The sequence below is a fragment of the Parasteatoda tepidariorum genome, chromosome 4, assembly GCF_982258835.1.
Source record: "Parasteatoda tepidariorum strain Cologne lab strain chromosome 4, Ptep-v5.0, whole genome shotgun sequence".
Taxonomy (NCBI): Eukaryota; Metazoa; Arthropoda; class Arachnida; order Araneae; family Theridiidae; genus Parasteatoda; species Parasteatoda tepidariorum.
The window spans coordinates 56,751,437-57,039,794 of record NC_141758.1 but is presented as its reverse complement, the minus strand read 5'-3'; the positions used below and the strand labels follow the sequence as shown (position 1 = coordinate 57,039,794).

The 288,358-nt window shown below is 30.9% G+C and overlaps 5 protein-coding genes and 1 long non-coding RNA gene across 12 annotated transcripts in view; 2 read left to right on the top strand and 4 right to left on the bottom strand.

Moving 5' to 3' along the window:
• Positions 1 to 17,772: 17,772 nt before the first annotated feature.
• LOC147810975 (uncharacterized) lies at positions 17,773 to 22,068 on the bottom strand. The gene is made up of 4 exons (XR_015433072.1): positions 22,050 to 22,068; positions 21,730 to 21,834; positions 20,995 to 21,139; positions 17,773 to 18,028 (listed from the first exon to the last, which is right to left on the bottom strand). It is a non-coding gene; the product is annotated as an uncharacterized LOC147810975 (long non-coding RNA).
• A 27-nt stretch (positions 22,069 to 22,095) lies between these two features.
• LOC147810974 (uncharacterized) lies at positions 22,096 to 32,244 on the top strand. Its single transcript, XM_087161175.1, has one exon. The coding sequence runs from the start codon at positions 22,417 to 22,419 to the stop codon at positions 27,208 to 27,210; it is 4,794 nt and encodes a 1,597-aa protein (XP_087017301.1). The 5' UTR covers positions 22,096 to 22,416; the 3' UTR covers positions 27,211 to 32,244.
• A 27,049-nt stretch (positions 32,245 to 59,293) lies between these two features.
• LOC107440999 (prolyl 4-hydroxylase subunit alpha-1-like) lies at positions 59,294 to 83,645 on the bottom strand. The gene is made up of 14 exons (XM_087160374.1): positions 83,502 to 83,645; positions 80,588 to 80,768; positions 78,606 to 78,757; positions 75,853 to 76,005; positions 75,594 to 75,754; positions 74,102 to 74,150; positions 73,183 to 73,340; positions 71,671 to 71,835; positions 69,659 to 69,732; positions 68,524 to 68,674; positions 67,755 to 67,817; positions 60,748 to 60,816; positions 60,561 to 60,657; positions 59,294 to 59,433 (listed from the first exon to the last, which is right to left on the bottom strand). Exons 2-14 carry the CDS (start codon positions 80,758 to 80,760, stop codon positions 59,330 to 59,332), a joined length of 1,569 nt encoding a protein of 522 aa, XP_087016500.1. The 5' UTR covers positions 80,761 to 80,768; positions 83,502 to 83,645; the 3' UTR covers positions 59,294 to 59,329.
• A 7,445-nt stretch (positions 83,646 to 91,090) lies between these two features.
• LOC107440995 (ubiquitin carboxyl-terminal hydrolase MINDY-1) lies at positions 91,091 to 129,234 on the top strand. 6 transcript variants are annotated; one of them, XM_043051989.3, is made up of 10 exons: positions 91,092 to 91,414; positions 94,941 to 95,332; positions 106,260 to 106,406; positions 106,509 to 106,615; positions 108,745 to 108,935; positions 110,424 to 110,566; positions 113,189 to 113,370; positions 119,583 to 119,693; positions 122,240 to 122,363; positions 129,096 to 129,234. In XM_043051989.3, the coding sequence occupies exons 2-10, from the start codon at positions 95,057 to 95,059 to the stop codon at positions 129,108 to 129,110; spliced, it is 1,296 nt and encodes a 431-aa protein (XP_042907923.1). In that variant the 5' UTR covers positions 91,092 to 91,414; positions 94,941 to 95,056; the 3' UTR covers positions 129,111 to 129,234. The 6 variants fall into 6 exon arrangements, with proteins under 6 accessions (XP_042907927.1, XP_042907923.1, XP_042907926.1 ...); XM_043051990.3 differs by having other exon boundaries at positions 91,351 to 91,468; XM_043051992.3 differs by lacking the exon at positions 122,240 to 122,363.
• A 10,479-nt stretch (positions 129,235 to 139,713) lies between these two features.
• On the bottom strand, positions 139,714 to 244,666 carry LOC107440994 (equilibrative nucleobase transporter 1). Of its 2 annotated transcripts, none has more exons than XM_016054115.5 (13): positions 244,365 to 244,666; positions 224,714 to 224,993; positions 210,778 to 210,923; positions 193,465 to 193,511; positions 190,581 to 190,657; positions 167,916 to 168,008; positions 165,754 to 165,970; positions 162,343 to 162,399; positions 148,162 to 148,332; positions 146,348 to 146,458; positions 144,193 to 144,397; positions 142,196 to 142,316; positions 139,714 to 140,308 (listed from the first exon to the last, which is right to left on the bottom strand). In XM_016054115.5, exons 2-13 carry the CDS (start codon positions 224,951 to 224,953, stop codon positions 140,174 to 140,176), a joined length of 1,620 nt encoding a protein of 539 aa, XP_015909601.1. In that variant the 5' UTR covers positions 224,954 to 224,993; positions 244,365 to 244,666; the 3' UTR covers positions 139,714 to 140,173. The 2 variants fall into 2 exon arrangements, with proteins under 2 accessions (XP_015909601.1, XP_015909600.1); XM_016054114.4 differs by lacking the exon at positions 244,365 to 244,666 and adding an exon at positions 232,952 to 233,082.
• A 4,369-nt stretch (positions 244,667 to 249,035) lies between these two features.
• The window catches only part of LOC107440993 (uncharacterized), a 52,966-nt gene continuing 13,643 nt past the window's right edge, over positions 249,036 to 288,358 (bottom strand). Inside the window, exons 8-12 of the mRNA XM_087162174.1 lie at positions 286,730 to 286,987; positions 285,458 to 285,649; positions 258,157 to 258,478; positions 255,345 to 255,460; positions 249,036 to 249,193 (exon numbers count right to left, since the gene is read on the bottom strand). Coding sequence (XP_087018300.1) covers positions 249,156 to 249,193; positions 255,345 to 255,460; positions 258,157 to 258,478; positions 285,458 to 285,649; positions 286,730 to 286,987 — 926 coding nt within the window. The 3' untranslated portion in view covers positions 249,036 to 249,155. The remainder of the gene's footprint in view (positions 249,194 to 255,344; positions 255,461 to 258,156; positions 258,479 to 285,457; positions 285,650 to 286,729; positions 286,988 to 288,358) is intronic.

Genomic DNA, 288,358 nt, shown 5'->3' with positions numbered 1-288,358 from the left:
TCCAGACCAATCATATAAAAAATCATTATTATTGATAAAGGTTCAATTCTAAAAAAAGGACACATAAGTCATCTCTGCTAGAGTTAGCTAACTAGAAAAAAAATTCAAGTAAAGAAGAGTTAATCACTATATAGAATATATCATACAGTTATATTCAATATGAGTTTTACAATATTTCATTCATGTCAACAGGGTGCTCTACAAATGGGGATCTGAAATTTGCAAGTAAAACAAACACCATATTCTTAGAAGAATAAATAACTGGTGTTCATTTAGCATATGATACGAACATGCATGAGTAGTGCCTCTTAATGTAGTTTCTAGAGAGTTACGGGTGCGTGTGGAACACTTGAATAAAATGCTAGTTATTGAATTAACTGCTAAACGTCAGTCCTGAGATACAGTTGCAGATACATAAATTATAGTTTTGAAACAAATATTTATCACTCTAAACACAAACCAGCAGGAAAACTTCATGAAAAAAAACATTCTCACGTGCTTATGTAAAAACTGAGATATGCTTTTATCCTGACATTATATGTAATTAAATTAAATAAGTGGCAATGAATGATTTAAAAAAACAAACGTAACACATTATTAAAAAAAGAAGGAAAAAAAAACCAAAGCATTTACGCATGATATTGATTACTTTTTTTTTCAAACCTCTTCTTAACGTACTTTATGAATATTCAACTAATCATCTAAATAATAATTTTCTAAGAAAAATTACGATCGCAACAGAATTACATAATTGGGTATAAAATATTATACAGCTAAATTTCCGAAAGCAAATATAGAAGGAAAAAAAAATCTATACACAGAAATCAATACAAGTATATGTACCTTTGTACTATGTTAGCACTTTGTTGTAAAATACCTTGATAAGTATGAATACTATTTAATTCGTTAGAATCCGGAAGAAAGAAAAAGAGAGTACATATAGTATATTTATTTGATTTGAATTAACTCGCATGAGTCTGAAAAAAAAATACCCTTGCAAAACTTTCTTGCAACGATTTTTAAAAATAATTATTAGACGATTTCACCACTAATTTAAAAAACATATCATCAAAGAAAGCTCTTATTTTATTAAGCATTCAGTTAATTCCTTCTCCTCAGTTAAGTTCATTGACAGTTAGATTTTTATTGGATGTCATTGATACGTGACACCGATATGGTTGACACTGAGATATGATCACACACAAAAGTATCAAATTTAAATTAAATAACTGCCATTTTTGAAGAAGATAATTCAGTTGTTCTCTAATCCGGGCAGTTAATATATATTTTACGAATCCTTATAAGTAATGGAATAAAAAACGTGTGTAGGGATCAAATTAATATTTAGGAGAGAAAGAACGCACACGCTGCTGAACTTTGATCAAAAGCATGATATAACGAGGTTAATAAGAGATGAAGGATTAAAATCATCTGAAATTATTTTTATCGAGAACAAATTTTTTAGGCGTTTGTGATAGAAAGCATATTTCAAAAAAATCAACAGGTATTTTTTGTCTCTTCCTGACTCAAAGAACATTTGGTTAGAAATTTTTTTTTCTCCAGATATATCAGATATTTCAATATACATATATCAGATATTTCAAAATACATATATCAGATATTTCAATATAACATATATCAGATATTTCAATATGACATACTAGAATAAGTTATTAGTAAAATAATAAAATCATAGGAACCCGAGTACTTAAGTTTTTTAATTTTAACACTGTAAAAAAAGTTCATGTTTATTTTATCATTTGGATATTTTCGCCATTACAAATATAATACTATTTGCTCGAATTTTATTCAGATGTTGACAAAAGACAACCTGATGAACCGTCAAATTTTCTAACAGTAATGTAGAAGAATCATTTTTCACTTAAAAAAAAATAATAATAATGGTAAGAAGGGAAGCAGAAAATAAATCAGTTTATTGAATCAAATTATACAGGCAAGTTCATCATAATTCCAAATTCTGGACGTATCAGTTTTATAATAAAGCATTTACTCTGGTTTTTGGAGTGGTTAATAATGGTATAAATATTTTTCTTCCTTGCTTGAATAAAAATTTGAGAAAACAATCATATTTTGCATTATACGTGAAGGGAAACCACGAAAATATCTTTCAGATGGCTTGATTCCATTTAGAAGTTCAGTAATCGCAATGAATTTTTTTTTATAATGAATCATTTTTCAGCATCTTTGAGAGACTTCTTTGTGACTATAACGAGATGTTATTCAAATTTTTGTAGTTTTTAACCGAAAATCAAAGTAACTCGCTATTTTAGTATCGGAATAAAACCATATTTACGTTATAAAAATAATTATGTTTATAAAAATAATTAAGTTATAAATAAATTAAAGTTAAGTTAAAATAATTAAGTTAATTAATTATTTTAATTAATTAATTATAAATTAAGTTAAAATAATTAAGTTAATAAATAATTAAGTTGTAAAAATAATTAATTATAATCAAGATTAAATTGAAATTAAAATTATCAAATTTCGCGTTACACGCTATGAAAAACAGACAAAAATGTTTTTCAGATCGCTGTTATTGGTATATAAAATAAAATAATTTGCAATTTAAGTATCGGAGAAAAAATTATAGATAAACATTTTTTCATTGTTATTATCCTTAATAGATAGGGTACCATCTTTCTGAACAGAACGAAAAGCTCTTCTTATTAACTCAACCCAGAAATCAAAGTGTGAGCTTTTTTATTTTGTGAATGTAATGAAACACCCTTATTATGCTTAATTAAATTCAGAGATCAAAGTAATTAACAATTTAAGTATCAGAATACAATCATATTCATGAAAGTTATAAGAATAATTTATTTTAATGAAGATTAAATTAAAGTAATCAAATTTGTGTTACATGCGAAGGAAAACCACGAAAAAGTCTTTTAAATTGCTTAATAGTAATAGGTTTCCAGCTTAATGTTGATTATCGCAATAAAATTATTTTTTAATAATCAATAATTTTTTTTTAAATCATCTTTGATAAATAGTAAATGCTGTGAAATGCTCTAAATTTTTTTTGTACTTTTTTGAATTTTTGTAGGCCACCCAGATATCAAAGTTACTTGTAATTTAAATACAGGAATGAAATTATATTTTGAAAGACTTCTTGAATGAAAATAATTAGAATTTAGATTACGCACAAATGAAAACCATGAAAAAGTTTTAATAACTAACTAACTGAACGCTAACAGGCAATTATGAGACTCTATCTCAGCAATTATTAACATTTTCCAATTTATTGTTCTTCATGAAATTAAATGCTTTGGGCAGCTTAGATTGCTTATAAAACTGTTCTATTTTATTTTAATTATTTTATTTATTTTTTAGTTACTTTTATATTTTTTATATATTTTTAATAAGCACTTAAATTGTTTTTTTAATATTTATTTCAAGTATTTGAATTTCAGAACAATATAAAAATCAATTTTTTAAAATACATTAATTTTTTCATTTAAAATTTACAAATTATAAATCTTTAAAAAAAATTTGTTCAGATTTTTCTGGCACAGAGACAGAATGTTATTATTTATCATAACAATTTATGAAAATCAAATAAAAAAAATAGAGACCGGTGATGTGTCCAATGTTTCGTTCACCCTGACATCTGTTTGGTACAGTGATTGATCTTTCCATCTTTATGTCTTTGTTTGAGTATACGCAAGCAAAGGAGAGGATACAAGCATCTATATTCATTGTCTACGAAGTACTTCGATTGGTTTAAATAAATTATCAAACTGAGCATGCGCGTTATTAAAATTCTGCCAAGCAAAAATGCTAAAAGCGCCATTCTAGTAAACCTGACAAAACGATTAAGCGATAACGATGAAAACGATGATGTAATCGACCAATCAAATGCCTCTATTTATTAAAAAAGCGGTCAGCCAAGCAACAGCCTTTAAGGAATTGGTAACTAATTTTAAACCATAGTTTCTACTACAGAATGGCAACAAGGAAATGATAACGTCGGATCAATGGGCTTTTCGCATTGTGATTGGCTGTTGACTATCACTCATGGTTGCAAGAATTTGGGAAGTTATCGCGTTTATTGTGAATTAAAATAAAAATTTCAGTAATTTTGTGCACGCCTGTCTGTGTTCTCGCGTAATCTCGTATTTGGTGTGATGAAACAATTGGTTCATTGATGGATTGTGTTTACATTTATTTCGTAAACAGACACTGGAAAAGAGGAGATTTGTGTTTAAAAAAGAAATTAGGCGAAAATGTTTTCGAATTATTAGATATTTATAAATGTAACAATAAAAATGAATGTTTTCTTTGCTATGTTTATTATTTGTTTTTAAATAAAAGTATGTCATTTTGATATTAAGAGTATGTTCTTAATACTTTGCTCTTAATACTTTTAAATTAAGTATTCTCTTATAAAAGCTTAGCTGCAATATTTATATAATTTTCTTACATTCTGTTGTAAGGAAAAGAAAATTCGGATCTAAATTAAAAGAATAATTATGCCATGTAATGTCTAATCATCCTATGCATATTTCCTAACATTTGTACTTAATTATTAAGCATTATAATTGTAACATAAAAAATAATTCTGGAGTAAAGTTCAAATTGATGTTTAAGTGTTTATATATTATGTTTATTCGACATTAAAAGTGCTTCTACTTCTAACATTTTATAAATGAATTTGTAACCCGCAGTTTTAATAAAATAAAATTATCGCTAGTTAATAAAACTATGGCAAGAGAAAAATTATCGGTAAAATTTTTATGAGGTTATCAATTATTATATATTTATTTGGAAGTAATGAAAAGTAATAATATATTTGTGAATCTAAGCACATCATGATAAGCAATAATATTGAAATGATAAAAATTCTGTGGAAATAACAATAATATTGGAAATGAAAAAAATTCATGTTACATGAAATTTATTTTCGAATAGTTGACTACTTACTTTCATGATGATAGATTAGATTTTTGATTACATATTATTTACTGCTGTGTATTAAGAGTTAGGTCAAATGTGCATCAAGTGTCAGTATAAAAATGTTGCTTTTTTTGAACTTACCACTGCTTTATTAGAAAAACAATTTTATAACAATCAAATAATAAATATATAAAAATCTATATTTGAAGCATATAAGAGTAAAATTTTTTATTTTTTGATTTAGAAACTATCAATCAAAAAGATCCTTTAAAATTTGAATTATATTTATATAATAAGTAGAAAGAAATATTAGCAAAGGAAAAATTTCATAATGAGTCATTGAACAATATATCAATCACTTTTGAACTGACCCCCCTACTATTTTAATGAAATTTGGTGGAACATGCACACATGATAAAGTAAACAATTCGAACAGTTTTTAATTTGAAATTTGTTCAAGTTATAAACACTTGAAAAAATAAAATTTTCACTGAAAAAACCACTAACTTGCATACATATAAATAACTGTATTTTTTTTTTACTTAAAAAAAGTTACTTTAAGAACTTTTATTTTATAAGTTACTTTTTTTTTACTTTAGAAGAAAGTAAATGGTGTTTAAAAAAAGATTTGAAACACCATTGCAATAAACCTTTCATTTGATACCTTATATGACTTTCTGAGGCTAGGTCAACTTTCAAAGCAACCTGATTTGACCTGTGATATGTGGTCTCAAAGAATTATGAAAGAAATATTTTTTTTTAACTACAACATTCTTCTACACCTTTCAAATTTGTAGCATAGAAATTGAAATTTAAAAAAAAAAAAAAAAAAAACATTAATTATTGCAAACCAAAATTTTTATTAATTGAAAGTGGTATGCTGTACAACTTTTTTCCCCTTTAAGACATTTGATACAATATACATGGAAAACTGAGTAAAAAGCCTAAAATTCTTAAACCAATATATAAATCAATGATCATTCATACCAAAAGTAGTATTTATCCCATACTTTTGTCTCCTAAAATGTATCGAAAATAACATTTTTATTTTTAGCAAGTGTATTATATTTTTCTTATTAAAAAATGGTTTACCTTTTGATATGCAAAAAATATGTGAAATAGTTACAAGATATGAATAACATTTATTTCATAGAAAATATTTTTTAAAATTATGATTATTAACTCTGTTACAATATGTTATGAACAGAATTAGTAATTTTTTAAACATATAAGCATTATAAAATTTTATGAAATAGTTAGGAATGATGTAGTGCTATTTTTTTGTTAATTATTTTTATCTCATTAGACGGTATGAAAAAATCTTAACCTGTTGTTGTTAGTACTTCAACCTTCTAAATGATCTGTGATTTATTTACTTTCAATATCAAAGGCTTCTGTGGGTACGAGTATGACAGTGAGGGTCCATGAGGCTGTAGAAAACGTATCTTAACTTCTTCGTAGTTTATATTTACATCTAAAATACATCGTATCCACCATTGGCTGTACTGCAAAATTACAACATACCCTCTAATATCTTCTAAGAGCAGTTCTAAAGGATGTAATACCACTGACTGGATCTTACTTTCAGATGAATTTTAATACATTTTCGTTTTAATTGATGTGTGGCTTTCGTGTCTGTTTTCATATATTTTTTTGTGTACCGGAGATTGTGTGGCTTTTCAAAAAAGTGTCTCTATTTCTCACAATCATAATATGATTTTATAATACACAAAATTTGTTTATTGAACACAATATTAAAAAGTGTAAATAATTTACTCTAATTTTTATTTCATCAAAGTTTTTTTTATAGGATTGTTTTGTGTTGAATGAATATCTAATTTAAATTGGTCTAAATGTTGCTAGCATATATATATATATATATATATATATATATATATATATATATATAGATTTTTTTTTCTGAAAAAGTTATGTATGAATGCTGAAACATGAAGGAAGAAATTTTTTTTACAGTACAACTATCGTTTTATGTTAAAAGGGCATTTATTTTTTATGCTTTGTTTAGAAACATAAAGAGACCAAAGAACATCTTAAGGGATTGTGGATCTCATTTCAAATCAGTTTAAGTAAATAGAATTAAATTGTTTTTTATTATTTGAATTAACAGTATTTGTTTATGCTTACATGGTTACTGCTACTTTATAGCCTAAAATAATAATTTCTTGTTTTGTAATCAAATGGAGAAGTGTATTATTTCTTCTTAGTCTAAATCAACTACAGTTTAAATGGTCATAAAAAGTATATTTAATTCTTAATTTATTTACCATTTGTATCAATGTTAATGTACTCAAAGTTTGGTATGAAATAAAACCTAATATAAAAAAGAAGCTGCTTTTGTACATAGTCTTAAAAAAAAGCTACAAGTAAAGTAAAGTTTCATTTTTTCATAACATGTTACACATATATAATTTTTTTTTTCATTTTTTTATCATGGCTAAAATAAATTTTCATAAATTTAATACAGAAAATGAGATTTGTTAAATATTTAGTTAATTTTTTACTCATGAAAAAAATATATATATATAATTTTTATTTTATTTGCATGTATAGAATTGGCCTTTTATGTATAATCTGCACTAAGGCTCTTTCTCATACTGTTTAGCAGTTTTGGAATTTTGACATTTTTTTCAAAAAAATTATTGAATATAGCTTTTTTTATTTTATTTATTTTTGTCATTTCTTAGATGACCCTTTGACTTTCCTTGGGCTGCAACCCGCAAACAGTAAGCCTATACTTATCCCCATGATTCATGCATAGAATAAAAAGGCATACCCCATTAATTTAACAGTACTTTTTATTATTTATTTTTAATTGTTTATTTGTAAAATCGCTGTTTTAACTCTAATGCACCATTGAAAAAGATTTTCCTTAGAGCATGAGTGGTGAGTTTTCATTGCTTATTACTAAGGAAAATAGTGAGGTTAACTGGTAATCAATAAATAATGTTTCAATTTTGATTTGCTACGTTTTATATATGGATTAATTGTATTTGAAGAGAAGTGTGCTTAGGATAAAGCTCAAACTGGACTGACTCTTTCTAGATGAAATTTCAGTTATAGTTTAATGACAGCATTACCAGAATCGACTACACTGTTCCAAACATCAATGATATTAAAGAAAGCTCATCAATATTTGCAACATGCCTGATAAACCTAGTATGAAACACAAGGATAAAAGCAGCAGAATTTTATTTATTTGCTTTTTTTTTTCCAGAGTGCCTTCGACATTCTAAATGCTCCTCAATATCGTTTGAACACTAAGTTGTTCTTTTTTTCGTAAAATCTATGCAACTTTTTACAATAGCTCATTCTAAAGAGCGGTCGAAAATATGAGCACAAATGCTATGGCAATTCGCATTTCCGTCGTATCTATGAAGTTAAATTCAAGAATTTAAAAATATTTTCACATTACAGTAAAATTTATTTGTCCAAAACTAATGTTGAAGTTCCTTTAAGAATTAAATATTATTTGTATTTTATTCATTAATGATTATAAAAAGAAGTGTATTTTAAAAGGTATGAAACATTTTATATCATTCTTAACATCATAATTTTTCAACATAATTTTGAAGAGACGTAGTAATTACAAGAAGTTAAAAAATGATATTTTTAAATTTTAGGTATTAGAAAAGCTATTTATCTTATTAAAATTTAAATTTGATTGTGAAAATTACCTAATTAATAATCACGTAAAATACTGTATATCATACAGGGGGTTCTGTAATTACATCTAACACGTTGTGAAAGCTGCAAATTGATATTTCATAGAGGAGAAAAAATGACAACTTCATCGTATCAGTTAAATTAATTGGTAAATAGGCGGTATGAAAAATAGAAAACCAGTTTGAATGGCCGATGACACACGAACGTGTTAAGTTTTAATCGCCTTCTAAGTTTTGTTTTCTCTAGTAATCACAAGTTTTTAGTCAATCCCACCTTCATCAGTCGTGATTCATTAAATTTTGATTTTTTTTCCTTGCCTAAATATTAATTTATGACCCTTAATGTGTGTACACGTTTTTTTACTTAAATTTCATCAAGGATTTTAAAAATATACATTAAGGTTGAACTTTATGAAATGCCCTGTTTAAGTTGAAACCTTTTATTGTTTTTAAATGAAATTATTACGACAACCAGTTTCGACAACAATGATTGTAATAGGATGATTTGAATGCAGTCATCCAACTCCATCCAAACTCAAATATGTTATGCAGTTTAAGTAATGATATTTAAGAGCTTTAAATCTGACTCTCTCAAAAAAAAAAAAAAAATCGGGATATTACTGAAAAATATTGTGATTGGAGCGCGTGGTTTTTATTTTATTTCATAATCGTCGTTCAACAGCCGACCCAATTTTGGGTTTACTGTTACCAATGTTCAACAACGTCGCCTTGTAATTTTGTACCCAATCCAGAAGACAAGGGAACTCTTGGATCAAGTGTTGGGAAATTTTTTTTATTGAAACTAACCCGCGTTTGCGTTACACGAAGAAAAAAACCACGAAATCCTATAATCCGTCTACCGTGGAGGATATTTTGCATCAGCACTGTAGTAGGTGCAAGCCGGGTGCGGGATTCGTATCGACCAGCCATTATTGGGATTCGAATCTGGTTCACCTCATTCGGAGGCGAATACTCTTTCCCTTGGTTCCATCTTCACTGAGTATTAACTCTACAGGATGTTCCAATTTTATTGATTGGTACCAATTTTATTGTTTTGTCTAAATTTAGTCATCTTCAAAATGTAAATAGCAATTCGATCGTAATTTAAGGAAATAAACGGTTTTTTTCTCTTAATCCGCAATGATTAATGAGAAGCAACCATGAGGGTTGATCAGCAACGTAAACAAGGGGCGGAACTTTCCAGTTTTTAATTATAAAATTACAAAACTACGGAGTTGAACATTAGTGGTCGTAAACCCAAAAATTGGATCAGCTGTTCTACGACGGATATAAAATAAAATAAAATCTATCTATTATAGGCCTGGATAGTAGGGCACTGAACCCATGCCCAATTGGGCATGGGTTCAGTGCCCTACTTAAGAGTTCGTGGGTTCATCCACAGCCGGCCGAAGACTGCCCGTGTAGTAAATGGTGACTGACGCAAGTTAAATCTATCGAGTTGCAAAGTCCTCCATGTTCCTATAACAAATCAAAACCTCTGAGGGTACTGAAACAAAAATTTCCTTGTCTTCTGAATTTGTTCAAAATTACAAGGTTACAGAGTTGAACATTAGGAGTCGTAAACCTAAAATTGGGTCGGCTGCTCAACGATGGTTATAAAACAAAATCTATATTTTAAATAAGGCGAGTGAAAAAGTCTTTCTCACAGTTCAAATAAGGGGAAAAATCAAAACTGTTACTCGAGTAACCAAAAGTAGATTACAAGACAGGATGTGAATATTAAAGTGCAAGAGCGTTTAGTTTAGAATAGTAAATTAAGAAAAAGACTTCGACAAAGGAATAACATAAAAAGATTAGTTGAAGCGCTTTATGTTACACACACACATATATATATAGGGAGGGGGGAGAGACTCCCCCCACTCTATAGGTACTGCCGCGGTCATAATTTTACTTCTTATAATCTTAGCTTAACTAAATTACGCCGAAGGAAAAAAATGTAGCTTTAACTTAAACTAAACTCAGTGGCGCGACAGCCCCTAGGGGGCCAAGGCCTACTGGGCCCATCTCAGTTTTCTTGACATTGGGCTCTGGGGTACAGGAGCAGATGTTCCAGTTAGGTGGTCAGCCGAACGCGGAACCCCAAGTGTTTAGTTCCCAAGCATGCTTGGTACTCATTTGTCTACCCACTTAAGGGATGAAAGGCTGAGTCAACCTTGCCCGGCCTGAGGATCGAACCCAGGACCGGTGGCACGGGAGCGCAAAGCACTACCACTCAGCCACCGGGCGTCTAGCTTTAACTTAAGATAATTTAAAATCTGTTCTCCTATTTATATCCAATTATGTTAGAGGCTATGTGTCCTTTTCGCTCGCACTCGCTTGTTTTTTCCTATATTTTAAAAACATGAATGTAATTATAAATGGATGCAGAATTTAACAGAGTATTTATAGTTTGTCTAAGCTAAGAACTCCCCCCGCCACATGGTCTGAGGCCGTCTGCTGCTATGGATACAAGAATAGCGTATTCCAGGGAAGGTAGCTGGCCGACCGGCCTGTGGAGGGGTTAGGGAACTGCCTTTGCACCAGAAAGGTTCTGGGATCGAATCCCGGGCAAGGCATGGATGTTCTTTTCTTCTCTGTACTATCTGTCCTTACTGTGGGAGCAACGTTGACCCACCTAATATGGTGCCCTTGTAAGAGAGGCCAACAAATCTGCCCTGTTAATGTCCGAATTGACGAACAATGTTAACACAGGAGGGCATTGGGGGGGGGAGGGAAGGTAGCTTCTCTTCACTCTAGGGCTAACACAATAGACTGGAAAAAAAGTCCTCTTACTCTCGCTGAATCTTAGCCAAAATCTGTCCTAAGCAATGACCCCACATCCCTTGAAATAGTTAGACCTCGTTACCATAGTCACCGCCAAGGGTCTTGACAAATGGCTAGGCGAGTTTTTACTTTAGACAAACTATACATTAACTAGTTCATTAAACATTTTTTTAGAAAAAATTGCACGTTGAGACATAAAGGTTTGCCACCCCTGGACTAAACCATCCGACAGAGAGCAATGAAATTTGGCATACTAATAGTTCGTCGCACGAAGGTTACTGTTCACATTAAAACATTATATTACAAACCGTTCGAGCGAAAAACGGATTGGAACTTTCTTGCGTCATGTCCACTTAATTACATGTCGGATAATCGAATAACAAGCTTACACGAATGGAACCAAATCATTTTGTATGCAACTAATGTTAAACTTCCCCGTTTAAACTGACATTCTTTGTTTTTTGTCCCCGCCTAATTGCATGAAGAAGAGGCACTGAAATGAAAAAAATTTGTTTATTTTGGAGAAATGCTTCACTAACTGAAATGAAATTTTCGTTTTTCAGTTAAGATAAGGATACAATAGGTGGTCACTTCAAAAGGGTCCTGTTCATTAGTTGGTCTAAACAGGTGTTAGGGGTAAAATTGAAAAAAAAAAAAATCTAATCTTGCTGCTAGTTATACATTGAAGTGAGCGACGAGTGTTTTACCCCTCTTTGAATTATAGTTTGTTTACGGTAAGAACTCCCCCCGCCACTAAATCTGAGGCCGTCTGCTGCTAAGGAAACAAGAATAGCGAATTTCAGGGAGGGTAGCTTCTCTTTACTTTAGGGCAGTGTTTCCCAAACTTATGACTTTTGTGTACCCTTTCTAAATTTTTCGTAATGCTGTGTACCACTAATAAAAAAATGAGTGTATTTTTTACTATAAAAAAAATTGCACAAAAGTTAAAAATCACAACTGGCTGTTGACACCACTAATTATTAACTGCAAACTCCGCAAAAAATAGCAAATAGAAAAATACGTAATCGTAAATTTTCATGGCTAGCTTTGTTTTTAAATAAGTTTGTTTGAAATTTTCGTTTATTGCAAGATATTTCGCATAAGGACGCGTACCCTCGCTAAACTGTTCCCGTACCCCTGGGGGTACGCGTACCACACTTTAGGAAACACTGCTTTAGGGCAATATGAAGAAAAATGATTCCCTTTCTCTCCCCCACCCGAGACAAAATATATCCTAAATAGTGACCCACACCCCTATTTGAAATAGTTATACCTTGTTACCATAGTCACCCCCACAGGTCCAGACGAATATGGGGAGTTCTTACTTTAGACAAATTGTACTTACTTACACATCATTTAGAATTTTAAAAAGGTACAGAGTGATTTGTTTTGTAGTCAAGATTTGTGGTCCCCTCCTGGTGCGCTATTAGCTTTCATAAGAAAAAATTTCAAAAACGTAACAAATCAGTATACAGTGTGTCTTTCTCTTAAGTAAGAATAATTATTGCTTAATCCAGAGAATAACTCTGAGAATGATTGCAAGTTCAGCGAGAAAAGGATGGATTTGACTTAATCGAGGGGGGGGGGGGGCAATGAATCTGGGAAACGATATATTAAAAAAAATTCCAAACTAAAATAGCTCATTAATTTGGAAATTCTCAAGACGAGGTTAGAAAAAAAAAATTTAAAATAAATAATCTGACTATGCGTTTGAGAGGAATACGCAATTATTCATGAAAGTCTTAATAGAAACTGAAAGGGAAAATCTAATTTTGATAAATTGACGAATTAAACGGGTATAAAAATAGTCTTCAATTATAGATTTTTTCGGAAGGGATCAAATAATATTTTAGTACCTATATATTATACTATTCACTAATATTGATTTATTTTTATATAACTTTAAATGACATTTATATTTTATGATACTAACACAGATACTATTAATCAAAATTGTTTATTGATCATAAAACTAAGTTTATTTAATCAAAACACTATAATTTGCATTAAATACCATTAAAAATAAAATTTCGCAGAAATTTAGGATAGAATATTGCACTATCCTTTTAATCGAATAACCCGCTCAATTGCATAGATTTGGCTGGAACTGATGATATTCCTTTAAGCGGGGTTGACTGGTTAAGCCTTAGCCGTTGTTTCCTCAAAAATCTTAAAGATAACATCATTGATACTTTATAGCTCTATTTAATAACAATAAAAAAGAGTTATTGCTTGTACTTTATTTAGTTTTTTTTTCTCGCTACGTCATAATTTCAATCAACAACAGTTCCGCAATTGACTGATTGTTTACACGTTCTCAGCAGATCACCGAAGTCGAGCATAACTGGCTGCTGTCAGCGTGCGGGTGAAAAACTACTTGGATCAATCTGTGAAGGGACCGAGGGTGTGAGGTATTGGTTCTCGTTAAAATGTTATACGTAAGTACTTGACTTCACGCGCATGTCGTCGGTCTATCGAAGCGAAGGGAGCCTCACCTCGGCAGAGTTCAAAATTGTGATGGCATGTCTTCAGATGATTGTCAGGAATGTTTACCAGACCGTTACCAATAGCCCATTGAGCAGCTTTAGTGCGACGTAAACAACAACAATGAAAAAAAAATTTACGTGGTAGCACTATGTCACCAAATTATCTCTGAAGTTATCTGAAATCACGTATTTAATTTGTCACGTCTGTCAAAATGTGTTTCGGTATAAGTAAATAATTTAAAAACAGCGGTAATTAAAATTAAAAAAAAATTCTTTTGCAATGAAAGGCAAAATTAATGGGAAAGTGGTACTAATTTGCTTAGGAAAAACGTAGAAAATTACTTCAGTTTTATTAACAGCTGTCCCTCTTTTCTTTTTCTCTGGCCTTTTAATTCCTAGTAAGAATACATATATTTTTTTGGTATTCTCTCTTTAAAAATAAAAAGTCAAACATCTGATAAAAAATATTTGTTAGATTACGGAATTATATATTTTACTGAAATATAAAATTCAAAATAATTAGTTTGGAAAAATCTTTTTTTGATTCATATTCAAAAATGTATTAATGATTTTGTAAATTAAAGAAGTTTCAATTATAAATAACTGTTTCGCTAAGATTTAAATAACTGCATATTAGTTAAATTGTTTGGAAGTGAACCGCGTTTGAAATATTTGACTTTTTATGCAGGAAAAGACACGGTGTTTCACGTTATATTTCATCTCACCAAATATTATTAAACTTCTAAATTTATTTCTCACCTATCCTGACATGAATAAATACAAAGAAATAATGAAAAAAAAATATATTTAATGAAAATTCTGAGTCAAAGTGTTAATGCTGACGCTCAGTTCATTTAAGTAATGTAATAGATGCATATTGAAATACTAAAAAGTAAGCCATTATGTTACAAAAAGCAACATTTATGGAGTTCAGGTACTTATTCGTATAGATTAATCGTAAACAAGCGCCATACTATTATTGTCGCCAATGATGCTTAATTAATATGGGTAATTCCTATTACATAAATTAAAAAAATTACTTATTTACAAAAATTCCAAGTTAATGGTTAATTTCGATATTATGCCTAGTAATGTTGAATACAGTTAATCTCAATTTTAATGGGCTGAACAACAAAAAACAGGTTTTGTTATGTTTTTGCTTATTAATTTTGTCAGTATATACCGTTCAGTTTTGTCCACGATTTCATTGGGTTGTTCAGTACCGAGTTATTGTTTTTTTTGATTTTATTAATCCTGTTCGAAGAGTGGATATTTAGCTCAATTTTAATGGGCTGAACAACAAAAAACAGGTTTTGTTATGTTTTTGCTTATTAATTTTGTCAGTATATACCGTTCAGTTTTGTCCACGATTTCATTGGGTTGTTCAGTACCGAGTTATTGTTTTTTTTGATTTTATTAATCCTGTTCGAAGAGTGGATATTTAGCTAGTTGAAAATAAAAAAAAGTTGAATTACAGTCGCTAAAAATAAGTTAACTAACGCTTTTCGTTTCCCGAAACTCTTGTTTTTTTCTCAGGTCAAGAGCTAGCCCGTGTACAATACTTATCAATATTTTAGTCAAATAACTTCTAAACGTACTATTGGACGTATTTTCAAAATTTTAATTAAATATAGTAGCATTAAATTCTAACTTGAGATTCATTTAAACTGAAATAGTTGCAGTGTTATAGTAGTAGCACCTTGGATACATATGTACTATAAAATATGTAGTATCTTTCTCTTGATATACATCTTCAAGAAAGAATAAATAAATGAGATAAATTTTCTTTTGAATATATTTATTTTTAGTGGTAAGAGTACAGCATATGTAAAAAGTATAAAAAAGGAAGAAAAAAAAATTATTCAAGTTGGATCTGAGAATTTGAAGCACATATATTTGTTTTTGTTCTTACACAATAGACAGAGTATGGTAGCTAGCTTGACTCTATGAAGGTGCTTGCAGATGCAATCATATAAGGTCTATGACCACTATCAGTGGCATCATCCTGAGAAAAAGAGCAGCTAAGTCTTTCTTTATAACTATTGCATAGCTGCCAACCTTATGAATCAAAAATGAGGAACACTATATGCGACAAAATTATACGCACTAATTACGAGAGTAAGATAAAAATTTAATTATTAAATCATAACATTAATAGACATACATTTCCTTCCTCACTGGCTCGACAGCCCAGGATGGGCCTTGGCCCTCTCCAGTAGTTTTTTCCAAGCTGTCCTTCTTTTGGCAATGGACTTCCAATTCTTTATTTTTAATATAGATAAATCTTTCTCCAGGGTATCTAGCCATCTGAGATTTGGCCTGCCCCTTCTACGTGTTCCTGTCGGCCGGGCATCAAAAATCTTTTTCACAATACGGTCTTCTTCCATTCTTACTAAGTGGCCTGCCCATTTTATCTTTTGGACCTTAATGAATCTTATGATGTCTGGTTCATTATATGATCGATAGAGTTCTAAATTTGATCTTCTTAACCACTGACCGTTTTTATTAATTCCTCCAAAAATGCACCGTAATATCTTTCTCTCAAATATGCTCAGCATTTCTTCATCTGCACGAGTCAATGTCCATGTTTCACCAGCATATGTTAAAACTGACCTAATGAGGCCTTTAAATAATAACAGCTTTGTTTTTCTCTTGATTACATTTGATCTTAAAAACTTTCTTAATCCATAAAGGCACCTATTTGCTGCTGTGATTCTCTTTCGTATTTCTGCAGTTACATCGTTCCTGTTATTTATTTCAGAGCCTAAATACGTGAAGTTGTCCACTACCTCGAATGAATGTCCCCCAATTTTTAGATGGGTACATACATTTAAATATGTAAATTAGTAAAACAAAACTATAAACACTATCTTTTGTGGGAAACTTATAATATTAATGTTTTATAATTAAGAATACCGGTATAATATATTAAAAACAAACATTACCTATTAATATATAATTATTTATCTCCAAATTATAAAACACTGGTTAATAATAATCTACATCATAAACAAATATTTCTGATGCAAGTGTTTAAATACTACAAAAAAAAATTTCCAAAAATAATAATTTAGTGAAATAATCAGCAACAGACAGGTATTGGAATAATATTTTCCAATAAAAAGCTACTAAAAATTACTTTAGCACAATAATCACAGGATGCATGCTTGTGGCGATCAGAAAAAAGGATTGGTTTAAAATCAAAAATTTTATGAAAATTCAGAATTTTTATAAAAATATCAGATTGGATTTAAAAATTAGGAACAAATCCGAAAAATTCTGAACAGTTGGCAGCTATGCTATTGTCTGCTTAGTCATCTGTAAAATAAAAGCATTTTTCTAGATAAAAAAATAGAAATCATGTTACTTTAAAATTCTACAGTGGATCAGAATCCAATCAAAGACTTCAGTTATATTAATAACTGACAACCGTGCCGGAAAATAAAGAGCTTAATTATTTTTATGAATTAAAAAAATATACAATTATATTTAATACATATAGCAAAATCAATGACTGAAATGTTATCTTGTTACGGTACAGAGATATTCTTCAAACTAAATGAGACTCTGCATAAACCATTGTAGAAAATCAAGTCCTGGTAAATATATCTCACAGAAAAGCTTTAAGCAGACAATGCTGTGAGACCATTCCCCGGGACAAACATGAATCATCAGCAGAATCCAGGCAAAAGCTAGAAGAGAACAAGTTGCTTCAAATTAATATTGTAATCAAGATACCTTGTTAAGATTTCAACCAATGGTTAAGTATATAGATAAAAGCACAACTCTTCAAATTGTGAATCTAATAAAGGATTGCATACATTAGTCTGAATCAATTTGAATTACAGAGTGAAAGAACTTTTAGCACAGAAGTATAAGTTTTAAGTTATAAGCACAGATTAACAGAAATTTTTTTATTATTATTAAATCTGGCATATCCATCTTTTTCCACGCATATGGCATACTTGCGACACTTTCAGAGTGGTCTCACAACTCTTTTGGGAGGAAGCATCACTCAAACTCATACTCGGGGATTTGACACATCTGTCACTTTAAAATCAAGACATAAAAAAGGAGTGTAAATTATTGCAACATTAGCTTTGTTGCTCGATTTTTTCTTTTTGCAGATCCCCAATTTAGTCAGGTTACTTACATCTGAAAGAGAGGGAAAGTGTCTGATTAATATTATTTAATATTTCTATTGCAGCATCAATCAGGGTTTACATATAAAGACTAATGGCTTTAAGAACAAGACAATCACAGGACATTACATCACAGCATTTAATAGTTAGTCACAGCACAGATTTTATTATATTTTCTTTACACAACATAAATGACCCCCACAGCCAATTGTTCAGTTGGTGTGTGCACTGTTGAGTCACCGTTTACCCTAGAGACAGCCACGTAGGCTTCTTAAAGGCACGAGTCCATGATGGATCATGGAATGTGCATGTTGTGTTATCCCCACGCTGACTTTTAATGATGAGCCAGTACATGTTGATGTGTTTGTCCATTGTTCAGGTTTGATTGCACTGTTCCCAGTTTTTTAGTATCTAATCATCTAAATTCTGTCGACATCACCAGTTCCTTAATGAATATTATTTTCTAAACCTTTTACAAGAATAAAAAATAAAATCATAAATTAATTTTCTAAACTTATTAGTATCTAGATCAAACATTAAATTAGTTTTTATTTAGAATGCAATAAATGCCACTGATAAAAACAAAAGTAATAAATATTTTTGAAATAATCAAAGTAAAAGAATATATATTATTAATAAAAGAGGAATATACTAACTGGTAGGGCACTGTCTTTTCCTTAACCACGGTGTGATTAAAGACAAATACTGATAAACATTAAAAGATCATTTAATTCATTCTGACTTTAATTATTTTATTAATACTGTAATAATTTATAAACAGTGCTGTACTAACAGTAAACAATCCATACTATAACAATACAGTTGGGGAAAAAAAACTCACAACGATTAAGGTATAATGCCACTGTTAAAAATATACAATTCTCCGAATAATCAAAACATTATAGTAATAAAAGAGAAAGATACTAACTGAGACACTCATATTAGCTTCTGTTAAGTCTAGATCTCATTTAAGCTAACAAAGAATAGAATTAGATCAATCTCCGTGCAATCTAAAAATTTTTATAATCTCTTTTAGTGTTGAACATATACCCATTGCTATTTAGAAATAGCAATTGGCATTATTCATTAGCGTTATTAGCATTATTCATTTAGTATATTTTACCAAAGGCATTTAAAGTGGAAGAGTATTTATAATTCAGGTACAATGCTCTAAACAATCTTCCCTCTGTCCTTTAAGGGTAGAACCAGAATCATTGAGAGAGAGAACTAGTCATAAAATATTCTATTGCATCTAAAAAATTTTCTGCATTGTGTAAAGTAGCACAGATAAGAATATTAGAAAAAAACACTCTCTACTGAATATTTTTCTTTACAGCATCATAGTACTAAATCTGTTCAAGTACTGTCAGGGATCTGTCCAGACATTCTGTAAAAGGTCCGTATTTGTAAAATTGGAAAAAAATTACTTGTAATTTGTGAATATAAAATAAACGTTAAGTCACATTCTTTCAACCAGGGTCCTGCTTTTGTGAATTTGTGCAAATAGGGTCTGTTATTGCAACAACAAAAAACTTTTTCAAGGAGTTTTTAAATTGTAAAGACTTACAAGATTATGTCCAACACTGTAAAATTATAATTAAAAAAATTAAAATTTAAAAAATAAACAGCAATTGCTGCTACTAAATTAGAGATGCAACATGAAGATGTTTGGTATTTTGCCTATACTGCTGAACGCAGAATATTCATTTCGGACGAATAAAGGAAGAAGTGTCTGCCGAAGACAAAATTTATTTAGATTACATCTGTCGTTCTCTCCCCCCCCCTCTAATTTAGTAGCAATTGCTGCTACTAAATTAGAGATGCAACATACAAATATTTGGTATTTTGCCTATACTGCTGAATGCAGAATATTCATTTCGGACGAATAAAGGAAGAAGTGTCTGCCGAAGACAAAATTTATTTAGATTACATCTGTCGTTCTCCCCCCCCCCCCCCGGGAAGGGCTTATTCGATTAACAAAACAATAATGAAGATAAAGGAATTTGTGAAGGGTCTGAGTAAAGGATAAATTATTTTGTGAAATGTCCGTTTTTATGAAAAGATATTTTGTGAATAGTTCGTTAACGGACCCAAATCTCTTCTAAACAGATATCTGACTGTGACTACTCTTTCTTATTTCTATGGGATGAGTTCTGGTTATCTGGCTAAATGTCAAGACAAGATTACAATATTTTTATATTATTAGTATATAAAGTTGTGTATAAATACACTTCTTTTTTTAGCAGCTTTGCTATGCATTCTTCAAAGATGTTTGCCAGTTGAATATGGCGCTGGCAGTTTAAATGTATGTGATCTTAACCAATACATTCATCCACAGATAAAGCTGATTCACAGAACATTAGCCCAAGTAAAATTCACAAAGTTTTAATTACTTCATTGAATCGCTTTATAGTGACGTTTACAAGATTAACAAAATGTTGATGCATACGCTGATCTTTCAGTAAGAGAAATTTCTAAACTCTTCGTTCGAGAAAAACAACTCTGAAATATTTCTGTATTGTGATCTGCCGTGCCAACTACAATCGCCAAGATGCTAAACAGATTGTAAACTTGCAAATTTAATAACAAAAAAAAAGACATGTAGATAGTTGTCCGGGGGTGGTTACGAGTTATACCTTCTGAGTTCCCTTCTCTTTTTATTAGTTCCTGGCGGCTGGCTACCCAGAATTATTCTTCCACAGATAACCAAACAAAATCTCCCCAATAACCCCACAAATTTTATTAACCACACAAGCCAGTTTTTTAAAGTTGGGCATTGTACCCAATTGCACATCATTAGTTCCTTTATTTTTAAGAAAAGCAAAATAAATTATTATTTTATAGCACAACCATAAGTAATATTAATAAAAAAATAAATAAGTATCTGAATTAGAATAGTTACACAAGATACTAACAATGCCAACAAATGGTTTAGATACATAATCATTAAATATGTAAATAATTTACATTTCAACTTACCAACATGAATTAAGACAAAAACACAATCGTCCCTTCACAACTGCACACTTAATTTGTCCACACCGATTCCAGGGTGTGCAAACATCGATATCCCATTTTCATTCAGCATTTAAGTAATTAGCCAAATACTTCTCCAAGGAATCACCTAGTAAAAAAGTATTTTATGAAGAGAAAGAAGAAATATGAAAAGTTTGCTTTACATTGTCCACGTAAACTGTCAAAAATCTTAGGGTAATGAAAAAAATACAATTATAGATATAGTTTGAGAAGTTAAATAATTGAAAAAATTCAATTTCATATTAATATCCAATAAAGATAACTTAAATTTAAGATAACTTGCTAATCTGAATTATCTTCTAATTTATTATAGTATTTGTATTATGTATTTTAAATAAAACAAATTATTGAGTACAAATTGTTTTGCACATAATTGTGATACACCTATAGAATAAAAATTTTTTTTGAAAGTATGCATGCTCATAATTTATTCAATAGTTAAGACAACCTAAAAGAATAATAATGAATGCAGTAACTGTGAATGAAAATGATAAATATTATCTAAATTTGTTCCATTTCTCACAGAATTTTTTTTTAGATTAGTTTACAATAAAATTGAAACAAATTATTTTAGACATGATCAAAACCCTCTTCACTATTTTTAAGAAAATTCAACATTAATCTTTCTATATATAATATATTTTAATTAGCAATATATTTCATAGAAAAAAAAGATACCTCTGTATTATGTCACTAAAATAAACATAAATCAAGTAATTCAACTAAATGAAATTTCATTACTAAACTGCTTCACACAATTTCGGCAGATCAAACAAAGGATTTCTAAGGAAGCAGAGAAAAACTTTGATAAATGAATTTTTATAACGATTTTCTTAAAATACATACATTTTACAAACTATTTACTTTAAAATCTAACGCGTGGTATTCACAGATATTTAATAAAATTCATTAATCTTTTTAAAAATTTCATGTAATTTTTTTATATACTGCTATGAAACGTACACTAATATTATAAATCTTTAATTAATAAGAATTACCTGTAATTAAAACTTTCATGATGATAAAATATGAAATCCCGCGCAGCGAAATACAGAAAATTGCTTCCTCTAACAATAGCTTTTGTTTAAACAACGCCAATTGCTTTGGCGAAAAAGTTTGGTCACACAATCAATATAGGGTTATAAGAAGATTGATGGATAAAAGCTAGCGTCAAGCTCACTCCGCCCAGTTACCAATTCCTAAATTGACCAAATATCATGTAATTTCAATAAATCAATCATCATCATCAACGAGTAAAGAAGGTGTGGTTTTCATTCAGTCAACAACCATCCATTCAGTTAAGTGAACGAAAACATATTATAGTGTGTTTTTCAATTATATGATTATGAATAAACCATAATAAAAATGGAGAGATTTTGCTTGAAACAGATAAACAACATTGATGGGTATGCCCCGATTGTCATTTGTTTAAATTCTGACCTGTTAAAAATCGGTAAAGGAACATTTCCTTCTTTAAAAAAAATTCGCTATTTACGTCCACAACATGCGAGAGTAACAAAAAAAAACAATGATTGGTTTATAAAAAATTTGACTCGTAATGTTGGAACTTATGTTAACTCTCGGCGTATTACTAAGAAACAGAAATTAAAAATAGGTGATATTATTGGTTTTGGAGTTTCGAATGTTACAAGTAAAGGACTTGTTTGCATATTCTGTTTGACTGATAACGAAATAATGCATGAGCCAGTTTACATTGTGAACGAAGAAAATCACCAACCTTGCTATGATTTATCAACGAGTAACAGTTCTGTAAGTAAAAGTGCAGATTTAAGCAATAAATTGTCTATTTTAAAACCTTCTACTAAGGTTGATGATAATGTATTAGAAAACGTTAAAAAATGTTATGTAAAACTAATTAGATGTGATTCTAAATACTTTAAATTACCTCCTGATGTGAAAAGTATCTCAGAACCTCATAAAAGGGCATTTTCTAACCCCTCCCAACGAAGATATGCTGAACAACATGAAAGAACATTTTTTGGTGCAAATGCATCTCTTTTACCTCAAGTTAACAGTGAGCTACATGTAGATGTTAATAGTAATATTCCATGTGACTCTTTTCAGATTGATAGTTCATGCGTCCAAAGACATAATAGTTATTCACACTCACACTGTAAACCTCAAAATTCTGTTACAGCAGTTGTTAAACCATTGCGTGAAACTCAAGGTCGTAGAAATCAAGGTGTTAAGAACCACATTGGATATTCACAAACAGAGGAAGTTATTTGTATTTCCGATGATGACTCTCATTTGGATTTTAATTCTTCTCTACCAATTAAATCTGAGGTATTGTATGACTCAGATTATTTAGATTTTTCATTACTTAATGAATTACCTGATGAAAATGATATTCAATTAATATATGACACCAATGATGATAAAGAGACTATTGAAAATATCAATCATTTTATCCTTTCTCATGAAAATGTACATGTAAAAAAAGAAAAAGGTGATCACTCTTATTCTGATCTTGATTGTCCAACTGATATCTTTTCAGCTGATAAATCTGACAAAGAATTTCTGTCTGGTAATGTAAGTGATGACTCGAATGACAGTCTACCATCTGTTAAGAGTGTGTCTAATAATAAATATACTTTATCTGATAAAGAAATAAAATCCAACAATGTATTTGATAATGCTAGGAAAAATAATATTGCTATTGATTCAATTTCTGATTATGAAAGCGGTGACTCTGATGTCAGTCTACATTCTATTATTATGTATCCATCTTCGTATAATAAATCTTCAGAGAAATCAGAAGCAAAAGATTCTAAAAAACCAAAGTATTTGATTAAGAGTGATGATGATGAAAATGGTGTGCAGGAAAGTGACGACTCTGATATCAGTCTACATTCTAATTTTGTATATTCATCTCCATATAATAAATCTTCTGAGAAAAAAGATGTTAAACATTTTGAAAAACCAAAGTATGTGATTAAGAGTCGTGTTGATGAAAATGTTAGTGTTAAAAAATCCAAATTAGTGAGCAGAACAGTTAAAGAATCCAAATTAGTGAGCAGAACAATGCTCACTGAACCTAAACCTATGATACCAAGACCTAAGCGTTTGCGAGGCAGAGAGGAAGTATTTATTCCGGTTGAAGACGAAGAACTTGTTGAAAAACATAGAGACACAGAGCCTTCTAAGAAGCATATGACTACCAAATCATCTGTGAAATCTTTTCAAAAGAAGTGTGCGAGTAAATCTTGTAATCTTAATGAAATAAGAAAAGGAAAATCAAGCGCAACAATAGAAGTTGGAGAAGCACAAAAACTTAAAAACTTAAGCAGTAATTCAGTTGCTAAGCATACCCTACCAACTGTAAAGGTAAGACCTGAACATTTCAGTTCCCGTTCTAAATTTTTAACTACCTCATTAATTAACAATGACACTCATAAACCCAGATCTAGTATTAAAAGAATTTCCGAAAGTAATGTTAAAACTGAAGCAAGTAAAAAAGCTAAACAGACTAATTCTGATGTACCTGTTGTTAATTATACAGCAAAAAAGTCTGATCAATCTCAAGATATGAAAAATTCATTTTCTTTTAACAATAATTTAATATCAGATACCATATCCATAACTAGTGGAGTTGAAGGTGGTTTAAATAGGAAATTATTAAGTAAAAACAGCAACCAACCTCCTACTTCCAAAGATAATAGTGACAAAAAGTCAAAAGATAATAAGACAAAAAAGTTTTTTAACAATAATACCTCATTAGTAAGTGATTCAAGTATCTCAATAAACAGCCATCAGTCTCCTACTTCCAAAGGTAAAGAAATCAGTGGCAAAAAGTCAAAAGACAGTCAAACAAAAACTTATATTAAAGATAATACATCATTTGTAAGTGAGTTGAAAACCTCTACAAATAGAAATAATAACTTGTCTCATAATAATCTGTCTTCAAACTCGCCTAATACATCTACAGCGAAAACTAGAACTGTTTTGCATAGTATAAATACAGATTCTAAGTTAAAGAAAGATATTTCAAAGCAAGTCATTGATACTAGCACACAATTTAAACAAGTAAAAGATTTTTCTTATAATAATGAAGATAAAAAGCCTACTGCTGTTGTTGCTGGGACTAGTTATCCAAATTCCCAAACCTATAGTGCTAATAAGATAATCGAAAAAATAGTTGGGCTTAATGTGCAATGGATTAATGAACAAAAAAGTAAGAAACTGCCTCCTCCTTTTGTGTACAAAGATAGTGAGGACCTCCCTTTAAGTTTTGATTCATATGAACATTATGTGTCTGCCTTTCAGCCAATGTTAATGCTTGAAATTTGGGAAGAAATTTGCAAGTTTGCTCAACCTGTTTTGGATAGTGAGTTTAAGTGTCAGAAGTTTTATTTTACGATATATAAATCACATAAAAAGAATTCTCTGATAATTTATGACTGTGAAGCTTTGATAAATCAGAACTCTCCTGAGCCTACTGAAGGCAATTTAGTTATACTAGCAATTAAAAATCTTGACGGAAATGTTCATGTTATCTTTGGTTACATCAGTAAGCATCAAGTAATAACAAATTTTCTATCGAAACACATATCTCCGAAATGGGATCAAGTCACTTCAAATTGGATTAGTGGTGCAAAGTTGTACAAGTTTTCAGTTGTAACAAAACTCAACCTTTTATCTCCAAAATGTTATGACATCATGAGAGGAAATGTCATTTTATCGGTGAAAAAGAAGTTTCATTTAGCTCTCGCTTTAGAAAAGTTTAAAGCATCTCCTTTACGTGACAACATCTTAAAACCAGATGGATCAGCTTTTACAGTAAGCAATCATATTACATCTAATTGCTATGAAATGAGATTCAATGCATCTCAGACACAAGTAATAGATTCTTTGGGTGAGGAGTTGGAGAGAGAGAATCAGGAGCAAAAAATATTTCTTCTTCAAGGCCCACCTGGTACGGGTAAAACTCTTGCAATAATCGGCCTTCTCGAGCGTCTCATTTTCAGTCCCAGTTATTCTGGCAAGAAGATTTTAATAACTGCACCATCCAGTGTGGCTGTGGATGAGATCGGTTTGCGCATTGTAGATTTTAATGAGCGATTAAGTTATAAACGGGTCGAAATTAAATTCGTTCGCATCGGGCAAGGCAAAGATATGAATGTTAAGATGAAAGATTATTCATTAGAAATCCAAGCTGATGATGCTGTCAGAAATAATCACGTCAAAGACAGAAATGGGCAAGGTACTGTGCAGAATAAATTACACAGTGAAAAAGTTCAAATTTTAAAAAGATGTCATGTAATTCTTTCAACTTTAAGGAACTGCTGGCACCCTGCAATTTGTTCTAAAGAAATTCAAATTGCTGCATGTATTGTCGATGAAGCTACACAATGTACAGAAATTGAGATTTTGCAGCCCTTAACATTAAATATTCATAAGTTGCTTTTAGTTGGTGATCATAATCAGTTGCCACCAACTGTGCATTCTCAAATTGCCGTACAGAAACATTTCGATCGTTCCATGCTGGAGCGGATTTATTTATATTTGTCTAAAACTGTGTCTCCAAATCCACCTTATATGCTGAAAGAACAATTTCGAATGCATTCTAGCATTTGCGAATTTCCCTCAAGATATTTTTATGGCGGTCAACTTATTACTGAATTTTGCAAAAACCAAGATTTCTCCATTTCACCCTATGTTGTTTTTGATGTTTCAAGCTGTAATGATGACAATTGTGATGAGGCGGTTGCCATTGCTAAGCTATGTGAATTTGTTTCTACTAAGGAATCTTATTCATCTATCGGAGTTATTGTTCCTCACAAAAAACAAATTGACATATTTCAAAATTTTCTGTCGAAGATCCGTGGTCATAAAAACATTGAAGTAAATATGGTTGATAACTTTCAAGGGAGGGAGAAAGATATAATAATTATATCGTGCCTTTCCCCTAACTATTTAGCTGAAAGCATAGACTTTTTATCTTGTAAGAAACGATTAAATGTCGCCATTACTAGAGCACGTCACTGTCTTCTTCTTGTTGCTAATTCAAGCATGCTTAGTTATTTTGATCACTGGGATGCTCTTTTTAGTGATGCAAAACAGAGAAACTTATTTGTAAAAATCAACGAACTTAAAAATTTTATGAATATGTTTGATTTTTTACATGAAAGACATTAAACTATGCATTTTGTATCTTTAGTTTGATTAACCTTACTTATTTTAAATGTTTTCAATCTCGTTATACAATCAAAATTGTTTTTTTTATTCATTATTTAGACATTTAATTAAAAATATTTCTAATAGGTTTTATTAGTTGTATAAAAAACATTAATCTATGCATTTTATATTGTTAGATTGTTTAACCTTATCTAGTTTAAATTGTGTTTTCAATCTCATTACGTAACCAAAATAGTTTTTTCTTTCTTTCTTTATAACTAGAGTGTGTCACTGTCTTTTTATTTGTTGTAAATGAAGCAGGCTTTATTATTATGATAATTGAGATGCTCTTTATAGCAATGCAAAAAGGAGAAACTTATTACTGAAAATTCCCTAAATCTCAACGTATTTCTAATATCTTTAATTTTTTGCACAAATCACATTAATCTATGCATTTTGTATCCTTGTTTAACTGTTTTAACCTTAATCTATTTTAAATTGTTTCAATCTCGTTGCACAATCAAAATAGTTTTTTTTTTCATTATTAAAAGCCTTGTTTTATTACTTTTTTTTTCATTACTCAAAGACATTAAACATGATATTAGTTGTTTTAACCAACTCAAATTAGACTTAGAGGTTGGGCCGCGCCAAAGAGCAGTACATATCGACCAGAGGTCTTTTGTACCAAAACCCTAAATCATGATTAATAAGAAAGCTTTATGGCTGAAATAAACCAGCTTAAATTAGAAAAAACTATTCAGAAATCCTTGTGTTGAAAAAGACAAATGAGTGAGAATGTTGACTTTTTAAATGTTTATGGAATCAAAAAAAATAGACAAAATATGCATTTTATAAGAATTTGGTATCATTTCATCAAAAAATTATTTAAATGGATTTCATCATTGTTTATATTATGCGTGATTGCAGTGCCTTTTACCAACATAAATTAAAATAGACTATTAACATAAATTAAACTAACATAACATAATTAACATAAATTAAAATAGAATTAAAATAAAACCCTTGAATTAAAAAAGTAAAATGAATGATGTTAATTTTTTCATTTCATGATGTCAATAATGTATTACATAATAATGTTCACAATGCCATAAGAAATATTTAAAAAAATTGATTTTATGAAATTATAAAAAAATAAATAAAAAAAAAAGAATTGACGAAATCTGCATGTATTGTTTATAAGAATTATGTAAGTTTTTATAAGAGTTTGACATCATTCATCAACAAAAAAAATTTTTTTTTAAATTGTGTTATCATAAGATTGTACAAATGAATTTTGTCACTGTATGTATTTGATATTGATATATATCTATACCAAAACGTAATTCATGTGTGATAGTATTGCTTTTAACCTACATAAATGAAGAAAATCTATGCAAAAAGCCAAATGAATAACTATGTTGTTTATTACATCAAAGTAGGAATGACAAAATATGCATTTATACACTTGCACAGTCAGCTTTTATTAGATTTGATATCATTCTTAATAAAATTGTCAAAATGAATTTTATCTCTGTATATATATGTACAAAATATTATATTGTTTATTACTAATGTTTATTACTTATCTAATATTTAAAAGCTTTGTAAATTGCTGATTTTATAGCTTTTGGTATATAGTACAATCAAACTTATTTTTATCTTATTTTCTTTTTATTCTATTTATGTTCAGATCAAATGCTTAAAAAAATTTTTTTTAAGTGCTATAAATGTTATTAAATTACTATGTACTATTGAATAGTACATACTATTAAATATTAGTAACGCATGGATCAATAAGTCCCGAGACTAACAATGAAAACATTTTTTTTGCAAATTTTTTTTTTTATTCATCAACATAATCACCTTTTAGGGTGATACAATCGTTCCAACGCTTTTCCAATTTTTCAATACCATGTTTATAAAAAAAATTATCTTTCGCTTCAAAATAAGCTTCAGTTTCAGCGATGACCTCCTCATTTGAGCCAAATCTTTTTCCCTGGAGCACTTTTTTAAGATCAGCAAAGAGCCAGTAGTCACTGGGGGCTAAATCTGGTGAGTATGGGGGGTGGGGAAGCAGATCAAAGCCCAATTCGTTCAATTTTGCCATTGTTTTCATCGACTTGTGGCAGGGTGCATTGTCTTGGTGAAAAAGGATTTTTTTTCTCTGCATGTGCGGTCGTTTTTTTGCGATTTCCTCCTTCAAACGCACCAGCAAGTCAATATAATAATCACTGTTGATCGATTTACCTTTTTTGAGGTAGTCAATGAAAATCACGCCATGCGTATCCCAAAAAACTTGACGCCATGACTTTGCCAGCTGACTGCTGCGTTTTCGGATGCTTCGGACGGCTTTCGCCAGCTGTGCGCCACTCAGATGACTGCCGCTTCGACTCTGGAGTGTAGTGATGTAACCATGTTTCGTCCATGGTCACGTAACGATAAACAGCTTTCTGAATCATCGACTCGTTGCTGTTTTTGTTCCATCGAAAGCAATCTCGGCACCCACTTGGAAAAAACCTTTTTCATGAAGGATAGTAAATACACTTCCATATGATATCTGTGTCATCTCAGCAATCTCACGGAGCTTCACTTTACAATCTTTCGTTATAATTTTTGTCACTTCACTCACATTTTCCGGTGTAACGGCTTCCACAGGTCTGCCCGAGCGTTCCGCGTCATTTGTGTCGGTACGACCACGTTTAAACTCGGCAAACCACCGACAAATCGTTGCTTTTGATGGACAAGAGTCCGGGTAACATTTGTCAATCCATTGTTTCGCTTGCACGGTGTTTTTACCCATTAAAAAACAATGTTTTATCAGAACACGAAACTCTGTTTTTTCCATTTTTTAAACAAACTACAAAACGACTTTACTCCAACCTCGATAACTCAGCTGTTTCTGGTCCGATCGACTTAAAATTTTGACACGTTTCAAGCAAAGGTTAGTACTCTAGAAAGACCTGGTTACTGGTTTACTACGAGCGCCATCTCTGGGTTAGTCTCGGAACTTATTGATCCATGTGTTATGATCCATTACTTATTGATCCATGTGTTACTATTAAATTAGTAGTTATGATGTATGTAAGTATACATTACTTAAATTGAATTTTGCCACAATTTTCCAATTAAATTTCAATTTATCCTAAATAAAGTAAAAAATGACTCATTTTAAAATTACATTGGTCCACATTCTTCATTACTCCATATTAATCCATGTGTTCTAGAATGAATCTAGGTAATACATTTTACTAAAACAAAAAGGCTAAACGTCGTGGATACTAATATATAGCAGCATGTATATAAAAATTATGTACAATATGCACAATCAGATTTTATTAGGCTTTGATATCATTATAAAATTGTATAAATAAATTTTATTAATGTATATATTTCATATTCATATGCATCTACAAAGTATTATTTAAAATTGCATGCAATATTTATAAGCATACAAATTGTTAACTTCTTATAGATTTTATTTTCTTTTCGTTAAGTTTCAGTTCATGTTTATATCATATGCTTTTGAACTTATTTTTACAATGCTATATTACCTAAATTAACATGCTATACTACTTAAATGAAATGTTAGTAAAATTTTCCAATTATATATATATTTATCCTAAATAACGAATGACTCGTTTCAAATAAAATTATTCCACATTCTTCATTACTCCATATTAATCTAGAATGAATTTACGCATTTTACTAGAACAACATTGCTTAACATCATGGATACATTACAACTCACATATTAAAATTAAATAGTTTTGCCAAAGGTTAATGAAACTGCCATCATTTAGTTTTAACCAATTTTGCTACCTTAAGTTTAACCTTCTCTTATTTAATTACAGAGTGTGGCAAAAAAAAAAAAAAAAAAGAACTGGGCCAAACAAATTATAATATTTTATTAAAAATCAATAAACTAAAAAAACCTAACATATAACAATAAGAGTAGACTTTTAATTATAAAAAAAATTTTTAATTTCAAAGTGGCGACTTTTTGCAGAGATGCAAATGCTATACGAAATTTTCAGTAAAGGGCTGTAAATCTTCTACCTTTAATCTATCACATTCTCACTAAAGTGATTGTTTTAGAGAGCCCAAACTTTTGGGTTGTTTTATAACCATGATTTACAAAATTCTAGATTTTTGCGAAAAAAACTCCATCTCATTTCTGTTTTTTCATGGAGGGAGAAGAAAAAAATTTTGCCCACAAATAAGTGGATTTTTTCTTATTATTTTGCATTTCTTTTAACGTTATATAAAAGTTTTTACATTTTCTTTTATTTTTTTGTTTTTGGAATAAGCATAAAGAAGATTTGGATGGTAATTGAATAATTTGGCAATATAATTTTACTTGATTTTTTGTATTGTTGTGAAGCAATAAATAGAACAATCCTCTTATGTCATTCCGCGCATATTTTTCTTTGTTCACCATAATAGAAATTTTAAATGAAATTATATTAACGAATTCTGCCACCATTTTTTTTTTCTTAGACTCCAAATTTTATTTTGTGTTCTGGTATTTTTATGAATGAAAGTTTCAAATTTTACCTAGAAATAGTGCTCAAGTTGATTTTGATAATTTTTTTTTCTTCTCTTTAAACAAAGAGTATTCTGATAAATTTTGCATAATTTATAATTTTAAATGTATTCCTAAATTTTTTTTAGAAATGAGCCAAGTTTATCAAAATTGCAATTGTTTCAATATTTTATAAAATTCTTTACTCTAGTTATTACTCATTTTACTCTTGTCATTTGTAATTTCACAATTCTCATACATTATTCATGTTGTAAAACTGTGTAATAAAAACCTCACTATTTCTGGTTGATTGTATAGTTGAAAAATTATATTTTCATTTGCATGGAGTGCAAATTTTAGCTCTAAAAATTATATATATATATTTGTTCTTACTATCATTAAATATATTTATGTATCGTTACTTCCAGAAAATAAAACTAGATTTATTTAAGATTGAAATTAATTTATTGTTTGAATTTTTTAAGTGCCATTTTTTGTAATAATTGTGATAATAAAGTAAAATCATTTTAAAAATGACCAAATTAATTCCATAAATTTTCTTCCTCTCCTTCTTTTATTGAAATTAAATAGAGAAATACTTACTTAGCTTTATTTTTTTTCTTTTCTTCAGTATCTGAAATTTTACCTAACAAAAAAACCTGAAACGAAAACCAAAGCCCTCTTTTTAGGAGGTGAAACATGGAAAGCATTCAATATTTTTAAAATTGTCAATAATTTTATATTTTTAAAATTGTCATTAATTATGCAAAAATAATGTTAAGTGAGCACATCAGAAATTTTTAACAATTTGACAACTATTTATAGCTACTGTGTACACAATTTTTGTGTCCAATACTAACGCAATTTTTGGCCGTAAAATTTGCATTACATTTAAATTTCAAAAGGAAAAAAAAAGTAATAAATACTGTGTTTTATCTAAATTAAGACAAACCTGCAATTATATACAAGAGTAAGACAGAAAAAAAAACATTTTTTTTTACAAATTACCTTTTTAAAGCTGCCTTTATTATAGTCTTCGAAATGTAACTACTATCAGCTACTATTTTGACAATTCTGCTATCACAAAATTTATTTTTCTTTAAAGCAAAAAAATTCCTTTGCATGTATTTTGTTGATTAGAGATTATCTATTTCGAACATTGTAAATAGGTTTCCTAAAAAACTGGACGATATATGTAAAAATTTTAAACAAGGCTTTTTTTAAAAAAGAAAAGAAAATGTAATAAATTGAGCAGAGGGCAGACTCACATTTCTGGTATTAATAAATTAGTCATGAAAAAGAACTATATTATGCCTTTACAAAATATGTTTTTGTAAAGAATAGATAAGACCTTACAGTTGAGAATTTAAACAAGATTCTTATCTACATCGATTTGAATATTTTTTTAATCGTAATGAGTAGAGCCCGGATTTTGATGACCTAAAAGATCTCAACTAATGCCCTTAAAAAGTGCAGAAAATGCCCTTAAAAAGGGCAAAAAATGCCCTTAAAAATCCAAAAATTGTGCAAAAAATGCCTTAAATAAAGTAAAAATATTGAATTAAAAAAATGTTTTGCTCTTTAAAATTATTATGAGTCATTTAAAAAATATAAAGCAATGCAATACTTGTTCTACGTTCATTAAAGTTTGAAAAATTCGTTTTATATCCTAAAATAACAAAAAAAGGAAAATATATTGTCACCAAAATATTTTTATTTCGTATAGAAACTTTAATGGATATAACAACTTCCATCTCATAATATTACTAAATATCAGAATTACATTGGATTATTAAATCTTTTTTGATAATTTGAAATGTAAACGAGCGTCTCTTGTCTGAAAGTAAATTTTCATTCCTGCACAAGCTTCTTTCAACGTTATAGGTGCGTACTTGAAAAAGACTGTCTCACTTAATGACAATTCTTCTTCAATTTGAAAAGATTTTGCTTCACCTGTTAATATTCTATAGATTTTCTTCATTGTTTGGAAGCCAGTGTAATAATAAAAATTGATAAAAAATAATAAAAATTGGAAAAAATTAACAAAAAACTTTAAAAAATGCATTAAAATGCAAAATACGCCCCAAAATTTAAAGAAAAATGCCCTATAAATCTAAAAAAATGCTCTAAAAGACAAAAAATGCAATCAAAATCCGGGCTTTAGTAATGAGCATTCTTCAGCTAAATTTTAAACATTAAGTTAAAGAAATCGTTTACTATTACATTATTTTAAAACATGAGGATCAAAGAATACTTCTTGACTCAAGTATCCACCGAATAATTTAAAATTAAACCACTTGGATCAGTCTGCGTAGGGACCGAGGGTGTGCGGTATTTGTCCTCGTTAAACTGTGCTACCGTAAAGTGCTCGACTTCGCGTGCAGGTCATCCCCTCTGCAGAGGGTCGAAATTGTGATGGTATGTCTTCGGATCATCCTCAGGGATGTTTCCTAGACTGTCGCCAATAGCCCATAGTGCAGCTCTAGTGCGACGTAAATTAACAACAACAAGAACTTGAGATAATCTTTAACGTTAGTGTTAAAAGAAAATCGCATCCGATATTATATCTTTACATTTTGATGCAATTAAACCAATACAAAAAATTTTATAGCAAATCTTATTTTTAAAAACAGTAAACAATAAAGTGATAATTATCATCATCATGTTAGTTGTTATTGTTAATTTACGTCGCACTAGAGCTGCACAATGGGCTATTGGCGACGGTCTGGGAAACATCCCGGAGGGGATGGCACCCCGCTTCGGTAGCCCGACGACCTGCGCGCGAAGTCGAGCACTTTACGGTAGCACAGTTTAACGAGAACCAATACCACACACCCTCGGTCCCTACGCAGACTGATCCAAGTGGTCACCCACCCGCACACTGACCGCAGTCGGTGATGCTTGACTTCGGTGATCTGCTGGGAACCTGCGGGACTCATCATCATGTTAGAGAGAGAATAACAGATGCAAGAAATGAAATAAAGGTTGAAATATGAAGGGAAAAAAAATTGTGAGAAAATGAATCGCTGACTCATCGTTTACTAAAATTACAATATGAGAATAAATTATTTTAATATATTTGTATGAAAAGCAATTTTTATTTCGCCTCACACTTTAGATAAAAATCGGTAACTTCTCGAAAAATTTAAAAGTGTCAAGTAGAGCTATCATAATTTTTAAAATTTAGTTATTTCACAAAATAAATGATTTTTCAACCTTGTATTTGTGCATAAAAAATACTTAGAACAGTTTAGACTAATTTTAAAAACAAAGGGAAATAATATGTATCCCAAATTATGTTAAGTCTGCTAGCAAGACAAGTCAAGGATATTTTTTATTTATTTATCTTTTTGATTAGTAATATTTTAATAGATATTACTTATGAAATGCCTTTCGTCTTTAAATATGTCTACATTTAACTGTTAAAATTTTATTGTGTTGAAAAATTTAAGTACTTTTATTTGTTAGCGAAACTTTGATAAAAAAAAACTCTAACAGAGCTTAAAAATGCATTTTTAAAAAAAATTGCATTTTACTGGTTTACGACACAAAATGTTGCCACTACATATAAATGGTTTAAAAGAGTTACAAGCTGACCATTAATTTTTCTGTTATGCTGTTTTGAAAATAACCTTTGTATGAATAAAATTTATATTTTGAATTTGGCTCTCAAAATTGATTTCACACATTGCACACCGTACAAAATAGATGTGATAATCTTTCGTAATATACAAAATAGACAAAATGGAGAATTATAGTTTGGTAGCTATTTATTATATTCTTTTGTTATTTACTGTTGTACTTTCTTAATTTCAAAATAATTACAACAATGAAACAACGATATATTTAGATAAATAAGAGTAAACATCATCAATTTTTTTTTTATATAACTGAAATTTTCAGTTCTAACTTTTTTAAAAACGTTTCAATAGAAAATGATTTGCATGGCGAAATCTTGGAATTTTTGCATGTTTTTTAATATTAAAGAAGCACAATCCGTTAGTGCACAACTTTGACATTTTAGATATCCTTAATATATTAGTCCTCAACTAGTTAGCGCTGGTGCAGGAACCAATTATATGCAAAACATAAATTAGTTTCACAACAGCAAATAAACTTGGAATCATAAAGGTATTAATTCGTAAAATTAATCGTTTTTTTTTTTTTTTTTTTTTTTTTTTTTTTTTTTTTAAGGAAAAAAACAGTGAAGGAATGTAATATTTTCTATAATTTATCGGAACAATATTTTTCTTATTGTTAAAATATTGATTTTTTTCCTTACATATTGAAAGTATATAGGCTTAAATAGACATGGTGTGAATAGAAGTTAAAAATATAGAATTTTTAGGTTTTCTTTAGGTACAACTTTAATTTGATACTGTGGTGTTTTCCATTTAGCTTTCTCACGCGTTTTTCTAAATGTCTTTTTCATCCCCTCTTTCTCATGTCCAGAACAATTGAGAAAATTATTATTTTAAAATTATTTATTTTATTATTAAAATTATTTATTTTAGTATTAAAATTATTTATTTTATTATTAAAATTATTTATTTTATTTTATTTCTTTTCTTTTTCTCAATCACATGGTTCCAAAGCGCAGTCTTATGTAGTCCTTCAATGGCCATATTTCCACCTAGTTGTTTTGCATGGTCAGATTAATATTTTATTGGAGCTCCATTTGCGCGGATAACAGTCTGTTTTCGGGATGTCATCTATTCTACGAGCTTCAGGAGCATTTGCGCATGCATTGGTTGCGCAAACTCTTAGACCTTGTATTATATGAAAGAAGGGATTGCTGTTGATAGTGCTTTCCCCACATTTTCTATTGGATTAAAATCCAAGCCTTGTGGTGGCCAGAGATGGTGTTGGAAGACAGATTAATATTCATTGAACCAAATTTTAACGTTTCTCGTACTACGTACCATACCATTATTGTCCAAAAAGTGTCCGTCTCCTTCGGAGAAATATTGCAGGATACAATTGATCTGCCAATGTGCCCAGATATTGCGTGGCTTTTTTTACCTCCAGAAAAAAAACAGTGCATAATAACTTCGTGAGGTTCAACTAATAACTAATAACTTCGTGAGATTCATGCAAAATTTGACGTCTTTTATCATGGCAAAACAAAATATAGCTTGTTTCATCCATAAACATTATCAGTTTGAAGTGCTCAGATGACCTGTGTCAATTTTACTGACGTCAGTACAAGCAAATTCTGGAATTTCAGGCAGAAATGTGAGGTTTCCTCACAGACATCCGACTACGAATTCCCATCCTCTGCAATTCTTTACATATGGTTCGAGTATAAATTGTTTGGGACGAATTTAGATTAAAGAAATATAGACGTAGAATGTAGATGAAGATTATTTTTGTTAGATGAAACACTAATCGGGACTATTTTTTACTGTACAGTTCGTCATAAGGACTAATAGCATTATCGGTGCCATTAGCCTCGTCAGGCAATACGCTTCTTCTGTGTTGCTTCTTCTTCTGCTTCTTTAGCGCATACGCAATTGGGATATGGCTGACATAACAAGGAGAAAACAAGGCCGTTTGCCCGGTTTGACCTTGCCTGATATATCTTACACCGATGATTTTTACTTTGTTAAGTGCCACTGACCGGTATATGGTTGTCCAGGATATCCCCGGTTATAATTGCCGTTATATGACATCCTACACTGATGTGTTTTAAGCTTAAGTGCTACTCCCGATAAGGTGATATTTTTCTACCGATAAATACCACTAGCCGGTATAGAATCGCGTGATATATTCTACACTGATGTTATTTCAGGTTAAGAGTGACTGACCCGTATATACAAGTAGATTTACCCGGTATACAAGTCTACTACCCTTTTTACCCAGTTCAGAATACAGCATAAAAAAGCTATATTTTTAATTATAGATGGCAGCATCACCTACAATCAGTTAAGCTTTTCAAATGATAGATCTAACTTGTGCGGAATGCTTGTTGTTGTTGTCGTGACTAATCTTTTTAAGTGAGGCCTAAAAGATCGTTAACTCGAAGAAAGTTAATGCCTTGGAATTTAAATAAATTTTCTTCTTGGTGAGGCCAGTATTTTCCTCGTGGTGGGAGGGAGTTCTTGGGTAGAATGGGCGAAGTATATCGGGAACTCGCTCCTTTAGGATCTCCTAGGCGTGAAGACCATTATATTTAACCGAGTGAAATCAGTAGGCGAATAAGCCATAAGTCAGTTTTCTACCTATTGGTGTTCCAGTCTTTGGATTTACAGAAGCTTCGTATTTCCTCCTACGTAACCCTTTATTGACTCATTGAGAATTTCCGAATAGCTTGTAGAGGCTAATAGTACAAGCGGATTAGTATCAGATGGTCTATCATACCTACCAACTTTTACACTTCTCAAAAGAGCGTTTTAGTAGTGGTCGTGAAATGTAAGCAGTCTTTGTAAGCTGATAGTCAATTCATATTTTCCCCCAGACTTGCAACACAATAACACGCCTCCAATAAGAATGCTTAAACTATTTAAATGTAGTGATATTAAAGCCAGTTTAAACTAAATTTAAAATTAGAATCAAGTGCGAATGTATAAATTCTGTTACCACTTTAAATATAAAAATAAAACCTTCCGTAAAATGCGGAAGAGTTCACCAATCCCAATTCGTAGGTGACGACGCTGATCATGGTTTTTGTTAATAACCCTGGGGATGGGGAACAAAATTTTGTATTTTGGTTGCTTGAGGTTTTTTAATGGTTTTTGGATATTTTCGTACCGCTGATTTTGAACATATGCAATCGGTTCCTCTCTAAGAGCTGCAGTTTCCAGGCAATTTAATTCCTTGTCAGGATTTTTTTTAAATTGATTCGAATGAACACTAAGTATCTTCACTTCTGTGATACGTATGGAGTGGTAGGAGGAAGGCGGTATTCAATTTCAGGTTATGATACCACACGTTAAGGTTATATGTTTTTTTTTTTGTTTTTTTTAGTCTAAAGTGTTATTTTCGAAGGAGCAGAAGTACGTATATAAACTAACACGTTTTTTTTTTTAAACTTATACATTCAGAAAAAAAATAAACCAATCTAATAATGTCATCTCATAATCTAATATATCCAACCTAAAAAAATCTGTATCTTTCCGAACAAAACTAATTTCAGATTTTAAATCCCCACACCCGAATAAATTTGCTACATTATTTGCAAGTACAGCAATTAATGCAGCAAAAAATTTGTTCCCCAGTGTTATTGTGTTCAAACCACAGTTATGTCTTCCATATAAGAATTGAGGGTTCTGTCTCCATCCTTCAAAATCTTTTGACATGGCTGCTTTTGAGAACTCAGCAAGTTCTATCGTATTAACAATCGTAGCTTCTGCACCAACAAGCTCATTTTCAGATGACGAAAGATTTATCGTAATTTTTTATTTATTTAAAAAAATGTCGTTAGAAATTTTTTAATAAATTACCATGTGCAAAATTATAGAAATGGAACAAGATGCTTAAGTTACCCTGTTTTGTTTAGACACACATAGAATCTGTTCTAGTTCACGGAAGTCGATGAAATTTGGTGTGTATACTTTATATGGGCATGGAAAATGAGATCAGCAACAAAAAACTTTATTCAAATTTAAATCCAAAGGTGACATTTTTCATGAACTAGAAAGGGTATATGCCATTTAGCATAGTTTTTGAAAACTGTAAGTGACTGCTGTAACTATAATTTTCTATCGTGCCATTCTAGAAGAAATGAAGGAAAGACGAGCGCTTCGGGTAAAATTATTTTATAAAAATCATTGCAATCTGGCCACTGTATGGCAAGAAAATCGATGTCGTTCTGCAATAGATCAAGAAATCCAACACGCTACACGAAAATGACACATTGAACATATGGTACGCGTCTTCAAATTCTGTTTTGTTCTTAAAGTTCGTCGTTCTTTTCACCTGGTTTTGGCGAAATGGGAATTATTTTTTTATTGAAGATTTCATTTCTCCGTAATCCGTATAAAGTGTATACCAAGTTTTATTGATATCTGCCTACCAGAATGGATTCTGCATGCATCGAAACTGAGTAGTTTTAATTAAAACCATTCCTTGGGAAATTTACGATCAGCATGTTTCGTAACTATCACTCATCGTGACTATATTCGACAAACTGCAAATTGCTTACATCTAGTATTATTTTGAAAGTTATTTGTCATGCTAATGTATTTGGATATAAGTATATGCATTTTTTGTGTGGGCAAAAGGTGATTATCAATGAAAGCATAACATTTCCTGATTTTTTAGAGCCCCGAAGAACTCCGACTTTACGCAGCATATGTGGATCGAGAATTTCGTAAGTACATATCTTCATCAATAATTCATATAGGGTGCTCCGTAATGCTAGTGGTCCGAAATTATTTCAATGCTCTAAAGCACAACGTCCCTCGTCAGGAAAACAACAATTGAATGAGAAAAACAGAAACAAGTTCGAAATAAAAGAAAATACAGTTGCCAGCGAAAAGAGGAATGGGAAATCGATTAAAAACTAAGATAAAACCGGGATTGTCGAAAAGACAGTCGTGGACAAGGAGATCTTACAAGATAAAATGCATTTCCATACGCAATGCAGGATGGGACTAAGATCATTTATAGCAGCATTGACGTAAATATGAGTGAAGAAAGACTAATGGTATCAATATGTCTGTAATGACCGAAATAAAATTTATACCTTAACCTGAGGCCCCGAAAATCAGCTGTGACATTGAGTCACCAAATCTTAATTTTTCTGTTGGGATTGTGACCTAGAAATTAGGCCGACACCCCTGAACCCTCTACTGTGACGCCTCACTGTCTGCCGACCTTCACGCCTTTGACCTTCGACAGGCTTTGATGTCAACACATGTTTTTAGTTACTGTACGGTCGCCGTTAGTGTTTAATTATGCTTAAATTTAAGGGGTTAGTCAACTCACTTCAGTTCGCTCCTTAAGCTAGATTCTTTTGCTTTTTAGGGAGTTTAACTTCCACTTCTGGCCTTTTATATAAATACCGCCCATTTTTTTGAGCGGGTAGCATTCGATATTTGATCCTTTCAAAACCTACGATCCTTTAACAGGGATTTTTAATTTTCACCCCCTCCTCTCTTTGAGAGACGGAGTTTTATTTTTTGTTTAATTACATGGCGGTCTTTTCTCCGACCCCCTGTGGGTGCGTGAGCTGTCCGGCTCGGCTGTGCTGAAATTCTTCTTCGCCATGGGTGAATCTTTTGTATCAGATCGTGAGAAGTATGACTCCAGCGGCATCCCACTCCCGTGTTAAAAAGGGATTTATGTTCCATTCTCTCGCCGTTCCTGTTTTATGAAAACACCAATAAGGTGGTGTGAAGAAGCTGTCCATGTTAGTCCTCCACTAATGCCTATCCTTTTTCAATCATGTGCCAGAAATTAGTGTGCTGATATTTATGGTGTTCCTTGTGGCTGTGCCCCCTTCGATGTTGTGATCTACTATTATCCAATTTAACAAACCTTCTGCTGCAATTAAAAATAAAACGAACATTTTTGAGATAACCAGAACTCATTTATTCTGTTTCCTTTTTAAGAACATTATTGTTTTTCAACATTTCAGACATCTCAAGGTAAACCTGCAACAGGTATGTGGAACTTAATTACAATGACATATTGATCTTTTCTTTGGTGTTTTTTTATATTTTTATCTCTAAGGGTTATTGCTCGCATCGTTAAGTATTTTTTCACTTTTTGTCGTAGTCACGAGCCATAATTTACTTGTCTTTTATTTTTTAACTGTGTGACAAAAGTAATTAATTAGCTAAATTTATAATGTTTTTATTTTTAATTATAATAACAGCAAGAACCAAAATAACATTTGGCGCCGATGACCATTCGCATTGCTGTGGTACTTGTTTATCAAAATTTTTTTGTTTTCTAAAAATGATTTAAAGTTTAATTATAATTAATATATATAATTTTAATTTTGTTTAATATAATAATTCTTTTGATTAACAGTAATTGATGATTTAAGAAATTAATTCCTGGCATTTTGTTGTTTTAATCATAAAATGATTGAAGATTTTTGACCAAAATTTTTTTAGCTACCTACATTTTTTTTCTAACTATGTTTTTAAAAAGTAATCAGTAATGTAATGCTTTATCTAAAAAGTAAGTTTTCATTTATTACCTACATTGTTGGGCTCAATTGCTGAGAATAATAAACAAATATATGATTAATTTTGATTTAAAGCTTGTGTTTATATATTAAGTTAAGTTATGATTTTTGAGTTGATTTAAAATAATAATTGATTACTATAATTTGCTGTAATTGAGTCATGCAATTGTTTTGTGATATTGATCATGGTAACTATTTTAATTAATAGTATAACTTTAAGTGAGAAAATGCAGTTAACTAATTCTTCATAAATCATCTAAAATTGGATTTGATTTTGTATTTAAAATTGATGTTCAATGTTATTGATGTTTACACAAATGCCATATTGGTTGAGCAAAAATCGCACAGCTTTTATGTAATTGAATGATTATAATTTTTAACTTTTTATTTAAACTTAAGGTTCACTTATTGAATAGTTTCATTTTAAATAATAGTACTGCACTGTTATATTAATATCAGAGGCTATTGAGAATTTGTTGAAGCTAATCATTAGTAATAATAAGTAATTTGTATTTATACCAGTTTTTAAAATCTGTTGTGTTTTTCAATATTTAACTATTTCACATAAAATTCATGGTCACAGGTTAAATGAGTCATGTTTATGAATGTTTTATTTCTAATACTTCTTTAAATATTTAATTGTCAGTATTATTTAATACTTGTTTTTCAAGATGTTTCATATGGTTAGATAATTCAAAGTAATCGTTTGAGTCATATTATATATTCCTTTTGATTATGGTGAATTTTTAATTGTGATTGGTTGCATACAATTTTTCTTAAAATTTAATTTTTAAAATATATGGTATTTTTGTAATAATGGTAATTTTATACTATATACTATATTATTATGTAAAGGTTTTTTTCAATGATACTAATCAATATAAAATAATTTTGGTAGATGACCCCAATTCAAACCCGCAGGACTAATTTTAATTTGGCAATTATGCCTGATAATAGTAATGATGTAGATGCTTGTAAGCAAGCACCGAAGTTTAATTTTACTATTCCGGAATTCTCCGGGAATTCTCAAAATGTCAGTTGGTTTTTGACTCAACTTCAAGAGTTGGTCAAATTAAATAAATATGAAAATGATGCAGCTTTATATCTGTTAAAATCAAAATTGTCGGGATCTGCTCTTACATTTTTTCAGAATTCTCCTGAATGTAGAGCAGTTACAAAATTTGAGGAAGCATGCAAGCTACTCTTAAACTTTTTCCAACAAGATGATTCTTCCTCGGCGGATTTGGCAAAATTTCAGGCAATTATCCTCTTGCCCACGGAAACAATCAAAAATCTTGAGTATCGTATAGACACCCTAGCCCATAAAGCATACAGCTTTATTAATGATCAAACTGCCTTGTCTAAAATAAAAGCTATGCAGTTTTTGTCCGCTATCCCTTTGCATCTCAAGGAGACCATTCTCATTGAGGGGATACAGGACTATCGCGAAATGGTCAAACGGGCTAATCATATTGTGTCAATTCAACAGTCTTTAGCTGGTTCGACTACTTCGTTAGTCGCTGCTCATTCAGTAACTCAGTGCACTTCTGCTGCACCTGACCAGCTCACCTTAATTGCTAAACAGCTAGAGTTCTTGACTACCAAAATTGAGACTATGCAATCTAATTGCAAAATTTGTAACGAAGGACATGATACAAAAACTTGTCCCCTTTTACGTACACCTGTGCAGGGTCAGGATCGGGTTAGACAAGAACAACCCCGAACAACCCCACACCTTACCTGTGCTTTCTGTGGACGCTCTGGCCACATCATGAGTAATTGTCGCACATATCAAAGGCAATTCAGCCAAAATTCAATGGGCCCAAACATGGCGATGCATTATTTTCTGCCACAGCTCCCCGTGGCTCCTCCCCGATTTACTGCACCGCAGTATCCACCACCACCTATTCCGGTTCAAAGTGAACCATTTCGACCTAGAGTTAATGTTAATAATAACAGGGGAAATAATCCTTTAAACTCTCGCAGGAGGCAGTAAGGGATGGACCTGTCTCCTCATCCACCAAACCATCCAAAATTTTTGATATTAATGATTTCATGTCAGAATCTATGCATAATTCAAATGTAACCATTCGGGAGTTTTTGACTAATTGTGATTATAAAGAAAATATTGAGCACATAAATATTGTGTCAGATGAGATTAGTCTTCCAACCATTGCATCTAATTTTAGTAACGTTAAAGTTAATTTCTTGCTGGACAGTGGTTCGTCAGTGTCATTGTTGACTCTAGATACTTTTAATAAAATCAGGACTAATAACAAAGTAAAATTTTTATCAAGAAAGGTCCAAATTAGGACTGTCAACTCTCAACTTCAATTTACAGCTTGTGCTGAAATTTCATTTAAGATCAATAACCAGTTTTTTAGACACCAATTTTTTGTAGCAGATATTAGGAGTAATACCTTTCAAGGCATTCTCGGTTATGATTTCTTAAGAAAGCACAATGTTCTAATCAATTATAAACAGGAATGTGCACAATTTAGTAATTTTAGTATTCCCTTAAATAATTCTCATGAATTAACTTGTAATGATAACAATAATGAACAGGTGCATGTTGTTTTGAGGAATAAGCTCAATATTGAGCCAGGCGAGACTGCTATTGCCCATTTAAGAATTGATTCTTTTGATAAACAAACAAATAAAGAAGTGTACTTCACACCTACTTATAATACAAATATTGTAATTCATCCCTCTATTAATGTTATTGACAATAATTCTTTTGATATAATAATTCTAAATAATTCTGATAACACTGTTCACTTAAATAAAGGTTTGAATATAGGTAATATAAGATATAATTTTGTTGTCCAAAATAGTAATGATAGTAATAAGGTAAATGTGAATGAGATTAATAATATTGAACAGTGTAATTTAATTACTGCTTCTCAGGATATTTTAAATTTAAGAAAAGATGAACTAAAATCTACTGATTTTGATTTAGCACATTTAGACACTGATCAAAAATTAATTCTTCAAAACATTTTATTGGAGAATTTTTACTGCATTTTCCAAAACCATAAAAACTTTAGGATGTACTGATCGTGTGGTTCCCTCTTTAACATTAAAAAATGATAATGCAATAAAAACCTTACCATTTGAAATTCCATATGCTTTAAGGGATGACATTAAACAAGAATTAGATGAATTAGTGGAAGCCGGTATTATTCATAGGCATGTTAGCCATTGGGCTGCTCCACTAGTATTAGTCAAAAAGAAAAACTCAGAAAATAGTCAGGGAAAACCTAAGTATCGTTTAGCTTTGGACTTAAGATTACTTAATGCAGTGGTAGAAAGCTCCACTTACCCTTTGCCTAAAATAAGCACTATAATTAATGAAATTTCTTCTTATAAATTTTTCACAAAGTGTGATATACGAGAAGCCTATAGGCAGGTTATGCTTCCTGAACACCTACAGGACATACTAACTTTTACTACTCCTTTTGGATCCTTCGCTAATAGACGACTCGTTTTTGGCCTCAAAACGGCAGCGAGTACTTTCCAGGCTTTAGTAGACCTAATTATTGAGGAATTAAATACTGAAGGTATTAAGGGTATCCATGCTTATCAAGACGACTTTGTAATCGGAGCAAATTCCTTTGAGGAAATGACTAATAGAATATCAGCGTTACTTAAAATTTTAACTAAATACAACTTAACTTTAGCTCCTAATAAATGTTCTTTCTTTAAAGATTCTGTTGAATATCTCGGTTTTGTAATTTCCCATAAGTGTATAACCCCTACTTCATCCAATATAGCCAAAATTACTTCATTTGCTACCCCTCGTAATGCCAAACAGGTTAAAAAGTTCATAGGTGTCTGTGGCTTTTATCACCATTTAATTCCAAATTTCGCCCAATTAATTGCTGTTTTGACTAAGGTTGCTACAAAGCAATCAAAATTTAAATGGACGGATGAACAACAACATGCATTTGATGCTTTACAACAAGCATTTTTCTCCAAACCGTTTGTTAGGTTACCAGATTTTGAAAAACCTTTCTTTTTAAATACTGATGCCAGTAAACTCGGCATTTCGGCTGTATTAATGCAGGAGCATGAAGAGTCTCTTCACCCTGTTTCATTTTTTAGTAAATCTCTATCTAAAGCTGAACGTAATTATCCTGCGATTAAACTTGAGTTATTTGCCATATTTAAAGGTGTTACTGCCTTCAAATCATATTTGTACAATAGAAAATTCACCATTTTAAGTGACAGTAAACCCTTGGCACATTATCGGAAAATTACTTTCCCTGCAGATATAATTACTCGGTGGCTTTTAGCCTTAAGTGAATATTCTTTTGATTTTATTTATGTACCTGGTCCTGACAATGTGTTAGCAGACTGGTTTAGTCGGTCTCCGGACCCTAATTTTCATCAAAATGCAATTGATAATAAGGAGTCTGAATTAATTTTACCCTTTACGGATATTGATGATGATCAGGTGCTTAATAATTTAACTTGTAATGATGCTCCCCTAGAAATTTCTTTAGATACATTCAAGAATGAGCAAAGCAAAGATCAATATATTCTAGAAATTATATCTCTTTTAAATAAACCAACACTAGTCAATCAGTCAAAAACTGAAAATTTCTTTCTAATTGATAATGTTTTAATGTATGCCACCCAGACTTCTCCCCACAATCATAGAATAGTGGTCCCTAATTCTTTAAAATCTAAGATATTAAATATTTGTCATGTTTCTCACACTGGAATTCAAAAAACGTATGAACTAGTCTCTAACAGATACTTTTGGAAAGGATGTTATGCTGATACTCTTAATTATGTCAAATCCTGTGAATTATGTGTTAAACATAAACAATCTTCGAGCAAGCCGGCTCCTTTAAAATCTATGTGGTTACCGCAAAGACCTGGTCAATTTGTCTCAATGGACATTGTTGGGCCTATTAAAAATTGTGGTTACATTCTAACATTTATTGATCACTTTTCTCGTCATTTAATCTTAAATCAACTACAAAATTTAACTTCAGAAACAGTTTCTAAACACTTAATTAATTACATTTCACATTATGGTAGAATGCTATATCTTTTAACCGATCTTGGTACTCAGTTCAAGGCTGAAGTGTTTGAGTTAATAAATAAAAAGTTAGGAATTAAATTGGCACATAGTAGTGCAGCTCATCCCCAAAGTAATGGAATGAGCGAACGAATTAATCAAGCAATAAAATCTTCTGTTTTGACTTTGCATGAGAAGGGTGTAACATTTGCAACCAGTTTAGTAATTCATCAAAATATTTATAATGGCACAATTCACTCTGCAACAAAATTTACCCCTAATATGTTACATTTTGGCCGTAATTTGGCATTAATTTTTGATTGTTTTGAGTCTAGCATAGAACCTGTACATTTAGATAAATCCCATTATTTGTTAGATACATTAAATCAACTAAATATTGCATATGATAATGCTTATAGTAATTCAGAAAGGGCTCAAGTTAAGCAAAATTCTAGACAAATTACAAAAGCCAAGTTAAGATCACTTGATATAGGTGATATTGTTTATTTAAAGCACACTAATGTTTTTAAACCCAAATTTGACGGTCCTTTTACCATTGTTTCAAAATTTAATGATGTCGATTATGTGATTCAAATTTTAGATAACCCCAATGCACCTAAACAAACTGTACATATTGATAGATTACGTCTGTGTCCTCATAGGAGACAAAACTTGTTGTTTCAACCCCCTGTTGATACCTCGGATAATGTAACTGATACAAGTATCACTTTTCCTAAGGCTTGTCCTTATAATTTGAGAAACAAATAATTTTTGGTTGTAAATTTAACATTTAAAATTTTTATTGGTATACGTATGATAAGTGTTATGGTGATACGTTCGTATGTGACGCTGGCCGTTGCATGTCCATGGAACGATTGTGTCCCATGCCAGTTGTGATGCAATGCCAATAGGTTGTTTTGCATAATGGTTTCAGTAATTTTTTTATATATATAATTTTTGTAACTTACTGTGTGTAAATTAATTGTTCTTATGAGGTTTTTCAAACTGTGTTTTTACAACTGGTGGATGATGAGGGGGGTTCTCCTTACAGTGACTTTTAAGTTTATACCATTTTAGGTGCCTGTTTCTTTGGGTTGGTTCTTGTCTAACTTTTACATTTTTTTAATGATTGTTAGGTCATGTTTTAGACATTTTTTAAACATTAGTAAACACGTAATTTAACTTTGAGGATGATACAAATTTCGAATGCCAATTTTTTCATTTTTTGATCCTTGCTCCTGTACAGTATATTTTTTTTTCTCTTTTCTTATGTAATGAATAAAGTTTTATTACATAACTTTTGGATTCTCAGAATGTAGTAAACGGCTACAGCTCTGTGTTTTAGATACAAAATTTTTCTTGTATCTGTAGTGTTGATGATTTTAATTTTGTTTATGTCTGCTTGCAAGCACTTTTGTTATTTTTATGTTCATCAAACTGGTTTTATTCTTATGTTCTTCAATATTTTTTATTTTTATGTTCATCAAGCATTTTTATATTTGTTCATAATATGTGAATTTATGAATTTTTCATTTTTAAGCATCGTTTATAGGTATTGTTTATGGACATTTTAAGTAATCATTGTTTATCAGTATTGGTAAGCAGCGTTTTTGATCATTGTTTATAAATTTTGTCTATAGATAAATTTTGTTTTTGGTGTGTGTTTGTTATGCATAGTTGTGTTTAGGCCATGATGCCTATGGTTTCAACATACTTATGTGATCAATTTTTTAGTGAGAAAAATGTCTGTGATTTTTTTAAGGTGTAATTTCTAACTTAGTTTTTGCAGGTGTTAAGTTCAATGTTTTTGCCTAGGCGTTTCTATTAGTTTAAGTTTTTTTTAATTTTAAATCTCTCTAAGTTTTAACTTGTTAATTTTTTGTGCACTAATTGATCTCACTAATGACTTTGATTTCTGAACCCATGCATAATTCATAGGTTGTATACTAAATTTTTGTCGTTTTAACTCGGAATACTAAATTATCAGTCGTATTTGATTGGTTTTAAATTTTTTTTTCAATAATTGAATTGTACAAAACTTTGTTGTACAAATTGTTTTTTCTTTCGTTTAAACTCGGAATACCATCAGTCTACAATGTTAGCCTGATTTGTTTTCATTTGTTTGCAATTCTCAATTTTTTTAATAAGCATAATTCAGCAAACAAAATCAATTTTTTTCATTCCTTCTTATAAGAAACCATTTGAGTTAATGAATTACCTCATATTTTTTTCACATTTATTGAGTGAGTTATTTATATACTCATTGAGTCACATTTTATCTCTGTAATTTTATTTTCTTTGGAGATAATTATTTAATGTCGAGTGAACTTTGTTTTGACTATCGGGTAGGTCAAAAGTTTTTTTTTTTAGCAAAAGTTTTTTTAGCAAACAATTAAGATTGTTTTTGTTGTTGTTGTTTTTGTAAACAATTAAGATTTGTTGTTGTTTTTTTTCAAACAATTAACATTGTGTTTTTTACTTTTTAGCGAACAATTAACATTGTTTTTCACTGTTTAGCGAACAATTAAGATTGTTTACTTTGTAATCTTCAAGATCAGCTATGTACAGCTGTTAATGTCTGTTTTTGTGTTGTGATTACTATTGTAACTATGATGGGGCACAGCATTTCTACTTGAGGCCAATTTACTGTCAAAAATGTTTTGAGATCTAATGTTAAGTAACATCTGAATGTTCTGTTAAGGCTGATGTGGTGGACTGGAATGGCAGGTTGTTAAATTGTTAATTTTAATGCTTTTTGGGTACGAATACTTTTGGCTTTTCTTCTAATTTTTTAATTTAAAAAAAAAAAAAAAAAAAAAAAATTTCTTCAAAATTTTTTTCACCGGCTGTGGGTATAAATGTGACATTGAGTCACCAAATCTTAATTTTTCTGTTGGGATTGTGACCTAGAAATTAGGCCGACACCCCTGAACCCTCTACTGTGACGCCTCACTGTCTGCCGACCTTCACGCCTTTGACCTTCGGCAGGCTTTGATGTCAACACATGTTTTTAGTTACTGTACGGTCGCCGTTAGTGTTTAATTATGCTTAAATTTAAGGGGTTAGTCAACTCACTTCAGTTCGCTCCTTAAGCTAGATTCTTTTGCTTTTTAGGGAGTTTAACTTCCACTTCTGGCCTTTTATATAAATACCGCCCATTTTTTTGAGCGGGTAGCATTCGATATTTGATCCTTTCAAAACCTACGATCCTTTAACAGGGATTTTTAATTTTCACCCCCTCCTCTCTTTGAGAGACGGAGTTTTATTTTTTGTTTAATTACATGGCGGTCTTTTCTCCGACCCCCTGTGGGTGCGTGAGCTGTCCGGCTCGGCTGTGCTGAAATTCTTCTTCGTCATGGGTGAATCTTTTGTAGCAGATCGTGAGAAGTATGACTCCAGCGGCATCCCACTCCCGTGTTAAAAAGGGATTTATGTTCCATTCTCTCGCCGTTCCTGTTTTATGAAAACACCAATAAGGTGGTGTGAAGAAGCTGTCCATGTTAGTCCTCCACTAATGCCTATCCTTTTTCAATCATGTGCCAGAAATTAGTGTGCTGATATTTATGGTGTTCCTTGTGGCTGTGCCCCCTTCGATGTTGTGATCTACTATTATCCAATTTAACAAACCTTCTGCTGCAATTAAAAATAAAACGAACATTTTTGAGATAACCAGAACTCATTTATTCTGTTTCCTTTTTAAGAGCATTATTGTTTTTCAACATTTCAGACATCTCAAGATAAACCTGCAACAGGTATGTGGAACTTAATTACAATGACATATTGATCTTTTCTTTGGTGTTTTTTTATATTTTTATCTCTAAGGGTTATTGCTCGCATCGTTAAGTATTTTTTCACTTTTTGTCGTAGTCACGAGCCATAATTTACTTGTCTTTTATTTTTTAACTGTGTGACAAAAGTAATTAATTAGCTGAATTTATAATGTTTTTATTTTTAATTATAATAACAGCAAGAACCAAAATAACATCAGCGATTGTTGATTTTTCGATTTCTTGATGATAGACATTTATGTCGATTTCCTTTATTCTAAATTTCAGATTTGGTAAACTTCACATCTGGTCTATATAGACAAGGCTACATTGTGAAGATGTGTGGCAACAGTAATTTCTTCATCTTCTCTTTAATTTTTTTCCCTCTTTAATCTTCTTTATTTATCTCGTTCATTTTCTTTAATTTACCTTTCATTTTTTCATCAACAACTATTTTCAGAATTCACGTGTTTTTGCTTTCAGTTTTCGCGTGTTTCTGTTTTCAATATTAGCTAGTTTGTGTTTTCAACATTCACATGTTCTTGTTTCCAGCATTCACGCCTTTCCGCTATCAGCATTCACATGTTTCAGTTTTCACATTCACGTGTTTCTATTTTCAACATTCATGTGTTTCTGTTTTCGATATTTGCCTGTTTGTACTTTCAACGGTCAGATGTTTCCGTTTTCAACCTTTACAAATTTCTGCCTTCAGCCTTCGCATGCTTCTGTTTTTAACATCCGTGTGGCTCTTTTCTTTATCATTCACGTGTTTTTGTTTCCTGCCTTCCCGTGTTTCTGTTTTCAGCATTCACGTGCAGTTACTATGTCGAGGAACGCCATGCATGAGCGCTAAAAACGTGTTGATATATTTTCCATTTTAGCAATGAAAAGTAAGATTGTTGTGGTAGTTCATTTACGTCGCACTAGATCTGCACAATGGGCTATTGACGCCGGTTTGCGAAGCATCCCTGAGGATGATCCGAAGACATGCCATCACGATTTTGATCCTATGCAGAGGGGATGGCACCTCTGCTTCGGTAGCCCGGTGACCTGCGCGCGAAGTCGAGCACTTTATGGTAGAACAGTTTAATGAGGTCCAATACCGCACAAACCCGGTCCCTACGCAGACTAATCCAAGTGGTCACCCACCCGCACACTGACCGGGGATGCCTGACTTCGGTGAACTGCTGGGAACCGTGTCTTAAAGATTAGTCCCCTGCGGGACATGAAAAATAAGAAATTTTTTCTTGCTTCAATTTTTCCTCTTCTTGTTGTTGTTGTTGTAGTTCATTTACGTTGCACTAGAGCTGCACAATGGGCTATTGGCGATGGTCTGGGAAACATCCCTGAGGATGATCCGAAGACATGCCATCACAATTTTGATCCTCTGCAGAGGCGATGGCAACTCTGCTTCGGTAGCCCGATGACCTGCACGCAAAGTCGAGCACTCTATGGTAAAACAGCTTAACGAGAACCAATACCGCACAACCCTGGTCCCTACGCAGACTAATCCAAGTGGTCACCCACCCGCACACTGACCGGGGATGCCTGACTTCGGCGATCTGCTGGGAACCGTGTCTTAAAGATTAGTCCCCTGCGGGACATGAAAAATAAGAAATTTTTTCTTGCTTCAATTTTTCTTCTTCTTGTTGTTGTTGTTGTAGTTCATTTACGTTGCACTAGAGCTGCACAATGGGCTATTGGCGATGGTCTGGGAAACATCCCTGAGGATGATCCGAAGACATGCCATCACGATTTTGATCCTCTGCAGAGGCGATGGCAACTCTGCTTCGGTAGCCCGATGACCTGCACGCAAAGTCGAGCACTCTATGGTAAAAAAGCTTAACGAGAACCAATACCGCACAACCCTGGTCCCTACGCAGACTAATCCAAGTGGTCACCCATCCGCACACTGACCGGGGATGCCTGACTTCGGTGATCTGCTGGGAACCGTGTCTTAAAGATTAGTCCCCTGCGGGACATGAAAAATAAGAAATTTTTTCTTGCTTCAATTTTTCTTCTTCTTGTTGTTGTTGTTGTAGTTCATTTACGTTGCACTAGAGCTGCACAATGGGCTATTGGCGATGGTCTGGGAAACATCCCTGAGGATGATCCGAAGACATGCCATCACGATTTTGATCCTCTGCAGAGGCGATGGCAACTCTGCTTCGGTAGCCCGATGACCTGCACGCAAAGTCGAGCACTCTATGGTAAAACAGCTTAACTAGAACCAATACCGCACAACCCTGGTCCCTACGCAGACTAATCCAAGTGGTCACCCACCCGCACACTGACCGGGGATGCCTGACTTCGGTGATCTGCTGGGAACCGTGTCTTAAAGATTAGTCCCCTGCGGGACATGAAAAATAAGAAATTTTTTCTTGCTTCAATTTTTCTTCTTGTTGTTGTTGTTGTTGTAGTTCATTTACGTTGCACTAGAGCTGCACAATGGGCTATTGGCGATGGTCTGGGAAACATCCCTGAGGATGATCCGAAGACATGCCATCACGATTTTGATCCTCTGCAGAGGCGATGGCAACTCTGCTTCGGTAGCCTGATGACCTGCACGCAAAGTCGAGCACTCTATGGTAAAACAGCTTAACGAGAACCAATACCGCACAACCCTGGTCCCTACGCAGACTAATCCAAGTGGTCACCCACCCGCACACTGACCGGGGATGCCTGACTTCGGTGATCTGCTGGGAACCGTGTCTTAAAGATTAGTCCCCTGCGGGACATGAAAAATAAGAAATTTTTTCTTGCTTCAATTTTTCTTCTTCTTGTTGTTGTTGTTGTAGTTCATTTACGTTGCACTAGAGCTGCACAATGGGCTATTGGCGATGGTCTGGGAAACATCCCTGAGGATGATGCGAAGACATGCCATCACGATTTTGATCCTCTGCAGAGGCGATGGCAACTCTGCTTCGGTAGCCCGATGACCTGCACGCAAAGTCGAGCACTTTATGGTAGAACAGTTTAATGAGGGCCAATACCGCACAACCCCGGTCCCTACGCAGACTAATCCAAGTGGTCACCCACCCGCACACTGACCGGGGATGCCTGACTTCGGTGATCTGCTGGCAACCGTGTCTTAAGGATTAGTCCCCTGCGGGACATGAAAAATAAGAAATTTTTTCTTGCTTCAATTTTTCTTCTTCTTGTTGTTGTTGTTGTAGTTCATTTACGTTGCACTAGAGCTGCACAATGGGCTATTGGCGATGGTCTGGGAAACATCCCTGAGGATGATGTGAAGACATGCCATCACGATTTTGATCCTCTGCAGAGGCGATGGCAATTCTTCTTCGGTAGCCCGATGACCTGCACGCAAAGTCGAGCACTCTATGGTAGAACAGTTTAACGAGGACCAATACCGCACAACCCCGGTCCCTACGCAGACTAATCCAAGTGGTCACCCACCCGCACACTGACCGGGGATGCCTGACTTCGGTGATCTGCTGGGAACCGTGTCTTAAAGATTAGTCCCCTGCGGGACATGAAAAATAAGAAATTTTTTCTTGCTTCAATTTTTCTTCTTCTTGTTGTTGTTGTTGTAGTTCATTTACGTTGCACTAGAGCTGCACAATGGGCTATTGGCGATGGTCTGGGAAACATCCCTGAGGATGATGCGAAGACATGCCATCACGATTTTGATCCTCTGCAGAGGCGATGGCAACTCTGCTTCGGTAGCCCGATGACCTGCACGCAAAGTCGAGCACTCTATGGTAAAACAGCTTAACGAGAACCAATACCGCACAACCCTGGTCCCTACGCAGACTAATCCAAGTGGTCACCCACCCGCACACTGACCGGGGATGCCTGACTTCGGTGATCTGCTGGGAACCGTGTCTTAAGGATTAGTCCCCTGCGGGACATGAAAAATAAGAAATTTTTTCTTGCTTCAATTTTTCTTCTTGTTGTTGTTGTTGTTGTTGTTGTAGTTCATTTACGTTGCACTAGAGCTGCACAATGGGCTATTGGCGATGGTCTGGGAAACATCCCTGAGGATGATGCGAAGACATGCCATCACGATTTTGATCCTCTGCAGAGGCGATGGCAATTCTGCTTCGGTAGCCCGATGACCTGCACGCAAAGTCGAGCACTCTATGGTAGAACAGTTTAACGAGGACCAATACCGCACAACCCCGGTCCCTACGCAGACTAATCCAAGTGGTCACCCACCCGCACACTGACCGGGGATGCCTGACTTCGGTGATCTGCTGGGAACCGTGTCTTAAAGATTAGTCCCCTGCGGGACATGAAAAATAAGAAATTTTTTCTTGCTTCAATTTTTCTTCTTCTTGTTGTTGTTGTTGTAGTTCATTTACGTTGCACTAGAGCTGCACAATGGGCTATTGGCGATGGTCTGGGAAACATCCCTGAGGATGATCCGAAGACATGCCATCACGATTTTGATCCTCTGCAGAGGCGATGGCAACTCTGCTTCGGTAGCCCGATGACCTGCACGCAAAGTCGAGCACTTTATGGTAAAACAGCTTAACGAGAACCAATACCGCACAACCCTGGTCCCTACGCAGACTAATCCAAGTGGTCACCCACCCGCACACTGACCGGGGATGCCTGACTTCGGTGATCTGCTGGGAACCGTGTCTTAAAGATTAGTCCCCTGCGGGACATGAAAAATAAGAAATTTTTTCTTGCTTCAATTTTTCTTCTTGTTGTTGTTGTTGTTGTAGTTCATTTACGTTGCACTAGAGCTGCACAATGGGCTATTGGCGATGGTCTGGGAAACATCCCTGAGGATGATGCGAAGACATGCCATCACGATTTTGATCCTCTGCAGAGGCGATGGCAACTCTGCTTCGGTAGCCCGATGACCTGCACGCAAAGTCGAGCACTTTATGGTAGAACAGTTTAATGAGGACCAATACTGCACAACCCCGGTCCCTACGCAGACTAATCCAAGTGGTCACCCACCCGCACACTGACCGGGGATGCCTGACTTCGGTGATCTGCTGTGAACCGTGTCTTAAGGATTAGTCCCCTGCGGGACATGAAAAATAAGAAATTTTTTCTTGCTTCAATTTTTCTTCTTCTTGTTGTTGTTGTTGTAGTTCATTTACGTTGCACTAGAGCTGCACAATGGGCTATTGGCGATGGTCTGGGAAACATCCCTGAGGATGATGCGAAGACATGCCATCACGATTTTGATCCTCTGCAGAGGCGATGGCAATTCTGCTTCGGTAGCCCGATGACCTGCACGCAAAGTCGAGCACTCTATGGTAGAACAGTTTAACGAGGACCAATACCGCACAACCCCGGTCCCTACGCAGACTAATCCAAGTGGTCACCCACCCGCACACTGACCGGGGATGCCTGACTTCGGTGATCTGCTGGGAACCGTGTCTTAAAGATTAGTCCCCTGCGGGACATGAAAAATAAGAAATTTTTTCTTGCTTCAATTTTTCTTGTTGTTGTTGTTGTTGTTGTAGTTCATTTACGTTGCACTAGAGCTGCACAATGGGCTATTGGCGATGGTCTGGGAAACATCCCTGAGGATGATGCGAAGACATGCCATCACGATTTTGATCCTCTGCAGAGGCGATGGCAATTCTGCTTCGGTAGCCCGATGACCTGCACGCAAAGTCGAGCACTCTATGGTAAAACAGCTTAACGAGAACCAATACCGCACAACCCTGGTCCCTACGCAGACTAATCCAAGTGGTCACCCACCCGCACACTGACCGGGGATGCCTGACTTCGGTGATCTGCTGGGAACCGTGTCTTAAAGATTAGTCCCCTGCGGGACATGAAAAATAAGAAATTTTTTCTTGCTTCAATTTTTCTTCTTCTTGTTGTTGTTGTTCATTTACGTTGCACTAGAGCTGCACAATGGGCTATTGGCGATGGTCTGGGAAACATCCCTGAGGATGATGCGAAGACATGCCATCACGATTTTGATCCTCTGCAGAGGCGATGGCAACTCTGCTTCGGTAGCCCGATGACCTGCACGCAAAGTCGAGCACTCTATGGTAGAACAGTTTAACGAGGACCAATACCGCACAACCCCGGTCCCTACGCAGACTAATCCAAGTGGTCACCCACCCGCACACTGACCGGGGATACCTGACTTCGGTGATCTGCTGGGAACCGTGTCTTAAAGATTAGTCCCCTGCGGGACATGAAAAATAAGAAATTTTTTCTTGCTTCAATTTTTCTTCTTCTTGTTGTTGTTGTTGTAGTTCATTTACGTTGCACTAGAGCTGCACAATGGGCTATTGGCGATGGTCTGGGAAACATCCCTGAGGATGATGCGAAGACATGCCATCACGATTTTGATCCTCTGCAGAGGCGATGGCAACTCTGCTTCGGTAGCCCGATGACCTGCACGCAAAGTCGAGCACTCTATGGTAGAACAGTTTAACGAGGACCAATACCGCACAACCCCGGTCCCTACGCAGACTAATCCAAGTGGTCACCCACCCGCACACTGACCGGGGATACCTGACTTCGGTGATCTGCTGGGAACCGTGTCTTAAAGATTAGTCCCCTGCGGGACATGAAAAATAAGAAATTTTTTCTTGCTTCAATTTTTCTTCTTGTTGTTGTTGTTGTTGTAGTTCATTTACGTTGCACTAGAGCTGCACAATGGGCTATTGGCGATGGTCTGGGAAACATCCCTGAGGATGATGCGAAGACATGCCATCACGATTTTGATCCTCTGCAGAGGCGATGGCAACTCTGCTTCGGTAGCCCGATGACCTGCACGCAAAGTCGAGCACTCTATGGTAAAACAGCTTAACGAGAACCAATACTGCACAACCCTGGTCCCTACGTAGACTAATCCAAGTGGTCACCCACCCGCACACTGACCGCGGCCAGTGATACTTGACTTCGGTGATCTACTGGGAACCATGTCCTAACGATTAGTCCCCTGCGGGACATGAAAATTTTTTTTTTTTCTTGCTTCAAATTTTTTTTTTCTTGACATTGTTTATGGGAATTTTATTTTATACTATAGCCCTAATCTGACTTTAACGAATATCTCGAAGAGGTGTCTGTATGCCTTTGGCAAATCTTCGATCACATGACCTTAAAATGAGAAGTGCAATCTCTAGTTAGAGAAGAAAAGCAAATTTAATTTTAAAATAAACAAGGAGGCACAGACTGACTCTGCTCACTAAAACCCGTAATTGCTTCTCATATATCATTGTTATATTTTTCTTAGTCAATATTTTCCATAAAAACAAAGAACATTTTATTTTAATATGTAATTTTTTTTAACTCTATATAAGAACATTTTGTTAACATGTTAATTGTAACGAAATAGATTATTTCCTAACTTTGAAAAATAATTCACTGTAATTGAAAAAAATATATATATTAACCTAACGGATACAGATTGTAGGACTCAATTAGAAGAAATAAGTGAGAACTAATTTTACTCGCTCTTTATTAAGTTTTTATTTTTAAGAATTTCAGTATAAATGTTAACATTTACATCTGGCAACATGTAATCTCTCTCTTCTTTTTTTTACTTGTAATTGACATCTACGCATGAACGAGTTCATAAAATAGGGGAGGGAAAAATAAAATTTCTACGATGATAATCAAACATGTTATTTATAAAGCAAAAAAATTGGGGAAAAAATAAGAAAACTGTTAAACTTGCAATAGCTTTCGAAAAAATTCGAAACAAAAAGTGAATTTTGAAACAAAATTCGCTTTAGGCGCGCAGATTAAAATGGTTCTTTCAGCAAGTCAAGTTTTAATTACTCACTGCGTTTTCTTAACATCGGTGTCCCATCTGCCTCACAGGGTTAAACTACGCGAGTTATAATCAACCATTTCAAATTTTAAAAAACGTGAATATAAAGCTAATCGTCTTATGGTGGACATGCATATTATGACCTCCATTTCTCATAACTTTTTTCGACTAAATTTTTTAATTAAAATTTCTTACCTGCAAAGGTTTAAAAAACTTAATTTCAGAATGAAATCGTAAACTTTTATTTTATAACAAAAATCATTTATGGCTGTAATAAATATGATAGTGTCTTTGATTTTTGAATGGGTGCCCCTTTGACTGGAAGCGTAAGGCTGTTGCCCCTTTCTTGACACGCTACTATTATGAATATTAGCTATATTTATTTTCTTCTTTTTTCAGGATTAGTGCAAAATAGAGATTTGTCTTCTAAATCTAGAGGTCGAAGACGAAGCATGAAAAGTCGAATAAGGGACTTTTTCCTTGACTTGATCCGTGGCTGCATCTATCATCCTAAGAAATAACTCACTAAAAGAGAGCTAATTTTCTTGAAAGAAAACTAAATACTTATTTTTCTACCTTGTGTCTAACATCTTAAATTCTTTATTGATATATGATTACTCCTAGCTGAAAAAAAAGTTGTCTTTGTACTAAATTGATGTTACATTAAGGACTAGAATTTTTTCTATTTCTTTTTGTTAGTTTTTACTCTTAAAACTAGAAATATTTATTTTTTACGCAAGGTGCCCCAGTATTATGGGAACCAACTTTAAGATCATGTTGGGGATTCCATTATGAAACTTTCAAAAAGACAACTCAACTTGAAAATTAGTCAATATTATTTAGAAATATTTCACGTTGTTCACAGTTTGAAACAATTTTCTATCTGAAACTTAGAAATATGTACAAGAGTTTCTGTAAAATCTTTTATTCTAAAATTTTTGTCCATTCCCGTAAGTATTCATAATTTTCGAAACAGATCCGTAGGTTGTAAAGCAGATTCTGGATACATTCCACATTTGAGTCTGAATTCTTGACCTCTTTCATGAAACCAGACATTAGACACTGAAAAATAGAATGATTTAATTAGATATTTCATTTTTCATTCAGCATTAATGCAATCCTGCATGGATCTGTGAATAATATTTAAAATTTTAATAAATAAAAAAATTGGATTCAGTCTGTTTTATTTAAGAAGCCTGCTTTTAAAACAATAATCGAAATTAAGTTGTACAATGCGCAAAATAAAAAACGAACCACCCTAAATAGCTTTTGATCTAATGATCGGATCTTTGTTATGGGACTCAATCTTTCAATAGTTTAGTCAGGAGAGAGGTCCAAAGTTTATTACCCCTTAATGTTAGTTTTATTTTTTGCGTATTTCATCAAATCTCGAGAATTTTTTAAGTGAATTCAAAACTTTTTGCACACAATTATAAAAATGGTTTATCCAAGGATAATTCCGCGCAAAATATAACTTTTAGTAAATATTTATTATTTTTTTATAAATTTATTTTATTATCTACCTGCATAACTTTCGTATTATTCAAAATTGTTTCCATTTAAAGGCACGAGTTAAATAGTTATAAAATAGTTAGGCTCAAAAATCTAGTTTTTATTTCTCTTCACCTCCACCATACAATAAATAAAAATATATGCTATTGTTTACTGTATACTAGAAATAAGGATATTTCAAGAAACTGAATGGGAATTTTGTAATGAAAAAATTTCCTTAGCTTCAAAAAATAATGGGGGAAAAGCATCAGAAGTCGTGTCTTGTAGCACATTGCTGGAATCTTGGACATAAATTTACTTCAATAACGCCAATTTCTCTCCACCTTTCACTTTAGATCATTTAAATGATCCGAAGCAGATTCCTTATTTAATTACACCATTTTCCCTTCCCCCCATTCATACCACTTAGAAAAATATCTGATCTGCCTCTTTCAGCCACCGTCGTTTTTCCTGGCTACCGTGGTTTTTTTTCTTTTCTTTTTTTTGATGGCGATATTTCATTTTTCAAATCTGACTGTTTTGTTTTTAAGAGTCACGTATTGAAGGGCATTGATAATGGGATTCTGTTTTGAATGTTTAAAATTTTTCGACTGTTTTCACCTTAATTTTAGAAGCTAATGTACTTTTTCCATCTACAAATACATCATTATGCATCATTTACGTGATGAAGAACTCACCCCATTTGGAGCCAACCACAACGGGACAAGCGCCGTGCAACGTCAGAACATTGCCCATGCCATTGGATTTTACATTGTGCCAAAAGAGAGCTGACCCCTGAAGTAAAAATACATAAACATTAATGTTACCTAAAGTAAAAAGTAACAGTGAATTATAACAAATGTTTTTTTTTTCTTGCTACTTAACCTTTTTTGGCCAGACTGTAATATTCAGTCTCGGAAAGACAGTAGCTCCACCTCCACGTACGTCACTGAGCTGGTAAAATGAGGAAAAAATGTTATTAAGTTTCTTTTTTTGTTTGGTGCATGCATTCTCGGGGTGTTCTGTAATCACAGTTCTTAAAGTATTTGATTAGAATTTTGTTAAAAATATGGTCTATATATACATTGGGAGTTTTAGATTAATGTTTAAACTTAGGAAAAAAGCGTCATTGAAGAAGGAAGCAACATTAAAAACATCAAAACCTGTTTGATTTTTTTTTTTGAGGAAACAGAAGGGAGTTGAAAGTCAAATAATAGAAACACCTTCAAGTGTTATCTGAAAAAAAAAAAAAAAAAAAAAAAACTGGTTTTAATGTTTTGAATTCTGACTTACTCGCTCTGTGATTCAGATATTGAAAACATTTTTTCCCTTGCTTAAATGTTAACTTACAACCCCAAATGTGAATCTTATTACCATTTCCATATTTAAAACGGGTTCTAAAATATAAATATGATTATTAAATACTTATATGTTACAGAACAAACCATTTATAATATGCAAAATGGTTATGCAACTTATTAAATCATTTCCTATACTTTAGTAGTTGCTTGAGCTTAAACTGATAAATGTCGTTAGTAGTTGCAAAAGTATTATTTTTATATTTATTGTCTCAGAAAACTTTCTATTTTTTTTAAAACTAAGTTTCTGCTATTACAAAAATTTAGCATCTTTTAGCCAATTGAGACAACGGTCATTTTTAAATTCACAAAATTTTATAAATGAGTGTAAACTCTTAAATATTGGCTTACTCGTAAACAGCTGTAATAAGCTTTAATACCATAAATATTTCAGTGCAAAATATGTACAAATTGTATTATATGTAATAAAAAAAATAGTGCGTGGAGTCCCTTCGCGCGGAAGAAGTTAAACTTCGCAACCTGCGACGTTAATTGTAGAAAAATCAGCAGTCGTAGAAGGATCACTAGTTCTATTCAACGACTCTTTTTCCTGCTCCGCTCGCTTCCGTGCTCTGTAATCACGGTAATATTGAGCATTTTTCCCTCTTGAACCAGTGGAAGCGCTTGTGGTTGCCTCATCGTCTCGTCCTAGAAAATGTATTTGTATTAATAATGTATGTGAATGCGTCATAATGTAATTTCAGAAGAGAAAACCTAACAATCAATTGATATTCACAAGAGACGTACCTTGACATAACCTTAAATCCGTCGCATTGTCCGTGGGATTGTTTTCACTCATTTTTTACAATTGTTATCCACTAAGTTTGAAAATAAAAAATACTACCCTGGGCAATTCCACGAAAGTGTCAACTTTTAAGTGAAATTTTTTTTTTTATGAATTGCATATTTTAATTTTAAAAATATGTTCAAAAATAGCCAAAGTCTACATATTACTGTTTAATTTTTGATAATTTTAAGTTTTTTGAATCTGGCAGCATTCTAAAGTAATCACATGGCTGACAAGTGAATTCTTCACATTTGTGCTCAAATTGTTTTCTTGAAAAATACTTATAAAATAAAAGAAATGTATCTTTCTTTTGCAATATTTTGATAAAAATATGCATATAGTACAAAATTTAGACATTTAAAACATAGCCTTTAAGTCATTTTAAGTTTAATATATTAAATAAAAGTAACTTTTTTTGTGTCATTCCGTCACATGTTTTAGTATATTTTTTTAAATAGCAACTGCGTTTTTGAATGAAAATGTGTATATTTTGGAATATAAAGCAGATGTAGCATAAGAATCAATGAGAAATTGTAAAATTCTATGCATTTGATTATTAACTTCCAATAATTAGCGTGACGGAATGACACATCTTCGGCGATGGAATGACAAAACGAGTCCTTGAGAAGCTTAGTCAAAAACTAGGGAATTTTTTTTTTTCAATTAACCTAATGGCTAAAACAGCTGTTGAAAGACAGATAAAATGTTGAAAAAGACCAAGATCCCCATAATATGATGAAGAAAAAAAACAGAGGAAGAAAGGCAGAGAAGAAAGCTTCCGCGACAAAAGTTGGACTTAAAAAACTCAGAAGTGCAAACGCTGTTGTGCAGAGATTGTGTAAACAAAGAAAAAATCAAATTCTACCAATCTCTTCACATACAAATAATTTAAATTCCCTATACAAATTCCTGCAGAGTCTTGGTAAAGCCATAAAAAAAATTGTACGCTCACCATAAAAAAATTGTACACTCACTTCCAAAATCACCAATAGAGGTAAAAAAATTAATTCAGTCTTTATGTGAGAAGTATTTAACATCGAACTCAAAAGAAACTAAGTGAGAAAAGTAATGTTGATGAGCTGCTTAATTTGGTTAAAAAAATTTTACTGTCAAGATGATGTTAGTTACAAGCCCCAAGTATGAAGGATTCAGTCATAATATAAACTCTGACAGAGTAACGAAGAGTGCAGATGCAATATATACTTATGGCCTTAAAAGAGGCTTTTCATAAAGAAGCATATATTGATGTAAAGTGTGTCTTATCTCATTTTTGTTCTTATTCTCATTTTTATTAAGTGTATTTCATTAATACCTCACAGCACATGCACCTATAAATACCATGTAATTGTGATGTTGCTCTAAAAGGCCAAACAAGATGTTGGCTGCTGTAAAACGGCACATAATATGTAAAAGAATTTTATGATTTCATAAAGTCGAAGCAACAAATCGTTGAAGTTTTGTTTTTGTCCAGCTATTCCATTTAAGAGAGGGCAAAAGAGAATGACTTCAGCTAGACACTTGCTACATTAGCATTGCCAGGAACAAGAGACCTGCACTAGATGCTCATGTAGTTGAGAAGCGAATCATCAAAATTGGAATGCTTTCTAATTTTAACCAAAATTAAGTGTATGATTTGAAAAGCCACTGTTTTGAAGAGGAAATGGAAAATATGATTGAGGAGTATGCGGTCGGCTCTTTAATCCTTGTCCCATACTGCGAAAAAAAAGAAGGCACATTTATATGCAGCGCAAATTACTTTGATAAACAAAGACGATTTAGATGTTAAAGTATTTAAAGAACATGGGACAAAAATTGATTTATGCATAAATTTCCTGAGAACGAAGATAGGATGTGACATTGGCAAGTTAGATATAAAACCTCTTCTAAAACAACCTAATTTTCAAATTGTTGAAATTTTAACTGATTCTTACGTAAATATTAATTCTGTTTATCTGTTACATTCTGTTTATCATTTACATATTAATAAAACATTTTTTAAATGAAGACTTTCTTCCACTAAACTTTTTGTCATTCCGTCACGGTCATTCCGTCACAGCAAATAGATGTTAATAACTGCTAGCCAACCTGAGGTTAATTTTCCAAATTCACAATTTACATTGCTTACACATTATACTAAAAGTAAAAAATAGTTCAGGAAAATAATAGTTGCAAAATTCACAGAAACTACCAGTTCTAAGCGGCATGCCGAAAGCTTGGTTGCCAAAATGTCATTCCGTCACACAAGTAAAAAGTTCATAAAATTAAAAATAAAAAAAAATACAAAATTCTTTTTTTTTAGTTTATGAATCACATTATACCAATAATAATGATATGCATGAGAAAAAATCATGTTTATTTGAAATTAGATGCATAGAAACTTCAATTAATTGTCATCATGCAAGTCAAAATGTCATTCCGTCACATATGGAATTGCCCCCCTATTAAATTACATGTGTATCAAAACAAACTAAAAAAATATTTATTGAAAAACAATGGATGGTGTTTTCTACACTAGGGAACGCTGCAAGCTCGGGACTGCCTAAATTTCCGGGTTACTGTTTCAGTTGTATTTTAAAGCCATTTGGCATCATTGTGTTTTGAGATTCTTGCAAACAATGTATTTGATTACTTATGTTTACAATGCTAACAATACTTGTGTTTACAATACTAAAAGTGTTAACACTAACGTAAGATGGTGCACAGCTTGCAACACGAACAAACAGTAATAAGCAAATGGAAAGAGGCCAAATCAAGACTGCCAAAAAAGCGAGTTATTCAAAATCTAGCAACCATGTCACCTTTTTTAATAATAAATAACAAAATAACTAAAACAAATTTACACTCCAAACTCCCCAGAATTACATAATAACGTTAATATCTTATGAAATACGGCAGATTTGAGCTCAGAAATTATCTAGTTTATTTCTTTTATTGAAAACAAAATTATCCGTTTGAAAACATCGCCTATCAGAATAACATGTAGTAAGCAGCTGCAAACTTTTTAACCGGAACTAGAGTAGGTCCCGAGCTCGAGATTGTTATTGTTTACATTTCTATTCGCGATCGCAACGCTCGAGTACGCCGTCTAGCGGGAGCCTGTAAATATCGGACATTAATTTATCACGTTTTCATTTAGTTCCATCAAAGTCATTGACTGAATCAGACGCCATTTTTTAGCTGCAAATAAGAAACAAAATTTCCCTAAGGAAAAGGCCGAAGAACTTGAAAAAAATCTCCAGAATATTAGTAAATCTTTCAGGAACAGAACACGCCAAACATTTGAAGAAAAATTCCAAATAATTTTTCATTTCTATTATCAACAAACTTGCAACTGATGACTTCCGATTTCGGATACTGTTACAGATGTGTGTATTAAGGTAAAATGCATTTCTTCTGTCTTCAATTCATTACGAATTAAAGTGAAGTCAACATTGCTTTCGTCATTCCAGTGAATAAATATGAATTCAGAACATACAGAATTGTAATAGTTATAGCATATTCTTCTTCGTTATAGAATAGTATATATTTCTGTATCCATATAATTCGGAAAACAACAATAAAAAATTATCCAAGTTACTTGAAATAGTGCCATTTGTGCTGATTCTTAATTAATTTAAATCGTTTTCTTGGTAAGTTTTTTTTAATTTTGAAAGAATAAGTTCAACTAGAATTCAGCTATTCTGTTTTTAGCTACATATTCAAATTCATATCAATTATAAAATTTTGCTGTGTAGTATGTTATCTAAAAGTAATGAAGGTATAAACTATGTATCTATTATTTGAGAATAAAGTTTTCAAACAAGGAACTTATCATTTTGGAATTCTCCGGGAATCATAAATCAGGTAAGTGCAATGATTTTTACAATAAAAAATTTGCTTGTAAATATTTTTTTTTCATTTGATGATGGTTCTCTACAGAATGGTTTTTTACGTCTGATTAAGAACTATAAGAATAATAAAAAAAGAAACAATATGAAAGTTTTTATTTCAATGTTAATAATTCTTAAAATCGTTTTTTTTTATCCTAAGAATTCTTTATTTTCCGTTTTTTAGTTTATAATTTTTTGATAAAAATTGTTCTCAAAATACTTTTGAAAAATTAAATGGTATAACATTATGTGTTTATGTATACTTCTTGTATATTCCAATGTTTGAAATAATATGATTCAGAAAAGTATGGAATAAAAATTCGGTACTTACGACGTATTAACGCCACCGCCGCTACAGATTTGGCGGTTTTTAAGTGCCGCCAATCTACACTTAAAATTTTTGCGACAGTTCATAAAATAAAACACTTTATTTAAAATCAAAATAGTTAATTGGATTTCGGTGGAAAATGAGCCGATATAGAGTTTAGCATAGATTCAAAACAATCATATCGCCATATGAACTCTGATGAATAAGATTCCAAATGAAATAACATTTCCAAAACGTACGTTTGCCAAGATAAAGTTTTATGTTGTGGGAATTGGTACATTTTCGTTTTTTCGGTAAAATATTTCCCTCCTGAAAAAATAAAATTGCATCTTGTTTTGTTTTTGGCAAATTCCAAAGACGAATATTCGTAGCACTAAAAATGGCGACAAAAAAGAATTGTTTTTTTGTTTTTGTTTCGTCAGCATTCTTTATTTTACGTTTCTTAGTTTCTAAATAATGATTTTTATTGAAACTTGAAATTTTTTGATAAAAATTGTTGTCAAAAAACGTTGTTTACAAAATTAAATTTCATAAAATTATGAGGCTTATGTATACTTTTTGTTCATTTTAATTTTTGAACTAATATGATTCTTAAAACTATAGAATGTAAAGTTTAAATGGGCCTTTCATGTTATATCATTAAATTTAGTAATACTATTTCTCGGGCATTAGGTTTTAACTCTTATAAGAATATACATATTTTTTTCTGTTAATGTACAAATATTTTTCCGATGTGTTTTGGATATTCCTTCTCTAATAAAAAGAGATACCATTTTGTTTTCGGTTGTACAAGAAAGAAGATCAAGCATTTTTCTTTTTTAAATTTAATAAGCCACATTAAAGAAGGAACGTTGCAATGCTACACGCTACATTAACGACGTCTCCAGAGTAACTGAATGACGGTTCATATGGAAATCGCAGGTAAGCGTCTCATACAACAACGCCCCCTATAGTTCGTTGCGATCGCGAATAGAGGGATCCGTCTTTTGATCACTTTCGCTTTTATATCCATTATTAATATTATATGCAAATAATTATAATTTTTTCATGAAACTTTTTTCATTATTGGTTAGTTCATTTTAATTACTGAATAAAAATAAACAAAAGGCACATCATTCTTTTTGATTTATTTTTTTTAATGTTATATCTGAGACATCATTAATCCTTTGAATTACTTGAATAAAATTAATATTTGAACTATATGTAAAAAAAAAAGATCATTGGCTTCTACAAATTATTATTAAAAGTATTATTCTTTACAAATTTTACAAAGACTGATAAAAATTGCATCATTTATTAAAGCTTTGGTCATGAGCTCCAAACACGTGCTCAAACTTTTGACATACAAATATGAAAATATTTAAGGGATAAAATATAATTTATAAATCAAATGAAAATTTACATAGATTATTCATGTTGCAATTCTGTTATCTAAGTTTGGACATACAAATGACTGTAGAAGCGAAATTAAATACTGTTTTCAATCTAATTTATCTTAAGTAATTTGGTAGCTTGATAATCTTATAAATTAAAAAAAAAAAAAAACTTACATAGGTTAGCCATGTTGCTATTCTGTTACCTAAGTTTGGCCCAAAGTAATTTTCAGTGTCAGGCTGTAAGAGAAGGTGTAAACGAATTTTATTTACTTGTAAATTGAGCATTTTCGTACAATTAATATAAAATATTAATTGTTTAATCTAATTTTAAGAATTAATACCACTATATGTAAAGTACAACATCATCATTATTCTAATAAGTTAGAATCTTTAACATATCGATTGATTGGGTCAAGAATTTGATTATTAAAAAGTAAATACCCCAATGTCAACGTTTATGTTATTAACTAAAACTCCACTGTAAATTTTTCTATATTTAGTAAATATTCCTCTTCCTAGATTTTATGCTGGTATTTTTAACTTTTTCATCCATTTTCGGAAGCCTATTCTTCGTTGTCACTAATGTGCGCAACGTGTCTGTTCGCACCAAATGGAGTTACAAAGTTTGGAACTCTTAATTCCTTATTTAGCCGCTAGGTTGTGCTGTATAATGTCGTTTCAACTATCTCTTCGTCACTTTATCATACCTTTATACCTTTTTAATGTTTAAAGACGTTAACGTTTAAAAATTTTGTAGTTGTACATGTTATTAAGTGTGGATGAAAACCGAAGATACGTCACTGTCATGTTGTGTATCCCAGTGAGAAGATATTATATCATGAGTGCAGTTTAAAAGAGACGCCATTATGTTATGTGTTTAATTTATGAAAACTAAATTTATTTAGGAAAATTTTGAAGGACGTAGAACGGAAACTATGATTACCAAAACATCCATGTGTAGATGAAAATGCCCTCCTAATCCATAATTGGCCATTTGAAATGGCTCTGCGGAATTTGATGAAAGACCTGTTATAGCCTCTATACGGCTATACATCTTAGGAATCAAGGGATGATCCTCTTCCCTTAGCCAGGCTCTGTAACATAAAACAAAACATACAATAATTTCATAAGAAACATTTAAAATAATAATTTTTATTATATTGTATTGGATACTTGCAAATAACGTCACGCTTGGGTATGAAACCTGAATCGTGGTATTTGTTTATGCCACTATAATTGTTTATGTCAATAAATTCTATCCAGGAAATTGATTCAATGTGATAATAAACTAAGTCAAATAGTTGCTATTTAACATATCAGCTACTTTCAGTTATCTTCTTCTTCTCTATTTGCAAGTACCCAATTGGTTTGACCGAGTCGTGGTTGCTCAGAAGATAGAGCATTCGCCTACCAAATAGGTGAACCTGGTTCGAATCCTAACGATGGCTGATTGATATTCATTCTGTACCGATTACAGTACTGATGTAAAATGTCCCCAGTGGTAGACGAATCATTGGTTAGAGTCCCCTTGCCGTTAGTCTAACCGTGAAATGTTTTGTGGCTTTTCTTTCTGTATAATGCGGGTTAGTTCCATCAAAAAGTCCACCACGATGGCAAATTTCTCCCAATATTTGATCCAGAAATTCTCTTGCTTTCTGGATTAGCTTCAAAATTACAAGGCTACGGAGCTGAACATAAGTAATCGTAAATCCAAAATTTGGCTGCTCAACGACGGTTATAAAATAAAATAAAATAAAATTGTTTAACATCATTTCTTATTTTTTATACATCTCATCAACATACGTGTAACTTGGCGACATTCTATAAAAATTCCTCCATTATCTTCGACAAATGCAGCCAAATTAAGCTGCATCTATTGAAAATGAAATTTGTTTTATAATTTAGTGGCATTTACTCGGAGTAAATACAAAGATCTCCGAATCGTAAATAAATTTTCAGTTCACAAAGAAACTCCCTTATAAAACACTTAAGTAACTCTTGACTTACATTTTAGTACTTGCACTTGAATTGTAGTATTTACACTTGATTTAGTACTTTCACTTGAATCTAGTACTTACACTTTAGTAACTCTTGTTTCGGATACTCTGTGACCCAAGCCTTTGTTGTATTCTGCAACTTCAGCCCTTTGCAACTGACAAAAAATTAAAATAAAATAAAATAAATCAACAAAAAATAAAACGTATTAAAATAAGACAGAAGCATAATAATGAATTTCTAATTTAATCAATTTATGAATGAAAAACTTAATAAGGCAAGGACTATTACAAAGCATGATATACAACAACACGAAAAAAAAAAAACTTACGAAACGGCATAGAAAAATTTAATATGTTTTCGATATTACAGTTCCTAATCTTTGATATTTGACATATATTCGACACAACCATCAAGATTTAAAAAAAAGAAATTTTCGTTTCAAAATTTCAGTTGAATGAATTTTAAAATTAATTTTTTTTGTCCTGTGTAATTATTGTTGAAAAACTTTACACTAACTGAAACAAAGATGATTTTTATAATGAAAAACATAACATTGTTTACAAAAGATTTAATCAAAATATTCAGTTGCGAAAATTTTAGCTTAACATCAATATTTATTTTTGAAACATTGAGAGAAAGTGATTTCTTAAGTCTCTAGCTTTTAATGGCAAAGATATATTTAACATGCTATACCATCAGCTTTGCTAATCACCTAGACAACATCGAATGCATAACTATTCAAATGTTTAGTTATAAGAAAAATTTACACAGCAATCATGCTAATGAGTGATATGCTAAATAAAATCCTTTTATAAAAGCGGTAATGTTTAATTGTTTTTTTTATAATCATTTTAAGTTTAATAAGTGTAATTACGTTAGAATTACACTTACGTTCCACTCTTACGACTAAAGCATGTAAAAAAGTGAGGAATTTATTACCTTTTTTTAAAATGAAATGTGTACAGCGCTTTGCTCCGGAAATTAATTTCTAATTAATTTCTAATTTGGTACATGCAACTCGAGAAGTGAAATGATTATGCCTAACCATGTGATTAAAATCAGATTTGGTTGGATACCTGTAAGCGATGTCAGGCATGTGTGTCGAACCCCATTGGCTTCTGAATCGATAAATGCCATGATTTACCTACGACGACGTCACTTGCATGTATCTAACTGGAGAATAAATTTATCGTTTTCATATCTATTATTAATTAATTTTATAATTTTTTTTAATCGTTTGGTTTGCTTTATTTTAATTTTATAAAATGCTTGTATATTTTTCTTTAAAGAATGTTAATAGAAGTTTTTAAAAATAAAGTATGGACCTGTTTAAAGTATAATTTATATAAAAAAAGGAAGATGAAAATGAAATAAACAGATAATAATATGATTTAGAGATAGTGAATTACAAATTGTGAAATGTACCTTTTCACTCTACTGCAATTAGGGCGAAAAGAAACTGAAAAAGTGTGATGACGTTACATATGCCGTCTAAAATAAGAACTCCTCCAGACATTCGTCTGAACCTGTGGCGGTGACCATGGTAACGAGGTATGACTATTTCAAGTAGGGGTGCGAAGTCACCGTTTTGAAGTGGTTTCGGCTCGGGTCGGCGGGAGAAAGAGAATCTCCTTCTTCGGTCGTGTGTTAATCCTAGAGTGAAGCTACCCTCCCAAAAATGCGCCATTCTTGTTTCCATAGCACCAGATGGCTTTAGACTTTGTGGCGAGAGGAGTTCTTAGCTTAGACAGACTATATGTTGTTCGTTCACCCGTTAGAATCCAGTTAACTTGAACAATGAAAACAATGATTTCTGGTCTGGGATCCATAGGTATAACATTGGAAGCAAACTCACTATTTTAAATTTTTACAAAACGTTTTAGTTTTGACACATTTCTAGAATTCGTTTTGATTTTGAGATTAAAATCGATATTATCTCTTGAAAAAATTTCATTAAAAAATAAAAATTATGTCCTAAGAAATTTAGATATCGCTTTAGTTAGTTAAAATTTAGCATATTTTTTCTAAAATATATTTGATTTTCTTCTTGAATAAATTAGAGTACTGAATAAATTAGAGACAATTTACTTACTACTGGCAATGCTAATGTTTTCATTATTTCTATTTCTTTTTCAGAGATGACGTCATGAAAAATTGATATTTTTGGTTCTTTCCAAAGTTTTTCTTCTTTTATAGGTTGCAATAATAAATAGGGGTGATGTGATAATAGATGACAGCTCAACTGACTGGAATACAACTATGGAAGGGAATGAAGAGATTGTAATTTATTATTAAAAATAACTGCAGAGTTTAGAAAATCATATCTTAAGGCATATTAGAGCAAATACTGCCTGCTGGAGTTATGCAAAAGTTTCCACTGCAATGTGTCCAAAACTGAACGTCGCCTCATATTAATGTCACTCATTTTCAGAGCGCACTACAAAAAATGATTGATAAAAAGAAGAAGATGACATCGGATAATCACTTTAATCTACATTGTTCACATTTGCATGAACGTGCAAGATAGTTTTATTTACCTCCATTTCTAGTTTGGTGGATCAAAAATTGACAGCTCGAATGGGGCGGAGCTTCCTAACTGTTTCGTTTTGAATGTTTGCCTCATAACAGGCCTCATTAGTAAGGTGATCTTCTAAGCAAGGAAAGAGGTTCAAATGGTTCTATCACGTAACGAGGTTTCCTTTGTTCATTTATGGGGGAATGAAAACCTCTTCACACGCTTCTCGGAACCTGCTTTTGATCAAATTGCAGTTAACTTAACTGCGGTTAACAGTTAACAGTTGACTCCGGTTAACAGTTAACTACGTCACAAAATGAAAACTTGACTAGTTGTTCATTGCCACATGTTAGATCACGTCATCGTTACGTCCCAGTCTCTTTACTTAATTTACTCTTCGTATAAAGCTTATGCAAACCTTTTGGAAAGTTAATAAAGAAATTTAGACTAATGGGATTTCTAAAAGGATTTTTTCTAATAGGATTTGGTTGAGCCATGGTGGCTCAGGGGATAGAGTGCTCGCCTCCCAATGAGGTATAGTAGGTACGAATTGCAGCGATGGTTGATCGATACGAATTCAGCAGTCGGCTCATACCGACCACAGTGCTGACGTTAAATATTCTCTGGTTAAATATTCTCTGACGGATCATGGGTTGGACTCCCCTTGCTGTCAGGCTAATCGTGTGAGGTGTTCCTGGTTTTCCTCTCAATGTAACGCAAATGCTGGTATCCATCAAAAGGGGGGGGGTTCCATCAAAAAGTTCTTCAAGAAGTCAAATTTCTCCCAATACTTGATCAAAGATCAAAGCGTTCCCTTATCTCCTGGATTGGGTTCAAAATTACAGGGCTACGGAGTTGAACATTGGTAGTTGTTAACTCGAAATTGAGTCGACTGTTCAAAGACGTTTATGAAATAAAATATGGTTTGGTTATAATATCTTTAAAAATTCTTTTATTGATAAACATGTTTGTAAAGAATAACAAGAATAAAATTTCTTAACTTTTAAGAAATTTTCTTTTTGAAAGTTTGGTAATTTTTAATAAAAACCATGTCCCCTTAAATATCAAGTAAAATTAATGCAATCTTACAGGTGTAACAGTTCGCATGCTGGACTGGCACAGTTGTCTGTAACTTGCTTCGTCAAAAAGTGTTGTGTGAGTCAAAAAACCATTGTTAGAATCTTCTTTATCCAAGGAAACACTATTTGTAAATGCAAAACTATCTAAAGATGGTGCCATCATGAAACCTATGGAAAAAAATCGAAATTAGTTTTGTTGTTGATGACGCGAATGGGATTTATTTTATCTTGGAATATTTTAGCTTGGTTTTTAAAGAGTACTGTTCATATATTTTAATTTCCTGGTGCAAACTTATAAAATTAGCTCATTTATGCCCAGGCACAAAAAGTTGTCTATATATCAAAAACTATACTACCTTAAAAATTGGTAGTATATATTTGTTCTTTTTTAAAAAAAGTAAACGTTTTTGAAGGATGATAGACAAATTCTGAAGAGTCCAACGTAATATTAAAATTCAATTTTATTTTAATTTGAAGTTTTTTTCTGCCATTTTCAGGTAAAGTTTTATAAATGCAAATGAGTTTTATAAAAGTTTTATAAATGCAATCCTAACACCATTTTAATGAATGGCGCTTGTTGAAAATATCGATGCAAAAGAATTGTGGTGCAAAATATTTGTGCACCGCAATTCGAGGTGCAAATATTTGTAAATGAAATGGCATGGTGCAAAGTTTCACTCCACGTCAGTATTTGCGCTAAATAAATATTTACTTCAATGTTGAATTTCAGTCTCATTTTCTTCTGAGACTTGATATTTCGACTGTCATTTTGATATGAATTTACAGTTTACCTTCAAAGTGTATGTCTTACAAAAAGATAAAGAAAATTCTTAGTGGAAAAAAAAAATCTTTCTACTTATCGGTGTTTGGATGAAACAAGCTCATATAAACGATATCATAGATTAATTTTATAATTTAAACACACTTACTCAATTGGAGCAAACTATTAGTCAACTGCAAAAGAGAAAATCTGCCTTTCTGAAAATAAAAGAAACAAAGTAATGATATACTTGCTATTAATGAAAAATTCCATGAATGTATTTTTCTTATGCATATGCTTTATGTGTGGTTGACTGAATGTAAACAATAACAAGCTTCTTAAAAGCGGTTAGAAATTTAGAAAATTTCCGGTGTATCACTCCGCTCATGTTATGCTTACGAGACGATGTGTGATCAGGCTTAATATTCTGGGAAGTTTTAGACTTGTGATTTTTGTTTACATTTACACGTAGTCTTACTGTTCATAAGAGTTTTCTGTAATTTACAAATTCTAACAGGTAGAGAGCCTAAAACAAGTTTAAGAATATCGCAGCATAAATAAAGTGTCATGGTTTAAGTGTTAGCCCTTATTCGGCTACACAGTCGGACTTCTATTTAACGAACTTCCATTTTGAAAATTTCTTTATTTTTAGATTTTTTTTCTCTAGTTTGCGATTCTATTTTGCGATTTCTTCGTAAAATAACTTCTAAGTAGCGAAGTGAATTTTCTATTTAACGAACTTTTCTTTGAGATCCACTTTCCCTATTTCCCAAAATATTATAGAACATTTCAAACTTGTTGACGCATTTTATGAGGGAAATGACTTTGAATTGATTTTCGAAGCCACTTAACTTTTAGAGAAAGCAGCAAAACCCCCCTTTCCCTTTTTGTTTGCATTTCAAACGGAAAACTCAAACAAAATGAACAGATTTTATCAGTAGCAATTAAACTAAAGAACGCATGAGGTAATGTATGTTTAAAATTAATTTTGCAGTAAATGCATTTTTTAGTTGAAAATGTATGTAGCATGATAGTGTAACACTGGATAATGTTTTGCTCTAATCTTGCCTTCCATGAAAATTTCTTTTATGGTTAAGATTTATAAAATAAATAGTAAATACTAGTTAACAAGATAAAGGTGCATCAATTGCTATTTAAATTATGCCTTGTATTTATGAATTTAAAACCTGTTTTGTGTTGTTTAAGTATTTCAAAAGGTGATTTTCTACTTAACGAATTTTCCATAAAACGAACTTATTATAGGGATTTAGCGACTTCGTTAAATAGAGGTCCGACTGTATTTGTGAAAACTCCGTTTGTTATTTCATTTGGGTAGCGGCAGAGCAAGCTTTCGGAATCTTTCGAATTCATTTGTTGCGCGTTTCGAGGAAAGAAAGCGTTATATTGAAAACACTATAAGTATAATAATATTAGATGGCGCGTTTTTACCAGCTTACGCGCAAAAATCAGTCGGAAATAGTAAGCCGGAGGTCTTACGACGAATTTTAACCCGCAGCGCCACCTGTGATTAGGTTTACGCTGTCAACCATACATAACTTTCAAATTGCTTGATATCTTCTACGCATTATATTACCTAAATTTGTTTGATATATTTCACTCTTAACTACTCTAATACCTTATCTATTAAAAATGGAACTTACTGCGTATGTGGACCACATTAGATACCTGGACACTTCAGTGCTATTTATTACTTCTCCGTTGCTGTCCTCGAATTTTTTCTTTGCATTTTCCAGCCATGATATTGCATTTTCATAAAACCCAGAATGAAATGCTTGCCTTCCAATTTCGAAGCAGTCATCAGCTAATAATTGGATCAATTAAAAAAATGTTTGTAAAATCAATAAGTATAACTACTGATTTTCCAATAAGTATAACTATTGTATATTTCTATTAAAATACCTGTAAGTCGCAGACCACTTGGCGCACCATGTATTTCTCCGTCAGCAAGTTCTGCGGTTTTCAAGTTGTACGTTTGCTGCACTCGCAATAAAGCTTTGGCAGCTCCACTTAAATCATTTTCATCAGGAAATATTACTGAATCTTCATGAATTTCTAAAAATTAATAATAATAAATGAGCAGTTTAAGGACCATTTCTGCTAACAAGCTTTTTTCTCAACAATTTTAAATAGTTTAAAGTAGCAGGAATAGAAATTACTAACTTTAAAGGTGCAACCCAAACTTTATTAATCTATGTTTTTGAAAGTGGGTTGAAGTGGGCCGGGAAAGCTTGGTTGGCACGTTTGTAAGAACGGGAGCCGAAGACTCCCCGTGTAGTAAATGGTGACTGGTGCAAGACTAATATGTCGGGTCACAAAGTCCTCTATGTTCCCGTAACAAACAAATTATAACTCTGGGGGTACTGAATTGTACATTGATTGTTCTCTGGTTCAGATCAAAATTACGATCTGTAGATGAATGAATGCATGTATGAATGAACCCGCCCTACAAACGGATGTGACGTATGAGTGCGGCAGAAGTCAAATTCTCGGCCATAGATGACGCCACTGGAAAACAAGAACAATCGCAGCCCCTTGCCTTACTGGTACGACAATAACAACAAAAAATGGGTGGACGCTTATCAATCCTTTAGTCTCCTTTTAACAACTTTTGTAATTTGAATTGTTCAAAACAGAGATCATATCAACTAGTGAATTCATCCCAAGCTTGATCATCTATTTTATAAGAGGTTGGTCGACGTTTATCAATCCTATTACTAATATAATTACATTAGAGAGCAATTTTTTTCTGATGCATGACATTTTTTTAACAGATCTTAGAGCTTTCGCATCGCTGATTTCAAATCCGCAATCAGTTTCTCTCTCTGAGCTAAATTTATTTTTAAGAATGACATTTTTTGTCGTAATGTTCTAGTTTAAAAACGTTATATATGTTGCGTTAAACTTCTAGGGTAGTTAGGGCACATCATCAGGATTAAAATTGCATAAAAACTCATACCCGGAAATATCGTCATAGGCCGCTTCCCTGTCATGAGCAGTATCTTCGTGTGCTTCTGAACAGGTCTTAATAGGGAAGCGAATCTGGTCATGGACGGTGACAATTCATGGCGTGGGTTTTTATGGACTTTTAATCCTGATGATGTGCCCTAAATCTACTAGAACTTTGCCTTAACATTAACATGACACCTTGATATTTATAAGGTTATTAAACTTGTACATTTCGGAAAAAAAATAGATTAAAAATTTCATTGAAAAATCTGTAGCTTTAGGGGCAAAACTAATTTCAGATTTGAGATACCCACATCCGAATTAGACAAGATTAAGTCCCCTGTGTAATCAATCCTAATTCTATGGTAACTCTATGGTAGAATTAAGAGTTGAATACAACAGAATACATTTTTTTTTCTGTCCTGTTAATATTTAATTTTTAAATCATATTTTTCCTTAGTTTATTAATCTTGTTATGCCGGCCAGGTGGCCGAGTGGTTAGCGTGCCTGACTGCGAAGCCAATGGCTACGGGTTCGAATCCCGCTCTGGGCATGGATGTTTCTCTTTCTCTCTCTCTGTTGTCTTCTGATGTGTGATTGTGGCCCACCCTATGAAAGGGTATTTGTGGCAGTGTGGCGTGGGTAATGTTGCTCGCCTCCGTGACTTTGGTTCACAGGTGCCCACTGGGTAACGATAAATGAGCAACACTTCCGGCATCTTCTTAGGCGAAGAGCGAAAGTTCAGTGCCTGCCGTTATTAAAAAAAATTAATCTTGTTATTATTTTGTTATCTCATAAGTTCTTAACTTATCAAATAAGTTATTTAAATTTTCAATCTTATTATTAGTAATTAATTTGTCAATCCGATTCTATTATTATATTCAATTCCTATTAAAACTCAAGTGATTACATTTGAAAGATTTTTATTTATTTTTCCAATGCCCACCTGTGTTAACATCTGTCAATTCAGGCATATACAGGGCGATTTTGTTGACCTCCTCTTCACGGACACCATATTAGATGGGCCAACGTCGGACCCACAATGAGGACAGATAGAACAGAGAAAAAAAGAACATCCATGCCTTGCCCGGGAATCGAACCCAGAACCTTTCTGATGCAAGAACATTTCCCTGCCCCCTACACAGGGCTGTCGGGACATTTGAAAGATAACTCTTAGTTTATCCAATAGTTTTGCCCACTTTAAAAACCCAAAATTATGTTGTATTTTATGCGTTGACTTATCTGCTCTAACAGTAAAACAATATTTAACGAGCAGCGTTGATTTCAAAATAACTCTTTGTGTGACAAAAGTTGATGATGAAAAAATGCTAAAGAATATTTTTTTCCAATGCCCACCTGGAGAAGGAACTTTCGTCATGCAGACATCTGAAGGGCAGATTTGTTGGACACTCTTTCAAGGGCATAATATTAGGTGAGACAACGTTGCTCCCACAGTAAAGACACATAGAACAGAGAATGAAAGAACTTCCATGCTTTGCCCGAGATTCCAACTCAGAAACTTTCTGATGCAAGGCTAGTTCCCTGACCCCTACTCAGGCCGGACGGCATGATAAAGAATATAAATACCTTGAGTTTAAGATTATAAAATATGAATAGAAATAATTAATTAATTAGCTGGTAATTGAAGCCGTGCTTTCACTATTAAGTAAGAAGCATTTATTTAGAATGAATAAAAGCTAGCTTACCGTTCATTGGAGAGCGATTTAATTCTCGTTTTACTTCATCCCAATCTACTGTTAACTTTTTCATCAAAGCAAAAGCATTTATTGGATTCGAAATAAAATCTTGAAAGCTATTACTCGAAACTTTTTTCAAATAGCTGTAATCTTCTCTTATCCTATGAAAAAAAAAAATTTTTTTTAGCAGTGCATTAGAATAACAGCATGATTAGGTTTTCTTAAATGGTCTTATTTTTAAGGATTAAGGACGCAATTTTATAATGGTTTTAGGGATGCGACAATTAACTATAGATTATAAATTACCGAAGACCAAAACGATACTTTCTCAGAAAAGATTTATTTTTAAAAAAAAAAAAAATTAAAAAATATATAATTTTTATAAAAAACTTTTAAATTTTTGATTTGCGAATACCAAGTTGAGAAGTGGGGTACCAGAAATATGTGGCACCAATTGTTTATTTGGATCACCTAGCGAAAGCATTATTTCTAATTTTTGCCTCGATTGCCATATCTTTGAATCTAAAAGCGCAGTTAATATATCATTACACTCATTTATAGAACTCGTTTGCTTAAGTATAATTTAACACAAATTGTTATAATAATTATCAGTAATATTTTGCTATTAAAATATAATTATGATTGAAAAATTCAAAATTGTTGGTTATACAAATTATATTTTTTTTTAGTTATAAAGAAATTAAGAATCTCAAATGCTCAAATTTGTTTTTTTATTATTATTATTTCTCAGCAACCATTCAGCCGATTTCGTTCAAATTTCTGATTTGGACATTTAAAATTACAGTATTTGCGATTCTGTCAATGTCTGTTCACTTTACAATACAAAAATATTGATGTGAAGATATTTTGATTCACGCATATAATTGCAATAAGATGTATTATTAGATAATATGATGGAGGAAAATATGAATTAATGTTAAATAACGGAGAGGCAATCAAGTGGGTCGGTGAACGGAGCGAGCAGAAGGCAAGTATTTAGTAAAAATAACATTGAAACCGTTACAATGAATGATTCTTGATGTAGAAAAGAACTAACTAAGAATGAGGGAATCAGTGATTAGCGAATCAAGGGATAGACTTATTAGTAAATAAGTGAATCGGGCAGTTAGCGAATGAGCAAATTAATGGAACATAAAATCGATTATGAATGGATAAAATAAATTATATGCCTATAGTTTGTGGTACGGTTGTCTGCGACCATATTTTTTTCGACTTTTAGTTTTTTCAATCTTTTTTTCATTTCATTTTTTGATTAAAATATTTTTACCACGTTTATATCAATTTGCCTTCGTGTATGTCTGTTCTGGTGGAATTTTGTAATCGATTTTAAACTAACTTCCCGACTAGCTACATAATTCAAATTTAATAACATAATAACATAGTTCAGAATTGGATGACAATGCATGAAAATGAAGAAAAAAAAGACATATAAAGTAAAATTAAATTAAAATTGAGGAAAAATTAATATTTTCGCGATTGTCTTTTGTTGTCGATTCTATTATTTCAAATTAGTGTCACATGTCAGTTGAAAGGTTTTGTGTACAGTGAGTGAAAAAATTGAGATTTTGGAAGTGAGTACAAATAATAATAATAATAATAATATTTTTAAAAACCACGTATTTGTAGTGGAGAATAATAATTAAAAAACAAAAATTTGAAAAACGAAAAGCTTGGGGGCGCATGAAATACATGACAGTACATATACGCATACATATACACATTTTCTTACTCATACACATGCACAACCACATCCACATTCAGATACAATTACAGATATACATACACATTTTCTCATGAGCACACATACTGTTACTGTAATGTATTTCATGCGCCCCCAAGCTTTTCGTTTTTCAAATTTTTGTTTTTTAATTATTATTCTCCACTACAAAAACGTGGTTTTTAAAAATATTATTTTTATTTTTTTCTTCGATATAAATTTGAAAATATGAAAAGTAAATGAATTTTCTTACTTTCTTAATTTTGCAGTTTTCTTCTCAGTCAAATCAATGTAACGATCCAAAATTCGGATGATGGCTTTCTGCGTGTCAAGAAGTGCCTCCATCCCAGCGAGTGCGGAATATAACTCTCCACTTGTAAATTCGAAAAAGATGCTCACAATCTCAACAAATAAAACGATTTTCATTTTTTAATCTGCAATTTCAAAAAATTAATTTCGTAAATCCTTATGCAAAAAAAACCATTTGTACTAGAAGAACTTAAAGTGAAACAATAACAAGCTACACTATTAAAAATTTCGAATCAAACAGTCAAGTACCGACACTTGTACATAACAAGTACCGACACTTTACTGTGAAATACTATACCGTAATTTCTATCGAAATATTTATTTAATTAGAGTGCTTCAGTGATTTTACAGTAATTGAACTAAACTAAACTCAGCGGCGCGACAGCCCTAGAGGGCTAAGGCCTACTGTGCCCATCTCAGTTTTCTTGACCATTGGAGTCTTGTGGTCCGGTCTTGTGCAGGAGCAGATGTTCCGGTCAGGTGGTCAGTCGAACGCAGAACCCGTAGTGTTTAGTTCCCAAGCATGCTTGGTACTCATTTATCGACCCACTGAAGGGTTGAAAGGCTGAGTCAACCTTGTCCGGCCCGAGGATCGAACCATGGACCTGTGGCACGACAGCGCTACCGCTCAGCCACCGGGCGTCTTTTACTGTAATTACCATTGTAAAAATAACAATATATCACATTGTTTGTTCCGGTAAAAATTGATTTTACGATAAAAAGTACCGGCATCTTGAGTGCAGCTATTTTTTACGGTAATAACATCTGGAATTTTTTACAGAGTACGAATTTGTCAATCCAAATTAAAAATGTATTTTAATAGCAATTATGCAATTAGATACATAGTAAATAATGTTAAGAAGTTATTTTTGTTGTTTTAGATTTTCTAAAATATTTATGCTGAACACAACATTAGAAAACAACATAAAAAAATTAAGTGGATACTAATTGAACATTTTAGAAATCTTTTTTCTTCTTTGAAATGCATTTTATCTACCCTTCTTTTAGCTTTCCAATCTGTCTTAATGTTCAAACTTCGTCAAATACTTATTTATATTTAAAAAGAGAAAAAGTTTTCTTTCCATTTACATATTTATTTATTATTTTAACAAATACTTACTACCAAACGATAACAAATCATTAATTGCACCATGATTAATATCATAATTACTATTACTATTTATTATAACTATTATTATAACGACTATTAATATTATAAAAAATGTTGTATTATGTTATAAAATACGTACTGTGCAGGAGAGTATATTTTTGGCAGATAATAGAACTGAATTTTGAAATTAACTACAATATATTAAACGGAGTAAAGGAAGTTTAAACTTTAGCAAGCAAATACTTTATATTCGGTAGTGATATATTTAATTGGACCGATAAGTTCATCTGAAGTTGTCAAATGTTACATTGTTACACATCCAAAATACTTCTTTACACTGAACTTTCTTTTAATGTCCAATAAAAATGTTGCAAATTGTAAATGATTAATCCCTTTTAAAAAATAACTTAGTATGAGGCGTAACTTTTAAAGACCCAAAAATATTAATACTTTATTAGATACACATTCCACAAATCTAATATCTGATTAATGTTTGAGTAACATTTATTCTATTATTTTATTCCAAAGACACAATATAATCATATCTTTCAAACGGACTAAGTAAATAATTAAAAAACTATAAAATATTGTTAACAAATTATTATTTTAATGATTTCACAGGATTCATAAGTTCGTCTCAATTAGACCAGTATTTCACATTATTCTTTCGAAATATTTTCTTACTCTGAACTTTTTTAATATACCAATAAAAATATTATAAATTATAAATCATTTAACTCTTTTAAAAAATCACTTACTATGAAACTTATCTTCTAAAGAGAACTAAAGAATTGACACTTTATAAGATGTACCACAAATCTAATGTCCGATAAATGTTTGAGTAGCTTTTATTCTATCATATTATTGCAAAGATGCAATATTATTACACCTATCAAATGGACTAAGTAAATAACTAAAAAATATAAACTAATATAACCTAAGTTATTTCTTTGATGATAGCATTTCATTAGATCTGCAATTTTTTTAATACATCAATGAAAATATTTCTAATTATGAATCATAAATTCCTTTTAAAAAATAACTTAGTACGCGGCTTAACTTTTAAAGAGCCAAAAATATTGATACTTTATAAGATAGACCACAAATCTAATGTCCGTTTAATGTTTGAGTAACGTTTATTCTAACATATTATTCCAAAGACAGAATATTATCATATTTTTCAAACGAACTAAGTAAATAATTTAAAAAATGTATACTAATGTTTGGAGATTATTATTTTAATGATAACATTTCACTGGACCGACAAGTTCATCTAAATTTGACTAGTATTTCACATTATTGTTCTTTCAAAAGTCTTCATCTCGCTGATTTTTTTTTTAATATTCTATAAAAATGTAAATTTTAAATGAAAAATCCTTTAAAAAAGGACTTACTTTAAAACTTCCAATCATCCTAAAATGATGACTCTTTTTAAAATGTACCACAAATCTACTGTCTAATTAATGTTTGAGTAACGTGTATTCTTCAATATTACCGTAAAGACACAAGTAATGTATTAAACGCGATCCATTAAACGGACTAAGTAAAGATTTGAAAAGTATAAATTAATATTGACAAAATATTACTTTAGTGTTAACATTTCATTGGTCCGATAAGTTTAGCTAATTCTTTTCATTATTTCATATTATTATTCTTTCAAATTTTTTTATTTTGTTGACCTTCCTTGTGATATACCAATAAAAATGTTACGAATTATAAATCATAAATCCTCTAAAAAATGACTTACTTTGTAACGTCCAAGCACCCTAAAATAATGACTCTTTATAAAATGTACTACAAATCTTATGTCCGATTAATGTTTGAGTGACATGTACTCTACAATATTGTCGCAAAAGTGTCCCAGCACATCTGCAAGAAGGGCGGGGCCAAACCAAACACGAAATCGTCTGTCATATGCATTATGGAACAAAATGTGTTCAACTGCGTGAATAATTTTCTTTAAAACATCTTAAAAAAAGAAATCTTCTCAGATCAGTGAATCCTTATGACATTAACAAAGCCGATTGGTGTTTTTCGGTTTTCTTTTCTGAGACTTTATTAAACATTATTTATCTTTACAGCTGAAAGAGTGGAATCTTCTTTTAAAAGGTATTATGAAGCGAGGATCCTCTGTCTATGTGGGTTCTATAACATTTCAATATAATGTCTTTCTGCTAAGCACAGTATTATGAGAACAATAATAACCGCTTTAACTCTTCCCTTTCTACGTTGAAAATCACGTCAAAATGTTTAAAATCCTTTAAATTTAATTATTTTTTATCACTCAGGTTTGAACAAGCAAAAATATTAATTTGATGTTAAAACTTTACCGAAAACGTGTCCTAAAATTCCCCTTCATCAGATTCGTGGCATCGCAACTCAAGTCCTCACGGTTTTGAGTGCTCTGGATAGACCGTCCTAGAGTACAGTTTGTCGAGTACAGTCTGGATCGAGTACAGTTTTAGAATCCCAGTCGAAAATGAAGTAGAAGAATTGTAACAAAGCAAAAAACAACGAGGAAGCAAAAACGTAAAAAAACAAAAACGTTATCGAAATCATAGTTAAGAATGGCAGGGCTGAAAATAGCTACTCCTCTTTGATTACTGAAGGGAATACAGGGTGTTTATAAAGTCCCGGATCCGTTTTAAGGTTTTTAATAACTCATAAAATAATAAAGATAGATTAAAATTAATAACATAAATGGTTAGATAGACTCAAAAAGTTTCATGACCCTTGTCAATGAACTTCCACGTGTGCCCCCTTCGACGCACGGAGAATATCAAGTCGATAGTCTATTTCACGCCAGGTAGCGGCAAGCATGTCGGCAACCACAGAGGCTATTGCGGTTGTAATTCTGGCCTTTAGGTCATCAATGTTCGACACGATCCTCCTGTAAACATTGTTCTTTATAAATCCCTAAAGGAAAAAGTCCAGCGGGGTTATATCAGGTGATCTGGGGGGCCAAGGAATTGAACCTCCTCGCCCAATTCATCCTAATGGTCATTCAAAGAACTACGAACCATGATACCCCAATGAGGTGGTGCACCATCCTGTTGCAAAAAGACATGTGGCTGAAGCTCTTCTAGTTGTGGAAATACGAAGTTTTCCAACATGTCTAAGTATACGACTGATGAGACCGTCTTTTCTGTAAAAAAGAAAGGCCCAATGACTCGGTCGTGCATTAGTCCACACCACACATTGACCTTAGGGGAATCCCTTTGTGTCTCACGGTACTCATGGGGGTTTTCAGATCCCCACATGTGCACATTATGGCGATTTTAACAATGCCAGAAACATGAAAGGATGCTTCGTCGGAGAACATTATGCGCTTCAGAAAACCGCAATAGCCTCTGTGGATGCCGACATGCTTGCCGCTACCTGGCGTGAAATTTACTATCTACTTGATATTCTCCGTGCGACGAAAGGGGCACACGTGGAAGTTCATTGACAAGGGTCGTGAAACTTTTTGAGTCTATCTAGCCATTTATGTTATTAATTTTAATCTATCTCTATTATTTTATGAGTTATTAAACATCAAAATGGGTCCGGGTCTTTATAAACACCCTGTATAAAAGAGTTGAAAAGCAATTTCTAGAAAGACCTCAAAATTTTACCCGGCAATCAAATTGATTTTGATGTTTTTCATCTCTCCTTCTTCAGCAATGATTCGATAGATTTTGATACTGTATTTATTCTTCCTAGCTGACGTACAAAGTTGCGGCCAGTAATGTGTACATTTTTTCGACTTCATGTTGGACAAGAATTTTAATATTTATTAAGAACCGTGATTATGGTGAACTTAATACATTTGAATTTCCATAGATTTTAAATCATGAAAAGGCAATTAACGTTAGGATTATTTAAATTCCATTTGTCTTTAAAAGAAAATATTTTGTTTACAATGAATAAGTTAGCAAGTTAATATACGGGGTACGTCACTGTTTCCTTCAGGGTTTGGAAGACTTGAAGGAAGCAAAATATTATCAATAATTTTACTTTACTTTTGATAAAGAAACGTCTAAGTTTCTCTTTTTATGTTCATAAATGTTCAATACGTGAACGTTTGGTAATGTAACAGATCTCAAGTATAAAGTCAATTTTTATTTAATGGCGTTACTTTCTTCAATTAAATAATTTAGAAGTTAAATTATTTTCCTATGAAATATCAGCTAAATGAGGAATTCTATATAAATAAAATTAATTTCGATTTTTTCGATAATTGTTTTCTCAAAAAAAAATAAATATATTTATTTATTTTTACGGTCTGTTATTTATTCAACAGTCGTTCATTCAAGCGAAATCATTCAAAAATATTGCCAAAAAGAGAATATTAAGTTCATTAAAAACTAATTAAATTTGTTACTGAAACTTTAGATGGTCTAAATTTAATTCCTATTGTTTAAAACCATTGCTCGTGATATTTGTTGAAATTTTTTTTTATCACTTTAGTGATTTTATACTTTTTCCCCTTATGAACATAATTTAATTGAAATATTTGCATCGTACTATTCAGAATATTTAGAAAGTAAAATAAATGTTTTCAGTTAAATATGTGATAAATATTTTTGTTCAGTTGAAGATCCAAAAATTATAGATCACTAGTTTGTATTTGATGTACTCTCCTGCTTATAGTGATCCAAAATTTCCGCCGACGGAGGAGTATTAACTGATGAATTATATCCCAAGTCATGGTGTGGATCACTACACGCCATGGCATCATCATCACCCCACTCGCCGTCATCAACATCCACATCACCCACCGAGTCATAATTTATAACCCCAGCAACAACACCATCACCATCCCTATGCCGGATATACATTATCCGGCTACGTTTCTTACGTTTTTCCAGTCGTTTCGGATGGCCGGGGTGCCTGAGGCCGGAGTGGCCTTTTACCCTTTCATCATCAGGTAAGGATCGTTGAGGTGGAAACGTTCTGGTCCTTGTAGCCAAAAAAATAAAAATTGGAATAGTGGGTGCCTTACCCGAGTAACTATCATGGAAGAAAATGGAAGTCTTATTTATGTGAGTCCCGCTGCGGGACAACATTATTGACAGACGCCTCCACGTGGCATGGGGCACGTTTCATTTCTTTACCGAACACACAAACTCCCAATCGATCATGTATCCATGATTAGCCTCAGACCCGTGCCCCCGCATAGCCCTCAGCAAACAGCGGTCGCCCGTAACGTCGTCGACACCACCAGGAATACAACGAAATCCTCCTCCGTAACAGCTTGAGGGACACACTTCACCCAACTGTGCAATAGGCGGGGTCAATTTCGGCAGTCTGCCGGTAATTTATCCCTAGATAAAACAGGTACATGTTGGGTCAGATGAGTCTAACATTTATATCTTCGCCCCCTGCTACCCCCTCTCAAAAATGTCGAAAAAGTTTTGATTTCATCTCAAATAAAGCTAGAAACTTAAGGTGTTTATTTGTTGCTTAAAAAAGTGAAACGATTTTTAATCACTATTCAAAGTATTAATATAAGAAATTTTTGAAAAATGTATTGTACAAACTGCATTCTTAAACAGGGAAAAGAAACAAAAGTAATAAATGGGAACTGAATCATGATTGACAAAAATGATGGGAGCACAATTTTTTTTTCTGTTGCTTTGCATGAGATTTTTTTAAACAGATCTTAGATACTTTCGTATCGCTGATTTTAAATCTGCAATCAGTTTCTCTCTTAGCTAGTTTATTTTTAAGAATAAAATTTTTTGTCGCAATGTTCAAGTTTAAAAACGTTATAAATGACATAAGGTCGCATAAATCTTGAATTAAACTTCTGGGTTAGTTAGGGCACATCATCAGGATAAAAATTGCATAAGAACTCATGCCCGGATATATCGTCATAGGCCGCTTCCCTGTCATGAATTATTTCTTCGTGTGCTTCTGAACCGGTTTTAATAGGGAAGCCAATCTGGCAACGCACGACGACATTTCCGGGCTTTGGTTTTTATTCCCTTTTAATCCTGATGATGTGCCCTAACTCTCTTAGAAGTTTGTTGTAACATTTACGTGACCCTCTGTTATTTATAAAGTTTTTAATTTTGTACATTTCGACATAAAATAGACTAAAGATATCATTAAAAATCTGTGGCCTTAGGGGCAAAACTAATTTGAGATTTTTACACTCGAATTACGTTAGGATAATTTGAATCCCCACACTCGATCAAGCAACAAAATTTTGAATCCTTTCCAACTATTTTAAAAGCTCAAATTTAAACGGAAGCTCTGTGCTAGAAGACATTACAATCTTCTAGCTCAATTTTATCACCATTTTATCGCATAAGTTATTAATTTATCGTGAATCAAAACTCTCAGCAATTACTCTACAACTAGAGCTCTCTGGTGGAGGACAATAAAAGTTTATATCGTTCAAACCTTATATCGTTATGACAAGTTTATATCGTCCTGAGCAAAATTTAGCGTGATGATGTTATTCAGGCAGGATCTGTAAGTTTTTTCTCGACGTGGGATAATATTGTAAACTTCCTATTTAACTGGTATAATTATCTGCATCCTGTTATTACTCGCAAAGGCATCCTGTGTCAGAAAAACTTAGAATTAAGTTCTTGTTCTAAAGAATATAGAACATCCTGTTGTTTAATTCATCCTCAAACAGGAAACGTCTGAAAATTTCTTTCCTGACGAATATTTCGATTGCACAAACATTTTGTCGTTTATCAAAAGGTAGCCTGTGCCAGAAAGATTTGAAAATCAAGTTCTCTTTTTGCAGGGTGCAAGACACCTCGTTGTTATTCACGTATCCTCTGATACAGGCATATTATCTATTTTGATAAGTATTTCCGAACCACCCGCATCCTGTTAATACTCAAAAGACATCCTGTATCAAAAAGATTAGGAATTTGAGATTCTGTGGGAAGCAAAATATCTTTGGAAAGCGATCATTTTGCCTCCCAGGGATTTGTTTCGTGTGAAAAAAAAATTACTCATCCGAATGACGCTAAATTTGTCTGGAACACAAAATCCTCCAAGTTTTCATAACAAATCAATGCCTCTAACTGAATTGGGGATTGATCGTTTTCTAGTTCAGATCAAAATTACGATGTATAATGAATGGGGTATAATTGGGCCATCCCTGTAAATTGGGCTGTGACCTGAATATGTAGCTGAAGTCGTATTATTGTCCATAGATGGCTCCTCTGAGAAACAAGAAACGCATCGTTTGCCTAAAATATTCGCTTGATTTCAAACAGGCTTGCTGATTTTGGCAAGTGGCATAAGTAACAACAACAGTCCTCATCCTGCGTCAGAAAAATTTAAAAATTGAATTCCCATTCTGCATAATGCAGGATATCATGTTGTTAACTTAAAGCATATTCTCGGACTGGAGACATCTGGAAGTTTTTGCGTTCTGATTAATACTTTCAGTGGACATGCTTCTTGTTGTTACACAAAACACATCTACCGACAGGAAAAACCAGAATTTACTATTCATTCTGATGAATATTTTCAATGCATCCTGTTGTTGTCCCGCAGGGAACTAATGTGAAGTGATTATTCACAATGCCTCTGATTGACTTAGACGTGCATGCAACTCTTTAGAAACGGCATGTAAACTGCATACCCTCTGCAGAAGATCAAAAATTGCGAAGGCATGTTTTAGGATCATCCTTAGGGATGTTTCCCAGACCGTCGCCAATCGCCTATTTTGCAGCTCTAGTGTGACGTAAATAAAGTACCTACGTACTTAACTATCTTTTAAAAATATTTGCTACACATAGGATGGTTGACCATCTAAAGATAATTACAGATGGCGCTAAGGGTTAAAATACGGTGTTAAACTTCCGGGTTACCACTTTCGACTGATAATCAAGTCTAAGCTTGGATAAGCACACCATGCAATATTATTATACCTGTAGTGTTCACACTATTACGCGTCTTTTCAATTTAACTTTCAACGAAATAAATAGCAAATGAATTCGGAAGACTCCTTAAGCATGCCAGGATGCTTACCAAAAATTAACTGCCGGAGATATTTTATCGAATTTTGCCAAATAAGGAATAACACTCGAAATGTAGCAAACCTTACACATTATTTATGTTTTCTAAAATTTGTTTTAGGATCGCGACCTATTGGAATTTATAAATAGCAGAAAACTCTCACGAATGATAAAATTGTGCTTAAATCTGGATGCAAATCTCAATTACAAAACTTCCTAATTTATTAAGCCTGTTCACACATCACCTCGTAAGCATAGCATAAGCGGAGGGATACATTGGACGTTTTCGAAATTTCTGACGATTTTAGGAAGCTTGTTATTGTTTACATTTAGTTAATCATCCATAGTTATCCTTACATATATAGGTGTCTTCAAATCACAAAATTTTTTGAGGTCACTTCGCTGATCTGAAAATTTAAACAATTGGTAACTGAAATCATTAATAATTGGGTACTTGCACTTCGAGTTGAAGATCACGGATACCCACAAATGTGATCTATGACGTCAGTGCCAGCTGATCGTTTATGAGCAAAATGACGTGTTAAATTTCTCCTCGTAAGTTAGAATGTTAATTAAATAAAATGCCAAATCAAACATCGAATTCATTAAAATATAATTCTTTCTCGTTTACGTCTTTTACTTAACTTAGATTTATAATTTATTTAAGAATTTTATTGTAAAAGTGATACATTTTTGTTTTGTGTACCTGGCAACTTTGATACATAATTAGTTTTATGCTCTAAAATAGCTTCGTGCTTGTCTTTGTGTTAAGTAAGAAATATATTGGGAAAGAATTGAAATCTTTTTGAAAGAATATGGAATGTGTCATTTATAAACAAAATTACGTGCTAATGTAAGTTAAATCTCTCCAAGTAAGTTAAAAAGTTAATTAAATAGAGTGCCGTATCGCTCATTCAATTGGTTAAAACATAGTTCTTTCTCGTCTACGTCATTTCTTAACTTTTACTTTACTTAGGTTTATAATTCATTTAAGAATTTTATTGTAATTTATATTTTTGTTTTGTGTGCCTGGCAAATTAGATGCCTTATTAGTTTTTTTTATGTTCTACATGGCTTCGTGCTTGTCATTGTGTTAAATATGAAATATGAAAAGAATTTTTATGAAAGAATGTAGAATATGTCACTTTAGAGAATTGATACTTTAGCGTGCTTGGCTCTCTCAAAATAGAATGGAAAGGAACCAATCAGGATCGAGATATCTATATTACGTCACTTGCAAGTATCCCATTGAGAAAATAGGACTTAAGAATCTGATTGGTGCGAACTTTGTAATCCAAATGATTTAGTCGAAGTAAAAATAACCCTTATACAGTTAATGGAAATATATGCATTTATATTTACTGCAATAACTTTAACTTCTATCCGTAACTGTCGTGAAATATTTATGTTTATGATGTAAAAGTATTTAAACGTCTAATTGAAATTCTTTTAAATTTTTGTCGTGTCGTAGTCAAAGTTTTTAATCATTAAGCTTAGCTTTTTTGTTTTACTGCATTCTACCATATAAATATAGCTATTTCGATTATTTTCTTGTCAGAATAGTTTATACGTGGGTGTGTTTCGAAACCATCTGTTAATCTAGAAATAAGATGCTAAGTGTGTTAGAATAAACAATAAGTCTTGTTATGTGCGTGTTTTCTCCTTCAAACGAAGAAAACCTTCAATTGTAAGCACAGTTATACACATTAAAATGAATTATTTGTTTTATTTTTAGTAAATGGTATGTCTTTCAAAATATCGAAATTAAGATAGTTATATTCTTACATCAAATAATTCCTTCAATTTGCTTTTACTTTGTAAACAATATTTTTCTTCAACTCCTATAAATTACTGTTCTTCCCTTAAGTTTAATTTTTGTGTTAACTGCTTGCTAAATTACTTGATCATGATAAGTTCTTATTTGTGTTTCTATGCTTTAAATTGCAACTCATATTTTAAATTCTTTCTGTTTTAATTGACTGTCACTTCAAACTAGAACATTTAGTTATCTTTTAAATTTCTTGAACCGTTTTTGTTAGCTTCCTGAAATTTGGATAGTAGGTTTAAGGGGCAATTTTAGCCTCCTGATCCGCAAATCTAATTTTAAGATAAAGTAAATAATGGCACATTAGAAAAAATAAAGAAATCAGCTTGCCACTCCTGTACATTAAAGTGACGTTATTGAACTTGAGCAAGTAATTGCCTGCTTCAGACCAAACAGATTCACTGACAGCTTTACGTCTTTTAAACAATTGTCAAGTAAAAAATTTTTTTAGGAGAGGTAATGGGGATATTTCCGTAATGGGATCTGTCTCGCTAACTACAATTGCCAAACTCCAAATCAATTTTAAATTGAAAAAAAAAAAACCTGATGGTGGCCCCAGAAGCAAAAAGTGCCTAAAACTATGACGTACGTCGCAGAACAAACGAAGTCCTATAGAACAATTTGTATCCTGAATGAGTGACAGCGTTTTCCTTTGAACCCCGCCCACCTGCCTCTGTTAGTCTTGCAGAATAAGGAAAACATTGATATTGAAAGAGGAAAACGTTAATATTGTCATTAAACGAATAATAATTCTCTTTAGCTTTGACCACTTGCTGTTTCCCAGGAATGATATTGCTTTAGAAGAGGAACATTTGACACCCTGTACAAATTTCAGCGCATTTATCAGTAATCTCCCTCTCTCATATCTTTGCCATTCTGAGGAGGAAATTAATGAATTAGCTTTTGGCTATAACATTTTTTTAAAATGGATGTATCAGTTTTTAGCAGACAGCAGGAGAAATCGATCACCATTTTTATCGAGAGAGCTTCTAAAGCAATCCGTATATGAATTAAATTCAGAGATTTCCAATTTCCTGAAGTTTATGACTTTTATATTTTCCATTCCAATTTCAGAAGCAATTTGTGAATCGTGGGGATCTACGATTGACAGGATTGTTTCTAAAAGACCAAATGCTTTCGATGGAGATGAAGAATTTGTTGGAACAACAGACCAGTGAATGTTTGTGTTTGCAAATGGTGCATCATCTGGGCACTTGTCCCTTCAAAAGATTTTTAAGGCAGCCTTTATTTTAATCTTCGGACCTTCATATCATAGGCATTTTATTAATAATTCATCGTCATTAACAAAATTTTGTACTTCAAAAGTGATTGAAAAAGTAACAAATCAAGAATGTTTGCCTTGGTTTCAAAAATAGTGTAGTGTATGATCCTGTATTTTAATAAATGAAAATATAGTATTTTAACGTAAAGTTTTTTTTCGCTGTGAAATGCTTGTAGAACATTTGTATGAGGCGCATCCAGAAAGTAAGTTTCCCGAATTTTTAAAAAAAAGGAACTCACACTTTCAGGATCATATTTATTGGCAACAAGTATATCAATGTTTAAGATATTTTTCAACATAGCCACCACCAGAATTGAGTCACTTGTCATATCGTGGGATCGACTTTTGTATCCATCTGTCGTAGAACTCTGCCCTCTGTGAATGGAACTAGCGTGTAACAGGTGTCTACCGTTACTGTGAAACACTTCAGAAATTGTGACTTGCCATTCAAAACAAGAGTCGTGGAATGTTTACTGCAGGTGTTGTGCTCCTCCATGACAATGCTTGTCCATATACGGGATGACGCACTACAGCTGTTTTGACGGAATTTTGCTGGGAGTTGTTTCATCATCCACCCTACAGCCCATATATTGTTCCCAGTGATTTTTAAGTTTTTTTGCACCTCAAGAAATTCCTGTCCTCTGGTGAGCGTTTTGGCAACGACGAAGAGTTGAAGACGTCTGTCACACGTTGGTTCAGATCACAGGTGGCAGGGTTTTACGACAGAAGGATAAAAAAGTTTATTCCACGATACGACAAGTGTCTCAATTCTGCAGATGGCTATGTTGAAAAATAGCTGAAACATTGCTGTACTTAGTGCCAATAAATATGTTCCTGAAAGTGTGAGTTCTTTTTTTTAAATATAAATTAGGGAAACTTACTTTCTGGATGCGCCTTGTATAAATTAATAAGTACTGTTGTAGAAAATTTGAAAATATTTTGCTTATGGGATGGTGGCAACGATTTATACCCTTCAAGTTGGTCCCTTCATGGGAAGTTTTTTCTTAGTTTTTCGCGAGCTGCTGCCCAGAAGTTGCCAAGACTTGGCGGTTATTCAGCCACAGGTCACAATACAAAAATCTATCCTGATAATTTTGCATTTCAATTTTTTTGTGTAAAGAAATATTTTATGAAGTGATATTTTTAATTCGGCAAAAAAGTTTTCCAAGGATGCTTGAATGTCCCCCAAACTTCATGTACACGATTGGACAATGGTAACAAATAATAACAGGGGTCTGTCTAGGTTTTTCTGAGAGGTATCTATTTTGTGAAAATTTAGACATAATTTGCGGAAAATTAAAAATTATATTAAAAGATCAACACAAAAATATGGATTTATCGTTTCTTATAGGTTACAAAAATAAAATGTTAAGAAAAAGTATTTTGTGAAACAACCGTTTTTCCTCTAAAGTTGAATTTGAGAAGATACCACTAAACGGTAGTAAATTTGGCCTGGACAGTCCCCCGAATAAATTAAAAAATTTAAATAATTTTAGATTTATTAATTGTGTTTGCATATATAATTTAGTTTTGTTAATGAATTCGTCTAGTTAATACCAATTTATTGATTATATTTATTTTTACTTCATCCTGTATGAAGAACGGATATTCAACTAGTTTTAAATAAGATAGTGTTTTTTTTATATAATAAGCTGAATATTTGGGAATATTTACATGTAGATAACTCTGCCTTTTCACCCTTTCTGAAATCGTTAAGGTGCTAAATTGATGGATCAAATACATAAATTATTGGTTATTTCAAATTAATTATAAAACATGTATGCATATATTAGCTTTAGAAAAATTTTAGCACTAAAAATCTAATCCAATTTAATTTTAAAAGTACAAAACTTACTCGAAAGGTGTTAAAAGTATTAAGATTTAGTTAAGTATTAAGTAAGTATTGGAGTTAAAAGTATTAAAATTTACATTTAATTCAATAAAAATTGCTGCCGTAAAGGATTTAACACCAATTGCATTTATTATAAATTTTGAAATTAGTGGCTAAAAAATATGAAGGAATTTAAAACGAATTTCATTTTATTTTAGCTTCTCTATATGTTTAATTTTGTTTTGTTGAATCTCATTGATGTTTTTCTTTACTAGTGGTTGTGCCCAACTACTTAGTATGTGATACCTCTATATCAACTATTTTCTGATCTAAAATTGAGCTTTGATAAGAACTTTATTTTGTGAAGTTGCGAAGGCAATTTGAATTTATTATGGCTGCAACAGTTGAAGAGCAAATGTCCAGTATGGATGAAGGTGATTCAGAAATGACAACTCAGGATGAATCAACCGAAATTCCCTGTGAAAAAGGACAGTGTCCTACATTAACTGATGTTTCTGATTCAAAAATGTCTTCCTCCTCAATTGAAAGTAAATCAAATATGGAAACTGCTAGTCCTGTTAAAGATAAAATATCTGATAGTAATGACTTTATATATCAAGTGAAATGGATTTCTCGAAATGGAGTGAAGAGTCCAATTATAACACAGGTATTATGCTATTTTGTTACTTAAGGAATTGCAACTAAAAGCATAACTTGTAGTAAATTTCTTCTTTCAGCCTAATCTATATATGGAAATTTTTTTAAGGTTCAGTGTAAAATAACACAATAAATATGAATGTATCTTTATTTTTGTTTTCATATTTTAAAGATTATTTATATATGTATATATATTAAATTGTCAGCTTCGGTCGCCTTACCCTAGGGGTGCTCAACCTGCGGCCCGCCAACCCTCGATGTGCGGCCCGCGGCCGCAATCTGAACAAAATGAAAAAAAAAATAATTAATATTTGTTTTTGAAAAATAATAAAAAAAATTCGGTAATTTAAATTTACAGTTTTAAGTTTTTGACGCACCCAATCTCAATCAATGTAGTTTTTCGATGGTTAACGCTACGGATTTCAGCATAGTTTTAAAAATCCCAATATTTTTAATACATCATTATTACGATTTACGAATTTTAATTACCACTTTTGACGCTTTTCGTATGTGCCGATTCCAATGACTTTTCGGTAGTTATTGCTACCCATTTTCAAGTAGTTTCTGAAATAGCGATTTTTGAAAGTTATGAAACGCTTTATTTGTGCAAACTTCATGGAAAATCTAAATGACTTTAGATCCTATCTTCAACAGTTATTGCTGCACATTTCCGCCCGGTTTTTAAAACTTCGATATTTTAGCATGATATTATTACGAATCGCGAGTAAAGAATCGCTCATTTAGAAACCATTTTTTGACATGGCTTATTTGTAACGATTTTATCGCGAATCAAATTATTTTACAATCGTTATTTTAGAAATTATTGCTACACATTTCTACAAGGTTTTGAAAGTACCGATATTTTTTATACGCTATTGCGACATTTTAATTTCAAATCTCGCATTTAAATTACATAAAATTTTGATGGACTTTATTTACTCCAATTTCATCTGAAATATTAAAGTATTTTGGTTATTGTTTTAGTAGTTATTACGTTTTCCCCGTGATTTAAAAAGATTATGATATTTTTAATACTTTGACAGCAAGCGAGTTTTGAATTGCGCATTAAAATAATTATTTTTTACGTGCTCTGTTTGTGCCGATTTTATCATTTGCGTTGTACCGATTTTAACACGAATTTTTTAAGAGGTTTTTCGAAAGTGTTTTTTCTTCTTTCCCGTTATTGCTGCATTTTTATTTGTGATTTAGAATATACCTGATATTTTCACACAATATTACAACTCGTGAAATTCGATTCAGCTTTAATTTTTTTTCGTAACTTAAAAAGTAATTACGTATCTTAGCCAAATCAACACCTTCCCAGGAAAAAAAAACCGAGATATGTTTAAACGCGGTCCGTTTTGCAAAAAAAATAAATAAATAATTCAAAAAACGGCATAATTCTGTAGTTCCATGAACACGTGCAAGTTTAACAACACACATCGAACCTATTCTTTTTGTTGTCAGATGTAATTTAAAAGTCATACATCGTAATTTGTATTTACGCTATCTGAAAATTGCGCATTGCATTTCGTATTAACATTAACGAGATTTAAAAATAATCCATCGCGTTTCGTATTTACGGGATTTAAAATCACATATCGCGATTCGTGTTCTGGCGTTTAAAATATCATCCGTTGCTACTTTTCTCGCACGCGTTTTAAAAACCATATATCGCGATTCATATTCATGCATTTTAAAAATCAAGTGTTGTGAGTAGTCCTTTCGCAATTTAAAAGCCACACGATTCGTATTCACGCGATTTGAAAAACAAGCATCGAGTTTATTATTTACGCAATTTAAAAATCACACATGGCAATTCGTATTCAAGCAATTAAAAAATAACATATCGCTATTTCAGGGGTAGAAGTGACCAATGAGAAAAAAATAGGATTGTTTTGAAAAAAATATAGGATTTTCTAGAAAAAAAATATAGGATTTTCTGGAATAAAAAGCAGGGCAAAAAAGATCTAAATTAAATTGAAAAGTACGGATCATATATGAATAACTGTAAAACTTAATTATTTAACACTATAAAAATTTGATAAAAAAAATTATATAAACAATTTTCCGCAGCTGAATGGTGACAATAAAATCAAACATACCTTATTATTGCTTTAAAAATTAAAAATCACATAAAAAAATTGACTTTATCAAACTAATGACTTTTTCAATAATTAACATTTTATTTACTCCTCTCTATTACATTAAATTATTTCAAAAATTATGCAGCATTGTTTTTATATTCATTTATCATTCTGCAAAGTCTTTAACTTTTTGTTGCCAGCATCAATAAGTGCTTGTCCAGCCTCAATATCAGCCATAGATTTCCGTTTGAGTCCTTGTTTTAGACTCTGGTTTCCTTCTTCAATCATAGCCTGAGCTGAATAAACATTTTCCTTAAAACCTTTCAATTTCTCCTCAGTTGATTTTTTTATAGAAGTACTGGGCTTAGGCTCTAAACTTTTTTCCTTGAGGTTTTTGAGCTTTTCCTTTTCTTTTACTGCCTTATATTTGCTGTGGGCTTCTTTGTAGAACTGGATCATCTCTTTTGTTATTTCCACACAAGAAGCATCTTTTCTAACTGAATCTTTTATAAGTCTTAAGCCTACTAGCGTGTTTAAATTCATTCTTGACCTTTCATTTGTCATCATTCGTTTGCTAATTGAAAAGCCACGTTCCACAGAGGCTTGCCCATGAGAAACAGACAGGACTGCCTTCACAAGTTTAGTTAAAAAGGGATATTTTAGATTACCATTACCATCTTTAAGAACAAACACATTGTTCCAATACTTGTCAATGGGAATGTTTTCAGTTTCCTCGGGAACATCTTCATTTGCATACAAATGCCACTCGTTAGTCAGTTTATCAACACAGTTCTGTGGTACGATGTGGGGTAGCATGTTACACAATCTTCTGATTGTAGGCAAAATATTCACTACAGGTTCTTTCTTCACAATAGGGTGTAAAATTTGTAACAGTTTATTTTTCAAAGGCAATTTCTGGAGGAGGTATTCAGTTATTATAACATAAAATTTCTTAGCATTAAATAGAAATAACTCCTTTTCTTCACTTTTTACCAAGTTAAGTACCTTACGAACATTATTGCCCACATCGATCTTTTTTAAGGTCAAGGCATCTTTGTTCAAATCTACCTCAAGTAATTTGTCGCCACTTTTGTTTTTCAAAACTTCTTCTTTAATAAAGCGTCGCATGATTTTTATTATCAAATCACATAACTCATTGTATAAAGTGTGAATCAATGAGTTTTTTTGTTGTAATAGCTTTAAAATATTATCAAAAATTGATCCAACACTCATAAGGAAATGCAAATAAGCTGATAATAAAGGATCTTCTAAAACTTTTTTAATGCTTGGAAATTTATAAAGCTTTACCAAACTACTTTTCTGTTTAGGTAGATCTTCTATAAAATACTCCTTTAAAGGAAGCAAAAATGCAGGATTCTTTCGCAGACAGTAACAACAGAATCTGTTGCTCACATATCTCAACACTTTAGAATATTCACAACCAAAATGATCAATTTCTTTTTGGAGATCCTCTTTCCTGGAAAGAAATTTAGAAAACCATGAATAAATGTTTTCCAAAAAATCAATAATATTCCCAAATTCTTCAATAGCTAAACCTTTTCCAAAGGCATTATGAATAACATGTAAATTACATGTACCCACATTTATTAATCCATACTTCCTAATCTCTGTAACTTCTTTGTCGAATAGTTGAAAAACACATTTATTAACATTCGGCCCATCAGACCCAAGCATCACTATATGCTTTAAATCTATTTCACAAGAATTTAGAATTGATTTTATTGCATTAAAAATGTTGAGAGCAGTTGCATGCCCCAACAGTTCTGAACCCAAGTATCTCTCGGATATACCACCATCACAAGAGCACCAATATCGAATGTGCACATCAAGTTGTTTCAAGTTTTGCTCATTAAGGGTCTCATCAAACATTAATGAGTAATAAGGTTTTTCTCTCTTGAATTCGTTGGTGATTTGCTTCAAAAAGTAAGGACCAAGTCCATGTGATATAGAATAAGACACTTTGGTGGAACATAAGGTCATCCCAGTGCACAAATTTGAGTCTGGAAAGACAGATGAAAATACTTCTTTTATAGCATCCTGCGATAAAAAGGAATAATTGTTCAGGGCAACATGGATTGTCCATATAATTTCAGATCGCAATATTTTGTCTTCAGAAGTAAGAGTCCATACTTTTTTTGATTCAGTAGAGCTGGATCCTGGCTCCAAACAAACACTATTGCCAGCAGCAATTACGAGACGCTTTTGAGAAATATCCTTTTTCTCATTAAAAGTCTTTTTATGTTTTTTAGTGCCTGAATGCTGCAAAAGCTGAATTTTGCCACTATTGCTGATGTTTATAGTAGCCAGACAAACAGTACAGTAGGCAGAATATTCATCTTTACCTTTTTGGCGCCAGTCTTTAACTTTACCATTATTTTTATCCTCTAAATCAAGCCAATCATCACGAAATCGTGTCAAATGATTTGGCATCTTTTAATTGTACTTATAAATTAAACAGATTAAATGAAATAAATATAAAAACAAATTAATCAAAGATAATAAAATAAAAACTTAAATAATCTAATTGAAAGTTAACATTTTGAAGCAAAATATTAACATAGTTTATTTTTAATAATTTAGTTTGACATCTACTCAGAAAAAAAAGTCATAGAAAGTAGTATAAGCTTAGAAAGCACTAAAACTAATTTTCTGTGTAGTCAATGACAACACTCACTACTTCCAAAGGGTAACTTAAAATGGGTGATGAATGTCCAATCAGGTAACAAGTTATATTCACTCCTCTGAATGAACCAATGGAAGTTGACAGAAAAACTCCCCCAAAAAGAGGAGGAGACAAAATTAGTTAGGGCAATTCCTGTTACTTCCATAGAAGAAAATAAAACTGGTGAATAGAAAAAAAACTGACCTTGAGGTGTCTTCATCTTTGAATAGAATGAGTGACCCATGGATATTGAGGAGAGATACAGCAGATAAGGAAAGAAAGAGTTTGACAGACAACTGCAATTTCCACAAAACCCCCCTCTGACTTTTTTAGTGACATTGATAAATAATACTCTATGATACATTCCATTCATGCTACTATTGGTTCTCTGTTATTTCACCCTTTATTGACAAAAGGGGTGTTGTTCCACAAATCTACCAGGCCCTAACAATAGGAGTCCACACACTAACTTAGTCATTGTACCTTGAAACTTTTGTTAAACAACTACAAGAGATAGGGAGGGGGGGAGAACACTATTTATGTGTTCACTAACCCATTGTCATTAAGCAGTATTGAGGACAAGTGAATTTCAAAATGATCATGACTATCTGAGGAAAGAAAAATCTAGAAAATTGTCTTCTATAGTAAAAAAAATATTAGAGGGAAAAAAATATAGGCCAACTTTGAAACATATAGGAAATAAAGGAAAAATAGGAGGCTTTCTTAGCTTTTTATAAAAATATAGGAAAAATAGGAAATATAGGAGGACTTCTACCCCTGCTATTTGTATGTCCGCGATTTAAAAACCCAGAAAGGAAGAACACCATCTAGGACAAATTCCAAAACTGATTATGTTATTTGCTCTAAGTTTAATACTGCCCACAACAACAGCTTTTGTCGAAAGACTGTTTTCCAGAATGAATTTGGCCTGTTCAAAATTACAGAGTAGTCTTTAAATACAATCATTACATTTTCATTTAATGGCTCAAAAAATATCACATGATCAAGTATATAAAATTATCACAATATTCAAAAATTTTGCAAATTACAGTGTAACCATTAAGAAATTTTTTAAACCATTTTCTATCTTCTTGGAGCATTTTATATCATTTATGATTATATGCTGGGAAATGATTTGTAAATCATTACATTTTAACTGTATAAAAAATTTAATCAAGATAAGTTTCGAAAAGTAATGTAAATTTTATTGATTGTTAATTGATTGTGTATTAATTGTAAATAGTAAGTGTCATGTTAAAAATATATTCGTCATAAAAAGTTGTAAACAAGTATCTTAATAGTTTTTTATTATTAAGGAATATAGTTCCTTAAAATTTAATGTGTTTTCTTCTTTCTTTTCTTCCCTCTCTTAGCCTCTTATTATTAATTTAAAATAAAAATGTCTGAAAGATAAAGTACATTCCTTAATAAATGCTAAGTCTTATTTTCCACTTAAGGGGTTTAGTTTTAATCATTTTTAACCCTATAAACTTTCTTTAAATCAAAGTATTTAACTTGAATTTATATTAATGACTAGAATATTTATTTATTTGAAATTTAATTCTATGAAGAAAAAAATTAACGTTAAAATTTATGTTTAAATGGACTTTTGTATTTTGTAATGTGATAAAAAAAATTTCAATTTTTCCATAGTTTTTTAATTATTTCAATTTATCTAAATTTTTTCCGATAAATTGATTCTGATTTTCGAATTCTGTTTTCCTTCTTAAGTAATCAGCTTTGCATTTTCTAATTTTAAACATTTTAAAGTATTGTATTTTCTGCAAAGAGATTACAAGGTTAACCGACAAAAAGAATTTAGTGTTATATAAACAATGATGTTTATATAACAATCACCACCAACAATTGCTTTCAATATGTCGGTCTAAACACTTTGGCATGCGGCCCTTCATTGGTCAATCTGCTGTGCATGTGGCCCTTCACTGAAAAAGGTTGTGCACCCCTACCTTACCCCCTGACCAAGTTTTCCTCCATTAATCTAACTTTTTTTTATTGTGTAATTCCATATCAAATCTAATAATTATAAAGTTTTTTTTTTAAAATTTCTTTAGGGCAACAGTTCAGATTTCAATTATTTTTAGGTGATATATTATATTTTTGTTTAACTATTTGTTTCTGAATTATGCCTATATTCAAATAAGTAAATTATTATATTTAAGTAAATAATTTTATTTATTTAAATAAATTATTTTATTTAAGTAAATTATTTTAATTTTTAAATAGTTTTTGCATGAAAACTAATTGACCTAGAAAGTAGATAAATTTTCATTGTTGCCAACTGTTCTGATTAAATCCCATTTTTTCTGATTTTTTAACCTTGTTCCGAAAATAAGATTTTAGGTCAAAATGTTCTGATTTTTTTGGTATTCTTATCTTAGTGCCTTTTCTATCCTTATACTGATTTTCTGTCAACCCGAGGCGGGTCTAAAATCTAGAAGCAAGGCAAGTGATTTCTCCGTGAATATTGCAATATTCCGCGTATCTCAACACCATTGGTTATAATAACTTAGCCATATTACATAATTTATTAAATTCCATTTAAAGAATGAACATAGTAACATGAAATATAAATTATCTCTAGATCAATTAGTTTGCAAGTTATAAGGGTTTAAAAATTTTAAAACTGCAAAAGAAAGTTGGGAGAATTTTAGAAATTTCTAAAATGCATAGCGTTTTAAAACAAAATGGTTAAAAAAACTGGAACTTGCTATTTTTTATTCATTCTATTTTACCAATGAGGCAAAATTAAACTAAATACAATTACTTGATATTATGACCATCAAATCAATACTGAATGGGATTTCGATATTATTAACATGTTGACATTTTAACATATTTAAAACAGTTTTTGGTTTAGTTTAGTTGTTTACTTCACATTAGTTTCTCTAATGAAATATAGGCATGTGAGCCACTTTTCTGTCCTTAGGATGAAATATGTCCATAAAAATCGGCAAATGATCAAATTTTGAGAATCAATAATTATTGATTTTCAAAAAACGAACACAAAAAATTTCCTTTATGGATTTATTCTCGTACATATTATTATTTTTTTTAAAGAAAGTTTATAAAAATAAATATATTTTTATAATTATTTTGCTGAAAATAAACAAAAGAATAATATTTTACAACAGAAATTTTCCAAGATAGTTGAATAAAAAGAAGTCCACACTGTGGTTGATTTAAGAACACACATTAAGTGTTACACGTTCATTAAACTTGTTTCTTGTTTGGAACATTTTCAATGTGCTTTTTCTCGTAATAAAATTCTCAGTTATGTAACTTTTACATTTTTGTGTCTTTAATGATTTTTGAATCAAAGCAACAATTCAATAATTATTTAAAATTTAATTGTTTACTATTCATTAGTTTACATATGTGTTGTAAATTTATTTATGTGTTCTTTTTCAGCATAATTTACGTCACGTCTTTATCAATTCAGTGTAATAAATAATAATGTCATGAATGTTTTTGTTAAATAATAATCTCTATTTAATAATAGTACACCCAACTTATTTAAATTGTTGTTTAAATGACTAGTTATTGATAAAAAGTTACTTATATTGTTATTGAATAATATTTAATAGCATTTTTCTAGCTTAATTGCGTAGTTGTCCTGATTTTCATCATATATTGTGCTTCTTTGTTCTGATTTTTTTGCTTTTTCTCTTGGTATTCCCGATTTTAATTTTTTCAGAGCATCCTATTTTCTAAGAATTCAAATGTGGATTTTAAAATAATCAGTTTTAAGAATCAAAAAATTTGGTTTTTCGATCCAACATCCTTTTTTTTAGTTAATAATGCTGTTGAAAATTGCTCAATTTGATAATTCAAACTTAGGGACCATTAAATAATTAAAATACAGGGTTCAGGTACATAATCTTACATAGGAATTCCAAACTTTTTAAGAATTCAATAATTTTATAAAAAAGAAACTCAATTAACCATATTGAATTATAAATTTTTATGGGGATAAATTCAGTCTTCATATGGCTATTATTTATTTTTTTCAACAGGTTCAGTAACTAGCAAATCTTGAATATATAACAAATAATAACAAATCTTGAATAATAGGGTGAAATTTTACAGTTTCACAAATACAGATTTCTAACTTTTATCAGATTTCTAAAAAGGTCAATTTCCTTTTAAAAAATGGTAATAACTTCATAAAATTTTGTAAAAGGCAGGGTTGGAGTTTTTGCCGGCAAAAAGGGGTTTTTGCCGGCAAAAAGGGGTTTTTGCCAGGACAGTGGTAAAAACCGGCAAAAACTGGTAAAAACCGGCAAAAACCAAATTATCTAAATTGCTGATTAAATATTATTACAAAATACTTGAAACAAATTTAAATCAATCATAAGGAATAATAATTTTGATACATTACATGAAAAAATTATTTTTAACATATTAATAATTAATATACCTAAGGGTAATAATTTTTAAAAGATTGAAAGTTTTTGATCTCTTTTCATTTTAGAATCCTAAAATAAATGTTTTTTTACAAATAAATATTATTATTTGTATAATACTATTATTTATTATAAAAAATTATTATTTGTACAATAATTAACTACACATGTTGACAGATATTTTATGCTTTAAATTATATTTGTATTAATTTAAAATAAGTTCATTTCACTGGAAAAAAGAGAATAATCACAAATTTTCCAATCAATAATGTTTTAAACTACTAAAATGATACATTATCATTTAATTATGGAATAATAGTTTTGTTAATTTTTTTGTAAATATTTATATTCATAGTATATATTTCAATTTTAGGAATAATTTTGTATCAAAAATGTGTTTTTTGTCCTCTCATCTTGGAAAATATAGGTTTTTGCCACTTTGCTTGGCAAAAACCTGTTTTTGCCAGGACGATTTTTACCGGTATTTACCATGGTTTTTTCCACCTGCGGCAAAATCTTGCCAACCCTGCTAAAAGGTGAATTGAGGGATCATCCACTAAATTACTTCTATGCAAAAATGTTTAGGGACACTTCATTGTGACTCACCTACATTTATATCTTATACATATAGATAAAAGTTAACATGGTCACATCTATATATTTGAACATTGGCAGAGTTCTTCCTAGGAATAAAAAAGGGCAGGATGCTTTCTCATAGAAAAGGGCACTTTGAATTTTTAAAGGGCACTCACTTAACACCATAAAACTTTATCAAATTGTGTAATATTGTGTACTGAATTTGATCTTCAACAATTTTTAAATTGCTTTATCTGTTCCCTCCATACTATTACCCTTTTATACTGTTTATGTATAGATTTCAAAAAGGGAATTCTGAACACATTATCAAACAAAATACGAAAAAAATTGTTGTTAATAAAAAATAATTAAAGGCATGCTAAAAGACTATGTCTGAGCATAAATTTTTTCAAAAAAAGTAAAAAAAAAAAAATAATTGCTAAACAATTGGAAAGCTCTTTTCTATAATTTAAACTGAAAATTAAGAAAAAATGAATATTTAAAGGTGCATTTTTTTAAAAAAGGTATTTTAAAAATTAACATTTAAAATCACTTAAAAAATTCATTAATATATCCCCTCAAAAAAAAAAAAACTTTTGAAATTTAACTAGTTGAGAATAATCTTAAAGTAAATATTTGTAATAGTAATCAGAACTAAACCTGTAAACACAAATAATTTTACCAGTGCATAATTATTATTTAAACAATGAGTTATTAATTTTTTTTAACATATGAGTAAAAAGGCAGTATTTTTAAAGGATGGTGGCTTACTTTTACAAAAAGGGCAAAGAGGGTGCATTTATAGGGATCAAAAGGTAGACCACCCTTCTAAAAACGCTTAGGGAAAACACTGACATAGGTCACAACTACATATTAGTCAATATTTGCTCTTAAGACGTGAAATTCATAATTCACATATAGTTTTGCAGTAAAATTTTTCAATTTTATTCTTTAATAAAGATACTAAGTGCTTCTTAATGTAAACTAGATTTTTAATGTTGACATAGTGCTAGGCAAGATGTATCCTTTTTTGACTCTTGGGCCTAAAATTTAAGACTAGCTTTTCCCTTTACCCATTGTGTAACTTTCAATCATTATTAATTAGAAAATTTAATATAGCATCTTATGTTTTAAACATTTAAGGAATGCTTTTTTTTTTCTTTCTAGAATGAAAATGGTCCCTGCCCTCTTATTGCTATTACAAATGTTCTAATTATGAAAGGCAGAATTACAATTCCTTCACTTGCGGATTTTGTTTCAACAGAAAATTTGATGGAATATCTCGGCAATTGTATTTTGGAAAGCATCCCTACTGTAAGTTATTATAAATTTTTGTTTTCTTTTCATCTATAAAAAAAATTTCTTGTAAAAACCAATTGGTTGGAATTATATAAAATTTAATTTTGCATTTTGTAGAATATTCCTGAAGGTACTCAGTTAAATTTTGAACAGAATATGCATGATGCAATGGCAGTTTTACCTAAACTTCAGACTGGATTAGATGTTAATGTTAAATTTACTGGGTAAGTTTGATCAAAAATTAATTAGCTTTTTAATAAACTGGGATTTTTACCTTGCAAAACAACTTCATTTTGAGTTTTTGTATAATATTCATTTCACATTCTGTATATTTAAAACTGATTTTCACATTCTGTATATTTAAAACTGATTTTCACATTCTGTTTATTTAAAACTTTTCTACAGAAATTTACACATAATATTTGAATCATGTATTTAGATAATCACTTTTTGATATGCTCAATTTACGCTGATAATATCAAATTGATGTAATGTTTTGATTTAATTTTCTACAGTTACTGGTATTAATTTCACATGGTTTTTAACTATCCCAATATATTTCAAACAATACGGAAAATTCAAATTGTGCATTTGAGTATTTACTTTTTGAGGCAATGATTATGTCGAATTTTTAGCAGTTATTGCTACTGATTTCTCCGTAGTTTTTAAATCTGATATTTTTTATATGATATTATATAACAACCTAATCTTCGAAACAAAGCGCGAATTTGAGTAATCCCTTCTTGAGGAGTCCGGTTTGCGTGATTTCATTGTCAATCTTTTTTCCGGCAGCAGATTTTATAATTTTCATTTTTTATTGTGATTATTATTTACGAATAATGCGAAGACGGAAATAAATAGCGAGTTTTCCCTGCAACAAAATGCGTGAATATCACTCATAATATATGAATAAAAAATTATTGCGTGTTCAATTTTAAAAAAATTATAGTAGTTTCTTTTGTTTGTTGTAAACACAGCGCTTTTGTTATTTTAAATGAGTAACATCTATGTTTGTTATTAAAAGTATCTTGCAGAAAGATATTAGTGCTTGAGTTTTGTCACAGATAGCTCAAAAACATTTTGACACAGGGTCTTGCGCATCATATTTTTATCAAATTTTTACAATACTAATTTTCACTGGACAAAGAGTAACCATTAAATTAAAACTAACTACAAATCTGTGAATAATTTTATGCACTATCGATGTTTCTGAATGCTAATTCAATGTGTTTTTACTTGAATGTATGGTAATTCTGCCTTTTTAAAAAGAATTAATATAGTTCAGCTGAAGCATTGCATATATGTACAGTGGAACCCCGATTTAACGTTTTCTATCGGATTAGCGTTAAAGAGCGCACAAATCATTATAATGTGAAATCAGGGTTAAAAAAATGTAAGCATATTTTACAAACAGTGACACTTTTGAGATGAATTACTAGAAAAAATGTGAAATCTTGTTTTTTTTTTCCCTTTTAGATTCATTTTCAACAATATTCCTTTCAATACTTACTATTGTTTGAAAACTTGCTTTATGGTTTACATTCACAGATGTTTAAAATTTTTATGCTTTCAAAGTCTTGATCAGTTGTGGGTATATCTTCAGATATTTTTGTTAATCTTAATCGTTTTCATCGCTATCATTTGGAGCAAGCATTAAATCAGAAATTGAAAGAATTAAAAAAATTATGGAATGTGTGTTAAACTATATTAATTAGCAATTTCTTCTTTTATCAAAAACTATCAGTTTCTAGGAAATAAAATTATTTATGTAGCTTGAAAAAGTTATTGAAGTTTCTTAAGCAAACTGTAAGATATAATTTATAAATTAAGTTTATTGTTATAAAACATAAAAACTAATTTTTTGTATTCAATTATGATTGCATTAAAATGGAACTAGATTTTAGAAATTTTTTTTCTGAGTTGTACAGTCAAATGCAGTAATTGAGATTAATAAAAACAAAGTTTTAACCATTTACTACCCAGTGAATTATATATAGTACTACATAAAATTTTGGATAAGAAATGAGTGTTTTTGTGTTTCTTTGAAAAATGTTCCTAAAAATTATGCGAATTAACACTCACTAAATATTTGGACTGCTCTTTGATTTTTTATTATTTTTTGGTCTCTTCAAATAAGCTGATCTCCAAAAACAATGCACTCATAAATCATAAGTTTCTAAAACCTCAGAAGTTCTTGATGAGAGAGCCTGGAATGCATGCGGGAAGTGTAAAATTAGTTGAGAAAATTATATTGGATATAATGAGTATATAAAGAGAGTATTGGATATAATGAAATATAAAGAGCAAATATTTTTGAGTTTTATTGTAGTATTTTTCTTTTTTCATATTTCAGAATCAGTGATTTCGAATATACATCAGAATGCATTATTTTTGACTTGCTAAGGATACCGCTATACCATGGTTGGTTGATAGATCCTCAAAGTGAAGAAATTGTTAGGGCTGTAGGGAAATGTAGCTATAACCAGCTGGTTGAGAAAATAATAAATTTAAAATTTTCATCTGATCCAGACCAAATAACAGAAGGTATGTATATATTTATTAATTACAGCTTATTATTCAAGCTTATTTAACATGTTGACTGCCGCACGCTTTTACAGTACTCCCACCGATATTTTAATAATGCAAGTCTCTGGTGGTCACAAGAATAATATCTCGCTCAATTTGTTTACATAGTATCATGCCTGTTATTTGTGTCCATTGCTTCGCATCTGTTTCTCATCTCGCCACTTTACACGATCAGTTTGAATCTTTGCCGAGTTAAAAGGAATATAACTTAAAATCTTTACCTTAATTTATTGAAATTTTAAAAATAAAAAACTTTTTTCTTAGTGAGTCAAATAGCAGTGAACAAGGACGCTTTTATGAGATTCACAATAATATTCTTAATAAATCTAATTTTTTATTACTTTTATAGAAATCTAATAGTTTTGTTACTTCCTGTGAAATAGCTTTTCAAATACTTAAAAATATCCTTCGCAAAGTAGTCGAATAAGTGTAACTCCAATATGGATGACACGACCCGATGAGAAACTTTGCTGTCATCCGAATATAGGTAAAGCGGCCCGATCAGAAACTTTGCTGTCACCCAATTATAGGTGATGCGGCAGTTAACATGTTAATGTTGTTTCTCAATATATCTTTCTTAATAATGTTCACCTTTCATAGCAATAAAGGAATTTTTTTTTTGTGTAGTAGTAGAAATTTCTCATTTCGTTCAGAAACAAATTAATGAAATATTTAAGAAGATTAAACTAAAAGTAGACTTTTATTTTTAAATAGAAAAGTGTTTTTTTTTTTTTTTAATTATCAGAAAATGTAAAATTTATTAACATTTCTGTCCAGTGATTTCACTTACAAGCTATAATTTGTCAAATAAGCAAACAATTGTAGAAGGGCGCAAAAAAAAATTTTTTTTTGTGTCCCAGAGGATGCGTAATTATGCAGCACAAAATAGTAGTGTGTAAACAAAGTTATAGCCAAACTATTTATTTAAAAAAGTATTTTTTCTCCTTTATTAGTAGCTGAAGGAGAAAAATTATAAGAATAATTCTGAGTATCATATTACATCTTTGCTTTTCCTTGATGTAGGTGTTTGATCAGTTCTAATTCAAAGCCTTGATTGTTCAAATAAAATGCTTTTGTGGAGTTCTTTGTTTTGTCTATCAATAGTTATGTGTGCATTTTAATCGATGTATAAAGAGGTAGAAAATTCATATTTTAAATAGGAACCTGCTTTTAGTAAAAAAGAATTCAGAAGTGGAGGACACAATTTCCTAAGGGGCTGTAGTTTCTAAAGTCTACCAGAATCACTGATGTTTTTAGTATTTTTCCTTCAAGCATCATAAATTAAAGATGATTGTCAATTAAAAACTGTCACTTTTGTGACACATGGGCATTAAATATAGAGTATAGTTTCATAATTGATAACTATTTTTCTTTTTGTTGTTTAATGCTACCTAATTTATACCGATTTTGAAAAATAAAATGTGTCAAAATAATTTTATCTTTTAGCTCTAGTTGCTGAACATTTCCTGGAAAAATCTGCCTCTCAACTTACATATCATGGCCTTTATGAACTTACTTCTAAACTTAAAGAAGATGAATTGTGTGTTCTCTTTCGTAACAATCATTTTAGCTCCTTAGTTAAGCACAATGTAAGTGAATAATGATTTAATTTTTTAACATATTTGGTTTAGCTGAAAAATAAATCACTTTTAAAACGATAACACTACAATTGATAAAATATTAAAAAATAAATTTAGCTGAAAAAATAATTTGAAAGTCTTTATTAATTTACTTTTTTTACTAATGTGTCATTAAAAACTTGCAAAATTGGTTTAGCTGGGGAAAAAAATCACTTTTAAAACGATGACATGTATTTTAGAATATTAGCTATATTTCTGAGTAGGTCCTTGAAAAATTTGATTTTAGGTCTTTGAAAGTCATTAAAAAGTCTTTAAAATTTTTTATTTTATTTTTAAATTGAGTAGGAGCCCGCCCTGTATGTGGATTTAGGATGGAAGTGCGGCAAATCGAATCCATAAAAAGTGAAAACTAAAATTTAAAATTAGTGTGCTGTAATGACAGAGTATTAAAAATATCAGAATTTGAAAAACTGTGAAAATCACAGAAAACGATTTATAACTGGAGAATGATTGAGTGAAAAACAACCTGGATTTACAAGAAAATCTTGACAGAGAAATTGGCTTAGAATTTGACCAATTTGTTTCCTTTTAAGACCTTTTTTGGGTGAAAATTACTGGTTGTGTGTGATTAAGAGAATGTCTGCCTTACTAGGGATATTCAATAATTCATAAATCATTTATACCATTTCAAATGGTAGTTAGGAATATTAAAAATTGTAGACAATGCATCCTGCCGAAGAGTATTTGTAAGATTAAATTTCATAGCAGTCATTTATAAAACATATTAAATGTGTTTTCAATTATTATAGTTATAGTATTTTCGTTCTAAAATTTTTCATTTAATAAATGTCAAGCACATCATTTCTGTCTGTAGTTCTAATTTTATCTCATTTGAACAAATAGAAGATATTCTAGAAATATAGAAATCTTACTAATCATCAGGTTCGTGATTTTTTTGATTTTTTTAAAAAAAATCAAAAGAATCAGATTTTTTTGATTTAAATCGGATTTTTTTGATTTAAATCAGAATTTTTTGATTTTCATTCAAATACACTGTATGAACTTTAATTTATGATTAAAAAAAATTAAAAATGTTTAATCAAATTAATTTAATATTAAAACTATATTGTAACAATACTTTAGAAGCTCTAACTAAAATAATTTTGCATTATAATACATGGCTTTGAATGCATAGCAGCCATTTTGAAAAAAATGCATGATTAAAATTTAAAAGACTAGATGAAATAGAGAATTTAAAGAATATTTCAGGGGTCTGTTTTGGTTTTTCTGAGAGGTACCTATTTTGTGAAAATTAAAATATAAATTAAAAGATCAACACAAATATAGGAAAAATATGGATTTATTGTTTCTTACGAGACACAAAAATTAAATTTTAAGAAAAAGTATTTTGTGTGACTATTCTATCATTTTTCCTAAAGTTGAATTTGTAAAGGTACCGGCTTGGACAGACCCCTGTGCTTTAACTATTAAAGCAAAGTTTCAGTTAGCAAACCATAACTTTAATTTAAAATTGTGATTTCTTTTTTTTCTCTCTTGATTTTTAAAATTACAAAATAAATGTAGCAGACTGTGTTTATAAATGTAGCCATTCATCAAAAAATAAATAAGCATTTAATCTATATATTTTTATATTAAAATATTCATTTTTAATTCTATATGAAAATAGATAAGTTAAGCTAAAAAAAAAATTAGAAAATCTAATGTACTGATTGGAATTTTTTTTCACAAAATTTCTTTATAGAAAATCAGATAATGTCAAACATACTGTAAACATATTATGATAAAAAAATACCAGTTAATAACCCTACTGCATCAAACAGACATCGAAAGAGTTTGAAAGAGAAGAATGACACTATATTAGGAAAAAAAAACATCTGAATTCATCAGCCCTTTTTTTTTCCCTCTGTTTTTGGCATATAAGGGTAATTTCTTTTTAATATAACCTCAAGCTTCAGAAATATACATTTTCCACCAATAAAATATGATGTAGATTTTAATTCACGCTTTTTCATTCAAAAGGTAGAATTTTAATTAACATTATTTGTATTATTTTTTGAAAAAAATTCATGTTTATTAATTACTTTCTACAGCTATGCAAATCTATATTAAGACAGCATTAAATGTTTACTTTAATCTATACTTTCAATCTCAAGAATCAAACGATTTTTAAAATTGTAATTTCAAATGTGTTGGAATTTAACGCACACCAAGAAAGTAATTTTGTTAACTAAAATTAATTAATGCAGCAATTCATTTAAATTAAATTTTAATACTAAGAAAAGAAAATAATAAAAGTATCAAAAATTTAAAACACTGTTTTTTAACTTTTGAAATCAATATATATAGATAAAAAAAATTAGTTGATTTAAATCAATGATTTTTTTAAAAAAATCATTTGATTTAAATCATGATTTAAATCAAGCTGATTTAAATCAACGAACCCTGCTAATCATGTAAACGTTTTTCATTATTATGAAATGAGATAGAATTAATTGTCAAGTCTAAATTGCTGCTTAGTTGCTTACAATTAGAGATTTATCATTGTCCAGTTTTTTTTTTTGTTTTTTTTTTTGTTTTGTTAAACCTGTATTATCTTTTCTTATCCTTTAGAACTGCCTTTATCAGTTGGTTACTGATCAAGGGTTTTTGAATGAAAATGTTGTTTGGGAGACTTTAGATAACATTGAAGGAGATGGTCAGTTTGTTGATTCAAGTTTTGTTCTGGTTCCTCCAAAATGTGCTGATGTACCGTTGCCACTTAATATTCCAGAAGAGAAACAAATCGACCAAGAGTAAGTATCCTCTTAGGTTCATTCAGTAAATGTTTTTGTAAAGATTTGTGGCTTATGTCAATATATATAGAATTAAATTTTGTTCTCTTAGTTGTACTATCTGATTTATTTATATTTTCTTTTATTGTCTAAACTAGTGTTTTATGATCCAATTATAAAAAAGGCTTCTTTTTTTTAAATGCCGCATATAATTATTTTTTAAACTTTTTACCCAGTTAAATACAAATGGAATAACTTAGAGCCATGGTTTCTCTGGGGATAGAGCGTTTGCCTCCCAATGAGGGAAATCGATTTGAATCACGCACCCGGCTCGCCCCAATTACAGTTGCTGATGTAAAATATCCTCAGTGGTAGACGGATCATGGGTTAGAGTCCCCGAGTCGTCAGATTAAACGTGGAAGGCTTTACCTCTCCATGCAACGCAAATGAGGATTAGTTCTATCAAAAAGTCCTCCACAAAGCAATTTTTTTTCTTAATCCTGGAGTTCCCTTGTCTTCTGAATTGGGTTCAAAATTACAAAAGTACGGCATTGAACATTGGTAGTCGTAAACTTGAAGTTGGGTCGGCTGATTAACGACGGTCATAAAATAAAATGGCTAACTGGAAGAAAAAAAATTTACAAAATTATTAACATTTTTTTAATAGTAGTGTAAGCAAGCATACATTTAATGTGGAAGTAGGCCAGATTTATTTTTCTAATTGAAGTGGACCAGATTTATTTAACTAATGTAGTGGATTAGTGGTATGCTACTAATTTTTTATGATAGGTTATAAATTTTTATTTGCTTTGAAATTAGAACAAGAAATACTAGTCATTCAAAATTCATGAAGAAGATTATCTTATTAGTCATAGTAACTAATGAAATTATTCTACTATAATATTTACTAAATTTTTAACAAATACTAACATGTAAAATCGTAAAACTATTATCTAACAAGTGGGTTGTTTAGAGATTTCCTAAATCTTTTGTTAAATTAATCTTAAGCATAGATGATTAAAGCCTCCTCATGTAATTATTTTTAAGCATTATGAATTATTTCTAAAGGATATTTTTTAAAATAAAATGTTTATTTATTTGGAAATTTTTAAATAGATAAATTTCATATTTAAATACAATTTTTCTGAATTGACCGTAATTGACTTTTTATTCTATTTTATTCGTTAAGTTTTAGAGTGAAAATACTTTTAAATATTAAGTTTTATATTGTCTTTTTAAGTTAACCTTTTTGTTGCATTAAATTAATAATTATTAGATTGTTTAGAAAATTAGTTTAATCAAACTGCGTCTGATGTCAAAATTTGAATCTTTTTATGGAAAAAAAATTGCATAATCGTTTTTAACACACAAAATTTTAAGAAAGTTGAAACTTTGAATTGTAATGTCGATTGTTGAAAGGATACAATTATGATGATGAAGAAAAGCCAACATTGTCGGTAACAGACTAAATAAATATGAATAATATTTTAAATTTTAAAGTATTGTTGAAAGGATACAATTATCTTAAAGAAATAGTAGTGGCTTATCTGAGAGATGCAAATTACTCTGTTGAATATTGTTTCTGTCCTTGCAGGTCCTGAGTAGTTGACCTTGTGCATGCGACAAGTAATAATATTCTCAACTTTTGATGACATTGATACAGCTTCTTCAACACTCAAAGAAGAAAAAAGTTCTGCTTGCTATGCAATGAAAATAAATTTTAAAAAAAATATTAAAGTTTTGAAATATTAAACCTGTAACGAACATAAAATTTGTTTAACAAATCCAAATTAAACGATAATGTTAATGTTGGATTTAAGTACTTCCTTATTAATGTTTGTATTATTTTGTTACAAAATTTTGTATACTTTACTTAATATTTTTTGTAGTAAACATGAATAAATTATTCATTATATAATTTTGAAGTGTTCCTTAAGTTGTATCACCTTTTTTATCACCAAGTATTGGATGTATCTCTCAGATCCATGTATTCTTCTTTGAAGAAAAGTTCTGCCCTTTTCTCTTTTAAGCACATATGCATTTTAGGGATAAAGCAAGAATAAAAAAATTGATCTAGGCTTAAATGAGTTAAGTGAGGTTAATCAATTCTCGATGGCTAAAATAGGAACAATCTGCACTTATCTTTAATTTGCTAAACCTGGGTCTAACCACTCCTAGTCATTTAAAGATAGAATTTGCATTAAATAAAAGAGTATCTTATCAGGTATTAACAAGGCTTTAAGTTAACAGTGGTAGATTCGTCCAAAACTACTAAATTTTGATGGAACGAATATGAAATAATTATCAAAGGTCCCCCAATCCACTAATAAATGCATAGCTGCTAACCCTTCCGCATTTTCCAGAAGCTTTCTGCCTTTTTACTTATTTTAGCTATTTTTTACGTGCAGAAGGTAAGATCTTCCACATTTTACCCGCCCGCCGATAGCTAGTATTTTCTTTAAATCAGACGTCGATGCTCCTCTAGTAAGGGCCTTATAAAGCCCGCTTGCTGTGATCCTCCCTTTCCTTCCATTTACGTCACATCGTTCAGTGTGATGTAATGGATTTCTCCTTTCTTCTACCTATGAGAGAAAGAATTCAGCTTATGTTGCGAGAGCGCTTCCCGTTATCACGTGGCTTCCTGTTTGCCAGCGTGAGAGCAAACGTGAAAAGAAAATGGCTTGTGTAAAAGCAAAACAGCAATTGGTTTATGGCAATATTTTTTTGCTCATTAGATTAATCTTGTTGATTTATTATGGCTGAACGAAAACAATGCAAGCAAGCCTTTAAGGAGTCCTATTCTCTTGAATTTCCATTTATTTCTAGATAGAATCTTGGAGTACATGATGTACGGTGCAACTTATGTAAAAATGACTAGCATAGCGCATGGTGGTAAAACTGATATAGTCAGACATGTAAAATCGACAAAACACCAGAGGAACAAATTTTTTTTTATCTAATTCTTTTTTCATAATTTCTTTTAAGTTTATATATAGTGCATGCTATTACAGTAAGACCTCGATTATCCGAGCTAATTGGGACCGCTAGTACCTCGGATATCGGAAATCTCGGTTAATAGGAACCATGTATAAAAACCTTCCGCGCTAGCGAATTTAACTACTTTTAAAGTAAAAAACAATAGAACGTTTTTTAAATGATAAAAATAAACATATATGAACTTATGTTTCACAGTTAAAAAGACTTAAAAAGGAAATCAACTCTAATAGTAAATTTTGAAAAGTAAAATGGAATTTTTTTTAACTATACTTAGTTAAATATCGAAAGACGCATTTTCAAAAATAACACAAATCTCAAGAAAATATTGTATTTTTAAAATTTACATGAAACTTACAAGTCACATGACCACTGTTAACAAAGCATTCATGGATGTTTTCTTCTCAGGGTGTAATATTTCATGGAAGTTGAGTGCTTTTGTGGGGAATAAGTGCCTGTAACACGGACAACGAACTAATATGTGTATAATTTCTTCCAAGCTCATTTTGGAGAGGAGAAGAAAAAAATTTAGACTTCGTTATTGCCTCGGTTAACAGAAACCTCGGTTAATCGAGGTTCTACTGTATATTGTAATTAAACTAATGTTAATATAAGTCCTGAAATATGACATATTTCCCTTTAATCAAGAATATTGTACCATCAAGTAGCTAGTAGTAAGTTTTTTTTAAAAAATTATTTTCTTTTTCTTGTTTTAAAAAAAGTTGAGTATTGCTTTTCTATGCTCAATAAGTGAATTTATAAATAAATAATTAATTAAAATCCGCTTCTTTTATAAATTTATTAGTAATTAGTATGCAGTTGCTAATCTCTACATTTTTAGGCATTTCTTCTGCATTTTTTTGTCTTATCTTCTGCATTTTTATAACTAAAGGTTGGCAGCTATGTAAATGTAAAGGGGTGATATGCTGTAAAGGGGTGATATGGTGTTTTGTTTCATCTGAGTTTTTGTCAAAAAATTACCATATTTTATTATAAATAACTGTGACATTACAATTTCGCAGTATTGTAATTTTTTTCTTCATAAATTCACTTACTCAACTTTAAAAAAAAGATCATGGAGCAGGTTTCCATCAATCTGATGGAAACCTGTAAATGGACCGGTAAGAATATGTATGGCCTTGTAATATCTTTAATCTCTTGCTAAGACCAGTGACTAAATTTTCTTAGCTTGTACCCCAGGTAATACATAAATAGCCTATGTGTTTCTTACAAACTATGATTTACAGCACAGACGTTTTTTTTAAGGTTAAGAGTCATCAACTATCATGCTAGTAATTCCAACTCCCTATCAGTATTAAGGGCAATTAGCACAGTATTTTCTACACCGATGTTTTCTGTATGTTTAAAAGCCATTGTCCACATAATCAAATGTATTGTAGATATCAAACTCTAGCTTTAACCAACTTGGATTGGTTAGACCCTGCTTTAGCCAATCAAACGCTGAAGGCGTAGAGTTTCTTCGAGCTATAACTTACTAGGATTGGTGATCTCTCAATATTCTTAATATTTGTTGAGAAAATATTACATTAACAATTTATTTCTTTTTACCTAACATGGCACATTTTTTTTAAAAAAAATAAATATAAATGAATAAATATAAATTAATAAAAAATCACCCTTTTCTCTATTTCATAACATTATCCAGTTTCAGTGATGTTGAAATAAGTTTACAGTTCATAAACCAAACTGAATTAAGGTTCAACAATTTGTAAAATCATAATAAAAAAAGCACTTAGTTTATTAGCTAGGAATTTAAACTTTAATTTAGCTAGAGCTAGCTATGTATGTAGATATATATATTTATGGAAAGCTTTCCTACTCCTCAAAGTTGTTACAATTATTAGAATTGCTGCAAAATGAAGCAATACTCAATCTTATTATTCTTAAATTTTTAGTTACCAACTAAATCATTTTCTCATACTATTTATTTTTTACCATTCTTAGAAGTTTTGATAAGATATGATAACTGAAAAAATTATCATGATTTATAACCGAAAGGTAGTCGTTAATCAAGTAACTTTTATTAACGGAGACTTTTAAACCAGTTTTTAGGATAAGACATTCCCAAACACTTTTACATTTAAAGTGTTTTAACTGTGATTAAAAATTACTTATTAAATATAACATTTTATAACTTTAATAATCTCAACTTCCCTGAATAGTTTATGAAATTTATCTGGTAAATGAATGTTCTAAATCTAAAATACTTGTTTTGAAAATTATATAATTAGTCATTAGTGATATTACCTCTTATAATTTTGAGAATTGAAATTATATCAATAATATTAATATGGCATTTAATTACTAATATAGCATAGCATTAATTAATTAATGTAACATTCAATACCTTAAAAATCCCTACTTTCTGAATAGTTTATGAAATCTATGTGGTAAATGAAATATTCTAAATTAAAATATTTCTTTTGAAATTTATTTAATTACTCTGAGACATTAGCTCTTATAGTTCTGAGAATTAATATTCTCAATAATATAAAACTATAAATTTTTTTGTTCATCTATAATATTAACTTTCATTGGAAAATATCCATGCATTCAAATATTTGCCTTAACTTAAAATTACAATGACTAATTTCATTGCAGTTGTTTGGTACCTTCAAGTTTATAAGAAGAACCAACAAAAACAGAGCATTTAGCTTGGTTAAGGAAATGTTTTAAACTAAAAATATTTCTTTTGAAATTTAGTTAATTAATTAATAAAGGTATAAGCTCTTATAGTTCTGAAAATTAAAATTCCCAATAATATTGTCAGAATTTAAAAAATACTGTAACAAGGCTGGAAAAAGCCTCAAAAGCCTAGTTGAATCTATCTTTAAATATTTATGATAGAAACTAGATTATATGCAGCGTTAATAATGAAAACGGCATGTGCCTATTTAAAAAAAAAATTTCATTTATTAAGTTGCATTTAAAATACATCCAAAACAAATTTTGTCCTTTTCAAAAACTATTCTTGTTCTGTTCTAAAAAAATAATAAATAAAAAAATCTGTGGGGTTTTCAATAGTAATATAGTTGATATTTTTTTCTTCATAATTTATGCTTTTTCCATCCTTGCTATAATGTCTTCTTCAGCTCCTGAGAAATATTTAACTAGAATTTTTGTAGTTCATCTATAATTTTACTAACTTTGATAAAAAATATGCATGTCTTGAAATGTTTGCATTAACTTACAATTACAATGAACTAATTTCATTACAGCTATTTGGTAGCTTTAAGTTTGCAAGAAGAGCAACAAAAACAACAGAGCAATGAGTTTGAATGGGAAGAATTTAAAAAGAAAAAACTGGGAATATCAAATGGCCTTTCCGAGTATGTTCTTATTATAATCTGTTATGTTTGTTCGCGTGGAACTATAGGCTCTTGTTCATGTCTGCATGATCGTCGTTAAATGTGTGTGCTGGTGTTACTGCTTGATGGTCATTTTTTTTGTTCTGAGACATTTTTTTTTGTTTAGTTAGGATTTTTACGTTTAGAAAAGTAATTTATTTAAAATATATTGAAATATTCTTCTTTGAATATTCAATTTAAATTAACCTGCAAAATTTCTGATTTTTTTTCATAAGTATTTTATTAATACCTATTATCATGGTACCCTCTGCCGACAATCTGCTGTTGCCAGAGTGCTTTTTAATATTTCTGAAATAAATTGCATAAGAACTAGTTGAATCTATCTTTAAATTTATAAATACTGAATTTTTTGTTAATCTTCATACTGATTTAAATCACAGGGCAACTATCAAATCATTTGCATTGGTAGCTCTAAGTTTCACATATTAAAAAATCACTACAATTGTTAAACAATATTAAATTGATCAACTTAATATATGCTTCAATGTAATAAAATCTGTTTGCCATATATTTTTAGCATACTAACTGTTACTGAGTAGGTCCTTGAAAAATTTGATTTTAGTTCTGAAAATCATTAAAAGATTCTTGAATTTTATTTATTTTTTAAAAATTGAGTGGGAACCCTAATGTAACCAAAGCAACATTTATCAATAGAATAGTGTGAGAAGCACCAAAAAAATGAGCCATATTCATTTTATGAAGTAGTAAAGGTATCACAGAAATTCAAAATTTTAAAAAAATATTAAGGGACAAGAGAGAAAAATGTCATACACTTATGATTAGCTTGCAAAAATATGAATACATTGTGAATTCTTGAATACATTGTGAATATTTTTAAATTAAATAACAATGATATTGCATTCCATAAATTTATTAAAAATATAGTTGACAGATATATTTGAAGATAGATGATTGATGTAAATAAAACTAAAAATTGATCTGTTAATTAGTTCCAATATAATGTCTGATAAGTCAATACAATATTAGTTGATAGGACTTGAAAGTTATACACAATTTAATAACTCTTTGAATCTTGATTGAGTCTAAAAAACTAATCAGTAAATTAAATAGCTGCTTAGTTGATTAAGTTAACAGAATGACTCCTGAAATTAAAAACCGGCTCTATCTGGCAAATATGGGTTGAGGAGATTTATTAAATCTAGGTTTCTCCCTAGAAAAAAACAAATTTCTTAATCTACAAAAATCTTGTCCGGCCAGTCTTGACATACGCTTCTGAAGCTTGGACAATTACAAAAGTGGAGGAAAATTGCATCGCAATATTTGAGAGAAAGTTTTTGTGGAGTATACTTGGTGGTGTAACTGAAAACAATAACTGAGAAGGAGATTTAACTTTGATCTGTACAAGATTTATAACCAACCTGATATTATAAAATACATAAAAATAATTCAAACGAATTAGATGGCCCACGTGATTCCAATAAGTAATGACAATACGATAAAAAAGATACTGCTTTTTAGACCCACTGGAACAAGAAAGCGGGGAAGGCCGCTGTTGAGATGGGCTGACTCAGTGGAGTCTGATTTTCAATAATCAAATATTTTATTCTTGATTACTTTTATTTTTTAAATTTTTATTCTAAACGCTTATAAGTATAAAAGAAAAATGAATAAATAATAAAGTTCGAGAAATTCTGAAAATAGAAGTGACTGCCAATTTTTATTATTTTAAAATATCAAATAATAAATTTTATAGATCAAATTATTAATTTTTTTAAAGTAATCACTTTTTCTTGTCCCAAGTTTTATTGAATAACAGAAAATTAAATTTTAAAGAACAGAAATGAGAAATTAATTAAAAACTATAATTTCTAAACATAGTAAATCTTCAGTATTTACCATAATATAAATTTTTTTATTTATTTAATTTTTTTTAAAAATAAGATTGGTAATCTGTTAATCCGAAAAAAAAGTGTTCAGGAGAAATTTGATCCATAAATATTCTGTTCAAGGAAAGATTTTTCTAACATCCCCCAAGTACCCACAAAGTATTTGAAAAAATTATTTTAATTTTCTTCTCAATATATAATATACAGTCTTGGTCACAAGTTCATCACCAGTTATTGACCTTCGCACGCTATTCTAGTTATAGATCAGTGCCATAATCTTTGAATTTGACTTGAGTACCATTCACTAATTACGTATTTTCATGTGGGTCACCAGAACAGTCATGAATCACTAAGGTACATCAATGGTCGGTGGGCCGCATATGTCTTGCGTCGTTGGTTGTGCACTCCTAATATAAAGGGTTAAATTAGCATTGAGGTTGCAGGAAGAGAAATGAACGAGTAAAACAATCATTGACCAACAGCATTAACCCCACAATCAACTAACCAGTCTAGAAATAACATTAAGAATAGCTATTATTACTCTTATTTCTAGACTGGTCTTATATGCATGCTATTATATACTTTGCTATTATATATATCAATTCTAACAAAACAGCATAAAGATAAAGAATTAAAAATAATTTTCTCTTACATATAAAGTGAAGAATTAGCATTGAGGTTGCAGGAAGAAGAAATGAATGAGGAAGACAATCATAGACCAACGGCATCAGCACCTCAATCAAACAACCAGTCTAGAAATAACAGTAACAATAGATCAAGAGATGTAAGTTAATGGCTGTTTTTACATGTTTTTATTCAAGTTGGTTTAATGACATTTCTCGATTTAACTATTTTGGAATAAAGTATGCTGTTCTCTATTTTTGCCTCTTTCTTTTCCTCTCTTATTTTCATTATTTTTACACTTGCTTGTTTAATGCATTATTTAACTCATTTACACTGAGAGACCAATTACCAGTTGCCAGAATTTCCGATTTCTAAATTTCAGAAAAAATTAAATTTTTAATATTTTATTTTCTTAATTCTAGAATGACGGATGGGACTAATTTTGCCCCTCTCGTTTTTGTTGACCTGTAATTCAGAAAATAACTTGCTGAAAGTGTTGAGTATTTCTGACATTTCATAATTTGATTCAATTTGAATGTTTATTTAATCATATGTGTTAGTCTTATAGAAACTTATGCATAGAACCTTGTTCCTAGAATTACAGAAGTGGTCAGGTTGGTCTCTAGGTATTTTGGTAGGTTTAGTTAATTTCTCTTCACCCCCAGGCAGGGTTCGTTGATTTAAATCAGCTTGATTTAAATCACGATTTAAATCATGATTTAAATCAAATGATTTTTTTAAAAAAATCATTGATTTAAATCAACTAATTTTTTTTATCTATATATATTGATTTTAAAAGTTAAACAGTGTTTTAAATTTTTGATACTTTTATTGTTTTCTTTTCTTAGTATTAAAATTTAATTTAAATAAATTGCTGCATTAATTAATTTTAGTTAACGAAATTACTTTCTTGGTGTGTGTTAAATTCCAACCCATTTGAAATTACATTTTTAAAAATCTTTTGATTCTTGAGATTGAAAGTACAGATTAAAGTAAACATTTAATGCTGTCTTAATATAGACTTGCATAGCTGTAGAAAGTAAATAATAAACATGAATTTCTTTCAAAAAATAATACAAATAATGTTAATTAAAATTCTACCTTTTGAATGAAAAAGCGTGAATTAAAATATACATCATATTTTATTGGTGGAAAATGTATATTTCTGAAGCTTGAGGTTATATGAAAAAGAAATTACCCTAATATGCCAAAAACAGAAAAAGAAGAAAAAAAAAGAGCTGATGAATTCAGATGTTTTTTTCCTAATATAGTGTCATTCTTCCTTTTCAAAGTCTACTTGACGCAGTAGGGTTATTAATTGGTATTTTTTTCTCATAATATGTTTACAATATCTTTGACATTATCTGATTTTCTATAAAGAAATTTTGTGAAAAAAAATTCCTATGAGTACATAGATTTTCAAATTTTTTTTTTAGCTGAACTTATCTATTTTGATATAGAATTAAAATTGAATATTTTAATATAAAAATATATAGATTAAATATTTATTTATTTTTTGATGAATGACTACATTTATAAACACAGTCTGCTACATTTATTTTGTCATTTTAAAAATCAAGAGAAAAAAAAAAGGAAATCACAATTTTAAATAAAGTTATGGTTTGCTAACTGAAACTTTGTTTTAATAGTTAAAATACAGGGGTCTGTCCAAGCCAAATTTACTAACGTTTAACGGTACCTTTACAAATTCAACTTTAGGAAAAATGATGGAATAATCACACAAAATACTTTTTCTTAAAATTTTATTTTTGTGTCTCGTAAGAAACAATAAATCCATATTTTTACTATATTTGTGTTGATTTTTTAATATAATTTTTAATTTTCACAAAATAGGTAACTCTTAGAAAAACCCAGACAGACCCCTGAAGTATTCTTTAAATTCTCTATTTCATCTAGTCTTTAATCATGCATTTGTTTCAAAATGATTGCTATGCATTCAAAGCCATGTATTATAATGAAAAATTATTTTAGTTAGAGCTTCTAAAATATTGTTACAATATAGTTTTAATATTAAGTTAATTTGATTCAACATTTATAATTTTTTTTAATCATAAATTAAAGTTCTTACAGTGTATTTGAATAAAAATCAAAAAAATCTGATTTAAATCAAAAAAATCCGATTTAAATCAAAAAAATCTGATTCTTTTGATTTTTTTAAAAAAATCAAAAAAATCATGAACCCTGCCCCCAGGTAAACTTGAGTATCAGATACTCTTTGAAAAGTATAAAGTACCCCAGTCTCATTTTAAAAAATGTATCCCACCATATGTATAATTATTATTTAAAGAGAAAGGAAATTCAATTATATCTTATGTCATCTAATTATCTGCTCAATTGTCTGAGAAACTAATCTATAAGTATAAGTATCCGCGTCCCTGGAAAGTCATGAAAAATCATGGAAAGTCATGAATTTCGGTATTGAATTAAATTTGTCATAAAATGTCATGATTTTAACTATTTTTAAAAAGAAAGTCATGGATTTAGGTTGCCGAAAAATTTTATTTTTAAAATGGAATCCCCAAATTTCGTGGTGTTTCGAATATCTTAATTTCTAACAAAATCCCCACTCACAGTCACATTTTATTAAAATATAAAATGTTTGAATCATGTTCTTTAAAAATTATGGTGTTCTTTCAAAAAATGAAAGAAAAACATCATTTCTAGAGCGAATTATCTTTTAAACTTCTGTGATTTCAGAATTTTTATTATTATTATTTCTTTTTTTTATCAATTTAAAATCTATAAATAAAAAGATGCAGAGTATAACAGTTTTGGTTATACCTATCATTTCAATTAATGTTATTATAATGCCTTTTTAAATTTATTGTTCTGTTTGTGTCGGAGAAAATAGTAACTTCGTTAAGTCTTGAAAAATTCTTGGAATTAGTCATGGAAAATCATGAAAAGTCATGAATTTGGAAATCTAAAATATAGCAGATACCCTGTAAAGTCATTGTTTCTTTTAATGAAGTATTTTCGTTAACCAAATTGAATAAAATATCATGGAATTTCAATGATCAAGTCTATAATAAATTTTTATTAAATTAATTATGATTATATTTTGATTTTGGGTGTCTAATTGATCTACACACAATCACAAACTATCTGGGAAGGGCTTCAGTCTTTCTAGGTATACAGCCATGATCAATCTTCCTCATGTTAAATCATAAATCTTTACAGATTGCTGGACTGTCAACGTACACAAATAGTTAAAATAAACTTTAATTGTGTGAACAATTTAGAAGTTTTCTTTTTGTGTAAAATAATGTCTTTTTTTTTAAATTTATTTTTTCATGTTAGAATAGATCTTTTAAGAATTTTTGTTCTTTTCATACTCTCGTGTCTGAATAACATTTTCTAAGTTTCAGTTATTTCAATGGATTAACTCACACTGCAGGAACGGCCTAAATTTTCTTTTTATGAAAATAGAAATTAAAGAAAAGTTATGAACTTTTTATAATAAAAATTTGAATTTAGCATATTATTTATTTTTATTAGTTTGTTTTAATTATTCTAGGGTAATTTCCTTCTTTTGATCTAATCATTGCATTAAAACATCATTAAATTTCTTGAAAACCCCTTGAATTAATTATTCTGTTTTAACTCTGTTACTTTTATACTAAATAACATGTCATGAAAACAGTCCTACATAAACATTTTACCTGCGCTATAATAAGCATGACTTTTTCAATCTAAAATTATAATGAGGACACTAACATAAAGTGTTAAAACATTGTAGAGCTCTTCTGACCTTATATATTGATGTATATTCTTTAAATGACTTGTAAAGTAAAATAATTGTGATCTTGTGTTTTATTTTTAAAGAATAATTGATCTGAATATATTTCTTCTTGATTCCTCTCTAAATCCCCTAATAAGTCATAATTTTCAAGAAAAAAAAAATTATTGCATTGTCATAGAAAGACATTTTATTTTCAATATATTAACTATTGTTTCATTATCATACAATTTTTTTTGCAAAGCTTTTTTTTATATATCAATATAGCGAATTTATATTAGATATTGACTTACAAAAGAACTAAATGACTAAGGAGAAAAGTTTTAATAAAAGAAGATTATTACTTTTCTTTTGAATCTATGAATAACTCTTTGAGAGACAAATGTTATTATATGAAATATAGAAATGAAAAGTGTGGCAATGAAATTTTCTTTGCTTTGAGTAATTACGACATTTTAATGTTTTAAGGGTTGCCACTACACAGGGAAAACCTGGAAAATACAGGGAATTTAAAAATCACCTAAAATAACAGGGAGAATGCAGGGAATTTTGATTTTTTTTCTTTACAAACTTGAAAAATGCAGGGAATTTTGTTTCTTATTTTTGTCTTTTAAAAAATGGGGACAACTCAAAGCGTAATCAATGGGATATTTAACCATGATATCTCAGCTATAATACTGAACTATTTTATTTACTGTTTTCCCAATATAACTCACACAAGAGCACAGTATCCTCTTAATATATTGTGTATAAATATGTACAGGGAAAACACAGAGAAATTTTTTCCAGATTTGAGTGGCAACCCTGTTATAATAAGTTAAACTTATTATTATCCATTTTATTGGTTAAAAAAATTAAACTTTTCTAAGTGGCCTCTAAATCTGGAGGTTTTTTTAAAAAATTTTATTATAATTATTATTATTGAGATTTCTAAGGTCAGAAAAAGATATCGATATCACTCATAATAATTTTATAAGGTAAAAAAAGTTCAAAACTGTTTATGTAAATGGAAGGATAATTTTACGGTAATATTTGGCTTTATAACATAATGAATGCATATAAATTAATAATTTTCTCTTTTTGAGATTGTAAATGCTTAATAAGCTTCAGAGGGCATGAGAGAATATCACATTGAATATGTGCATTTTGATTGTATAAAACTAAAATTAATGAATAATAATAATTTTACAATGCAAAATTTCTTTTGTAATAATTTAAAAAACAGTACTTTATATTAATGGTAATTTAAGAAGTATTTTAAAAAAGAAAAATACATACTGTGATAAATTTTATATATCTGAATCTATAATTAATTTTTTTCTTTTTTACTAAAATGAATGGATGAATGAAGATTGTATTCCAACTGCAACTGAATAAGGTTATTTTTTTTTTGTAGAGTTGCATGTATTTGGTGGGGATGCAGTGAATAGTAATTTTTTGTTTAACGATGAATATTCAGTCAGTTCTTTATTTTTACACAAAATCTAATTTAATCACATATTTCAATAAAATAATTTATTTTTAAAGACATTTTAATTCAATTAAATAATTTTATTTTAAATACATAATTTTCATTAAATTATATTTTAAATACATTCTATTTTAAATTCAATAGAATTAATCCATTTTGTTAATCTGATGATTGAAAAAACTAATTTGAATAATTTTAATATAGTATAATCTCTATTTAATGACACTCGTCTGACTGGAAAGTTGTCATTAATAACGAGATATCATTATATTGGGAGTGAAGAAATTCCCACGAAAACTGAAATTTTAATTTGTATAAATTTTGTTACACTGTGTTAAATACTTAAATACAATCTGAAACTTAAGAATCTGACGTTTTTGCTTGTTTTCTCCCTTTCTTCTTGACTTAAAGTATACATTGCATTTTATAACAACTTCAAGGCATACATTTCTCACTCTTGTTCTTGGAAGAAAATTTTCAGTCTCCTCAGGGGAAGATTCAGCCTTCATCTCTGCTAGATTCCATAATTTCAGCTATTGAAATTGCCTCTAATTCACAATTCATGAGATTGTTATCATATTACGAATGCTCCATAAATTCGGTATCAGGTTCAGGATTCTATTCAGAAATGCTGTCGGTATTTTCTGGGACAGAACTGGTCTAGAACTGCCATTTTTAAAACTTTTAACTTCATTTACTTTTTCCGGAACATCGGTGTTCTAAATATCGGATTTTTTTTTATACATTATTGTTAGAAGAAATAAAAGAGAGCATAGCTGAAAAGATGTTAAAAGCGGAACATTTTTATTAATGAGTGATGTTAAATTTGAGTTCTACTGTAGTAATTAGCTTAAATAAAAGTAATACTTCATTATACGTAAAACAATGCAATAATTCTTTGACATATTACTATTAACATATTACATATGACATTACTTTGACATATTACATATGACAAGTATATTAGGTATATCATTGATATAAAGTTATATAGCAATGCACTTGTTGCATATGGAGTTATGACAAGGATTATTAGGGGTGCCAAAATATTAAAAAATAATTTTCGGTTTGTTCTACTTTTGCCAACTCTTGCTCGCTTTTGTTAACTTATTTCTTCTTTTAATAAAATAAATGCCTTCGTTTTTGTTTTGTTTTCTGCGCAAATTGTTTTCTTAACAAATTAGAAAAATTTCTTTTTTCTGAAAGTTATATCTGATAATTTTTATAACCAGAACAACCATATAAAGTAATTGAATTGTTAAAAAAAAAAAAAAATCCCAAGAAACTGAAGTGGTAAAATATTACCTAATTAAAAACTTTTTTCGCTTCAAAATTATATAAATAGCAAATAAAGAGCTTCAAAAAGAGATGCCTATTCTCAAGACTTACTAGGCGGGAATCAGAGTCTGGCAAGTCTTGAAAATGGGCGCCTATTTTTGAAGCACTTGAAACATGTTGATGGTTATTTGCTATTTATATATTTTTGAAGCAAAGGAAATTTTATAGCAGGTAGTATTTGAATTGTTGTTTACAACCATGTAAAGTTTTAAAAGTTTAAACCTAATTAAAAATTCAGAGTTTGTCCCTTTTTTCTTATTTTCTTTTTGTCTTTAATTGACAGAATTTTTGTTATAAATGTAACTTTTTATTTTTAATTGCAGTGTATAATATTATGATCCTCTGGATATCGATGAGTGGGATACTATTGATGTGCTTATTGTGGCCTTATTTAGACTTTACGTCAGAAAATTCTTCTAAATAAGAACTATAAAGAAAGTTTGAATGTGAATATTTTATTAAATAAATCTCTAATATTGAAAAACTTTATAATTAAAGTTTATCACTGTGTTCTATTTCATTACCATAAACTGTAGATATTGAATAACTTTATTATATTTACAGTATTATGTTAGGATTGTGTAAAGTGTTTTTGCCTTTAATATATTTCTTTTTTGTTTGTAAATGTTTAATATTTTCTACCAGATTTTACTATTATATACATAAAGTATGTATATATGTAGTCTACCTCTATTTTTATGTATATTAGAGCTATAAGTAAAAATTCTTAAATATCTACTTTATTGATATAAATTCTTATGTATTGTATAAATGTATTTAAAGTTTTAAATATTTATTTTTCAAATTATCTGGATTCGTCTGTTGCTAAATACTCCATTTTCTGTTACAATGTGTGTTTTTAAACAAATTTATTTTAACACAAATTTACGTTTTTTTTAAAGAGAAATTTACCCTTCAATACTCAAATTTTATCAGTTAGAATATCTTCTCTTAAAATTGTACCAATTTACAATTGTTTATTTAAGTATACAGAAACTTAGGTAACTTTAAGTAGTGATAAAAGTTGAAAAAAAACTCGGAGTCATTGAAGTTTCAACTAAAAGAGACTTTTCATGCTATATTCATACAAAAAAAGGCGTGTTTTTATTATTAGTAGTAGTAGTAACATTGGCTAACTAAAAACTCGGAGTCATTGAAGTTTCAACTAAAAGAGATTTTTCAGGCTATATTCATACAAAAAAAGGCGTGTTTTTATTATTAGTAGTAGTAACATTGGCTAACTAAAAACTTAATTTTATGAAAACGTGATTTTATCAAAAGATTTTTTTTACATGTTTCGATATTGTAAAAGTTCTGGTTTTGCAGGTATGATTTAAAAAATTGACTTATTTTATAATCTCGGGATTTTATTAGTTGCGATAACTGTATTATCAAATATGAAATTTTTGCAAAATATTTTAACATGTACTATTCAAAATGTCTATGTTTTACACTGATTTAAATGTACATCCGTAAAATTTAACTTGTTTGGTTTATATCATACACTTTATAATTTTCAAACAGCTGATGTTGTTTTTTATAATTTTTGTCTAATACAAAACTACAGTAATTAGACTAGTCATTGTCATGTGTATCATTTTTGAATGATATATTTAATAATTGCAATTTTAGATTCATAAAATTAGAATTCCTTCTAAACTGATTGTTATATCATATTTATATATACTTCTCTACTTGTTTGAGACTCTTTTACGTTTTTTTTAAAAACTTCATTATTTAAAATTTCATCAGTTGAAAACCAGGCACAACATTTTATAATGTTTTATACAGTAAGTGAAACTGACTTTATAATCTTACTTCCTTTCCTATATTTATACCCACTTTCCTATATTAATCTTAAGTTTTAGCATTTAAAATATTCTTAATTCTAACAGTTGGCTTCATTTTTTGTACTTTCATTAATTTTAGCATTTGGAACATAATTTTTTTAATTCTCTTATTATGTATCTGTTGCTGGTAAAATTTGAAATTTAGAAAATACTTTGGCATTTTGTAGAGTGAAAACCAACTGACAAAATATGCAATGATTAAATTATTTCCATTGCTTAAACATTGGAAAAATATCAGACATTCTATAAAATGTCTTCTGTTTCTATGGAATATGGACTTTTCTTACATTGCAAGCAATATACCTAATAGACCTCTTTAATTCGTTTCATTATTTTTTTTCCAAAATGAGAATTGTTTTAATGAAAAAAGAACATCTTTTAAATATTAACCTTACCGTGACCTTTATTTCATACTTTACCTAAATAGCATTTGTTGTTCTATACTATGCCCAAAGAAAATGTACAATAATCCTTTATTTTATACTTTGTCTAAAAATGCCAGGTATTCTATATAAATTTTATGCATTGTTGATAACATTATTTTTTGTTATTAAAATTGATGCATTTTATTTATACATTATAATGTGAAAATTTCTATTGGATTATGTGAGGTAATTTTGTTATTTTTTTCATCTTATTGCATTGTTTTTATAGTTCTTGTACAATGAAGGGCCATTGTATTAGTGATAGACAAAGCTAGGAGAATTGTACAGCTATACACTTCATTTATGCACAAAGTGAAGGCAATGTGATAACTGTATAAATACTGTTTGTTGCTTCTTATATACAGGGGTGATTGTGCTCCGGAAAAATCTAAATTTCCGGATTTTTCGCTACCCGCGATCCTAAAGTTCCCTGAAATCCAAAATCCAGAAGTTTCAAGAAATCATCGATCACGTTTATATATAAAAATTCTTGTATATTTTATTTAAAAATATTAGAACTAGAATTTATACTTGGCATTTCTTTCATTTTATAAATATTTTTTCTGGTAGAATAATAAATGTGATTAGAGATAAAATAAACTTTAACATAATTATTCATTTAAATTATGCTGCATATAATTCATTTATAATATCATGTTTTCAAAATTTCAATGATTTAAATTTATAAAGATATTAATTTTTTGAATGATTTTACTCAAGAAATTTTCAGGATTTTTGAGTTAGGCCCACAATCACCCCTGTATATATAGTGTAATGTATTATGTGTTGTTGCATATGTGCTATGGTTATTGTTAGTCAGACATTTTAAATGCCAGTATGAATAAGATTCCAGATTTATATGCTTTTTAACACCTACAATTAGTGTGAGGTGATTGGATAATTAAATGTTTAAAAGCTTTAGAGAAATAAGATTTTCAAGCCCAACAATATGTTGAGAATGCATGAATGTGATTAGACAAACTGTAAGAGTAATTAGCCTTTAAAGAACTTAGAGTGAGTTGGTGCAAGTGTATTGCATGTTGCATGTAGCTAGTGAAGTAAAATGTTAGTTCAATTTACCATCCACTGATTAACTACACCCATAGTGTTAGGTATATATGCAGTTACCACTGTGCATTGAAGTGGAGGTCCAGCTCTACGCAATATGCTTATCATTGTCTATCTGTGATTCAATGGTAGTTCAGTGTATTGATTGAAATCAAACTGCCCAATATTATGAAGCTTAAGATTTTCTCTACTCTATTATATTTATTGTTGAATGATATTTTGAGTAAACTATTTCATTAAAATTTTTAAAAATGTGTCTGAACTATGCAATATTAAGAATGTTTTGAATTACAATGAAAAATATTTGAATTTAATCTTTTGTGATGGTGTCAGTTAGAAAACATGCCCTTTAAAATATGTATATGTATGTATGAAAGTAGTGTATGTTTTAGGCAATGGAGAAAGACTTGTTTTAAGCAGAGCTATATTTTGATAATATTTTTTTTTATCAAATTGTTGATTGATTTAAAACAAGATATATTATATTTGTGCATTTTTTCCTTATAAAGATTGAGCAAGATAAAGTAAGGGTACTTTTAAACTTATGCAGAACATTACTCTGAACGTTTACGAAAAATTAATTTTTTTTCCTTGTTTAAAATACAGAAATTTGAAAATGCTGCAAAATCCCTAACTTCATTTCTAAGTGCACTCGAATATTAAATACTAGTTTGAGCCTCAAAAACTTTTATGAAACCTATCTGTTTACAAAATTTATCTAATAGAGATATTTTGCTGGTCATTTGTTTATTGTGCAAAGTTTTTAGCAGCACATGTGAAACTTTTTGCATTAGCCTTTTGTTAAAATACATATACTTTTTGTTTTTAGTTAATTAACTACAGAACCCACTTAGTCTTTCATTAATAGATAAACTAGGGAGTATGTTACTCTTTCAGGGTACGTAACGTTTTTAAAGGTGCTTATTTTTGATTTGCGTTTTTAAAAGCCCTTAAAGGAACTTTTTTTTTTTATTCGGGATTTGTAAAAAGTGCTTAATTTTCTATCTTCAAAAAAAAAGATTTTTTTCTTGCCGTGTCGATTGTCATTCTAAATTACAAAAAATTCACGATTTTCACAATTTTCTCTGCAATATTTTTCAGAAACTAGTTACTTTATGATGATTATGTAATGTTTTTGAAAATGTTTTTGAATTTTATTGATTTTATGTTCATAAATTAAGAACTTTAAACGATGGAATTTTTTATTACTTACTGCACAGATCCTAACTAGGATTTTCTATTCGGTAAGTGATTAAAAATATTCTTTGAGTGCTTAAAAAGTACTTAAAGGGTGCTTATTTTTTGTTGAAAAATCTGGCCATTTGAGCTATCATTTCTAAAACTGGTTTTGGTTAAAGATGTTGATGGAAACACGACTTTCTATGTACCGAATGTGTCCGAGATGCCATTTTCAAGGAAATAAAAAAAAAATTCTAATCAAAGTGATTTGCAGCTTTTGAAAGAAGGTCAAAATTGTTTGTAAAAACTTGGAAGAAAAAGGGTGTTTTTCTATAAAAAAAAAAGTTTTGACTATTCTCTAATATAGAGATTAAAGAGCTTAATGGTAGAAGGTTCTGAATGATATTTTTGAATATCTCTTGAAAATATCGTCTGTTAGTCTTATTAAAACATACAACATTAATTTTTGCCGAGACCCTAAATTTTGCAGATCTCAGTTTGTGAAGGATCTAAAGTTACAATTTGATTGTTTTTGGAAAGGAAGAAGGTTTTCCATGCATTTGACTATAGACGATCTCTGAATACCCTTCTTTGGTCAGTATTTCAGTTGCAAATATCAGTGGAAGAAGGTTTCAAATGCAATTGGTAACATGATTCATGAGTAACCTTCTAAAGCCTTGCTTCTGACTCCAAATTATAATGCTAAGAGTGCAGTTATTATGATGTGAATAGTTAAATTGGGAATTTATAGAGTTTGCCAAATGGAAGCTTGTGCACCAGAAATAAAGGCAAGTCGTTTTTACTTTTTGTTATCAATATATAAATTTTACAGCTAATTTACTGAAATTCAAAAATTTTCATTTCTTAAAATCCCTCCCTTTAATATAAATTGTACTATAATTTTGACATGGATGTATGCTATAATGTTGGAAATTATTATGTATACTATAATTGAATTTATACTGTAATTTTTTTATGTATGCTGTTTTATGTTCAACACTTTCATTTTAAACTATGCATTTTTAAAGCTTATAAAAATGGATAATTTGTATTATAATCAAAAGCCTTAAATAAATACACTGCCTATAACTGAAACAAATGTATTTTTGCTGTAGTTTTTTTTAGTAGACGTAGAATGTATTAAGTTTCTTTTCTTATGTATTCATATAGATTTATTTTGTGCAATACATATTTAGCATCTAAGCACTTTTATTTTTTTGAAATGAAGTTGTAGAAATGATTGAATGTTTTAATATATTTTAGATTGTATGTAAATTAAATGTAAACTTTGTTGAGGGGTTAGACAAATTTCCAGTACCCAAAAATTAGATAGCTTTATTTCTTTTCCGTTTTTAAAGTGCATTTACTACAGCAATTCTTGTTTTAATTATTGTATACACTTATTTATAAGTTATTGAGAAAATGCTTGGGAGATATAATTGGATTTCTTTGAGCATATCCTTGATTTTTTTTCTTATTAAAAACAGTGTCATTAAGGATAGATTATACAACTTCAATGTATGGCGTCAACTTATGGCGTGAAAACTAACAAGCAAACTAAAAACAGTGTTTCTAAAATAAATGACTCAAATTTACTGACCAACCTTAAGTGATTCTATCCAATTTTGTTACTCTCTAATTAGATCTGTAATTTGAATTCAGATTTATTGGTTTGGAGGAGTCATAATTTGTTTCTTTTAGTAATCAAAATTTTAATTTATATGCTAAGCATAGCTCAGTCTTACTACTGATTTATGAAATCATTTTGAGAACTAACATTTAAACTACATATATATAAACAGGGCTCTCATTTTTCTATACATTTTGAGAAAAGTTCTTCTAGTTGTAGCTAAGATTATTTTTAATGTATCATTCTTTGTTTTGTAAATTTGATTTAGGGTTATGTTCCACTTCACTACGTGTAAATGATTCAAAGGTTCAAGTACTAACTACGTAACTAAAAAACCACTAAATGTTATATTTTGAAATCTGTGTTGACTTGAAGATAGCAAGCTTGCTTCCATAAGGTTAGTTTTACACAAAATTTGTTCCTAACAAATGCAATGAAACTCGTTCCAAAGAACATATTTTTTAACAGAACTGGTTAAGTTTTGGTGCATAAAATTGATTTTTTCTAAAATAGAGAAGGGAATAGTCTTACACAAAAGATTTTCAAACATAAACCAATTGATCATAGAGCTAGAGAGTGCCTAAAACATTGATAGTTGTAATTTTAAAACCATTAGGTTATTAAACTGGCTAGATCTGCACAGAGAAATGTTCTAGAGAAAGCAGAGGCCTATCCTGCACTATTGTGCTGACGACGATGATCTTTAATGTGTACAGACGGAGAGGAAAAAAAGTAATCAAATAACTTATTTTTGATGCTGTAGATTTGTATAGCCCCTTCAGTAGTTCATGAAATGCCTTTGATTGTTTTTTTTTATATTTAGAGATTTTAGTTTTATGAAATCTGAGAGAGAAAAAAATGTGCCTGCTTTAATAATGTGTTAAGTGGCTGACTCTTGCCGTATGCATTATTTGTTTCAGCTACCAATGTACATTTAAATACAAACTTGCATCTCTTGTATGTGATGTCTTGTTGAAAATTTTGAAATATATTAAAAGAATTAACTTGAAAATTATGTTTTGAGATATATTTCCATAGTCTTTTCTTTTATGCTGACATGTTTTAAATATTAAGAAAGACATACATTTATTCAACCCTACAATACATCAATTCTTCTCTAAAGTTGATAAATTTATTTTAAAAAATTTTTAGGCAGTCTTAGAAATTTTTTCAAAAAATGCATTCTATGTCATAAAACATGATAAAGTAATTTGCTACAGAAGTAAAGAGTATTTTTTCTTTCTTATTAGAAAAAGAATAAGATAGAAAAGTAAAATTTAAATGTATTTTAGAGTTAATTTTATGCATACTTTTGCTGTAATTAATTTTTATTTGTTAATTTTATTTTAAGTTCTAGTTTACAGTATTTTTAGGTCAAAATTATTTAGTTTATCTTTTACTGAAATCTTTCAACTTTATTTTATTCTGTCCACTTTCTTGAAATGCCTGGGTCCTAGCTAAAAGTTCCTAAAGATATAAGGATTTTTTTTAATTAACTTCTATTTTAAATTAAATATTTCTGAATCCTTTTTTCCCCCCTATCTTTTATCCCTTAACATGCTTCTATCTTTCCAGAACAAAAGTAAATCTGGAACAGTATGAAAAAGTAAGTAAGTCTTGAACAAAACTAAAGTCTGCATTGCTCTCTAAGTGTAACAGTTATTGCTGTTACTTTATTTTATAACCAGTGGCTATCAGCTGATTCACGCAGTTGATGTGTAACTTTTATTGTTCTTTCTCGCATCCTTGTAATTTTGAATTAATTTCTAAGGACAAGAAAACTCTCCAATCTTGCCTTTGTGAAAGATTTAATGGGTGCAAATTCATTTATGACCAGCTGCTATTGTGTCCTTGAAGCCCATCCAGCTTTATAACACTTTCTTGTCTAAAAAGTAAAGGCGGCTGGTGCTTATAACTGACCTACATCATGTTGTTGGTCTTGAAATTGTGAAGCCTTAACCTCTATGACCTTCATAGCCCAAAAACTTGCTACTGCATTTTTTTTTTACTGTGAAGGATGAGAATAGTATACTAATTGACAAGCTATTGAGTTGTACTCGAGTTTATTAAATAGGAAGTGAGTGCTGTATCTGCTTAGCCAGAGATTCTCAATTTGTGGACCATGGGACGTCTTAATGTGGTCCGTGAGTGTTATTAAAATAAGCATTGCAAGCAATTATTCAATTTGGATGCTCCATTGAAAATGCTATTTTTATCCATTAAGGTAAAAATTAGAGCCAACAATAAGTTTGGGGCTAAATTAAACATATTCAATGTTTAAAAACTGATTTCTGTTGTCCTGATGAAGGTTGCCCTTTGAGCATCCGAAACAGCTGTCTGCATTTAATAATATTTTTGTGCTCTTTAACGTTGTTTCCTTAGTTTATATTCAATGTTTATTAAATTATTTCAAAGGATTAATAGTAATCTCAGGCCTCTTGTTCAGAAACTAGGATAAGACTATCTTTTCTTAAGTATACAGGGTGTTCCAAAATTATCTTTACATCACCTGGCTTGAAATTGATTACAGACTGGAAGTGCTTAGGGCCACCAATGGTGCGTATGTTGAAGTGTACTAAACAAAACTTTATTAGTTGCAGTAATACATGCAAAAGACAGAATATAAATATCTTGTTTATTTTCGAAGTTATGAATTTTTGAAGTTGTAAAGAGAATTTTAGAGGAAATGCCTCATTCAATATTTTATTGTCATACTTTTGCTATTGGGGCAACATAACCTTAAATAATATATTCTGTTTAGTTTATGTGTAATAAACGATATAGGTTTTTATTCATTTTCTTGTTGGTGATTTGGTAAAGCATCTAGTATTCCTTAGGTTATGAAAAGATTGAGAATTACTGTCTAATCTGTCTTGACTTATCTCCCTTTTTAAATCCAAACTTTACTGTTTTTCCAATTCATATGCAATGTTATGTCAACCATCTGATAGAATAAGTCAAGTGAGCTTGTAAACAGTTTTTATTTACTATTGTCCCAGTTTTTATTTACTATTTGCCAAGTTGAAGTTTTAATGATGGAGGAACAAAAAATTGATGGTTAAATGTACTCAGGTTTGTTGCCATTGAAAGAGAGTGTTATGCATGATATTATTATCTACACAGATTAGCACCTCAAATAGTACACTAGCGTTTGACTTGATTTTGTTTACCAAACAAATTAAATTTAAAAGATGAATATTTTAATAGAGAATCGCAATTGTTTATAAATGTTTCAACTGATGTCCTCATATGAGTATAATTTCTGTTTGATTGAGTAAATCTATATCTCTTAATACATCCAACCCAGGGCGCCCCAAACTGGTGTTCCACCTTGAACTGATTGTATGGCATGATTCCCAGTAGATCAAAGTCAAGCATCAGTGAGCAGATGGGTGATGACTTTTACCAGCCTGCGAAGAGACAGAGGGTGCGTGTTATAGGTCCTCATTAAGCTGTTCTGTGGTAAAGTGCTCGACTTCACACTCAGGTGGTACGGATGCCAAAGTGCAGGAGTCATTCCCTCTGAGAAGAATGAAAATTATGATTGCATGTCTTCAGATCATCTTTGGCGATTTTCCCCAGACCATTGCCAATAGCCTATTGTGCAGCTCAAATGTTACAAAGTACTGCTACTACTATGTGCTCTGTAGAAAACTTATCTCCTGCTATCTTATATTTGTTGATGGACCGCAATGTCAAATTGGCCAACATTTTCATTGAGTAGGAATTGTGTACTTAAGTGTTTATCAGATATCAAAATGATTTAGATGAGTCTTTCTTTGCTAGATAAAAGTACCACAGCCATAGATACTAAAAACAGAGTTTGGCCCTTCAAAAGAAAAATTCAATTTTGGGTTGAATCTGTTGAAAAGAGGGAGATGGAGTGTTTTCTGCTGTTGAATGGTATATTAAAAGAAAACAATATGGAGCTTGCTAACAGAGTCTGTAGAGTTAGAGCTTTCTAGCTCCTTCATTGATATAATATGTGTCCACTCTCAATGTTTGAAGATGTCCTTTGTCCACCACTTTCCAACAGCTTGGGATACAATGCTGCAGGACTATGAACTGTATTCAGTTTTGACAAAGCCTATTAATCTATCCTGATGTAAATGCAGTTGTTGTCATCAGGCTCCAGGTTGATACCACCAAAACAAAATACAGCTTCTGTATTTAGTTTAGTTCTATTTATGTCTGGAAGCTGAATCAAACATACATTTCCAATTATCAAAAACATTTATGGGTCCCAAGATGAAATTTATTGGATGTCCCTACCTCAAAAAGTTTTATTTTCATGTTTGGTAGAATTTTTAATGAGCTTTAATTCAAAATTATAGTTGTTGTTACATTATCTCATATGTATAAAAAAAATTCTATGCTTTTTTTAAAAAAAAATATAATGAGGACATTTTTAGTTAGGAATTTTGACCGAGCTCCAGTCTTCTCACCCGTGACAATAATGTTCACCTTCTAATATTTTAAACAAGAACAACCATTTGCAAAGGTATGAGCTGTGAATCGCTTGGGTAACATTTGGCTAACTAAGAAAAGTTGCAAATTTGTTTTTTAAAGCTTTTTACTGTGGTAACAGACTTAGATTAACAATAAGGATCGTACCCTTGCAAGATCTTTACAAAGTATAGAATTGCCTTAATGTCTGTGAAATTAAAAATGAATTAATCTGTGTTAAAAATTGCATCACCATTGCTCAAATTTATTATTAACTTTGCATTCTTTTAATTTGTGAACCAAGATCAAAGCCTAGTGTTGCTTAAAAAATAAAACAATTAAAGCCGAATAACAGATTTTTTTTATTTATTATTTTCTAAAACAGTAACTGTCAATACTTCTTCGTTTTTCAGACTAAATTCAGGTATAAAAGCAGCATATCCTAAATACATAAAATATATACAGTTTGAAGACAAATTTAACAACCAAAAACAAGTGTTTGAGAACTGTGTATTAAATACCCATATAGTTGCATTCACCACATATGTCACACTTCATATGTACAAAAATTTTACACCATCATGCAATCAATGAATCAGGAAAAGAAAATATGCAACATTTTTCTATAGTAGTGCAGAGTTCAATGTAACATATTTTTTCATTCCTAATTATTTTCATCAATTTACATTTTAACCAACATAAAGTTTGATATATCCTACTTCACCATTCACAATTGATTTCACCCATTGATAGTAGCAGGATTTTTAATCCTGAATAGTAAAATATTCTTGTCTGCAGAGCTTTCACTTTTCTATTGTCTTATGTTCGCACTTTTCAGATCTCTCTTCTTTCAAGAAATACTTTTGCACTGGTGTAATTATTAACAGTACAGGATGAATGATTGCTATAGCTAACAAAATGCTGTCAAACACATTCACCTAAAAAGAAATCGTCAGGAGGTTATTTATTCATGCACTAAACTAATCACAGCTACTTAAAATGATAGGCTGAAGCACTATGTAAATTTCTGTAAACTATATCACGCACATTGCAGTTTCATATACTATATTTTGACTCCGTTTTTAGTTTTGTCAATTGTAGCTCGATAGGAAGTTTCATAATGATCTGCTTAAATAAAAGCATATTTTTGGGAGTTGTAAACTAATATTTAAGTGAGGAAAAAACACAGATGCTATTGAAATTGACAGCACTGAGAACAACAGTTTTCAAAAGAAGTTTTGTGAGTTGGAACTTTTTTTTTTTTAAACAGTAATTATTTTTGAAGCCTGTTACAGGCTTCTGTCCTAACAAGAATCTATTTTCTATTTAATATTTTGGTTATCTCTATAAAACTATTTAAGTAAAATGTCAATAAAAAAATAGCAAATTTAAAAATAAAGAAATTTCTAAAAGCAATAAATTGCACTGAAGCAGAAATGAGTGTACTATAGTTTCAGTACTATAAACAAGAACTTTCCTCAGTGTCTAAACGTCAAATAAAGGTTGAGAAGTGAGGAGACAAACCACCTGCAAAGTGGTTTTAACCGATAGGGACAGAGGAACAAATATGAACTAGGTAATAAAAAGATAAGAAACGGGTATGTCTGGATTTGGCGGGAACCCCTGAGTTTAACAGATCAAATTAAAATAGACTTCTAAATATTGGGAAACGGTGGGACACTCGTAAGATCAATAACTAAATTATTAGAATTTTTCAAAGTGTAAAATGACTCTCAAAAGTCAAGTTCAGTAGGTGAAGAGCAGTGTTGAATGATTTTAGTAGAATAAAATTCAAATCTGTGATTTGAATTCCAACTGTGTAGAGCGATAGATGATTAGTTAAGATCCTGATTTTGGACGTATCTTTCGTGCTCTTTTAAGTCGAAGTTTACGGGTAAGTTTGGAACCTGGTTCGAATCCCAGTCGATACGAATTCGGCATCCGGCTTTCACCGACCACAGCGCTGATGTGAAATATACTCAGTGGTAGACGGATCGTGGGTTAGAGTCCCCTTACCGTGGGAGGTTCTCGTGGTCTTCCTCTCCATGTAACGCAAATGCGGGTGAGCTCCATCAAAAAGTCCTCCACGAAGGCAAATTTCTCCCAATACTCGATCCAGGAGTTCCCTTGTCTTCTGGATTGGGTTCAAAATTACGAGGCTACGGAGTTGAACATTGGTAGTCATAAACCCATGAAATTGGGTCGACTGTTCAACGACGGTTATAAAATAAAAAATTATAAAATATATGCAACTAGTTAGGTCAAGTAAGCGATTCAAAGTTTGAACCCCTTAATTTTCATTTCTTGCGAATTGAAAATTTTTTGTCCAAAATTAGAAAATTCGTCTATCAAAAGATAATTCCATACAAAAAAATAATTCAAATAAATATTCAATAATTTTTCAATTTAATAATAGTCGAAAAAATTTTGAATTGTAAGGTATACAATTTTTTACATCATTATAGAGAATGTAATTTTACATAGTCGTGGATACAAACAACACTCAAATACAAACTTTAAGCGAAATCTGTCGAATAGTTCCTGAGAAATCGAATTTTAAATGTAAGACTTTAAAATTCGAATTCTTAGGAACTTTTAAAACCGATTTCGCTTAAATTTTGTATTTTGCTATGTAAAATAACATTCTTTAAAATCACGTAAAAAATTGCATGCCTCCCTATTCTAAATTTTTGAGTTCAGGTATAACAAATAAGATATATAAGCCAAAATTAAGTTCTCTAAGTATGTTTTCGCTTTGTTCTACAATTCTTAATTACAAAATGAAACAAGTTTGAACAGAAAAGTTTAGTGATTACAACACTTACATAGAGGACGCTTTTTGGAGACGATGCTTCCCATAGGAATAGGGGGAACTGGAAGAGACTAGCTATGGCTGACATAGTGCTCATGATTCCGAGCAGTTTGTTGAAATGTTCTGCTGGAAATCTGAAATGAATATATATAAATATTGTAAAATAGTGCAAAAAATTTGTGTGTTCACTAAAATGTGCAATCGCTATATATTTCTTTTTAATTCCTTGAGACTTCTACATTTGTTTTTTTAAAAATTTCTTCATCAATTGAATTTCTCCAACCATTCATATTTTGATTACCTGCATGAATTTTAGTCTACGTTTTTAGATTTCTTAAGGAATGGTTATCGCTATTAATATTTTAGTGTTTAATTTAGATTATGTAGATTGCATTTCGAACATACTGGGTTGTTCGGAAAGTAATTTTTTTCTTCTCGGTGGAGGACTGCATTGTATTTTTTCACAGCCAATTTAAAATTGGCGCATAATCATTATACATTTTGATAGCTGATATAGCAAGGTTTAAGGTTTGCTTGTGGAAAACTTCGTTTGTGTCTACGCTTAAGTTTTAGTTGATGCTTTTTCAAATATGTAAAGTGAAAAGCAGCATTTTATGCATATTTTACTATCGGAAAGGTAAAAATGCTATTCAAGCAAGAAAAAAATGCGATGTGTATGAAGATGTATCGACAGTAGTCCAGTGCCAAAACTGTTTTGTAAAATGTTGATGATGAAGGCACAATAAATTCAATGATTAACGACGAACCGGTGAATAACAACTCTTTTGATCACTCGTAGATTAAATTTATCGAATCCGACCATTCGTGATCAATTTAAACGCCACTAGGTTTAATCTCAAAGCTCGACTTATGGGTTACTTATCAGGGGTCTGTTTAGAACAAATTTGGGTCCGTTAACGGACCCTTCACAAAATATCTTTTCATTAAAACGGACCCTTCACAAAATATTTTAAGTTAAAAACGGACCCTTCACAAAATGATTTTCTTTTAATCGGACCCTTCACAAATTTGTTTATCTTCATTATTGTTTTATTAATCGAATAAACCCTTCCCAGGGCAGAAAACAAGAAAGATGGATGTAAACGAATTAAGTTTTGTCTTCGGCAGACGCTTCTTCCATAATTCGTACGAAATGAATATTCTGCGTTCAGCAGTATAGGCTAAATACCAAATATTTGTATGTTTCATCTCTAATTTAGAATGAGAACTTAATTTTTTTAATTAAAATTTTACAGTCCCGAGCATAATTTTGCGTCTATTTACAATTTTAAAAACTCCTTGAAAAAGTTTTTTGCTATTACCGGACCCTGGTTGAGAGAATGTGAGTAATTTTTTCACAATTTCACGAAAACCGGACCTTTCACAAAATGTTTGGACAGACCCCTGCTTATGTTCTTATTCAATTGAAATTTGTACCGTCAAGTTGAGAGAAAAGTCAACCATTTCTGATGTTGGACCAAGTACCATGCAACTGATTAAAAAATTTTCGAAAAATTATTCAATCAGCCTGAATTTACTTTTCGATTATTGCAGTGAGTTTGCTCTTATGCCGGGACTTTAAATTGGGAAGTATGCATGTTTTACTTTTAATTTATTCTTTTTATTTTAATCCGTTTTAACAAGCCGTTATTTTGCTCGATTTGTTTCAATTAATGTTTTATAAGGTTCTTAACAACACGCTTTAACCTTTCGAGGTAAAATAAATCAGTTTAACTGAGATTTGGATGATATACTTTTTAATGTTTCTAAAGGTATCTAGGCTCATTGCAATAGGCCTAAAAATGTCGGTCTGACTGGAAAATATTGAAGATTTTTTTCTCTATTCGCTTGACGTATTACAAATTGACGTTGGCTCTCTGTAAAGAGCTGGATTTTTCAATTCACCTATGACATATATCTATACCGAATGTTGTTCCAATTACAAAACGAAACTCAAATATAAAATTTTTGATATCAACAAAATATGCAAAACCTTAAAATTCTACTTACCGTATTCGCAAATAAGCAGTTCCAATTGATAGAAAGAAAGCTCTTAGTAAAGTAACTGCAACTATAGAAACATATATTGCAATCCTTTCATTGAAGAACTTGCAGATTTGAGCAATCACTTCCAACATTGTCGTTAAGAACATGGGCCAAAAGCATGAGCGTATCACGCTTAACATGGTTGTCGCTGAATCCGGATTGTCATCTTCTAAAATAAAAACCTTTTTTTTTTAATGGATTCTTTTTGATCTGAATGAAACCGTCATGTTAGAATTTTCTAGAAAAACATATTTAGTGTAATAAAGACTTATTTTAAAGCAAAGCACTGTCATCGATGTTAAGTATCTAATTTCTAAGAAAATTCATTATTTCTAAATCTACGACATGGTGGCATTGTGAATTTAAGTATTCCAAGTACGTTAAGATTGCTTTTTAGAATTATCTAAATCGGTATTCATCAGTTGAAATAATAATAAACGTAAATTTTAAGAGATCTAAATGCACAGTATTTAAGTACCTCGGCTGGATGTGTAGTGGCCAGGGAGCTAACCTCACATTCGAAAGTTCCTGGGTTCGAATTACGGATGTTCTTTCATTCTCTGAACTATCTGTCCTTACTGTAGGAGCAACTTTGGCCTACCTTATATGGTGCCCTTGAAAGAGTGGCCAATAAATCTGCCCTGCTGATACTTGAATGACGAGTGTCAATCAGATTGTCATTTTTTTTTAAAAAAAGGTATTAAAGTACCTATTTAGGCCGGGATGGCCTGGTTGGTAGGGCACTGGGCCCATGTTCAAGAGGTCGTTGGTTCGATCCCTGCTGACCGAAGACTCTCCGTGTAGTAAAATGGTGACTGATGCACGTTAAATCTGTCGAGTCACAAAGTCCTCCATGTTCCCATAATAAATCTATACCTCCGGGAGTACTCATCCAAGAGTTTCCTTGTCTTCTGGATTGGTTTAAAATTACAAGTCTACGGAGTTGAACATTAGTAATCGTAAATCAAAAAATTGGGTCGGCTGTTCAACGATGGTAATATTTACAATTCTGCAATTAAAATTTTTTGAAAGGTTGTTTTACTATTAGACTTTTTTGGATTTTTGATAAATACGCTTTCGTATACGGAATCCGCTTTTTGCTTGCTTTCGTTCAATTTACGTTAAGACTGCTTTTTAGAAATATCCAAATCGGTTTTCATCAGTTTAAATAATATTAAAAGTAAACTTAAAATTTTTAAATGTATAATTTTATTGCTGTATATGCTTGGAAAAAATTCGTAGAAGTTCTAAAAACTATCAAGCGTTATTCTGATCTAACGAATGTTTACTGTGAAGGAAGGAGTTTACTGTGAGGAAAATTTCATTGTTGAATGATATTTTATCATAAAAAGCCTCACCCGAGATCGAGAAGGGAGCTTAGGCAACAATAATAAGTATATTGGTATATAATCACAATCATATAAGTATATAATCATAAGTAATTTGTATTTTCTATTTTTCACCAGATTTTGTTAATCAGTTCGGTAGAAAAATTGATTTTTAATTTAAAATTGATCGACTGTCACTCATTTATTAGAGTTTCATTGCATCGCTTTTTACTTTTTCTTAAACTTGAAATAATTTTATTATAGTTATAGACTTATACTGGAATTTCGCCATAGCTTCCCTAACTATACAGTTTTTTTTACGGCTTCTCAAAAATGGAGTGAAAAAGTACACACATTAGCTGTTTCAAATTCATTTTTTAGTTAGAAAAAAGCTAAAAACTTCATCGAAATATCACAGATTACTGCTTAGGATGATAAAATTGAAAACATCAAAACCTATTTGATTGCCGGAAAAAAAAGAGAGGCGATTATAATGAACATTTCAAATTTTCACCAGGCAATCAAACTGTTTTTGATGTTTTCCATCCCTTTCTTCCTCAAGCACATTCGACAGATTTCGAAGGTGTTTTTGTTTTTTCTATTTTTACTTGAAAATTTGAGGCATCTAATGCGTATATTTCTTTAAATTCATTTTTGGACTAGGATTCTAAAAAAATATATTTAAAGGTGGTTATTTCGGAACACACTGTATAACAGTAAGTAGCAATAATAATACATTTATGATAAGATAGATATTCTCAAAATATGAAAGAAAAAAAGTGAATCATTACTGCTTTTTTTAGTTACCCTCCTTATGCTCCAATCCATGAAAATGCCGCCAATTGGAGCCAAAAACAAACCAGTCACTTGAAAGAGGCCATATAATTCCGAAAAGAATGCATCTACATGAAATATAGAAGAGTTTTCAGTCATAGAATAACATAAAGTACTATTTATGTTCAAGGCACTCATAAAACATAATACTCCATGGTAACCATATACTATGGTAAGCTCTTCGGGCAAATGTTAGTCACTCAGAGAAATCATAGCAAGCCAGGGACAAAACTATGGCGTAATAGAAAAAAGTCAGCGGAAGTGAAAAAAAATTCACAATTGAGATTTTTATATGTTTGGTATTTTTGTATGATAAGCTACTTATTGCGAAAAAAAATTTAAAGAAAGTTTTATTCAGTCTGTTTTTCGAAATTGCATTTTAGCGTTCATAGTATTGGCAATGGAAAAGAAATAGTTGTCATTGTCGAGCCACGTTTCTCGAAATCTGTCGAAAAACACTGACGTTCTTTTTTCAAGTGCACAACAGAAAAAAGTCTGCTGGTTTGATGTGTTAATTATTATTTTTATTTTGGATTTGGACCGTTTACTGAGATGGCCACTAACGTGAACCGCTTTTTTTTTTTTTTTAAATTTCGTATGATCAAGTGTTGCCGTTTAGTCAGTATCTCTATAATAAGTATGTTGTTGATAATCATATTTTTTCAATAAAAATCATTGGACTGGCAGAATGACTTGTTTTATGAATGTAACACATTCTATTACATCTTGAATAGTCTGCAAAATCATCCTGATTTGAACGTTATAAAGAATCTAAGACGTATTAGAACAGTTTTCAAAAGCCAAAATTATCATCAATTTGATTGTTTTTAAGCTTCAGCGAGTGGTTTAAACTAGGTGGCTCACATACCTGTAACATCTTGTGGTCTCGTTTCCTAACAGAATCCTAGCTCTTAATTATTTCCACAGGGGTAACTAGTTTCTAAATACTGTTGTTAATAATAATTTGTGGGGAAAACTATTTCCTTAAATTACAAAAGGAATAGTTTAAATGAAATAAATGCTACAAGGTGCCTTACTGAATCTGGAATTTCAAAAGTATTATAAAAAGTGAATGATTAGTTTAAAGTGCTTTAAATATACAAGAATACATAGTAAACATAAAAGCATCTAGCTTTCATACTTAAATAAAAGAGCGTATAATCTTTTTCCGTATGCGCTGGGCAAGTCTTTTGGTAACATTAGCCAAAGATGCCAGCAGCTCCGAAATCGACAAAATATTATAAAAAACAATAGAGAACTGCAAACTAAAATTTACAGATGCTTGGTTAATTTTGCCAACTTTTTGAAAGTCTCGACACGGATTAACTGTAGCAAAGTGGCGTATTCATAAGCCTTTGAAGAATTATTCAGAAGTAGTGATGAGTAAAAACTCTATAAATCGAATATACGAAACCAAGAATCATACAATAAAAGACTATCACTCGTAAATATTTATCAGCTGGCCTGAACAAGTTAGCACCTCTGCAGCACCCTATAGCAATATCTTTTCAAGATCTAACGCTGAACCATCACGCACCATTTTTATAAAATACACTCTTAAGTATAAGTACATCCTATTCCTGTCCATTGCTCCATCGTAATTAAAAAGCTTTTTAAATGTTTGTTTAAGATAGTGGTATAGAATCGTTCTCCTCATTCTAGCTCTACCAAAACAAGAGCTGTTGTTAATTCGTCTGATTCCCTGTCGCAATTTGTATTCAATTGCTTATGAATATAAAATACAATGTACAAATGAAAGAATGCTTCAAACCTTCATCTCGATCAGTCGTAATCCTTTCAGACCATAGATGGAGAGTTCCAACATAAATGATAGTGTAGAGCAACAACCAACAAAACCAATACTGGTGCAACAAATAGGAGACGGAAAATAAAGACTCACGAAGTGGTACGGATTTTGTTGAATCAACAGAGACCTGTTTATCTGAAAAAAATATTACTAATTAAATAAAATTATGCAACTGAAAAGCAATTTCCATTCTCCAATCATTACATAGTAGAGAATAGAGATGGAAGAGCAGTTATAGAATATACGGGTAGATGAAATACGGGCAGTTACTGAATATACGGGTAGATGAAATACGGGCAGTTACAGAATATACGGGTAGATGAAATACGGGCAGTTACAGAATATACGGGTGGATGAAATACAGGCAGTTATAGAATATACGGGTATGGGGAATATCAATTAAGACATTTTAAGCTAACACTATAATCACCTAAATCTAGTAATGTAAAGTTTCACGAAATGGCAAAAAATAATAATAATTCTCGGACTTTTTTAATTGTGTCGGTGTATAATTTTTAGTTTTGTGCGTGATTACGTAGCCTGATTCGTTTACTACTGATTCCGATTCGTTATAATTCGAATTAATACTGATTCGTTGATTTTTAGCGAAGTTTTTTACATCATAGGAAACACGGATATTCAGACAGTTAAATAATAAGCAAGCTAATATGTTTAAGTAATTAATGAAATTTAGTTTTAGTAAAATTTACTGTTTCTGACAAGTGATAGCCTGCCAACGTTTCTTACCATTCACACATTGCGCTCACCAAGTTGAACCGACTTTTTTGAATAAAAACTCTAAATTGAATGTGATTAAACCCTATTCGATAGGATAAATAGTTAAGAAGTTAAAAGGATTTTCTATGTATTAAAAACTCGTAAAGGAGGGCTGACGCCACTGTTTTGGGTGTTCAACATAATGTTAAATTTTGTTACGTTGCAATAAAACTTAGAAGCTTGAGATCACACAGGTGAGTTGAAAATGTACAGGGAGTACGATGAAACAAATAACTTATCATTTGACAATTAGTTCGATGATAATTTGTAAAACTTGTACAAAAAAGCACCATGCGGGCCGTTGCTTAGGCTGCTTTTGATGGAACTAACCTGCATTTGCGTTACACAGCAGTGTGGGCTATTAGCGACGATTTTTTTTTAGATTTTTATTTTACAACCATCGTTGAACATTCGTCCCAATTTAGAGTTTACTGCTACCAATGTTCTACTCCATAGCCTTGTAATTTTGAACTCAATCCAGAAGACAAAGGAACTCTTGGGTCAAGTATAGGGAGAAATTTGTTTTCGTTTAAAACTTTTTGATGGAACAAATCCGCATTTGCTTTACATGGAGAGGAAAGCCTACACCCGTTACCCCGACTGCAAGGGGACTCTAACCTATGACCCGTCTTCCATTGAAGATATTTTACGTCAGCACTGTGGTCGGTGTGAGCCGGGTGCGGAATTTGCATCGATCAGTCATCTCTGGGATTCGAACCTGGTTCACCTCACTAGAAGGCGAACGTTCTATCCCCTGAGCTACCACGGCTCATTTACGACGGTTTGGGACGGAAACATCCCTGAGGATGATCCGAAGACATACCATCACAATTTTGATCCTCTGTAATCGGCTTCGGTAGCTCGATAACCTGCTCCCGAAGTCGAGCATTTCACGGTAAAACAGTTTAACGACTACCGATACCGAACACCCTCTGTTCCTTTTGTAGGCAGACCAAAGTATTTACTCACCCGCACACTGACCGCAGCTACTAATGCTTGACTTCGGTAATAAGCTGGGAATCGTGTCTTAGCTATTAATCCACTGCTGGATGATATAGCTTTAAGAATAATTATTATTAGAATAATTATTAGAATTTAAGAATATTATTAGAACCAGAATTCCAGATTTAATTATATTGGTCCTCGTTAAACTGTTCTACCGTAAAGTGCTCGACTTCGCGTGCAGGTCGTCGGGCTACCGAAGCGGGGGTGCCATCCCCCTGCAGAGGATCAAAATTGTGATGGCATGTCTTCGGATCATCCTCAGGGATGTTTCGCCAATAGCCCATTGTGCAGCTCTAGTGCGGCCTAAATGAACAACAACAACCAAATTTAATTATTTTTTTTAAATGTTTAAAGCTTGTATTTTTCTTTTTGTTGCAAAACAATAAAAAAATTTTCAAATTCCTATACAAATTACAATTTTTGATTGACAAAGATGGGTGTAAAACTGAATGTTCGGAAATTTTTGAAACTTGACTACCATACTTTTTTTTCTTCCATTTTTGAAAAGGAACATGTTGCTACAGTTTCAAAAGTAACAGTAAAGTAACAGACCTAAATATTTTCTTAAAATGTTTAAAAACTGAAAATTAAATATTTCCTTTTGTACCAAACCGTTGATAAATGTTTCTTATTCATGTATATCAATCACTTTAATGAAATATTGAAATGATAAAAAAAAGAAAAAAAAGTAACAGAGAGATGGAAAAAACATATTTATTCATTGTGTTTCTCCTGTTATCGCATTATTTTGTGTCTTAATATAAGTTTTTTCACCTTGTAATTTCCCAGGCTGTATTATTTTTTAAACGAATACAAAACTGTTTAATGTCCTTTTACAATAGAAAGTAATACCGCTTTTACGATACATTGCATAGCTGATGGACAACCAAGGTCAAAGTCATAATTACAGAGTTTGTAAAAAACACGTGTTTGACCAACTGTTACATGGGGCGTGAATATATCAATACATCAAAAGACAGATTAACGCTGTTTCTGAAAATAGAGTACAATTTAAGCTAACATTATCGTCGGGGGTCTTTCATAGTGAAACGTTCAAAAACAATCCGGTTTTTTCATTTTTTAGGATTGAAACTTTTTCTCATTCATTGCTTGTTTGTTAAAGCAAGTTTTAGACGGTTGTTGTCATAACGTGTTTTAGCCATTTTTAAAAATCTAACAAATTTACAAGAAATAAAGAAATTAGCCGAACTGCATAACACATTCTACACTATTATACAGGGTTATTCATTATCTGGACCAGTGGTTTCCAGCTGGTGGCCCGGGGGCCGCATCCGGCCTGCGAAGCCTTTTTTTGTGGCCCGCGAAATAAAATGTATTAGTTGTCCTTTTTTGTGGACAATTTTCGTAAAAAATCTATATGGGTTTAAAATACTTTTCTCGTTAATAAAAACCTAATTTCTTCGTTTCTATGAAATTTGTCATACCAACGGTGCAAAAAAAATTATTTCTCAAATTTTGCATTCAAGAAAATATTTATTCAAATACAAAAATAATCGTGTATGTTGCTCTTTTTTATTTCATTTTTTTTTTTGTATTTTGTGAATATAATTTAGCATGTGCGCATCAGAATTTTTCTCGATGAAATTCTCCGATTTAATTTTTTGAAACCACTCATTTTGGACGAAAATATTTACACACACATTTGTAGATTTAAAATTTAAAATCTAACTATCTATTCTCTGGTGGTTGCAGTAGACAAACCTCAATTTTGTCATTGAACATTATGTGTGCTACTATGTAAGTTTTAATACCAACCTTTTTAAAGCTTTATATCTTAACAATTAGATATCTGTTGCACATTAATTGTTTAATACAGGGGTGCACATTAAAGTTATTGTAGCCCGAATTTTTTAATATGCAATTAAATATTTTGAAAAATCTATTTCTTATTTTAATTTGTAATTCAATACTTTTGTTTTGTACAACTTGGTAAAAATCTGACAGTAATATTTAATGTTCCTTCAAACATAAAAGAGTTGTACGTAAAATTTTGATAAAGTTGCGGCCCGCCATTTGATTTGTGTTTTTAATTATGGCCCCCGGCCTCATGTAAGTTGGAAACCCCTGATCTAGACTTCAGAAGGATTTAAATAACACTAATAGTAAAACTATGCACATATATTAATAACTTTTGAAATAAAGATTGGGTCTTCTCGTCTTAAGATGCTATCTTAATGATTCGAGGGCGAAGAACTGACTCAGAGGTTGCATAATTTCTCATAGGGTACTATCTAAACGACCGAAATGAAGTACGCCAAACTAACATCATTCCATTCCGCGATTGAGTTTATTAATTGTTTTTAGCTGTGAGCATGAGACTGTGCTCAGAAAAAGTTATTTCAAAACTTTGAAGCAGAATTTTTATTAAGCCTACGTTTTTATTATTTTGTAATTAATTTAAGTCAAAATAAGTGAAAAATATTACATCTAGCATTTTAATAATTTATAGTTACGAAATACAGCATTAAATACGGGTGTCTTTTTCTGCGTTAAATATAAAATTTTTTTAAACGAGGCTCACTTCCGAACAATTTTTCAAATTTCCAGTTATTTAGAAAGAAGAGAAACAGTTATTCATCATTGAAATTTATGTAATTTAAACAATCAATTATTGATAAATTTTTGAAAATTTCTTTTTCGGATTTTATATTTAAGTACAAATATAATTCTGAAATTTTAACAGATTTTTCAGTAACTATTAGATAGTTTTTTTTATATTTAAAATTTCCAAAATATCTATAATAAAAATTAAAGGTGTCCCATCTGCGTCAGAGGGTAAAAATTGTAAATTTGTACTAATTATTAATATTCTATTCTAATGCAACTTAAAAAAAATCCTGATTTTCGAATATATTCATTTTAAAGCGAAATTATGAAAAGCTTTTATTGAATATGAGAAATTTTTTTTTTTATCAACGTTACGTTTTATCTTCTATCATTATAGCTGAGAAAGATTGAAAATCGTGTAGATATCAGGGGATTGAGCACCTACTTAAGAAAGTAAACATCACGAGAAAAAACGAGCATTTCAGAACACAGAATAATAAAGAATATTGACAGAATCGCAGATGAAAAGAAGTAGATTGGAATAATTTCTAGGACCTTTTGTTCAGAACTGTTTATTCCCAAAACAGAATTTAAGATATTTCAGGTACTTTTTTTAAGCAATGTCTATTCCAAAAACTAGAATGGAAAAAATTTCTGATACTTTTTTTTCTCCCAAAAATGTCGATTTGTAAAACTAGATTAGAACTATTTCTGGAACTTTTTTTCTTCTTCAGAAATCTCTATTCCTAAGACTGGATTAGAACAACTTAGATTTCTTTTTTCTTCAGAAATATCTATTCCGGAGTAATCAGAACTAGCTGAGATCGAGTGGAAAAATTAAAAAAAAAATAATACAAATCAATTATATTTATGATTATTTATTTATTTTTCTGTTAATCAAAATTTAATTTTTTTCACTTCATTGATCAGCTCTTTTCCGGGCGTAAAATATCATTTTCATCGTTAGACATGCAATGATTCATAACATTGAAGTTCGTTGGCATAAGGTTACATAATTTCCAACCTTCCTTCCATACTAAACTTACTGCATCGTTTGGTGTGATACAACGAGGCTTAAGTTACCGATTAAATCTTCCAATGAATTTGTTGACAGTTAAATAATTCGAGCGTTTTTACGGTTTTCTCTTCTAGAAGTTAAATCATGCATTCACTTCACGTAGTACGGTTATTTGACCGTGACTTATGACAGCTTAAGTCGATTCGAACACATGGCTTTTTCCCTTAAATGACAAGTTGCGCGTCTTTAAAAAGAGAAAAACTTCATGCATACTCCGATTATTTTTGAAAATTTAATTTTAATTTATTCTTTTAATTAATTTAAACATGTTATTGTCTGTAATTTTGACATTTTTGTCAGAAGTGTGACATTTAAGAGTATGAGACATGATTTATGAAGTGTTTCTTTTGTTGTTGTTACTTACACCACTTGCTAACACCAGCTAGCCTGCTTGAAATCAAGCGAATTTTTAAGGCAGAGGGGGCGTTTTTTATTTTCAGTGGTGCCATCTATAGCTAAGAATACGACTTCAGCCACATATACAGCCCGCTTTATAGGGAGGATCCAATCACATTCCATTCATTCATCCACAGATCGTAATTTTGACCTGAACCAGAGAACGATCAACCTACAATTCAGTACCCCCAGAGGCATTTATTTGTTATGGAAACTTTTAGGACTTTGTGACCCCGGCAGATTTACTGTGTATCAGTCACCATTTAATACACGGGGATTTTTCGGTCGGCGGGATTCGAACTCACGTTTGCACGAAAACGAACCCAACGTCCTACGAACCAGGCTATTCCGGTTTGTACTTCCTTGCATTGATAGTATTCAATAATCAACACAGTATTAAAAATCATGAACCAACTTTGGTCAAACACATTACATATATTTATGATGAAGCAACCAATAATTAGTATTTGGGTTAAAGCATAGGGATAGGTCAGAGGATTACAATCCATTTCAATATTAGCCAGATGGCATTAAAAAACGGGAACATCAGATGACTTGCGGACATTGAGAAAGATTTTAAAACATCGAAGATGACTAATTGATACATTATATATCTGTTAGACTCCTATGGATAAAGCACGTTGGAAATGTTGTGTTCAGCAGGGCTAAGACAAAGTATGCGCGAGACGTTTTTATTTATTTCGTAGTATTAACAATTTTGTTTAAAACTGAATTATAAGGTAGATAAATGAAAAATTTTCTTTTGTTCATAAATTTAATAAAACTAGGTGGCTCCATCTGCCATTCTCTTCAATTGCTTCTCATTCATCATTGTTTTCTTTCCTGCAACGTCAATTTCCCCAAAAAATGTAGAACATTTTGTTTTCAAAATACACAATTATTGTAGCTTTATGTAAAAACATTTAGTTACTATGCTAATCGTAACGAAGTAGACGATTACCTAGGTTTGAAACATAATCATCAGTATTGAAAAGAAAATTAACTTAAAAAAATACAGATAATGTGACTCAATAGGAGGAAATAAATACTCGCTGACGAGATTTATATCAATTCAATTACGGAATTGGGAACAGTTTTCATCACTCATTATTAAGTTTTTTAATCTTTAAAAATTTCACTATAAATGTTACGACTTATATCTAACAATATTTATCTCTCTCTCTCTCTGTTTTTTTTTTTGTTTTTTTTTTTTTTTTTGTTGCTATTTTAGATTGACAGTTAGCTCAAGTTTATAAAATAAAGAAATAAAGATCTCGTGAAAAAATAACAATTCTACAACTATAAAATAGTCAATACTTAAAGCAAAAAAAGCTGTCGAATCACAAAAAAGTATTTAAATTTGCGATAACTTTCGAACAAAAATTTCGTAGTGACATACGAGTTAAGATCACAAATAATAATGGCTCTCCCAGTTAACAATTCTCGAAGAATTAATATTAGCAGTTAACAGTTCACGAACAGATTAACAGTTAATAATTTTCGTACAGATAATATTAGCAGTTAATAATTCTTGGACATTTAATAATTCTCAAACTAATTGTCGTGCCTTAATTTTTTTAATTCCTGTATTTTTTTTTCTCCACGCCTTCGTAATTTCAAGTTCGAACAGATTAACAGTTAATAATTCTCGTACCGATAATATTAACAGTTAATAATTCTCGTACCGATAATATTAACAGTTAATATTTCTCGAACATTTAATAATTCCAGAATTAATTGTCGTACCTTTTTTTTTTATTCTTGTATTTTTTTTCTACACGCCTTCGTAATTTCAAGTTTCTATGTGTTATAGATTTTATTCAGTGAAGCAAAATGTAATTTAACGCAAAAACAGCACTTAAAATTTCAACAACTGTGGAAAAAATTGAAATAATAATAAATAAAAAAAAATAGGTTCGTATACAAAGTGTTCTAAGAGTTAAGTTCATAAACAAATATGGCCTGTTCAGCTTACCAAATTTCGATTATGTAATTTCATTCCAGGGCCTAGTATGATATTTTTTCTAAGCATTTCACATCAAATAATTTTTAAATAATCATCAAATGTTAATTTTTTTTTGTTCCATTATACTCCCTGTACATTTTTCGACGCATCCTAGTAATTTCAAGTTTCTAATTCTCATAGTTTTGCTAGCAAAACAAAATTCTAACAGTAAGCTAAACACCCTTAACAGCGGCGACGTCAGCGCCCCTTACAGTTTTTTAAATATTGCGAGAAAATATTTTTTTCAACATATAAAATTTCTCAAATATTTCATAAATATCACTTTAATTAGATTTAAAATACTTGGAATTGAGAAGTTCTTTTTAATAAGATAATTAAATGCTATTAAATGTCAAATACGGACAGTGAAAAGATAGACCTTGCACTGTCCAGGCACCGAAAGCTATTTAAAGAGCATATGCAAGCTTTGAAAGAGATAATTATCTATTATAAAATTGACTCAAAATAAAACAAAAATAGTGTTTAACAATTTAAAGCTATTTATCAGATTGAAAACTTATTAAATGAAAAACCAAGGCTTTAAATTTAATAACTAGAAATGCTAACAAACGATCGTTTCGATTTGTCGATATTTTTTTGAGAGAGACGACGACAACAGCAATAATAACAAAAAGCCAAAAATTTATTACTACGTTTTATGTTTGATAATGAAATAAAAAAATACTTCGCTGCTTTAGAATTTTAGTACTTGACTTGACTATCAGACGATTGGTCGATCGTCTGATAAAATATGTATTTTTGTTTTTGCCAGAATAAGTTTAACTGGATTCTAATTTTTCTATTCTATGTCCCCATTCAATTTTTCTTTTTATTAATTTTTAAGTCTTTCTTCTTCTGAGAAACGCTGTTTTAAGTGTTTTGCTTATCTAACTATTATGATATTTAACAAGAACTCAATAGTCTAACGGCAGATCATTGAAAAAAGCTACTAATTCTTATAAATTCGTTCTTTCTTTCTTTTTTTTTAAATTGTAAATTTTGTATCAAAATTTAATAATATTTAAAGTACATAACATAGTGAATTTTTGAAATGTACAATAATTCAGAAATTAAAAAAGAGACTTTTTGTAAGAGAAAAAGCAAAAGTTTTGAGTTATTATTTAAAACTATTAATTTAAATTTTAGTGATAAACGAACAGAAAAATAATAGTTTTAACTTTAAATTAAAAACAACATATACTGATGATTTTGGATTATATTTGAGTTTTTTTTAAATTATTAAAAGGGAGTTTGAAGAAGATTTTATCGCACTGTTTTGAAAAACGGTAAGTGCCGCTGCTGTTTTGGGTGTTCAAATTAACTCTTTAGTTTGTATTACTGTGTAAATTCATGACTGATCATGAAATTCGTGAGTTTTAGTAAAAAGTACCTTGCGGGTAGCTCTGCTGGCAGCAGGAGTAACTACGATTTTCGTTTATGAATTCAATGGGACTTTTTTTTCTTCTGAAATTCCAATTTGTTTGAAAATTGTCACAATTTAATAGCTTTTTATGCTTTTTTCTCACTTTTCTTGCACTACGTTACATTCTGTTTCGCAGCTGAAAAACTAAGATTTAGAAACTGGAAATTACGAAGGAGAGTTAACAAATGTAAAAGGGATGTAATAAAAAAATTAAATTCGCTTATTAGTTTGTATTAGAATTATTAACTGTTAAACTTGCAGTAAACTACACCGTGCATTCTTGCCCTACTACTCGCTGAAATGCAACTACAGAGTTGAACTTTGTTGTACTAAAAAGGCCATTTTCCTTTATTAAAAGTTAACGCGAATTTTTTTTCTTTCTAAATTCTGAGTTGATCGAAAATTACAGCAAATTTTAGATACTTTTTTTAGCGATTTTTTCACTTTTTTTTGTTTCAAATAACGATTATTTATCACCGGTTGTAGAAAATTTGCTTGTTAAACTTGTTTAACTAAATTTAACAGTTAAAAATTTAACTGTTAAACTTGTAGTAAACTATACCGTGCATTCTGCCCTACTGCTCGCTGAAATGCAACTACAAAGTTGAACTTTGTTGTACTTTTTAGTACAACAAAGTTCGCGTTAACTTTTAATAAAGGCCATTTTCCTTTATTAAAAGTTAACGCGAATTTTTTTTCTTCTAAAGTCTAATTTGATTGAAAATTACAACAAATTTTAGATACTTTTTTCACTTTTTTTTGTTTCAAATAACGATTATTTATCACTGGTTGTAGAAAATTTGCTTGTTAAACTTGTTTAACTAAATTTAACAGTTAAAAATTTAACTGTTAAACTTGTAGTAAACTATACCGTGCATTCTGCCCTACTGCTCGCTGAAATGCAACTACAGAGTTGAACTTTGTTGTACTAAAAAGGCCATTTTCCTTTATTAAAAGTTAACGCGAATTTTTTTTTTCTAAAGTCTAATTTGATTGAAAATTACAACAAATTTTAGATACATTTTTTCACTTTTTTTGTTTCAAATAACGATTGTTTATCACTTGGTTGTAGAAATTTTTTTTTCTCTCTCTCTGGTTATTTTCATTTACAAGCTTACGCTTGAATTGACGTCAAAAAAATGAATAAAATGAAAAAAAAAATGAGAGAGAGAGAGAGGGTTAGATTAAATGTTTTCAGTTATAAATCTGAACATTTATATTGAAATTTTTAAAAATATAAAAAGAGTTAATAATGATTAAAAAAAAAGTTTCCAGTTTAGTCATATATTGTTAACAAGTAAAACTACTTCTCATTTCTTATTTCTTATTATGTCCCATTGTCTGTATTATTTATTTTTAAATATTTTTTTTAATATTACAGTATTTTAGTCTTAAATCTGAGTAATCGTTCATTTTTTGACTGCTAAAATAGCAATAAAATGTTCTTACACAACATTGTAATGATCATATATTTTATAAACAAATAGATCTTTGTTTTTGTGCAAAAATTTCAAATTTTAAGACAATAAAAAAGTTGAATGTGAGGTCACCACAAGGTTGGGGAGCAGAGCTTCCTATTATGTTTAAATAATAGTTAGTGACTTGATAATACTAGTTTTTATTTCAAATAAATCAACAGTCAGTGATTATCTACCTAGCGCGTATTTTTTCTCATGTTTTATTCATATTTAAAAATAAATTGCTTTATAATATGTGATTTATAAATTCAGTAAGTAAATCAATGTTTTTTAAGGTAGAATTACAATTGTATCAATTCATTCAGTGAATTAATGCTTTGAAGGATCCATAAAAAGTGAATTTATGCCTTAAACGATCATTGAAATGCTTTGAAATATCTCTTAAAAATTAATTTATGTCTTAAACTATTCCTCAAATGCTTTGAAATATTTCTTAAAAACTAATTTATGTCTTAAACTATTCCTCAAATGCTTTGAAGGATCCGTTAAAAATAACTTTATACATTAAACGATCTCCAAATGCTCCCTTAACGAATTTATGCCTTAAACAATCCCTAATATGCCTGCAAGGAAAGAAAAATCGTGTTTCATTGCTGAGAAAACTATCTTTAAGAGCTCAACTGGATTTTTTTTTCGTACTAAAGGCACCTTCAAATTCGGTTCATTAGTCATTGATTCATTTAATGTATAGTAACTTAATTAAATAAATTATAATAATAAAAAAAAACTAGATAACTTTTATAGTTCTCGGAAAATCCGCGCACCTGTATCGGTAATTATGCACTGAGGAAAAGAAGGCTGTTTTTGTCAGGTTCGAAAATGGTAATAAAAACCTTGAATGAGAAACGTTAGCGACATTTAAATAGAATTGAGTAGCAAGGTCAAGGTTACAGTGTAAGGAATAGGTCAACTCAATATACACATTTTCATGAAGATTACGATGATATTAAGTTTGAAATTTTTAGAAAACGTATGAGTTATTTGCTGTATTGAACGGTTATTTAAGTTAATTTCTATAAAGTGTCCTTTGTATGTTAATACTCTGTCAAATTTTCTCCTAAAAATTGAGATTTCATTTTTTATACATTGAGATTTCATACATTTTAAGAAAAAAGTGACATCTCAACTGTTAGGTGAATAGCATCATTTGGAAATATGACTATTGTATAAAATACTGTTGCCCAGAAAATATAGGCTTCGCAGTGCATAAGTGAAGTTTATTTTTTTATCTTTATATATTTTTTATTTCTTTATTTTTTTTTATTTCCAATGAGCTGCACAATCGGTCTTCCCGATGAGCTGACCTAGTGCGTTCTCCAGAGGTGGTATCCACTCTTTCAGGACCACCACAATGGGTGAGATACCGTTGGTTATGTTAATTTGGACGTCTAGTTTCTGCCGCACTAGATCGTAGCACCGAGACTCTATTTGAATGCTAAAGTGCACTAATAATTTAATTTTGTCGGAAATGCCAAGAGCCAATAAGGCACTCCAGGGATCTTTTACATGCCGCATAATCATACGACATGGCCGCTGAGGATTTTCTGCATCCCGAAAATCCGGTGTCTGGGCCGGTGATTGAACCCGCAGACTTGGGCTTAGAAGGCCGACGACAAACCAACTGCGCTATCCAGCCCCTTTTTATTTTTATATTGCTTTGTATATTTTATATTGTCGTTTTTTTTAATTTTATATTGCCTTCGGGGAGGACTTTTTGATGGAACTAGCCCGCATTTGCGTTACATGGAGAAGAAAACCTCTCACGGTAAGCCTGACGGCAAGGGGACTGTAACCCATGATCCGTCTACCACTGGGGACATTTTACATCAGCACTGTAATCGGTGCGAGCCAGGCACGGAGTTCTAATCGACCAGCTATCGCTGGGATCAAACCCGAGTCCCCTTATTGGGAGACGAGAGCTCTATCCCCTGAAACACCTTTGTAATGTAAAAATTTAATCACAATTTCAATTACAAATTGAGATTTTTACTATTTTTTTCCGAAAATTTGAAGGCTCGAGCATTTTTCCGATCCAGAGACATACTTCCTTAATTGCATCAAATTCATCGGTGTTTTTTTCTTAAAAGTCTATATTTTCCACGTTATTTAGTTATTATAAATTTATCTAAGAACATTTTGTTAATTTGTTAATCGCAAGGAAATAAATGATCAACTACAATTGATGAAAAGAATTGGAGATCAAAGATAAATCGGAAGTCGTCATGGAGAAATCTTCAGAGGAAGGCATTGGCTCACATTGGGCTGTCTGGTCAACTATGATGATGATGATGATGTAATTATTAAATAATCAACTGTTCTTGAAAAAAATTTAATTTGATGAGTGTTGAAAAGTCTGTCGGACGAAGAAGTTTAACAGGTAGTTTTTAACTTCTTCAAATAGCGAAAAGAAAAAAAAATTATCAGATGGTTATATTCAAGCTGGTAAAGCAGTAGGATGATTGCTTGAGTGCTTAAAATGATTTTCACTGACTGGGTTACTAAATCTGAACTGTCAGAAACTTTTAAATCACCTTTCATAAATTGATACCACTTTTCTAAGGCACCATTTTCTATGATAACATTGTACTGGAGTACAATGTATGCAACAGTATTAGATTATTGGTATTACTGTGTAAGCTGGAGGACTCGCTTTCTGAGAAACATATTTAATTTGATTTTAAGGGCAGAAAGGTTACTTAAACAGAAACCAAAAGTGTAACAATTTTTATTAATAATAGTTTTGTATAAATAAATAATAAAAGTATCAGAATTCCAAGATTATGACCAGAATTAGAAGAATCAGATTTGAATACTAGATTTAGAAAAAATAGATTTGAATACTGGAATTACAAGAATTAGATTTGAATGCCAAAATTAGAAGAATTAAATCTGAATACCAGTTTGATAATGATTAAAACATAGGGGGATAACTTGCTCTTAATACATATTTCATTACATTTAATTTCCAAAGCTGTTATTTTAATGGAGACATAAAGTGTAGCAATTTTTATCAATAAGATTTTCGTTTAAATGAGTTATGATATCAGAATTCGAAGATTATAACAAGAATTAGGAGAATCAGATTTGAATACTAGATTTAGAAAAAATAGATTTGAATTCCAGAATTAGCAGAATTAGATTTGATTGTCAAAATTAGAAGAATTAAATTTGGATGCCAGCTTGAAAATGATTAAAACATAGTAAGATGACTCGTTCCTTGAAAAACACATTTCATTGCATTTAATTTAGAAAAACTCTTATTTTAAGTGAGACCTAAAATTTAACAATTTCTATTAAAAGTATTTCTGTTAAAGGCTGGTAATTTTGTTGAAATAAATAAAAATGCCAAATGCTTATAAATAAATTTATGTCTTAATACGATTATCGTTTAAAGTTTACAATCAAATAAACTTACCTATTTCCTTGGCTCTATGAATATTTGATTCAAATTTCGTAGATTTTTGTTGAATTCCTGAAAAATTAAGGAAATTAATGAGAAATCAAACTTTCAGAAAATTGGTTCAACTGAACTCTTAGAAAAATTGGTTCAACTGAACTCTTAGAAAAATTGGTTCAACTGAACTCTAAGAAAAATTGGTTCAACTGAATTCTTAGAAAAATTGGTCCAACGTTAACCCATAGAAACCGTACTTTAAAAAAGATATCTGCTGCAAGCCTAAATAAGCTATTAAATTGAACCATGCTATCGTTTAAGTTTAACTTTAGCAACATGTAATCAAGTTTAATAGTATTCAGTTTGAACGATAATATGGTTCAACTTGGGACCGTTTTAAAGTTAACACGGTATTTCGCTCTCCAAAATTTCCAACGGTGTAACATTAACTGTAAAAATATTATTTACTATAATACAATTTTACCAAATTTAAGTAATTCTGTTATCTACTGATAAGTGCAAAATACTGGAGAGAATTCGCCGTAAACCTCAATTATTTGACTTCATTTAACATTAGCATTTTATTTTAACATTAGCTTTTTTTCAATTCTGAAACAAAACATTTCTTATAATAATATTGCTATTATAAAGCAATTTTGAATGTAATAGTTATAATTTCATAGCCTTAATTTGAATGAATTGTATTTATAAAAATATTATATTCTTGACGATTATTTCATTTATTTTATTGAAAAACTCAGCAATTGTAGATATTTCATTCAAAATTTATAATTCCCAAAGAACACTAATAACCCAACGGGTTAAAGTTTGTAACATTCTGATTGCAAAGAAAAATCAAGAGTTAAGTTTTTTTATACTTGTAGGTTCAAATTCAAAGTATAACAGAATATTCTATCTCTATTACAATAAATGAAGCATAAGATTTACTTTGTAGAATAAAATGTTTCTCATTTTCCCCAGAGCAATAAGGAATTTAAAATCTAGTTTCATTTTTGCTCTATTGCTATTCTGGTGAGCAATTATCTTTTTATTTCTTTTTTAGTTTTACCTGGAAAAAAAGTTGCACTACGACGCATTCAGGAGTCAGTAACTTGTTGACACTGACCAGGGTCAGATATTACTTTTCTGTGACGCAACAGGTCAAAGTTGTCATAATCTATTTATATAATATTATTTTGACGAAAAAGTGTTTTTTTATTTTTTTATTACATGATAAGAGCAGTTGCTAGAAAAGATGGCGTATTAGTTATCCCGTTTCCCAATAAAACCTGTAATTGAATATAATTTTATAAATTTTGAGATATTTCGAATGAATTCTTTTTTATTTTCAATGTAACAGTCTACCATTATGAAACGAAAATTTTTGTTAACCTTTTTTGTGAGTTGATGAGCGAAGCGAACATGCGTCCAGCCCCCTAATTACCCATATAAATGAAAATATAAACATTTCGTGCACTAATTAAGAGATTCTCGTCATAGTTTTAATGGATATCATTCAATATCGGCGAAAAACATTAAAAACAGCAAATATAAACTTTCCAGAAAGGCTTTCCTGAGAAATTAGATTTCTCAAGAACGATTCGACCGATTTCGCTCAAAATTTGCATTTTGTTATATGAAATTACATTCTTTAAGATGATCAGAATTTATAGGGATTGATCGGATTGCATTCTTTAAAATAATCTTTGGCTAAACGAATTTTATAATTGCGTGTAAATTATTTTCAATTTGCTTAAAAAGTTTCCGAGATATGGTGAAATACGCAAAGAGCAAAACGAGCATTAAGGGCTCCAATTTTTGGAGCGGTCTTCTTACCAAACTATTTGGACCATATTTCTCAGATTGCGGCAGCCCCCTATATTTCGGGGGTCAGAAATGTTAGTCTGTCAAGAAAAAAAAGGCATGTTTAATCAGGGAAAGTACGTTTTTGTGCCTGATTTCGCAACTTTAAATATCGTCTGCGCTTATTAATTAGCAAATTTGAAGTCACCCCCTTGAGACATTAAGATTGAGTCCTGGAACGTTAAAATCCGATCATTTGATCAAAAGTTATTCAGGGTGGTCTCAATTTTTTTGTTGGCGCTCTTTACACCAAGTTTTATACTTCTATCATTAAAGGAGGGTTTCCTTCAATTATTTTACCAATTTGCCGTACTAATTAGCATGCGTTTTATAACAAAATTAAATATGAAAGTCTTTAAAATAAGTTATTGGTTTGTAGTGAAATGCATTAAAGTTAATTTAAACATAAGAATGGAAATTCGTTTGCATTCAAAAGATAATTTGAAAATAGTAATAGATAAATGAAAAACGAATTATCTTTTATTGCCTAATTTCGAAGTTTTTTTACGGGTTGTACTCATGCATCATTAGTGGTACGTAGAAGCCCATTTGAGTTTAAAACTATTTAAATTGCAACTGTGGTAACCTACCTAAAACCTAACAATTTATAGGCTGAAATAATTTTAGCTTTAAAAAGGAGTTCAGATTTTGCAAAATATTTGATTTAAACATTGTAGTTGTTAATTACCTTACTGAAAAATGGAAGATTTATGAACATGGAAAATATCCCCGAGACAATCTAATTTAACAAATGTGAATAAATCTAAGAAATAACCTTACATGAAATGCATTTAAAAAAGAAACAAAAACGTTATCACTGTAACGGAAAAATTAAGGATTCTCACTTTTAAATGACGCTTGCAAAACCCTCAGTCATAAATGGAACCCATAATTTTAAAATAAAAGACTGTTGTTCAATATTTCAGAAATACCGCGCCAATTTGGCACCCTTTGTCTTAGCATCCTCGCCACTGTTTTTTTTTTTGTAACCCAAAAACAGTTGAAATTTGGTTGTTGATCTTATAGCTTGAGCGTGCTCTTACAACACCTCCTAGATAAGAGCAGGCCTCAGCACGGGTTACCATAAATATCCTTAAGTAGTCCAAACGAAATGACATATTTCGTATTTTCAACCACTGCTTAGTACCCCTAACGAAATGACGTCTTTCTTATTTTTCATCTACTGCGCAGTTAACTTCGTTAGATCGGACTACTAAATTGATCCGCCGGCCTTCCTTCTTCTAGGAGGTATTGGCTCGTCGCACCGATGAAAATAAAATTTGAAATACAGTCCATTAGTTTTTATTCATTCGTTATCGAACAAATCAGCATATAAATCAATTAAATTAGTATCGAACAACTGTTAATAAAAATAAATAAAAGCTTAAATTAGTAAAGTTTCTTTCTGCCATGTTTAGCTGGTTCAAAAAGACATTTCAAATCTGTAAACAAAAAGCTTTTCATAACTTAAACGAATTAAAAATCAAAATTCTTTTTTGAAATGCTAATGAATAAGAATTAGTTTTTGCACATCCTATAAAATCGCTAGTTTTAATGACATCCACTTACTTTTGAATGGAGGTTCATCCATGATGTAGTTGAATGTACCCCAGACACATGGTGCCACTGAAGACACTTCCATTTCTTTACCAGAAAAGAGACCCTTTTTCTCAACTTCGAACTTGTCAGCAGGAAAAACAAATAACGTGACTGGCAACATAAGGACACTGAGAACAACCAGCAAGAAGCAAGCCCACTCCCAAGGCAATCCAGCGTCATAACCATACTAAAGAAATACACATAAACTCAGATTAGATGAACCATCAGACCATTGACGTGTATGTTGAGCACGGTGGTTAAAAGCACTGATTTGTCATTGAAAGGACTGGGGTTCGATTCTAAGTGACTGCTTGAAGCACAGCCAGCTTCAGATTAATAAATAGCAGCTTGCTTGGGAAGTAAAGCTGACCGGTGCGAATATATGTTAAAAGTATAATAAAGTCGTACAACAGCCAGTTGTTAGCTAAGAGTGTCCTAGAGATTCACAATTTCTAGATCATCGACAAGATGATAACAGAGAGATATCACCATGTTGATAGATGTTGCTATAGTCTGTCTAAGCTAAGAACTCCTCCCGCCACAAAGTCTGAGGCCGTCTGGTGCTATGGAAACAAGAATGGCACATTTTAGGGAGGGTAGCTTCACCCAAGGACTAACACAACAGACCGAAGAAAAATATTCCCTTTCTCCCGCCGACCTGAGGCGAAACCACTCCGAAACAGTGACCTCGCACCCCTACTTGAAATAGTCATACATCGTTACCATAGTCACCGCCACAGGTCCAGACGAATGTCTGGAAGAGTTCTTATTTTAGACAAACTATATGTCATGTTGATAGATGTTTTCATGTTATGTCATGCCATGATAGAACACCATGTTATGAGATATCTTATGATAACAGATCCGTTTCAAAAATCGCCCTCATTGAGCACGGGTCACCTATATTTCCCAGACAAAGTGGAACTCAACGAGCTGAAGTTAGGTGTGATTTTATAGCTGCCACTTGGGATAGAAACCCAGCTCTTTCCAATGATATCGCGATGGCGTCTACATTGCGATCTAATGACAATAACATCCACATCACGATGGCACAGTACTTTTAATCACTGTGCCATCGTGGTTCCAATGACCCACTTCCAACGACACTGACGATGAAGAACTTCCAATGATATCCACATTGCAATGGCACAGTGTTTTTTAACCACTCTGCCATCGCGGTTCAAACTTCATGTTTAATAATGTTAAATAAATAATATATTAACATGCATGTTTATGTATGTTAAAGTAGCGAAATCAGATATTTCTCCATAGATCATCTAATATACATACTAACTCAATAATTAACATTATATTAATTTACTTCAAAGATGATTTAGCGGCTTGTGGGAATGAATATGATTTAAAATGTTAGGAGCAATAAGTCACACATTTTCCATAAGTGGCATTTTTACATTAAACTGTTCTTTGTTTCCGGGTAGTACTTTGAAAATTTTCAGAATTTCCTCTAGATAACAATAAATATTGTAATGCTTACATGAAAAACGCTCTCTCAAACAATTTAAATCGTGGTTTATCCTTATATTGCCCCAATCTTTTCATTTGCTTACGTTATTGTAAAAGAAAAATATTTTTATTCATGTAGTCATTTTGTTAAATGTCCGAAATATAACGTTTTATCATTCACATTGGTAAATACCGACATTTGACATACATTAAAGATGAAGGCTATTTTTTTAATGATCATAAAATGTTTTAATAAAATAATTCTTTTAAAAAAAATCAATAAAAATATTTCTTTCGAAATGATTTTTGTTATATATCATTATTACTCACTTAACTGAGAAATGCCGATATGCCCTAATAAAAAAGCTATGCGATTTTTGTTTTAATTATTACAAAAGAAAAATAATTTTTCTAATTCACGCTCAGTGTTCTAGAGACAACTTAGAAACACGAATTTCAATCTCACAACTTTAATTTTTTTTAGTCCTATTGTGCTTGCGAGAACGGATGTTTTTACTGAAATTAAACTCTGGCATCGTATTTGCAAACTACTTTAAATACTTCTGTAAAATACCACAAATGCAGCAGTAAAATATCACAATTTGAGGGAAACATATTTTTGAAAACGTGGATGCTATGAAATATACAGTATTAATAAAAAAATTTACTTTAATGAAAACAAAAACTGATGCAGATGCACTGAAGGCTCCACTGTAGAGTGTAATAATTGTCGATCTCTTCTCAGGAAACAAGTCAGCAATCTATAAATAAAAATAATCATTATAGTAACAGTCATTAATGCCTTGATTGTTAGAAATAATTGTCACATAAACATTTCCAGAAATCATCCTTACATTGAAGTCATCAGTCATAATAATTTTTGTTATAATAACTCTATTATTCACAGTAACAACTCCCGTTAAAATATTTAACAAAAAAGCCATGCGCCATTGCTACACATCTGGGCCGAGTTTCGCCTTCCTGCTCCTACCAGCTTGTGGCGTAACTACCACTACGAAAATTAAACATCAATTCACTAGTATATAAAACATTCTAACTTGATTCAATCACGAGGTACCTTTTGATAGATGAAGGTTGGCATGGTCGATAACTCCGCCCCCCACATTGGTGACCCGGACGTGATATGATTACGCAAATCTTGTTAGTAACTCCCACTTCGATCTGGTAACGCCTACTTCGATGAACGGACACCACTAGTTGCTGTACTTGTAAAAGACCGGGAGAGCTCGATTAAGGTTACCGGTTTTTTTTGTGTGCTGAATGTGAGAGGTGTATTAACTACACGGTCGTATAGTCTCTCCTGTGTTGCATTTAGCATTCGAGTGTATACAGGCTGACGTTGTGTATGATCGAGACGAGACTGAGTAGCAACAGCGTGAGGAGGTGGATAATGTCGCAGTCACAAGTCACCAGTTCAATGTGGACATCAAGATGTTAGAAAAAACATCTCCCACCGAAAACCCCCCTGCCAGCGATGTCATCTGTCTAAAACCGAAGATGACTCTATTAAATGGGATAACAGTTATAGTAGGAAGTATTATCGGATCAGGAATATTTGTAAGCCCGAAAGATGTCTCAAAAGGTACCGGAAGCGTTGGCCTATCTCTCGTGGTATGGATCACTTCAGGAGTTTTATCGATGGTTGGAGCCTATTGCTATGCCGAGCTGGGCTGTATGATTACAAAAACAGGAGCTGATTATGCATATATCATGGAATCGTTTGGCCCATTTGTCGCCTTTTTACGTTTATGGGTCGAATGCATGATTGTCCGTCCATGCTCTCAAGCAATAGTTGCATTGACCTTTTACTTTTATGTTTTGCGACCCATTTATCCGGACGGTGAACCACCTGATACAGCTATTCGTTTTTTGGCCTGTTTATGTATCTGTTTGCTTACGTTCGTAAATTGCTGGGATGTAAAATGGGCAACAAGAGCCCAAGATTTGTTTACGTATGGGAAGTTGATAGCCCTTATTGTTATCATCTCTACAGGCTTCATAGAATTATTTAAGGGCAAAACAGAATTCTATTCCTGATAAAAATTCTGCTGGGGGAGTATTGTAGCGTAACTACCACTACGAAAATTAAGCATCAATTCACTGTTATATAAGACATTCTAACTTGATTCAATCACGAGGTACCTTTTGATAGATGAAGGTTGGTATGATAGATAACTCCGCCCCCCCCCCACACTACACATCTGGGCCGAGTTTCGCCTTCCTGCTCCTACCAGCTTCAAAACAGTTTTGGCGACATTATTCCATTCTTATCATAGCAAGTAAAAACTCCCACTGATAAATTTCTTTACTTGAAGTATAAGTAAATAGCATTTGAGCTGAATATTCTTAAAAATGTGCATTCCCCAAAAATACCAAAATAAGCTCTATTTTTTTTGTAATGAAAGTAAATGATGAACATTTACTTTTTATAAGCATCACTAGATGGCGGCAGAAGTTATTATAGTTAATAGTTCCATAAAGTTTTTAACTTATTGAAATCAAAAATATCGATTTACTATGCTATAAAATTTTCTTTTTTATAAGGAGGGCTCCCTATCTTCTTCCATGGAAAAAGAGAAAAACTATTTTAATGACTCATGAATAGCACAAAAAGCAAGTTTTGTACATTTTATTCTTGATTCTTCATTCGCAACCGGATTCGAATCCCAGTCATGGCTGGTTGATATGAATTTCACACTCAACTCGCACCGATCACAGTGCTGACGTAAGATATCCTCCGTGGTAGACGAATCTTGGATTAGAGTTCCCTTGCCGTAAGGCTAACCGTGGGAGGTTTTCCTCTCCATGTAACGTAAATGCGGGTTACCTCCACCAAAAAGTCCTCCACGAAGGCAAATTTCTCCCAATACTTGATCCAGGAATTCCCTTGTGTTCTGGATTAGGATCAAAATTGCAAGGCTACGGAGTTGAATATTGGTAGCCGTAAACTTACAATTGGGTAGGCTGTTCCACGATGGTTTTAAATAATTTAGCAAAATAACAGGGGGAATATTTCACTTGTTACTCAAATTACCTGTTGAATAATTTATTTTTTAAAGTTTGTTTTCTCAAAGTGGCAACAGCTTTATATCTAGCTATTCGAGCATGAAAATCATTTTTATAGAAAAGTGTAAAGGTTTATACTCTGACAGAAATACGAAAGCAGTTGTAAATGACTGTAAGTTCGTTCCTGCTTCAACAAGATATAAAACAATGATGTTCTTGGTATAATAGAAATCTAAAAATTAAATCTCGGTGATGTTTTTATTCAATGGCAAAGTAAACTGTAATATATTTTCTACAATAAATACTATTTTTGACGCTCTTCTTTTGACATTCTTTAGGCTCTAAACAGAAAATGATAATAATAAAATCATAATGTTCTTAGATGGTGTACACGATTGTACACATGCGCTGGTTCATTGAATACTATAATTTCAACAAACAATACTTTATTTAACAATGGTAAATAACCAAAATCATTGCACTATTGCAATGAAAGCCACGACTGGCTTAAACAAGAGTTCAAGAGCAACTGAGCAGTCCACAACAATTGCTACAGATGACGCTTCGCTTAAGACCGAACAGATGGTACTATAACTTCGCCATTTAATATAGCAAGGCAAAAAAAAAGAACAAAAAACTGAAAACATTGTTTTACGTAAAACAAAAATCGTTAGAGATTAAGTATTGGGACAAAAATCTGCTTCAAAGTTATTCCACTAAGGGAATCGAAAAGGCCAAAGTTTGAGGTTTTAAAGTTAAAGTAAAAGTTTTAATTTTAATCAGTATATACCAGGGGTTTCCAACTTACATGTGGCTGGGGGCCGCAATTAAAAACACCAGTCAAATGGTGCGCCGCAACTTTATCAAAATTTTGCGTAGAACTCTTTTATGTTTGAAGGAACATTAAATATTACTGTAAGATTTTTATCAAAGTCTTTTTAATATCAAAAACCAAAATAACAAGCATTACAAATAATGCTTGTTATGTATTTGGAATCTTCTCTTTATCAGAAACTTAGTGATAAGATTTTTTTTCTTTTAAATTTAATTCTGTGATATATTAAAAAATTTTTTCCAGCTTATTAGGAATTATAGCAGCAACAACAAAAAATTCTCGAACATCTGAAACTAATTTTTTTTTCTTCTCCGCACATGCGATATTCAATTCAAGGAATTTAAATAAAACATGAAATTCATTCCCTCTTTTATGCGTTACAAAGCTTATAATTGTTAATAATTTCGTCCAAAATGAGTAGTTTCAAAAAGTTAAACGGGAGAATTTCTTCGAAAAAATTTCTGATATGCACATGCTGCATTATATTAACAAATTACAAAAAAAGGAAGAAAAAAAAACGAAGTAAAAAAGAGCACGATTATTTTTGTATTTGAATAAAATATATTCTTGGGTGCAAAACCTGAGAAATAAATTTTTTTGCATCGCTGGTTTGTTAAATTTCACAGAAACGAAGAAATTATGTTTTCTTAAGCGAAAGAAAAGTATTTTAAATCCATATTGATTTTTTACGAAGATTGTCCGCAAAAAAAAGACAACTAATATATTTTAGATCGCGGGCCACAAAAAAAAAGCTTCGAGGGCCGGATGCTGCCCGCGGGCCGCAAGTTGCTAACCACTGGTATATACTGTCTCGTTATGAAGAATCGGCTACTTGCAACTCGAGAAGAAGTGAAATGATTATGTCTCACCATGTGATTTAAATATAATTTAATTGGATACCTGTAAACGACGTCACGGATGTGTGTCGAACCCGATTGGCTTATGAATCAACAAATGCCACAATTTTACCTATAATGACGTCACTTGCCGGTTTCCTATTATTTGACTTGGATCTGCGCATTTTAACATTAGCTTATTGTTCTGTTCTGAAAAAACAGTAAATAATTCTAACTATTTTGCTATTATACAGCAATTTTTAATTTTAGACTATTAACTTTCTAGACTTTAAAGTATACAAATCGCTCATGAGCTGCCGCGTTTTGGACTAATAACAGACGTAAATATGAAAATACACATTCTTTTCAGCAGCAATGCTAGCATAACTCATAATTCAGCTTGAAGGTAATCTTCATTTAAGCAAACTAAAGCATTCCTTATGCATTTTCCTTTGCAATGAAAACTTTAAAACCACTTATCTCAAAACATAATTTTTTGAGTTGTGCAGCTATTGCAGCCCATGAGCGAAATAGCTTAAACATTTTTAGGAAAAAATACATTAAACTTTTAAAAAGATCGCTAACTCGAGCAATATTTTTTTCAATTAGAAGAAATTCATTCAAATTAATGAATAATTCTCGAGTTTGGAATATTTTTATTCGCGCAAATAAGGCGAAGTTGGAATAACTTTAAATATTAAAAAAAGAAAAAAAAAAACATCAAAAACACTTTTTTCACAAAACTTTGGCTTTTCTTAATATTTTCATTTTGCGCCATTTTCTTTTTCTTTATCAGATAAGGCGCTAAACTATAATATCTGTCAGACATGAATAATTCTTGCAAATTCATATCAGTTCTTACAAATTTATATACAAAATAATACATTTTACACTAAACTTATTACTTCATAAGGCGATAACTTCAAAAGCAAAGAGATAAGATTTCTTTCCCCAGGTGTGAAAAAACCCTTTATTTAAAAGCTGAAATGCACTTTCACAAGATACAAATTTCACCTTTATCAAAAAATTTCACCTCTACTGAAAAAAAATAAAAGATAACTAATTATTCTGTTTGGTACGCGGAATGAATCATTAATAGAATATATTTAACCAAATGTTTTTACTCTCTCTGTAAGTAGAAATTCCAAAGTGATCATTTGTTGAATAACACTGTGATATAATATTTAATTATGCGCATAATTAGTTTCTATCATTGGGACATTTCCAACCAGTTTTGTAAATGTGACTTTATTTTTGGAATGAAGGTATGGTACTCTTAACAAGAAGAAATATCAGAATTGTCATCAAGAATGTTTGAAAAATTGTAAATATTGTCATTCTTCAGCGCAAATGGACATTCATAAGATTGCTTTGCTGAATGTGTAAAATTATTGGCACATCCAATATAGATTAGCCAATCCTCAGTGTAGGTAAAATTACGGAAGTGAGTACCGGGTGTTTTTCCTTAACCATAAAAAAATCAGTGCCGACAGCAGAAAATTCCTGGGCCACATTAAAAATAAATGAATGACATGGTCATATATCAAAAGTGTATAACTGTAAGTCATGCTACACAGATATAGTTATTTTAAGTAATACATGTAATTATGAGTTGTACAACTTATGGTGATATAATGTAGAACTCAATAGTATAACTTATACTAACTTTCAAACTTATTGTACTATAATAAATATATTTGAACTTTCAAACTTATTGTACTATAATAAATATATTTGAACTATAAAATGGATTTTTCCCCTATAGAATAAATATTTATTTTATTATGATTTGTTTAAAGGTAGTTATCATCATCATCATCATCAATGGCTCGACAGCCCATTGGGCCTTATTCTTCTCAAGAAGTTTTTTCCAGGCTAACCTTTTTTTTTTGCTAGTGTTTTCCATTTTTTAGTTTTTAAAACCAAAAGGTCTTTCTCTAGGCCATCTATCCATCTCAAATTCGGCCTGCCTCTTTTTCGTGTGCCAACTGGTGTGACATTAAAAATACAAAATGTACAAAGTGTGTCGTGGTGGATCAGGAGATAAAGCTGTTGCCTCTCAATAAGATTCACCGGGTTCAAATCCCAACGAAGGCTGGTCGATACGAATTCCGCACTCAGCTCGCACCGACCACAATGCAGGCGTAAAATATCATCAGTGCTAGATAGATCATGGGTTAGAGTTCCCTCTTCATCAGGCTAATCATGGGTGGTTTTCGTAGTTTCCTCTCCATGCAACGCAAATATAGGTTAGTTCAATCAAGAAGTCCTTCTCCTAATAATTGATACAAGATTTCTCGGCCTCCTGGATTGGGTTCAAAATTACAAGACTACGGAGTTGAACATTAGTAGTCATAAACTCAAAATTGGGTCTTCTGTCCAACTACGGTTTTAAAATATAAAATAAGAAGTATGCATAGCAGTTTTCTTGCGTATTATTATTCTAATTTAGGGTGGTACTCGAAATTCTTCAATTGCTATTTTTATATTTAATAAAAAAAGTCAAGCACAGCGAAAGTATGGATTTCACTTGATATTGACATTGCAATGTATTAAACAATCACGAGCTCATTAACAATCCTTAGAATATAAAGGTTAGAACCTTTAAGCAGCCTTTCTTCGAATAAAAAATGAATAATCCTGAAGATGAATTCCCTTTCGTTTCTATGACGTAATTAACAAGAACTATTCCTTTTCCTTGAAGCAAGTATAGAACTAAGAAGGAAAATGAAAATTAAGGCTTTTTTTTTAAATGTTCAAATGTAAATATTTAAACGTTTTCAGAAATGACCTTTAAAATGAAAACAAGAGCAGAAGTCCTTGATTTAAAATCAAGTTTAGATTAAATTTTAATTGAGTATTTTTAACTTGTGTTTCTTTTTCAAATCGTAAGGTTATGTAAACATATGAACTAATTTTACTTATTTCTTTCCTATTTTTCAAATCTTTAGAACATATACGACTTCCTGAATTATGTAATCTTTTGTTGTTTTTCTCAGCGTTCAGTTATTTATATCTTCTCAGCTAAACAATCAAAAAACTTTATGAACTAATTGGTCATAAAGTTTTATTCCATTAATTGAAAAATATCTTTTAGTCACCTTGAAATACATTTTGGATGACGATATGGGCCTCATTATTCAAATATTCTAAACTACAGGGTTGGCACTAAATACTGTGACACTCCAAAAAATAGGAGCTAATTTTAATAAGTTTGGTTAAACAATTTCTCTCTCTCTCAATTCCTGTGAGTGGCATTTTCTACGCGTGCAAATAATTTTTGTTTAAAGCAAAATATTTAGAATCAGCTTAAACATGGAATGGAAACGCTCCAGCTTTCCGATTGCATTTTCTGTAGATAGAATCTTTAAGTCATTAAAATCTGTTGAGTTTAAATAGAACATTTATCTATCGAATTATAAATCGATTATTGGATACTAATAGCTGTGAATATCGTCCCAGGTCTGGTTGTCCACGCCCAACTCGTACAAAAGAATGCATTAAAAGAATTCGTAAAGGTTCGCAGAAATTACCAACGTTCTGCTAAAAAAATGGCAGTGAACTATGCAAGTTATATGAAATGAAGACCAGAGTTTTTGCCCTTATCTCAAAAGAAAAATTCAAGGTTTGACTACTGCAAAATAATTAAAAGGGTTATAAATATAAAAAATTGCTGAATCGGTACGGTAGTAAAAGTGTTGACAGAATAATCTTTTCTGATGAGAAAATATTTTGCACAGAACAAAGTTAATCTTCTAAAAATAATGTTGTATATTCAGCAACCTTCGATGCGAGTATTAGTGTTGTCTTGAAAATGTGTTATAATGTGATTTCGTGTTTATGAAAATTTTGAAATTTGTGTTTACATTTTTATCTACATAGCATATTATCAGCAACAACTTTATAATGATCAACTTTTCTTAAACTTCTCGTTTAAAAATAGAATGAAAACTACATGTTACTTAAAGTGACTTATCCTCACAAAAACTATGGCATTATACTTCAAATCTTATCACTGTATAAAGATTTGTAAGATTGGTAACAATTGGTATTTAGCAATGTTATTCATCCGCTTTTCACAAATTTGTTGTATAACTTGGACCTGGGGACGTACTTGGATTACTTCCAGGTACGCCCCCCCCCCCGTGTCTGAAGGAAGTCCCCTTCCCATCAGACTAACCATGGAGCATTTTCCTGCCTCTCCACTCCATGCAACGCAAATATGCGTTAATCCCACCAAAATGTTCTCCACGAAGGTAAATTTATAACAATATTCGATCCAGGAATTACCTTATCTTCTGGATTGGGCTTGGAATTACAAGAATAACGGAGTAGAACATACGTAGTCGTAAACTCAAAATTGAGTCGGCTGTTCAACGATGGTTATAAAATAATAAATTTTAATTATCATTAACACTTGTAAAACAGAACTTGACTCCAGCGATAATTTCTTCATGTAAAATTTATACTGTATTCAAAATTGTATTCAAAATTGAGCTAATTTTGAAAGCTTTCAGCTCCTTCACCAACTGTTGTTTTCATATATATATTATACTCATATATATATTATACGAAAATAAAATCCATTAATAATATTTTTAATATCACTTATGTTTTTTCCCCTTTTCATTATTAAAAATAGCAAAAAATAAGCCTCATTAATTATGTGTAAATAAGGTAAAAAGTTATGGGTAAATAATTCATACAAAATTTTTAGCGTAAAATAATATTGAGAGCTTCATAAATTGACTATTATGCATAAAATATGTTTAGCTGACTATTTCTGTCATCCCTTTATTAAAAGCCTCCAATTTTGATACCACTGATTGTTTTTATGGATTGTCTCAATAGCAAATAAAAAGAATATTCATAAATAATATTTTAATATCCTAAGTACATATTCTTTTTCGTTTTCATTAAACAGAAACTCTTCTCGAATACTCAAAATTATCCTTTTTTTGTAATCGTTAAAATACTATTGCTATTTTTATAACAATTGTTTTCAAGAGGTATTAACTTATTATGTCTTGTTCTAGATATTTAATGGTAGAAAAAATAAACAATTACATTTGCAACAGACATCAACAATTTTGTGGAACATTTTAAGCGTTCTTAACTGTTAATTATTAGAATTGCAAAATAACCATCCCAATATTTTTTTTATTTATTAAAAAAATGTTAAAAGCGCTAGTCATTTTTTAAAAACAACTAGAAATGAAGTAAATAAATAAAAAATAAATTTGTTTGAATTACTAATTAAATACATTCTACATTAAGGATATTTTACATTAAGTATCAGATTTAGAAATTTCTTTATAACAATGTCCACATAAAAATTTTTTGAAAAACTTTATCTTATACGTCATGAAGGGAGAGTTCTGCAATTTCAGTTGTACAGTTTAACGGCACTGCTCTTAAGATATCTTGAAAATCAATAAAACAAATTAAACTAACACAAACCGGAAGAATTTAACTTTTGATTTGGATTTATAATTATTTTAAATGAACTATGTCATATGACAATATATTTGAGCACTTTTTCTTCCACAAAAATTCAGAAAGAAAATTCAAAAAACTTTTCAACTGAAAGTCTTCGACAAATAATATTTAAACACCTCCTTTGGTAATTTCTTAGCTTATTTTACAAAATTCAGTTTCATCTTGTACAAATGATGCAAGATAAACACTACCAAATCAAAAATAGCAACAATCATTAAAAATATTTCTTCTTAAGTTCATAAAAGAATATCTGAAAAGTAAATTAAAAATATTATTATCTTTCTGTAATCACATTTCATCCTATTCCCAGGAATACGCGTACCACGCATTGGGAAACCCACATATAAATTGTCAAATTATAATTTACAATAACCTGTTAATTAAGAAATTAAAGAGAGATATTAAATGCATTAAACTTTACAATGCATTTAATATCTCTCGGGAAATTAAAATATATCATCTTTCTGTAATCCATTTCTCCGTATTTCCAAGAATACGCGTACCACACATTAGGAGCCCAATATAAATTTTCAAATTAAAACTAACAATTCACAAATTGTTAGAATATCCCTCCAGAAATTAGTTTCCTTCTGCTTGTCAAAAGAATAATTGAGAAATACATTTTAAATATTATTATATTTTTTTATAATCATAGATTTAATATTCCTAGCCGTTACCTTCGTTTATCCCTAGTTTCTAGCAATAAGCGTACCACATCACATGCAAATTTTTCAAAATAAAATTTACAACGCACAAACTAGTAGTTACCTTTCACAGCACAAATTATTCGAATTATCTTTTCATTAACCCGATCAAACTTAAAGTCAGTTATATTTCCCAAATTGAATAGTAGTATTATTCAAAAAATAGTGGAAATCGCAGAAAAAATAACTTAGAGTTATAAATCAAGAGGAGAATCATTTTGAGGTCACAATTGCTCAAAGGTTTCTTAGAAAAGTGTGAATCACTCGCCTGAATGCTCATCGTTTCACTTGTTTGAACTCATCTGAACACGTGTATTGACTTAATATACAATTGGAATATATCTGAAGCTCTTACTTCATATTAGAACAATATGTGAAATGTCTAAAATGTCTTTAACGTGCTTTTATCATATCGTACTCGTTTTTGAGTGTAGTGACATGCTCAAAATTGAAACAGCATATGCACATTTTTGAGCGAAATGCGTAATCTCAAAATGACATCATGACAAAATCAAACTTTATTTGCTTATAACAATCAAATGTTCGAAAAGCAAATCTAATTAGACAATTGCAAGATGAGGGTCGCAGGGTGGACAAATTATGACAAGGATTACGCAGTGAGGAAGTATTCCTGCCATAATTCGTCCATCCTGTTATTATTCTCACACTGCAAGATCAAGGTTTTGGAAAATGGAACAAAAAAGTATCAAAATAGCTCAAAAACAAATATAGTCGAATTTGAAAACCATGTACTCATTATTAAGCGTAGTGATATGCTTAAAATTGAAACAGCATATATTAATTTTTGAGTAATTTTACAATTTTTTTACTTTCAATTTCAAAAATTTAGCAATAATTGATTTCGTAAATTAAAACGATTTCAATGAATTATTGTTTCGATTAGATCAAAATAACTGAAAATTTGATTAATTATTGTTTGGAAGTGATGCATGTTTGTAAAATTTTTTACCCTTAGCACAAAAAAGGACAAAGGCGTCCGAGGTTGTATTTCATCACTAAAAATAATTAAGATACTAAATATTATATTTATCATTCATTTTAAACTAAATTATAACAAAATAAAGAAAAAAGTACGAAAAATATGTTTATAATAAAATTCTGCTTCAAAGGGTTTTACATTAGAGGATACTAAACTGCGGGAGAAATGTTCAACGGAAAATTCTGTTTCACACCCCTTGATTATTTAATGTTTAAAGAAAAATTAGCTAAGGTATACCTATAGTTAACCATGTAGTTTCAAATGCCCACCATGTAATTCAAAATATCAAATAATTCAATTGTTGACCATGTAGTTTAAATTAGAGTTAACCATTTAGTTCAAAATAGTTCAATGCAACCAGATTATTGCTGGATTACTTCTCCACTGTGTAATCCTGGCGTAATTTGCTTCTCTTTTGATGTTTTAAATTTTTTCCAGCATTTAAAGCTTCATTGTTTACTCTAGGCTAATATGTACTCATTTTTATAGCAACTCTTAAATTGTCATTGGATTTTGCCATTGCTATTTGATTTCTTTTTAATTTGCCATTGGAGGTGAAACAAAATTTCCGAGAAGGGTTTATCCCATTGTATAACGCTCTCCAATGTAATAAAAATCAATTTTCTGAGACACCCCAATGCATATTCTTTACACAGATAAATTAACATTCTGTTGATCAACTGTAGAAATTTTAGAATACTTTACGAACGGTTATTGTATGCATGCCACGCCTAAGACGTAGTTTCATCTATTTCATTCCTAAAATTACTGCTCTTGCATACTAATGAAAATTTCATCGTTAGTCGAAACGTAAAAGTGTTTATTAATGATGGTGGAAAGGACTGTTGCTCATATTAATGGAGATCGTCACTTACATAAAAAGTAGCGTAACTTCTAATAAATATTACTTTCGTAACTCATTTAGAATGTATTTATATTTTTAGTGCCGGAATACGAAATAGTTGTAGGAAGAAAATTTATTTTTATACTTAATGACTCATGCTCTATGGTTAAAAAAGGTGCATTATTTTTGTGGTTAATTAGAACAATTTAAATTTAGCTAACTACAAAATTTTTTAATATACATTGATTACAAACGGCTCATTGATTATAAATTGATTACAAATGTAATCAATATTTAACTACTTTTAGGAGACAAATTTTGACGAAGCACGAAATTGCACAATTTACACTAAACAAATAAAGTTTAAAAATAAAAAAAAATCGTATAATTGGTTTAAAATATTAAATTTATATGGAGAATTATAAAAATTCTGATCATGAGTGTATATTTGCACCAGGCTTGTTTCATGTTATAAAACGTACATCCACGGGGGCTTTCTTTTTACGTCCGTTGACGAGATTTTTATTAATTAGATTCCTAAAATAGGGTTTGAATTTGTTTCGTTTGAAAACAAATGCTAAAAAGAATTGCCAAAAATCACTATAAGCTACTGTTTTATTTCATTTTATAACCGTCGTTGAACAGCCGACCCGATTTTATGGGTTTACGACTGCTAACGTTCAACTCCGTAGCCCTGTAATTTTGAATCCAATCCAGAAGACAAGGGAACTCCTGGATCGAGCATTGAAAGAAATTTGATTTCGTAGAGGACTTTTTGATTGAGCTAACAAGCATTTGCGTTACATGGAGAGGAAGATCACGAGAACCTCCCACTGTTAGCCTGACGGCAAAGGGACTCTAACCCGTGATCCGTCTACCACTGAGGATATTTCACGTCAGCACTGTGGTCGGTGCAAGCCGGATGCGGGATTAATATCGATTGGGATTCGAACCCGGTTCGCCGCATTGGAAGGCGAACTCTCTATCCTCTGAGCCATCGCGACTCAAGCTACTGTTTTGAATTTTTTTTCATTGCATTACTCACACTTACTACGAAAAAAGTAATGACTACAGTCGCTTCGTTACTTTCAACGCATTAGTATACTATTATAGTTGAAAAAACTTTCAATGTTAAGGAATATTTTCTAAATAATAGACAATGTACTAAAGCTTGATATTTTTTTCAGGCATTAAGTAAAGACTTTTATTTAGTAAAATTAGTTGAAATTTTGATTCAGTTATCTTTGGAAAATGTTTGGTATAGTAATCAGATATCTGAAAAAAAAATTTTTTTTTTTGTTAGTTAGATTTGGAACTATAAAAAGGGAAAAATTAAACTGGCCAGAGGGAGAGCAATCGTACTGAGAGAGAAATTTGGTATGAGTAGTGCGTAGATTGTGGCCGTATAGAGAAGTGTACGTGATTCTTGTATTTTATTCTGTAACATTAAATTTGTTGTGTTACTAAAAGTGTATCATTAATGATCCGTTTTAAGCATGCATACGTCACAATCTTAACTGTGTTAATTAATAAATGTTTTCAATAAATGTTAAGCAAAATTTCTCATAAATAATATAAGAAATATATAAACCGAAAATCAAATTTATTATAGCAGAAGTTTCAGAGAAAATGTTCCGTTTGCGTTGAAATTCGAAATTTAGAGAAAAAGCTGCCAAAAGAAACAGAGAGTAAGGATAACGACTAGCACAAAGATTCCAGATTGAAAAAAATCATTTAAATCGTTAGAATCCGAACTTAATTATGACATGAAAATTGAGATCTATGATATTTGGTCCCTTCGAATGTAATTTTCTCTTCAAATATATTAAAAGAATTACAAAGCTGTGTTCCCTTCCCCCTGTTATAAAAAGCTAATAAGCGAACAGAAAATACTTTTAGTTTCAAAACTTTTGATCCTATTTTTTCTTTCTTTAATTCATACTACTTTTTAGCACTACAACAATCGGCGAAGAAAACACGTGTTTGCAGCAGCTTAATTCACTCTAATTCAAACTACTTTTCCGCTTTACAACTATCGAGAAAGATACATGTGTTTTCAGCTGACTATAATTAAGACTAAATTGCATCTCTAATTAATACTACTTTTCCGCGCTAAAGCAGTCGGAAGGAAATGCATGTGTTAGCAGCATCTCTTTATTCAGACTAAATTGCATCGCTAATTCATACTACTTTTCCGCTTTACAACAATCGGAGAAAGGTAGATTCGTTTTCAGCTGACTTGAATTAAGACTAAATTGCATCTCTAATTCATACCACGTTTCCGCGCAACAGCAGTCGGAAGGAAATGCATGTGCTAGCAGCACCTCTTTATTCAGACTAAATTGCATCGCTAATTCATACTACTTTTCCGCTTTACAACAATCGGAGAAAGATAGCTGACTTTACTTAAGACTAAATTGCATCTCTAATTCATACCACTTTTTCGAGCTACAGCAGTCGGAAGGAAATGCATGCGTTAACAGCACCTTTTAATTCACACTAATCTACATCTCTAATTCATACTAATTTTCCGGCTTAAAGCAGCCGGAGAAAAATACGAGTGTTTGCATCTCGCCTTAATTCACATTATACTACCTTGAAATTGAAAAAAATAACTAAGTGCTCCTAGATAGATTTCGAGAAAAGTAGCTTTATAACTATTTTCTTTCTATTGCTGATGACAAGAACTCTAAAATAGAATTTCATGAAACAAAATTTATATTGGGAAAACTTATTTTGCAATATATATAGCTTATACATAGATGCCAAATACGCAAAAATCTTATTTTTAAATTTTTTTTCGCTTATGTTAATTTTTCGATTGTAGGGCAGTGCTATATAATTAATTTGTTTTTATTTTCTAATAGGAAAGGAAACATCTCTTTGAAGACCTTTTTCACCTCCATATTCAAGATCAAAATCACGGACACCAATAATGACAAGCTTTCAATTAACTCCATTATATTCTGACATTGATTCCTTCTCCTTTGAATGACTTATTACGTGTTTTAAAACCTGTTTCAATTCGTTCTTTATTGTCCTACAACAAAGAAATCCGCTCAGTAATCAACAGAAACACGTTATTTTATAAAATAAAAAAAAAAAAATTCAAATCCTATAATTGCTTGAAAAGTGCTTTGATTTAATGACGTCTCAGCATTCAGTAGTCTACAAATACATGCAATCTATCACATCGTTATCTGCACATTTTTTTCTCTTTAAAGTTTTCCGTATTTAATCTAAATACAGCTTTTGTGAGCGTTTTATTTCTTGTTGTATTTAAGGTAAAAAGAAAGAATCTCTTAGCTTGTTCATTAGAGCGTTGAGAAACGTGCAGCCCAATCTTTTATGTAAAGTTTTAGCCTTGAAGACGATTGTTTTAAATAACTTCCTCTGCTTGGTACTTCTTTGTTAAATAAGTACCTGATAATTATGTTATGTAACGTTTTCACTAAGAAGTTTGATGAGTTTCTTGTCTAGAATAAAAGAAGGAGTTGAATCATTAAGAAATTGTAACATCAATTAGAACCATCTCTAGGGCACCATATAAATCATTTTGTGTGGGACTATTAAATATTCTTTTTCTACCGCTACCCTAGGATCCCCTAGAACTCCAAAATTTTGCCTATATTATTGAAATAAATAGGACTCTTTTCTTCTTCGAATACTAAAACCGTACAACTTAAAATTATTTTTTCTTCAAATTTTATTTCATCGTTTAATTTTTACATTTTATATGCATAACATTAGCGTTCGTTAGACGTGGGAAATTTATTCAGTAATCATTTAAAAATGTTTAAAGATATCTAATTTTGATTTATATGCGTCTTTATGTAAGGTTTCACTAGAAATATGTAAACTATCTTATTTTTTGTTTCATCAATAGTGTGTTTCGAATAAAGCCACCTTGATTTTGTAAATATTTTCCATATAATGATCGTTATTTTCCAACCAATTTTGGGTTTAATTAAAAAATAAAATCACAGAAGCAAAAAAAAATGTAAGCAAAATAGCTATATGTGGTAATTGTTATTTGTTCGTGGTAAATAAAATATATATTTTTTTTTTTTACCAGCTCGAACTTTCATTGCTTCTGTAATGAAACTTAAGTACGATTAAATAATTTTCTTTCACACCATTGATTCATATAATTTACAAATATGGATTAATATAAATGCATGGAAAAAATTAATTAAAAATACTTCTGAAGTGCTTTTCCCTCTTAGTTTTAAGATGTGTCTAACTTTAACCGAAGAACTTTCAAAAGGCAACATGGTAAGCAATTTTGCACAATTTTTACAGGTAGAAATGAGTGATTTCTGAAAACTCTTCGCATACTGCTCATAAATTATCCTTTTTTTTTATTTGAGTACACATCTTCAACTAAAGCCTCAAAAAGTATGTCATAAGGTTTAAATCCGTGCTTTTTTTATTCTTTCATTTCAGCTTCCTAATATTGTTCTTGTATAACATTTGGTTGAGGATGAAGATTTATGGATTGAAGCCTTATCTCACAACCAATCAGAATTTGGTTCATCAGTTCATCTTAAAACGGGATGGAGCTGCTTGGAAATTCATAGAATTATTTCAGCCTTTGAGAAGACGACAACAGCTATAACTTTTGCATTGAAATATGTTCATAACATGACAGAGCCATCTCGTATGTGCTTCGATAATTATGAAGTTTCTTGTCTAAAATTATCCCCGTTGTATCCTAACCCATCTTGAAAGTCTAGATTAATTGTTATTTTATCATTAAACATAAGTTTACGTCACAAATTTAGCTTAACATCATTACGTAAAGCAAACTTTAAACTTCCAGGAACGCTTTCTTTAATCAACTTTGACTTTGCTTTTAATTTGAGAAAGATCAACCGTTTATAACTTTTTGTAACATTTCTTAGTGTTCCAAATGTAAAAAGAGATGCAGGAGATTTAATTGCCGTTGAAGTTGTAACTTCATTAATTACTGCTTTAATGATGCGTTTTTGACAATGGGAAGTTAGCATTGAAGTTTCCTTTTACTTCTCGTAATATTATTATATTTGGCAAAAATTATTTTGCGCAATGGCCTTAGAGTAGACATTTGAATTCTATCAGAAATTTTGTCTTCTAACATTAATCAAACAGAAAGGAAAAAAAGCATCAGTCAACAAGGTTTTTAAAGGTAGAACCCATTTTTCAGTTAATCACCTTGATCTTTTTTTTTTTTTTAATGTTCTCAAATTTTTTCCAGCTCTTAACATTACCGGTTTTTTTTAAAAATTTTAATAAAAAAAATTCATTTGTTCATTTTTTAAAATATATTCTTAAATGACCTAACTAGGCCGAAGCACAAAAAATAATTTTTCAAAATATTGCAAAAATTGTATCATGGTAGTTTGTTGAAGTAGGTGATTGCCATTATTTGAAGACGACTTGGTCTTACGTAGAAAGCATGACTTATGTTGATGAATGTTGTTGAAATTATTATTATCCATTTGACCAATTATTCTATTCTCTAGAGTGATGATAACCTAATTTAGCGAAAAAAATTTGATAAATAGTCAAAAAATCTATATTTTTTAATATACGTATTAGTTTTTAATCAATAAATTTTGAAAATAGTCCATGAAATAATCAACAATGCAAGTGATAGATATACATTAAAATACTTTTCGCCAGTCAAGGAAAGTTAAGGAATCCTTGTATTGGCTATTGCTTTAATTTATTACTGAAAGATCAACATGAAATGCGTGGTATTTCCTATCTTTTATTTATATTTATATCTTTATATTTATATCTTTATATTTTCACAATATTCAAAATTTCATTAAAATTTTTTGTTTTGTTTTAATTAGAGAGCATGATGTAGTACTTATATAAACTAATATATAAGGTTTTCTGTAAAGATCTCACTTAAATGTTTATTTCATATAACTTCCACTTTTTTAAGTCCAGTTTCTTCTGTTGATCAAGTTCAATGTTTTAAATCCTGTATTTCTCAGAAGTGGTAGGACAGATTTTGATTTTATTGCGTTTCCTGGTTTAGATGTTAAACCGCGACATCTAAGGAGTGTACTAGTTTACTTTACTTTTGATAAGGATTCTCAATATTTATATTAAAAGTAATTTATATTAAAAATAATAAAGAATTTTAATAATACGATATTATTTAACGAACAACAACCATGTTTGGACAGGGACTCCAAAAATGGTCAGCAAATTTTAAAAGAATTATCCTTTCCTGGCCTTCCACTCTGTGAAAGGGTGAAGTTCATGATTTTGGCCTATTTGTTTAGAAATATTTTATTTTATAACCATCGTTGAAGAGCTGACCCAATTTTAAGTTCACGGCTGCAAATGTTCAGCTCCGTAGCCTTGTAATTTTGAATCCAATCCAAAAGACAAGACAGCTCTTTCGTCAAGTAGTGATTTTGATCGAACTAACCATTATTTGCACTACATGGAGAGAAAAAACTCGAAAATCTCCAATAGTTAGCTTAATGGCAATGGGACTCTAACCCATGATCCGTCTACCACTGAGGATATTTTACCTCAGCACTGTAGTCAATGCTAGCCAGGTGTGAAATGAGCATCGATCAGATATCACTGGCATTCGAACCCGGGCCACCACATAGGGAGACGAGCCCTCTATCCCCTGAGCCACCACAGCTCGTTGAGAAATATGGTCTTTAAGTAAAAAAATTTGTAATTTTTTTGTCATTTTTTGAAAATTTTGTTTATTTTACAAAATGATTTCACAATAATTCAAAAAAGAAAGAAAAAAACATTTCTTTTCTATTTCTAAGTGCTTTTATTTTTCTTAACGTTAAACGACGCCCCTAAAAAAGATTGTAAAGTCTAATGAAATTTTAGTTATTTGTCGAGTCAAATACAGAAGTTAAAACTAAACTCAGTGGCGTGACAGCCCATAGAGGGTCAAGGCCTACTGTGCCCATCTCAATTTTCTTGACCTTGGGCTTTGGAGTGCGAAGTAGACGTTCCGGTTAGGTGGTCAGCCAAACGCGGAACCCCCAGTGTTTAATTCCCAAGCATGCTTGGTACTCATTTATCGACCCACTGAAGGGATGAAAGGCTGAGTCAACCTTGCCCGACCCGAGGATCGAACCCAGGACCTGTGGCACGGGAGAGCGAAGAGCTACCACTCAGCCACCGGGCATCAATACAGAAGTTAACATTGACCTAAAGCAAGGCAACGCTGGCAAATCTATCAGGAATTTTTCGGCCTGCAACTCTAACACAATTTCAAGATCAAGATTTTTTTTCCATTTTCAGCTATATGGTTTATCTTGTTTAAAATATTATAATCTTTAGACTTAAGAAACTTATTAAGCTACAGTTTTTTTTTGTATTAAAAAAACCATCACCTTTAATTCCATAACATAAAATGGTTTTTTAATTTACACGTCTTTAAATAACTCAAAACTAAAATCATCGACGCGATGTTTTTCATTTGCTAGCCAATGATTAATTGGATTTATGATTCATAAAATATTTATTCACCACAAATCGTTTTAAGTACTGACCTCGATAATTTGTTTTTCTAACAAATATATTAAAGTATGAGTATTATTAGCATAACAAATATCAAAATGAAGCAAAGCATTGCATAATAATAACACAATAATTATGAAATTTGCATAAACGCGTGCAAAATCGATGGAAAAAAATCATATCGATTCGTTGCATTTTGATCAATGAAATAAATTTGTGTGAGAAAATTGATGCTTCATTTTGATAGTCTCAGACTACCGACCTTGAAAAAATAAAAATCTCACCATTGAACGCTAAAGTAGATGGCCTTGACAATTAATGTATCTAATTCGATTCTTATAAATATTATAATATTATAAGTAGAAGTTTGAGTACGCCGGTTACAATATTAAAAAAAAAAAAAAAACTATAAGTGTCTACATTAAAGGCAAGGTCGTAATTAATTATATTTTTTTGTGTAGATATTTTTGGGCTGAAACAGGATTTTAATGGTCTTTAAAATAGTTTACTTCCTTTTATTGATAAAGAGTGATCAGAAGTTATTTATTTTTGACATATTATTTCACAAATTCGTGATTTGATTTTTAAAAAATATTTCATTTAAGGATTGGCCTTGAAAAATAGTTTATAATAGAATGCATATTGTATAACAGTTAATGAAGATTATTTTTAAATATTAAATTTAATTCTTAAATAAGTAAGTAATAAAAGTGAAAATGATTATTTACAAAAATACAATTAGAAGCACAGCTGTAGAACGAAGCGTTCACCATTGTTCGCTCATGAAAGAATATTCAAGGGGTGGGCAAAATAACACATCTATACCAATACATTTTTTTGTATTTCCACAGAAATACAAAGAAACTCTTTCTATAACTTCAGAAGTTTTTAGATCATGCGATTTCTCATACATGTCAATGAAGTTTAAAGCTTTTAGAGATTTGTGGAACCGACAATAAATTATGAACGGAAAATAATACTTTTGAACACAATTTGCTGAAAAATATATCAATAGACTTGTCATATGTTTTTGGTTATTATATGGACATTTTTATGAAAAAGCTAAATTTTTTTCGTCTTACGTTTTTTATGCTATAACTTTAAAAATATTCAATAAAATTGAAGAAAATTTTTGGAGCAATTTAAAATTAATTATCAAATTTTTATTTTAAAATTTGAGAAAAATTCATTTAAAACAGAGCAAGATATGAGTAATTAAAGTATTTCTTTTATACTGCGCATGAGTGGGAAAAATTAAAAAAAAATTTCTCCATAATTTTGTAGTGAGTCGTATTTGGCAACTAATAGAAAAAGTCCGATTTGAATATCATAAAAATTTAAAAAGTTTCATGCAATTTCCTAAGTATTTTTCGTATTTTTTAAAAGAATGCTCAAAATCATAAGGGGTTTTCCATGTATTTCATTTTTTAGTATTAAACAACATTTAATAAATAGGACATCCGAATTGTTGGAAATCATCCCCCATAAAAGTATTTTATTTTCTCGCCTGTGTTTTTGGTGTATGAACTTCCATTGTAAGGTATAACTTGTTATTAAATTCTGTATTATGATACAATATAATATTTGTAGAAAAATCCTTATCATTTAGGGCTTTCTTCTAAAAAGTACGAAAACTACATTGAAAATTGCTTAAAACTTTTTAAGATATTCAAAGCGGACTTTTTTATTAGTTGCCAAATACGATTCCCTACAAAATTAAGAAAATTTTTATTTTTATTTTTTCCGCGCATGAGTAGTATAAAAGAATTACTCATATCTTGCTCAGTTTTAAACAATTTAAACTAATTTTTCTCATAGTGGTCACCCACCAGCTCACTGACCGCAGCCAGTGATGCTTGACTTCGATGTTCTACTGGGAAGCGTGTCTTAACGATCAGTCCACTGCGGGACAAAATTAAAATGGATAATACATATTGATATTGATATAATGTTTCAAAACTTACAGTTTTTTACTGTAAATGAATATGTTGATCAATTATGCCTTACCTAAATCAGCAACAAGTGCTTAAATGTTAAGATAGTAAATGATTGTTTCATGTATCGCATAGGATTGAACAAGATTATTTACAAACATTTATTAGAAACTTATATATGCTGAAATGATCACAACAAAGTATCCATAACCTACAATTCATTGCTGCGGAATAATTTGTATGTCTAATGCTTATCTTATGAACAACAAAAGTTTAAAATTGAAAATAAAAAAAATAAAAAAACGTTTTAGAAATTTCATAGCAATTAAATGAAATTTTTTGTAACATAAAATGTAATTAAAATCATTATATGTAAGTTACATGCAATGTAACAATTCTTTAAAAATGTTCTAGACCCTAATTTGCGCAACAAATTGGGATTTTTATCGAAAAGCATTTATTGATTTTAATAATTGTAATAATCTATAAATTGAATTAAATTAATTAATTAAATTTATCCATAATTATATTTATCCTATCCAATCTAAAAATAGAAATCTAAGAAATCTAACAATTTTAAAAGCCACTAACTTTAAAAAAATTATTATTAGATTTTGGTAAAATTATTTGAAGCGTATTACAATTGAATTTAATATTTTGTTAAATAAAGCATTCATTTAAAACAAATACCCTCATATTCGTAATGAATAGTAAGATTGCACAAAAGGGATAATTCATAATGGCATAATTCATGTCATGAATTACGATTTAGGATCAATCACATATAAACAAAAAAAACAAAAATACGATTCCAAAAATACATTTTTTGGAAGAGGAACAATTCTCAATAAAAAATTCCGAATCAAATTATCGTTTAAAGTACCGATACTTTGGGTGCAGTCTCCTTAAAAGTCATTTTAACCGCAAAATATGATACCGTTTTTTTACATTCATATTTATTTAATCAGTGTTTCAGAGAATTTGCGGTAATCATTACTGTAACAATTACGGTATATCAGATTTTTTGTTTCGTAACATGTTCCGGTAAAAGTGGATTTTACGGTAAAAAGTATTGGCACCCTGATTACTGGTACCTTTTTAGATCCGGAATTTTGTACAGTTTAAGTTTTAAGATAGTAATTAATTAATGACTTTACCTGCATATTAGCTAAACGTAGAGGTACACCAGCAAGGCACATCAAAATCAACGAAGGAAACAGTAAAAATGATGTCTCTAGAAACAAAATTTTAAAAAAAAACTTCCGTTATTTCATTTGAATAAATAAAAAATACAATAAAACAAATTGAAACAGACACCCTGTGCGTGCGTGCGTAAGTAGGCACGTACGTATGTATGTATGTACACACGCACGATACGTATGTATGTATGTATGTATGTATGTATGTATGTATGTATGTATGTATGTATGTATGTATGTATGTATGTATGTATGTATGTATGTATGTATGTATGTATGTATGTATGCATGCACGCACGCACGCATGTATGTATGTATGTACGCACGTATGCATGTATGCATGTAGGCATGTATGCATGTATGTATGTATGTATGCATGTATGTATGCATGTATGTATGTATGTACGCACGTATGTATGTAATTACGTACGTATGTATGTATATGTGTATGTGAGCCTTGCATGGATCCAGAATTTAAAGTAATTCTATAATTTTTCAAAACTTGAGTCATGCGATAAGGAGTTACATCAATTGTTGCCTTTTAAAAACATGTCAATACGCAACATACATTAAACTACTTATCTTTAATGAGAAGCTTGCGCCTAACTATTACATCGACCTCCAATCCCATGCAAAGGTGCCAAATGTTTTTTGAGTCTAAATTTAATTCTGCGTCTCGTAGAAATTTGAACTTAAACGTATTTTACTAATGTTGAATGAGTTACGCTGCCAATTAAAATCGTGGAGATTGGCGAGAACAAGCTTTGTCGGAATCCTGTCTGCTCTCCTGGCAGCGACAGCATAAAGCTATGCATGCCTCTTCGGAGTATAGGCATAGGTCGTGTGATAGAGTAACTGTTAATGTTCCTTAGTTTTCAGACATTGAAATGGAGAGCTGAGACCAGTGTACCAGCTCATTTAACGAGCATGAAAGAGGACTCAAAACAGCAACTTGTCTGCTAGAGTAGTTTCAATCATCCATTATGAGATTCATGTCAGGCATCTGGCTTATCAATCAATCCATTGATTATCTTCATATTCCAGAAATTGTTCTAAGCTGTTATTTTCAGATACCAGAAATTCTTTGAAATGATGAGGCCTACGTAGCCATGTGGTGTCGTCCATTAAAATGAAGCCGGAATCAGCTAAACAACCTAAGAAATTGATCTTAGAGATCCAAAAGCACATATCAGTTACACTTCCTTGATGACCTAGGGGTCTTACGGTTATCCAAATTGCTGAATTTCTCGATAACATCAAACTTTTGCTTCCTAATGGTCAATTTCTAGACCAATATCTCGGTCAGATTAGAGGACAGATAACGTGCTTCTAGTTGATACTTTTATATGAAGAGAAACGTGGATTGTTTATTTATTCTCCGCTGTCCAAAAAATAGACCATTATGGCAGCTTAAAATTGATAGTCTGGGATGTTATGCTGAACGGACCCCTCATGTCTCCGAATGAGACACTGTAACTGGTAAGAGTCTAAATACGTAATCTTGGGTTCCAGTTATTACTTTTTTAGCGATTAAGTTGTTTCTCATGAATTAGCCAACCAGATCTTCAAACCTAAGAAGTAATGTTTTAACTTGATAGATAAGTTTCCGCCTTGAGTCTTCCTCCTCGGTCTTCAAATTTGGTGCTGGAACAAAAATTATTTCAATTTGATCTTTGCTCCATATTTTTGATTCCTGTAACTTCATCGGCAACATTGAAAGGCAATTTCCACAATGCAATGGCATACGTAATTTTTACAAAAACTCATTTCTTTTTTATCGGAATCCATCTACAAGAACAACTCTTTTCGTCATAAAACTGTGACATACTGTTTTTTTGTGATAGGTGGATTTATTCGCCAAATGTGCTTTTCATGTTTCGAATCATATTTGTGTTACAATTTATCTACATTTTTATATACTATTCAATAAAAAACTTTTAATAATACTCTTCCAAACTTCTTGTTTCTTGTTCATTAATTTGAAATTAAACGCCGAAAACTGGCTATAAAGTGTGATAAATAAAAAAGCGATCATCTTGATTAATTTTTCATCGAATGATCGGATTACCTTAATGCAGTGTTTCCCAAACTTATGACTTTTGGGTACCCTTTCTAAATTTTTGGTAACGCTGTGTATCACTAATAAAAAAAAATGAATATATTTTTTACTGTAAAAAAATTGCACAAAAGTTAAAAATCATAACTGGCTGTTGAAACTACTAATTATTAACTGTTAACTCTGCAAAAAATAGCCAATAGAAATATGCGTAATCGTAAATTTTCATGGCTAGCTTTGTTTTCAAATAAATTAAAAAAAAATTTAGTTTGTTGCAAGAACGAGAACCCCCTCTAAACTGTTCCTGTACCCCTGCGGGTAAGCGTACCACACTTTGGGAAACACTGCCTTAATGGTTTGAAGGCCTTACCTTAACTATGATAATTAATTAGTACAGACGATATCTTAAGTTACAAAATTAGACCCCCCCCCCAGAAAAAACGTGTTTTCTCTGAATAACATACAGCATACTTTTTTTGCTGCTGACGGATTTGGATTCTAGATTCTCAAAATAAGAGGGATTATGAACGTATGGAAAAAGTAAACTAAAGAAAACGATTGAGCATAATCAACTTAGTGATATTTTTATGCTATTTATTAAAGATTATTAAAACTAATTGAGAGAAAAAAACACATTGTAGAAGTTATTGAAAGTAGCAATTTTTCCGCTATTAAAAAGGGGTTCTTGTTACGGACCATCGCATTCGCTCTCTCTTGCTGTGACATTAATTGCATCAAATAAAAACAATAAAATGAGCTATAATGGATAAAAATTTTGATATTTACCTCTTATGGTTAATGATAAAAGAATACATCCGCTGGTAACGAGACCACTGAAATAAAGGTGAAAGAATATCAATAAAACAAATTAAGTTCTGAAAATATGCTTTTTTCATTAAAAATATACTTTTAAAGAAAAAAAGTTTTTTTTAACTATATTGAAATAATTAGAAGCTTCAGAAAGAATGATGTTTAATAACATTATAAGATTAAAAAAAATGACTTCTGTTGAGCCGACGCTTAGACATCAAAAACTCATTCATTCATTGAAATATAAAGAGATTTTCTGAGATAAATTGGGTAGCAGACGTGACTAAAAAGGGTGAACCACGCTGGTTAAGCACACCTGTCCTTAAAAAAACAGGAAAGAATTGGAAGAGCATTTGTCGAAAGAAAACTCTTCTTGTCAAAACCATAAAAAAAATAATGTGCCACATAGTAAACGATAACCTTAGACTAAGAGGTTATTGAAGAATAAAAGATTAAATAGAGGAAGAGGTTGAATAAATGAACGTGTCAAAAAGAACAATATCTAGCATAATAAACGAAAATATTCGACTAAGAGGTTAATGAAGAATAAAAGATAAAATAGATGAAAAGGTAAAATAAATGAACGTGTAAAAAAAAACAATATGGCACCTAATAAATGAAAATCTTAGACTTAGAGGTTATGGAAGAATACAAGATTAAATAGATGAAGTAGTTAAATAAATGAAAGCGTCAAAAAGAACAATGTCTTGCATACTAAATGAAAATATTCGGTTAAGAGGTTATTGAAGAATAAAAGATTAAATAGATGAAGAGGTTGAATAAATGAACGTGTCAAAAAGAACAATGTCTAGCATAATAAATGAAAATATTCGACTAAGAGGTTAATGAAGAATAAAAGATAACATAGATGAAGAGGTTAAATAAATGAACGTGTAAAAAAAAAAAAAAAACAACATGGCACCTAATAAATGAAAATCTTAGACTAAAAGGTTATGGAAGAATAAAAGATTAAATAGATGAAGTAGTTAAATAAATGAACGCGTCAAAAAGAACAATGTCTTGCATACTAAATGAAAATATTCGGTTAAGAGGTTATTGAAGAATAAAAGATTAAATAGATGAAGAGGTTAAATAAATGAAAGTGTCAAAAAAATGTGTCGCATAATGAATGAAAATATTAGACTAAGAGGCTATTGAAGAATCAAAGATAAATAGATGAAGAGGTTAAATAGATGAACGTGTCAAAAAGAACAATGCGTCGCATATTGAGCAAAAACCTTAGACTAAGAGGTTATTGAAAAACACCTAGATATTTTCTTACAAATAAATTAAAGAGCCACAGAGTTTTAAGGATCACTTTCAAACAGAAAAAGAATTCTACTTTCTCCACGTTAATGTTTGGAAAAATATGTGTTCTGAATTTCTGAATTCCGCTGCCCAGAAGTTGCTAAGACTTGGCGATAATTCTGCAACAGATCACGATGTATTTAGAGTTGAATGGTGCCTAGATCTTCGTATTTTTGTGCCTTGTCGCTTTTCTAAATTTTGATTAATTGACTCATCTTTTCTTTAACCACATTAAACATGCTTTTTCTGTTGCATGTTTCAAGAAAATTCGGAAATTTATTATGTGAGAGTTTAAAAGTATTTAAATTTGTGTTTACTTTCCTTCTGTTTTTAACACGTTTGAATGAGTTTTGAATATATTAGGTCAGTTCATTTGTATATTTTATGTGTTTTCTCCGTTGTTGAATAACTCAAAAGAATATTATAGAAATAATTGAAATGTAATTAAGCTCGCATTTAACACGTTTGATGAAGATTTAAATATGTTAGGTTAAATTATTAATATAATTTATGTATTTGCTCCGTTAAGTAACTCCAAAGGATATCGAAATAATCGAAATTTAATTAATTGGCATAGAACAAGTTTAATCAAATAAAAATAAATTAGGTCAATTTATTTGCATAATAAATGTATTTTTCTCCATTGTCAAATAATTAAAAAGGATATTATCAATATGTAATTGACTTTCAATTTAATCAGTCCAATGATATGAATATATGAAGTTTTGGATACATTATGTTAATTTATTTGTATAATTTATGTATTTTATCCGTGGAAATAATAAAAATGTAATTAAATTTGGATTTCCGATTGTTAACTTATAAAATATAACTCTCTTTGATGTGATTTTGAAATATGTTTCATGCAATACTAGCCGTACTGAAACAGCACAGATCCTGTATTGCTAATTATATTCATAAACTACATAACTTATTTTACTTTTCATGTAGGGTTAAGAAATATAATATTTAATTTAAACTGCAAAGTGAAGTCTTGAATTTATTTTTAATTGAAACACTTAATTTTATGTAAACTTTATTTTCATCAGAATAAGTATTAAAAAAAAACGTTTCTATCTTGAATATAATGGTTATTAGGTATAATTCCAATAAATTAAAGTAATTATAGAAATATGTCTGAAGCTTGGACAATGACAAAACTGGAGGAAAATTGTATCGCAATATTTGAGAGAAAGATTTTGATGAGTATACTTGGTGGTGTAAATGAAAACAATAACTGGAGAAGGAGATTTAACTTTGAACTGTACTAGATTTATAAGCAACCTGATATTATTAAATACATAAAAGTAAATAGAATGAATTGGATGGCCCAAGTGATTCGAATGAGTGATGACAATACAATAAAAAAAAATACTGCTTTTTAGACCCACTGGAACAAGAAAGCGGGGACGGCCGCGGTTAGAGATGGGCTTACTCAGGGGAGTCTGATTTTCTTGCAATTAACGAAAAGAATTGGAGATTTAAGATAAATCAGAAGTCAACATGGAGAAATCTTCAGAGGAAGCCATTGGCTCACATTGGACTGTCTGGCTAACTATGATGAGGAAGATAGAAGTGTATCATAACTAAAAGTTCAAAAATTTTAAAAATGGGGCATAAAATTTGTTATTTTTTATTACCGTTTTTCGTAGGAAGCGTTGAAAATTCTCTGACTAACAGAGAGGGTGGCGATCCTAAAACCTTAACTGTTAAACCTTAACTGTCTAATAACCGAAACCTTAACAGTCTAATAATCAAAATTTCTTCGCATATCTTTAAAGGGTTCCATGTACACTTTATTAACAATAAAAAATGATTTAACAAAAAGGACTATCTCAATACATCTTTACAGAGAATATTTAATATAATAATTTCATTTTATTAACTGTATTTAATCATGTAAAAAATATATTTTCATTATCAAGATCGCATCTGATATCACTCCAATCGACAAAATTGATCACTTTACTTTTTATCACCATTGTAGATACGAGCTTAAATCTCTCTAAATCGTAACCAATTTAATGGTTCGATGGATTCGAATTGTTTGTGTTTGGATTATACATTTAACAGTTTCACAAAATGTAAACAGGAAAACTTACAGCATAAAACAAATACATATTATTTGTCTTTTAATAGGGTATTTTATGTGCGGTAGCTAAGTATTATGATTATTTTATTGTTATTTCATGATTTCACGAACAAACTAAACACGCTACTTCTCTGTTAGTATTTTAAAATGAGTGCGACAATATCCAATAAATCAGTGAGTAAAAGCATGCCATACTTAATTACATGTTCAGAACTATATTTTACATGGATTAAAAAAATCATTATTTTATATTAGTAGCACGAATGTTTGACGTAATGATGTTTGACGCTTCCTGAATAAATTTTTTTAATAAAATTAAAAAATTTATTTTTGTTGAAACTCCGAGAGTAAAATAAAAATGAAATTATTTCTTTAGATATCTTTATAAAAAGTAATGAAACAAACTTAGGCAGCGCATGTTCATAATCATCATAAAAAGTATGATTTGGTCGGATTATGGGGACAATGTAAAAGTTTATTATATTTGATAGGTACAATATGAATTTCAAAAATTATAATAGTTTCTTTTGCATATTTGTAAAATTGCATTAAATAATAACATTAATAAAACATTTATAATGACATTAATAATTACATTAATAAAAAGGAAATAATAGTACATTAGTATTTCATTCGTAAAAAAAATCATCACACTCTGTAGTCTTTTTTCTTCGGGTTTCTTATACAATAGGAAAAAAAAAACTAATTGAAAATTTTTTGATCTAATCATCAGATCCTCACGTAGTACTAGGACTCGATGTTTAAATATAACGCTTTCTTTTAAAATTCGATTCCTCAGAAACTATTCGACCGATTTCATTCAAACTTTGTAGTTTGCCATGTAAAATTACATTCCTTAAAATGATGGAAAAATTTATATAGTTTGCAATTAAAAGAGTTTTTGACTACCATCAAGTAAAAAAATTAAAAATAATAAATAAAAATTATTTTATGAATGAAAAATTATCTTTAAATAATCGAATTTTATTATTATTGTGTGCAGAAATTTTTCGATTATAACGTACCGAGACATGGCAAAATATGCAAAATGTTAAACTAACATTGAGATCTCCAAATTTTGGACCGTTCTCCTGACCAAACTATTATGAAAATATTTCCCAGATTTTATAATTTTATAACCGTCGTTGAACAGCCGACCCAATTTTATGGGTTTACGACTACTTACGTTCAACTCTGTAGCCTTGTAATTTTGAATCCAATCCAGAAGACAAGGGAACTCCTGGATCGCGTAATGGGAGAAATTTGCCTTCGTGGTGGACTTTTTGATGGAGCTTACCCGCATTTACGTTACATGGAGATCACGAGAATTTCCCACGGTTAGCCTGACGGAAAGGAGACTCTAACCCATGATCCGTCTACTATTGAGGATATTACACGTCAGCACTGTGATCGGTGCAAGCCGGACGTGGGATTCGTATCGACTGGGATTCGAACCGGTTCGCCTCATTGGAAGGCAAACACTCTATTCCCAGAGCTATCGCGGATCATATTTCCCAGATTGTGGCTATCACCCATATTTTGAGGGTAAGGAACACAAATTCGTCGAAATAAAGGTATGCTTATTCGGAGAAAGTACGTTTTAGTACCCGATTTCGTAACTTAAAATACCGTCTGCACTAATTAATTAGCAACTTTGAGGTCACCTCTGTAAACCAGTAAGATAGAGTTCAAGTATACGTGAAGCCAATCACAAGATTAACAATTATTCAGAGTGCTTCTTTTTTTCTTTTCTTCTCTTGGAGCGCTGTACCGCGGTAAGTTATTCTACAGTTTTTCTGACATAAGTCTAATCCAATGAAATGATCTAATCTAGAGGTCTTCGTCATTTTGCGCCCTTTAGTCCCATGGACTACACATGTGCTGTTAATGCTACAGCTACATTCATAAGATGTTTATGGTTAAAAATTTTAATAATATAAATTTATGAGTAAAAACTGTAAAGTGAGATTAAGTCTCTTATTAAATTAAGTAACAACTCAGAATCTATAAAACAAAATAAAATAAAATAAAAATGCAATTTTTTCATGAATTACGAGTTATTTTGCATGTTTCAAATAAAGAAACAAGCGAATATTAATTATGATTTCGTTACATTGCAGCAGAATTGCGAGAAATTTCCGAGTCTATTATGTGCAATTTTTAAGTAATTAATCTTGAAAATATTTTATGAGTAATTAATCTTTTTCATTAAATTCATTTATAATTTATGCATTGTGCTCGAAATTTCCGGTTGTAAGGAATTACTTAAAATGCTAGGAAAAATCAATATTACGCGCATACAAAAGAAATATAATGTGAAAGGCAGAGGGCATACTTGAAAACCTCGTTCCAATAAGTTTTGCAAAAAAAAGAAAACAATATATTATAATATAATGAAGATATTTTTATTACATTCTTAAAATCTAAGATTTGGGGGGAAAATCAGTTGAGGGCTTAACTTTATACCCGATTCGAACCCAATGGAATGAATAAATATTAATAAAGAAGTATTTATTCATTATAGTTCAGTAAAATTGGACTTTTTTTCTGAAAAATTAACACCCAAAACTTTTTTCATAGAAATCTTTGCTACGTTCTCATAAATTATAATTATAAAATTCCCTTCTGTCCTCGCTCATCTCCCCAGTATTTATATTTTGTCTAAATAGCCAACCCAATTCTATTGCAATGTTCAACTCCGTAACCTTGTAATTCTGAACCCAATCCAGTAATTCTGAACAAACTATTGGACTGGTTCAAAATTACAAGGCTACTAAGTAGTCGTAAACCCAAAATTAAGTCGGCTGTTCAACGACGGTTTTAATATATATATATATAAGATAAAGTTGAATGACAAGGAATTTAATTAATCTGCAATACAGTAAATAAGCGAAGAGATATTTTATAAAAGTATTTAATGAAAAATAATAACAGCGAAATATATGCGTTTGCGAAGAGTTCTATTTACATATCTGAATTTTGCCACCTTTTTATATGAAAGTTAAACTATTCTCTGCTGTAATAAAATCAAACTTATACGAACCTTACATTCGGCCCCGCTCAATGCTAAATGTAGATATCTACATTGAAGCGTAAACATTAAGGTTCTAGGACAGATTTCGTCTAATAAGTCTTTCAGGCGGGCGTCGATTGCGTCGCAGATCGTAGCGGCTCGATATGATGTTCGGGTAATTTTCAGGATCCGGGATGCTTTCTACTGGATCTTGAAATTCGGAAACTGATTCTTCCTTTTCTTCCGAGCTCTCTTCTTCCTGGGTGACTGGCGTATCTCGCATGTGATATGGACGAAGATGTTGTACGTCTCCTTCAGGAGCTCCAAAAATACGCTTTTAAAAGCATTAATTAGTCCTTTCTTCTAGCTAAATCTTATTAAAAACAGGATGTAATTCCCCATGGCATCTCCGGTGAGTCTTTTCCGGCCTCTGGCGGGCCTATTTTTCCATTTCTGAGTGTTTGAAATCCGATGTTCCATTGATCTAGGCTTAGAGTATCAGGCCGCCATATTAACGTGTCATCCACTGCAAGTGGATTCCATCGCAATTTTCAACAAATAATATTTTTTTTATCGTCTTCATTTCCGGCTCAAAACACTTCATTGCATTCGCCCATGCGATTATCCTTCCTATTTTATAAAGTTTTAACTTTCCGGCGGCCTGGTACTCTCATAATCAGTATCTTTTTAAAATATGTCACGCATAGGTATAGGCTGTCGCTATGTTGAAGTTTGTCATTTGTAAACGCTGACTTTGTACACTTTAAATAATATCTTATCGTTGGTATTTTAGTCTAATTTTTTTATATGTCTTTCCCCCAACTGTTTTTGATCGATCGCAATTATAAATTTTAAAATCACATCACTTTTCAATGTTAACTGATGTTCCATTCCCCATAGCGACAATCAATACAAATTTCATGAATACAATTACAGTTAAGTGCTTCTCATCACGCCTTTTCCATCATTTCTTTATTAATTAATTTTTTAGTATCTTTTAATCTTCTCGATAGATATACCAAATTTTTGTTGTCACATTCCAATATCAAAGTCAGTGTTTACAATGTCATTAGTTTTTGTTTCTTATTCTACATATGTTCTTTCAAAGCTTTTTAGTATCATCTTACATATGTTAGGGCATTATTATTCTTCATTATGTTTTACTTGTGTACCATTAAAGTTTTATTTTGCATCTCTGTATATTTTTAATCTAACTATGTTACTAGCATGTACTTCACTATTACCAACATATGTTTGCACAACGTCCAATGGAACAGTACTACATAGCTTAGGGCTATACTCTTTCTCCAGTTTCCAGTACATCAGAAGAAATTTGCTGCGCTTCAATAACTTGTTTTAATGACATTCCCTGGCCATACCATCTGCCGAAGCATACAATCACGTTTAGAACAACATTCTTTCTATCTCATTTTATTTTTATAAGCTAGTCAATGTCGATATAGCGACCGCCTATACCCATATCATTTAACATCTTCTTTAGTCAACATCTCTGGCCAAGAGTCAATCTGATGCATAAAAATTTTAATTCTTGTTCAAATGTATTTATACGCTCAATATTCCCCGTATCCATCAATGTTATTTTATTGTATCCTATCATATGCTTTTCCATCCCTTAACTCAACCTAAATATTTCATTGTTTTTCTTTTTCAACTTTAATCAGAGTTTATACATTTAACTCATTTTAAAATTAATTTTTGCTAGTGTAGTACATCATATACTTCTAGTTTTTGTATGCATGTCGCCACTGGTTACACCGTTATCATTCTGACTTCTGTCCCAATTTGAAGTTGCCTTACTCTTATCGCTCTGACCACCGGCCTCAACTTCTTAGTTTCTTCAGATCCGTTTTTTTATAGTTACAATAGCTTTTAGTGACCTCTTATGTGTATAACCGGGGGCGGCATCATTATCATAATTATTTGCAATGGAGCATCGGATTCACATCTAAATATAGTGTATTAACATCTCAAGGAACCCGCGGAGGTTGGAACATGACTCACCACTGCCATTTTTCTCATTTTGCTTAATTTTCCAAAAAAATTTCAATTTCCCTTTTGTTTTCTCACTCCCCATTATCCCCATTAATTTCTGCATTATGTCCTCGTCTGGTAACATAGATGACATGCAAACTTATGGTGAACAAAGTGATGTATCAAGACCCAAGGCACGTGGAGATTTCCCCACGCCATCAATGCATAAGAAAACTGAAAGACCATATAGAAGAGGTGTCAGCTCAACTCCACTCTTCTCCGGTGAGCCTAGGCATTCTGCTGAGCATCCCTCATCTTTTGGCCATCCCTCTACCGGTCACAATATTCTACTAGAATCAGCATCAATCAATCCACAATGCAAACATATCATCAACAGTAACAGCGAACAGGAACATACTGTTTCGATTTCATCATCGCCTAATTCTACTCCAACTGACAACGCCTCAACTTCAGACTGGCCCCTCCTAGATCCGTCCGATGACCTGGATAAACTGCTCGCAAATCTCATCAACAGCATAGATTACAAAACCGGAAACAAGTTTAAACTCCCGATACCCCAGAGAAAGGTCTGTCAAGACACCGTCCACAAAATTAGAGAACTTTTCAACAAACAGAATCAAATTTTAACTTCTCTCAAACAGTCACGATCTGACAAAGTCGAACACTCCACTCACTTGAAGAATTTAGAACATCAAATCAAGACAATTTCCGTTCAACTTGCTGACATGAAGAACACTTGCTGCGGCCCTCTGAACAGTGAGACCCTGATGAGTACACGTTCTCCTGTCCCAATCATTATCACCACAGAAGATGGCTCCAAACCTGACGACATTATAAATATCATAAACAAATCTAATCCAAAACCACTTGTGAAAAAAGTATACAAAACGAAGAATCTCGTTGAAATAAAATTCCATACACAAGATGATAAGGTCAATTTGACAAAAAGCATTGAAAACAAACTTCACTTCAAAGATAAAGAGCAACGCCTTACTCCGCTCATTATACTTAATGCACCAGCTCACTTCGATGGCACAGACATCGCTAATATTCTCCAAAGAAACTGTGACACACCCAGCAACAATAACGTAATAAAATACGTCAAATCCATACCTCATAAAAGAGCTACAGACAAACACCACATCATAGTCAACGTCTCCCATAGACTCGCAACTAATCTCCTTTCGGCTAGATTCATCTTCATAGGACTAAATAAGTGCATAGTTAAGAAAAGATTAATCCTCAGGAGATGTTCATGGTGTCAAGGTCTTGACCACCAGACTCATCAATGTCAACAGGAATTCGCAACATGCGTGACCTGTGGTAGCCAACATCACTCCAGCGAATGCAATTCAAACACCCATCACTGCATCAACTGCTGGCACTCTAATACGTACTTTGGTACTTCACACAGTCCCCATCACCCAGCTTATGCTGCAGATTGCCCAAGCTACAAGACTGCACTCTCCGCACTTCGATCAAATTTTAATCCACATTAACTTATCCTCCAATGCGATTTTTGCACACAGAGATCTGTATCGATTCAAAATTCTACGCCTCCACCCCGGCAGTTTCAGTGACTCCTACATTCTTATAGTCAGTGACTACTTCAAAACTTTAATTTATTCTTCTTGAATTCACAAACTTTCAGTTGAACTCACAATTCTCCATGAGAAATGCTCAAAACTTTCTTATTCACAAACTCTAGTTGAATTGATCCCCTTAAAGAGAAACTCTAAAAACTCCTTTTCTTTTCTTCTACGAGATTCAATTACCTTTTTTTTCCAAGTATTTCAAAATTCCTATTTTACAGCCTCTTAGAGAGAGCTTCATACCATGCATGTAGCAACTCTGATCTTTTCATCTTTCAATGTTACTTATCCATTAAGTTTTTAATTACTGTCATCTATTGTAACTTTCTTCAAAATTTTGTTTTTCATTTACACTTTCTTTATTCTTTTTTTTTTTTTTTTTTTTTTTTTTTAACTAATGTGATGCACCTATGTATTAGCTAGACCTGTGGCCAGACGTGGACTATACGGTTAAAGGTTTTGCAAACCTAGGTACGTGTCCACGTCTGGAAGAAAAGAAAAAAAAAAGCATACGGCCCCGACTGGACGAACAATCAGAAACGGTCCTCTATAAATGGGAGAAAGTTTATGATCTCCTTGTTTAGGCCAGTCGTACAAGACGAGATCTCCTGTCTTAAATGAATGTGATCGACGATGAAGATCGAATCTGCGCTTATTATCTAGATGTTTTTCGTACACATTATTTACGGCTTCGGCCCTGGCTAAAGTAAGAAGGTCAAGTTGATCTTCACGTGGCGTGTCATCGATGAAACTTGCAATGTGCAATTCACGTGGAAGGCGTGGTTCATATCCATGAAGCAAATAAAATGGGGATCTTTTAGTTGAATTTTGTTGTGTGGTGTTGATTGCTAATAAAGCGTTAGGTAATAATTCATCCCATTTTTCTGGATGTCCATCAATTATTTTTCTCAAAGTTGATGCAATGACACCATTGGCGCGTTCAACAATGCTATTAGCTTGTGGTGAATATGGTGGTGTCATGGACTGTTGTATTCCATACTTTTGTAAAAAGCGCTGCGTGTGGCGCGCTGTAAACGCAGTTCCTCTGTCTGATAAATACATGCTGGGCGGCCCATATCGAAGTATGATGTTGTGATATAGTGCGTCAGTCACTGTATGAGCAGCGAGAGAAGTAGAAGGTGTCGCAATAACATAGCGTGTGGCATGGTCAATCTGAACGAGCATGTTGGTGTTACCAGATTTGGATTGCGGTAAGCAAATTATGTGATCAGCAGATACAATTTCCCACGGTGTTGTAGGAATCGGCAATTGCTGTAATAAGCCATAAGCGTTGGCAGTTCGACGATTAACAATTTGACATTTATGACAGCTTCGAACATATAATTTGGTATCCTTTCGCATTTGTGGCCACCAATAGCGCTGCTGCAAGTTGTGAAGGGTTTTCTTGGCATCCATATGTCCGACATCATCATGGCAATCAATCAATGTTCTGTCTTTCATGGATTTCGGTATTACAACAACAGATTTCAATCCATTGTCTTTAATTCTTACAAGCGTATTGTTATCAATCTTGTAATTAGATATAATTGACAAAGTCGTTTTATTAGGGTTATCTTCTTTGAGTAGGCGAAAATGTACTGACAATAGTCATCTCTGTTCTGTTTTTCACAAATCTGAGATTCACGGCTTGCAGTAACAGTTACACAAATAGCTGGTTTCGGATAACGTGAGAGATGATCGGCAATAACATTTTCTTTTCCAGGTCGATGAATAGTTGTAAAGTCAAATTGTGCAAAATCCACCAAATATCGGGCAAATTTCCGATTGAGAGATGATTTCGTAACTACATATGCAGTCGTATAGTTGTCTGTTATCAGCTGAAATTTGTGACCAATAGGATATAGACGAAATTTTTCAGTAAGTGCCCAGTGTACAGCAGCACACTCCAGCTCATTGCTGTGGTAGCGTGTTTCAGCATCTTTTAAAGTCCGTTATGCATATTCAATGATACATCGTTTTCCATTTTGCTCTTGAGATAAACATGCACCTAGCCCTGAATAAGATGCATCAGTTTATACAAAGGTTGGTAGTCCTTGTTTGAAGTACGCAAGAATAGGAGCGGTAGTGATCTTGGTTTTCAAAGTCTCGAATGTTCGATGTTGGTCATCAGTTAAAGTGATTGTCGCATTACTTGTCTTCTTTTCTAATCCTTTAAGAATATTTGTGAGCGGTTTTGCAACAACAGCATAATTTCGAATGTGCTTTCTAAACTGATTGGCAAATCCTAGGAAACTGCGGACTTCATGAATTGTTTTTAGAGTAGAGTAACGTTCAACTGCTGCTGTGCGTTCTGGATCAGGGCGTTCGCCATCTTGGGAAAGAATTCGACCAAAAAGAGAAATTTCTGATGCAGCAAATTGCGACTTTCCTGGATTTAGCTTGAATCCGGCTTTACGAGTAGCTTTAAAAATATTGTAAATAACTTTAAGGTGGTAATCAAAATTATCATGTGAAGTTGAAATGTCGTCAATATATGTATTTACATTATGTTCAGCAAGGTGGTCGTATGCACATTTTATTGCTCTTGTCATCGTAGATGGGCCGTTAGTGACACCAAATGGCATTCGAAGAAATTCATAATGTCCGTCAGCTGTTACAAAACCAGTTTCGTAGACGTCAGATTCTCTGATACGAATGGTATTGAATGCGGATTTTACATCCATTTTAGAATTAAAGCGTTTTCCTACTGTTCGTTTAATTACATCTTCCATCTGATCGATTGGGTGTGGATCAATCTTGGTGATGGAGTTGATAGTGCGTGAGAAGTCTACAACAACTCGTCTTGGAGTGCTTTCATGGAAGGGCTGATCAACGATGAAAGCAGGGGCGGCGTAAGGCGAGTTAGAAAGACGACAAATTCCTTGTTTCAACCATTTTTGAATTTGAGTGTTCATAAATTGGCGATCTGGTTCTGTAAGGCGATATGGTCGACAACGGATAGGCTTGTCATGTTGCAATTCTATTTTGAATTCCACATACGGACATAGTCCAATATTGTCACGGAGCTTTTTCAAGAATAGCATCCTTAGCATAAATATAATCAACTAAGCTTTCATTAATTTTTAATTTACGAGTGCTCTGATGAGCCAAAAATTCTTGCATTGTAATACGCCTTTTAAATCTGGCAGAGAGGGCAGTTTTCCATTCAGTCCAGTCATTATAAATTTTACCTCGTGTCATTTGCCAATTTTTTGCAGATCCAGCGAGGCGAGAAATATCATTAGTTAACTTAAGATCATCTGACCAATTAGCTAGTGTCGCAATTCTATCTACTTCTTTTATCCATTCAGAAGCATTATCCTATTATTTTTTATTTAAATATTGAAATGGAATTTGCGGTATCATTAGTGGATATAATTTGAATGATATTTGGTTGACTTACTTGTCTGTCCAGTAATTGTTTTTGAGTCTCCATAAATGTAGCAAGAATTGCTGCAATATTAGAATCAGTTTGCGAGAGAGGAGGTGAAGGGGCGAGTTGACGAATATGTTGACTGCTTAAAAATTCCACTTGTTTCTGAAGTAATTCAATTTTAGTCAATAATTCTGAGTTATCGAAGCAATTTTCTTCGGAATATTGTGTATTGTTGTCATTATTTGGCGATTGCATGCGAAGAGTTAAAAGTTCATCTAAAGTTCCATCATCTGTTCTTTTTATATTATCATTAACTATGCGCAATATTAAGTCATTTTTATTTCCATTGGGCGAAAGATTTCTTCAACGCAAGTCTGATTTTAACTGGGCGACAGTTAAATAAGTCAGTCGTTCCACATTCAAGGCATTTAAAACAGAATTCACGTCTGCTGACATCTTGGCGAGAAAAGTGCAGCTAATCTGTTTTGGCGACGTATGTTTGGCGAGAAGAAATCAGTGTGTAATGGAATCCAATTTTCAAATTTTTTTTCCGGTTAAATGTTATTTTTTGTCAAAATAGGTTTACCTGGGCGAGTTTCAGCCAATGATGAATATTTTTTTGCTTCGTTGGCAGTCAAAATGTCATGGAAAGAATTTAAAATGTAGCGATAGAAGAAGTTCAATGTAGAAGTAGACGATGTTCAAAGAATAAGTTGTAAAAAGGTTCTTTTTTAAAAAGACGGCTGCGCCATATAAGATAAAGTTGAATGACAAGGAATTTAATTAATATGCAATACAGTAAATAAGCGAAGAGATATTTTATAAAAGTATTTAATGAAAATAATAACAGCGAAATATATGCGTTTGCGAAGAGTTCTATTTACATATCTGAATGTTGCCACCTTTTTATATGAAAGTTAAACTATTCTCTGCTGTAATAAAATATATATATATATAAATATATAAGCATATATATAATATATATATAATATATATAATATAGCATATATATAAATATATAAAATATATATATATATATATATATATATATATATATATATATATATATATATATATATATATATATATATATATACAGTACACTCTCGATTAACCGTGCGCGGATTATCCGGTTTGCGGATTATCCGTGCTCATTCCGGAGTCAACAAAAAATTTAAAGAGAAACATTTTCAAGATTAAAAAAATTTGATTCATGAAATTATAACACTCTCAAATTTTTGAAAGCAATATTCGTTATTGAATTGCAGTATATGGAATATCAGCAGCATGGTCAAAGGTAAAATCGTCTACTTTATCACGATCTTGGAGAAAGATCATACCGCTTGATGAACAATCCTCTTCAGATATTCAAGAAGAGTATGATAATAGTATTCTTGAACAAGCAAAAGAAATCGAAGGTTTCGAAATTTTTGATGAAGAAAATTTAGAAGATTAGTTTCAAAGTGATGCATGGAGCCTGGCTTCCAGTATTTGACTGATGAAGACATCGTTATGTTGTTAAATCAAATAATGACGATAGTAACTGATGCAGAAGATGTAGTAAATGAGGAAAATACAATTTCTCATTCTGATGCTCTGTGGAAACTTTATTAGTTTATATGGGAGTATCTGATTAAGGTGACGTTAATGCGATTCGTAAAATATGTGACAATATATGGCGCATTATACATTTTTTTAGAAGAAAAATTCCTAGTTTGATTTTATACAGCATGCAAATGTCAGTAATTTTTATATTTTTTGTATTGATATTGATTTTTTCTTTAATAAAAGGAGTTTTCGGATTATCCGTGTTTTTCGATTGTCCGTGCGACCTGTCCCGGTGATTAACCCGGATAATCGGGAGTGCACTATATATATAAAAAGTGTGACGGACGTCATAGGTCATATGTGTGGGTACATTTAATCTTGAAGTACAAGTACCCAAATGCTTTCTAGACTGTGTCTTATAAAGTGAGGTATAGTAACTTCTTATGGGAAATTACAGCACTCTAACTTATTTCCTTTAACCTTCACCAACGCGCTTTTTTTTTAAAAGAATTCATAATATTAATATGAAGTACTTTTATGTTCTTGATGATTATATCATTTTAATACGATCAAATTATCTTATTACGATTTGATTATTTTATTACGATTAAATTATTTTATTACTATTAATATTTTATTTTATTAATATTACTATTCTTATCTATAAAATCTTTATTTGTCTGCTGCCTACTCTTTCAACAAGATAATGAACAATATTGATGCGAATCACTGTGGCGGAACATTGCACATATCGTAGTATAAACTATGTCTTAAGGTTAGATTAGCCACGAGTATGGATTATCTTCAGCGCCAATAATGAGAAATAATTGCTAATACAGAGGTGTAAGTTCAGAATACCATGACGGAAATACGGGAATCAAAAAGGTGTTAAACGTAACAAATCAACTAAATATGCATCTGTCCAGGTTAAGAAGGTCGAGTCGCGTGCCTGAAAAAAAAATGGCGTAAGTATTTTTTTACCAAAGGAGGATGATACGAAACCGAAAGAAACCATTTGAACAATGCGTAAAATGTGATCGCGATAATGCGATCAAATTTTATAATCATACTTTTGCTTAATACTAAAGTTGATTTGTGGAAATTAGAAAAATTAGAATGTTTTTTTTTCAATCCCTGGTCGGGAAATTTCCTTCTTGAACAAAATAATTGGTTTTATTGATTTTGTTACCTAAAGCCTTTGGACCATTCTGCTGATTTTTTCTCAAACGAGTGGCTCACACTGCATTTTGATCTCGCTGACCAGTGGGCTATGCACATGTGTGTATGTATATATGTTACCGGCAAAGTTTAAAATCCGGCATTCTATAGAACGCCTAGGAATTGTATATGATGGCTAAAACTGGCCGGGAATGTATGAAACGATTTATGTTTCACACATTTCCTTGGTATTCTATAGAATGCCAAATGAGAAACCGGCAAAGTATAAAATACATCTCCGATTCGTTTCGAATATCAAGCATTGGCAAGAAAAATAGCATTTGTCTTTCTATAGATTACCTAGGAATTATATACAATGCCTAGGCATTCTACAGAATGCCGTCGTTTCATACTTTGTCGGTAACATGTGTTACCGGCAATGCACATCGTTTACGTAATAACCTCCCCAGGACGTTTTTTTTTTCATACTTTGCCTAAATAGCATTTGTCATTCTATAGAATGCCTAGGTATTATGTACAATGCCTAGGGAAAGTATGGAATAGTTCTCATATTTCATACCTTGCCTAAAAGTATCTGACATTATATACAATGCCGGCGTTTCATACTTTGCCGGTGACATGCATATAAATAATAACCAAATGAAACATAACTGATCATATAAGCATAAGAAAATTGGGAGTTTTAATTTTAACTAATAACGTATATAATATTTGTACTAAAAATGACGATAAGTGCTCTTTCCTCACTGGTTGGTTCCGAAATAAAAATTTGTGCGCAGTCCAATGCTACAACATGTTGGTATGAGGAGCTAATTGTGTACAAGTGAAACGAAATTCTGAAAATACCAATCTAAAGTGAAAATTGAGTAATTCCTTTCCAAAATTTGTAAAGCTTTGGGGAGATGAACCCCTCCCTTCTTTAATTAACCTTTTTCTGACTACATCTTGTTCTTGGTACTTTTTGGAGATATTAACGTCTATAAATAAAATATACGTATTTTTTCATAAGGATCTCTGGTTTAGGTTTTGTGTTATTAAATACTATATCATTGCTACTCGAATAGAGTTTTTCTGCTGCTACGATCAAAGTATGTCATTTAAAGTAATTATACAAAATCTAAAGAATGTGAAAGTCCATAGTTTTTTTTTTTTAATAAAAAGTTCTTACTTGATGATAAGTCGAACTATGCGCAGACCCCATCTGTCTAGCAAGAATCCCCACATAAATGACGTGGATCCCATGCAGAAACTGCCGATAGTGTACGCCAGATTCAGAATACTATCTTGTCTATCACATGTCCCATAATTACGTGTCTGGAAAAAGAAATTTTTTTTATATTTAATTTATGCAATCATTTAAAATTAAATTATTCACATTTGAAAAGATGTAAAATGTAAAGTAAAATTTAATACAGAATTTCGACGGATTTTCTGGTCGACTTTCCATAGTGAGACTTGATTATTTTTCTTTTCAAAATTATCTTAAGTAATATTAAAAATCGTACAGTTTTTCAGTCTCCGTTCGGAGCACTGCAAATTATTCGTAGAATAGACACTCTGTTATTCTGTTCTTGAAATAAGCTGATAAAGGGAATGATAAGTTTAGGATACCCCTGAAATGTTTTATGCAAATTATACACTACTGAATAAAATGACACTAATACCGAAACAACGAAAGGAGAAGTAATACTGAGCCTTAAAAGTGCTTTACAGAACGAAGGCATTGGATTTACACACATTTGTCCCTATATAAACAGTTTTATTTTCACTAATTTTAAAAACATACTCGGCAATAAATTTTAAGAAAAATCAATCAAACATAGTTACAAATTTAACAAAAAATAGCAGTTGGTGCTTCTTTCACTGGAAGCAACATGTGTACTGTTATTTATTTATTTAAAAAAAAACTTGATTTTAAATAATTAAAAATAAATTCTCGCTGATGATAGTAGTTGCAAGTGGCGGATATGGAAGGAATTTTAACAAGAAAATAAGAAGGATAAGAAATAGAAGAATCAAGAACATGGACATTTTTTCATCAATAACAAAATTCTTATATTAAACCAAAGTTAAGCTTCATGATTGATTGAATGTGGGGTTTAATGGTATAAAGTCCAAAGGAGGACATGCTGCGCCAAACGAACGATTAAAGTTAAGCTTCAAATAAAGAGTATGTTTGCAAACCTCGGATAGGGTACAAATTAGCCGCTAGATCTGTTCCTAGAGTAAAATATACTCCATTTAAGTTTCATTTCATTTACGTTTAAACTAACAAAAGCTTTCCAGCTAATGTGCAATTCTGGTGTCATTGTTAGACTGTCCGCCTTCTACCAGAGAGGTTCAGAACTTCAATCACAGCTGGGTTGTTGAATTTTATAACTAACTTAGTTTTTTTATTAAAGAATTCATTATTAATATAACTATTTAATGCTTTGTTAAATTTATAAATTATTATCAAATTAAACCGATCAGGCCGAAAATCAGCCATCTCCACTTTTATTTCAAAATTTAGATTCTTGCATTAAGATTAGCTGACGGAGATATATATATATATATAGGATGTAAAAAAATGCATGTTCTACTACTTGGTATAGTATATTTCATGCAGTAAAATCTCACTTTAGTTCGAAAACATGCCATATCCTGGAGATGACCTCATGGAGATGGAATAAACTTTGAAATATACCGCTAGATGGCTACCGTTGTAGCTAATGAAATTGTTCCCTGAACCAAACAATTAATTATTTAGTTTAGGCTTATTTTGTTGATGCTTTTTATAACGTAATGAATGAATTAGGAGGTAGTGTTTTCGATGGTATCTAATTGAATTAAATTCTGATTAATAATTAAATTTTTTACGTTTGCATAACGTTTTAGAAAGAAAAAAAATTCACCAATTTTGACTTATCTTCACTTCGTTTATTATGTTACATTAGAACAACTCTAAACTCCCCACGTGAAGATGGTTGCACATCGAGTTTCACTAACACTCTATACTCCGCTTTGAGGAGAACTCCTCCAGGCTGAAAGTCTGGGGCTGTCTGCTGCTATGGTAACAAGCGAGAATACATTTCTAATGGGGTTGAAATGGAGGAAAGAAGGTGTCAATTGGTTATTCACGACGACCTAAGCTAAGATTAAGACAAAACTATTCACCCCACACCCCTATTCGAAGTGACCTTTCCTCGTAATCATAGTACCCGCCACGACGCGAGACGGGTGTTTGTAGGAGTTCTCGTGAAAGCCGCACTATACCTAACCAACCATTCATCCAGTTATTTATGTGGTTTTTACATTATATTTACAATTTATGCACAGATATTTTTCATGGAATAAGATTCTTTGGCTTACTGCATTGATCAAGTTCCTATTTTTATATTTAATGTACATTTAAAGTCTGTCTTTTTCTTCTTTTTTTGAGAAATGAAGATTAACTGATCTTAGTGTTGCTCGGGTATAACTTCTCGGATATAACTATCTCTAACTTCATGTAGATTCATTTTTATTCGAAGCCCTTGTCACATCTTCCTGCATCCTGGGAGTGACAGGGAAAATTTGGTTTTTCTTTAATTCGCATTGTGCTAAAATTGATGAGTGAGAATTGATGAATTGAATTCTCCCCAATGATGCGAGACTTCATTTAAGTCTCGCATCATTGGGAAGACCACTCAAGAACTGCAATTAACGATTTCAGAGAAATTCGAAGCTTGTAAGCTTATCTTTCGTAGTACGAAATTCGGTCTTTGCTCAACAAATTCCTGTCAACCAATAATATCTGCAGAACATTTTGAAGGCAATCTTCTCGAGGCACTGCATCCATCTTAACGCGATGAGTTCTAGGTTGTTCTTATCTAGCCTGATGAGCGAAGAAATACATGGTGAAAATTAAGAAAATGTTTTTTTCTTCTAAAATGATGTGTGAACGTAAGAAATAAAATTACTGGTCAGAACTTAATTTATTGAATTTAATTTAGGTTAGGTTATTCAAACTAACACAGAAGCATAAGAAATTAAAACGTGTTTATTTCTAAAGTTTTAGCAAACTTAAAAAAAAGTTGAAAAAGACGAAATTTTAAAAAATTTTCCTTAATTTTAAATAAGATGCACGAACGGAAGATATTAAACAATTCTAAAATTTTTATGCCTTTTTTATTCTTATTTCAATAGGAAACTTTGTCACATTAAAGTAGTCAGAAATTAAAAAATTCATTTATTCGACCCACTTCATTAGTAAGGGATTAGAGCATTAGTAAGGGTAAAAGCAACTATTTTATATTACTGTTCAAATGCAAAAGAAGGAAAAAAAAGTTAAAAAGCAGTTTTCTTGTACCACGTTTCAAGAGTTTACTCAAAATTTTAAAAAAAAATTTGTCGTGGTGAATTATGTAACTCCAAATTTTTCTAATCATTTTAATAAATTTTATTAATTTTTTTATAATAATCTTTACTAATTCTTTTATTTATTTTTTTAAACTGGTGTTGACTATAAAATCGCACCCTTCTGTTTCTATCAAAGACTAATAAGAATGTATAAGAGCTGTTCTCAGTATTTACATTTAAGTGCCATGCAATATATTTAGCCCACCAATAAATTTCCTCACAGAACTTGACAAAATGGTTTAACTATATTCAGATTCAAAAAGTTATATTGAAACCTTACAGATCAGAGATTTAAATTTTTCACTTTATTTAAAGTTATAGATCTGTATGAAATTTATTCGGAGAGAAAAAATTACTGATATATTCTAGACCAGGCTGTTATTCTGAGTTGAAAATCACACTGATATAGTGGTAAAACCTATCCGCAATATAATCCTATGAATACCGCCTTAATAAATAATAAAATATAACTATAATCCTCCATAATTTTCTCTCTATAATCGGCTATAATCCTCACTGTAATCTGCTATAATCCTCTTCATAATAATAGGACACAATAGCTACTGACTAAAATCTTTATTCAATCTGGCAAAATAATTGGGATAATGAAATAAATAAATTGTGCAACATTAAGCCTTTTAAATAACTAAACATCTGTCATGATAGCTTAAAGAGCTTCTAAATTGTTTGTCCACTGGTCCCATGTGCACAACAAACATTTTTTGTTAAACAAGCCTTTCCCTGAATGCTTCAATTATAAGAAACTGCAAATTATATTTTATCTAACAGCAGCAAATTTAAGATCCTGAGATAACGTCATTTCGGTTAGTTTGAATTCGCCTTCGCTTTTACTAATTGGAAATAAACCTCACTATAATTTATACCTATTCAAGGATACAGAGGCTAGATTGGCGTGAAAAGACCTAGCTTGTAACCTAATATTTTGTAAGCCAAGTTATATGAGTGGTATGGCTCCTTAATAAAAATGGCTCTTTAGCCAATTACTTCTAATAACTTACTAACTGTCATTTGGCAGTTTACAGATCCATGTTTTCGGCGTGGTAAGTAATTGCATATTCAATTCGCATACTCTTAACGCTAGATTGCCCAAGAAAGTCATTTTGGCTGCTTTTAATTTCAATTAGAAAAACAATGATGTATATAATCACACAACTTCTTAGAATTTTGTGACTTTTTGTACATCATATAATTTTTTTATTGTTAATATTTACTAATAACTTGTTATTTAACTGCAAATAATAAAAAAAAATATTAAAAATTAATTTTAAACTAATTTTTTTACACATTAGTTATTCTTTCACAATTCAGTCAAAATGACTGGATTTTGGCAATATTGGTATATACTAAGTTTCAGTCTTTTTATTGTTAAAGAAACTTTTTTCATGCAATGATCACAAATGCTCTTAAAAAAACTAACATTCCTTAATAATTTCAAAATAAACTTTCAAGATCATAGACTATCAGTACATCAACTAACTATTTGAATCTTTTTTTTCCTGTCAGATTATTAACAAAAAATTGACCCTGAAGACTTGAAAAATAGTGTATTTCCTGTAATAGTTGCTCTTTAGTAAATTACATATTTCAAACAACAATAAAAACCTGATTAAGTTTCAATTATTCTTTTACTCCGGAAAAAAATTAATTGATTCTGAAGAAGTACCGCATCGTCAGCCAACCGCTTGTAACCTTCAATAGATTGTTTGGTCTGAGTTTTGTAGAAAATTTCGGGTATCGAAAAAATTCTTTTAAATTCAGCTTTTTTCGCTAATTTTTAGACTTCTTTCACCTTGGCCTAGTTTGCATGTGTCCGAACAATAAAAACATAGTTTTTCATGAGAATCCGACATCTGCATGATCAATGAAGATTCTTTATTTCGACAAACATTATAGAAACAAATCATTTTATTATTAGAATCACCTGTCACGTTGTCAACTGATCTGTGAAGTTTCTATTCTTTAAATGAAGCGTGAACTTCAAAAGGAGTTTTTACATCTACTATAATTTTTTTTTACAAATCATTTATTTTCGCTAAATGATTTCGTTGAATTAAATAAAAATCTCATCCAAACAATGTGATCCTTGTAAATGTGTATCAAATCGTAACGGTTGATGACCTTGTTTTTCAAAGTTACTATTTTTTTTTACTTAATTAATTTTTTATGACTTTTTGCAGTAAAATCAGCCAAATTTTGTGATTTTTTTAATCATCAACATTTTCTTTCCCTTCCAATTTTTTGAAATTATTGACTAGGTATAATACTTAATATATATGTTACCGGCAAAGTATGAAACGCCGGCATTGTATAGAATGCCGGATGTTTTTAGGCAAAGTATGAAATGTGAGAAGTATTACATACTTTTCCTAGGCATTGTATAAAATGCCTAGGTATTCTATGGAATGCCAAATGCTATTTAGGCAAAGGATGAAATAAACGTCCTGATGAGGTTATTATGTAAATGATGTGCATGTTACTGTGAATGACCGAAATCGGTGGTTGTTGATTTTCACCGGTGAATGTTGACAATCACATAGTCGCTTTGGTGAATGTGCGAAATATTTATTACATCCGATTTGATATTAATCTATTGCCCGGTATATATTTGCCCGATACTCTAAACACTGATGTTTCTTCTAATCTATCGTCAGTAAGTATCAAAATATCGAATAAATGTAATCTATCTCCAGTAAGTATTAAAATATCGAATAAATGTAATTATATCCACGAATAAATTGATATAAAATCGGATGACGGCTTGAATTTGTCATTTTTGAATGACATTTTGACGAATCGGAGATGTATTTTATACTTTGCCGGTTTCTCATTTGGCATTCTATAGAATGACTAGGCAATGTGTGAATTAAAAATCATTTCATATTTTGCCGGCTAATTTTAGGCATTCTATACAATGCCGGATTTCATACTGTGCCGGTAACAAACACAACAAGGGTTTAGATAAGGCTTTTGTAGATTTCTATTTCTTGATGTTAAAATCGAAACAAAAGTTTCAAATATTCCAACTTTCTAATAGAAATTTTCTAAAAATAGCTGGTCGACTTTTCCCACTTACCAACTATCGCACCAAAATAACTTATTAATCAAAAATTTTTTTGAAATCTTAAAATATAAAATCAAAAGTTTGAAAATGATTTTGAAACGACAACATTTTTTGAATCTGAAAATGAATATTTATCTTAAGATATAACTCACAAGGAAAAAATTCTACATATCAAGACGATTTTATCAGGAATTATAAAAAATGAAAAATTTAAACAGAAAATAATTTCTAAAGAGGTATATTTCTCTAATCGACAGAGAAAAAAAAATTTAGATAGGATTATATCGGGAAAAACATTCCTGAATTGAAAGTAGAAAGCAATTTCGAAAAGATGTCACTAGCGAGGTTGCTTTCCAAGAGGAAACATTTGTATGACATAAAAGCATAATGTATAAGAAAAAAAAATAGTGCGTGGAGTCCCTCCGCGCGGAAGAAGTTAAACTTCGTAACCTGCGACGTTAATTGTAGAAGAATCAGCAGTCGTAGAAGGATCACTAGTTCTATTCAACAACTCTTTTTCCTGCTACGCTCGCTTCCGTGCTTCGTAATAACAGTAATATTGTGCATTTTTCCCTCGTGGACCTCTTGAACCAGTGTAAGAGCTTGAGGTTGCCTCCTCGTCTCGCCATGGAAAATGTATTTGTATTAATAATGTATGTGAATGCGTCATAATGTAATTTCAAAAGAGAAAACCTAACAATCAATTGATATTCACAAGAGACGTACCTTGGCATAACCTTAAATCCGTCGCATTGTCCGTGGGATTGTTTTCACTCATTTTTTACAATTGTTATCCACTAAATTCGAAAATAAAAAATACTATCCTATTAAATTATATGTGTATCAAATCAAACTAAAAAAATATTTATAGAAAAACAATTCGCGATCGCAACGAGCTATAGGGGGCGTTGTTGTATGAGACGCATACCTGCGATTTCTATATGAACCGTCATTCAGTTACTCTGGAGACGTCTTTAATGTAGCGTGTAGCATTGTAACGTTCCTTCTTTAATGTGGCTTATTAAATTTAAAAAAGAAAAATGTTTGATATCCTTTCTTATACAACCGAAAACAAGATGGTATCTCTTTTTTTTTAAAGAAGGAACATCCAAAACACATCTGAAAAATATTTGTAAGTAAACAGAAAAAAATATGTATCTTCTTATTAGAGTTAAAACCTAATGCCTGAGAAATAGTTTTACTAAATTTAATGATATAACATGAAAGGCCCATTAAAACTTTACATTCCATAGTTTTAAGAATCATATTACTTCAGACATTAAAATAAGCAAAAAGTATACATAAGCTTCATAATTTTATGTAATTTAATTTTGTAAATAAAGTTTTTTGACAAGTAATTTTATCAAAAAATTTTAAGTTTTAATAAAAATCATTATTTAGAAACTGAAAAACGTAAAGTAAAGAATGCTTACGATACAAAAAAAAATTCTAAAAATTCCTTATATTAAAATAAACAACTTCAATGTTTTTTCTTTTTTGATTCATAATCGGACGTAGAAAACCATTCTACAGAAAACTATCATCAAGAAAAAAACTACTTAAAAGTAAAATTTTTTATTTTATAAAAATTAACACTTACCTGCTTTATAAATCAGAAGAATTCCAAAATGATTAGTTCTTCGATTTTTGTTACCATTTTTTAGTGCTACGAAAATGCGTCTTTGCGATTTGCCAAAAATAGAGCAAGATGCAATTTTATTTTTTCTGGAGCGAAATATTTTGCCCATTGTCCACCGAAATCCGATAAACTACTTTGATTTTAAATAAAGTGTTTCGTTTTATGATTTGTCACAAAAATTTTAGGTGTAGATTGGCGGCAATTAAAAACAGCCAAATCTGTAGCTGTTGTGGCGTTAATACATAAGTACCGAATTTTTATTCATACTTTTCTGAATCATATTACTAGAAACATTAGAATATGCAAGAAGTATACATAAACACATAATGTTATACCATTTATGTTTTCAAAAAAAGTATTTTGACAACAATTTTTATCAAAAAATTATAAACTATAACGGAAAATAAAGAATTCTTAGGATAAAAAACGATTTTAAGAATTCTTTACATTGAAATAGAAACTTTCATATAGTTTCTTTTCTCATAGTTCTTAATCAGACGCAAGAAACCATTCTGTAGAGAACTATCATCAAATAAGAAAAAAAAGTTTTACAAGCTAATTTTTTATTATAAGAATCATAACACTTACCTTCTTTATAAATCCGTAGAGTTCCAAATGAAATGTTCTTCGTTTGAAAGTTTTATTTTCAAATAATATGTGCATAGATTATCCCTTTATTACTTTTAGATAACATACCACACATCAAAATTTTATAATTGTAAGATCTCGATATGAATTTGAATATGTAGCTTAAAAACAGAACAGCTGAATTGGGTATAATATGAAAAAAACACAACTACTTCGATTTAGTAGGAACAACATATGACGCAATGCTAAACGAATGGAATTTAGTTGTTGTTTATTTAGTTATTGTTATTAGTAGTTGTTGTTATTTGTTTTAGTTGTTGTTGTTTATTTAGTTGTATTTAGTTTCAATAACTTTTCTTTATAATGCAATAAAATCTGGCGAGCAGCTATTTAAACGATCGAACACTTCGTTTGTTTATTTGTGGCTTGAAGTTAGGCTCGCAGAAAATGCCGTTCATGGGTTAAATTTAGTAGGAACAACACAACCTGTGACGTAGGCTATAGTATACCCAATTCTAGTTGAAATTATCTATTCTTTCAAAACTAAGAAATACTTACCAAGAAAACGATAAAAAATTTTAAAATCATCAGCACAAATGACACTATTTCCAGTAATTTGGTTGATTCTTTATTGTTGTTTTCCGAATTATATAGATACAGAAATATATACTGTTCTATAACAAAGAAGAATTCTATAACTATTGCAGTTCTTGACGTTCTGAATTCACATTTCTTTATTGGAATGACGAAAGCAATGTTGACTTCATTTTAATTTGTAATGAATTGAAGACAGAAAAAATTATTTTACCGTAATATACACATCTGTAACAGCAAGTGATCATGAAATTGTAAGTTATTTTGTTGGTAATAGAAAGGTAAAAATTATTGAGAAATTGTCCTTCAAATGCTTGGCGTGTTCTACTTCAATGTTTGGCATGTTCTGGTTAGTTTTTTCAAGTTCTTCAGCTGTTCCTTAGGGAAATTTTGATCTTTATTTGCTGCTAAGAAAATGGCGTCCGTCATGGCCGATGATTTTGATGGAACTAAATGAAAACGTGATAAATTAATGTCTGATATTTACAGGCTCCCGATAGAGGGCGTAGTCGAGCGTTGCGATCGCGAATACTTTTATGACTTTTATTATTATGCTAGTGAGAACCAAAACAATATGGAAATGAATGAGGGAAAACTGGATCGTACCACGTGATTTTCCGGCCAATAAAAATGCAGCGTTAAACGTTTAACGCAACCTTGTTGGAAGTCGCATAAGAAGTATAACTTCAAAATCAAAGATATCAAGATTTCTTTTAGTTAGTAACAGTGTATTTTAATTGAATAACTATTCATAAATCGAGTAAATATATTAATTAAAGGTAAAGAAGTTTAATGGTACACAAGAGCTGAAAGCTACCCTGTTTCAAACTCCAACATTATATTCTCAGGATAAATGGAATGAAACAGAATAAAAATCTTGGAAGAAAAGAAAAGATAAAAGAAACAATAAGTAAAAACAGGAAAGACATCTAAAATGCCACGTGGTCCTGAAACTCAAATTGTGCCATCAGTAAATACAGCTAATCAACAACCATTGTTTTAAAATTTTACATAAGATAAGAGAAAGTTTAACTTTTAACAACCATTTCGTTTTCTCTACGTTGCTTACTAAAGGAATAATTTTGTTATCAGCATTCAGCTAAAAATAAAATTCTAGAAACAATTTTATATTTCCTGAGGTCAGCTATTCTGCCACCAATAAGAAAGGAAATTGTTTTTTATATCTATTGTCCTTGAATTTTCAATACATTAGTGTACACTGACCAATTTTGAGAAATAGTTCTAAAAATGTAGAAGTTCAAAGAGATAATTTTTTTTTCAAATATGAACAGGGCGTAAGCTATTCTTAGGTTTTTAACTTGATCAATTCCAACTCATGTATCAGTGCTCGGATGTTATTGTAGAATCCTTTTTAATTTTCAAGTAGATTTCACAACGTTGAGAATGGAAGTTTTATATTTTTAATAATTTATTTTCACTTTACACACACAAACCAAAAGCGTTCTTCATTACTCATGATTATCAATTTCGCTTACGTAAAATTCGTGTTCAAAAATGAGAAAAAAATATTCCAATTAAGTAAAATGGTCTTAAAGAGACTTCAGAGAGATATAATAGGGATTGTGAAGATTTACCGTTTTGAAGGATTGCCCGTAAAGTTTTACTGCCGTTTAATAAATACACCGGTAAGGATAATTTCTTTTTCAGTATCTTGTGTAATTCACTATTTTTACACATTTTTTGTCACTTTGTATAGTTTCATGTATTTTCGAGATTCTTAGACTTTTTCGAATAAAACAAAGAAAATTTTCGGATGAAACAAAATGCATTTCTTGATATTTTACAGCTGATTTCACATCCACCAATGCAATTAAATGCACAGCGATATTGATACACAAAATGTTGAAAAATCACGTTACGTTGGAAATTATAGAATAAGTAGGCGAGCAATCAGTTAAATTGACAAGCCCGAAGCTATGTTATCAACGGTAAGCTTCTTTCTTGTGAAGAAATATTTAAAAACTACTTTTCAAATTTTATACAATGATTGGAAAAAAGACTAATTCTGTAAAATTTATAATTGACTGAAAAAAATGGTTCATTTGAGTTGTTAAAATTATCCTTCAGTTCCCTAATAATGACTCAAACTGTACTTAGACCTTTTGAATAAATTTGCAACGATAGTACTAAAAGAAAACAAAAAAAATTTTAAATCTAAATTATTAAAACTTCTATGAAAAAAAAAACGCGCTTAAGAGCAGCAGAAATTTCACAAAAAGGATAAATGTAGCAATAAAGGAAACGAAGGAAATAAAAATATGACCACCGAAGCCTACGTCTTCAGGGGGTACCGGCCCCGGTATGGAGGTGTTACTTTAGGCATTTGCCTCCCCCTCAATAGAAAAGGTTTTGTTTTATGGCTACCGGGGCCGGTACCCCCTGAAGACGTGGGCTTCGGTGGTCATATTTTTATTTCCTTCGTTTCTTTTATTGCTACATTTGCAACGATGGTTGAGCCTTAAAATATTCATTAGTCATGGTAGAAAAAGTTCAAGAAAATATTTAAATATTGAAAAATTTACAATTTTGACGCTGTTTATGAAATTCAAAATTTAAAAATTAAAATTTTTTAGGGATAAGAAGATTAACCTAGTGGAGACGGTTTAAACAGCATAAAACTAAGAATGAAAGCTCTCATGAGGACGACATTAGTACAACATGTGTACCAGAGATATAAACTTCCCAGAGAACGGGATTGTTGCTTCATGTACCAAATATAAAAAGTTCTCTATGGACCGGATTTGTACCAGAGATATGCACTTCTTTGAGAAAGCGATTGGTACAACATGTAAACCAAAAGTAAAAGCGATTGTAAAGAGAAAACATACCAAAGAGGAATTGAATGTAATGAACAAAAAAAAATTATAAAATGTGCAGTTGCTTGAAATTAAAAATAGATTAATATCTTGTTTTCCTTAGAAAGAAAAATTTAATTTTGATTACCTTTTTTCTTTATTTTTATGAACAATCTTTTTTTAATTGGTTGATTTTAATACTTAAGTTACGCTATGGGGGGGGGGGAGAAAACTATCAAATTTCCCGTTATAAAAATATTCTCAATTGCTTCGTTTCATTAAATTTAATTCGACATGCTGCAATGAAAAGTTTAAAAAATTGTATTATATGAAAATCAAAACTTAACCTTTCAATTAAGTTAGGGAGAATGTAATTAAATATATGCTACATAAAATGCATATTACAGTTATAGAATTGAAATAATTTCTGAAAGCGCATGCCAGAGAAATTATTCAAATTTCTAATTGGTCTAACCATCACGTAGAAAGAAGTAGTAATACTTTTAATGGCCTTCGAAAGTTGGATTTAAAGCTTGGGGTAAAGGAAGAAATGGTATATTTAACTTAATAGACCAGATAAAAATTAAGTATTTTGGAAAAGAACAAACAGATAAACTTCAATGATACAGTTAACAACCGATGATGCAGATAATGGAATTGTGATTCAATTTATTACCGAGATCAAAGAAAGATTTAGATCACAAATATAATGGATAACATAATCAATTTATGCTGACACAATAAACCTGTAAGCAAATATCTTCATTGTTACGTTTCAAAATAAATTGCATGATTGTATGATTGCATGATTGTAGTAAATAAATTGCATGATTGTAGTAAATAAGGTATAATTACAGTTAACTAAGAGATACGCTTTACAAAATCTCTCCAATATGTTCTTCTTTCATTGCAATCTAAATTAAAAAAATTTTTTTTTTTAGGAAAAAAATTTATATACAGACAATCTTTCACTTTCAGTACTTGGAGACTGTATTTCTTGTTTGTTTAAATTTAGTTTATGATTATTTGTTATTAACTTATAATGAGTAAATTTCATGATTTTTAAACTCTTGTACCAAATAAAGTTCCGGAACTAAAAGAATAAAAAAACGAATATTGTTATTTTTCACAGATTTTTATCAGTATCATTGCTAATTGCGAAGCAAGTTTGCGTGCTCCTATGATTTAAGCGAAATAAATTATTAAAATGATTCGACTCAAAAATATAGTTCCATTTACGTTAATGAAAGAAATATTTCAAGCATATTTTAATTTGTATAAAAGCAGCATATTCTGATCAGATTAAAATTGGCCGTGATAGCCTGGTTGGCAGGGCTCTGGACTCACGTTTGTGAGAATGGGAGTTCGAATCCATCCAGCCTAAGACTCCCCGTGTAGTAAATGATGACTGGTGCTCGTTAAATCTGTGGGGTCACAAAGGCTTCCATATTCCCATAACGAATCAATACCTCTAGGGGTACTGAATTGGAGATTGATCATTTTCTAGTTCAGGTCAAGAATTACGATCTGTGGATGAATGAATGGATGTGTGAATGGGTTCGCCTATAAACGTTTATGACGTATGGGTGTGGCAGAATTCGAATTCCTGGCCATAGATGGCGCCACTGGAAAATAAGTACAATCGCACCCCCTCTGCCTTAATGGCTGACAACAGCAACAATAATAGATTCAAATTAATTGAGTTCAACCAGTGTCAAAATTGCTCAAATAATTTTATTAGAATCAAATTAATTATAATGAAGTTACATCTTTTATTTGAATTTAAATAAAAAATTATATTGCTGTAGTATAAGTCAAAGCAAAATCAAGGGGGATGGGATGCTGCTACTTTCTTTGGTAAGCATTGCAGGGGGAGTGAGGTTTGATTATTTTTGTTGAGGGGGAAAGTCTGAAATAGACAAAAATATTCTTCTGCAATTGAACGGCTCTATACATACAAGCAGATCATTATGAATAAAAATATTTTCAACAAAAAAAGTCTTACTTCTAATTTTGATGACACGACGAAATTCTTGTTTTCATCCAATTCAGAAATTGAATAGTCTCTACTATCATTCCAACTTGATGCGTTTCTTATCAATTGTTTATCTCCACACACACTTTCATAAATACCTTCTGATTTGAGCATATAATGGAGAGATGTCCACCCGAAAATATTTCCGGTGAAAATAAAAGTCTCAAAAAGCCCATACCATAGAACGAACTGCCGGGTGGCCGGCCTCATCACTGAAAAATGTCTTTAATTCTGAAATTACGTAGAAAACCTAGAATTGAAAAATATCAAATTAGAAAAAACCATTCAGTAAAGTTGTTAAATACAGGGTGATTAAAATTAAAGTTTCAAAAGAAACTATAAAAAATTTAAGCTGATTTTTTCTTTTCGATATATGACCTTGAAGGGGTGGATGGGTTTACGTAATTAACAGTATCACACCTGCACTGTCATGCACTCTGAACAGTGCAGTTGGCTTAATGTGTAACTTGCACCTTAGTCGTTGTTTTACGATTCATTTACCATTTGCGGTTCATGTACCACTTGCTAATAAGTGGAATAACTAAGATTATCCTTTGAAGTGCGGAATCAAGTGTTTTCCATGTTTTTTCTAGGTAATGTGAGAATTGAGGGCAAGCATATCGTAGAGTTTAAAGTTTATTTCACCTCATCCTATCAACTAATTGGTTGATTGTTTGATTGTATTTATAGACATGATTTTTTAAAAAAAGGACATGTTAATTTACCGAATTGTAATAAAAATTTAAACGGTTTGTTTCTTTGTATTCCATTTTAAAGTGATTAATAATTGATTCTATCCTTTCTTGTGTTGATTGTAGTAACTTGATTTTTTTGATAGTGAAAAATAAATGAATGACACTATCTTAATTTATAAATTAAGATATTGTTATTTATTTATTAACCGGTTATAAATAAACGTTATTTATTTATAAACCTGAAAATAGCCTGTTCATATTAAATATTTAAGCAAGTTGTTATGAAGTGGGTTTTACAATAAACTTTAAGTGAGGTTAAGTTTAAGTAAACTAACATGACATACCTCAACTTAAATATACCTAAGCTTTTTAGTTTTAATTCAATATATCTATTTGAACTTCAACTTATAAAAATACGAAACAAAAGAGAAGATAAATGAGAAAAAATATATACACATTTAATCACTCCAATGTTTGCTTGAAAAAAAAATGTATTAAACATTACGAAAGATAACTTAGTATACCTTTCAAAAGTACCAGTATGAAGTAGAAAAAGATGACCGTATTTCTTGAAATCATCTATCCTTGTGTTGTAATTTACGAAAAAAAATAAGTAAATAAATAAATTAAAGTGCGTTCAAGTAAATATTAAATAACTGCAGATTCATCAAAAAGACCTCTTTAGTTAGAAAGTGGATTCATTTGAAGTGTAATAAAAATAATTTTTGTACCTTAAAAGATACCAGATTTAGCAGGTTGCTATGGGGTGGATTTAAAGCAACCTCAAAGTTAACTTATGTATAAATAAAATACCATTGCATACCTCAAAAAATACATATACTTTGTGTGTAATATAGTTATATTTATACCTCATAAATAACCTCTTTCGATGGAATCAATCAAAGATTTAAATATGCCAATAATTAGTGCAGATGCTATTTTAAGTTACGAAATCAGACATAAAAACGCACTTTCTCTGAATAAATATATCTTTTTTTATGACAGATTCGAAATTCTGATACCCAAAATATGGGGGTAGCCGCAATCTGGGAAATATGGTCCCTATAGTTTGGTCATCAACTTATAAAAATACGAATGACAACGTCATGACAACGAACCTTTGAAAAATACGTCATGACAACGAACCTTTGAAAAATACGTCATGACAACGAACCTTTGAAAAATACGTCATGACAACGGTCCAAAATTTGGACCCCTTCATGTTAATTTTATTTTCTCCGTACTTCGCAATATCTCGAGAACTTTACAGAGGAATTAATAATTTTTTCGCACACAATTATAAAATTCCTTTATCCAAAGATAATTCTATAAAAAAATATAATTTTTTGTAAACATTTATAATTTTTTATTATTTTATTTTATAATGGTCGAAAAAATTTTGAATTCTAAGGAATACAATATTTTGCATCATTGTAAAGAATATAATTTTACGTGGCAAAATACAAAAATTTAGCGAAATCGTTCGAATAGTCTTAAGAAATCAAATTTTAAAAAATCTGTTTATTTTTTAATTTGCGCATTGTACATATTTCAATGCATTTTCATAACTTTAAGTTTGAAAGTTTTATCGTTTTGCGCGGCAAAACAAAATGTAACTTAAAAGCTGAACACTCAAAACAGCAACGGTGGCGCCGCTTAGTATTTTTTATTATGGAAAGAAATATCGAAGACATTTTTTTTTATTTAGATTTCTCCTCAAACGAGAACTGGTTAAAACTATATATTACTGTGTTTCACAATTAATTTAAATAAAATTATTTAACAAGATATTAAATAAAAAAAAAAAGTATTTGATAAAAACATAAGCATGAGGTTGAATTGAAAAAAAGAGTTAATGAAATATTGAAGACTACAAAAGAATAACGAGCCAATGACACTGTACTCACGATATTTTATATTATGTAATGATTATTAACGCTTTGGATTATTTAAGACATCATAAAACATGTTAGGTCACTTCCGCCTATCGAATTCACATCACAGGTTACTGTTTACTCGTTAATCTTTCAAGGTTTCAACGCCTCACAAAACAACAGCACACATAAAAATTACTGAAGAAAAAGTGGCAACGTTAAGTACAATAGAAAACATTTGAATATTTTGTGTTTGATAATTTGATGGAGAAGAGCATTTAAGTTACTTCATAAATTTAAAAAGAATTGAAATAAAAATAAAAATATTTTACTTTGCTATTTGATTCTTAAGGGATATTATTCTTTAACTAAAACCTTGTTCAAAACTGCTGAAATGTGATTGTAAAATTTTCCTGGACTTTTAATTTCAACACCCGAGCGAAAAATGAATGTAAAATTTTCTGCGTATTTAAGGGGAATATTAACACCTCTATTGAAATGAATTAAAAGTTTTCAGCTCATATTAAGCAGATTCTAACACCCGTATTAAAAATGAATTGAATATTTTCAATATATTAGGAGAATTTTAACACTCTTACGACCTAGTGTGCAATATATAGGACATTTAATTTTATTTTATTTTATTTTTGTTTGTATAATTTTGCAAAGCGATTGTCTACGTAAAAATATGATTTATTTTCATAGAAAAAGGTTTGACTAATCTGAGGAGAAATATTTAGAACTTTAAATCGTAATTCCACAAATTCATGCCCGCATGCCTGTGATACAGAATCCTTAAAATGTGATGATTCAGTCAATTCAGAATCATAAGAATATGAATGCGCAATATGCTGCGCGAAAGTGCTATATCTCTCTATCGGGGAGATTTAGTTCTTTCACGTAGCATCTACAAGAGAATTTTTCGAATTGAGAGATTTAGCGTACTCATTTACTCGTGTGCGCATGCTCTGTGTAGAGATTACTAACTAGCAGTCTCTGTTTTCTACAGAGAGCGTTCGAAAATACGTACTTGAACATGCAGGCGGAAGTGCAAAATCTGTCTAATGTTAGAAAATATTATTTTCGATAACTGTGGAAAAGGGTCTAAAATAGCTTCCATGAAGAAAAAAAATTATCTACGACTAGTTTTGAAATCTTCATATAAGTGTTTAGAATTTTTTTTTTAGCTAATCTGGTAAAGTTGTCAAACTTTTTTTTAGTTGCATACGGCAAAAAATGAGATAAGACTCTAGCAGCCTACAATTTAATATAAATACGTAGATGAAATTAAAGTATAAACTAAGTGCAAAATCAAAATTCTTTTTAAGGTCATATTCGTATATTCGTAATTACTACTTGAAACCGTTCATAAATTTATAATTTTTTTTTATTTTATATTATTTTGAATAATGTTTTTGACAGTTCAAAGTCGTAGTAGTACTTTATTCACATTGCATTACAGCTGCGCTATTGACTATAAGCAAAAGCCGGAGAAACATCAATGAGGATGATCCGAAGACATGCTATGACCATTTTAATCCTCTGCAGAGGAATGGCTTTCCCGGTTTGACGCTAGAACAAGGACCAATACACGCACCCTCTGTCTCTTAGCAGACTGATCAAAATGGTTACCCACCCTCTCAATATCCACTGCCAGTAATCTTTGACTACTAGGAAACATAGTCTCACGATCTGCCCACTGTGGGAAACAGTGCAAAGTAAAAGAATAAATTTTAAATTAGTGAGATGAAAACACTAAAAATGGCTTCAACAGTTTTCAGTTACTAAAAGTAGTTTCAACAAGATGACACCAGATGCCATACAACCAGAGAAGTAATCTAATGACTGCATAAACCAGTACCAAACCTAGTCATACAATTTTATTTTATATTTTATAACCGTCGTTTAACACAGCCGACCCAATTTTTGGGTTTACGACTACTAATGTTCAACTCCATAGCCTTGTAATTTTGAACCCAATCCAGAATACAAGGGAACTCCTGGATCAGGTATTGGGAGAAATTTTCCTTCGTGGAGGACTTTTTGATGGAACTAACCCGCATTTGCGTTACATGGAGAGGAAGACCACGAGAACCTCCCACGGTTAGCCTCACGGCAAGGGGACTCTAACCCATGATCCGTCTACCACTGAGGATATTTCACGTCAGCACTGTGGTCAGAGCAAGCCGGATGCGGAGTCCGTATCGACCAGCCATCGCCGGGATCGAACCCCGGTTCACCTCATTGGAAGGCGAACGCTCTATCCCCTGAGCCATCGCGGCTCAGTCACACAATTTCCAGTTTTGGTCGTTAGAGGTCAGAACTGGCCACCCAGATCATGCGAATTAACCTTTTGTGCTGTATTTTAACACGTTGACTGCCGCACGCGTTTACAATGAAATCTCCTACAGACCACGAATACTGCTGTACGAAGCGTATTCTGCTAAATACTCCTACCGATGTTTAAATAATGCTAAAATATTTCGACTAAATATTTTATATATTTATTAAAGCACTTAACTCTGAGCTAAAACTATTTTTCTGATTAGAGCTGATTTCAACCTTCTCCCGAACGATACGAGGTGAATTGGTCGTCAATCAACATATCGAGCACTTTCCGACTAACTAGAATTCTCACATTTTCACTGAAGCTGTGTGTTTGTAAATAATACAAGTTTCTTCTGAGTGTAACAAGCGGAATTTAACGTCAGGTTGTCGCCAACAATAATTTATAGCATTTCAAAATAGTAGCGTGATGTGGAAAATCCTGTTTAGTTGATATTTATTTACAAAAGTATGTTTTGAGAACTATTTCTTTACTTAATACTTAGCTCTAATTAATCATCATTTTTACAGTATGATCTGTTAGCTATAAAGGTCACAACTAGTTAACAAAAATTTAAAATTTAGGTCGAATGCTATTTCGGGTTATTTTCTCTCTCCTTTTATTTATTTATTTTCAGCAAACTACATTGTGTCAATAAATTAATATTCATTGAAACCTTGATTATCAAAGCTAACTAGAACCGAACAGGCTACGGAATGTTAGTATGGTGTTTAATTTTTTTTTCCATCTATAATTATTGGGAATCAAATTTTTTAAAATAATTCGTAGCCTCCGCTCCTGGTCGTTCCGCTCACCAACCCCCATAATTGCTTCTCATTCATCAATGTTCACCCCCTTTGAATATCAATATGTTCCACAAAAAACACCGAATATTTTGTTTTCAAAATATAAAATTATTGTAGCTTTATGTAAGAACATTTTGTAAATATGTTAATCGTAATGGAATAGACGATTACCTGAAATTGAAAAATAATCATCTGAGCTTGAAAAAAAATTTAAGCAAACTACAAATTGTGTAATTCAATAAGAAGAAATAAAAGAGACGGAATTTTACTCGATGACGAGATTCAATAATAAATAATGGTCAATAAACAATGGTTGAACAATTCAAACAACATTAAACAATTGAAATGGAGAACGGTTTTTATTGCTTCTTAACAAGTTTTTTTTTAAATATACATGTTAAGATTTACATCCGGCAACATGTAATTTTTTTTATCTCTCTATGCTTTTGTTGCTTTTGATTTCCATCTACTCAAGCGTGAGTTTAAAAAATAAAGATCTCGATGGAAAAATTAAATTTTGTACAAAAATAAATAAATAGTAAATATTCGAAGCTGAAAAAAAATCACGAAAAATCATATAAGTTTGCAATAACTTTCGAACAAATTGAAATGTCGAAAGAAAATTCGCGTTAAGTTCGCAAATAAAAACAACTATCAGCGAATGAATATAACTATAATCAAGTTTTAACTTAGTGGACTACACATCGACCAAACATGGAATTTTCCTTCTGCAAGTTTAATAGTTCTCGAACTAGTCGTCAAATGCTATACTTTTATATTTTGTCGAACTCCCTCTACATTTTTTATTGCCCATCGAAACTTAAAAATTTTAAATTTTATAGCTTTTGCCCAGTTAAACAAAGTATAACGTAAAGAAGAAAAAAAACTGAGAAAAGAAATTGACAAAAACGCAATTAAAATTGCTATAACTTTCAAACAAATTTAAATTTTAAAAAAAGCTCGTGTTTAGTTCAGAAACAAAACTTGTCTTATCAGCAAATCGTTATATTTCAATTCTGTAGTTGCATTCCTATCGCTTGCAGTATCAGCAAATTGTCATATTTCAATTCTGTAGTTGCATTTCTATCACTTGCAGTATCAGCAAATCGTCATACTTCAATTCTGTAGTTGCATTTCTATCGCTTGCAGTATCAGCAAATCGTCATATTTCAATCTGTAATTGCATTTCTATTGCTTGCAGTATCAGCAAATCGTCATATTTCAATTCTGTAGTTGCATTTCTGTCGCTTGCAGTACCAGCAAATCGTCGAATTTCAATTCTGTAGTTGCATTTCTATCGCTTGCAGTATCGGCAAATCGTCATATTTCAATTCTGTAGTTGCATTTCTATCGCTTGCAGTATCGGCAAATCGTCATATTTCAATTCTGTAGTTGCATTTCTATCGCTTGCAGAGTGACCAGTATGTATATTTTACATCAAGTTTAACAGTTAATAATTCTCGAACTAACTAATCGAATACGATTCAATTACTACTGATTAAATTATTTTAAAGCTTACTACCGATCTAACTACCGATTAAATTATTTTAATTTCATCTTACTTCTTCTATGTTTCTCTACAATCCTTCATAATTTTAAGTTTCTAAGTCTTACAGTTTTTGCGCTGTAAAAAAAATTAACGTTTGAGTTGAACATCTGAAACAGCGTCAGCATTTACGATATATAGAGTATCCTGTTTGGTATTTAATTTTAATATGACTATTAAATACTGTTTTTTCAAATAGGTACGAAGATATTTTAAAATTAAATTACACTATTGCTCCTCAATTAGCTCAACTTCTCTATTTATTTACTTGTCTATTCTTTTGAATAAGCCATTTCTACACTGTAGTATCTATTTCTAATTTTTAAAAAAAAATCTTATTTCATTTATTTTCAATGTTAATATCTTTGAATAATATTTTCTTCCAAGCATTGTAATTGCTTACTTCGGATACTACACAGAGAATATAATGAAATTTCTTTCAGCTACGGTAGAAGACCTGATGGTAAAAATAAAATTACAAGAATTGAAGCGAAAATTACAACTTTCGAACTTCTAGAAAAGCCAAAGCAAGCAAACTATCTTAATCGTTGTTTGATACTTGCGTAAAAGGATTAATGACACGTAATCGTGGTAGAAATTTTTAACTACTTTAATCAAAATGAGTGATTTTTAAACATCACTTAAAATTTTCAGTTTAGACACTTAGCCTTCCTATAATGTGAAATGTTTGCTGCTTAATTGAGGAAAATTTTCAGGCTACTAAATAGTTTAGTCTAATATGGAAATATTTTTAAATATCTCATGCATGTTGAATAAATATTCGATTAAAAAGAAGTTTTTTTTCAAATCTCTTTCGATACTATAAAGACAGATTTCGATTCAATACTTGGATAAATTTACATGCATTTAAAAATCAAAACTATCTTATGAATAAACAAATACACATCTAAACAAATAATGATATTTTTATATTGTTTAAAAAATGTATGAGGTTTCTTACCATTGACTAAAATACCTTTCATAGTTTTATTTGCTTCAAAATCCTCAGTTTAATGACTACTCAAACTTAAAAAAAGTTTGAGTTAATCGCTTTCAAATTGTGTAAATAATATTATAAAACAATTAGTATTGTATCATATTCCGGAATGGTGCGACGAGTGCTTTGCGAAAGCTTATAGCTCTGTATTTCCATAATAATTTTTTTGATTTATTGGTTTATTGGTGAGGGGATGGCACCCCCGCTTTGGTAGCCCGACGACCTGCACGCGAAGTCGAGCACTTTACGGTAGAACAGTTTAACGAGGACCAATACCGCACACCCTCGGTCCCTACGCAGACTGATCCAAGTGGTCACCCACCCGCACATTGACCGCAGCCAGTGATGCTTGACTTCGGTGATCTTCTGGGAACCATGTCTTAACGATCAGTCCACTGTCTTCGGATCATCCACAGGGATGTTTCTCAGACCGTCGCCAATAGCCCATTGTGCAGCTCTAGTGCAACGTAACTGAACTACTACTACTGGTTTATTGGTACAACATACATTTGCTGACTTCTGGTGCTAAATTGAGGGTTATAAGACTTTGTCAAGTAGAAGGACAGGACAGCACGAAGGACAGAAGGACAGCACAAAGACAAATCCAGGGTAACAACGGGATTCGAACCCGCTACCTTCACGCTTCATACAGCATTTGGCGGGTGATATCGCATTTAGTATGAAATTTCATTATAAAGTTTAAATTACTGATATAATTAATATGATATAGAAAAATAATAACTTTAGGGTAATTCTGAAATTTTAAAGGTTTTAGGCAAACTTACTTTGCCAAAAAGAATTTTTTTTTTACAAATCGCTTTCTTTTTTCTTTTTTTTTTCAATGGCAGGCACTGAATTTGAATCTTTGCCTATACTATGCCAGAATTGTTGCTCATTTCGCGTTACCCAGAGGGCACCTGTGAACCAAAGTCACGGAGGCGAGCAACATTGCTCACGCCACACTGCCACAAACCCGTTTATAGGGTGGGCCACATTCACACATCATACACACACACAACAGAGGACAGCACAAAGAGAGAGAGAAACATCCATGCCCAGAGCGGGATTCGAACCCGCAGCCTATGGCTTCGCAGTCAGGCACGCTAACCACTCGGCCACCTGGCCGGCTAAAAAAAAAATCGCTTTCTTTTCTAAGTAGTTCTATTTCATAATCACTTTTATCTTTATTTCCACATTATTAAACTAACATTTTTAAGAAATTTTGTTGGTCGAATTTTTCCTAATTAAAAAAGTTTTTTAAAGTACCAATTTTTTTTTTTGTATTCATGGAAAATCATCCGAAAAAAATATTTATTTCAAATGGCAGAGGTGAATTGACATGTTAAAAAGCAAAAACACAGGAACAAAACAAGAAAGTAAAAAGTCAACCGGAAAAAAAATATTAGGTACAAAACTCATTGTTTTAAATCCTCTGGTTTCTTTAAAAAATTTTGGGCTGTACTTAAGATAGAAGAGACTTTTAGATCAAAGAGTAACTTCTTATTGGCTTTAGCAAAAAAATAAAAAATGCATAGTTAATTGAATTTTAGAACGTATTTTTTCAAGTGTAACTAAATCTGTAAACGATATTTTATTGCAAACTAAGCATTATTTAAACCAATTATATACAACACTTCAATGAATTTTTTAAGAAATTAAATTTTTCCTATCAGCTAAATTTTTACTGTATAAAAAGTTTTTTTTTCCTTCTTTCCCTTGAAAAACAAAATGCTGTATTTTTTAAAGATAATGAAAATACGCTCGGGGCAATAAGTCAGTAAAATTTGATTAATGTGTACAATTTTTGTAAGAAAATAAAAGGAATATAAAAAATGTAAAAAATCAGAAATGAATGAACATTACTCAGTAGATGAAAATAATGAAGAAAAACAGCAACGACAGGGAAAGTAGGGGGAAAAAAACAATGCTAAACATAAAGAAAAATGACTTAAAAAATTAAATTACTACAAAAACATATTTTTTTCATTTTGATTTATATTTGTTTAACCGTTATTTTCAAAAGAAGAAATGAAATGTGATAATGAAGAATTGAAATTTGCTGGATAAAAATTGCTTAATGGTTCGGTTCCGACGCCTCTCCCATTGATTTTTTATTCCTATTGCTTTGTTGTTATTCATGCCGAAAACAAATCACCATTTCTTATTTTTTTTCCACAACAACATATTGAGATTTATATAACTGCTATTGTAATTCGTAAATTTATTCTGAGAGTTGTGAAGGAAATAGATTATGATTTCGATGAGGATAATATATAGTTTTGTTTTGTTTTTTTCTCAATGCATATACTTAGGTCCTTTGTCTTTTTTCAATTTCCTTTTCTTATAAAGATTTTTTTTAAAATAAATACTATTTAACCAACCAATTGTACTTTTTACTATCATTATTATTAAATTATAAATATAATGATTAACAGCTTAATTTAAATGCGTAAAAGGTAACTTTTTCCCTTTTTCACCGCTGCCCCTGTAGCACTAAATTTAATTTTCAATGCAATTACGAGGTATGTAAAATATTTATAGCATAAAATTCTATTGTTAATTGTTGAGTTTAATAAAAAAGAAACATATACTATATTTTCAGCTTATCATTACGTTGACTTTCACAGGTGAATGTCACTTAGTCACTTAGGTGAATGTCCGAAATATTTGTTACATCCGATTTGATATTAATTTATTTGTTGATATTATTATATTTATTCGATATTATTATATTTATTCGATATTATTATATTTATTCCATAATATTATATTTATTCCATAATATTATATTTATTCGATATTTTAATATCAGCTGAAGAGAAACATCAGTGTTCGGAGTACCGGTTAAATGCATGCCGGCAGTGGCACTTAACTTTAAAAAAATATCAGTGCAATGTATACTGCGCAAATGTATACCGGGCAGTGGCACTAAACTTTAAAAGAATATTGATGTAGGGCATACCGGGCAAATGTAGACCAGGCAGTGGCACTTAACTGGACCTGGTATATATTTCGGACAATTACCACAGCGACTATGTGATCGATTCGATATGAATTTATTCGTGGATATAATTACATTTATTCGATATTTTAACCCTACACTGATGTTTTTTTAAGGTTAAGTGCCACTTCTCAGTAAACTCTACACTGATGTTTTTTTAAGGTTAAGTGCCACTGCCCGGTATACATTTGCCCGGTATACCCTACACTGATGCTTTTTTAAGGTTAAGTGCCACTGCCCGGTATACATTTGCCCGATACTCCAAATACTGATGTTTCTTCTAATCTATCGTTAGTAAGTATTAAAGTATAGAATAAATATAAATATATCAAATAAATATAATAGTTAACGAATAAATTAATATAAAATTGGATATAACAAATATTTCGGACATTCACCAAAGCGACTATGTGATTGTTGACATTTCCCGGTGAGAGTAAGAAATAAGGTTCAAAATGTAGAGAAAACATGGAAAAATTACAGAACAATGAAAAAAGAGAAAAAGAAAAATAATAATAAATAATTTCAAAAAATTCCCGAAGAGCACTCAAGAAAGTTTTACAAAAAATTTACAGCAAATAAAATAGAACACTTTAAGTAAAAATATCACGTAAAAACAGAAAATAAAATATAAAGAAAAAACAGAATAAAACATAAAACGAGTAGCAAATTGAAATGAACTTACATGAACGGGATATTTTTCCAGAATGATTTAAAATATTTTCATAACAAGATTGCCAGATTATAAAATATGAAAACAGAAGCGTAAATTGAGGTAAAAGCGTAAATAGAGAAGTTTTGATTTGTAGTGCTTTCTTACTGCAGTACAGAAGTGAGTTTGATTTGTTAGTTATCAATGATGGACGCGAGGTAATATTATACTGGATAATTTAAAGAAGTTGACAATTAATAATTTTAGAAAAAAAAATGTATTTAAGAAAAAAAATTATAAAATAGAAAAGCGAAAGAAACATGAATTACCTGTTTCGCACATAATTTTAGCCATGAATTTGCCCGAAATGGATTTGCACATGGTAAAAATTATATAAATTAACAAAGAAGTTTTTTAGTAAATTTATTTACAATAATATACAATTAACTCAATGATTTAATATAGAATTTAATTTTTTTAGTTGGGTATCCATTGTTTTTTTCCATCAAATTTTGAAAGAGTTTGTCTATTTGTTTTTTGGATGAATAAGCATTACTACATATTCTTTTAATTCCATTCGTTTGATTAAAAATGGTATTTAAATCGATGTTATTAGAAACATTAGAATTCCAAGTAATTAGTTTTTTTTATTTTAAAATTAAAATACTTTCTTTCATCGTATAAATCAACAAAGCAGATATTTTCTTCTTTTATAATACCCAAATCCAAAAAATTATAATTAATATTATCATCATGATTACGAAGCAAGATTAATTCCTCAGGGTAAATATTATTTAATAAAATAGTACAATGTTGAAAATTAAAGATAATCAAATCATCAATAAATATAAAATCAAATTTAATATTAAGATTAAAATTTTTTCATAATAATGCAAAAATAAGTTAGCTAAGAGAGATGAAAAATTAGATCCTTGTGGTATTCCATCAATTTAAAGAAAAATATTTTTTTCCATTGTAAAGATAATTATTAAAAAGACAAGAATTAATTGGAATTTCCCAATTATGAATAAAATTCGTTTTAGGAATAATTAAATCATTAAGTAAATAATAAGTAGAATATGGCCACAATCAAACAAAATATAAAAATAAAGAAAAGAAGTCCCTTCAAAGAGATCAGAAAAATCATTTTCTTTAGCATCGAGAATTTATGTTAAGATAGATTTTCAACTGTTGGGACCGAGAGGCCCAAAGGCCCCCAATTGCCAATAATTCTAAATTGAAAGTAAATGAATTGTTCTCAATGGACCGTTAGGAGCATGGGAAGAGATCCGTATTTGGCGAATTATCAAAAGATAACATAGCCAAAAATGAAGCAAACACCCATAATCAATATTAAATTTGAAAATAATTTGGCGAAAGCAATTCGGTAAAAACTCTGTGAAAATTAGTACAACCAAGCAACTGAAACATTTTTGTGGTAAACAATAAGGAATAAAGGGTTATAAATGGATTTTTGTTTTCCATTTTGACGCGAAAATGAATTAATGAGTCTTACATTAGTATTGAAATAAAAGTTAGCCGTTTCACTGATTGTTAAGAAAATAATAAAATATTTTAGATTCGCTTTTTATAAATTGCAATAAAAATTAAATAATGGTTTAATTTAATTAAAATTCGATGAAGAATGATTTAGAAAATAAGTTTAAGAAACTAAAGAAATTTTAAAAGCTGGAAAATATGTAATGCCTATTGTAGTATCACAACGTCGTAAAATATTCAATGCATTAAAAATGTTTCATCACCCTTAATATCTATAGCTTCAATGAATTTTTCAAAATTTCAATTATAGCTTTAGCATATCGCTGGCTCAAAACTAAAACGACACTTCTGCACTCACTTCTTATGTTATTTCAATGAGAAGTGAATGCAGAAGTGTCGATTTAGTTTTGAACCAGCGAATGTCGGCGTTTTTACTAATATTTCTTCTTCAGACTTAATATAATCACTTCTTTTATTTATTTATTTATTTCGTTATTCTTGATATTCTTTCATACCATCATAACTCTCTTCTTCTTTAATCGGAATATTTTTATAGCTTCAAGATATTTCTTTCATTTGCAATAGGCCCTATAGCATCAAGATATCCCCTTTAGAAAGCAATGGCGTCTTCATCATCAAATAAAACAAAAATCTTTTGATCTGGTTGATTATTAATCAAGTTAATTTGCATTAAAATTGATGTTCTGTATACCGGGATCCAAGTCCGAAGGGGTCAAATCTAAGAAAAATTGCTCCCTCAAGGAATACGCTCTAAATACATTTATGACTTCATACAGTCTGCTGAAAAAAAATCACCCAGACTAACATTTGTCTTAATGATCGAGTTTTCACGAATAAAAAATCAAACCTAAAGATGCCTTAATCGATCTTCAAATATGCTAATTAGTTAGTGACAATTACTATTGATCATACCCAAGAACCCGTTTTCCCTGAAAACACATGCCTTTATTTCGATTGATTTGGATTTTAATGTTATGCCTCTTAATGTTAACTTCCGTTTTTGCGTTTTTGGCCTTATCTCTAAAACTAAGCAAGTAGTTAAAAAAAAATTTTTCACCCACTTATAAAACTCATTTATCTAAAAATAATTCAATGGTAATTTTATTTATTTATTTTTGTAATGCTCAAAAAAATTTTGAATTGTAAGCCGTGCAAGTTTTTATCTCATAGTACTACGTAACATTAGTACATAGTAACATTAGTACATAATAACATAAATTTAGTACATAGTAACATTAACTTGAACATCATTATTGATGTAATTTTAAATTATGAAATACTACAAAATTTCTACAAAATTGGTCGAATAGCTTGTAAAAATGTTAAAAAAAATCAGATTTTTAATCTCTTCAATAACGATTTCATTCAAATTTTGTATTTTGTCATTTAAAATTACATAAATTTTAAGTAAATACGTGTAACACAATAGAAATGCTATCATTGATTATCTCTTGATTATAATTTTAGGAAATTTCACACTGAATTTAGCGATTCTGCCAAAAATATAAAAATATTAAAAAGAGGGGGGGGGGGAATACTTTAAATTTTAATTCCATCCCCTAAGAATAACACTATTAATTTACGAACATGGATTATTACTTTTTCCTAGACGTTCGAGACAAAATGATGAATACCATGAAGTAATTTTTTTAATTTTATTTATTTTTTATTTTTTTTTATGGTTGGCGCACTCAGGGCGGAGCAAAAGCAAAATGCTAAGTTGCGTATTATTTTTATTTATACATTTTATTTTAAAAAAGGCTCTAATGAATAAACTCCGTAATTATTTTAAAGTTGCCATTCTGCTTTCTTAAAAGTCAATATTTTCCACTAAACAAAAACGCACTTTTTGTTAAGAAAATATACAATTACTGTAGTTATATCTCGAGAAATACACATTGTAAAATATTTCGAGAACTATACATTGAATCGAAGAAGTGAAAATAGACGCCAAAGCTAAAAGCTATTCAATTATATCTGATGGGTCTTAGACCGAAGAGCCATTACATTATGACCATCCTGCTAATAACATGTAGGACCACTTTCAGCCCTCAAAACTGCTAGCACCCGCCGTGGCATTGATTCCACAAGGTGCTGATAGGTAGTCTGAGGTATCTGGTACCAAGGGCTCGCCAACTGGTCTTGCAATTCCCTCACATTGCGAGGGGGTAGCGTGGCAGCAAGAATTTGGTTTTCCAAGTAGGACCACAAATGCTCTATTGGATTAAGGTCAGGTGAATTTGGGGGCCAAGACATGACTTGAAAGTCATTGGAATGTTCCTCGACGATTCGACCCTTATGACATGGTGCATTATCCTGTTGGTAAACACTACCCCCCGCTGGAGAAACTGTTGCCATGAATGGATGAACTATGTTCAAGTAGCTTACAGACGTCAGGGATTGTTCTATGAGGATTATGGGTCTTAATGTGCCCCATGAAAACATTGTTCCTGGGCGAGAAACCATGAAAACCTGGGCGAGCCCATTGTTATAGATGGAGGGTGGTCATAATGTAATGGCTCTTCGGTGTATATTCTTAATCTGATGGATCTCAAAACTCGCCATTTTAAACAGTGTATACGCTATTTTAACTCTCTCGGTTGCGACGCCATTTGTAAAGCAAAATGTATAAACTTATGAGTCAAATAGGGTTACTTTTTTCTAGAGAATTCGAATCTGGATTTAAGATTTCACGATGGAGTTTGGTATCATTGCGTAGCGTATAAAAAAATATCAGATGCGTCTATTTTCCCCTTTTTGATCCGATGTATATTTCTCAAGATATTTGACAGTTTCCAAACTATTTTCATACCCTGTATACGAGATAACGCAGTCTACGTCAAATAATTTCATCCTTTAAAATGTCTTTAGAGAGCAATTCTCCGGGTCACTATGCGCAATCATTATTTTATCTTTTCAGAGCCAGTATTTTTTAAGAATCAGGCAGGGTTGGGTTTTTGACATTCTTTATTTTGTTAAAATTTTCCTAATATCATCGTTCTATAAAAATATCAGACCTGTTTTCTTGTTATCATTTTGGCGGGAAATAAATTCTTGTTCGAAGTTTTTGGGTTCAAAATGGAATCTTCGTAAATTTAAAGAAAACATATCGATTCACACGCGGTTGAACTTTTTTTTGTAATGAGTATACCACGGCATTGACCAGCGGTCTACTAGTTCTACATTCAGTATTGAAACACAAATACTTGTTTCGTAGGACCTTTACATTGCAGGTCAAAGATCATTGAAAAATCATCGAAATAAGGCTATTTTCTTAGAAATTTTACCTCAAAAACCTAACTGTACCAAAAATGAACAAGAAAGCCATACATTTCTGTGAATATGTACTAATGAAAAGTACTTAAAAAAAGCAACATATGGTGTAGCACATAATACCTAATTTCATAACCGGTTTTGAACAGCCAATCCAATTCTGAGTTCACGACTATCAATGTTCAACTCCATAGTTTTGAAATTTGAGCTCAATCCAGAAGACGAGGGAATTTCTGGATCAAGCAACGGGACAAAATAGCGTTCAATGACGACTTTTTGATGGAACTAACCAGATATTTACGTTAAATGGAGAGGAAAACCATAAAAATCTTCCAGGGTTATTTCGACAGCAAAGGGATCCATGATCCATCTACCACGGAGAATATCACGAAGACTCAACATGCGTTTGGTGTAGTACACAATACTTTTTTTTATAACCAGCGTTCAACACCCAACCCAAATCTGAGTTCACGACTATCAATGCTCAACTCCGAAGCCTAGCAATTTTTAACCCAATCCAGAAGACAAGGGAACTCTTGGATCAAGTAATGGGAGAAAATTGCCTTCTTGGAGGATTTTTTGGTGGAATTAACCCACATTTGCATTTCCTGGAGACCAAAACCACGAAAACATCTCATAATTGGCCTGATGGCAATTAGCCTCACGGAACTCTATCTGCTGATCTATCACCGAGGATATTTTAAGGCAGCACTGTGATGGTTGTGAGCCGGTAGCGGAATTCGTATCTACAGCCATCGCTGTGATTCGAACCTGGGGTGTCCGAGCGCTCTAACCCTTGAGCCACAACAGCTTTGTGATAAAAATAAAAAGAAACTGAGTTATCAACTGACCCGACAAAATTCAAGGTGATTAATTGCCTTTGCCAAAGCTGGACAAATATGAAATTTGATGGAAGCTGATGGATTTGATAGTTGATTTTCCTGAATCAATATTGTTGTCAAAGAAGTTTGAATCACGCAGAAGGAGCATTGCGTTATGATTCCTTTTCTTTCTTTTTTTTTCATTATGACAAAGTTGATAATAAAGCACAAAAAAAGTAAAATTCATTCATTAAATCAAATTTTGGATGTCACACAATTTTTACTTAAACACATTGAAATAATTTCATTGTAGTGAATATTGGGAAATGGCACTTAACCTTAAAAAAACTTCAATATAGAAAATACAATGCGATGTACTTAGCCTTGAAGAACAACATTGTAAGGAATACCGGGCAAATGTATACCGAGCTAACATCTTTGTCTTATTATTATCTCGATAATTCCGATTATTATAAATGAAAACTTGTATTTGATAACAGCTGTATGATAAAATGTTTTTTTTAATTAAAAAAAAACAGTTTAGGATGTATTTTACGGTACTGAAAATAAAATATGTTATAACAGCAAAAAGAAAAAAAATTGCTGAAATATGCCCAACTGTAAATTATGATTGTCTGATTTTTATTGTATTTAAATTTAAATCAATAAACTTTTTGTCATATGATAACAACGGTATCTTAAAATAAAATTTATTAAATAAAAATAAGTTCATGTTTTTTTTTAAATAAAAATAGTCAGTTAAGCTGTATTTAACGCTTTTAAGATAAAATGTGCCCATAACAGCGAAATGGAAAATTCCTAAAATATGGCCAGCTGTGAGTTCCGATTGCTTGTGCTTGCATTACTTTTAAATCAATAAAAACATTTCAGTTCAAGCAAGTCATTTGATAACAGGGGTATATTAAAATACATTATTATATTATAATTAGGAGCTCTGCTCTCTATACGTTTCTCTAACTCTCTGATTGCAACTTGTTCATTTTTTCTAGAACATAAAAAATTTTTACATCTACAATAAAAAAAAAATTCAAAATTTTTTATTGTGTTAATGCAGATTTAGTTCTGCAGATTTTGCTCCCAATTCTGTTAAAATAAAATTTAAACCTCATCATTTTACTCGAATACCTTTGAAGCAATATCTACAATTTTGTTTTTAAATTCTTAGTTATTTTTAAATTGCTACAAAAACTTGCAAAATATTTTTCACATAAGAGATTACTTAATTAAGCTACGAATAATAAATTCTTTACTATGGCTTACAAATTTTTATTCCTTATTGTAATTGTATATGTTGACAGTATGCAGTTTTACACAAAGCGTATTATAATGGTAAATATCACTTATTTAGTGTTCAATAATTGTAAAACGGTAAATAAGTCAGATGCGTTTTATATATGTTTAACTTTATCATAAGGTGATTTTGTAACAAAGAACATAGCATTTTATTTAAGTCTTTATCTTTAATTTGAAATATCAAATTATCAAAAATATAATAATAACAGAGAATAATATCATCACTGGATGATAATTCATCATTACAGGTAAATACCGTTAAATAAAACATAAAGTTGTACTTTACTGGTAAAAACTTTATGACTTTTATTAATTTTATAAATACAACCAAAGAAATTCGTTTCATTTTTATTACCTACTGCTTTTGTTAATGATTATTAATTTTGATTTTAAGTAATAAGACTGTGTATTTTTTCTACGAACAACAAGGCCATTATGCTTTTATGTCACGTAGAGACATTAAAATTTAAACTTAATTAAAATTTAAAAAATATTTAATTTAAATTTTAAACTTTCATATTATTTCTAAAATTTATTAAAACGTTTTTGTATTATAATGCATAGTTTTAAGATATTTTTAAAAATTGAGCTCTATATTTCTTTGTCAACACAGTTGAAACTGATTAGATTTATAGTACATAACATAATTCACATATAATTTTACAAAAATACACATACAACGACAGTAAAAGAAAAAAAAAAGAAAAAATTAAAAAAAAAATTATTTCTTAGTGTGGGTTAAAAAAGAAACATTCAGACTATTTTAAACACACATAAAAATTTGAAACTACTTACCAAAATAATTTTAAAACAAATATTTTTAAATCCAGTTAATGATAAATATTCATTTTATCTCACAGAATTGTGTTGTATTATCAATAAGAGTAAATTTGAACGTTTCCAAAGTATCTATTTTCTCTGAAATATTTTAGAACTTTCAAATAAACGGCAAACACAAGTTTTAAATAAAAATTAATAACTAATTTTTCATTTTTCTGCGCTAAAGTAGTTTTTCGGCCGCCGTGAAGCGAAAACATCAAATGATATATCCCTCCAAAGCGGTTCATTGGTTAAAATACCCTATGATGTCATTTGACATTGAAATCCAAAAACGATTATCTTTCATTCACAAAAGCAACTTCGTAATCCGGGGAAAATTTTTAGAGTGGCGCTATCTGTGAAAGAAATTGAAAACTAATTATTTTTATTCAATATAACTCCGGTTTTCGATTTTTAAAGTAATATCAGAATGTTTTTTTTTAATGTTATATAAGCTTGTGGGGATTCTTACCTCGTCATATATGTATACATTTTCCTGATTTTTGTTTTGAGATGAACATTTAAATCTAAATATACCATCTGAAATGAAGATCGATTTTTATTCCAGAGGTCAGCAACCTATAGCTTACAGGTTTTTGTGTGATCTAATTGTAAGTCGTTAAACTTCCTAACACATACAGATGCAAAAGAAAAAAAATACAGTTTTTGAAGATTGGAAAAACCCCTGGAGTATTGGAGAGCAAACACGAAATTCTGGGGAACAAGGGGAGTTTTTAAGGGGAATACGAAACCCACCCATTTTCAATATGAATTGAAAGACGCAGTATAAAAAAGTAGCATTTAAACTGTTTGATATACATCTATTTAATTGTATCGGTTTTTAATGTATCGATTTTCAAAAAATTCGTTTGAAGAGCTAGACTAAATTTTATTAAAAGTGAATTTTAAATTCAATATTTTTAACTTTATAAATTTATATAAAACAAATAGTGAATATAATTCCTTGATGTTAAACGTTTAGTTTTAAATCCTAGCTTAAGTTAGATTATGATTCTTTAAATAGAGAATTTCGTATTTTTTATAAATTGCTTAATTCGTTGAAAGAGACGATTGCATTAATTTGAATGACGATTTAAATTATTGAGAATGAATAAAATAGAAATTTTCAAAAATTTCTTCCCTAATAATATTTTTCTACCCTTTTCAACTTAACTAATACATAATCTTCAGTTTTTATTTGGCTGCATGTTTTTAATTTTATGTAATATGTATTTTAATGCGGTGTACAGTGCGTCAAAAATAAATAAATAAATGGTCCACCCTGAATAACTTTTGATCTAGTGATCGAATCCTCACGTTGGTCAGAGGGGGGACCTGAAATATGCTAATTAATTAGTGCAGACGATTTTTCAAGTTACGAAATCAGACACAGAAACAAAATTTCGACAGATTCAGATTTTTTTACTCCCAAAATTTAGGGGGTAGGAGTAAATTTATATCTTATTTTATTACATCCGTCGTTGAACAGCCGGCCCAATTTTGGGTTAACGATTACTAATGTTCAACTCCGTAGCCTTGTAATTTTGAACCAATCCAGAAGACAAGGAAACTCCTGGATCAGTACCCCCAGAGGTATTGATTTGTTACGGGAACATGGAGGACTTTGTGACTCGACAGATTTTAACATGCATCAGTCACCATTTACTACACGATGTGTCTTCGGCTTGCTGGGATCGAACCCACGACCTTTTGGACATGGGCCCAGTGTCCTACCAATCAGGCTATCCCGGCCGGTAGGCATAATTTGGAAAATATGATCCTTGTTGTTTTGTCAGGAGAGCGATCCAAAATTTGGATCTCATAATGTTAATTTAATATTCTGCGCATTTCGCCATATCTCGAGAATGTTTTAAACGAATTGATAAAATTTTTGCATACAATTATAAATATCGTATCGTTTATCTAAAGATAATTACACGTAAAAAATACATTTCAGTTAATATTTATTATTTATTATTATGTTATTTAATAGTAGTCGAAAAAATTTTGAATTGCAAGGTAGACAATTATTTACATTATTTTAAAGTAAGTAATTGTACGTGGCAAAATATAAAATTTGAGAGAAATCAGTTAAATAGTTCCTAAAAACTGAATTTTAAATATACGACATTTTTAGTTTTGATCGTTTTTCTGTCTTATTTTGTAACAAAGTGGTCCGTATTTTTATTTATTTATTTATTTTATAGCAATTAAGTTCTATTATTGATTAAAGATTGTTTTCATAGTTGATTACTTTAGATTTGATCGTTTAAAGAGTTTAAAATTCGTTTAAAGAGTTAGACTAAATTTTATTAAAAGTGAATTTTAAATTTAATATTTTTAACTTTAAAAATTTATCTAAAACAGTGAATATAATTCCTTGATATTAAACGTTTAGTTTTAAATCCCAGCTTAAGATGGATTATGATTACTTAAAAAGAGAGCTTTGTATTTTTTATAAATTGCTTAATCAAAAAAAAAAAAAAAAAAAAAAAAAAAAAAAGATGTTAAAAAAAGGAAAGAATGTTATGATCCAAACTTGAAATTTAGAGAAAATTTGAAATTTTAAGAAAATTTATTGCAATTAAGTTCTATTATTGATTAAGGATTGTTTTCTATTGTTGATTATTTTAGGTTTGGAATTCCTTTTTGGTTTTGAAACAGGATCGTTACGAGAAGGTGGGTGGGGGAACCTAGTATTTCCAGGTTACTCAAAGAAAAAACTAGGCGCCATTATTACTTGTGATTTTTTTTTAATAAATATTTTAATATTCGCCATTATTTTCATTTTATGACTAATAATAAGTAGGGTCCCAGAAGCTTACACATGTGTGTAAGAATTAATAAAAATTAAATAAAATATCATAAAAAAATGTATTCTGAATGTGCTTAAAAAGTAAAAGGCCCTGAAGCCAGCAAAATTTTCTTTTAATTTTCACATATTAAATAGAAATATACTAATAAAGAAAATTAAATCTTAAGAAAATTGATATTTATGAACCAAAAATACATTCAAACAAAATAAAGAAATAAAAAATAACTGAATTTTTTTGCTTTAAGAACAATTATTGCATTTTGCAATAGTTACCCTGAATATCGGAATAAAATCCGCATTTAGTTTCAGCTAATTTGTATACTTATTGCTTATGGGAAACAAAAGCTTATTGTCATTAAATTTTCAAAAATGAAATCATTTATGTGTAATAGTATTAAAATTTCTTCAATTATTAGATTTACAACCTGCGGGATAATAAAATTAAAACTACTCTGTCACTCATCGAAAATGTGGGTTAGAAATGCCCCGCGGCAACGTTTTAGTAGTAGCAGTAGTATTAGTTGCTCATTCACGTCGCCCTAGAGCTGCACTATGGTCTATTGGCGACGATCTGGGAAACATCCCTAAGGATGATACAAAGACATGCCATCACAATTTTAATCTTCTTCAGATGTCTTGTGCATTATGTTTTATAGTCGCACAAAACCGGGCAGTTTTTCTTAAATCCTTTAATAAATCCTTAAAATATAAGAATAACACTAAGTTGAGGAAATTTTGCGAGACACCAGCTCATATTAACATAACATAAAAACAAAAAAAACACGATAACTCTCATGGCTTGCCCGATATAATTTTAACCGAAGATTCGTCCACCACATTGGGATATTTTAATCAGCGCTGTGATCCATGCTAGCATACGAATCAAAATGCTTTTCGAATCTGTGTATTTGGAGTCAAAATGAGCGCCCGATTACATAATAAGCAGATTATGTAATACTCTAAGTAAGCTGATTAAAGGGAGTTGTAGACTGAGTCTGATGAAAATAAGGAGGAAAGTTTACTGGAGTATCTCGGGGAGCTAGAAGCGAGCTAAGTTTTCATGAAATTCACAAAAAAAAATTAATCAAAATTGATTTGTCATTTTGCGGAAACATTGACTCAATGCTGGATTTAGAAGCACAATAGCAGAAAACATAAAAATATATGAAGAGTTTCTACTCTAATATTACAGAATGTAAAAAGTTAACGCATTATTTTTCGAACCACATCAAAATGGCAACACTTTCTGACTAAATGCCCACAGCGCCCCGATGCGGGAAAAGACTTAACTACTCGTTGATCATTTGTTTATCTCATAGAAGGAAATATCACAAAATAATTTAATATATTTATATCAGCACAAGTTTGGTTCAATAATATTTATTAAAAAGAAGCGAAAAAACCACTTAACTTTCGAACTATAAATATAATTGAGACATTAATAGTTGAAGTAAACAAAAATACGACATAGCAACTACATTATAAATTGTACCAAGTCAACTATTCAAATCAATAGCATGAACCAACTATTTTTTTCCTAGAGTTGTCAGAGGAAGGAGGGCGAAGAAAAACTTTGAAAAAAGCGTTCTAATGACGTCACAGTCAATTGTCTTATGTATTATTCATTCATAGAGCTCCAAACGTGCGCATTATAACATACTTCATGTGAGTAATTAGTCTTGCTGCGTGTGAAATTCGAGTTTACTTAAATAGAAAAAAGCAATTCTTTGACGATATTACTAAAAGGTCATTACTTCCTTTATGTCATAAGGTGCTCCAAATTGTGAAAAGAGTTTAAAACAATTATACTCACTGCATATAAGAATAACCAGTTACACAAAAGAAATTTATTAAAAATCATTAGAAATTGAGTAAAAAAATATATATTTAGGTAACGTAATAGAAATTTTATAAGACCTTGAATAACAGTATTTCACTATTTATTTCTCACTTTAGTCACTAGATTCGTCCGAAAACGAATGAATGTCACCTATAATAAAGGAAATAATTCAGATAATGTGAAAAAATATCGAAAGGCATTGGGCATGATAATAATAAGCCACATTTTCAAATTTTACAGTAGAGCCTTTTTGAAAACAATACTATTTTTAAGTGATAATATTACTGCTTTTATTTTTTTTTCATTAACGGGATTCCCAGTAACTTGCAAAGTATATGTATGGAAACAATGCTAATAAATAATTCTGTGTAGAATTGTTAAATTTGAAAAAAGTATGACTTATCAATACATTTGTCCTATGCCCTTCATATAAAGTATAACATTTAAATCCCTATTAACTCCATAACCCAGATAACATATGTTGAAAAAGCAACCATTATCTTAACATTTCTGATAAGTATATTTTATTTGTAGTTTGTATATCATGTTAATTAATCTAAAGATTTAAATAAAGCAATCCCGTAACAGAAACCAGGATCGCCATGGAGGTTAAGGTGTTAAACGTTTTCGTGATGAACCGTTTTTTTTAGCAATGTAGTCTGCCTTTACTTCTCAGAAGAGTTTGTACCCATCCGTGTGAACATAAGTTCAAACCACCACCAGAGGGAGCCACCCCAGTCCTTCACAATTTCAATGCCTTTAACAGTTGTGTCAACGATTCAGGCTAGAGTTATAACAAACAATATAACCATTGAGCAATCCTGTGTTTGATATAATTGGATAATCCAACCAGACTAGCAATACTATCTGTCCTTAATAATGACAGTTCAATGCATGTGACCACAGTGTCATTCCGGCTCAGACTAGAGTTATAACGAACAATATAACCATTGAGCAATCCTGCGTCTGATATAATTGGATAATCCAGACAGACGTTCAATATGATCAGTCCTTAATAATGACAGATCAGTGCATGTAACCACTGTGTCATTCCGGCTCAAACTAGAGTTATAACGAACAATATAACCATTGAGCAATCCTAGGGTGTGATATAATGGGATAATCCAACCAGACTAGCAATATAATCTGCCCTTAATAATGACAGTTCAATGCATGTAACCACCGTGTCATTCCAGTTCAGACTAGAGATATAATGAACAATATAACCATTGAGCAATCCTGTGTTTGATATAATTGGATAATCCAACCAAACGTGCCTAGACATATAATAAGTTCTTCATAATATCAGTTCAGTGCATTTAATCATCGTTGCATTTCGGCCCAGACTAGAGATATAATGAACAATATAACCATTGAGCAATCCTAGGGTGTGATATAATGGGATAATCCAACCAGACTAGCAATATAATCTGCCCTTAATAATGACAGTTCAATGCATGTAACCACCGTGTCATTCCAGTTCAGACTAGAGATATAATGAACAATATAACCATTGAGCAATCCTGTGTTTGATATAATTGGATAATCCAACCAAACGTGCCTAGACATATAATAAGTTCTTCATAATATCAGTTCAGTGCATTTAATCATCGTTGCATTTCGGCCCAGACTAGAGATATAATGAACAATATAACCATTGAGCAATCCTAGTGTGTGATATAATTGGATAATCCAACCAGACTAGCAATATAATCTGCCCTTAATAATGACAGTTCAATGCCTGTAACCACCGTGTCATTCCAGTTCAGACTAGAGATATAATGAACTATATAACCATTGAGCAATCCTGTGTTTGATATAATTGGATAATCCAACCAAACGTGCCTAGACATATAATAAGTTCTTCATAATATCAGTTCAGTGCATTTAATCATCGTTGCATTTCGGCCCAGACTAGAGATATAATGAACAATATAACCATTGAGCAATCCTAGTGTGTGATATAATTGGATAATCCAACCAGACTAGCAATATAATCTGCCCTTAATAATGACAGTTCAATGCCTGTAACCACCGTGTCATTCCAGTTCAGACTAGAGATATAATGAACTATATAACCATTGAGCAATCCTGTGTTTGATATAATTGGATAATCCAACCAAACGTGCCTAGACATATAATAAGTTCTTCATAATATCAGTTCAGTGCATTTAATCATCGTTGCATTTCGGCCCAGACTAGAGATATAATGAACAATATAACCATTGAGCAATCCTAGTGTGTGATATAATTGGATAATCCAACCAGACTAGCAATATAATCTGCCCTTAATAATGACAGTTCAATGCCTGTAACCACCGTGTCATTCCAGTTCAGACTAGAGATATAATGAACTATATAACCATTGAGCAATCCTGTGTTTGATATAATTGGATAATCCAACCAAACGTGCCTAGACATATAATAAGTTCTTCATAATATCAGTTCAGTGCATTTAATCATCGTTGCATTTCGGCCCAGACTAGAGATATAATGAACAATATAACCATTGAGCAATCCTAGTGTGTGATATAATTGGATAATCCAACCAGACTAGCAATATAATCTGCCCTTAATAATGACAGTTCAATGCCTGTAACCACCGTGTCATTCCAGTTCAGACTAGAGATATAATGAACTATATAACCATTGAGCAATCCTGTGTTTGATATAATTGGATAATCCAACCAGACTAGCGATCTAACTAATCCATCATAACGACAGTTCAGCACATTTAACCAATCTGACACTTCAGTTCAGAGAGATATAAGGAAAAATATTGAGTAATCCTGTATTAGGTACCATTGGCGATTACCGATATAACCGGAAATCAGACTAATCGATAATGTGATGTAACTGTTAGATAATTTGTTAGACTAGCTCTTTTTGTGAAGTATAAAATAATTTCTATATTTTCAGAAAAATTAATTCAACGTTAGAAATTTCGGAATGCAAATCGCGCAAAGTTGCGTGAACTGAATATGACGCAGGTGCTATCTTGAACCATTTTATCAAACTAACAAATTCTTCTTGAACCTAATTACAATGATTCAAAGTTAACGAAAACTTACTTCAATTTAACACCTTAACTTACAAGTTTAACTTACAATATTATGGTTCAAAATACCGATAATATGGTTCTAAATTAAACCGATATTTTAAGAGTTTAGTCAAAAGTTTCAGATTAAATAATCTCCGGAAGTGTCTTAATATCTATAATATTAATGGAGGCAAAATTTCGTGTATGTGGATTGAAAAAAATCGGTATATGATACTGAAAATTAGATCGAGAGCGTTTAATATTTTACTACAATGACAAAATTCTCACAATTTCCAATTACCTGCAACCTTTCTTTTTCGTATTTGTATCAAAATTTTCTACAATCTGAGTTTTCGGTACAACGAACTAGTAATGATCTCAATCACTTTTGATTAACGGGGTTCTACTATATAATTTTTTACTTCATAGAAATTTCAGAAATAAAATTTGTGATCATAAAAAAGAAAATGCATGATAAAAGAAAATGCATCATTTCTTTTTCGTATTCGTATCAAAATTTTCTACAATCTGAGTTTTCGGTACAACGAACTAGTAAATGATCTCAATCACTTAGGATTACAGGGGTTCTACGATATAATTTTTTATTTCTTAGAAATTTCAGAAATAAAACTTGTGATCATAAAAAAGAAAATGCATGATAAACCGGAGCAATAATTGACAAAAAAATTAATAAAAACAATTGAAGCTGTCAATGTTAAAAGAGGATGAGTAACATTTTTACGAAAATAAGCTTTTTGTTGATTTTGTAATCTGTACAGGTAAACGCAATGTTCAGAGTATGAGCGGGAGATGGATCATGGCTATATCTCAGGTAACGTCACCCAGTAGTTTATTTTTTCATTTTTGAAAAGGGAAATGAGTAGCACATGCCCCATTTCCACACTGACTTGGTATAACTGCAGCAAAAGTCATGTAAAATCATATAATCGAGAACCGATTACAATAATTGTACAATAATCGATAGCGTTAATAATTATCGTAATCAGCGCGCAAATAAAGCTTATCAATATTATGTTTTCGTAATTGTAACAAAGTGAGTTCTATTAACTTTGATACTATTATTTAACACTCAACTGCACGCGCTGAATATTTCAACACAAGTACAAGCGTGGCGCATTTTATACGCCACTGGAAAGTCAGAGAAATAAATAGTTGCGGCTCAACAGTTTTCCATCTGTAACCAACATAACAATGCCACTGAAACAATAAGACTGACGAAACAAAGGACACGTTCATACAGCAATCGCGATTTTTCACACAGCCATGATGTACCGGGAAAAGTGGTTGTAAGGCGGTAAGTACATCAACAGTTTCGTATCCCACACATTCTCTTTGGTGGCAACTAAAAAGGATGTCCCTTCCCAAGTATTAAAGCTTATCCAGTTGGACGTGCACCCATTAACAGCAAAAAATTGGATGACCTGAGAACCCTTTCGAACCATGTTGTTGGTAATGATTCAATATTGTAGAGATGGCCAAAGACTCAAACAGAAGCTAACTCAGTTACACAAAATCTCAATGAAGACAGCTATTGGGGGATTTGAGACTGAATGAACAATTTCAGTACACTATTGACTGATAACATGTAGGGGAGAGTCAGGTAGCCCCGCCCAGCGGGTACCCCCACCCACAGTCAATTTCATATATATAGAATATTTTTTCAAGTCAATGGGCCATTGGACATTAATTGTTGTATTAAAAAAAGATTATTTTCAAAGTTTCAAGTATTTATGCAGCTGTTAACATGGTAAACAATAGTTTTGAAAATATGTTGAATACAGTAGTCATGAAATTAAGAAAAATTGGTTGAATGCTTCGATTAAACTTCATTTTAATACTAAAGGAATAATTTTTTTCTACACATACAGCATTAAAGTATGTAGTCTTAAGTTTAATTTGCGCGAAGAAAGAAGTTTATATGTGAAAAATTGTTAGAGTAATTACAAATTTACAAAAAAATTGGATTTCGGGTAGCACCGCCCAATTTTATTTCGTCGATAAATGTACGGTTGCAAAGATTATTATTTTATTGCTTCAAATTTGAATGTTATAAGAATTTTTAACAACAAATATTGCTGTTATTAAATGATAGAATTCACTAAAAGTATATAAATATGTAATAAATAAAATAATTTTGTGATAAAAATGATAAATGAGGTTTATATATTGTCAATACATTGGTCACTTTCATTTACACCTGAAAAAACAGTCAGAAAACATAATTTTTGTAACTGGGCGGGGGCTACCCGGCACATTTTGAAAAGAGCTGAAAAACATGTTTTTTTAAATTTCTATTTTTTTAAGTTAAACTATTCTTTTTTTGGTTTATTCTTTTTGCATTATTTAATTAGATGGTAAAACAATAGAAACATACAAAAATATTGATTATTACTCAATATTATATAGAAATATAAGCAATACTCCTTAAGTGGGCGGAGCTATCCGACTCTCCCCTACTAATGATTTGTCATTAACTTTTACAATGTGTCAAAATATTTGTTTGGGAAATTAAATTATTGCTTTTAACATAAAAGGATAATTCTTCCTTAACTATTTTTTCCTTTCTTTCTTTTTGGTGTCAATGTTAAATGGGGATATGTGCTAAATTCAAAAATGCACAGTTCCAACAGCTATACTCATTTTTTAATATCAAATACCGAGTAATTTTGACTGCCTGAAGAAGAGAATCCAACATTTTGAAAACAATTAAAATAGTCTTTTCATAAATGACACAGTTATTTTAGTTTTTCTCGAAAGTGCAGATTTGTATCATATCCCCTTTTAACATTGACTGCTTCAAATACAAGAAAAGATTTTTTCTTGGTTTAAAAAATTCAGCAAAAATATTGAGGAAATCTTCATATATTATAATATTATTGATATAATATATTTATAATATATTATAATTTGTACTATAATAATATTATGTAATATAATATATTAATAATATCCTACAACTTATAATGTGATTAATTAATAAAGTTATTTTCCAAGATTTAACTTACTAAAAATGTTAATTAATTCGTACATTTTCAGAACTTTAATTTAGATGAAACCGTAATTACTTCATATTTATTGATTGAATATTTTTATTTAGTTATATCTGATAAAATAGTATTCGATATAATAATAAATAAAATAATATTATTTATATAATATCATTTTATATGTTATTTATTATTTTATTTAATGTTATTGATATATAAAATAATAGCAATGAAAATTACAAAGGAAACTAACTTCTGGGAGTAACATTTGTCATTTTAATCAAAACCTCCCAATAATCCAAGCCATAGTCTTCACATATTTTAGCGAGGGCTTCTTTATATTCCGGTAAAGTCAAAACTACTTTTTTTCTGAAAAAAAAAATCAACATGAAGTCCAGTAAAACTAGATTTTTTCTAAGGAAAAGCAAATATCGTAAATTTTTCATAGAAAGCTTTGCTACGTCCTTATTAGTGATATCTGAAAACTCTTCCGACTCTTTGCTATACGATTCCCCCATTTTGGAAAGAAATGAGTGTGATTTGAGGGGGGTGGAATCGAATAAGTCAATAAAAATAAAGATCAAGGAAAGCATTGTTTTTACGATGAATTGAATGAGATGATAAGTCTAATAGCTTAAAAGGCATATTGGTGGAATGTACAAAAAGTATGATGTTCAACTAGCCCTTTTTATACATCTGAAATCAAGATATTTAGACAAGTGCAGTATTATTTCTCACGTATCGTATTTTTTTTAAACAAACCAGTCCAAACTTGAGTCAATAGAAATTAACACTGCAGGAATCGCAATGTATAAATATACTATTTTTTAGTATTTTTTTAGTTGGTGAAGTGAAACATTGCTTCCGTTGTACGCTTTTACTCTAAATCGAATGAGATCAAGTTCGAAATAAGTCTAATAGCTTAGAAGCTATATTGGTTGTATGTACAAAAATATAATTTCCAACTTGCCCATTTTATTTATCTGAAATCTAGACATCTGAATTATTTCCTACGCATTGTATTGTTTTTAAACAAATCAGACCAAACTTGAGTCCGTAGGAATAACACTTCAGGAATTGCAATGTATAAAAAGTACTATTTTTTTACTTGTACTTATTCACACAAGTGGTATTGTGTAGCAACGGGAAGTATGGGGGTATTCAGATATCATTCAAAACTTTCGATGAAAAATTACCTAGGATATAAATTTTTTCGAAGAAATAATTTTTATGCATAATTTCCGATTTAGGCGGTGGTTCGACGTGTTTTAATGATTTTATTTGATGTAAATTAATTAGACAAAAAATTACAGGTAACATATAGTTTAGTTATTAAATTTTATTTTATAAGCGATGTTGAAAAGATGACTGAGTTTAAAACCATCAATGTTTAACTTCATAGCCTTGCAATTTTGAAGCCAATCCGGAAGACAAGGGAACTTCTGGATCAAACACTGGAAGAAACATGCCTTGGAACTAACTCGCATTTGTTTTAGATGGAGAGAGAAGCTATGAAAATCTTGATCGACGACAAGGAGATTCTAACTCATTATCCGTCTACCACTGAGAATATTTTAAGTCAGCACTGTGGTTGGTGCGAACCGGGAGCAGAATTCGTATCGACTAGCCAAAGCCAGCCAAACTAATGAGCATGCAATTAGGTACTATTTATATTTTATTTGGGCACAAGTAAATAAAGTTTGTGATGTATACTCTGCTTAAAAATAATGTTTTTTTTTCAAGTTTGTTTCAATAAATATTTTTTTATGAAACTGTTTCGGATTTTTATAATGTTTTTGTTTGTTGAATGAAAAATTACTCTTACTTATCCGTAAAATAAAAAAAAAGAATACGATTATATTCGTTAATAGTAAAATTAAGAAAAAAAAAGCAATTTGCTGGTTAAAATTAATGATTAGTTTCATTTATTGTAATACCTAATAATAAATGAGAGTTAAAGTTTTTTTTTTGCATATGGTATTACTATTTTAAATTTATTTTTTTCTAAAACTGCTCTGCTGCCAAAATTTTCGGAATAGCGAATTTGTAATGAATTTAGAAATTAGTCCTTAGTTAGCAGGTGTTTACGGTCACATAAACAGAATCTACGTTTTTTCCAATCCTAAATATTACTAGAATTACTGCTAAATAAATACTGCTTAATAAATTTCAAATAACCTTGATTCAAAAAATAATAAGAAGAACTTGACTCTATCAAAATAATTAAAATTATATTTTTGTCCCCAATTTGCAACCTTTCTCATGATTGTTCACTTCCTTCTTCCAAAAATAGTGAACTACACTGTTGGACAAAATTAAGAGATGGAAGACATTTTCCCAAATATCTCAAAAAATACTGAATATAAATAAATGAAATTTGGCATGGATATAGCTTATTCCATGATAATAAAGTATGCAAAACAAAACAACCATTCACTGGCAAGACCTATTGCCAATAAATCCAATGTAGTCTGAACTTATAAAAGATGACAATAAAAGTAAGGCTTGCACAGTGTGTGTTGCCTCTAGTATGGTGTATGGTCACCCCTGACAGGAAGACTTGTGGAAGATCTTCCCATTCTTCCAACAGAGCAATTTTTAACTCCAGAATGGTTCTGGGGGGGGGGGAGGTTGGCGCATCGCAATAGCTCTCCCAAGAGCATCCCAAGCATGTTCGATAGGATTCAGGTCAGGGGATTTGGCTGGAAAATCTATTCGTTGAATATGCTCGCTTTTCAGATACGCATCAACCATGAGAGCCCTATGTGGTCGCGCATTGTCGTCCATAAAAATGAACTCAGGGTCAACAGTGCCCCTGAAAAGACGCACATAGGGCTCTAGGACCTCCTACTCTGTACCTCTGGGCATTCACGGAACCATTGTCAAACACATGGAACGGTGTGCGGGTATCTTGCATGTGCGAATAAATGTGCGAAAATGCTTTCCATCTGTTAATTTTGTCCAGTGTAATATAATCGTATGTCATGTGACGTAGGCGAGAGAAGTGCAAACTCTTAGTGAACGAACAATACACGGAATATTAACAATGCAAAAATAGTTCTTACTGAGCATATCGCTTGAAGCCCGCTGCATTCTCTTCTTGGTATATACCTGCTTGCTTCATCCATTTGCTATGACTGACGTAATCCATAATATTTCCCCGATAAATCTTCTTTGTAAATTCCGGAAATTTTTTCTCAAAATTTGTATTTAAAAGACTCCTGTGTGCAATGCTTATACTCAAGCAGGAGCTCTTAGTCTGTCTTCTATTCCATAAACTGCTCCACCCGAATCGGCTATCGTAGCGGTATTTTGTTATGTTTCTAGTTTCATCCTCACATGTTTTGGTTTTAAAAGCAGGTATTCTACTTTGGCAGAGTTTCTGTTCTGAATTCAAGAAGAAAAAAAGCAAGTGAATGTTTTATACGTAGCTGAAAACAGAATAAATCTAAACACTGAAAAAAATATTTGAGTTTAAAATAATTCATGGCGAATGTTTTTTTTCCCCGAAACGTCTGTAAAAATTAATCATAAGCTTACAAGGATTGTTATTTCTTCTTAAATTTAGCATCAAATATACTTAAAATATTATTTGTTTGATGGTGTAGGTTTGAAATCTGATTGATTTCCACTTTGTCCAGAGAGAAATCATTAGTTTATTTAACTAATCAATTGCTTACAAACTAATAAAATGTATATAAACGGCCTAGTAGGGGTTTGCGTTGCCATGCTTAATATCCCTAAACAGCTTTCTCAGCTCATTCAGCAGACACTAAGGCAGCAGACTCTAAGGCACATCTGGCTCAGCAGACACTAAGCCACAATAGTTCAGCATTTTTGTTTAAGAAATATTTCCACACAGAAACCGAAACTGTCTTACATCTCGACAGAAAATTTATAAATCCTAAGTTATTAAAAAAAGCAATACATACAATAGTTAAAACCTTTAAAATAAATATTGAATTTTTATTTTAAATTAAAAAATATAATGATTTTCTAAAATAAATGACCATAACCTTATTAATTTTTTTAAGAAATGAATTTGCATCGAAAAGCTTAACTAAATTCTTAATAATATTATAGTTCGATCCCCACCTGCTGAAGGCTCCCAGTTTACAAAAAGTTGACTTGTGCACGTTAAATTTGTAGGGGTCACAAAATCTTCTAAGTTCCCATAACAAATCAATACCTTTGGGGTACTAGATTGGACATGGACGTGCTCTGGTTCATGTCCAAATTATGATCTGTGGATGGATGGAAGATGTGTAAATGCGTCTTCCCTGTGAAATGGGCTGTGACGTACTTGCGTAACAGAAGTCGAATTCTTGGCCAAAGATGGCACCGCTTGAAAACAAGAAAAAGCGCACCCCTCTGCTATAAAATAGGTTAGTCAGTGACATAAGACAACTACAATAACAACGATAATAATATGCTGTTTATTGGCTTGTTTGCTACTTACCACTAACAAACGGTAAATATTATGCCGATATAAGCTTTACAACGCATTTTGATTAGTGACTTTATTTCATATTTTATAACCATGGTTGAACATCCGACGCAATTCTGGGTTTACGACTACCAATGTTCAACTCCGTATCCTAGTAATTTTGATTCCAATCCAGAAGACAAGGGTGCACCTGGATCAGTACCCCCAGAGGTTTGATTTGTTATGGGAACTTGGTGGACTTAGTGACCCAAACAGATTTTGCGTGCATCAGTCACCATTTACTACACGGGGAGTCTTCGGCCGGCAGGGATCGAACCCACGACTTCTTGGACATGGGCCCTGTGCTCTACCAACCAGACTATCCCGGCCCTTTGATTAGTAACTTGCAAAAAATTGGCACTTAATTTGCTTTTAGAAAGTTAGTATTATCAAAAGACTCTAACTGAACTTAAATAAACTTCTCAATTGAGTCCTATATTTAATTTATTGTCATACAGACACAGTCCCTCTTTATTAAAACTTATTTTTTCTAATAAAAAAAGTCAATTTTGGGTATTCATTTGTTAGCTGAGCCATTGTAACACAAAAAAAACCCTATTTTTTATAAGTAACTTTCAGACATTAAAAAATGAAAAATGAGAATAGAATTTTTATTGGACGATTATATACGAACAGCGTTAGATAACTGATTTCTATTGAGTAAAAGATTTTTAGAAAAAACAACAAACCGCAAATTTTATTTAAATTTTGTAATTTTCTACAAAAAACAAAATTGCCTTGACCACTAAAAATACTTATAGTAATATTAAATATATTTATTATATTATATTTATTATTATATAACTTATAGTAATATTATATTTACATAGAAAAAATCTATAATATTGCATATATCCAACAAATCTATATATTGCATATAATTTACATATATCCAAATGTAACTATCAAAAGGCGCTAATATTTTTTACAACAAAAATAAAGATTAAATAAGTTTTTTAAACTTATTTATTCATTTTTGAAGCAAGTTTTTAGCATATTGAAGTAATTTTGTTTGCGAAATATTTTTTAAGCTAAATGCTCTATTCTTGCAAATAAGATCGCAAATATTCTATCAACATTAGAATCGTGACACCAATATTTTTTTTCCATTACTTTATAGAAAATAATCGGATGTCAAAAAATTCAATGAAAAAGTTTTTAATTGTTTCTTTTTTAAAAAAAAAATAGAAAGGTATTTTGCATACGTAGTGAGTAGTAGTATTTAAAATTTATTATAAGATAAATATCAATGGAATTCAGAATTAATTATAGAGCTGTATATTTAGAATAAAAATTAATTTTCCTACCTTTAAGGAAAATCCTTTTTTTTTTTGTAGAAATTGACGAAATAGTATAAAGCCTTCAAATCTAAAAATGAACGACATTAATTTTAGAGCAACGGTGTGCTATCAGGTTTTGTTTCAGACTTGGGTAATTAACTTTTTCAAAACTCCAACAGGCTACAGGAGTTATTGTTTGGTCAATAGGTTCTAGTTTTTCAGTGATTTTAAGATACTTCCAGAAGGAAAAGATTTTTCGGAGGATAAATCAGGCATCGAGTAGACTTCAATTACAATAACTGATAGAAATGCTTACAGAACCCGGGTTCTTGAGTTTTCAGACAGTTGATTGACGACCATAAGGATTGGAGAATGATTTAAATAGGAAAAATAAATTGAATTTTTTGAAAAATAAATTGAATTAGAACAACGAAAAAGAAAAGGGAAATCTGTAAGACCAATCATGAAAAACGTCAAAGCATTTGTTTCACAGCAATATTAATTACTATCGTTTTGTCAAATAAACAAATTGTTGTAGATCCTTAACCTTTTACTCCCCTGACTTGAGTCCTTTTGAGCTTTTTCTCTCGAATTAAAATACATCTCAATGAACGTTATTTTGAAAGACTGGAAAACACTAAAAATGATGCACGGTGAGGTATTTTTATTTACGTTGCACTAGAGCTGCACAAAAGGCTGTTGGTGATGGTCTGTGAAACCTCCCTAGTCTGTGAAACATATATAAGATAGGACATATTCACACACCATCCATTCATCCAAAGATCGTGATTTTGACATGAACCAGAGCATGATCAATCTCAGCTCCAGTACACCCAGAGGTGTTTATTTGTTATAGGAACTTCAAAGACTTTGTCATCCCGACACATTTAGGATGCACCAGTCATCATTTTGTACGCGGAGAGTCTTTGGTCGACGAGGAATAAAATGCTGTAACTGACCAGATAAAGGCTATTATAGATTTCGGGTTCCAGCACTGCTAATAGGATAGAAAGTACAGTCACCGACGACGTATGGTTTTCCAAAGAAATTATTTCGTGAAAGACAATCTTGAATTGCAACTCAATTCGAATAAAAAATTATTAAAAAATAAGTCTAATTACTTAATTTAGACTTCTTGTAAAACCATTAAAGTAAAGAGCTAGATATCAAAATGCAACACGTGCACTTCTACATATATAAATATCTTATTACAAGAAGATAGAGATTATGTTCTTGAACTAGGAAGCTATTACAAAGGAAAAATTAAATTCCTTATACCTTTTTAGTTCATTTTTCAACATATCAATATAAATTTTGTCTTTGAAATTATGACTAAAAATGTATAGCTATTAAATATTTTATTAATATCGATTTTTCAATAGTTTTAAAAAATTTTCTGTGTTCAAAAACGTTTAAATGTGATAAAGTAAGCTTAAGATAAGCTATAATAGTAATACTCGTAATCGCATGCTTTTAGCAAAGTTATTGTTTGCGTAGTTATGTACATATTTGTCTAATTAATATTTATAAGATCAAAAATTTCTTTTTATTTTTAACATGAAGAGCCTAACTTCTAATTGCCCGAAGTCTGAGTCAGGCAAATTTTTCCAACTCTAACTCCTTTTAAGCCCCATAGCTCAATTACTCAACAATTACAATTGTTACAATTACTAAATCTCAATGTATTTTTTTTTCTATAAAAGAAGTACTTTAAATCATTCAAATGTAAATCCCTTTACTTGCATTATTGTTTGAAGTTTTCTTTTATGTTCTGAATCACCTATTGCATCATAACATCTATTTGTTAGGAACAATGAAAACGAAATATTCATAACAATGCAATAGTATAACAATCAGTACTGCACGGTATTGTCTCAACATTATTCGTAGCTGAAAAAGACATTATCAACAATGGTATTAATCATTCGAATCTGTTTGAATGTTAGCGATTGAAGACATTTAAATTTTGATTTGCGAAATGAGCGATTTGTACAAGGAAGTACTGATCAAGAATTGGAAGTTGGGGAGGATTAACCATCCTAGACCTCGACCTCCCGAATGTAAGTATAAATTAGGTAAATTTTCAACTCCATATTATTTTCATATGCTTCTCTGTATCCAACTGTGTACTGTTGTCGTACAGTGCGCGTACAGTTTACTCACCCACTAACTCTTCTTTTTATTATATATTTTATCATTTGGAGAAAAGTTTATTTTAATATAATTATGTTCTTTTTATTCTGATGACTGTATTTTACAAATGTATGTCATTCAGATGTTCTTAATATTAATTTACTCTTGTGACTCTTGTTCTAACGAAAGATATCCTTTCTTCTTCTTCTTCGTTAGCCTACAGCCTAGTGCAGGCCAAGGCTTTCTCAATTAGCTGCCTCCAGCTTTGAGCTAGATTTTTCCACCTGTTTATTCCCAACAATTTTAAGTCCTTCTCAACACTGTCCAACTATCTTGTAGCTGGTCTTCCTCCTCTTTTAGTTCCTTCAATTTTCGAAAAAGTAAGTTTTTTAACAAGGTCCAAATCTTCAGGCCGAAAAACGTGCCCCAGCCATCTGATCCTGTAGGTCTTAATAACCTCCATAATATTAGGTAATCTATATTTATTGTACATCTCGTGATTATATAAACTTCTCCAAATATTATTTTCCTTAACTGCTCCAAAGATTGACCGAAGGATCTTTCTTTCAAAAATGAGTAGTCTATTTTCCTCTGTTTCATTAATTGCCCAGGTCTCGCTACCATATAGAATAATTGTACTGATTAAGGTTTTGTATGGATTTACTTTTGTATCAAAGAAGAGGAATTTCGATTTTAATTGGTTCCTCAGACCAAAGTAGCACTTATTGGCCATCAAAAGTCAGTTTCTAACTTTAACCTTTATCTCATTTTTGTTGGTAACAAGCGTACCTAGATACTTAAACCTCTTAACTCCTTCAAAGGTACAATCCCCAGTTCTGAGTGACAGTACATGATGTACTCTAGAACTTACTACCATAAATTTTGTTTTTTCAAAGATATCCTTTATCAACATAAATTATTTCATCCTGTTACAGATAGGGGGAGAATGGAAAAAGCTGCGAATATCTTGCAACTGAAAAAAAGTGGAGAATTTTACTCGGAGGAGCTTGAGGCGCCTTGGGTTCATGACCTGGACAACAATAGAGAAGCACCTGTGTTGAAAAATAAAACTTCTAGCGCAGTGGATGTTAATGGTGATACATCATCACCTGAAAACCGTTCAAGCACTAAAGGGGGGAAGAAAAAGTCTTTGCTGCGTGTTCTATGGCCTTTCACTTTTGAGAAAAAGATCAAAAACAAAGCGTTGGACACAGCTGCTGGTAAAGATGACCTATCGTCTAGAGAACGCAGTGTCAGCACTAAAGAAGAAAAGAAAAAGACATGGCTTAATTTTCTATGGCCTTTTACATCAAAGAAGATCAAAACAAGAGAACAAGCAAAGGTCATAAAAGCTGAAAAATCCGGCAAAACTGCTTCTGATACTGAAGCCTCATTTTCTTGCATTTCCAACAAGCTTGGCGATGTTTGGTCGACCGAAAATATTACCATCTATGAAACTAATGCCAAAAATACTAAATCTGGAGCAACTGACACATCAAATGGCGTTTTCGCAAGCCATAAAGAGGATTGCAAGTTCATATCGGAAAAAGTTGCTGTTGAAACAAAACCAGATTTTTATACATCAAAAAGCAGTAAAATATCCAATGGCATTGCCATGAACAAAGAAGATGAGACTGTAGAAGATCCTGCAGATATTCACATGACCATACATAAAGGAGCAAATATCACTTTAAACATCGACAGCAAGTGTCATGTTGAACTAAATATGAACCAAGAATCTGACGTGAAGCTGAATTTCAATGACGATATAGTCCCGGCAGTCAACTTCGACTACTTGTTAAACAATCTCGATTCAGTGTTAAACACCCTAGACTCGAAAGATCGAGAAAATATCTTGCAGCTCCAGAGAAGATTAAACAGCCTGTGTAACAGATTGCACAGAAATTTTCAAGATGTAGTCGAAGCTGCCATGTTGAATATTGCAGCACGATGTGTAGAGAAAGAGGTAGAGAAAATGGAAAAGGATGAAGAAACAGAGGATTTCTGTGAAATTAATGTAAACAGAATAAATACTTGTTCTGTGGATGACACAAGTGTAGATTCGAAGGAGTAGTATAAGCGACTAGAATCTCCTGAGACCCGATTGGACAGCATTTGAATAATTTTAATACTTAAGAAATAATATTTCAAGAATAGTTTCCCTGTTTAAATGCATTCAAAAAGCAGTTTGCTATTTAAAAAAAATATTTTATTTTTACATCGGTAGGACTTCTGAATATTATAAAATATTATAGAAAAGCCAAAAATTTTTAAACTACCATTATTCGGTCTCAGGAGAATGTTAGAAAAGGCAGATCATCATGGCGAAAAATGAAAAAAAAATTTTAAAAAATGAAAAAAAGTTTTTTTCTGAAAATATAAAATTTCTGAAGAGGACAAAACAAATGTCAAATGCGTAATATATTGCACAGAAACAAAAACGTAATTGAAGCTGCTTTCCAACTGCAGCACATCGAGTAGAAAAAAATGAGGGACAAGTTGTTTCTAACTTACAACAATATAAACGTGTCTGAACATTGAAATCAACATCTGAAAACAACTTCTATGATGATGGATCGAAAATTATGTTATTGTTGAAACTACTGTATTGAAAGCTGCAGTACATGGTAGAAATGCTGAAAAGATAAAAGGAAACTAAAAAGACAAAATATATTCAGAGAAAAAAGAGGAACCAAATTTTTTGTGGCAAAAACTAACATAAACTTGATTGGACATTGAGACCAACATAAACAGGCTTAACATCATGTGCAACTGATCACCTGGATGAACTGCATAAAAACTTTAAAGTCGTAACTGAAGTTGCTCGGCAGAAGACTGAAACACATGGAGGGAGTAAAAAAGATTGACCAAAGAAAAGAAATATGAGAATCAGTTGTTTTTATTGAAAGCGCTTTGAATTTTCATTATACACTAAAGAACTTGATTGCACAAAACTTGTGAAATTGATTGCACAAAAACATTGAAGGTGTAATTGAAGCAGCCAGACTGAAAACTGCTGCCAGACTGAAAACTGCACATTGAGGGGAAACAAAGAAAACTGAGGATCAATTTTTTTTAATGAAAATGCTTCAAAGTTTCAAAAAAGACTAAAAAACTCGTGCAACTGATTACTCAAAAGCATTGGACTGAAAACCACGTGTAATTGATTGCACAAAAACATTGAACTAAAAACTCGTGTAATTGATTGCAAATAAACAATAAAGCTGTAACTAAAGCTATCAGACTTGAAAACTGCAGCACATCGAAGAGTAAAAAAAGAAAAGAAAAATGATGAACAATTTTTTTTCTTCTGCGGAAATGCTTTGAAGTTTCAAATAAGTCTAAAAAAACTCGTGTGATAGATTGCTCAAAAGCATTGGACTGAAAATCTCGAGTAATTGATTGCACATAAACATTGAACTAAAGACTTGTTGAACTAAAAAATAATTGGAGTTGTAGTTGAAGCTTCCAGGCTGAAAACTGCAGAACATTGGAGAGTAAAAAAGTAGACAAAGAAATGAAAAATGAGTAGTCATTTTTCTCAATGAGAAAAGAACATTTAAGACTAAAAATCTCATTTAAGACTAAAAAAACTCTCGTGATTGATTTCAATGAAAATGATGAACTAGAAAACGCACTCTATTGATTGCACAAAAACATTGAACTAAAAAACTTGTGTAATTGATATTACAAAAACATTGGACTAAAATTCTCGTGTAATTGATTGCACAAAAATGTTGAACTGAAACACTCGTGTAATTGATTGCACAAAAACATTGAACTAAAAAACTTGTGCAATTGATTGAACAAAAACATTGTACTAAAAAAATGTGTAAATTAATGGCACAAAAACATTGAACTAAAAAACTCATATAATTGATTGCACAGAAACAATGGGCCACAAAACTCGTGCAATTGATCTCACAAAAATTGTGAAGTTGTATTTAATACTGCTGGACTGAAAACTACAGCACGAGAGAGTTAAAAAATATAGATGGAGAAAAGAAAAATGAGGACCAGTTAATTTCATTAATAATCATGTTGAAGTTTCAAAAATCTAGTGCAATTGATTGCACAATAACATTTAAGATATAATTGTAAAGGCTTTGTGACTGCAACGCATTGAGAAGAAAAAAATATAGACGAAAAAGTAGTAAAAGATGGATCTGCTGCTTTCACTGACTAACCAATAAAAATTTAATTGAACATCAATACCAACTTAAACAGACTAAAGAACTTTATCAATTATAACTCAACGTTTAATGATTAATTTGTATTTTTTATCTTCTATTTTTTATCCTATACATCATGATTATTTTGTATGTTATGAAAATGTTTCATTAAATTTTAAGCTTCATTAAACTTATATTACAGCGGTTTCAAGTCATCATTTATTTTTATTAGAAATATATATACATGATTAATTTTATCTTTGCGTTTGCGGGGGATGGTAGCTATCGACAATGTCAACCGTCATCTACGAAAAGGTACCCTATCATAGAATCGAGTTAACATGTATTATATACTAGTGAATTGTAATTGTAATTTTGTAGTGGTAGATACCCTACAGTACTTCCCCACCAGAATTATATCTGTGACAGAATTCGATGAACGGATACCACTAGTTGATTCATTGCTTGTTTTAGAGAGAAGTCGGGAGAGTTGTATTAAGATCACCGTACATTTTGCTGATCGTGAGAGCTGTATTAAGCTCCTGTGCTGCCTTAAGCAGTCGAGTGTATGCAAGCCGACGTGTGTGATCGAGACTGAGTAGCAACATGATGAAAAGGTGGATAATGTCGCAATCACTAGCAGCAAGTGAACTGTTCAATGTGGACCATCCATCGAAGAAGGCGTTACTGTCTAGGTAGGCGTGTTCATATCGAAGTGGGTGTTGATACCACCGTAGGCGAATTGACAAAACATACCGTAGATTGCAAAGGGTTGGCGAAAATTTCTATTGGCGTTAAAGGAGCGTTCGCGGAAATCGCCAAACAGCTGTGTGCTTATGATTTTGTTTTGTTTTCGGTATCGCATAACATTCAACAAGTTAGATATGGGTGCGGGTCTTCATTTGATTCTTCTGCATCAAATAAAATATAAAGCGTATTTTTTTGTTATAGCGCCGACATAATTGTTTGTATCTGTTGACTAAATTGTGTTTATTAGCGCTTTTTAAAAGGTCGTAATAGAACTAAGATAGAAAAATTACACATTATTACATATTCTATAGTTTCATAACTTTCATTAAATGTATTTCGAGTAGTGAAATTCTTTTCCTACTCATCCACTAATTCGAATTAATAATTTCACAATAACCTTTAATCCTTAATGATGAAATGATTATTATAATAAAGTTTGTTTACTTAAAAGATTAAAAAAAAAATTTTTATTGTTTAGCAGAGACTGTTTCCGATTCTATATTCATTAATTAAACTTAATGGTTTTGCTCGATAACCATTTACAATTTTTTTTTAAATTTTATTTAATTTTCTGTTATTATGAAATTCTTTAAATATTTTTCGACGTAGAGATTATTTAGCAATAATGCGAAAAGCTGAAATTTATAAATTTATAATATTTATAAATATTTAGGAGAATTTTTAGCAGCTATTTTGTACTAATTATTTTAATTGAAATGTTCATTATGCGCAGTTTTATAATAATAATCGTAAAATTCATTGAACAATTGAGTATTAAATTTTAAAATGCAAGTATAATTTAATAATTATTTCATTTTATAACTGCAAAACGGTAGATAAGTACATGATACGAGAATATTATACGATTGCTTTATAATGAAAGAACAACAATTTAAGTTTTAAACTTTTTGTGGAAAAGAAAAAATTGAAAATTTCTCCTGTTATCGGTGTTAGCGATTAGAGAGTCTTTTATCGTATAAATATTAAGTCAGTATTGTTCCCTTTTAAATAAAAATGCATTTTGCAGTGGAAAAAAAAAATTGCTTGAATTTTGTCGATAGAAATTCCCTAATTATAGCAGCAAAAACTTTTAAATTTCTAATCAAACTTTCCTTCATTATAATTTTGTGTGAATAATTATTATTAATAATATAAATGACTATTGAAAGGAATTAATTGAGAATGTCCAATTTTAATGAATTAACTGTTTACGCAATCAGATTAATAATTTTTTTCATAATTTACAAGAGGAGAAAAAGTCTTTACAGTTTAAAAGTGAAGAGAAAAATATAGTTGAGATTAAATTTATAAAGTAAGCACAACCCGAAGGAGATTGAAGTAATGGCATTAAAATCGAAATTTCAAAAGAAAAAAAAATCACGTTTTAGTGTACAGTGAGCAGTAAACAAAAATCTAAAACTAACTTTTGATCTAATGATCAGATGTTTACGTTCTAGGACTCAATCTTAATGGATCGAGAGGGTGAATTCAAATATGCCGCTTAATTATAGCAGACAATATATTTTAAGTTCGGAAATCAGACACTAAAACGAGCCTACTTTGAGAAATTTTTTTCCTGCGTATTCGTATTTTTGATCCCCAGTATATAAGGGTTGCTGCAATCTGGAAATATTATCCCAATAGTTTGGTCAGGAAAGCAATGCAATGTTAGGACCTTTAGTGTTAACCTTACTTTTTGCGCATTTCACCATATCTTGAGAACTTTCCAGTGAACTTTTAAGTGAATTGAAAATTTTTTGCACTCAATGTTTTAATGTTCATTTAATTTAGAATTTCCTTCATTCCCTACCACTATTGTAAGATATTTACTTTTCACATAACTTGTAAAATTAAAAAGTTTAGAATTCTTTACAAAATCACTCAGGCGAAGTGATTGCGTTTTATTTAAATCTTATTTAGAAGGTATTTTTCTTAAAGTATTTCATTTAAAGTTTTTATCATTTTAAGTTGAAATGAATGTGGCCCGCTTTGCATAGTTCAAAAATTATTTCAAAGGAAACATAACTTAACATTAACACTCAGGACTTACAATTATAAATCAAACAATCACTACATTTATTTATTAAAAAACACTCTTATGAACTGATAATAAATTGATCTAAGTCCTAAATGTGAGTTCTATAATATATAATTTATTTAAACTCAGAATATACATCTGACCTCTGTTGTCGCCAATGGCTCAATTTTAAAATATAGTTTTTCTTTTACAAATTTTCGGATATTTTCATATGAAGGATAGTATTAAGTTTGAGAATTAAAAATTTTTGTTTAAAAAAGTTGTTAAAAATTATAATTATTATTAATACTTGACAACAGGAAGTTTTCAATTAAAGGTTGAAAATTTGTTTAATTATGTTATTTTTTAACTCTGTTATTTTTCTAATTATTTTTAATTACCTAATTCATATAACAGTATTTAGGAATCTATAAATTTATGCTACGTATGATCGTTGCAGAATAACCTGCACCCAATATATGTAAATAAAATATATTTTTAAAATTGTTGTGCATTTTCTATTAATTGCATTTCTTATTCTTATATTGAAAGAGTATCAAGGTATCTATGACCTCCATAATAAATGAAGTATTTACGGACTTTTATGTATATTAAGGAATTGAATCAATTTTTCACAAAGTTTACGTTCTCATCCCATTGAAAAAGAGTTATTTAATAAATATTTTTTTACAATAAATGCTTCTAGTAATAAAACAAACGCGATATAGGTCATTGAAGAAAAATCCATTCATTTGTACATTTTTCCCTTCTTGAAATTATTTCACATATTTCTTTTTTCACTAGCGAATTTCCGATTACTTTAAAATTTTAAAAATATCGATTTTTTCATTTGCAAGAAATTTTTACGTTAAAGCGTGATAACATTTTTGCATACTTAAATTTTTTTTCTAATAAATAATATGTCTTTGTTAATTTCTAAAAAAAATGTTCATAAAAAAGTTTACATTATTCTTTTATCAAGATTGATTTAAAAGAGAAAAATCACTAAATTAAACAGGTTATGTTTTCTTACAATAAAAGTTAAATAGAATTCTTTAAAATAGCGTTCCAATAAAACATGGTATTAAAATGTTACGTTATTTTTTGTGATTGGTTCATTAATAAATTATTTTTATTTCTTCACAAACACAATTCTTGTAAAAAAAATTAAATCTGTTATATCAAAAAACTAGATCGTTTTATAAAATACAAATTATTGCGCTTAATAAAATATAAATACAGTTTATTTGTAACGTGATCCTAAGAATAAAAAGGTTATATTTTTTTTAATTCTCTACTAAAATGAATTAATGAGTTATTTTTATTCATCATGGCTAGTCGAGGAGAAAAAAATATCGAATTTCACTGTTTAGGTTAATGTAATTTCGTTCTCCCACCACATTTAAGCGTAATCCATCGCCAATTCCACTTGCAATCGCCTAGTTTACAATCTACGGTATGTTTTGTCAATTCGCGCACCGTAGACGTGTTCACATCATGTCCGGGTCACCAATATGGGGATAGTAGTTATCGACAATGTCAACCATCATCTACGAAAAGGTACCCCATCATAGAATCGAGTTAACACGTCTTATATACTAGTGAATTGTGATTGTAATTTTTTAGTGGTAGATACCCCACAGTACAGTGTGAGGAGAGTAAAAGTGGGGTGTAGAGCTGGGTGAGCTGTTATTGACAATGTCAACCTTCATCTATGAAAAGGTACCTCGTCATAGAATCGAGTTAACACGTCTTATATACTAGTGAATTGTAATTGTAATTTTGTAGTGGTAGATACCCTACATGTTTTTTTTTGTGTTAATATGAGTTTGTCACGTGTTTTCTTTGTTTGTTTTTGTAATTTTTTTAATTTTTACTCCTTGTTTATGTCCACTTAAAGCTGAACATTGTATATGGATTAATATTTCCAATAAAGCCATATGTAACAACATATATACATGCTTTTTACCTTTTGACCATATTGAATATAAAATTAAGTAAGAAATCCTTTTTAGAAAAATACATTAACTAATCTAAATGTTTAAAAAAAAAACATTTACATAAGTACTTGCAAGATATGACATTACTATCCAAACTACAAATTTTCACTGGTTTAAAAAAAATGTTTGGGAACGTTAAATTCCTTCATATATTTAACCATAACCATAAAAGCAGCTTAAGTTGTTTCCAGGTATTCGACGTGGAGAATTGCGTAATTCTTACAGGTTACTGACAATGACGTTTGAAGTTGACGGCGGAACTACGGTGCCATCCGATGATAGAGGACCAGAATTTTTTTTATTATTATCTTTTTACATAAGATGTGTTTGTGGAATTTAATAAGTAAAATAAGTTTAACTATTTATAGTTTTACGACTAAAAAGATTTAGCTATTAATTATTTTTATCAACATCGATTTTTCAATATTTTTAAAAAAATTTCTGTGTTCAAAAACGTTTAAATGTGATAAAGTAAGCTTAAGATAAGCTATAATAGTAATACTCGTAATCGCATGCTTTTAGCAAAGTTTTTGCCTGCATTGTTATGTACATATATTTATAAGATCAAAAATTTCTTTTATTTTTAACATGAAGAACCTAACTTCTAATTTGCCAGAATCTGTGTCAGGCAAATTTTTCCAACTCTTAACTCCTTCTAAGCTTCATAGCCTAAATTACAATTACTCAATCTCAATGTATTTTTTTTAAATAAAAAATGCACTTTAAAGCATTCAAATGTAAATCACTTAACTTGCATCAATGTTTGAAACATATTTTTATGTTTTGAACTCATAGCGACCATTTATTAGGAACAATGAAAATGAAATATTTATAACAATACAATAGTATAACGAACAATAGTGTTTATTCGTAGCAAAAACAAAGACATTACCAACAATGGTATTAATCATTCGAATCTGTTTGAATGTTAGCGATTGAAGTCTAAACATTTAAATTTTGATTTGCGAAATGAGCGATTTGTGCAAGGAAGTACTGATCAGAAATTGGAAGTTGGGGAGGATCAAGGATCCTAGACCTCGACCTCCTGAATGTAAGTATAAATTAGGTAATTTTCAACTCCATATTACTTTCATATGCTTATCTATATCCAACTGTGTACTGTTGTCGTACAGTGCGCGTACAGTTTACTCACCCACTAACTCTTCTTTTTATTATATATTTTGTCATTTGGAGAAAAGTTTATTTTAATATAATTATGTTCTTTTTATTCTGATGACAGGATTTCACAAATGTATGTTATTGAGATGCTTTTAATATTAATTTACTCTTGCGTTTTAACGAAAGATATCCTTTATAAACTTAAATTATTTTATCATGTTACAGATAGGGGGAGAGGAATAATAGAAATGGAAAAAGCTGCGAGTATCTTGCAGCGGAAAAAAAGTGGAGAATTTCACTCGGAGGAGCTTGAGGCACCTTGGGCTCATGACCTGGATAACAAAGGAGAAGTACCTGTGTTGAAAAATAAAGCCTCTAGCACAGTAGCTGTTAATGGTGATACATCATCACCTAAAAACCGTTCAAGCACTAAAGAGGGGAAGAAAAAGTCTTTGCTGTGTATTCTATGGCCTTTCACTTTTGAGAAAAAGACCAAAGACAAAGAGTTGGACACAGCTGCTGGCAAAGGTGAAATATCGTCTAGTGAATGCAGCGTCAGCACTAAAGAACAAAGGAAAAAGACATGGCTTTATTTTCTATGGCCTTTTGCATCAAAGAAGATCAAAACAGGAAAACAAGCAAAGGTCATAAAAGCTGAAAAGTCTGGCAAAACTGTCTTGGATACTTCAGCCTCATCTTCTTGCATTTCCAATAAGCTTGGCGATGATGCGTTGAACGAAAATATTACCATCTCTGAAACTAATGCCAAGAATACTAAATCTGGAGCAACTAATACATCAAGGGTTGTTTTCGCAAGCCATACAGAGGATTGCAAGTTCAAATTGGGAAAAGTTGCTGTTGAAACAAAACCAGATTTTTATACATCAAAAGGCAGTAAGATATCCAATGACATTGCCATGAACAAAGAAGATGAGACTGCGGAAGATCCTGTAGATATTCACATGACCATACATAAGGGAGCAAATATCACTTTAAACATCGACAGCAAGTGTCATGTTGAACTAAATATGAACCAAGAATCTGACGTGAAACTGAATTTCAATAACGATATAGTCCCGGCAGTCAACTTCGACTACTTGTTAAACAATCTCGATCCAGTGTTAAACACCCTAGACTCGAAAGATCGAGAAAATATCTTGCAGCTCCAGAGAAGATTAAACAGCCTGTGTAACAGATTGCACCGAAATTTTCAAGACGTAGTCGAAGCTGCCATGTTGAAAGCTACAGCACGATGTGTAGATAAAGAGGTAGAGAAAAAGGAAGAAGAAACAGAGGATTTCTGTGAAACCAATGTAAAGAGAATAAACACTTGTGTTATGGATGACATAAGTGTAGATTCGATGGAGTAGTTCAAGCGACCAGAATCTCCTGAGACCCGATTGGACAGCATTTGATATAATATTATCATTTCAGAAATAATGTTTCAAAATTAGTTTCCCTGTTTAAATGCATTCAAAAAGCAGTTTGCTATTTAAAAAAAATATTTCATTTTTACATCGGTAGGACTTCTGAATACAATAAAATATCAACGGAAAGCCAAAAAAAAAAATTAACAACCATTATTTAAAGCTTGGGTCTCAGGAGATGGTTGGAAAAGGCAGGTCATTAAAAAGAAAAAAGGAAAAAAAAGAATATAAGAAAATGATGGAAAAAGATTTTCTGAAAATATAAAATTTCTGAAGAGGACAAAACAAATGTCAAATGCGTAATATATTGCACAGAAACAAAAACGCAATGGAAGCTGCTTTCCAACTGTGGCACATCAAGTAGAAAAAAGATCGACAAAAAATAAAAAATGAGGGACAAGTTGTTTCTAACTAAGATCAAGATAAACGTGACTGAACATTGAAGTCAACATCTGAAAACAACTTGAATGATGATGGATCGAAAATAATGTTATTGTTGAAACAACCATATTGGAAGCTGCCGTACATGGTGGAAATGCTAAAAAGACAAAATATATTCTTAAAAAAAAGTGACTAAAACTTGATCGGACATTGACACCAACTTAAAACAGCTTAACATAATGCGCAACTGATGGCCTGGATGAACTGCATAAAAACCTTGAGGTTGTAACTGTAGTTGCTCGGCAAGTTCCAGGATGAAAACTGCAGAACATTGGAGAGTAAAAAAGTAGACAAAGATATGAAAAATGAGCATTCATTTTTTTCAATGAAAACATTTTGAAGTTTCATATAAGACTAAAAAGCTCGTGTGATTGATTGCAACCAAAATGATGGACTAGAAAACGCTCGTAATTGGTAGCACAAAAATATTGGACTAAAAAACTTGTGTAATTGATTTTACAAAAACAGTGGACTAAAAACCTCGTGTAATTGATTACACAAAAATGCTGAACTAAAACACTCGTATAATTGATTGCACTGAAACAATGGACTAAAAAACTTGTGTAATTGATATTACAGAAATATTGGTTTAAAAAACGCGTGTAATTGATTGCACAAAAATGTTGAACTGAAACACTCGTGTAGTTGATTACATAGAAACAATGGACTAAAAAACTTGTGTAATTGATATTACAAAAACATTGGACAAAAAAACACGTGTAATTGATTGCACAAAAATGTTGAACTGAAACACTCGTGTAATTGATTGCACAAAAACAATGGACTAAAAAACTTATGCAATTGATAGAACGAAAACATTGGTCTAAACAAATGTGTAACTAATGGCACAAAAACATTGAACTAAAAAACTCGTATATTGATTGCACAGAAACAATGGACTATTGGACTACAAAACTCATGCAATTGATCTCACAACAATTGTGAAGTTGTATTTAATGCTGCTGGACTGAAAACTGCAGCACGTGAGAGTTAAAAAAGATGGACGAAGAAAAGAAAAATGAGGACCAGTTAGTTTCATTAATAATCATGTTCAAGTTTCAAATATGACTAAAAAAATCTCGTGCAATTGATTGCACAATAACATTTAAGATATAATTGTAAAGGCTTTGTGACTGCAACGCATTGAGAAGAAAAAAAGATAGACGAAAAAGTAGTAAAAGATGGATCTGCTGTTTTTACTGATTAACCAATATAAATTTAATTGAACATCAATACCAACTTAAACAGACTAAAGAACTTAATCAATTATAATTAAACGCTTATAGATTCATTTGCAGTTTTTATCTTGTGGCTACTTAGTATCTTATGACTAACCTATACGTCATGATTATTTTGTATCGTATGAAAATATTTCATTAAATTTTAAGATTTATTAAATTTATGTAACATTACAACAGTTTCATGTCGTCATTTATTTTTTTATTTTTATCGCAAATATATATAAACAATCAAACCTCGATATCTCAAACTTGAAGGGAGAGGAGAAAAAATTCGAGATATCGAAAATTCGAATTATCGAAAATCGCATGTTATCGATGGTAGAATAAAGAAAAATGCTCTTTACATACCTTATTTACTATTCCATATTTATTCTAAAAACACTTTTTACACTTTCATTTAAAAAATGATTTAATTGTTGTTCGCTTTAGAGATGTGTAAGAAAATTTGTCGATAACACTTTCTAAGTGGACTATAGCTTTAAATGTCTCCTCTGACATATTCGGCTGCCTCTCAATAAATCTCCTTACAGTGTCCACTGCAGAAAGGGCTTGTTTGTTAGTAACATTGGGCCGTAAATTTCGATTTCCTCATCTTCTTCTTCTGATGGTTCAAAAGAAGCTTTCGTTTGAGCGATTATATCATTGTCATCCCACTGACCACACACTGTTACTGCATTATCTACGTTTACAAAGTCACGAAATTCCATATCATCAAGCTTCATGAGTCCGGTCAATCTGTTCCAATCATTTTCGGTGTAGTTTTCAGCAGAATTAACGATATTGATTGTTTGACTACTTTTGTGATCTTTAATGAATCCAGACTTCTTGAATCCATTCATTATCGTAGAGGAAAACACATCATTCCATGCCTTGTCAGCCATTCTTAAAATTTGTTATTTTTTGGGGAATATTTTTTTAATTTTAGAAAAAAAATATACGCTATTTATGTAAAAAAAAATTCAGGTTATCGAGGGATTAGAAAAAAAAATTCGTGAAATCAAGTTTTTTTTAACAACTTTCAACTTTTTTTTTCTTCGAGATATCGAAAAATTCGTGAAATCGAGGTTCGAGTTAGCGAGGTTCGACTGTATAAGAAATCATTTTTAGAAAAATACATTAACTATTCTAAATGTTAAGAAAAAGAAAAAAAGCAGTGGCATAAATACTTTTAAAATGTAACATTACTGTCCAAACTACGTATTTTCACTGGTTTAAAAAAATTGTTTGGGAACTTTAACTTCCGTAATATATTTAACCATAACCATAAAAGCAGCTTAGTTGTTATTAGGTATTCGAAATGAAGAAGAATAATTACATAATTCTTACAGTATACAACAATGACTTTTGAAGTTGATGGCGGAACTACAGTGCCATCTAATGATTGAGGAACAGAATTTCTTTTTTTTTTACACAAGATTTTGTAGAATTTAATAAGTAAAATAAGTTTAATTATTTATAGTATTAAATCAAGGATGTCTGATTAAGAATTAATAGTGAATTGAAATGGCATTTAATATGAGCAGACTTAAAAGAAAAGTTACAGTTACGTAAAAATAAAAATTGAATTTATAATGGTATTGTATATGGAATAAACGTATGTGAAAGAATGAACTAATCATTGTTCTTTTCATTTAAAAGTTTTTTTTTATTTCCTATGAGCTGCACAATCAGTCTTCCCGATGAGCAGACCTAGTGCGTTCTCCAGAAGTGGTATCCACTCTTTCAGGACCACCACAATGGGTGAGATACCGTTGGGCATGTTAATTTGGACGTCTAGTTTCACTTAAAAATATAATTTGAGATTTTGAACAATATCCTGAGTTTATAAAATGTTTGTACAACATAAAAAAATGAAAATAAAGGTAAAGAAAAAATAAACAAAAAATAATCCTGATAATTAATAATTTTCACGATGAAATTTCTTAGTTAATGTTAGAAATGAAATATGTAAAATAAGTTTCGTAATATGCATGATAGTTTTACAGTCTGTATGATGGATTGCGTACAAACTTTAAAAAAAATTCAATTATAGCTTCTGATCTTAAAACGGTATTTTATATTAAAAGAAACGGATCTGCAGTAATAAAATAGTCATCCTTATTTTAATTTAAAAGTATAATTTCAGATTTTGATTAATATTCGGAATCAATAGAATAAGAAATAAGAAAACAAATTACTTGTTTTGAAATTTGAGTTTCATTTTAAACAGTATTTCTCATTTTCTTGATTTTCTTAATTAGATGTTTGGATTTTTCTTAACTGTAGTTTTGTTAGAAATCAATATGTCAAATTAAATTTGGTAGTATCGTTCATAGCTTTACCACTAGATTGATGGATTGGGAATTTGAAAAATTTTCAATTACTGCTTTTAATTTAATGTTTTTATTATATAATATGGTGGTTGTGCTTACATTTAAATTAAATGACTTATTAAAATTTTTACTTTTAAATATGCCAGATAAAAGTAAAACTGCTGAAATATGGAAAAATAAACTCATTCATTGCATTTATTTTTCCATAACTCAACATCGAATTGGCATCAACATTGTTCTAAGGCAGCGGTTCCCAATTCCCTTTGTGGCTGTGGAATCTTAAGTGATTGTCCTACTTTTGGCGGAACCCTGAGACATAAAGAATAATAAATTTCTTTAGAAATTGTGAGTACATTAACTAACGAAGAATTATTAATTATTTTGAAAACATGCAATGATCTAAATTTTAGTAATTATTTAGAAAATATTTAGTGAATGAATGAAATTTTTTTTCTTCATCATATCGTTTAATCAATATAAGTCTAAAAATTGGGTTTCATGTCAGACTGTTGAATTCACAGGTCTGGAGAGGCATCAAGTCTAGTTTTTAATTTTTTAATGCATGCATAAACAGAAAAGGAATGATTTGAAATATTGTTTCTATTAAAATAAGAACGAAAACTGAAGAAAATAAACGTTGAGAATCAGAGAAACACACTTCTTTGTTGAATTTACTAATTTTTATTCAGCGCAAAATACTAATTTAATTTTTCATAAATGCATATCCTTTTCGTAATTCATTCATTATACTGTTATTAGAAAAGATATTGATTTGAAATTTATTTCTCCACAAGCAGCTCGATAAAATAATTCCATTAAAATAACGGAAATGTGAGTTAATAATGGATTATTAATTGAAACTAAATTGAATTACATGTTTTGAAAATCATAGCTGGTGAAAAAATTTGTATCTCTAGAAATCCTTGATTTTTTTTACCTTTATTAAAAAACTAACAATAATTAATAAACAGCAGTTAAAAAATAAATTTTTACATGCGCAGTTTACGGTGTACAAAATTGCTTAATTTCTTATTTTATAGTCGTTATCATATATGGCAGTACTTTTACTTTCGTTACTTGTACCACCGGTACAAGTAAGAAGTACGTACTTTTACTTGTACTTCGTTACTTTTTAAATTTAGTATTTTTACTTGTACTTTCGTTACTTTTTTAGGGAAAAAGTACAAATATTTGTAACGGAAATATCGAATGAAATCGTTACATTTTTCTAAAACTCGGTAAGCTTTCTAAAAAAAAATTAAATTAAAAAAAGTTTTCTGCCAGTCTGGTACCTTACATCAAATTTAATTGGTTGGAAGAAAAAGCTAGGGAGAAGGCTACAAAAGAATTGGAAAGAATTGTCTAAGCCCTAAGCTGAACACCCTGCTATAACTAATAACGTAACAGAAAAAAATCCAGGGATTTTAAATTTTCTAAAGCTGAAAACATCATACCAATCACCAGCGACAGAAGAATTTATGGCATGCATGAGCTCAAATGTTGAAACGGAAAGCATATCAATTTTGAATCGATATCCAAGCGTAAAAAAATTATATGTGAAATATAATACTGCAGTACCTTCTAGTGCTCCCGTGGAGCCCTTATTCAGCTTGGACAAGCACGTTCTGAGAAATTCTCGCAGCAGACTCAGTGACACCAATTTCAAAATGCAATTATTTTGCAAATTGAATAAAAATATTAATTAGCAAGTTATTTTCATTCATTTTCGAGTTTTATGCATTTATTTAATACATTTTAAATAAAAAAATGTTGGATTTTGTTATTACGTTTATCAATTTTCTTTTTGAACTCACTAATAATGCATTTTTGTCTTAATACATTTTTTACTAAATACATTTTTACCTAGTACATTTTTTACTAAAATTATGTTTGTGCGACCTTATCAAAAAACGCCCACTCTAAGAACTTCAGAACTATTTGTACTATTGAAAACTATTATAATTACTATTTTTTCTCTTGGAAACTCGAAGGTATTAATTTAGCCGCTGATACTAAAATTCGTTTTCAAATTTTAATTATTCCGTTAGGCAGAAATGTTCGGAAAATGATTTTCTCGCATGACTTCAGCAGAAGCCATTGTTACAAATAAAACTGTAGACTGTTCTTTTTCAACTTATACTGCACATTCAATTATTTTTTACTAGCTCAAAGATCACAAAGCTATCTGAAACCCCGCGTTTGCTTTGTTTATGTTTGTGCTTTTAAAACGCGTTTCTATAGAGTAAAAAAATTTTAAATCAATGGTAATTTAAATAAATAAAAATAAGAAACTAAAAATTAAAATCAATAGATAAAATTTCTTTTTCGTGCAAATCCATAAAAAGTTAGATATTAAAATTACATTTGATTTTAAAATAATATTATACGATTATATTATAAAATTATATTATAATATTCTTCCGTATTTAAAAATAAATTAATGTCCGTAACTTTCAAAATTAAAAATAATTAAATAAATAACAACAATTTTGCAAAAAAATTAAAGAACATAAGAATATTATTCAATAAAATTTTAGGTTACTTTGAATTTTCGATTTCCTAGAAATGTACTTTTAAATCGTTACTTTTTTTGTTTAGTACTTGTGCTTTTACTTGTACTTTTCACTTGTTATTTTAAAATAAGAACTTTTTACTTTTTACTCGTTACCTTTTTTAAAAATACTTGTACTTTTACTCGTTACTCTTTAAAAGTAACGTTGCCATACATGGTCGTTACTAAACACCCGATCCAATTTGTTGGGTTTACGACTACTAATGTTCAACCCCATAGTTTTGTAATTTTGAACCCAATCCAGATGACAAGGGAATTCCTGGATTAAGTATTGGGAAAAATTTGCCTTCGTGGAGGACTTTTTGATGGAACTAACCCGCATTTGTGTTTCACGGAGAGGAAAACCACGAAAACATCCCAAGGTTAGCTAACGGTAAGGGGATTCTAAACCATGATCCACCTTCTACTGAGGATATCTTATGTCAGCACTGTGGTCGATACAAGCCGTATGAGGAATTCGAATCAACCAGCTATCGCTGGGATTCGAACCCGGTTGGTCAGTAAAAGGCGAACGCTCCAGGGCTCGATTTTTTAAAAATTGGCTTTATTAGTTCAAGGAGAAGGGAGAAATACACAAAAAGTAAAATTAACATTAAGATTCCTAAGCTTTCGTCCACTCTCTTGCGCTTACCTTTTGGAATCATATTTTCCAGATGATTTCAGCTGTCCTCCATATTTATCAAGAATCTGAATCCATCGAAAAAATGCATGTTTATTCAGACAAAGTACGCTTTTGTGTCTGATTTCAAAATTTAAAATAGCGTCTGCTCTTGCTAATCAGCAAATATAAGGTAAGACTATTGGTCCATTTGGATTGAATCATAGTACGTGAAAGCCCAATCATTAGATCAAAAGTTATTCGGGGTATTTGCTTTTTATTTTGCGCTCTGAACATTAATGGAAATTTTTAATGTTATTTAAATTCATTTATTATTCCTTCGAGTTTTTAATGCAATATCTCATAAATGTCAATAGTTAAATGTTTATTTCTTATATATTTGAATATAGAAAAATCTAAATTTAAAAGAATTTAAGAAATAAAGACAGGTCTAACCCCTTCAAGGCCAGTGTCTTCGTCTCCAATAAAAAGACAAATTACGCTATTAGAATAATTACGAATTACGATAGATCAATTGAATTAAAGATAACAAGATAGTATAAAGATATTTTGCCAACTAGACTGAACAATTATACAAAGATGTTAATATTATCACAGAAAACCAGTGTGACATGCTTTCGTATGAAGTTCAGGCTTATTTAGTTCATGGGGTTCCTGGGCAATATCTTTGGGACACCTACTATCTCCCGGGTGGGAGAGGAGGAAAAAACTGAGCTATGGATCTAGACACTTTTTTATATTTTTAAATCTTTAAAAATTTCGTTAGAAAAAAGTTACTTAAATAAAAAAAGATATGTTCTTTCACTAAGTTCTTCAACTGCTAAATCATCCTAAGGAGAACTGCATCAGCCTATAAAAGACGGTAATAATGGACCTATGTATACTTTACAGCAATTAAAAATGCAACTGAAAATTGTTACTTAAGTTCTTCAAATATTCTATCATTAATAAGCGAAAGTAATGAAATAAAAGACTGTTGAGAAATAATTAAAAAGACCTATTTCATTAAGTTACTTAAATAAAAAAATATGTTCTTTCACTAAGTTCTTCAACTGCTACATCATTCTACGGAGAACTGTATCAGCTTAAAAACAGGCTTTAAAAATAAGGTAGTAATGGATCTATGTATATTATACTTCAATAAAAAATGCAACTGACAATTGTTACTTAAGTTCTTCAAATATTAATAAGCAAAAGTAATGAAATAAAAGACTGCTAAGAAAAAATTAAGTAGACATTGCTGTATGTTTCATATCACAAAAGTATTAAAAATGAGAAAGAGAAATGTTACATCTTCTAATGTGCTTATTGTTACGCCATCGTTGAGAGAGGAATATAAGACAAATATGACAGCATAAATTCATTAAAAAATGTTTTTGAAATACGTTACTTAAATAAAAAAAAGATGTTATTTAATATGTTTTTTAACTGTTAAATCATCTTTTTTTATTACCGGTGTTGAAAAGCCAACCCAATTCTGAATTTACGACTATCAATGTTTAACTCCTTAGCCTCGTAATTTAGAACTAAACTCAAAAGACAAGGGAACCCGCTGATGAAACATTTGGATTAACTAGCCATCGTAGAGGACATTCTTGATGAAACTAATCCACATTATGTGACATGGAGTCAACCAGCCACCACTGGAATTCGAAACTGGGTCACCTCATTAAGAGGAGTACGCTTTATCCCATGAGCCACCGTGACATTTACATCATCGCTTAGGATAAATGTAGAAGATAATGACAGACAGAAAAGTTTTTATTTCATTAGCAAAAAATATATAAATAACTGAATAATACTTAGCATTGCCTTCAATAAAATTTCATTTCATTATCTTTAAAAGAAGAGCGTAAAAATTAAACGCAAGCATGAGGAATGAGAAGAAAAAAATATATAGGTTTACGACTATCGATGTTCAAGTCCATAGCCCTGTGATTTTGAACTCAATCCAGAAAACAAAGGAATTCCTGGATCAAGTATTGGAAAAAATTTGTCTTCGTGGAGGATTTTTTTATGCGACTAATCCGCATTTGATATGGTTTTGATTTGATTTGTTACATGGAGAGGAAAACCCGAAAACCTCTCACGGTTAGCTTGGCGGCAAGGGAACTCTAATCCATGATCCGGCTACCACAGAGGATATTTTTCGTCACCACTGTGGTCAGTACGAGTCGAGTGCGGAATTCGAATCAACTAGCCATCGCTGGGATCCGAACCCAGTTCGAGCGCTCTATAGCCTGAGCCACCATGGCTCTGTAGCTTACTTTTGTCGTAAAGCTACATTTTTTTCCGTTCCATATTGTTTCCGGTTCACTGCTATCATGCACTTCATCAAATCCATATTTACACATAAGCATAAATCATAGAACAAAATTCTATGGAATTCGTTAAATTCACCATCTGGTCAATTTATTTCTTATCTATTTAATTGTATTTTGAATTGTGGAATTCCATTATTGTCAGTTATAATTTGCAAGATATCAATAGAAAATACTTTGTGTTCATTATTTCACGCGGAATTAAACACTCCAGGAATTAAGTTTCACACGCCTAAATTGATCTATAACTAATCTGGCTTGAACATTGGACTTATGGTCAGAAAACATAGGCTCATTTTCTCCCGTCAGACCGGGTTTGAAAAATCATCTTATGATCACATTTTCAAACGTCTTAGGTAATGATGTATAAATGAAGAAATAGTTAAAAAATTAGGATTTGCTACTGCACTTTATGTCATCATTGTCATTGTGCTCATTATTTTTCCCAGATCGTAAATCCTCCATGTACTAAATGGAGTACAATTAAAACCTTCAATAACGAAAAATATTTTAAAAACAGCGGTTGAAGCTGAATTGTTCTGATTCTAACTTATCGAAACCAATTTATGGAAATTAGAAGAAAAAAATTCTACTTTAAAATATTATATACAACTTATCGCTTCTGGAAATTATTTTTAAGTAATCAAAATTATTTCGATTTGTGTTCTGAATGGATTTAAGGTTTGTATTTTTGGTGAATGGGTTAAAATCCAAAATATTATTAATAATTTAAAAAAGTAGCAAATAATTAATTTAATTTCCGTTATAAATATCTTTTTTTTTAATGAAAAGACGTTTAATATTGCGTATGCATACGTTGCTAAGGAGACCGCTGCTGCTTGAAAATTCTTTAGAATTATTATTTTTTTATTAATTTATTATGCATTGATTTGGTGAGTTTATTTTTGAGATATAGGACCAGGGAAATCCTATAAAATACTTCTCGAGTTGTAAATAAAAGAGAATTTCATTTTTTGAACTATGTTTTTAATTTTCTTGTTTTAATTAAAAATCAGAAATTCTAACCTACAGTTCAATGGTTCATGTAGATTTTAAACATGGATTACTTCAAACTATTCAAGAATAAACAGGTATTAATAGCATTCCTCTTCTCAATTCCAAGGTACTAAATATTAAGTATTCTTACATTTTCAGTGCATCGTTTAAAAATAAAAAATGACATTTTTTTCAAACAGTCAAAACACCGCTCTTCACAGCATAAGATATCCCAATCTAGTTAAATACAAAAATATGTTTTCTCTTATCATTTGGTTGTCAAGGCGACTAGACCATATTTCTTTTCATTCCCTTTGTTTTTCCAAGTTAACTTGCGCCCCTGGAACGACTAGAATTGAGATGTGCCGTCAAATTAAGTTTGGTTCTAGCAAAACAAAAGCTTTTTAAGAGATAATATTATAATCGATTTAAACAAAATAATTGCTTGAAAGCAATAAAAAGAAGCGTCGTTAAACTTACCCTCGAAAATCGTGTATTTTGGACTGCTTATTTTTCTCCATTCAGTTTCTTGACTTGAATGACACATCTCACTCATGCTCAAATCCACAGCATGGACTCGTTTCAAAGTGACATCTTTTTTAATGGTTGAATCTACAAAGTCCATTGATCTCCAACGATCGTTTGATTTGTCTACATTTAAAAAGCAAAATTCTAAAACATAAATAAAAAAAATATTGAATAAAATTAACATGAATGTAAAGATACTTCTAGATAAAATATATATGACAACAACAATGCAAAACAAATAAACATTTAAATCATTTAAATCGCTTGAAGTAAACACAAAAATTTTTATAGTATTATTTGCATTGCATTAAGTACAAACACTTCTTTAGGATTGAAAATATGCTTAAAGAATTGCTTCTTGAAATCTAACATACGTTTAATTGAAGAATTAATTATACAAAACAGAAAATCATTTAACAGTGTCTATAATCATTTATATCAATCAACACACAATCTAATCATTTATATCTTTATATCTGTTACAGATTAATGGAAATACGTAAAATATTTACTAAATGTATATAAGAATATACAGAATATATATAAAGAGTGTATTTTTAAAATAAGCCTCTTTTAAATTAGAAATATGTCAAAAGAAATGCTCCAGATATCATATACTGCATAACAGAAAAAGCTGAATTAAAAACTTAATTTCTATTAAAAATGTTCAAAGTACATATCAGTTTTAGAAATCGGATCAGCATGCCTACTATGGGCAAATTTTATATTTTTCAATGAAAAAACTTTGTTGACTTCAAAAATAAAGGTGGAAAAAGCCGTCACGTTTAGAGAGCTCAAAATAAATCATCCATTATCAAGATCAAGATACTTCAATGATGAAAATAGAACATATTTGAAAAAATGAAGGCTAAGTTGTAAAATAAAAAATATATAAAATGAGGGGTGGGGGAGATAGCTGAGGGGAATGATATTGACCAAAATTGACAAATCAGTCGATAATGCATTTCAAAGTGGCAAGACACTGATGACAATGGAATCGCCATCATTCATGAGAAGATTCCATGATTCTAAAGCATCCTGATGAACTTATCTGTCAGAGGTGGAAAGAATTTTGGTGTTACTGATGGCGTTATTATGCCAAAGGCTCCAACCAAGTCATTCAAATATCTCATGAAACACGATAACAAGCTTTTGCATCTGTCTAATATTTATGGGCAATTCAAAACACCAATCGAAAATTGGAAAAATAGTCAAAATATTTACCAGAAAAATAGTCTTCCTTCCGATTTCTCAAATTAAGAAGTCCAGTTGTTTTTTCTATCTCGTGTAGTTTGCCAAAATCTTCCCCCTGATTCTTATTATACCTGCTAAAGCTATTTCGGAAACGATTAACATCGATTGTTTTGGTTAATCCACCCATTTGTGGCATAGATTGGCATCTTTTAAGGCTCAGATACGCTTTGTCCTCACCACTGCACTTCACATTTTCTCCTCTCACACCTTCAATGATATTTATAGATCCTACGAAAAAAATTTAAAAACTTAAACCGTATTTCAAATAAAGTACTTACTTGTAAAGTTAAAGCTTTACTTAAAACCAACTTTTTAAATTGATGCGGCAGCAAAGAGAGCGATTTAAAAAGTATTTCTAAGAGTCAATGAATAACATTTATTGCTTTAAAGGCGCAATAACACCCAGTAGTACTCAGTTTTCAAATTAAAACGAATATTAAAAAAATAGACTTAATTTTCCAAAAAATCTTGTGTTCTAGAAGATTCCCATTATCCCTCCATACACACTCTATAAAGCATCTGTTAATAGAGATATTTCAAATTCTCGTGTCGCATCACGCACGCTCTCCTACGCTGGTACGTATTACGCAAAATCTGTAGTGAACCAAGGTTGCTTTGTGGTAACTACCCTATCAACAATTTTACCTTGAGCCTAGTTGGGGTCCAAATTGGATCAATATGGGTCTAATATGAACATACACCGAGAGATCAATATTGGCATGCCTAGAATTTTTAATTTTGGTCTTTTATAGGTCAAATATCGGCCTTTATGTGGCCAATATAGGGCTTATATTCGCTGAATAATGAATATAAAATATCGGTTGAACCTGACAACTCTATACAGGGCTGATATTAGTTGTGAAGTGGCTATAAAATATCGAGTGAATCGGACAATTCTATATAAAGTTAATGTAGGGAAAATAACAGCCCTTTGAACCCGTAATGAGCCAAGATTCTTGAATGTTGATCCAATGAGGGCCCAAGTTATGTTGCTGCTAGGGTTTGCTGTGCAAATCTTATGTTCGTGAGCGTGCGAGATGTTACTTGAGAATGTGAAATCCCTCTAATATTACATTATCTGTTACAGCATCTCTCCAGGAAGTTGAAGTAACTGGTGTTGTTTTAATAAAATGTCTTTACAGAATAAATACTTGCACTGCCTCACTGCAACCATTCAAAATTTTGGAAGATTTAATATTTTTTGTCTAGTGACAAAAATGTTTTATATGCTTTTCGATTTCTTTTTTTATGACCAGGAACGAAGAAATTTATTTACTTTTTAGCATAATTTAAAAAACTAAACTACCCAGAACATATTCCTAAGTTTTCTCCAAGAAACTTCAAGCATGTAATTCACGCATATAAAATTTTCAATAGATTAGTTTTATGTAATGAAACTTAATTTCACATGCATGAACATGTAAAATTAAGTAAGTAATGTTAAATATGATTTAAAAAAGGTGCAAATTTATTACAACATCCAAATACAGTAATTTCCTTTTGGAGAATTAAATTGTTTATGAAAAATCTATCTACAACTAATTCATTGTGGTATCTTTAACCACTCACAGCCTTAAAAAGTTGGAGGAAGGTAAGCCC

Coding starts and splice junctions, on each gene's coding strand:
- LOC147810974 (XM_087161175.1), top strand. CDS start 22,417: ATGGAGAGATTTTGCTTGAAACAGATAAACAACATTGATGGGTATGCC.
- LOC107440999 (XM_087160374.1), bottom strand. CDS start 80,760: ATGAAAATCGTTTTATTTGTTGAGATTGTGAGCATCTTTTTCGAATTT. Junction 76,006..78,605: donor AAATCGCTCTCCAATGAACG/GTAAGCTAGCTT, acceptor ATTAATTTTTAG/AAATTCATGAAGATTCAGTA. Junction 71,836..73,182: donor GCATGCGAACTGTTACACCT/GTAAGATTGCAT, acceptor TCCCTTCCATAG/TTGTATTCCAGTCAGTTGAG.
- LOC107440995 (XM_043051989.3), top strand. CDS start 95,057: ATGGCTGCAACAGTTGAAGAGCAAATGTCCAGTATGGATGAAGGTGAT. Junction 95,333..106,259: donor AGAGTCCAATTATAACACAG/GTATTATGCTAT, acceptor TTTTCTTTCTAG/AATGAAAATGGTCCCTGCCC. Junction 106,407..106,508: donor TTTTGGAAAGCATCCCTACT/GTAAGTTATTAT, acceptor TGCATTTTGTAG/AATATTCCTGAAGGTACTCA.
- LOC107440994 (XM_016054115.5), bottom strand. CDS start 224,953: ATGAGGCCGGCCACCCGGCAGTTCGTTCTATGGTATGGGCTTTTTGAG. Junction 162,400..165,753: donor GGATGAACCTCCATTCAAAA/GTAAGTGGATGT, acceptor TTAATTTTTCAG/GAATTCAACAAAAATCTACG. Junction 142,317..144,192: donor ACTGCTTATTTGCGAATACG/GTAAGTAGAATT, acceptor TATTCATTTCAG/ATTTCCAGCAGAACATTTCA.